Source organism: Gorilla gorilla, chromosome 1 (genome assembly GCF_029281585.2).
Source record: "Gorilla gorilla gorilla isolate KB3781 chromosome 1, NHGRI_mGorGor1-v2.1_pri, whole genome shotgun sequence".
In the NCBI taxonomy this organism is placed as follows: Eukaryota; Metazoa; Chordata; class Mammalia; order Primates; family Hominidae; genus Gorilla; species Gorilla gorilla.
Window position 1 is genome coordinate 191,436,618 of NC_073224.2, and position 279,621 is coordinate 191,716,238.

Consider the following 279,621-nt stretch of genomic DNA (forward strand, 5'->3'; position numbering starts at 1 on the left):
GAGGACTTGAGCTAAATGCACCCACCTTTAAATTAAGAGAAAACTTAATAACCTCCTCCCTATGCACACACCTCTGCCTCATCAAACTGTGAGCACCATTTAGCTCTAGATTGGTCAGTAATCCTTTAAAAATGAATTCCCAGGAGGATACAAGACTCTGAGGTCTAATTTGGGATTTAAATACTTCCCCTTTTTTGTATTATTTTCCACCCAAGCATCAAATAGTTTAAGTGAAAGAGCAGTCTGGCTTTAAAGGAAAATTACATGTTTTGACTCAAAACTAATCTTTGTTTTCTCCCATCTCCATGGATAATTACAATATGTCACTTTCTGCTCACACGCTGGCAGAAGCCTGCCAGCATCATTGGATACCGGGCAACCCTTCAGATAGGGTCCCTCGGGAGGGGCAGCAATGTGGGCACAAGAGCTCAGGCTCAGGGGCATGGCATTGATGACCAAAGCTGAGGTCCCACATTTTGTTTAGCACACAGTGGTACAGTCACAAGCCGAAAATGCTCCAGCAAAGGGGACAAAATCAGACAGGAAGAAGGAACAGAGCAGGTGTGCTTCTGTAGGTAAACAGAGCATGAGTGTGGCCTCTGAGCAAGAGGTGGACTCAGGCTTAGTCACAGGCTGGGAGGGCTGGCTCCATGGTGAGCTTATGATGTGTGTATGTGTGTGTAAGGGGGCTTGTCAGCTCCTCAACACACTGGAGCCCACTACGTGCCAGTCCTTGTGCCAACTGCTAGAGGATTATAAATAGCCCCTGCCCATTGTGTGCTCAGATTTATGGAGGATAAAGGCAAGTACAAATGCAAAGATAACAAACAATACTGACAAGTGTATAAGTACTCAACTATGTATCAGATTATGCCTTCTCTCAAAAACCTTCTATGGCTCCCCATTACCTTTAGGGTAATGTTTCAACTCTTCTTGTTATTCAAGACCTTGGCCTACATTTTAAACTTCATTTACTGCTTTCTACCACCCCTCCACCCCTGTGAGCACCCTGTCCCTCCCACCTGATTTCTGTCACCTCGTGCCCTGTGCTTCAGCCTGAACAAGTTAGCTGTTTTCTTGCCTCCATGTCTTTGTACATCCTTTTTCCTCTTGCTGGAATGAGCTCCCTTTCTGCTTGTAGATGGTGAGCTCATAATTATCATTCAAAACTCAGTCCAAATATCACAACCTGTTTCCTTGTCCATGTTCTCTGCCCGAGACAGAGCTGCTTCCTCTCTGCTGAGCTCCTAACTGTGTTTTGTACATACCTCTAGCATGGTATGTCCTGTGGTGTATTGTCATGGCTTCTATGCATGTCTGGCTTCTCTGGTAGCTTCAGTGTCCTCAGTCTTACTTACTTCTGTATCCTTAGTGCACGGTGCAGGGCCTAGCATAGATTAAATTCTAGATAATCCATGACTGTTACTGAGCTGTGGTAGAACTGAAGAAGCCCCCAAAATTATCGACTTCAACCCCTTCACACTAAAGAAAAGAAAAGTGAGACCCAAGCAGAAGTTCCTCTCCTACCGAATCTGGCAAGTATTTTGTAGCTGGCAGGCATGTCCAAGAAAACTTCAGAGAGGAAGTAGCATTTGAACTTGGCTTTAACAGACATATGGAATTTCGACTGATGAAATAGGAAGGGGATAAAGGGTATTCCGTGATGGGGAATAGAGTAGAGAACAGCCAGAAGCAGGACCTAACAAGACACATTCCATGGCAGTGACAAGGCCAGAACGTTTAGAGTAAATGGTATGGTAAAGATAAGGCAGAAAGTTCATTTCTAGTCATCAAATACTCCTCAAGCACCTACTCCACACCAGACCTGCACTTGGCTCAGGAATTATAGAGAAAAAGCGTACACATCAAGCTTATCGTCTCATGAGAGAAAGAGATGAGCAAAGAACCACCTAGAAAACAGCAGGGTAAGGAGCGATGAGATGTACAAAGTGCTACAAAGGCCTGGGGATGGGGGAGGCTTATTTTCTGGGAGTTTGTCTTCCAAAAAGAGGTGAGACTAGAGAGGTAGGGAAGGAAACAGCCTCTGCAGAGGCCTAAAGGTGTGGGATGTTTTGCCTTCCAGTGGCTCCTTGCTCTCTCGTGTCCCCATCTTTGGTTGATGGCTTTTTGCCTTCCTAGCCCACCCTCCCTAAGTCCTTCTGCACATTCACTGTCCTCTCTAGCCTCTACACAACTTATCCCCTTGCCACCATCCCCCCATGGCTGCCCCAGGTATAACCAAATCTGGGCTTCCCTCTTCTTTTTCCCCATAAAAACATACTTACGTCCTATGCTCCGTTTGGGTGTTAAAAACAACATCCTTCAATGACAGATAAATAGCACCTTGTAATTTATAAAGCTCCTCTTCAACCTCCATTTACTAGAGCCTAAGAGGCAGGAAGGACATGAATTTTTCTCCTATTTTAGAAATAAAGAAATAGAAGTTCAGAGAAGGTAAGGAACTGCTTCAAGATCGCATTGCCCATAAGTAACATACCATGCATGTGCTCCAGGGCTGTATCTCACCTATTCTGGCAGCCTTGTTATGTTAGCAAGGCTCTTCAATGAATGTGGATTTTCAGGCAGTGAGGCTTCCTGGTGGAGGGGGCAGTATGTTAGGGCAAAGTGTCCCTTTATGTGCTGCCACCTATTCTGTCTTTACCTTATTCATGACTCATCAACAGTAAAGAAAAATGGGTGTACCAAGGTCAGAGCTTGATGGGTTACAAAAGCCACGTCTTCAATTTGAATTCAAACTTAGTTCAAGAGATTCTCATATTTATGACACTAACCACTTCCTGACACATATTATAGTTATTGTTTTGTGTAGTTATTTTATACAATTATCTCCTCTCCTAAGCTATAAGCAACTTGAAGACAGTATCAATGTCTGCTCATTTTTGTCACCTTTAGTGTCTGTGGGAAGAAGACTAGGTTACTGTTCCTGGGAGGTTACAGTCCAGTGGGGAAGATAGACATGCACACAAATGATTTCATCACAGTGTGTATATGGGCTGTCTTCTCTCTTTCTGTTATCTCTCCCTCTGCAGGAAAGAAAAATCCCCTCCTTACAAGCACCCACTCCTGCGGGGCCCAGCCAGCAACTACCCCAACGGCAAAGGGGACAAGAAGAGCTCAGTGAACCACAAAGACCCTTCAACCCCTTTTTAAAGACACGGAGTCCTGGGAGGTCTTATGGGGACAGGAGCATGCATTTTCTGCTGGGGAATGAAATTAATCACTCTTCTCTAGCTTCCAAGGATTTGAGGATTAATGCATAGGCTAGTGAAAGGGAAGGGATACAATGAGAAACTTCATCACTGATTTTCCTTTTCCAATGGAAAATCAATTGTAAGCCTTCAGCTCAAAAAGCTCAGGAACAAAATAGGAGATCAGAACCAGGTGAGCACAGATGCTATTTTCTACAACATAGAGATCTTCCAAGATGAGGAAAACCTACACATCCCTTTTAAGAGATTTGACACATATCAGGTCAGTTCTTTCAAAGCCACTTTACATTTTTAAGTTTTATAGTTACTGCAGATGGTTACCTTTTAAATAGGCTTGGTTGTTTACAGCTTTAGAAATGCAGTGTTTGTATTTTCTGATCCAAAACAACAGCAACAACACATGCAACCCAAGGGCAAATGCATCCTAGGGAACAATGGGACAGAATTTTTGAAATCACGGTGGACTTAAATATACGGTCACTGTATCTAAGCTGCATGCTTGCTGATTCCCTCAAACCCCAGCATGCAGATTTAGAAAACTGTTTTGAGAGCTGTTTCCCAGTTTCCTGGGTAGTTTAATTAAAATTTTAGCTCTAAAGACAAAAAGCACTGGTCACTCATTTTAAAAGCTTTATTATGGTTAAGGTCTCCAGATCCCAGGTGACAGGGATTAAGCCTGGCCCCTGAAGATGTGGGCATTGCTAATCTGCAATGAGGAAAGGGTGATTGCCAGGCAAGGAAGATGCAAAAGACAGAAGGATGCACCCTGAGGCAGGGAGGAATGATAAAATAAAACAGTAGTAGCAATTCCCAAGGTGTGGCAAGCTAAATATTGTGCATTTTTGTGAAGAGTAAAGTACCTTTGTATGATGAATGGGTCCAGGGGAGTCTGCTCCCTTCCTGTCTGTGGAAACAGCAGGCTGAGTCACCATGACAGCCTGCTAATTAAAATGACCTCCCGGAAATGAGGATTAGAACACAGGGAGAGGAAGGGAGGCTCCAGGGAGGAAAAGCCCTTAGCACAGAGCTCCACTAAAGCACTTTTTGTTTGTTTGTTTGTTTGGGTTGGAGATTATTGAAGTTTGCTACAAAAATCAAAAAGAAAACTTGTTCTCCTTTGCATGCTAGTTTTCAGAAATGATAACAAAGAGCCATATGTTGATTGGCTACAAATGTCATGTTGTATATACAGCTTCTCCCCTGGGTTCGTTTTGCCCAGAGGAACACAAATAAAGTGTTTTGTGCAGCTCCTCTGTTCCTCTGAGCATTCTTGGCACCTTTCCCTTTCAGTCCCCACTGCTCAAGAACCAACAGGCAAACCCCAAAACTGATATAACCCTGACTTTGAGGTCAGGGACTTTGTTTTCAAAATAAGGGACAACAGTCAAGTCTTGATTTCCAGCAGTTCCCATGCCAAAGTCTTGGGGAGTTTAATTGACTGCAACCAGCTTGGTGTGCACCAAGAGTGTATCAGCCTTTTGGAAATGATAGCATCATTTTAGATAGCATGAAAAGAGGCAGATTGCATAAGATGAGAGAGGCAATAGTCTAGATCCATGTTTCCTTGGCCGGGTCACTTCCATAATGTGATCACATATTGGCCCATATATTTAAAACTACATTGATTAATTGGATCATAGACTACACAAACAGCAGGTATAATGATTATTTAAGAGCAAAAACTTGGAGCCAGGCAACTTTGGGTTCTAATTCTGCATTCAAACCCTACTTCTATTTCTTTAATAAAACTGTGTGATCTTAGGCAAGTTATTTAACATCTCTAGATCTTAGTTTCCTCACCTGAAAGATGGTCATAGTAATATCTACCTTGTTATAATAGTTATGAAAGTTTAATGAACTTAGGTGTGGAAAATGTAGGCAAAAATATTTATGTGCTCACTAAATGGTAGCTGTGATCATTTGGAATATGACTAGGAAAGTGAGGTATCTGCAAATCCTTCCCCATTAGAAAGGAATGAGGAGACCGGAGCAGTTTATAGTTTAAAATAAAAAATAGGCCGGGTGCGGTGGCTCACACCTGTAATCCCAACACTTTGGGAAGCTGAGACGGGGGAATCACCTGAGGTCAGGAGTTCGAGACCAGCCTGGCCAACATGGTGAAAGCCCGTCTCTACTAAAAATACAAAAATTAGCCAGGCGTGGTGGCACGCACCTGTAATCCCAGCTACTCAGGAGGCTGAGGCAGGAGAATTGCTTGAACCTGGGAGGTGAAGGTTGCAGTGAGCCAATGAGCCGTGATCATGACACCGCACTCCAGCCTGGGTGACAGAGTGAGACTCTGGCTAAAATAAATAAATAAATACATACATACATACATAATAAGAGGGAGTGGGAATAGGAAAGAAAGATCACAGTCTCCAAAAAGCTAAACAGACATCACTGGACAAAAGAAGCAAACTTGTTCTGTGCTGCCAAACAAGTTTATTACCTCTCCTGGATTTGGAGAGGTAATAAGCAAATCCAGGGAGTGAATCTCAGTAAGACAGATTTCTGCTCAGGATGAGGAAAACTTTCTAGTGGATTGAATTGCCAACCACTGGATGGGCTCCTTTGGAAGACCATGAACTCCCCATCACCACAGGTGTGCAAGAAGAGTCTGAATGAACATCTGTCTGGGAGGAAATAGAAGGGACTCCCTCTCTAGGGGGATGCTGGGTTGGAAGCTGAATGCTCCGAAGCATCACCTCATGTCATTTCTCTGGACTGAAATGACATGGGACAGGATGTTACATTTCTGGATGTCAGCAAATGGAGTGTACAGTATAGTTTGTACTTAATGCTAGGCACAGTGATATTAACTGTCTCTGAATTACAGCATATATGGACTCTGATAAAATTTCCCATTCCTTGAGAGAGAGAGAGAGAGAAAAAAAAAAAAAAAACCTGGCTATAAGGCAGCCTGTAGGAGGGTGTGTTTGCAAGATGACTGTCTGCTTTTCCATATTGGCAGAGCAGAAAAAAAGGACTGAGCAAGAGCCCAGGGGTTGTCAGCAGCCCTTTGTGTGGTCTTGGCCTGCTTAGCTTCTCCTTAGCTTTCTTGAACAAGGTTATACCTATGACCTCAAGCTAGAGGGGAAAGGTTTTCAGCACTGAGATGGAGGACAGCACCAAGAGGTGTACAACCAGCCAGAGGCTACTAGCCCACCTGGCTCCAGCAGGGGGCGCACCAGCCTATCTTCTTGTCCAGCCAGGTCTGCCTCAGATTAGAGCCACAGGTGGGTGGAGCTGGCCACCAAAGCAGTGTTCTGTGCATTCCCAAGGAGACAGACAACTATGCAAAAAGTAGGGGTGAGAAGGAGAGGGATCATGACAGGTCTCAACCTGGCTCTCACACAACTCTCCATACTGATGCAGTGCTAGTTTTGCTCTGTATCAGTTCAGAGGTGCAGAGACAGGACTAAAAGTCTGTTTACCCTCAAGCTGCAGCAGACAAACTGGAGGTTACCCAGTTTCTTCGTTGCTAAGCCCCCAGCAGAGGAGGTTGGTGATAATGTTTGCTTTGCGGCAGCCAACAGTGAGCCTTTATCTAGAAGCTTTTTCTGTTGCCTTTTAAATGGAGGCAGGGCGGTAAACACAGAAAGAACTAGTATCCTTTCACTGTAACTCAACTGACACACCTGAGACCTGCCTTAGAGAACCCAACTCATTTTTCTACATAGTAAGAACAGAGCCAACTATGGAAGTGTAGGCTGATTAACATTTGTGCAGCATCGATTCATACATCCAAATGTTTATTGAACATATACTGTGTGTCAGGTGTAGTGCTAGATCCCTTTGTATCCATTGCCTTATTCAATGTTCCCAACAGTCCTATCAGGTAAGTATCATTTTCTACACTTCAAAGATGAGAAAAAATGAGAACCCTAAAGGTAAACACCTTTTTTTTACACTCATGTGGCTAGTGAGAACCTGGATTCAAACACTGCTCCCCTTCCACTACTTTGTGCTGGGCTTTATCCATTTGTCTCCAGGTAAAATCAGGTCAAAAAAAGAAACAGGTTAAAGCAGAATAACATGTAAACAATGGCATCATTTAGAGGTAGTGGGGGATAGGGAGAGGGGAAGAAAGCACGTTAAGTTTACAGGCTGGGAAAAATGTGTAATGATTTCAGGACTTTTTAGCACTTGCTGCTGAAGCCCTGCCTTCTTCCTATCTCTCATTCCCACACACCTGTCTGACCTTCTTCTAGGCACTCCAGAGTCCTCCAGAGAGCAGAGTTTAGGCAAGGGGCCCATTTATCCCTTGACATGCAGAGGGCCCCTGGAATCTCAGCAGGGTTGTTGGGCCCATCGTGACACTCTCTGGGTTACTGGCCCCAAGCAGATAATCTAGCTCTGGTTCCCTATCACTTCCTCCATCGGGGGTATGCGAAATAAGCCTACTATATCCCTCATTTCTTGTTCGGAATTCTTCCTCTAAGTTCCTGCCTTCTGAGCACTAAAGAAGTCCGGTACCTTTTGGCTGAGCTCAGCCAAAGGGGCATCAGGGCCAGAAAGAAGAGGGGAGACAAAACGTAATAGGAACAGCCCGAGTTTAAAGTCAGGCCAACCTAAGTGTGAATCCCAGCTCTTCTGTTAAGCTGTATGGCTTTGGGCAAATAACGTAATCTCTTTAAGTCTTGGGATCCTCATCTGTAAAATGAACTGAATAATACCTACTTCCTATATTTATGGTGAGAATTGAATATAATAACATCATCTATAAAATACCTGGAACTGAGTAAAACTCTTTTCTCAAGCCATCTTCACCCCTGCTCTGCCTCTCATCTGCTTGCTAGAGTTGGAAATCCCTTCTCTAGAGCCAAAGCTTTTCTTCTCCCCAGATGACATACAGACAGAAGTACAAATGCTTCTTGAGTAGAGGACAAGAGTGAGAGGAGTGTCCAGAAGAAAGGCAGTCACACTGAGGGATCAGTGTCAAGCCAGGGACCTAGGTTTTATTCATCTCTGTAGCCTTAGCACTTAACACAGATTACGTAGCAGAGTCTGTGCTCACTGAGTGTGGAATGAATAAATAGTGGGTATGGTGAGAGTGAGGTCACCCAAAAACCCTGAACCCTTGAGGGAGGGGAAAGAGGCTTTGGAAGTTGGGACTCTGAACAAATGGGAAGACAGTGTTGAACATGATATTCACCCAACCTCATGTGAGGCTGAAATAACTAGACTAAAAAGAGAACGGGGAAATAGATTCTACAAGATACCATGTTTTGTCAAAATCATAGCAAACAAATCTTACCAGGATACATACAAAACTTTTTTTATGTTACTTTGATTGGCATGCAACATCTCAGGGATCATCTTTATGAAGTAATCATACAGATCTGCTTTGCCAGCTGAAACTCAGGACTTCCTCAAGGCACTCACATGTCTGTCTTCATACACCAAATTCAGGTGGTGTGCTGGTCAGGGCTTATTTTCTCAACTTTGCAGATGAAGAAATTCAGATTAGTGTGATTAATCTCATGCCCATGGTCCACAGCCAGTAAGTAACTAGGACAGGATGTGGACCCTGGATACAAACACAACTCTACCACACCTCTCTGTCTCTCGTTTCAGCCCCAGACCTCAACACTAAGCCCGAACAAGTCAGGAAGTCATCCCAATGATGCCTATTATAGCTCCTTAGTGCTTAAAATTTACTTGTTCCCCTAAAGACCTGGGATCTATTTTTAGCTGACCCCATGTCAATCTTAAGTCCAAATCTGCTTCTCTCCCTGGCATCAGCTGCCTTGGTTAATATTCTCTTTTTCCATCTAATTGCTCAGGTTGGAAGCGCTGCCCTTGCCTTAACTCCTTTATGTCTTTCTCCCCACACAGCTGACCAACCACCACGTCCCATCGCTTCTGCCTCTTTGGTGTGTCTGCCTTCAAGTAGTATTATGGAGTGACTCCGAGTCAGATAGACCTGAATTTTAATTTCAGCTCCACCACTTGCTAATAATCTTATAAATCATTTAGAGCAGTTTACTTGCCCCATCTCTAAAATGGGACAATAATGCCTATTGGCAGGTTTGTTGTGCATTTCCCTCCCTCTATCCTTTCCATGCTTTCCCTCCTAGCCACTCCCACCATTATTTCCTACCTGGATTGCTGGAATGGCCTCCCTGTCTCCAGATGCTCTCCTGTTAACCCATTCCCTGCTTAGAAGCTTCCAGGAGCTCCATAAAACATGACCCCATTTTATGGTACTTCTTTCAAATTAACTGTCTAAGCCAGGAGCCTGGATATCATCCGACTTTTGTGTCTTTCACGCCCCATTTCTGTTCAATTGCCAAATCCCACTGGTTATTCCTGCTTGTTCTCTCTAATTTCCAGCCAACATCTCTATTCCTCTTAACTAAGAAAATCCTTCTCATCATTCAAGACTTAGCTCATGTGTCCCAACTTCATGATATCCTCCCAGTCTTAGCAGTTGTCATTAATTGCTTTCTTTTCTCGGTTGCCCTAACACTTTGCTTATTCATCTGTTTATCAATTTTTTTTTTTTTGGAGATGGAGTCTTGCTGTCACTAGGCTGGAGTACAGTGGCACGATCTCAGCTCACTGCAATCTCTGCCTCCCGGGTTCAAGCAATTCTCCTGCCTCAGCGTCCTGAGTACAGGACTACTCAGCTGGGACTACAGGCACTCACCAACACGCCTAGTTAATTTTTGTATTTTTTTTAGTAGAGACGGGGTTTCACCATGTTGGCCAGGATTGTCTTGATCTCCTGACCTCGTGATCCACCCACCCTGGGCTTCCCAAAGTGCTGGGATTACAGGCGTGAGCTGTTGCGCCAGGCCTGTTTATTAATTATTTCACTCAGCTGATTGTCACCTCCCCCACTATCATTTAATGTCTTTGGGGGCAAAGTTCAGGTTTTATTTGTCTTCACACCTCCCATAGAACCTAATGGTTCCAGACAGGTCAGAGGTACTCAGTAACTATAGCAGAATAAAAGAAAGAATGAATGAAATCTCAAATCCAAAATTCTATCCTGACCTCACCCTGATAACTGAATCCTAATTATGGCTTTATCTTCCCAAAGCCTCAACCTCTCTGAGACATTCCACAGCTCAGATTTCCTCTATGGCTTCCTTTACCTACAGAATTAAGCTCCAACTCAGCATTAAAGGCAGCATAGTATGGTAGAGTGTTTTAGACTTAGAGTCAGCGGTTCTGGATGATCTTCATGGCCCCAGGGTCCATGGAGAGATGGAGGAGACAGATTTACTTAATCCTCCAACAGTTTCCTGAAAGCTAAATTCTTTTTCACAGCCCAAGGCAATTAGATCCTTTTTTTCTATAACAATAAACATCATAACAATTGTTGCTGGTGTGGTTATAACTACTACTTCTGCTGTTGCTATTACTACTAGTAAAAACATTGCTGTTGCTATTACTGCTACTGCTGCTTCTATTACTAATCTACTTCTACTATTATTCCCATTACTACTCCACTGCTGCTGCTTCTACTACTGTTACTGCTGCTATTGCTGGTACTGCTAATCTAATGCTACTACCGCTGCTGCTACCACTACTATTGTGGATATTGCTGCTACTACTGCTGCTACTACTAATCTACTCCTCCTCCTCCTCCTGCCGCTGCAGCTGCTACTGTTACTGCTGTTCTGCCCTGACTGAGTGCTTACTTGGCTCCAGGCCCTGTACTGATTGCTTTGTCTTCCACGATCTGATACAATCCTCACAACACCCCTATGAAGTAGGCATTATTCTCCTCATTTCCCTGCTAAAGACACAGAAGCTTAGGGAGACTAAGGAATCTGACCAAAGTTGTGCAGCTTGTTGTAAGTGGAGGAGCCTAGGAATCATCAGACTCTAATGCTTGTGTTCTTTTCGTTTTCCCCTCCTCCTTTTTGTGTACAGTCCTAAGACTGACAGTACAATAAATATTTAATGCTGGTTATAAAAAGCCTCCACCTCAGGGAGCTCACTGGTTTATGTTTGTTCCTGTGCATGACCTCATTTTGCCTGATTCCCCTGAGTCTTGCTTTAGGCGGTCTCCTTTGCAACTGGATGTCCCCATATGTCCTGCATGCCTGAGTCTCTTCCTTTGAAACAACTGCTGTGAAATGATTGTCTTAACAGGCAGGATTGGTGCTACCCTCAGAATTATAACAACAAGCGAGGTGCTTTGCCAGGATATTAGGATGGAGTGGTGCAAAGGACGCCCAGCTCCTTCTATTAACCCACCTCTCCCATACTTCTGTGTTATAAAGAGGGTGCTATGTCACTAACTAGAGGGAGTTTTCCCAGGAAATATCCCAAAGTCTTCCTCTTCCTCTAACCCAAGCCACATTCTATCCTCAACTCCCAGAACTCAAATTGTCAAGTCAAATGGATTTAAAGATGTAGCCGTTAGGAAACTGGGTTCTGCTCCCAGCTCTGATACTGCCTGGCTGTATTAGACATTAAGTAAGTCTCCTGTCCTGGATGGAGTAACCCCAGAGCTTCAACTGGTTTCAGTTTCTTACTGTTTGGTATGGGGACATAATCTTCAACTGACATACTCCTCAGCAGAAAATAAAAGAAAAAGAGAATCGTGAGGATCAACTGAGAAGATAAATGGGAAAGTACGGTATTTTGAAAAACATTTTCCAATATTTTCTTTCTTCTGAGACCTCATAAAGTTCCCTACTTCATCCATGCTTTTAACCTAAAGTGTCTCATCACTAATTTATCCAACACAAATAATGAAGCATCTGTGTTTGCTAGGCACCTCCCCATTCCTCTCTGCTGCCCTGATTTTTACTGATTCTACAAGACCCCTCCTTCAGGAAGTCTTTCCTGGTGCACTGGCCCTGAGCTTCTAGGGAACCACTGTCATTTCATTTGACACTTGGTAATGGCTTTGGTATTTCACTTTTATTGTGTATCAGCTCTCTTACCAATTGAACTTTCCATTTTCTTGGACTGAGATGTTTAGAGAGGGCCAAAAACAGTCTTACTCATTTCTGGGGCCCCAGAGCCTTAGCATAAGGCCAGAGACAGAGAAGCCATTCACAGAGAATTTGTGGCTGTTGCTGCTGCTGCTGGTGGTGAAAATGAGACTGAGGATGCCTGCTCCAAGCAGAACATTTTGGTGATGCTGACACCCCTCCTTTTCTCTCTGCCTCCAGAAGCTCACAAATAAAAGCAACCCTGAAACTTCTGGATAAAGTGGAGCAAACCTAGCTTATAGGCCCATATAGGAAGTTGTGAGACTTTAGGCTAATAGTATCCATAGGGAAAAAAAAACAAAAAAAAGGAGAAAGCTGGGGAGAGACTACGACAGGTAAAAGAGATAAATTGACTATGATGTATTTGAGTGTATGTGTGTGTGTGTGCTACCATTATGTGAACATCTTATGTGAATAACTTCTTTATATTTGTGTGTGAAAATGCATAAGTTTGTTCAGTTGTGAATGTTTTTACTGAATATTAGATGACAGATCATTGTCAAATCTAAGCAGATTTTTTTACATCTACTCATAGTCAGAGGTCCTGGGTTAAGCTGCTGTTTGAAATTCTGTCTACTTTCTTGACATTTCATCCATATTAATGGATCACCCCTCTGCCCCAGCCTCCCAGGGACTGTGCTCAGCACAATGTCAGGGCCACCTCTCCTCTTTCCCAGTCCCAGTGAAGGCTGATCCTGGCTGATTCAGCCAAGCCAGTCCCTCTGGGGTGGAGAGCTCACCAAAAGCCCCCTTTTCAGACTCTGTCTCCAGGTGATCTTGTGTTTAGGTGTCTTTTCTGTATTTCAGCTTTGTGTTCCTGTCTTTCTCTTTTTTTTTTCTCTCTTCAGATCAGCCTTGACTAAAGGTTGAAAAACATTGCTTGTGTGGTGTTATGAAGAAGTGAGAGGTAGTTCTCCTTAATACCCCTAATACCTCTCCAAAGTGCTCCTGGAGCTGAAATTCCATGATTCCAGGGGGGTTGTTTCTGTTCAATTTCAGAAGCACTCACTGAGGGCCTGCTCTAAAATAGGTCCAATACCAGGTGGTGGTCAAAAGTGAAGGGCACACAGCTGTGAAATACAGTCACACATCACCTCACAATGTTTCAGTCAATGATAGACTACCTGAATGACAGTGGTCCCATAAGATTATAATACTATATTTTTATTTTACCTTTTCTATGTTTAGATTTTTTTAGATACACAAATGCAAGCATTGTGTTATAATTGCCTACAGCATTCAGTAGAATAACATACTTGACGGGTTTGTAGCCTAGGAGCCGTAGGCTGTACCATGTAGCCTAGGTGTATAGCAGGCCACACCATCTAGATTTGTGTAAGTACATTCTATGATGTTCACACAATGATGAAATCACCTAACAATGCATTTCTCAGAACGTATCCCTGTCATTAAGCAATGCATGACTGTACTTCATTGCTCTGGCCTAAAGAGCAGCTCCACGGAGCTTGAGACTTTGCCTTTACTGAAAAGCAAATACATGGGGTGGGACTTTCAAACATTAAGCCTGTTTGTCATACATGCCTTAATTCATTCTTTTCTAAGTTAAATATTCATTCTTTCTTTTATTCATTTATCCTTAGGGAGGCCATGTGGTTTGGTTGAAAGAGCACTAACCCAGAGCCTGGATTTAAGCCTAATTCAGCTGCTGTCATTTCCCCTCTTTGAACCTCAACTTCCTCACCCACAGAATGGAATTAAGAATGATTGCTGTTTCTAAATCACAGGATTACTTTGAGGAATTTCAGAGAAAGTGAATGTAGTGGGGAGAAAGAACTCACATTCTCTGAGTTCCTACTAGAGGCAGTACTTTGCATGCATCCATTCTGTAGCCATACAATAGGAAGGGGATGGGGACAAGTGAGGACATCAGGAGCAGGGACAAAGGCCTAGAAATGATCCATTAGAAGGAGGCTTAACTGGAAGCAGAGAGACCTGGAATCTAATTGCAATATGTTCCCAGCATTTATATAACTTTAGAAAAGTCACTCTCCCTCTCTAAGCCTCAGTTTTCCCATCTACAAAATGGAATCTGTTAAGTAGGTGATCACTAAGGGCCCCTCCAGTTCTGCCATTTTGGGTCTCTAGGAACACCCCCTTCAACCCACTTGCCTACCCTAAAAATGATCTCACACTGACCCCAGTATGCATGTTAGGTTGCTAAACCCTAATGAGGACTAGGTAGTGAAGTTTCTTTCTTTTTTTTTTTTTTTTTTTTTGAGATGGAGTCTTGCCCTGTCGCCCAGGCTGGAGCGCAGTGGCACGATCTCGGCTCACTGCAACCTCTGTCTCCCAGGTTCAAGCGATTCTTCTGCCTCAGCCTCCTGAGTAGCTGGGATTACACGTGCACTCCACCATGCCCAGCTAATTTTTGTATGGTAGTGAAGTTTCATACTTAGTTCAGCAACTCTGGTGGTGATTCCTGCCTTCCAAAGATTCTTTCTGTCCTCAGACTTGATGCTGAACCAGAGACCTCTGGAGAGGTGAGACGAGCTGGTGACACCACGAACCTTGCATACAAGAGATGCAGTACTGAGGACCTAATTAACATCACCGTGCAATAGGCACCGTGGAGCACAGTTGAGCTGCCAAAGAGAATAAATAAAGCAATGTTTTATCTTAAGTGTTGGTTAACAGTGAGTAATAAATAGACCGTGTCTTATTTACTATGCTTCCCTGCACAGGCCTGCTATGGCTGACCTAGACCTTGTGAGACAGCATATCCTGATTTCAAGGGTGTGCATTATAAGTTGCTTGTCGAGCAGCTGGAGAATTGGGCTTCTGACTGGATGTTGTAATAGACTCATGCAGAGATGTGGGCACAAGAGTCTGGAATCTGATGTCTGACAGATCAAACTTAGAGTCCTGCTCTGCCACGATGTGGCCTTGAGCCATCCTTGTGAACCTGTTTACTCACTTTAAAAATGAGACTAATTAATGTCTGGGTTACAGGAAGGTTGTGAAGGGTGGATGATGAGAAGATATAAATAAAGACCAAATGGAAGTGTCCCACAGAGGGTAGGTATTGTTCTCAGTCACATCCACATTACTCTTATGCTTGGTATTTCTAAGTCAGTCAAACCAACACCCTGACATACATTATAAATGGGTAATGTGGCCCCTCATTATAACTGACTAATAATGTAACAGGGTCTTTATCAACATCAGGTGGTCATTTGTCCACCTCCAAGAGTGTCTTGTCTCTTCTCACTATAATATCAGCATTCATTCATTCCTTAGTAAGGTTTACCATGGTATCTTAGTTTGGGTTCTTCCAAAAGCAGAGACTGCAACAAGGAACTGACAGTGAGTAGTTTATATGCCAGGTGATACCAAGAAGCAGAGGTAATGGAGAGGCAAAAGAGAGACCAACAGAGAGAAAAAACAGGAAGGGTGTGTTAAAGAGCTAATTATCACTAAGGGGAAAGGGGCCTCAATCCGTCTCAGGACTTTCTAAGCAATGATTTAAAGACTCTCCTCAGAGTTGAGGATTGCCCCTTTGGGTGTGAATTCCCCCTTGCTCTTCTGCAAGGCTGATCCCTGAGGCAGCTGAGATCCACTTGATGAGGGATGCAGACCAGGTGCATGGAACTGTCCATCGCACTGCACTAAGTCAGTGGGCTGAGATGTGGGGCAGGCAGCACAAGTCAGGTGGGCTGAGATGTGGGGGGCAGGCAGCACAAGTGTCTGCTCTACGTGAGTTTTACAGATAAAACATAATTTGGCTACCCATTTCCCTTTTTTTGGATATTTAGGCCACTTCTCATTTTTTGGCTTGGGCTTGGAAAGGTCAGTGAGCATGAGTGCCTTGTCTTTTCTATTCCATGGCTGGGAAATTTGGTAGAAACAGTGTCGGAGTCAACTCTCCATCCCAATAATCCAGCATAGTGCCTGCACAGAGTTAAGTACCCAGTGATTATTTGCTGAGGGAAGTAATGGATAGATGGATGGATGGGCATATGGATGTGCAGATGAACTTTCTCCTTTGTAAGAACCATTTCTGTGTACAAATGGGGGTTGGTGAATGGAGGTTGGAAGAGGTTGGATGCAGATGGACTTTGATGTATAGGGTAATCAACATGGGGCATGGGCAGGTAAGTCAAGAAGCCCTCAGAAGAAATGAATCTAGGATTGGATCAAGTGACCCGGGTCAAGGACCTATCAGTGCTGGGCCTATTGACTGACGTGGTCTGACCTGGCGCTCCAGCTTGGAATCAACACTACAAATGGGAGCCAGAGGAGTAGCTGAACTGGGATCAGAAAAAAGAAGCTCCCAGGAAGGCCAGAAGCCTGAAGGTGGGACTCAAAGAACCTCAGATTTAGACACTCCTAAAACTTTGCAAAGCCTTGCCCTTGCTTACTATCAACTCTGATATTGCATGAAAGCTGAATTTCCTTTCAACAATTAGTGCAATTGACCAGGAAAAAGGAAAATAAAAACAAAATATTTGAGATTTTATGTATATTTTGTTTTTAGATACCTTTTTTAAATTATAGTTAAAATCTTGAAGACCAATTTCTACAAGTAACATTTCCTTTTTTATTATAAACTTAATGCTATTTATTTGGAAACTTTTGAAATTTGAAAAATAGGAAAAAGCATAAAGAAAATAACCCATCACCACCAAAAGAGATAAATTTTTATATATTTTTAGTATATTTTTAACAATATTGAAGTAATTGTATATTTACAGTTTTAGATACTTTTGGTCATTGGGGTCCCCAGCTGAATTGTGTAATGTAGAATTCTCATGTACATTTCTCCATGCCATCGAATATTCTTTGAAAAAATTAATTTTTACTGATTAATATTATATTATATGGCTAAAACATAATTTGTTTACCCATTTCCCTTTTGTTGGATATTTAGGCCATTTTTCATTTTTGTGTTGGGAGCAGGTCCCCCAAAATCTGTCCATAAACTGACCCCTAAACTGGCCATAAACAAAATCTCTGCAGCACTGTAACATGTTCATAATGGCCCTAACACCCACTCTGAAAGGTTGTAGGTTTACGGGAATGAGGGCAAGCAACACCTGGCCTGCCCAGGGTGGAAAACCACTTAAAGGCATTCTTAAGCCACAAACAATAGCATGAGCGATCTGTGCCTTAAGGACATGCTCCTGCTGCAGTTAACCAGCCCAACCTATTCCTTTAATTTGGCCCATCCCTTCGTTTCCCATAAGGGATACTTTTAGTTAATTTAATATCTATGGAAACAATGCTAATGACTGGTTTGCTGTTAATAAATATGTGGGTAAATCTCTGTTTGGGGCTGTCAGCTCCAAAGTCTGTGAGACCCCTGATTTCCCACTTCACACCTCTATATTTCTGTGTGTGTGTCTTTAATTCCTCTAGCACCACTGGGTTAGGGTCTCCCCAACAGAGCTGGTCTTGGCAAGTAGCGTCCATCGTGGGGGCTCGAATCCAGGTCGAAGTGTCGCCAGAGCAACGGTTGGAAAACATGGAGCTAAGCTGGAGGACACCCGAGTACTCTTAAAGCAATCCCCATGGTGAGTAAGAAGGGGAGTTTGAAAGCATCAGGGTAACAATGGGACAAGTGTGGGGTCTGGTTCATTTCACCTTGGAACTTTTTCACACTGATGATGAGGAGGAAGAAGAGTATAGCGAAGAACAGAAGAGGTTACAGGTTTATTTACCAGCTAAAGCTAAAGCAGCAAAGGAGGGAGAGGTTCATCCCTACTCTTCTGCACCCCCTCATTATTATTTTAAAGGAAAAGACCCTCCAGATCATTCTTTTCTGGAGGACACTGGGCAAAAAGTAGTTGCCCCAGTGACTGTTCGAGCAGCGCCTCGAGCAATCGCTCTTAGTTCTATTCAGGCAGGAATTCAGCAAGCTAGACGAGAAGGTGATTTAAAGGCTAGGCAGTTCCCTGTTAGAATACATCCCCCAGATCAACAGGGAAATATTACAGCTACATTTGAGCCTTTTCCTTTTAAATTACTCAAAGAATTTAAACAAGCTATTAATCAATATGGACCAGGTTCTCCTTTTGTAATGGGACTGTTAAAGAATGTTGCTGTTTCCAGTCAGATGATTCCTACTGACTGGGATGCTCTTACTTGAGCTTGTGTAACTCCTGCTCAGTTCTTACAATTTAAAACTTGGTGGGCAGATGAAGCTTCCATTCGGGCTGCTCGCAATGCCCAGGCCCAACCTCAAATTAATATAACTGCAGACCAACTTTCGGGGGTTGGCGGCTGAGCTGGTTTAGATGCACAACCGGTCATGCAGGATGATGCCATAGAACAGCTTAGAGGAGTGTGCATTAGAGCTTGGGAAAAAATCACTTCAGGTGGGGAGCAATACCCTTCCTTTAGTGCTATAAAACAGGGACCAAGAGAAACATACATTGATTTTATAGCTCACTTACAGGAGTCTCTTAAAAAGATGATTCCAGATTCAGCTGCTCAGGATATAGTGTTGCAGTTATTAGCTTTTGACAATGCTAATCCCGATTGCCAGGCTGCTCTGCAACCTATCAGAGGGAAAGCACATTTAGTTGATTATATCAAGGCCTGTGATGGTATTGGAGGTAATCTGCATAAAGCTACTTTGTTGGCACAGGCAATGTCAGGACTGAGAGTGGATAAAGGAAATACTCCATTTCCTGGAGCTTGTTTTAACTGTGGGAAGCATGGTCATACTAAAAAAAAAAAAAAAAAAAAAAAAAATGTAGAAAAAAATCAGCGAGTCAGGCCGCCAGATAGGGGAAAAAAGAAAACTGTTGAGCCTGAAATATGTCCAAAATGTAAAAAAGGAAAACATTGGGCTAATCAGTGTCACTCTAAGTTTGATAAAGAAGGGAACCTGATTCTGGGAAATGCCATGAGGGGCCTGTCCCGGGCCCCATTCTAAACTGGGGCATTTCCAGCTCAGGCCATTCCCTCACCCCTGTACAATGTCTGTCCCCCACCACAGCCAGTAGTGCCACGGTAGATTTATGCTGCACAAAAGCTGTGAGCCTTCTGCCTGGGGGACCCTTGCAAACGGTCCCAACAGGAGTCTGTGGACTCTTGCCAGTGGGGACAATAGGATTACTTTTAGGAAAGTCTAGTTTAAGTTTAAAAGGCGTACAAATACATACAGGAGTCATTGATTCAGATTACAATGGGGAAATTCAAATTGTCATATCTGCTTCTGTTCCCTGGAAAGCAGAGCCAGGAGAGTGCATAGCATAGCTCCTGATTGTGCCGTATGTGGGAATGGGAAAAAGTGGAATTAAATGAACAGGAGGATTTGGAAGCACAAATAAACAAGGCAAAGCAGCTTCTTGGGTAAATCAAATTACTGACAAACGCCCTACCTGTGAAATAACTATTCAGGAAAAGAAATTTAAAGGTTTGGGAGATACAGGAGCGGACATTTCACTCATTTCTCTACAGCACTGGCCATCCGTGTGGCCAGTTCAACCCACTCAATTTAACGTAGTTGGAGTTGGTAAAGCCTCTGAAGTATATCAAAGTAGTTATATTTTGCATTATGAAGGGCCCGACGGACAATCTGAGACTATTCAACCAATTATAATTTCTGTACCTATAAATTTATGGGGAAGAGATTTATTACAACAATGGGAGCACAAGTTCTAATTCCAGAACAATTATATAGCCCTCAAAGTCAACATATGATGCATGAAATGAGATATGTCCCTGGTATGGGACTAGAAAAAAATTTGCAAGGTTTGAAAGAACCACTTCAAGTGGAAAGACAAAGTTCCTGCCAAAGATTAGGATATAATTTTTGATGGCAGCTGTTGTTAAGCCTCCAGAACCTACACCTTTAAAATGGTTAACAGATAAGCCAATTTGGATAGAACAATGGCTGCTAAGTAAAGAGAAACTGGACGCTTTAGAGAAATTAGTTACTGAACAATTAGAAAATGGGCACATAGCTCCAACATTTTCCCCTTGGCATTCTCCAGTTTTCGTTAAGAAAAAATCAGGTAAATGGAGAATGTTAACTGACTTAAGAGCCATCAATTCAGTTATACAACCTATGGGAGCATTACAGCCAGGATTGCCTTCTCCTGCTATAATTCCAAAAAATTGGCCTTTAATAGTCATAGATTTAAAAGACTGTTTCTTTACTATCCCTTTAGCTGAGCAAGACTGTGAATGGTTTGCATTTACAATTCCTGCAGTAAACAACCTGCAGCCTGCTAAGCGTTATCATTGGAAAGTGTTGCCACAGGGCATGTTAAACAGTCCCATAATTTGCCAGATGTATGTGGGGCAAGCAATTGAACCTACTCGTAGAAAATTTTCAGTGTCACATTATTCACTATATGGATGATATACTTTGTGCTGCCCCCACTCGAGAAATATTACTCTAATGTTATGATCACTTGTAAAATTTGATTTCTCGTGCTGGTTTAATTATAGCTCCTGACAAAATTCAGACTACTAGTCCTTACTCCTACTTGGGGAACTTAGTAAATGACACTACCATTGTGCCACAGAAAGTAACCATATGTAGGGATCAACTAAAAACATTAAATGACTTTCAAAAATTACTAGGGGATATTAATTGGATACGACCTGCTCTAGACATTCCTACCTATGCCATGAGTAATCTGTTTTCTATCCTTAGAGGAAATCCTAGTGTCACTAGCCCTTGGCAATTAACAAAGGAGGCTGAGGCAGAGTTACAAGTGATTGAGAAGCAAGTCCATAAAGCTTGAATAAATAGAATAGATCCAGAGAAGACTCTAGATTTGCAGATTTTTTCAACTCAGCATTCACCTACTGGTGTTATTGTCCAAGAACAGGACTTAATAGAGTGGCTTTTTCTTCCACATACTAATTAATGGACTCTAACTCATTTAGATCAAATCGCTATTATGATAGGGATTGGGAGAACTTGGATTGTTAAATAACATGGATATGATCCTGGAAAAATTATTGTCCCTCTCACGAAGGCACAAATACAGCAAGTTTTGTAAATAGTCTTACTTGGCAAACCCATTTAGCTGACTTTGTGGGTAGTCTTGATAATCATTTTCCTAAAATGAAGCTGTTTCAGTTTTTGAAATTAACTAATTGGATTCTCCCCAAAATTACTAAATTTAAACCAATTGAAGGTGCTGAGAATGTTTTTACAGATGGGTCTAGTAATGGTAAAGCTTCTTATTTTGGATCGAAAGGTAAAGTTTTCCAGACACTCTCAGCTCAAAAAGTGCAGCTTGTAGCTGTAATTGAGGGATTGACTGCTTTTGATATGCCTATTAATATGATTTCTAATTCTTCATATGTGGTTCATTCCACACAGTCAATTGAAAATGCTCAGTTATGATTTCATACAGATGAACAACTTATGACTTTATTTACCTAGTTGCAAACAGTAGTTAGAAGTAGAATGCACTCTTTTTACATCACTCACATTAGGGCTCATACTCCTCTTCCAGGACCTTTGACTGAAGGAAATCAAATGGCTGATCACCTAATTGCTAATGCAATATCTAATGCTAGACACTTTCACAATTCAACCCATGTTAATGCCTCTGGTATCCAATGCAGATACAGCATTACCTGGAAAGAAGCTAAAGCTATTATCTAGTGATGCCCAACTTGCCAAATGGTACATTCTTCATCTTTTACAGGAGGATTTAATCCTCGAGGACTGGAACCTAACTCTCTTTGGCAAATGGATGTCACACATGTTCCCTCATTTGGGAGACTAGCTTATGTACATGTATGTGTGGACACCTTTTCTCACTGTGTCTGGGCTACATGCCAATCAGGAGAGTCTTCTGCCTGTGTTAAACGTCACCTTTTGCAGTGTTTTGTGGTGATGGGCATTCTGGCTTCTATTACAACAGATAATGCTGCAGGCTATACTAACCAAGCTCTAGCCACATTTTTCTCTATGGGGAATATTAAACACATTACTGGTATCCCATACAATTCTCAAGGACAAGCCATAGTGGAAAGAATGAATCGCTCCCTAAAACAGCAGTTGCAAAAGCAGAAAGGGAAAGACAGAGAATATGGAACACCACAGATACAACTAAATCTAGCATTATTAACTTTAAATTTTCTGAGCCTGCCCAAAGGCCAGAAGTTATCAGCAGCTGAACAGCATCTACAAAAACTAGCTGCAAAGACAGAAACAGAAAAACTGATTTGGTGGAGAGATCCAATAACAAAAAGTTGGGAAATAGGTAAAATAATAACTTGGGGTAGAGGTTATGCTTGTATTTCTCCAGGCCAAAATCAACAGCCAATTTGGATACTATCAAGACACCTGAAACCTTATCTTGAGCCAGATGCCAAGGAAGTGACTCCTGGAGGATCCCGAGGACCCCTCAGTTGCAGCCATGTTGAGGCTGACACTAAGGAGGACCCCAACTCTCATGAGCAACACCTGTCAAACACAGCCACCCACCTGGGGACAGATCAAGAAGCTGTCACAGATGGCACCTCAGAAGAAAATCTGAGGAAAGCAGGACAACCAGTCACAATGAGTAATTTAATGGTAACTATGACAGCGGTTATCACCACTGCCATGAGTATTCCTTCAATAAGGGCTGACACAGAGAACAATTATACTTATTGAGTATATTTATCAATCTTGGCTGGCAATAATGCCTGGATGCAATCACTCTATGACACAGTTACACATGCTTTCTGATCTCAGTATTTACTATAATAAATCTGCTCCTATAAATGAGGCATACCACCCTCAAAAACCTATTTGTAAACAGGATTGGACCCAGTTAGAAAAAATGAACATACTTGTTCAGGAAGATTGCATTGCGGAACAGGCAGAGGTGCTGCACAACAATTCGTATGGAATCATTATTGATTGGTCCCCTAACGGGATGTTTAGCTTGAATTGCACCTCTCAGTCTGCATGCCACGGTCACACTATGTTCAGATAATCTGAACAAAACAGTCAGATGGTAGAAATGATAAGAAGTATGGCAAAAGTTCCTATTATCTGGAACCATGGTGGTATAGTGGCACCTCAACCTCAAATGATATGGCCTGCTCTAGGAGCTTAACATAAGGATTTGTGGAAACTATTAAATGCTTTTAATAAGATCAAAATTTGGGAAAGAATAAAAAAGCATCTAAAAAGACACTCTACAAAGTTGTCTTTGGATATTGCAAAATTAAAGAACAAATATTTAAAGCATTCCAGGCACACCTGACCTTAATGCCAGGAACCGGAGTGCTTAAAAGAGCTGCAGACAATTTAGCAGCTAGTAACCCATTAAAATGGATAAAAACACTTGGAAGCTCTGTGATTTCAATGGTGATTGTGCTTTTAATCTGTGTTGTCTTTGTATAGTCTGCAGATGTGGATCCTGACTCCTGTGAGAAGTAGCTCACCGTGACAAAGCTGCCTTTGCATTTATCGATTTGCAAATCAAAGAAGGGGGACATGTTGGGAGTAGGCCCCCCCCCAAAATCTGGCCATAAACTGGCCCCAAAACTGGCCATAAACAAAATCTCTGCAGCACTGTAACATGTTCATAATGGCCCTAACGCCCACGCTGGAAGGTTGTGGGTTTACGGGAATGAGGGCAAGGAACACCTGGCCCGCCCAGGGTGGAAAACCACTTAAAGGCATTCTTAAAGCCACAAACAAGAGCTTGAGTGATCTGTGCCTTAAGGACATGCTCCTGCTGCAGTTAACCAGCCCAACCTATTCCTTTAATTTGGCCCATCCCTTCGTTTCCCATAAGGGATACTTTTAGTTAATTTAATATCTATAGAAACAATGCTAATGACTGGTTTGCTGTTAATAAATATGTGGGTAAATCTCTGTTCTGGGCTCTCAGCTCTGAAGGCTGTAAGACCCCTGATTTCCCATTTCACACCTCTATATTTCTGTGTGTGTGTCTTTAATTCCTCTAATGCTGCTGGGTTGGGGTCTTCCCGACTGAGCTGATCTCGGCATTTTGCTATTATAAATTATGCTGGTATGAATAGAATTGGGCAAAATTCTTTATTTGCAGTATTTCCTTTAAACTTCCCTGCAAGTCTGTGAGGTGGTACTGTATATATTTTCTTTTTACGGATTAGAAAACTGAGGATCAGAGAGGAGTTAAATAATTTGTCAAAGGTCCCTGTCTTAGTTTGGGTTCCCAGAAGCAGACCTTGAATAAGGACTTAAGTGCAAGGGGTTAAAGAAGAGATCTCAGGAAAAACTAGTAGTAAAATAGGAACATGAGACAAGGGAGGGACGGCAGCCAATGAAATGTTCATTATCAAGCAAGTTACCATCATTGATGACCAAAACTTAATCCTCGGGGGACTCTGGAAGCCAGTGTAGAACTCATATCTTAGAATTATCTTGCATGAGGGATGAAGGAGCTGAATATTTTTCACCAACTCCAGTCAGTCTTGCTTGAGGTTGCTTCTAAGGGGTGCTAATTTCCTGTCACTTCTGCCTGCTGTGGAGAAGGGGCAGGTAGGAGGTGAGTGGGCAAAGCAGGCTCTGGCAGACAGATAAATGAAGGTGATGGCAGTCAGAAGTTGGCAGGACTTCCTACGGTGGTGAGGGTAAGGGGGGCACTGAGAGGAGCACTGCAGCCACATTGCTAGTAACTCTCAGAGCTGGGATGTGACTGTAGATGTGCCCAACTCCAGAGCCCATGCCCTTAGTGATCCAGCTTTGCAGAGAAATGAAATCTCCCTGTGGCCTTGGGCAAGTCCCCTCATCTTCAGAGGTCCAGGATCTGATGAAGATAATGCTATCTGCCGTATTTGACTCAAAGCACTGTGATAAGACAACAGACAACAGGGCGTGTCAGCACTTGAATTATCTGTTCAGCATTATCATTGAATGTTCCCATCAGGTGGGTAGGAATCACATCAGGCAGACATTCAGTGCTTTCCTGATGATAGTTAATTAGAAAAAATTAATAGAAGATAGGCCAGTTCCCAGAGTTTATGAGATGAGCAGTTTTCTAAATTAATTACCTAGTATGCAAGGTACACATGGTTCATTGAAATACAATATAAGGTCTTGATGAACTTTGGAGCATTCCATTTTTCTGGCAAGAGGGAGACAGACACAATTGCTCATCTCTATGCACTGACAGTCTCCAGGTCTGTATTCTCCCAGGAGGGAGTTTAATTGCTCCATAAGCTTCAAATTCAAGGGCTCCTCAATGCTAAGTTCCTGATGAGCTGCATTAAAGTAATAATGACAAAGATGCCAGTTGATGTATTTATTAAATAAGTGGATCCTGAAGGAGCCAATGTGGGCTGTTCATGCCAATGTCATTCCAGATGGGAGGTCAGCACTGCTGCAGCCCTCTCACCTAAATTCACACTTAAGGGTAAGGTCACGACAAGCTAGAGAATTAAACCCTGCTCTGTCTGACTGCAAAATCATGTTTCCCTATCCAACCACCTATGTGTTCTTTCCTGTTGAAGATGTTTTGAAGTGTTATCAATTGCCGGGAAACAAATGTGAATGAGTTGCACAGAACCATTCTTTTGTGGTAGCTACCTGGAGCAAGATTTCTATACTCTGCCCTCACCCTGGTCTACATGTATATAAGTATTTGTCTAGACTTTTGTCTTGGTAGTATGGAGGGAGCATGAGTTAATATTTCAAGGATTTGGGTTTGTAAAATTAGCAATACTTACTACCAGCCACTACAGCTGTAATTCAAGGAGCTTTCACCAGGTGAGTAATGGTGCTAACATCTCCAATTTCTACTACTAATAATGCCAGGGATAGTTCTCATTTTATAGATAAGGAGCTAAAGGCACAAAAAGTGGCATGCCCGTAACCACACTACTAGTAAGTAAAAAGTGAGGATTCAAAATTCACTTCAGTCTGGCTTCAAAGCCCAAGCTCTTTGACACCATGATACTGCCTCCAACCGTCTAGATATTCCCCACTCTCAAAATGCAGCTTTAAAATCCATGAATGTGCCAACAGTTTCAGATCGTCATCTCTAGTCTGACACCATCCCAGAAATTCAGATTCATATAGCCATTTTGTTACTAGGTATCTCAGACTTAAACAGAATTCTTGATTTCCACATATATTTTTATCCTTGCCCCAAATGTCCTCCTCTTTTCTCCTCTACTTCCCTGCAATCCATTCTCCACACACAACCAAGGGACTCTTTTTTTTTTTTTTTTTTTTTTGAGACATAGTCTTGCTCTATCACTCAGGCTGGAGTGCAGTAGAACAATCTCAGCTCACTGCAACCTCTTCCTCCCAGGTTCAAGCGACTCTCCTGCCTCAGCCTCCTGAGTAGCTGGGATTACAAGCGCCTGCCACCATGCCCAGCTAATTTTTGTATTTTTAATAGAGATGGGTTTTCAGCATGTTGGCCATGCTGGTCTCGAACTCCTGACTGCAAATGATCCACTCACCTCAGCCTCCCAAAATGCTGGGATTACACACGTGAACCACCATGCCTGGCCCCAAAGGACTCTTTTTCAAAAACATAAATCATATCATCATTTCCCTGCTAAGAGCCCTTCCCCCTTTTCCCATCATGCTTAGGTTAAAATGGGTTAGTTGAAACCTGCAAATCTTAGCTTGACACCCATAACCCTACATGATATGGTCCTTAACCACCTCTCAAACCTCTGCTTCCACCACACTCTCCTTTGTACACTGCAGCCACACTGACCTTCTTCCTATTTCTCAAACACACAATATTCATTCCAGATTTGGGGTTATTACTTGGGGTTATTACACGAGCTATTCCCTCCCCTGGTTGCTGCTCACACATATCCTCCTCAGATGGCCTTTTCCTAAACACTCAACACCAACAGACTGTGGCTGCCAGGTCTACTCTAACATATACATATATAATCTATCTCACCAGCCCATTTAGACTATTTGACACTTACTGCTCTTCAAGTCTGATTACCATGATGCCACAAATATAGTGGACCAGTGTGAGACATTCTATGGACTGTCCGAACAATCAAGTTCCTCTAGACTGCACTGTACCAGAGAGTGAGAGAATCAGTGTAGCTCTGGAGCAAGATGGTATGTACTTCTGTCCTTCTAATTCTTTTCTATGGTGGGAATTAAAAGTATATACTTACCAAATCAAAAGTATATACTTAGAAATATGCTGTTTCTATGTGTTCTAGTAAATATATCACATCCTGCATAACCACAATTAGGCTACCATTTGATTACATCTACAGTAATCCAGCATCTCCTACCATAATCATCTGTTTTGTTCAGCTGGTCAGAATGGTGAATTAAATAAGAATATGTTGCGGACCACTACCCCTACATCTTCTAATATCTACCATTCTACTATAAAAAGTATTGCTTTTAATTCATTATTTTTCCTTGATGGGGTATAATTTTGGGGAGGCAGGGCATGCACATTCCCTTTCCCACCATAATAACTCTTGCTTCACAGATCATGAAACAAACCTGAAATTTCTGTCAACTGTTAGGTATATCCATCTCAGTTATGCAGTTGGACGATGCATCAGCTCTACTACGAAGTGGATATGGACCAGGTCTCAACTTACTCCTGGATTCCCTAGGCCTCCACTCTAATAAGGAAGCCATGTTCGCATTTAGGGTTTCTTAGAAAAATCCCAGTTCAGATCCTAAATTCAGAAGCCCTCAAAGAGCTGGATACTCCTCACTCCCTGGTAGTCAGTGCTCCAGGAAATAGCCATAGGTCCCTCTGGAGAAATACTAGGAAAAACACTACTGTATGTACTGTGGTATTATAGGATCCTTCTAGAAGGAGATCTGGCTTTACTTCATCAATGAGCTCTGGATTTGAGAACTGGCTCAAGATTGGAATCTGGGCAAAGGGTCATACATAATTTTTTCCTTTGTTTGGCAGCTAACGTCAACTTTATATTTACCTTCTCTCAGACTTTTTTGTTAAGTCAAGAAAAACCCTCATTGTCTGCCTATCTATGTCACCACTTTCACTAGCACATTTCTTACGGCATTAGTGAAGGCTGTCTTTAGGACCCTCATAGGTAACACAATCAGCCTGATGGGTTCTCCAGACTTCTATAGAAAATCTACTCTAGCATTGACCACTTCCTTATACTTTTTGACCCCTTTTTAATATTTTTTCATGACAATTCTAGCATCTTTCCTACTGTAGATCATTGTGTATGTGTGTGTTTATGTGTGCATACTTGCATTCTTGAGGATGTTTGTGTCCGTATTCATAAGAGATATTGGTCTATAGTCTTATTTCCTTATAATATCTTTGTGGGTTTTTGTATCAGGATAATATTAATAGCCACATAGAATGATTGGGAAGTGTTATCTCCACTTCACACACCAGTGTGCATGCATGTATTTTCAAGATTAGTGAAGCAATATAGCAGCATATTAGGACTGACTTCAGATGTCTTTTAGGATGTTAAATACTAAGTCACAGGTTAATACCCCCCACATTGTTAAAACTCTCTCTTACCCAGTCTTACATTAACCTTCTCCCCACCCCCAGCACTAGTGCCTCAGGATGCATTCCCAGGAGGTACTTCCAGTTTGTGGTGGTGCACAGTGGTCAGGTGAATGATGCTTTTGCCCATAAGAGCGGGTCTTTTGAAAAGAATTGATAAAATCAACAAACCTCTGATTAGACTCATCAGAAAAATAAAAAGTGAGAGGATAGAAATTACTAATATAAGGAATAAAAAGGGAGACATAAGTACAGCTCCTAGAGATTATAAAGGATAATAAGGAAATATTATGAACCAATTTATTCCAACAAATTTGACAGCTTAGGTGAGATAAAAAATGTCGTGAAACATGCAAACCAAAAGCTTCCTCACCAAACTTCACTCAAGAATTAGATCACCCAACTTGCCAAAAAAACACTTCAGGCCAGAATGGCTTCACTGATCAATTCTATCAAACATTTATGAAAGAAATAATACCAGGTCTTCACCAATTCTTCAGAAAATAGAAGTGGAGATAACACTTCTCAATCATTCTATGTGGCTATTAATATTATCCTGATACAAAAACCCACAAAGACATTATAAGGAAATAAGGCTACAGACCAATATCTCTTATGAATACAGACACAAACATCCTCAAGAAAAGTTTTGCAAATCAAATACAGCACTGTATAAAAAGGGTGAGACATTTTTACCAAGTCAAAAAATCCCCGAAATGCAAGGTTGGTTTTTAACATTTGAAATTAGGGTGATTCAGTAATTAGAATTAAAATGAAAATTTACGTGATCATTTCAATAGATGTGGAGGAAGCATTGACAAAAGTTCAACACCTACTGATGGTTAAAACCAAAATATAAAAACCTGTCAGCAAAGTGGGAATAGAATATAGTTTATCAACCTGATAAACAGCATCTAGAATAGGCCTAGAAACAACGACAGGTCCAGTAGTAGTGAGCATCCCTGGTGCCTGCAATGTGGTCTTAAAACAACATTTTTCGTGAAAAGAAATTAGGGCTTCTCAGAAAAATGTCTTCTTCTGGGTCTGTGACAGAAAATGTTCCAGATAAACCTGGAACATCTTGCCTAACCATAGAGCAAAAACAATGTTGAAGACTACTAAGGGCCAGTTAAAAGGACTGAGGAGTCAGCTTGTAACACTCTCAGTGGCTAAAGAAGGGACAATTTAAGCTTCAATAAGTGCAACAACTACAATAGCTTAAAAATGCCAAATATGTTTAAATCCATTATTAGTTCAGTAAAAAATGATTTCGTTTCATGGAATGATAGGACATCTCATTATCTTGAGTAAATCATTATCTTGGAAACTGGTAAATAGAAAGAATAAAAATTTTATCCTGACTTTCTTGTGAGAACTGGAAACTGTGCTAACAGCAATGTATTAGTCAGGGTTCTCTGGAGAAACAGAATCAATGGAAATCTCTAGCTAGCTAACTATGTATAGAGAGAGAGAGAGATTTATTATGAGGAATTGGCTTATGGAGGCTGAGATGTCCTATGAGCTACTGTCTGTATGCTGGATACCCAGGAAAGCTGACAGCATAGTTCAGGCCAATGGCCTGAGAACCAGGGGAGCTGAGGGTGTAAGTCTCAGCCCAAAGGCAGAAAAAGACTGATGTCCTAGCTCAAACCGTCAGGCAGAGAGAGATCATTCAACCTTCCTTTGCCTTTTTGTGCTATTCAGACCTTCAATGTGTTGGATGGTGCCCACCCACACTGAGAAGGGCAAATTGCTTTATGAATTATGCTAATTCAAATGCTAATCTCATTAGGAAACACCCTCACAGACACTTCCAGAAATACTGTTTAACCAGAGATCTGCACATCTCATGGTCAAGCTGACACATAAAATTAATCATCATTATCAAAAACAGAAAAAAACAGACATTACGGGCTTTCTGTTGAAAGAACACATCACTATCTATATTTTGAAAAAAACAAAAAACTCTGAATCTGAACAAGTCTCTAGATTCAATTAATAATTTTAATGAAATGCAGAGAAACTTATTAACCTATACCATGAGGGATCAATCAGTAAAACTGAGACTTGAGTCACCTAAACATCAAATAACCTAAGATCGTCCAAAATAAATTGCAAGTATAAGGATGGGGAGTTAGAGGGGGATACTTCAAAGAGATTGTGAAACCTATAAAACAGGGAGAATGAATCTGTATTATTTAGAGATTCACCCTAAATGATAAAACTATAGAGAAATACAAAAGAGTGATTACTATAAAAATTCAAGATAATGGTTACTTTGAGAGGGGAGGAAGAAGGCTGTGATGGGGTATATGAAGGGCTTTTGAGCTAGTTAGCGATGTTCTATTTCTTGACCTTGGTGGTAGCTATAGGACTGTTTGCCTTAAAATAATCCAATAATCTACTCAACTGTACCTTTGTTTCATGTGCTTTTCTGTATATGTGTTTTATTTTATAATAAAAAAGTGTTAAGTCACTATTGAGAAAGTGATTTGAGGCTGGGTGCGGTGGCTTAAGCCTATAATCCCAGCACATTGGGAGGCTGAGGCAGGTGCATTGCTTGAGCCCAGGAGTTTAAGACCAGCCTGGGCAACATGGCGAAATCCTGTCTCTATAAAAAATACAAAAATTTAGGTGGGTGTGATGGGGCATGCCTGTCGTCTCAGCTACTGGTGGGGCTGAGGTGGGAGGATCATCTGAGCCCTGGAGGAGGAGGTTGCAATGAATTGAAATCACGCCACTGCACTCCAGTCTAGGCAACACAGAAAGACCCTGTCAAAAAAAAAAAAAAAGAAAGAAAAGAAAAGCAATTTGAGTGGGAGAAGATATTTGTACCCATATAACCAACAAAGGAGAATATTCAAAACACAACAAATGACTCCTGAAAATTCATTAGAAAATAGTAATCAACTGTGTTGTAGAAACAGATGGAACACTCATACTGACAAATTTGTGGAGAGTTTTACAAACATAAATTTACAAGATTGAGAGTAGGGTGTAGGGAGACCACATTTACCCCTCCAAGTCTGAAAGGACAAGGAGACATAACAGTCCCTAGAATCTAGAAGCACAAAGAGTTGCTGCAGAGAGCTGCCTTCCAGAAATTGTGGTCAAAGGATGCAGTCAGCCCCTTCTGACTCTGCAAAGAGGAAGGTGGTGGACTAAATACTCCAATCTCCTTTCCCTTCCTCCCTTCAGTGCTCAACAAGTGCTGAAGTTAGAGGTCAAGGATCCCATGTCTGTAATCCATTTGGGTCAGCCTCCGAGGACAAAAGGCCAAGTAAAGAAGTTGTGAATGGATCTGGAGGTGCAACTGAAAGATGTCCTGCACAAAAGCTCTGTAGACAAGTGATCAAAAAAACTTAATTGGCCAAAACTCTTATAAAAAGGTGTTCAACCTGATTTGTATTTAGGGAAATGCAAATTAAAGCCACATGACATAAAGGCAACAAGTGAGGCCAGGCGCAATGGCTCACGCCTATAGTCCCAGCACTTTGGAAGGCTGAGGCAGGTGGATCATCTGAGATCAGGAGTTCAAGACCAGCCTGGCCAATATGGTGAAACCCTGTCTCTACTAAAAATAGAAAAATTAGCTGGGCGTGGTAGCGGGTACCTGTAACTCTAGCTACTTGGGAGGCTGAGGAAGGAGAATTGCTTGAACCTGGGAGGCAGAGGTTGCAATGAGCGGAGATTGCACCAGTGGACTCCAGCCTGGGTAACAGAGTGAGACTGTCTCAAAAATAAAATTAAAAAAAAATAAAAAGGCAACAAGCGTTGTTGATATAGAGAAACTGGAACATTTGCACACTGTTGGTGAGTATGCAATATGGTGCAGCTGTTATGAAAAACAATATGGAGGTTACTAAAAAAAATGGAACTACTATATGATCCAGCAATTCCACTTCTGGGTAAAGATCCAACTGAACTGAAATCAGGATCTCAAAAAGATATTAGCACTCTTATGTTCACTGCAGCACTATTCACAATAGCCATGATGTGCAAACAACCTAAAAGTCCATTGACAGATGAATGAATAAAGGAAATGTGGTATATATATACAAAGAAATACTCTTCAGCCTTAAAAAAAGAAGAAAATTCTGCAATATGCAACAACATGGATGAACCTGGAGGACGTTATTCTAAGTGAAATATGACAGTTGCGGAAAACCAAATACTACAGAATTCCTCTTATGTATCTAAAATAGTCAAATTCATAGAATGAAAGAGTAGTTGCCAGGGGTGTGGGGAGGAGGAAGTGGAGAATGACTAATTGGTGGGCATAAAGTTCCAGTTAAGCAAGATGAATAAGCTCTGGAGATCAGCTGTACAACATTGTATCTATAGTCAACAATAAGTACTGTACACTTAGGAATTTGTTAAGAGGGTAGATTTCAGGTTATGTGTTCTTACCACAATCCAATTAAGTTAACTTTTAAAAACATCAGATTAACAAGAATTTAAAAGTCTGATAGTACCACGTGTTGGCAAGGGTATGGAGCAATGGGAACTCTTCCACCACTAAGTACATCAATTGGTATGATTTTGAAAAATAATTTGGTGTTATATAATTTAGTTGACAATACTCTTAGGCTATGACCCAACAATTCCACTCCTGGGTATATATTCTAGAGAAACTGATGCCCAAGTCCTGAGGGAGGCATACACAAGCATACTTAAAGCAGCATTGTTTGTGGCTGGGTGCGGTGGCTCACGCCTGTAATCCCAGCACTTTGGGAAGCCGAGGTGGGCGGATCACAAGGTCAGGAGATCGAGACCATCCTGGCTAACACCGTGAAACCCCGTCTCTACTATAAGTACAAAAAATTAGCCAGGCGTGGTGGCGGGTGCCTGTAGTCCCAGCTACTCGGGAGGCTGAGGCAGGAGAATGGTGTGAACCCGGGAGGCGGAGCTTGCAGGGAGCCGAGATCACGCCACTGCACTCCAGCCTGGGTGATAGAGGGAGACTCCATCTCAAAAAAAAAAAAAAAAAAGAAAAAAAGCAGCACTGTTTTCAATAACATGATGGGAACAACCCAAATGTCCACAAACTGTAGAATGAATAGGTGAAATGTGCTATATCCACATGATGAAATTCTACTCAACATTAATAACGTTGCAACTCACAATAATACAAATGAATCTCAATGTATTGCTGATTGAAAATAGCAAGACACAAAAAGTACATAATGTGTGATTAAATTTACATTAAATTTAAAACAGAGAAAACTAAGTTAAATCATGTATGCATACATACGTAGGTAATAAAAATATAAAACAAAGCAAGAGAATGATCTCGTAAAGGTCAGAATAGTAGTTACGCCTAAGGAGAGGGAAGAGGTAGATGAACAGATCAAAGGGACAGGAGGTGCTGGGGAATAGTCCGAGGCTGCTGGAAGTGTTCTATTTCTTTATAAGGACGTGTCATATTTTAGAAAAAAAAAAATTATTTTAAAGGGTGACCACTAGAAGACTGATTGGAAGCTTTGTGGGCATGGGTAAGGCTTAACAACTGGTAAACTTAACTGCAGAGTGACTGATTTTGTTCACTGCTAAATCCCTGGTCCTTTGAACAGTTTTTACTTGTTGTAGGTGCTCAGCAAATATTTTTTAAATGAATGAATGAATGTTTTAGGTACATCTTTTTGTGTTAATAAGATCCACCTGTGCCTCACCTACCATAAAGTAGGCTGGGGGAAGCTCTTAGGTTCCGCATACCTTGAAGAGTTATAGACTTGACTGATAATTCAGTCTGTGGGCCTATTGGTCTCTGAGGTAGCCTAAGGGAACTGTACTAAGACAAATCTTGCTATGCCTCATATCCACACCCTTGATGCTAAATAAATATTTTTGTTTACTTCTGCTACTACTCATTTTAGCTGGTACTTTGACTGCAAAACAATAGAAGTTCTTTAGAACAGGGATTATTATACTGATTTAGTAGGTGAGGACCATGGTGGACATGGTTCATTTTCTTTCCATCCACTCTACTCATCTTCAGTTGTGTAGCCTAGGCTGATGGATGAGATTTAACTCCACTTTCAATTCCAGAGGTGGACCTTGATTAGCTGAGAACAGGGGTTGGCAGGTTTTTTTGTCTTTTTTTTCGGAAAGGCCCAATTGGTAAATATTTTAGGCTTTGCAGGCCATTAGATCTCTTTCCCAATTACTCAACTTTGCCAATGTAGCATGAAAGAAGCTATAGATAATCCGTACACAAATGAACATTTGTGTGTTCTAAAACCAGTTTATTTACAAAAACATGTGGCAGGCTGGATTTGGCCCATGACCCCCAGTTTGCAGGTCCCTGGCCTAGAGCTGCCTTTCTCAACTAGGTTCCTCATCTGAACTACTCAACATAGAAAATTGTTGAAATTTTTGCAAGTACAAAGTTCTTGATTTTCCCAAGGGCAGAAAAGACTCTAGAGCAGTCATTCTCAAAGTGTGGTCTCCAGTCCTGCAGCTGTTATCCCCTACTGACTCCAGTAGGGGTGGCACTGTGTCAAAGAGACCCAGAGATGGTGAATGAGACATAGAGTTTACTGGGGGGACTTACATACAGGGATGGTCTGTGGTAGCAGCCTAGAGAGGAGAACCGCTACCATTTGTAAAAAGCATGCAGTTTATGTAGCATTTTCACTTAGTACCTATGATGGGTAATACTGAGTGTTAACTTGATTGGATTGAAGGATACAAAGTATTGATCCTGGGTGTGTCTGTGAGGGTGTTGCCAAAGGAGATGAACATTTGAGTAAGCGGGCTGGGGAAGGCAGACCCACCCTTAATCTGGGTGGGCACACTGTAATCAGCTTCCAGTGCGGCTAGAATATAAGCAGGCAGAAAAATGTGAAAAGATAGCCTTCCCTAGCCTCGCAGGCTACATCTTTCTCCCATTCTGGATGCTTCCTGCCAGAATATTGGACTCCAAGTTCTTCAGTTTTGGAACTGGGGCTGGCTCTCCTTGCTCCTCAGCCTGCAGACAGCCTATTGTGGGACCTTGTGATTGTGTGAGTTAATACTTAATAAACTCATTTTATATATATATATGTGTGTGTGTGTGTATATATATGTGTATATATATGTGTATATATGTGTGTATATATATGTGTATATATATATGTGTATATATGTGTATATATATGTGTATATATATGTGTATATATATGTGTGTGTATATATATGTGTGTATATATATATATATATACACACACACACACATATATATTCCATTAGTTCTGTCCCTCTAGAGAACCCTGACTAATACAATTCCCTCCTGCCAGCAACCTCTACCTGACAACCTTCATGTAACCCAAAACAAAGGGCCTCAGTCTCCACACGGCCAGCATTCCAAGGGATGGGCCATGGATTCAAATGTCCTTCATAGATAGTAAGTGAACCTCCGGGTTGGTCCCTCCTAGATTCCTTAGCCCAGTACTCTGAACACACATTCTTCTTAGGCCATAGGGTCATTCTCAGGTTATGCTTAAGTTATTGCTGTCAGGTGCATCTGCCACCCAGCAGCATTGGCATCACCTGATGCTGATAGTAATGTAAAGGCTTAAGATCCACCCCTGAGTCAGCAACTGTGGTCATGGAGCGCAGCAATCTGTGTTTTAACAAGCCCTCCGGGGGATTCTGAGCACACTCAAGTTTGAGGATTATTCTCCTAGACTGAGTCTAGAATCATCAAGAAAATGTCTTTTCACTTGCCAAAGTGTAAATTCAGAAGTACAGCTAATCAGTAAATGGGATTCCCATAATCCTAGAGATTAGTTTAGGTGTGATCTAATACTGGGAACATTTTCAAAATACTTAACAACCAGCATAACAAGGCCCCAACCAATCAGGGTAGGGACTAGCCATGGCAGCAGAGCAGGGTTCTGAAGGGCCCTGTCACGCACGTCCGTGTGAAGAGACCACCAAACAGGCTTTGTGTGAGCAACAAGGCTGTTTATTTCACCTCGGTGCCGGCAGGGTGAGTCCGAAAAGAGTCAGTGAAGGGAGACAGGGGTGGGGCCGTTTTATAGGATTTGGGTAGGTAGTGGAAAATTACAGTCAAAGGGGTTTTTTTCTCTTGCAGGCAGGAGCAGGGGTCACAAGGTGCTCAGTGGGGGAGCTTCTGAGCCAGGAGAAGGAATTTCACAAGTTTAATTGCTCATTCAAGGTGGGACAGGAACAAATCACAATGTGTGGAATGTTATCAGTTAAGGCAGGAACCAGCCATTTTCACTTCTTTTGTGATTCTTCACTTGCTTCAGGCCATCTGGATGTATACGTGCAGGTCACAGGGGATATGATGGCTTAGCTTGGGCTCAGAGGCCTGACAGGCCCCTCTGACACCAAACATTAATCCTTTCCTTGCTGAAGCATGAAGTGGCCTGTGGGGTTCTGGGTGGGAAGTTAGAGAGGCCAGTGTAGGAAGGAGACATTTGAGTATCCAATAGTCACTGGGTACTTAAGTAGCTACTTGGCAATTGTATCAAAATGTCTCACTGTTTTAACAACTGGTTCAGCTGTACCAGTGCATACCAGCGGCAAAGCTGTCCTGGTTCAATTGGCACAAGCCTCAAGCCTTACCTTCAGTGATTGTGGAAACAGTGCCCTGCTCCTCCTCTGTGTGATAAAGCCTGTACTCTATAAGACACCAACCTAAAGATGATGGCAACGAAGGGAGGAGTACCCAGCCTAGAGAAATCACAGAGCAATGAAGCTGCATCTCTGAAGGAGCCATGCCCAAAGCTCCTCCTACTTTTGGATGTTTCATTTACATGACCCAGTTTGAGTTGAATTTTCTAGCTTTTACATCTGAAAGCGTTGTATCAGTAAAAACAAAAATAAGGCCCATAGAGGTATCAGAAGGAAAGCATGTTTCCAAGGGCCTGACCAAAATGTTCCCCTTTCTTCCTGAAGTTCTGGGTAATGCAGATCCTCCCATCTTCACTGGGGTGTCTGACAGGAAACAGCTCAGGCACCCTTTCGCCCCAGTTGTGTGTTGGGCTGGCTGCAATGCTTGTTTATTAGCGAAATGCATCTGATCAGAGAGGCCCACGTGACAAGTTCATTACATATCAATTTAATTAGCTGATTTACATTTAATTTACATTTCAATTAATGTATTTAGCAACCAAACGCCGCCTTAATAGGGTAATTGCCTGTTAGGCAATATGTAAAAGAATAAACAGTTGCATTCTGAGGAAGAATTCCTATTTTCAAATTTTTATTACCATAAATAACTGAAATAATTATTGCTCTTAAGGGCCACGTCCTCGTTTCCTTCTGGGCCTAATTATAAAGACTTAGTACCTCATTAAGCAAAATGGTTTCAGAGTCACAGAAAAACATTACTCCAATCGTGACTCATTAGTTTCAACAAAAGAGGGGGAAACTGTGAAGTAGGCACATTTGGGGGACTGGGAGATTTGGCTGTTAATACAGGCAGTTGTCCTTGTCCTTGTCTTAAAAAGCCTTGTCCTTCTGGAGCCACACCTTCATGACGGCAGACAGTGTTTTTGTCCTGCACACCTGTTGGGATGTTGGTGTGAGGGTTACACAGACAGCCTATATTAAGTATTTTTAGAGACAAGGAATTCACTACCTCCTGAGGCAGGCATTATCAAGCTCTGGGCTTTAAAAGTTCTTCCTTTATTAGGATAACATCTGTCCCCTACCTTAAAAGAATTCTAGTAGGTGCCTGTTAGAGAAGATGCTTTGCCAGAGGCATAATTATTATACAGTCATAATTGTTTAATAAGAGAAACTGGCTGCTATGTCACAGAATAGACGGGAACAGAAATGAGCTGGGAACTGCGGAAGGAAGGGCAGCTGGCCTGAGAAATGTGGAGAATGAGGTTCCGTACCTTGAGAGTTCAAGAGGAAAAAGCTGCCCTACACCCAGAGTGAATAAATACTAGGGGAGAGGAAGGGACAGAGCTTTGGGTCTGGGCAGAGTCAGATACCAGGACCACAGTGCAAACGGTGCTGGCTTGTTCCTTGAGAAGTGGCTCTGTGTCTTCCAGGAAGTTGCATTCCTAGGAAATTTGCTGAACGAACAAGTGCTAAGAACTGAAAACGCTAGGACAAAAGGATGGGGTCTCTTTAGGCTGGGGTTATCCCTCCTCAAGGAACCATGGCAATCGTTACTGTCAACTCTGCAGTGGCATCTTTCGTACTCTGTTGGGCTGTCTTCAACAGTGCCACCACGTGGGAGCAGGACGCAACGGCAGGAGGGGAACACGCGGGCCTTCTGTCTCCATTTGCCTGTGAGTACCTTAATGGACCCCTGTTTCCATATGATTCTTACTCAGAGGAATGAAGGGAAAGCGCGGGAAAGAGGAACTGGGCTTCCAGAAAAAACTCTTATGGGAGGTGCGAGATGGGGGAATTTGATTATTTAATTCTAAAAAAAGGGACCATATTTACATCCTAATATTTTGAAAGCATTCATCCCAGTTATATGACGAGTCTAGTCACTCTAGTCTGGATCAGGTTTGTTGATAGCCTTTTAAAAACAGATAGCAAGTTCTGAAGGCGGAGTTCAGAACTGGTGAGCACGGTTCATGGGAAAGGAGGCTCTCAGGATGGCAGCAGCCGGGCCTCACCAGCAGGGGGCGTCTGAACTCCTCTTGTTCTCCCTGGTATTTCTCTGATAAGCCTCAGGCAGTGAATCTCATAGCCCTACCAGACTCAACCCTCCTTTTTTTATAACAAATATTTTGTAACGCTTTCTTCACTATTTAAAAATCACAGAAAATATAACTTGCCTTCACACAACTTTTTAAAACATGTAAATAATATTCTAACTGTAATACAAAAGAAAAATAAAAGTGAACTAATGTGCAATAGAATAATAATGTATTTCCATATCTAAATGATCTGGGACGGCCACATAAAAAGACTTAATAGTGTATGCTTTTCATCTCTTCATAAAATTACCCAAATGTGAGAACTGCAAATGCTAACTGACTCAATCAGGAATGTTGAATTGGTGATTCAAATACTACCACTAGCTGCAAATAATATGCTTTGCTAAGCTCTTGTACAACTCCTGGTAGAGTTCTGAACAAAACAAAATATAGTCTTCTTTTGATTTAGAAGGAGGTTGCACCTTTTGGCTGGAACTGCCATCTTCCAGTAATTTGCCAAAATGGCGAAGACAAAGGGAAAGAGGAGAGGCACCTGATACATATTCTCAAATCCGTTTAGAAAGCATGGAGTTGTTTCTTTGGCCACATACATGTGAATCTACAAGAAAGGCGCTATTCTAGACATCAAGGGAATGGGCACTGTTCAAAAGGGAATGCCCCACAAATGTCACCATGGCTAAACTGGAAGAGTCTACAGTGTCACCAGGCATGCTGTTGGCATATTGCAAACAAACAAGTTAAGGGCAAGATTGTCGCCAAGAGAACAAATGTGCATATTGAGCATATTAAGGGCTCTAAGAGCCAAGGTAGCTTCCTGAAATGCATGAAAGAAAGGATCAGAAAAAGAATGAAACCAAGAGAAAGTCACCTAGGTTCAACTGAAGTGCCAGCCTGCTCCACCCAGAGAAGCACACTTTGTGACAATCAGTGAAAAGGAGCCTGAGCTGCTGGAACCTCTTCCTTATGAGTCATGGTGTAACAGGTGTAAATAATAAATAAATACAAGACCTCTGGACTATTAAAAAAAAAAAGTTGCATTCCTGAAAAATGTTTGCTGTATTAAAGCCATGCAAAAAAGACTGAGTTTATATGTAAAATGAAATTAAGCTAAAAACTCAACTATTTATAAACAAGTTTTCCACCTATATGAATATGTGAAGGGGCCAGGGGAGGTGGTTCACACCTGTAATCCCAGCACTTTGGGAGGTGGAGCGAGAGGATTGCTTGAGCTCAGGAGTTTGAGACTAGCTTGGGCAACATGGTGAAACCCCGTCTCTACAAAAAATACAAAAAGTAGCCAGGTGTGGTGGCATGCGTCTGTAGTTCCAGCTACTCAAGAGCTTGAGATGGCAGAATCCCTTGAGTTCAGGTGTCAGAGGTAGCAGTGAGCCGAGATCGTGCCACAGCACTCCAGCCTGGGTGACAGAGCTAGACCCTGTCTTTAAAATAAAAAATAAAAAGAATATGTGAAGGGATAAGACTTGGAGTTGCTGAACAATTCTTTTTCTTTTTTCTTTTTTTTTTGAGACGGAGTCTTGCTCTGTCGCCAGGCTGGAGTGCAGTGGCATGATCTCGGCTCACTGCAACCTCCGCCTCCCAGGTTCAAGCGATTCCCCTGCCTCAGCCTCCCGAGTAGCTGGGACTACAGGCGTGAGCCACCATGTCCGGCTAATTTTTTGTATTTTAGTAGAGATGAGGTTTCACCATGTTGGCCAGGATGGTCTCAATCTCCTGATCTTGTGATCCACCTGCCTGGGCCTCTCAAGGTGCTGAGATTACAGGTGTGAGCCACCACACCCCGGCCTGAACAATTCTTTACTGTGTAGGAATACCTAGCACTTATGAGTCTTGCTTACTAGGTACCAGGAGCGTCACTCAATTGTGACAACCATTTTTAAATGGCCCACAAATTCCTGAAACACCTACAGGGTGAAATCATCCTCATGGAGAATCGCTTGCCTACAGCAATGCAGATTTATGCCTCTGTTTCCCTTCCTTAGAACCCCTGTTCCCTTTGAACTAGGATTTCTGTCCTGAACCCCAACTTCCTGCCTGATTCTTGTCAGTGCCAATGCCTGGGGATGTAGGACTGATTCTGCTCCTAAATTCTCAGCTGTTCCCTACTGGAAAGATTACTCAGGGCTACCATACAGACTATCATCACACTCTGAAGACTGTGCAAACTACTTTGCCTGGCTTGTGGCCTTTTTTATGCCATTAGTGGGTCCCGCTTGTCCACCTTGGGAACTGTAGCCCATGTGATAGCGTCCCACCCCTATTACCTGGCTTCCCCATGTCTTTGCTCACCGGCCTGACTTCCAACAGCCAGCACCTGTGATTTTCTGCTTGCTTTACCTACTGAAGCTCACTCTACCCACATGCCAGGCCAGAAGGGCAGGAATTAACACTCTCAAACAATGGCTGATGAGAACAGGTGTTTAAAGACCCCAGTTTCCCCACTCCTTGGGTGGGATAATTCTGAGGCATATATTCTAATTAGCTATCAGTGTTATTTAATATGATTATACTCCAGTTGCCCACAGTGAAAATATGCTTAATAACGCACCCTTTGGTGGCTTCCTTCCTACCCTAATTGGTGTTTCCTGGGATCACCTCCTCAGTAAACTACTTACACCCAAACAATTGTCTGAGGGTTCTGAGGCATCCCAAACTAAGACAGGAACTCCGGGAGAACAAAGCTTCCAGAAATCCTGTCTATATAAGAACACACAGATCTTCTTATTTCTGGGGAGACATAAAAAAGACTCTGAGGCCAGATGGCTGAGCCCCAGATTACTGGCACTCAAGCAAATTGGAACTCAGGATGCCCTTAAGCAGAATCTGTGGGCTCTTAAGGAATTCATTCTAAAAGAGGAGGCCCATGACTTCTATCTTGGAATTTTTGTAGGTTTGTGCGTTGGCAGGGAGGAATCATGTTTTTTACTTGATTCTGGATGCTACTGATCATCTTCCAAAATTGTCTTGCAACTTGGCCTTGGATGACTCACATTCATCAAGAATGAATTTGAAAATCAGAAAGGGCATTCATCTTTATAAATAACTTTTTAGGAGATTACCAGGTTCCCTGACATCTGACTGAAGGAGATGTTTTCACTGGGTGGAGAGATTCTTCCTTCAATATATCAATATACTTTTTTTTTTTTTTTGGTAGAGACAGGGTCTCTCTATGTTGCCCAGGCTAATATCGAACTCCTGGCCTCAATTAAGCCTTCCACGTCCCCCTCCCAAAGAGCTGGGATTACAGGCATGAGCCATTGCACCCAGCCTCAAGACCCTTGTTGTATGGAGAACAGAGAAGCATGGGTACAAGCAAAGGGACAGCTCTAAAGAGGGACAGTAATGACAGTGGAGGTGCAGGTCACCATTCTTTTGCCACAGTAGCTACACCAGTTGACAAGGCCACAAAGAGGTGGAGTGGAGAGTGACTGTGGTACCCATGCCAGATGGCTTCAGTGGCTCCTGAGGACACCCTTAGCCACCCAAGAGCAGTAGGGAAGGGAAGGATCTGGGGACAGGCTCTGAAATCCCAGTGGCTCTGCCAAGTGAGGGTTTGAGTGAGAGGCCTAACTATACTCTTATTCATCAGCAGGGCTGGGAGAGTATACTCTGATGGAGCAAGGGTCACATTTTGCTTTGGTTAGCACATTCCAAAGCTGCCCTGTAACTGCAAAGAAAACAGGGGCCTTTTTTTCCCTCTTTACAGTTTATTGGCAAAGTATCAAATGTTTTATAGGGCAAATGCTACATCCGTCCAGCTGTGCTCAGCAGTTACTGCCAGCAAGGATGTTTCAGTTGGGACTCACACTAGGGTAACTTCGGGTTTAAAAGCCTGCCTCTGAATGCATCTCTTCATGCCCTTTAAATGTTGCAAATCAAAGAGGCACACAGGGAGGCTTGGTGACTGGCAAACTTCCTGCCATGGTGATGAGAATATAGCCCTTTGTGTAGCTAGAACAGCTAGGGGTGAAGAGGAGGGAGGAACACAGGCAGCTCATCCAGGAGGTCCAAAGCCCCAGCAGACAAGCAGAGCAAATTCCTCAGGCTGAGGTCAGGCTGGGGTACTGATGATACCTCACCAACTACCAACAGTATCAGGCAGCTGCTTCTTTACAGGCAGCAGTGCCCTTGTTCCTGCTCATCCTCTCCTTCCTTTCCCTCGCTTTCACATTGCTTCAGTCAACCTTCATCTAGGGCCCATGATATGACAGTGTGCGCTTATGGGACAAACCAACAGATTTATTGTAGGTTCACGAGGCATCGGAACCCCTAACTCCTAACTTGCACTGGCCCCTTCCCCAGAATTGTGATCCCTGATACCGTGTTCTTATACATTTCTTTCTTTCTTTTTTTTTTTCTTGTTTTTGAGATGGAGTCTTGCTCTGTCTCCCAGGCTGGAGTGCATTCAGTGGCGCAATCTTGGCTCACTGCAAGCTCTGCCTCCTGGGTTCAAGCGATTCTCCTGCCTCAGTCTCCCGAGTAGCTGGGACTACAGGCACCCACGACCATGCCTGGCTAATCTTTTGTATTTTTAATACAGAGGGGGTTTTACTCTGTTAGCCAGGATGGTCTTGCTCTCCCGACCTCGTGATCCACCTGCCTCGGCCTCCCAAAGTGTTGGGATTACAGGTGTGAGCCACTGTGCCTGGCCCGTTCTTATACATTTCTAAAGGAAGATATTTTAATGGAAGTCGTCTGAGATCCTTGTCATTTTCTATGCCAAATTCCTTCCCCTCCACCTCACTCACCTTCACATATGGAAGGAATGAAGTATCCATGGGCATTTTTGGGACCCAGCTAAAGGGAAGTTGAGTGATGTTTGGGTTTAGTGGGCTACGTTTATGTGATTCACAGTCACTTCCCATATAAAATTCAGTATTGTTAGCCTTCTTGTGTCGGAATGGCTTATAGGAATACAGCTGTGGTCCACTATACTCACTTGCCCAGTGACGTGACTCACAGGTGCACAGCCTCCACAACACAGACATCGGCCACAAACTGGTTAATGAGTGCTGTCAATTCAGTGTGCAGAATTAGTACTGCATGAGGAAGTGCAAAATGCCTCGAAATCTTATAGCACGTAATAAAAGAAAACTGGTGGTGGTTTTTAAAACAACAGTCTGAAAAATTTATAAGACATGAGTAGTAAGGAGTTGTGAAACTAAAATAAACTTTTCTGAATTCTGTAAAATAAAAATCTAATTGTATCAATCATGCTAGAAGAAAGACTGAATTATCTTTTTGTTCTCTCAAAAGAAAAAATCTTTAAAAAATTGTTGTCAAATGAAGGGGTGATCAAAGAATAAACACAAGAAATAGAGAAAGAATATAGTGATATAACAAGCAGTTAATAAAAATAGACTGCAATTTTTCTGGATTTTGAGACTTTAAAAATTCAATTTGTGATGTATTCCCTCATTCTAAATATATATTCACTTCCATACTTATAATTTTTTCATTAATATATTTTGTATTCTTCTTATTAAAGGGTGCTCTCCCAATTATGTAAACTTCATGCTCCATGAAACCACCTGGCCACCATCATGACTACTGGGAATAAAACAGTCAAGACCTGGCTCTTTGCCTGAAGGATCTCACAGGGCACAGGGCCAGCCTGATACAGAAGCCAACAATTACAGTGTCACCAGGAAGTGCAAGGCCATCACCTCACTTCCTATCCCCAGCTCATTTTTTTTCTATTCAGAGATGACTTTTTGGGAGCACAGCCTACCCTGCTCACTCTCACAGTGCTTCCAGCCCTCATTCTCTCTCTCTCATTGTAGGTATTCTCCGACTTCCTTCCTCCTCACCACACTCAAACCTCAGAATTCATCCCACTTTGTTGTGAGAGGCACTTGTGTACCCTTTCTGACTGTACTAGGCTGTCCTGGTTATATCCTCTGGGTTTCTTTTTCCATACCTGTAGACAAGTCTTAAAGTTATTTTTCCAAAAAAGCATGGTTCTTTCCAGAAGACGAATTAGGCCATTTGCTTTAAAATAACAATTTATTATTCCTCCTCAACTTGGTCTATCTCTGACTCCTTCCCTCCTCCTGCCATCCCAGTGAGCTATGTTCTCTTACACATTTGATAAAATGATTAGGAAATATCAAGAACACATAGGAAGATTTAAAGGACTTAGGATCTCATTGGCTGTGAGAAAAGGGAACTCTCTCTAATCCCTGCCCTGCGTGTGGTGCTGGTCTGGGTCCTGTGGTGGGAGTGAGAAGTGATTATGGAGGAGCAGCGCCTTCTCTACTGGGCCAACTCTTCAGGAACAAAGGCTTTGTCTCATTCTTTTCTGTAGCCAACACGCTTGATGGCTCAAATTCAATAAGTATCTGATGACATGGGGAGAGGGAAGGAGGGATGTGTTAAGACTGAAATTACTTCATTTTATAAAAGAAATTGTCCAAAACCTTTCTGTGTACTATTTTCAAAGGAGTTTCCCCATTTTCTATTGCACATTCTCCTTCTCTCAGGCTTCATGGAAGATGTGTTAGTCTACCTGCTCAAAGCCAACTTCTCCATCTGTGCCTTTGACCCCAGACTCTTCTAAGTCTTCTAGAAGGTTAGCTTCAATAATCATCTTTCCAATAATCATCTTCCTGATTTCAGGTTGCAGCCTCTCTCTCTCCTATCTCTTTCTGCTCAGCCTGTGACCGTACTTAAGTTTCTCCCATCCTAAAAGACACACATATGTGCACACACACAAACACACACACTCCTTGACCATCTGAGTCATCCATAAGCTCGCCTTTCTTGCTTTCTTGTTCTTGTTCTTTTTTTTTTTTTTTTTTTTTTTTGAGACAGGGTCTCTCACTCTGTCACCCAGGCTGGAGTGCAGTGGCATGATCTTGGCTCACTGCAGCCTCGACCTCCCAGACTTAAGTGATCCTCCCACTGCAGCCCCACCCCAAGTAGCTGGGACTACAGATGTGCACCACCACACCTGGCTGTTTTATATTTTGTAAAGATGGGGGTCTCACTGTTACCCAGACTGATCTCCAACTCCTGAGCTCAAGCAATCCTCCTGCCTTGGCCTCCCAAAGTGCTGGGGTTACAGGCATGAGCCACCACACCTGGCCAGCTTGCCTTTTTTCTGCATTTGCTTTCTCTACTGCCTTATTTGGAATTTATCCATATTCATCCATTAATTGAAACATCTGATGAAGGTCGCCAATGACCAATTTCCAAATTGATTAGACACTTTCAGTATTTATCTTACTTCCCAGCCTCATAACAGCATGAGACACTGATGATCCTCACTTCATCCTTGAAACTCTTTCCTCTATTGGCTTCCATGACACTAAACTCTACTACTTACTCTTGAGCCTGCTCAGGTCTACTCCTTCACGGCCATGCAGCAAGGTGATTTCTGTGAACAGGGCCTTTTATTTTCCACATCTTCTTTCTCTTTTTTGGGACATTCTATTTCAATGTTCAAGCTGTGGTGCTACAGCTTAAGAGGGCCACTGACCACCCGCTGCTGTAACAAAAGAAGAATGAGTGTGAATGGTAAGGCTGAATCTGAGCTGTGTTGTAGCTGTGTTCATGTCTGGAGGAAAAAGGGCTGAGTATCCTGGAAGAGAAAAGATATCATGGGGACTAAGAGGGGAGAGCAAATGTGTCCTAAGCAGCTCTAAGCCATTAAATGAACATTAAATAGAATCTTTGAGGAGGTAAATTTTGTCTCATTGTAAAAGAGAACCTGATAGCAGTCATAGACACGTAACACTGGAAAACAGACCCTCATACTGCCAGGGCCCCTGATAGCCTGTATGGTATCTTTTTGTGAATTAGAAAAAGGCACTTCTTTCTCTAGTTGGACAAAGCCTGACACAGTGGCTTCTGGGCCCCATCCATCTGTTGCTTTGGGCAGGTGCTCTGTGCAGAGCACAACCTGTACTATCATATGTAGCATCTCTGCAGAAGGCAGTGAGCTGTCTGTCACCGAACGCATTCAATTAATCATTGCATGGTCATCTGTTTTGGTTCTGTAAAGAGTATTTCGTGACCACGTGCAGTGGCTCATGCCTGTAATCCTAATACTATGGGAGGCTGAGGCAAGCAGATAACTTGAGGCCAAGAGTTTGAGGCTAGCCTGGCCAAACTGGGGAAACCCCATCTCTACTAAAAATACAAAAATTAGCCAGGTGTGGTGGTGCGGGCTTGTAGTCTCAGCTGTTGGGAGGTGCTGAGGCATGAGAATCACTTGAATCTGAGAGGCAGAGGTTGCAGTGAGCCGAGATCACGCCACTGCACTCCACTCAGCAACAGAGCGAGACCCTGTCTCAAAAATAAAAAAAAGAGGCCAGGAGCAGTGGCTCACACCTGTAATCCCAGCACTTTGGGAGGCCACGGTGGGCAGATCACAAGGTCAGGAGTTCGAGACCAGCCTGGCCAACATAGTGAAACCCCATCTCTGCTAAAAAATACAAAAAATAAGCCAGGCATGGTGGTGGGCGCCTGTAATCTCAGCTACTCGGGAGGCTGAGGCACGAGAATCGCTTGAACTCGGGAGGCGGAGGTTGCAGTGAGCCGAGATCGTGTCATTGCACTCCAGCCCAGGCAATAGTGTGAGGCTGTCTCTCTCTCTCTCTCTCTCTCTCTCTCTCTCTCTCTCTCTCTCTCTCTATATATATATATATATATATATATATATTAAATATATGAGTATTTCTTTTTTTTTCTTTTTTGAGACGGAGTCTCATTCTGTTGCCCAGGCTGGAGTGCAGTGGCATGATCTCGGCTCACTGCAAGCTCTGCCTCCTGGGTTCACGCCATTCTCCTGCCTCAGCCTCCCGAGTAGCTGGGACTACAGGTGCCCCCACTATGCCCGGCTAATTTTTTTTTTTTTTTGTATTTTTAGTAGAGACAGAGTTTCACCATGTTAGCCAGGCTGGTATCGATCTCCTGACCTCGTGATCCACCTGCCTTAACCTCCCAAAGTGCTGGGGTTACAGGCGTGAGCCACTGCGCCTGGCCAAAAAGAGTATTTCTTATAGTCCTGTTTGATTATCTAATCCTGGCTGTGAAGACGTGCTAGAAATAGAGCAAATGGGTGATGAAAGCAGGAAAAGATGGAGTGGGAGGTAGGGAGAGGGAGAGAGAGGAAGGTGAGGGGGAGAGAGATGAAAGTGAAGAGAGGTGGAGGAAGAATGGAGAGACTGAATGATCCTTTTAGTCTTGCATTAAATATGCCCCAATCCAGCTAGATCTTCCCTGTTTTATGAGCAAATAGTTTCTAGCTGTGTCTGCCACAACATATTAATCACTATCCCTATCCTATTACTTTTCCTGTCTTGCTATTTGAGTCCCAATTTTGTTCCAGATGACATCATGGATGAACCATTATCGAGAACCATTAGTTTAAGCCAGTCATGAATGTTCCTTTCCCATTTGTGAGGTATTCCACCTTTAGCTTCCCCTCCACCTACAGAAGGCTGTGACCTTAGCAAACCGAGGTCTGTTGGGAGGCTTCTGGAAAAGCTTTTACTTTTCCATAAAAAGGGACAAGCATGACTTGCCAGTTACTTGGTGCTGCCCATTCTACTTTTTGTGGTAGGAATGTAAACAAGCAGCCTGAAGACAACCAGCATGAGGACAAAAACAAACAAAACCCACCAAAACGTGCTGAAAACAGTAAAATGGACAAAAAGAAAAGGCCTGGGCCTTCAGACCAGATGATCCTCTCCAGCATCTCTCTCCTCATCACCTGCAGACTTCTTATTATATGAGATAATTACATATCTTCATTTTTTTAAGCAAGTGATAATTGAGTTTTCTATTTGCAACTAAAAGCAATTCACCTATTTGGCATTTTCTTATGCTGAAAGTTATTATTACTTTTTATCCCCCTGCAAAGAAGTATACCCCATGCTAATGTTCGGAGTTCAGATAATGAGTGTTTCTAGGATGAAAATGTTCAATGGATTTGATAAAAATTTTTAACTGGTATACTGGCTACACTAGCTTTGTTAGGACTGCCATAACAAAGTACCACAAACTGGATGGCTTAAGCAACAGAAATTAATTTCCTCACAGTTCTGGAGGCTAGAAGTCCAAGACAAAGGTGTTGGCAGGGTTTCTTCTGAGGTCTTTCTCTGTGGTTTGCAGATGGCTATCTTCTCTCTGTGTCTTCACATGGTCTTTTCTCTTTCTGTGTCTATGTCTTAATCTCCTCTTTTACAAGGATACCAGTCACGTTGGACTAGGGCCTACTCTAATAACTTTATTTAACCTTAATTACCTCTCTGAAGACCTTATCTGCAAATACAGACACATACTAAGTTACTGGGGTTAGGACTTCAACATGGAAATTTGGGGGAGACACAATCACATTGGTGATTAAAATTTGGCCAGGAATAGGGTTTATCACTCAGTTAGAACAATGGTTCACAGTCCTGACTAATTACCTGGGGAAAATTTAAAATATAGATGCTTATGCCTCACTTCCAAAGGTTCTCATTTAATTGGTCTGGAGTGGAATCAGATATGTATTTAATTTCAGGTGTTGTTAACCATTATTTCTTTAAGCAAGAGATAATTTGTATTAGTCCATTCTCACACAGCTATAAAGAACTATCTGAGATTGTGTAATTTATACAGAAAAGAGGTTTAATTGGTTAACAGTTCTGTAGGCTCTACTGGAAGCATGGCTGGAGAGGCCTCGGGAAATCAACAAGCATGGTGGAGTGGGAGAAGGACAGTGAAAGCAGAAGTGGTACACACTTTTCAACAACCAGATCTCATGAGACCTCACTAACTATCACAAGAACAGCAAGGGGGATATCCATTTCCATGCCAGTCACCTCCCACCAGTTGGGATTACAATTCAACATTAGATTTGAGTGGGGACACAGAGCCAAACCATATCATGATTAAACCAATTAATCATATATAAGAGCTCAGAAGTTTGAGGGAGAGGTGAAAAGCCAACCTTATTCTGATGGCCAGAAGCTGAGAAAGCCTCAATACAGAAGAGTGGGTCTTCAGTATGGGAGTGGAGCTGCAATCTCATTGAGAAATGGAGAAAGATCCAACTCATCTTCACTCTTCCTCCCTATAAGAACAAGTGGACTTTGGGAGGCCGAGGCAGGTGGATCACGATGTCAGGAGATCGAGACCATCCTGGCTAACATGGTGAAACTCCGTTTCTACTAAAAATAAAAAAAATTAGCCAGGCATGGCAGTGTGCACCTGTAGTCCCAGCTACTTAGGAGGTTGAGGCAGGAGAATGGTGTGAACCTGGGAGGTGGAGCTTTCAGTGGAGCCGAGATTGCGCCACTGCACTCCAGCTTGGGAGACAGAGTGAGACTCTGGATGCTAAGAAACCATCCTTAATAGACACCATAGAGGAGTTATTTACCTGAGGGCATGGCTTAAAAAGTCCCCTGAGCTCACTGTTTGTGTTTTGATTTTAAAATTTGTAATTTCTATTGCAAAATTGATTCTGGACTAGTTTAAGAAATTTGCAGTCAGCCTATTTCACTTTTAACCCACCTGCAGATTTTGACCAAATTAAGTATTGCATAAGGTTCTTATTGCTGCGTAGTATATTATCACAAACATAGAGGCTTAAAACAACACAAATTTGTTGTCTTATGGTTCTGGAAGTCAGAAATCTGAGATGAGTTCTACAGGGCCAAAATCCAGGTGTGGGCAGGGCTGGTTCTGGAGTCTCTAGGGGAGAAGCCATTCATTGCCTTTTCCAGTTTCAAAAGGCTGTCCTCATTCTTTGGTTCATTGCTCTGTATCACATCTTTTTTTCTCTCTCTGCTTTCATCATATCACCTTCTTTCTGATTGACTCCTCTGCTTCCATTGCAACTACATGAGGCCCACCAGGATAAACCAGAATAATCTCCCCATCGCAGATCATTAACTTGATCACTTATACAAAATCCCTTTTGTCATAGAAGTTAACATCGACAGGTTCTGGGAATTAGGATGCAGACATCTTTGGGAGGCCACTGTTCCATTTACCACAATTACTCAATGTCTCTGATACTTAAAACTTGGTAGTTGTGGACAAAAATAAATGGTATCAGAACCACTTATTTCAGAACCTTCCTTCCCCCAACAACTTCCTAGCTTCAACACCAGAAGGGAATTCTTCCTCATCCAAGGCTGTTATATGAGAAATTGGAAGTGATTCCTCATTGGCATATTACTTTCTAAAACTCAGCCAGAGGCATAACAATCTAATTATTATTGATGGAACTAGCATATCTTACTTGGAGAGACAAGATTAATAAAATAAAACATTCTTCTGGGTATGTATTATTAAAGTTGTATAATACATTTGAAGCCCAAACACATTTTTTCCAAGATGTACAATTCATATTGTTCCATACATGAAAATTCTTACTAGGTTATTCCTGCTATATCTTTTCATTCTAAACTATATAAGAAATTTAAGAAGTCTTGTTTCTCTTAAATTGTCCAAACCATTCTCAGTGATAAATAAATCTAGTAGTAGAACTCTAGATGTAGTACTACTTTAATAGATACAGAATCATAATAGATGACAGGAACATGCTTTCAGAAATGCAAATTTCTATTCAAATTCAAGATTATAGTAACATACAAAACATCTATTTTATTATAATAGTATAACAATTACTGTTGTCATCATGATTATCTGGTTGTATTGTATCTTAAGCTAATTGGTATGTTTGTTGTTGTTAACAATAAAATATGTGATAATGAGAGGCAGCATTTATAACAAATAGAAGGCTGCTTTTGGAGTTGGACAAATTTAGGTTTAAATTCCTGTTCTGCCAGGTACTATCTGTGTGACCTTGGGCAAGTTAATTTACTTGGACTTCGTTTCCTTATTTGTTAAATGGGGATAGAAATACCTCCCTGTAGAATTGTGTGAGGTTTACTCAGATGTATATAAAGTACCTTGTAGAATGCCTGATATATAATGGACTCTCACTGAATAGTTACTATGACTATTATTGTTGTTAATAATCTTATTACTAATGAAGACACTGATTTGTTGGAAATTACTTGCCTTGTGGAAAATGAACATGAATGAAAGACAACAGAGGTCTCTAAAAATGCCTCTGACCTTCTCATCAGTTGGCCAGGCAGCCTAAGCTACCATCCTCACTTTGTAAATGCGAAGTAGACTATAAAAGAAAAAAATGCTCTAATTCATTCCCTCAAAGTATTCATCAAATGAGGTAGGATTTCTGGGAAAGATTAAGAGCTTACATTTTTCACTGGACTGATTTCCCATAAAATTTCATAGCGAATAAAAGGAGGGGAAGTGCAGAAGCAGTACTATTTGTTTTATCTGCTACCTGTGATTGTAAATCTTCCTGAGAGATCATTAATTATAATGGTGCTATTCATAATGCTGCTCTTCAGGCCATTTCCCCCCCACCCAGATTTTATGCTTAGGGCTTAGAAATTGGCTGCTGAATTTCTGTGTGAGGCTGAAACTTAAATGCAATAACAGAGGGAACACTCTCAAACTAGTTATAACATGGCATAAGAATGATATGTAACCAGGGGATTGGACTGAACTGGGGATGTTTTTATTCATGATACACTGCTTCAGAACAGCTCAAAGAATTCAAAGAATAGCATAAACTCAAACAATCCAAATCAGGCGAGACCTTAAAACACCTCAAACTTGGACAGTGCTTGTCTGAGAATATAAAGGAAAAGAACATAAACCTATTATCATTTAGCCTGTTATATTGGGCTATCACGGCTAAGTACTTCACATTTTTCACAAACTTGTAAGGAGGACCACACATACACAGAGAAAATGAGGTTCAGAGTGTTGAAACCACATGGCCAAGGTCACCTAGCTATCAAGTGGTAAAGGTAGTATTAACCTCAAATCGGCCTGCCTTCAAAGGCTGAACTTAGTCCATTGAACAATATGGCCAAAAGAAAGAGATCCTCAGGTACAAAATCCCCTTCCAAGGGTCTTCAATTCAATCCAACACATTTGTAATTGAGTACCTTTTTCATGCTAAACTTTCTTGTTTTATACAAAGAAAATGAAGATGTGGTTATTGCTCACTAGGAGTTTACAATCTTGAGAAAAGATGTAGGCCAAGTTACTTGACCTCTAACTACTTCTTTTTCTCATCCACAAAGTGAGACAATTGGAATATTTTAAAATATACATATATTTTATATATATATGTGTATATATATATTTTATATATATGTGTATATATATTTTATATATGTGTGTATATATATTTTATATATATGTATATATATTTTATATATATGTGTATATATATATTTTATATATATGTGTATATATATATTTTATATGTGTATATATATATTTTATATATATATGTGTATATATATATTATATATGTGTATATATATTTTATATATGTGTATATATATTTTATATATGTGTATATATATTTTATATATGTGTATATATATTATATATGTGTATATATATTATATATGTGTATATATGTTATATATGTGTATATATATTATATATATATGCGTGTATATATATGTATTATATATATATGTGTATATATATATATATATTTTTTTGAGACAGAGTCTCGCTCTGTCGCCCAGGCTGGAGTGCAGTGGCGCGATCTCAGCTCACTGCAACCTCCACCTCCTGGGTTCAAGCCATTCTCCTGCCTCAGCCTCCCGAGTAGCTGGGACTACAGGCACGTGCCACCACGTCCAGCTAATAGTTTTGTATCTTTAGTAGAGACGGGGTTTCACCATGTTGGTCAGGATGGTCTCGATCTCTTGACCTCATGATCCGCCCACCTCAGCCTCCCAAAGTGCTGGGATTACAGGCGTGAGCCACCACTCCCAGCCTAAAATATTTTTATGATCAGATTTTTTTTCCCATGGATATTTGGAAGAATATATATATATACAGATAAAATAGGATGTTAAGGGAGCGCAGAGAAGAGGCACCTAACCCACACTTCAGATGGGATAGAAGTTCTTAACGATTTTTACAATTTGATATCTTACTTTTCTTATGTGGCCCAGCTAAAATGAAACCTTTTATGATTCCCCTAATTCAGAATTTCCCAAACTGGATGCTTAGTTAAAAACAAACAAACAAACATAAACAGTGGTTAGGAAAGGTTAAGAAGCTATTTTAGATCCAACCCTATACAGATGTTCGACACTATGACTTCTAAGTGTTTTTGACATCATAAAGTACTATTAAAGAAAGATTTAACTCAAAAAACAACTTTAAACACAACCTATGAAATATGCCATTCATTTAATATTTCCTAGCAACAAGCCACCTACTGATACATATTAAGGCTAAGGATAGTTAATAGTAAAACAGAATGGAATTGGTACTTTCACATCCACTCACAACGGAATAGCTGGTGCCAGATTAACCTTCTTGGTTTAAATAAATATTAAACTGGATGAAATATAGGAAGCAACTGTTTTCAGATGGTAGGCAATAGGTAGCACAATCTGTGATCCCTGAGATAATGAAACTGTAGCAGTTGCTAATGGAGAAGCCTCTGGAGGCTCACCCTGTGCATGTAACATTTATCCCTCAGCCTTGAATGTTTGGAGAAACCCCTGCTAGGTTTCTGGGTCTCTCTCTTCAGGGTTGTCTTTTCTTAGATTCTCTGAATTGCAGATTCCAGCTGCTTCAACTGCCAAACTGATCTTGCCTCCTCAGTTCAGGGATCTGCAAGATAAGAGCATTTGCTTTTATATATGCTCTTATTTTATGAGGTTGGTATAATCTAGATTCAAAAATCAGGAAAGGGCAATAAAAGAAAAAAATTATAGGTCCAATTCTCTTATGAATATGATGCAAAAACCTAAATAAAATATTAACTAACAATACAGAAGCATTTTCACAAAATAACAGTACAGGGCTACAAGAAAGGTTCATCATCAGAAAAATCTATTGATATAATTTATTTTATAAATTGGTTGAAGTTGAAAGCTCATATGATTATCTCAATAATCAGTATCGAAAGAGCACTTGACACTGTTCAATATCTATTTACTTTTTATGTGTTAATATGGAATTAAACATAAACAAAAGTAGGAAAAAATAGTAAAATCAACTCCAGCATACTTGGCACTAGCCTTCAACAATTATGTGGCTAATTTGTTTCATCCATACCTTCACCTACTTTCCATCACTACCACTTCCAACCTCGCTTGGAGTATTCTGAAGCAAATCCCAGACATCATGTTTTATCCATAAATACTTCAATGTGTACCACTTTTTTTGAAAGAGCTCTTTAAAAAAATAACAGGACCCTAGTATTACTATTATACTTAAACATTTAACAATAATTCCTTAAGATCATGTATCCAGTAGCATTCAAATATCTGCAATGGTCTCATAAACACTTTACATTAGGTTTACTTCAGTCTTTTTAATACATAAAGTCTTCTTTGCAATTTATTTGTTGAAGAAATAATATTGTGTTTATTTTGCTGCTTGCATCCCTATGGTTTTGTCTAACGAGTTACTTTACATTTTATATGTCCTGTATGTTGGTGACAGATTTGGATGCTTGATCAGATTCAAGTTTGATTTTTTGACATGAATGGTGATATTGTGTACTTCTAATTGCATCATCTCAAAGGACATACTGTTTTTTGTGATATTAAGATTGATCAGTGTGTTTGAGTGCTATCAGACTAATCTATTATGAAATTCTTCATCAGCTTTTCAGTAATGGTTTTTAGCAGCCAAGAATATTCTAATTCTTTATTCTTATTCATTTATAGTGGGGATTTTTCTATAAAGAACTTTCTTTCATCAGCTCTTTGGTCACCCTGAGGCAGAGTTCAAACAAGATATTCAGGATAAATGCTTGATTCGTTTTATTTCTCAGTTTTTGGAATGAATTGGTTCTTAAAGTCATCCAAATCTGACCAATGCTTTTTTCCCTTTGAATAACATTACCAACTCATGAATTTTCAACATATTTGATGTACTTCAATGCAATACAATTATTATTTGTTTTGGTATTTGTGGTAGGCAGAATAATGAGCCCCCAAAGATGTCCATGTCCTTATTTCTGAAATCTGTGACTATGTTATCTTACATGGAAAAGAGAATTAAGGCAATCAATAGAATTAAAGTGGCTAATCAGCTGACCTTTAGATAAGGAGATTACCCTGGTTATCTTTGTGGGCTCAGTGTAACCACAAGGGTCCTTAAAAGTGGAAGAGCGAAGTAGAAGAGTAGGTTAGAGTGATGTAATGTGAGAAAGGCTGAATGAGGAATTGCTGACTTTGAAGCTAGAAGAAGGGGACTATGAGCTGAGGAAAGCTAATGGCTTTTACAAGTTGGAAAGGACAAGAAAATGGATTTTCTCCTAGAGCATTCAGAAAGGAATCCAGCCCTACTGACCCCATGATGTTAATCCAGCAAAACTTGTATTGGACTTCTGACCTACACAACTAAAAGATAATAAATTTATGTTGTTTAAGCCACTAAGTTTATGGTAATTTGTTGTGTTAGCAATGAAAAATCAGTATAGTGCTTATCATCTCTGTGAGAATAATATTAATACTAACAATGGAACAGAGAAACTATTTCAATCAGCAAGGGTTTAACAGATTTGCCAGGATTAACTTATAAAGACAAAATCTCTGTATAGTTGCAATAGCAAACTAGTAAAAATAATTAAAACTTAAGAAACTACTCTCAATATTATAAAGAAAAAACTATAGTTAAATACCTAGGAATTAAATAAGATCTCTATGGACAAAACTTGAAGGACATAGAATATGTCTGATAGAGATACAGTCCAGCTGGGCACGATGGCTCATGCCTGTAATCCCAGCACTTCGGGAGGCCGAGGCGGACGGATCATGAGGTCAGGAGTTCGAGACCAGCCTGGCCAATATGGTGAAATCCTGCCTCTATTAAAAATACAAAAATTAGCCGGGCATGGTGGTGGGCGCCTGTAGTCCCAGCTACTCGGGAGGCTGAAGCAGGAGAATTGCTTGAATCCAGGAGGCAGAGGTCGCAGTGAGCCAGGATTGTGCCACACTGACTCCAGCCTGGGCAACAGAGTGAGACTCTATCTCAAAAAAAAAAAAAAAAAAAAGAGATATATTCCATGCACTTGGGTGGGATGACATAATATTACAAAGATGTCAATTTCCTGAATTAATCTATAAGTTTAATGTACCATTGTCAAAATTCCAGCTGGACTATTTGAGGAACTTGATAAAATTACTCTAAAATAAAAAGAAGCAATGAAGGATCACAAATAGCTAAATCTATCTCCTAAAAAAGGAGACTTGCCAAACAGAAGCCATAGTAATAAATAGAAGCAGTGTGGTACTGTTGCAAGAATAGACAAATAGAAGACTGGAACAGAAGAGCAAGGTTGAAAACAGAACTTTGGTAGTTAATACATAAGAAAGGTAGTACCACAAATCAATGAGGGGAAGCATAGAATGTTTAGTAGGTATTGTTGGAAAATCTAGCATACATTTTTAAAGGGGAAAACAACAACAACAAGAAAGTGAATCCTGGATTACTGTTTAACATCATGTACAAAAATTGAGTCTTAATAGATTAAACATCAAAATGTGAAAGGTAAACTATAAAGTTAATATAAGAAAACAGAAAATACAGTATGTTTGAATCTGGGGACTAGGAAAACTGTTCATTTGTTTGTTTATTTTGAGACAGGGTTCTGTTACCCAAGCTGCAGTGCAGTGGCACAAACATCGCTCACTGCAGACCCCACCTCCTGGGCTCAAGCAATCCTACCTTAGCCTCCCAAGTAGCTGGGACCACAGGCATGTGCCACCATACCCAGCTAATTTTGGGAAGACTTACTAAAATGTTAAAAACACAACACAAATATAAGGCAAAAATGATTGATTTACATCGAAGTTAGGTTACTTCTAGGAACGAAAGTACACCCTAATGGCCGTGTGCAGTGGTTCACGCCTGTAATCCCAACACTTTGGGAGGCCGAGGTAGGTGGTTCCCTTGAGCCCAGGAGTTTGAGACCAGCTTGGACAACATGGTGAAGCCTCATCTCTACAAAAAATGCAGAAATTAGCAAGGCGCTATGGTGCACATTTGTAGTCCCACCTACTTGGAAGGTTGAGGCAGGATTATCATTTGAGCTAGGGTGTATTAGTCCATTTTCATGCTACTGATAAAGACATACCTGAGACTGGGAAGAAAAAGAGGTTTACTTGGACTTACAATTCCACATGGCTGTGGAGGCCTCAGAATTCCACATGGCTGGGGAGGCCTCAGAATCATGGCAGAGGCAAAAGGAACTTTTTCTTTTTTTTATTTTATACTTTAAGTTCTGGGATACATGTGTAGAACGTGCAGGCTTGTTACATAGGTAGTATACACATGCCATGGTGGTTTGCTGCACCCATCAACCCATCATGTACATTAGGTATTTCTCCTAATGCTATCCCTCCTCTAGCCCCCCACCCCCCGACAGGCCCCGGTGTGTGATATTCCCCTCCCTGTGTCCATGTGTTCTCATTGTTCAGCTCCCACTTATGAGTGACAACATGCGGTGTTTAGTTTTCCGTTCTTGTGTTAGTTTGCTGAGAATGATGGTTTCCAGCTTCATCCATGTCACTGCAGAGGACATGAACTCATCAAAAGGCACTTCTTACTTGGCAGCGGCAAGAGAAAATGAGGAAGATGCAAAAGCAGAAACCTCTAATAAAACTTTCAGATCTCATGAGACTTATTCACTACCACAAGAACAGTATGGGGGAAACAGCCCCCATCATTCAAATTATCTCCCACTGGGTCCCTCCCATAACATTGGGAATTATGGGAGTACAATTCAAGATGAGATTTGAGTGGGGACACAGCCAAACCATATCTTCTTTCCTTGGCCCCTTCAAATCTCATGTCCTCACATTTCAAAACCAATCATGCCTTCCCAACAGTCCCCCAAAGTCTTAATTCATTTCAGCATTAACCCAAAAGTCCACACTGAGACAAGGCAAGTTCCTTTTGCCTATAAGCCAGTAAAATCAAAAGCAAGCTATTTACTTCCTGGATACGATTTGGGTACAGGTATTGGGTAAATACAGTCATTCCAAATGAAGGGAATTGGCCAAAACAAAGGAGTTACAGGGCCCATACAAGTCCAATGTCCAGCGAGGCTGTCAAATCTTACAGCTTCAAAATGATCTCCTTTGACTCCAGGTCTCACATCCAGGTCATGCTGATGCAAGACGTGTGTTCCCATGGTCTTGGGAAGCTCTACCCCTGTGGCTTTGCAGGGTACAGCCTCCCTCCCAGCTGCTTTCACAGGCTGGTATTGAGTGTCTGTGGCTTTTCCAGGTGAATTGTGCAAGCTGTTGGTGGATCTACCATTCTGGGGTCTGGCGAACAGTGGCCCTCTTCTCACAGCTCCACTAGGTGGTGCCCCAGTAGGGACACTGTATGGGGGCTCCCAACCCCACATTTCCCTTCTTCACTGCCCTTGCACAGGTTTTCCATGAGGGCCCCACTCCTGCAACAAACTTCTGCCTGGGCATCCAAGTGTTTCCACACATTTTCTGAAATCTAGGTGGAGGTTCCTAAACCCCAGTTCTTGACTCTGTGTACTTGCAGGCTCAACACCATGTGGAAGCTGCCAAGGCTTGGGGATTGCATCTCCTGAAGCCACAGCCCTATCTCTATGTTGGCCCCTTTCAGCCATGGCTGGAGCAGCTGGGACGCAGGGTACCAAGTCCCTAGGCTGCACACAGCATGGGGACCCTGGGCCTAGCGCATGAAACCATTTTCTCCTAGGCCTCGGGGCCTGTGATGGGAGAGGCTGCCGTGAAGTCCTCTGACATGGCCTGGAGACATTTTTTCCATGGTCTTGGGGATTAACATTTGGCTCCCCATTACTTGTGCAAATTTCTGCAGCCAACTTGAATTTCTCCTCAGAAAATGGGTTTTCCATTTCTATCACATTGTCAGGCTGCAAATTTTCCAAACTTTTATGCTATTCTTCCCTTATAATACTGAATGCCTTTAACAGCACCCAAGTCACATCTTGAATGATTTGTTGCTTAGAATTTTTTTCTGCCAGATACCCTAAATCACCTCTCTCAAGTTCAAAGTTCCACAAATGTCTAGGGCAGGGGCCAAATGCCCCCAGTCTCTTTGCTAAAACATAACAAGAGTCACCTTTGCTCCAGTTGCCAATAAGTTCCTCATCTCCACCTAAGACCACTTCAGCCTGGACCTTATTGTCCATGTGGCTATCAGGCTTTTGGCCAAAGCCATTCAACAAGTCCCTAGGAAGTTCCAAACTTTCCCACATTTTCCTGTCTTCTGAGCCCTCCAAATTGTTCCAACCTCTCCCTGTTATCCAGTTCCAAAGTCGCTTCCACATTTTCGGATATCTTTTCAGCAACACCCACTCTACTGATACCAATTTACTGTATTAGCTCATTTTCATGTTGCTGATAAAGACGCACCCAAGACTGGAAAGGAAAAAAGGTTTAATTGGACTTGCAGTTCCACAGGGAGGGGAGGCCTCAGAATCATGCCAGGAGGCAAAAGGCACTTCTTACATGATGGCAGAAAGAGAAAACGAGAAGATGCGAAAGCGGAAACCCCTGATAAAACCATCAGATCTTGTGAGACTTATTCACTACCATGAGAACAGTATGGGGGAAGCCACCCCCAAGACTCAAATTATTTCCCACCAGGTCCCTCCCACAACACATGGGAATTATGGGAGTACAATTCAAGATGAGATTTGGGTGGGGACACAGCCAAACCATATCACTGGGTAAGCAGAGGTTGCTGTGGGCTGAGATTGTGCTAGTGCACTCCAGAGCCTGGGTGACAGGGGTAAAACCCTGTCAAAAACAAAACAAAACACCCAAAAAACCCCAAAACAAAACAAAATCCTGGACAAAGTTTATAAAAATACCATAAAGAGAGAAGATTTTTGTAGTGTCTTAGAATTAATTTATTAACTAACCAGAATACACAAAATTCCTAAAAAAAAGACAAAAATCCTGATAGAATATGGGGTAAAGCATTATGAGCAGATGATTTTTAGTAAAGATAGAAAATCTTATAAGCATATACAGACATGCTCAGACTCATCAGTAATCTGAAAAATTCAATAGTGAGATAACACTTTACATCTGTTATGTTGGGGAAAACAAGAACCCTTGATAATGCCAAGCCTGGGAAGAATGTGGGGCCATAGTAACCTTCAAATATTGGGAGCGTAGACTGGTATGGCATTCTGGAGAGCAACTTGGAATTATATGGTCAAACTGAGAATACTCATACTCCATGACAATAATTTATCTTCTGTTCATCACAGACTATATGTAAAATTAAAATACAAACACAAAGTGGAAAGGATATTTGCAACATATAGAGTAGACATATAATTATTATCCAGAGTATATAAAGAACTGAGAGAGAGACCAACAGAAAAGGGGGCAAGATAACTACTTGGCAGTTCAATAAGAGATAATGGAAAGGCTAACAAAACCAAAGGTACTCAACCTCAACAGTACCCAGAGATGCAAGATAAAACCACAATGAAATACCTAAAATACACACATCCAAATATACAAAAGTTAAAAATCCAAACACAAATGTTGCTGATGATGTGGAAAAATAAGAACTCTTATACATAAGCACCAGAAACATAAATAGGTACACTACTTTGGAAAATGGTGTGGTCTTACTTTTTAAAGACCCACATGCGCAAAACCCTAATACCCAGCTAACCCACTCCTACGCTAGTACATGTGCATTAATAGACACAGACTTGTACTACAATGTTCACAACATTGCTAATAATAGCTAAAAATGAAAACAGTGTAAGTGATCATTAATAGTAGGAAGGATAAATCAATCTATATTGGAATACTGTCCAGCAATGGAAAAAACTTCAGCTACACAGCATCACCGGTGGCATAATATTAAGTGGGAGAAGCAAATCACAGAAGAATACATACAGTATTAATACCATTTATATACTATCAATACCAGAAAACATTAAACAATGTCTTGTTTAGAAATGCATACATGAATGGCAAAAGGAAGAGAATTATTGTACAAAAGTCAGGGTAGTGGTTACTCCAGGGCGAGAAAGGCAATGTAATCGTTGGGGGCATTTTTCAGGTGCTGGTAATGTTTTATTTCTTAACCGGGTGCTAGTTGTACAGGTACTGTTCACATTATTATTAAGATAAACGTGTTTTATACACTTCTGCATGTATAATGTATTTTGCAATACAAATGATTTTTAACATGATTGGATTGGGCAATCTCTTAGGTTCTTTTTATCTTTGGTGGTCTATTGTCAGGCCCTTCACAGCTGGACTTATTGTTGGCACCTCATTGACAGTTCCACTTAAGCAATATGCATTAAGACGCATACATGGGTGAATTAGACACGAAAATTTGAAGGGAAAAGGGAACGCGCTAACAAAGGGAATCACAGAATAGGAGACTAGGAGTATGGACCATCTGATGCAAGCCCCTCTCCTCAGGGAGGCAACTGGGGTTTAACTTGAGAGCTCCTGGGTTCCAGTCCTGGTTCCGACTTTGATTTGGGCAAGTCTCTTCCCTAATTCCCAGTATCCTCATGCTGGCTTTGTAAACCGTGCCGTGAAATTTAAATAGGAGGACTAACAATAATTATTATTCTTTTACAATTGGGAAAACTGAGGCCACAGTGGGTCGCCACTAGCCCAAGGTGCCATCACCACGTTGTAACTCAGGGGTTCCCTCCGACGGCCTCACAGGAACTCCAACTCCCTGAACAGAGCACCGTCCCATTATACAAACAGCTGCTCCCTTTCGTCCGGCTTTGGGCGCAGTTTGACGTCACAGAAGAGCTGCCTTGCCTCACCCCGGCCCTTCGGAAGCCCCGCCCCCTGCCCGGCTCCGCCTCGGCGGCGTTCGTCAAGCTCCGCCTCCAGCGCTCGTCCCCGCGCGGGTAGCCTTGGAGTGCCCCGCGCGGCCTCTCTTCCGGCCCCGCCCCTCCTGGCTGCCATGACAACGAGTCTGCGCCCCGCGCTCAGCTGCTTCTCCGGCGGAACCCAGGCTGGACCGCGGGCCCCGGCCTGGGGGCCACTGCTGCCACCGCCGCCGCCACCTCGTCTCCTCCCCGTCCCCGCCCAGCCCCAGGTCTCCCCGCCTCACTCGGGCCCGTGGCCGGGGTCACTCCCCGCCTCCCGTGCCCGCACGGATGCCGAAGGTGAAGGCGCTGCAGTGCGCCCTGGCGCTGGAGATCAGCTCAGTGAGTACCGGTAGCGCCTCCCACCCCCGGGCATTGGCTCAGGGACTCCCTCCGTCACCTCCGAGAGCCCGGAATCACCCCCAAACCTCCTTCACCCTCCGAATCATCCCTAGGGAGCGTCGACCTCACGCCCCTTCGGTCCTGCCCCACCTTGTTCTCATGAGCGCCCTCCCACTCCGGCCACGCAGAGGCCTGACCCCTGCTCCGCTACGCTGGCTTCAACCCGACTTCCAACTTGAGCGCTTTCAGATCGTTCCCAAATCACTTCAGAGTTCTTTCCTCGCTCCTAACTTTCCAGTGAGAGTGTATGTGCGCGGCGCGGGGGCTTTTCATTCCTCTTTCGGGCTCCAGTTCTCTTAGAGAATTGCCCCCGCCTTTCCCAAGTCTGGGGGTGGGGGTCGCATTTCCTCCCGAATCCCTTCAGGCACACCACTTCAGACCAGTTTCAAACCCGCATTACTGAAGGGGCCTTTCTTTATTCTGGCTTCGAAGGAGAATCTTCACATCCAACAACTGAAATGTGTCATTGCGCAAAGTACCTTGCCTTCCCTTCCAGGGCCTTACAGGAAAAACCCAACTCCTCAGAAATCACTTCAGGCCCCTCCCGTCCCCAGACCCTTCCGACTTTGTGCCAGCCATTGCAAGAAAGGCCCAGTCAGCTTTATGAGGGAAACACCTCCTTCTCCAACCTTGCAACCCCACCCCTTCACTCTCCAGACTTGCTCAAGAGGATGCTTTCCTCCATCCTCCTGTGGAAGTCCAGCTGGAGCAGAGAACCCCACTCATCCAGTGAAGGGGCTGGACCTCTCCATGCTAGGAGAAAACTCTATTCCCCTTGTTGATCTCAGAAGACTTCCAAGGGTTTTGAACTTCTTCCCCTGCATTCTTTAGAGAACCCTCTCATTCCCCTGTTTAGAGGAATACTCCCGCTTGTATGTTCTGGAGGAAATCTCCACAAGACCCTTTCCACACCCCGTTTTAGTCCTGCAGGCACAGACCTGTACGGAGTTTGGAACCAAAATTCACCATTCGGTCTCTTTTCACTCCTTCTTACTCAGTAAGTCTTCTTATGTATATTGCCTTCTGTTTGATCTCTTAGGAAAACTTGGGGGTTGAGAGTGCTGAAATATTACCATTACTTTCCTGGGTGCTGCAGCCAGGAGCCCTCTGCATTTCCTTCCTGTACACCCTACTGGCCAGGCTCCACTTAACCCATGCTTGCAGCATCCCGCCTTTCCTGGCTGGCCTTCGTCACGTTAGAATGAGGTTGCTGCAGCACAGAACTTAAACCCCTAGGAAAATCACAGGACTGTTTTAGGTCTTTTGTTAGGTCTTAAAGAAGGCAAGTGTGGGTGGGGCAGAGTGTGAGCCAGTGGTGGTGAAGTAGAAATTTTCTTGGACTCTCCCTTTATCTTCAAGCCTGCAGAGATTTTTCTCGGAAACTCCATAGCCCTAGCTTTGCTTGTTTTCCTCCCAAAGCTGCCATTTTTGACAACTTTTTGTAAAGTAAAATTAGTTTAGCAAGAAGAATGCACGAAGCTTTCTCGATCCCTTGGCCCAGGACACAAGTTAGTGAAACTCCTTCAGAGTTCAGCCTTAATAGATTTTGTTACTGGCTTCTTCCTCCTCCTGCCAACTAATGGTGTTTAGCAGTCTGGTGAGCGCAGCTGCCTGACTGGCTGGCTGCAGCTTCCCTAACGTTGCCAATACAAACTTTCTAAGAGGAAGTACTCTGTTGTAACTGATGACTGCTTGAAGGAGTCGGAGGAATAGCTACATTTCTCCTGAGTATTAGTTGTATTGCAGAAAGTGAATGACTGTGTAATTCACTGTATAATGGAGCTTTGTTACTTATCAGAGCTAAAGAAAACTATGCTGGTGGAAATAATATTTTTCCCCAACAAACATTTAAGTCACAGAATTTTATAGTTCCGAGACATCTTAGATGGAAATCATTGGGTTCAATCCCTTTTTACAGCCAAGAAAATCGATGCTTAGCATGGTTATTATTTATCTAGGATTGCACAACTGTTTAGAAGCAGATGTGCAAAATGTTTCCGAATTTTTGAACAACAAAAGCCTTTTAAAATGGCTCTGATGCTTAGAAGGAGCAAACAACGCCCCCGACCCCCCCCCCCCCGGCAAAAAAAAACCCCACTAGCAGACATACAAGTTAAACATGTTTGATTGATTGATTAATTTGGCTTTGATTGAATAGAAAGGTCATATGACCCTAGATATTTTTAACATCTTCATTTTGATTTTAGTTCCTTTCTTGTCTATTTCCTTTTTACATTTACATGGTTCAAGTTCAAGACTATAAAATGATACACTCAGAGAAGTGTTGCTTCCAGGCTCAAAACTATTTCCCACCTATACTCATCTGCTTTAACCATTTTCACTGGTTTTGATGTAAACAGATACACAAACTCTCTCTCACATACCACACAACATATATATATATATAAATAGATATTTGTTTTTATGAAATAGGTAGCATATAAACTATTCTGTACCTTTGCTTTTCTTCGTTCAGTATGTCCTGGAGATCACTCTGTATCTATTAAAACTGGCATCTTTCTCCCGAACTTTTTAAATGAAATTTTTCAAACATACAGAGTACTTAGAAGAATAGTTCAATGAATAACTGTAACCCATGACCATGTACATTAATTTGATTTGTCTATATGTATGTGTATGTTTATGTATAAATTTTTTATTTTTTTGCTAAAAATTGAAAATAAATTGACATAATGATACTCCACCTGTAAGTACTTCAGCATGTGTCTTCTGAAAATAAGGATATTAGCTGGGTATGATGACAGGCACCTGTAGTTCCAGCTACTCAGGGGACTGAGGCAGGAGGATTACCTGAGCCCAGGAGTTTGAGGCTGTAGTATGCTGTGAGCACACCTGTGAGTAGCCCTGCACTCCAGCCTGGGCAACACAGTAAGACCCTGTCTCTTAAATAAATACATACGTAAATAAAATTAAAAATAAGGAGATTGTTCTGTACAACCCCAACACCATTATTACACCTAAGATAATTGGTGAGAAATTCTTAATATTTAGTTCATATTCAAGTTCTTCTGGTTGTCCCAAACATGAGTTCCATAGTTAACTTTTTCAAACCGGGATCCAGTCAAGGTTTATATATTACCTTTAATCATTTGATTGATAGGTCTTTGTAGTTCATTTTAATATAGAGCAGTTCTATTTTTTTTTTTATTCCCACAATGTTCCTTTTTTTTCCTCAGTTGGTTTTGGGCAATTCATACACTCATGTCACCATCACCCAGATCAAGATTTGGAACACTTCCATCACCCCTCGCAATTCCCTTGTTCCCCTTTCAGGTCCATTCCAGACAGAACTGCTTTCCAGAGATAAATAAGTATAGGAGATGATGGAAATGTTAATTAGCTTGAATTAATCATTTCACAGTGTACATACCTGTAGCAAAACATCACTTTGTACAGTGTAAATATATGTAAGTTTTGACAAAAAAGAATGGATAAATATATTGTGGTATACACATACAATAGAATACTACTCCACAATTCAAAGGTACTACTGATAGAACCAACAACATGGATGAATCTCAAGAACATGCTGAGCAAAAGAAGTCAGATACTAAATATCACATACTATGTGGCTCCAATGTGAAGTTTAAGTACTGGCAAAGTAATCCATAGTGATAGAAATCGGAATAGTGTACACACACACCCCCTCACACACACACCTACCACATTTTCTTTATCCATTCATTCATTGATGGACACTTAGGTTGCTTCCATATCATGAGTATGGTGAATAATGCAGCAATGAATATGAGAGTGCAGATCTCTTCCATATACTAATTTCCTTTGGATACATACCCAGAAGTGAGATTGCTGGATTATATGGTAGTTCTATTTTTTAATTATTTGAGGAAATTTTTCTTTTTTTAAATTATTTGAGGAAATATGCTTTTTGTAATGGCTCTTCTAATTTACATGTCTACCAACGGCGTACAAGGGTTCCCCTTTCTCCACATTCTTTCCAACACTTACAATTTTTTGAATTTATTATAGTAGTCGTTCTAACATGTGCGAGGGCATATCTTATTATATTTTTGATTTGCACTTCCCTGATGATTAGAGATGGTAAGCACCTTTTCATACACCTGTTGGCCATTTGAGATATCTAGTCAGACCTCTTGCCCATTTTTAAAATTAGGTTTTTTGTTTTCTTGCTATTGAGTTTGGGTCCTTACATATTTTGGATATTAACCCCTTATCAGATTTTCTCCATTCTGTATGTTTACTGTTAGTGGTTTCCTTTGCTGTGTAGAAGCTTTTTACTCTGATGCTATCCATTCTCTTGTTGATGGTTGTTTGGGTTGTTTCCAGGTTATGGTTATTATTGGATAATACTATTATGAATATTCATTTTTGTAAAAATGTTTTTGTAGACATTACCTTTTGAACATACTTGGCTCGGTTACAGAATAGTTCATGTTGTATTATTGCCTGATTTTTTTCTTCTTTTTGTGGTGACATTCAATTTTTTCCCAATTACTATAAACTGGAAACTAGGTGTTATCTTTGATTGCCTGTTGAAAGTTGCAATCTCATTCTTCTCTAACCCTTCCATGCTTATTTTTTGCTGAAGTTTTGTGTTAGTGGTAATCTCATCTGTGTAATACTTTAGTAATATGAAAGTAAAAACATAGAAAGGTTTGGATGTGTCACACAACATTTTATGTTGCCCAACAGAGCCATATGACATGAGAGAAAATATATTGCTAAGAGGAAAGTGTGACTTTTCTCAATGAGTCTTTGGAGAATGATATGGTATGCTAAGTAACTTGTTTTTAAAGAGCATCGAAAGAATTATATTTTCCATCACTTACATTTTAAATCTTTAAAACATTTTATCTTTGATGGGAAGAAGTATTATTGCTTATTGCTGCTTTATCTCTTTACCTTCTTTTTATATTTAATATTTCAATTTTTATGAGCTTATTTGGGAAAATGGAAGATATTGGAGGTAAAGTAATAGTGTCAATTTGGGATTGCATGTAATTCTCACTTCATCTCATTACCTAACTCAAACTAATGATAGCACTGTGGCAGACAGATCTGGCTTCTTTCAATCACTACTCATCTGAACATTTATCTTTGTGATCCTTATCCAGGTTACTGTAGGTAGTGTCTCAGTCACAGTTAAGCCACAGTTGGTGGTAAATTTCGCTGGAATATAGACTTTAAAAAATTTTAACTATAAAATAGTTCAAATTTATAGAAAAAAAAACTGAATCCTTTGATGCCCCACCCCCCATTTAACAAATGATAAATTTTACATGTTTGCTGCAGATTTTTGTTTTTAAGAAATATAATGTTGCATGTAGGTGAGGCCTCTTCTGTACCTTTTACCTCTTCCTGACCACTTTTTCCTCCCTACCTTCCTTAAAATAACTAATATCCTGAAGTTGTAGTGTATTCTGTTTGTTCAGATTTTTGTACTTATTACTAAGTATTTGTGTATGTCTGTGTATAACCTATGCTGTAGTTTTGTTTTTAAATTTTGCACAAATAGTATCTTACTTGTATGTATCTTTCTGCAACCTGCTTTTTCTGATTCACTGTTTTTGAGATTTTTCAGTGTTGATTCTTGCAGGTCTAGTTCATTTCCTTCATTAGTATAAAATGGTATATGTTTATATTAACAGTGATATAATTTTTGTTCCTCTCTTAATGGACTTTTTATTAAATACTAGTAGTTAATGCTTTTTATTATTCAAAACAATGTTTCAATGAATATATTTGCACATATTTCCTAGTATCATTGTGTCTGTTGTTCTCAGGGGTGTATTGTGTGCCCTAGGGAGCATTTTACAAATTGACTAGACTACTTTTGTTTGTCACAGTGGTTGGGGAGTCCTGTGGTATTAATTGTTCGGTATCCTGCATGACTTGAATGTCTCATTGAATATGTAGATGAAAAACCTGTTTATAATTACTAGAGATTAATAACATAATAGCAGTTGATAATCAATTATCTGTTTATTTATAAACACAAAGTCTTTTTAAAAGGTTTTTAAAACGCATTTTACAGTAATGCAATTGCCATGTAAATTGAGGAAAGAGTACACTTTGGTTTGGCACTCTGCTAAGAGTTTACTTTTTTTGGAAAATCATGGCACCAGAGGCAATGCTGCTTGTGGTGTTTGAGTTGCTAGTATGGGATGTTTATCATCTCACGTTTGAAACTGCCCATTTCACATAGATTCTGTGTATAGGTGCAAATATATCTTCCAGTGTAGTCTTGCCCAAGCATTTACATGTTAGAAATGTGTATTTTCTTATAAAGTATTTCTGTATTTTTTCAAACTTTAATTAGGATATTGGTTTATTGTTTAGTTATATGTATAGGTAAGTTGAAAATATTTTCTGTAAAAGGATGATTTTGGGTCTTATAGAATGGTGACCCAGTGCTCTAGGGAGTAGATCTAGAAATGGAACTATTGAGTCTCAGGGTATCCGGTTAGTTTCATAGGACTGTCATAACAAATTATGACAAACGTGGTTGCTTAAAACAACAGAAATTTATTCCCTCACATTTCTGGAGGCCAGAGTACAAAATAAAAGTGTCAGCAGAACGGTGCTCCTTTCAAAAGCTCTAGGGGAGAATCTTTCCTGCCTCTTCTAGTTTTTGATGGTTCCAGGCATTCCTTGGATTGTGGCTGCTTAACTCCAATCTCGGATCCTAGAGGTTTCCTTTTCTGTGACTACCAATATCCTTTGTCCTTTAAAAGTGTATTCTTGTTTTCTTCTTCTTGTTAAATATATTTTGGATACTAAACCTTTATTGGTTATATGTAATGGAATTTTCAAAGATCGTCTAGTTGAAGTTTATATTTTACTTTGTTTTTGCTCTTTTTAGTACTGCATGTTTTTCATTTTCTAATTTTTTCGTTTCTGGTAAACAAAGAATGCTATTGATTTTTAAAATGATTATTTTACTTGACAAACTTGTATATATTTATTGTGTTATTGATTTTTTAAATTAAGTTTTTTATGGAACTATAGCATATATTCATAAAGTACACAAATCGTAAATGTATAATCACCAATAATTACAATATTATCAGAACCCCAGATTGCTCCATTGGGCTGTCTCCCTCCTGCCGCTTCACCTACCCCTGTTCCTCTCCCAAAGGTAACCACATCTTGACTTCTATTACAATATATTTTGAAGTTTTGAAATCTAGCTATATCTATCTATGATCTGTCTGTTTTGTATGGTCTGAATTCTTTTATGTCTAACCAATATGTGGGAGTTTATCCTTGTGGTTTATGAGGCAATAGCCCTTTTTTCCCTTCTTAAATGAATATACCACTATTTATTCATCCTATTGTTGATGGACATTCTCATTGTTTCTAGTTTGGGGATATTACAAATTGTGCTCCTATGAGCATTCTTGTATATATCTTTGTTGCACATTTTATATTTTAATTTTGGATGCAACATTAAATAACATGAAATAACATTATTTCAATAGTTGTATTTTTTATGTGGAAAATGACGTTGTTTGAAAATAGACAGTTTTGACTTTTGCAGTACAATCCTTTGTCTGGTTTGTTTTGTTTTGTTTTTTTGCCTTGTCTTTATGTTGATGGCTAGAATTTCTAGTATAGTGTTTAATGTTAGGGATAACAAAGTAGGTATCTTTGTCGTTTTTTCTGATTTTAAATTATGCTTCTGAAGTCTCACCATCATTAGATCAAATCCTATGAAATTGCTGATGATGGGCCATTTTTTTGGCTTAAAAAAACCTCAGCCATTTCAAATGCAGTTGAACCTAATAGAATATTGGCTGCAGGGTTTTCATTTATTGAGTTAATGCAGTTCCCTTCTATTCTAATTTTAAAAAATCCTGAATGTTGAGTTATTTGGGATTTTTTTTAATCCAGTGAAATTATTATATAATAATGCTTTCATAGTCTGTAAAAAAATGACACTTTTTGATGTTGAACTATTCCTATTCCTGTAATAAGTTCTTTTAAGTCAGGATGTACAGTTTTTACCCTATTTTGCTGGATTTGATTGGCTCATTTTTTATTTAGAATCTTTTATTTGTATTTGTAGAGAGATTTTAGCTTTATGAGTCAACTACTTCTTTTCACTTATTTTTAAAACATTTATTTTGAAATATTTCAGACATATAGGAAGTTATAGAGTAACATTTAATGAACACCTGTGTACCCATCCAGGTGAAGCATCCTGTAAATCTCTGCCTGATAAAATCCCTTTTTCCTTCTTCTTTTTGGCCAATTGGTATCCTGAATTTTGTATTTACCACTCCTCTGCAATTTGCAATATTTTTTCTCATTGTAATATCTGCCTTTAAGGCACTTGATTTGCTTCCAGTTGCTGTTTAACTGGCATCTCAAAGCTATTGATAATGTTTTAAAATCATTTGGCTCTAAATATTTTATAATTTTTATTATGATTTCTACTTTAGCTTATGAACTATCTAGGATTTGTTTTAATTCCAAGATGCATAAGATTTACGTGTGTGTAACACTCTCCCATACTCATACTCTCCCCCCTACCTATACACATACATACCTACACATATACATATATATTATCTTTTATTGTGGTATTTTAATGAATTACATTGGGGTCATGTATTAGGGTTCTCCAGAAAAACAGAACCAATAGGATATACAATATAGTTATTTAATAGGGAATTTATTATGGGGATTGGCTCACTTGACGATGACGGCTTTGCAGTCCCATGATATGCTGCCTGCAAGCTGTCTGCAAGCTGCAGAACCAGGGAACCTTGGTGATGTAATTCAATCTGAGTACAAAGGCCTGAGAACCAGGTGTAAGTCTTGGAGTCTGAAGGGTTGAGAACCTGCAGTTCTGTTATCCAAGGGCAGGAAAAGATGGATGTCCGAGCTCAAGGAGAGAGAGCACATTTGCCCTTAATCTGACCTTTTGTTCTATCCTCGCACTCAACAGATGGTATAATCCCTGCCCACATTGGTGAGGGTGGTCTTTGTTACTCAATCTGCTGATTCAAATACTAATCTCTTATGGAAACATCCTCACAGACACACCAAGAAATAATGTTTACCAGCTACTCGCGTATCCCTTAACCCAGTGAAGTAGATACATAAAATTAACCATCATAGCTAGTGAACAAGGTCTCTATGATATTATGTTTGTTATTTCCTTTGTGTCCTGATACTTATCCAGTTGTTGTAAATGCTCTCTACTTGCTTAAAATAATATATAATCTCATTTGTTGGATGTATGGCTCTATCTGTCATTATCACACCAATCTTACTTATTCTGAAATTCAATTCCATATTAAATTTTTTGTCTGCATGATCTACCCGTTTGTAATGGAGAGGTATTAAAATCTTCACTATGATTATGTATTTTCACTTTATCCTTGATGTATTTCAGTACACTGTGATGTATAGAGCTGTGGATTTATTTGTTTATTCTGTTTTGCACTGGGTGTATGCTTTCCACTTGAGAATTTAAGGTTTTCTGTAGTTCTTGAAAATTCTTAGCTATCATATTATTTTTTATTTTTTGTTATTATTGTACTTTAAGTTTTAGGGTACATGTGCACAATGTGCCGGTTTGTTACATATGTATACATGTGCCATGCTGGTGTGCTGCACCCATTAACTCGTCATTTAGCATTAGGTATGTCTCCTAATGCTATCCCTCCCCCCTCCCCCCACCCCACAACAGTCCCCAGAGTGTGATGTTCCCCTTCCCGTGTCCATGTGTTCTCATTGTTCAATTCCCACCTATGAGTAAGAATATGCGGTGTTTGGTTTTTTGTTCTTGCGATAGTTTACTGAGAATGATGATTTCCAATTTCACCCACGTCCCTACAAAGGACATGAACTCATCATTTTTTATGGCTGCATAGTATTCCATGGTGTATATGTGCCACATTTTCTTAATCCAGTCTATCATTGTTGGACATTTGGGTTGGTTCAAAGTCTTTGCTATTATGAATAGTGCCGCAATAAACCTACGTGTGCATTTGTCTTTATAGCAGCATGATTTATAGTCCTTTGGGTATATACCCAGTAATGGGATGGCTGGGTCAAATGGTATTTCTAGTTCTCAATCCCTGAGGAATCGCCACACTGACTTCCACAATGGTTGAACTAGTTTACAGTCCCACCAACAGTGTAAAAGTGTTCCTATTTCTCCACATCCTCTGCAGCACCTGTTGTTTCCTGACTTTTTAATGATTGCCATTCTAACTGGTGTGAGATGGTATCTCATTGTGGTTTTGATTTGCATTTCTCTGATGGCCAGGGGAAAGGATTCCCTGTTTAATAAATGGTGCTGGGAAAAGTGGCTAGCCATATGTAGAAAGCTGAAACTGGATCCCTTCCTTACAGCTTATACAAAAATTAATTCAAGATGGATTAAAGACTTAAACGTTAGACCTAAAACCATAAAAACCCTAGAAGAAAACATAGGCATTACTATTCAGGACATAGGCATGGGCAAGGACTTTATGTCTAAAACACCAAAAGCAATGGCAACAAAAGCCAAAATTGACAAATGGGATCTAATTAAACTAAAGAGCTTCTGCACAGCAAAAGAAACTACCATCAGAGTGAACAGGCAACCTACAAAACGGGAGAAAATTTTCGCAACCTACTCATCTGACAAAGGGCTAATATCCAGAATCTACAATGAACTCAAACAAATTTACAAGAAAAAAACAAACAACCCCATCAAAAAGTGGGCAAAGGATATGAACAGACACTTCTCAAAAGAAGACATTTATGCAGCCAAAAGACACATGAAAAAAGCTATCATATTTTTGAGTATTGTTTTTCTGCTGTTCTGTCTTACCTTCTGGCAGTACTATTAGATATGTATTGGAACTTTTATCTATTCTCAGTGTTTCTTAAGAGCTTTATTTATTATTCTTTAAATTTATCAGGCAGCCCTTGATCCAGAACAGGTTCAGAGAGGCTCCTAAATGCTTTTTTTTAACATTAAAAAAAAAACTTCTTGTTTTTAGATAATTCTTCAATATTAAATTTGTACTTAATAATTTAAAATTTATCTCCTCTACTGGGATTTTTAACTTAATTGACTAAATTTTCCAAAATTCTCATTTAGTCTCTCTTTTTAAATATCTGCCAATTTTCATTCTTACCGGTATATATTGACTTTATATTTTGTGACTGTGAAATTTCCCTATTATTTCTAGTAGCACATTTTGCAATAGGTCACAACTAAGATGTTTGAAAATACATTGTTTTACTTCTTCCTTTTCAACCTGTGTGCCTTTTATTTCTTTCATTTCCAGATATCTTTTTCTTGTCCTGCACTGGCTGGAACCTATGGTGCATTGTGGTATAGAGGTGTTGAGAGTGGACATTCTTAACTTTTTGCTGATATTAGCGGCAATTATTCAGTCTTTCAGTGTCAAGTATGTTTGATATCAGATTTAGGCTTTTGCATAGATATTCTTTTTCAGTTGAGGAAATTTCCTTCTGAGTTTGCTGAGAACACTTATTATGAATGAGGCTTAAATTTTGTCAAATGCTTTTTTTCCAAACAGAAAATCAATTAAAAGAATTTCGAAGATTTAATGCTGTAATATACCTTTTAGAAGTGATTTAATAAGCCTGGTGCAGTGGCACATGCTTGTAATCCCAGTGCTTTGTGAGGCTGCGGTGGGAGGATCACTTGAGCCTAGGAGTTTGAGACCAGTCTGGGCAACATAGTGAGACCCCATCTCTGAAAAAAAAAATTAGGCAGGCATGGTGGCACCTGCTTGTAGTCTTAGCCACTTGGGAGGTTGAGGTGAGAGGATTCCTGGAGCCCAGGAGTTTGAGGCTGCAGTGAGCTATGATCACGCCACTGCATTCTAGCCTGGGCAACAGAGCAACGCCTCATATCTTAAAAAAAAAATAACTTAATTACATCCCACAAATTTTGATACGTTGTGTTTTCACTTTTATTCAGTTGGAAGTTTTTTTCTAATTTGTCTTATAATTTCTTCTTTGACCTATGAGTGATTTAGGACCCTATTATTTAATTTCCAAATATTTAGGTATTTTTTTCAGATATTTTCCCATTATTGATTTCTAGTTTAATTTCATTCTGGTTAGAGAATATACTCTGCATGATTTTTAAAAAAATATTTATGTCCTTTTATGTTGATTGAGACTTGTTTTATGACTCACAGTATCATCTATCATGGTGAATGTTTTTATGTGCTCTTGGAAAAAAATACGTGTATCCTTCTGTTGTTGGATGAAGTACTCTGTAAATGTCGTTTAGGTCAAATTAGTAAATATTGCTTATGTCTTCTATATCTTTAATGATTACTTGACTGCTTATTTTTGTTAGTTATTGAAAGGGAAGTACTGAAATTCAAATGTGTAATTTTTTGCTTACTTTGACACTGTATAATTAGATGCTATTATATTTAATTTAATTTGTTTGTGTTAGTAAATCAAACTTTTAATCAATATGAAATGTTCCACTTTATCCTTGGTGATTTTTCTCTTTCTGAAGTCTACTTTATGTCATATTAACATAACTACCCCAGCTTTTATGATTAGTAATTGGATGATAGATCTTTTTCCTCATTTCAGTTTTATCCTTAGTCTTTATCTTTTTGAAGTTGCAATATTATTCACATCCCATGAAATGTTCTTTTTTTTTTTTTTTTTTTTTTGGATATGGAGTCTCACAGTGTTGCCTAGGCTGGTGTGCAGTGGTGCGATCTTGTCTCACTGCGACCACCGCCTCCTGGGTTCAAGCAGTTCTCCTGCCTCAGCCTCCCGAGTAGCTAGGATTACAGGTGCCTGCCACCACGCCCAGTTAATTTTTTCTATTTTTAGTAGAGATGGGTTTTCACTATGTTGGCCAGGCTGGTCTCAAACTCCGGACCTCATGATCCACCTGCCTCATCCTCCCAAAGTGCTGGGATTACAGGTGTGAGCCACCAGGCCTGACTGAAATGTTCCCTTTTAAAGTGTACAATTTAGTAAATTTTAGTATATTCACAAAGTTGTGCAAAAATCACTACTAATTTCAGAACATTTTCACCATCATATAAAAAAATCCTGTATCTGTTAGTAGTCATTCCCTATTCTCCCTCTCCCACCAGCCCCTGGATCTAATTCCCGTATCTGTAGATTTGCCTATACTGGACATTTCTATAAATGGAATCAAACAATATGTGGCCTTTTGTATCTTACTTTTTTTTACTTAACATAATGCTTTTAAGGTTCATCCCTCTTGTAGCATGTATCAGTACTTTCTTTCTTTTTATGGTGAATAATATTTCATTGTATGGACATACCATATTTTGCCTATCCATTAATCAGTTTGTTAGAGTAGACAGCCAAAAATGAGCAGACAGGGTTGCCTCTGGGAAAAGAAGTCCTGGATACTCTGCCCACTGACAGTCAGCAAAAAAGACAGCAAAAAGAGTGGCTACACCTGGCCTTGTGCTTTTAAAACTTTTTTCACTTAACATAATGCTTTTAAGGTTCATCCATGTTGTAGCACGTAATAGTAGTTTATTTCTTTTTATGGCCAAAAAAATAGTTGGATCATAGTTTTGAATCCATTCTGCCAATCTATACCTTTTGGTTGGAGTGTTTAGTCAATTTATCTTTAATGTAACCACAGATAAGATTTACTTGTGTCATTTTGTCATTTGTTTTCTGTGACTATTTTGTCTATTCCTCCACTATTGCTTTTTTTGTGTTAATTATTTTTTAGTGTGCCACTTACATTTTCTTTTTCTTAAGCTGTAGTTTTAAAGTTACTTTCTTAGTGCTTGTCTGGGGTTTACAATTAGCATCTTAATTTATAATCTAGTATGGATTAATACTAACTTATTTTCACTATTACATAAAACCTTTGCTTCTATTTTGTTCTATTCTCCCTCCCTTCCTTTATATTATTCTCATACAAATTACATTTTTATAAATATAAGTACACCAGCACAGTTTTATAATTGTTGCTTTCTGTAATTGTCTTTGAAATAAAATAGGAGAAATAAGAGAAAATGCATTTACACTGTTTTTATATTTATATAGTTTCATTTACTGGTGCTCTTTTTTCTTCTTAATGTGGATATGAGCCTATGTCTAGTATCCTTTCAGTTCAACCTGAAAGATTCTCTTTAAGTATTTTTGATAGGGAAGTTCTGCTAGTGATGAGCTATCTCATTTGTTTATTTGGGAATCACTTAGTTTTACTTCCTTTTTGAAAGAAAATTTTTGTGGGTATTGAATTATTGTTTGAAAGTTTTCTTCTGTCAGCAATTTGAGTCAGTTATCACTCTGCCTACTGGATTCATGTTCTGATGAGAAATCAGCCGTTAATCTTATTGAAGATTATTGATGCCTGCTGAATCACTTCTATCTTGCTGTTTTCAAGATTCTCTCTTCTTGAGAGTTCATTGGATTATCTTCTTTTTTTCTTTTTTGAGATGGAGTCTTGCTCTGTTGCCCAGGCTGGAGTGCAGTGGTGTGATCTTGTCTCACTGCAACCTCTGCCTCCCCGGTTCAAGCAATTCTTCTGCCTCAGCCTCTTGAGTAGCTGGGATTACAGGCATGTGCCACCATGCCCAGCTAATTTTTGTGTTTTTAGTAGTGATGGGGTTTCGCCATGTTGGCCAAGCTGGTCTCGAACTCCTGACCTCAGGAGATCCACCCATGTGGGCCTCCCAGAGTGCTGGGATTCCAGGCGTGAGCCACCACGCCCGGATAGATTATCTTCTATTGAAAGTTTATTAGGTGCACAGGTTGGAGTTCTGTGATCTTTTAAAAAGTTTTAAATTTTTTTTTCTGTAGAGAGAGGCTCTCACTATGTTGCCCAGGCTGGTCTTGAACTCCTGGCGTCAAGTTATCCTCCCTTGATTTCTTTGATCTTGTTGGATTCTTTTATTGGTTTTCTTTAAACATCAGAAGATTTCATATATCATTTCTTGTGATATCCTTTCTGAGGCTCCCATTCTATTTATTTGACTGTGCTTGGTGGTATCCCACAGGTCTGAAACTCTGTTCATTTTTCCTTCTGTTAATCAGACTGGATAATCTTAATTGACATATTTTCAGGTTCCCTTATTCTTTCTTCCGACAGCTCATATCTCCTCTTGAACTTCTCTAGTGAATTTTTAATTCAATTTTGGCACTTTTTTAACTCTAGAATTTTTATTTGGTTCTGTTAAAAATTTTTATCTCTTTATTGATATTTCTTATTTGATGAGACAGCATTGCCGTACTTTCATTTAGATCATTAGACAAGATTTCCTTTAGTTCTTTGTATTATTTACAATAGATTTCAGATCTTTGTTTAGTAAGCCCAACTTCTGGGCTTCCTCAGGGACAGTTTTTATTGACTGCTCTTTTTTTTCCCCCCATGTATAGGCTGTGCTTCCTATTTCTTTGCATGTTGCAATTTTTGTTGAAAATTAGACTTTTTAAATTACATGGGACTGTGTAAATCAGAGCTCCCTCCCTTTCTCCTGAATTTGTTATTGTCTGGTATTATTGTTTTTTGTTTGTTTAATTAATTTCCTGAACTAACTTTGTAAAATCTGTAATCTTTGTCATGTGTAGCCACTGACGGCTTTGCTCAATTAGCTTTATGTTCTCCTAAAGAGTGGCCTTCTATTTCCTTAAATGTTTGAACCAAGATGTCTTTCAGCCATTGTCAAGGTTCTCTGTGTATATGTTGGGGTATGCTTTCTGTGCCCTGGCGCCATTTAGAACTCTGCCTTAGCCTTCACTTCCAACTTTCTCAAAGCCTCAAGGTCAGCCAGAGGTGAAGGGTTATGGCTTTCTCAGATCATTTCTCGGCACATGAACAGCTTTGCACATGTGCATGCTCTTCTAAATTGCCAAGTCTATGTCATAGCTTGCCAAGGTGATTTAAGTCAACCACCTTGCTAGGTATTTTCTGTTTGTCCCATCTGATTTCTTTTAACCTCCCTTTTCTGGCTTTCTTTTTGGAAAGCTGCTGGGTGTTTTTTTAAGAGATAGCAGAATTTGTAGAATTGTAGATGAAAAAAACAATGCCTTCTTGCATATGTTACAAATTGGATAGAGCTTCAGCAGTTTCCAATGAGGACAATTAGAGCAGTACTGTCCAGAAAAAATATAAGAGCCTCAAATTTGAGGCAAGGATGTAATGTTAAATTTTCTAATAGCTACATTAAAAAAAGTTAAAGTAGTAGGCCAGGTGCGGTGGCTCATGCCTGTAATCCCAGCACTTTGGGAGGCCGACATGGGCAGATCACAAGGTCAGGAGATTGAGACCGTCCTGGCTAACACAGTGAAACCCCGTCTCCATTAAAAATACAAAAAATTAGCCTGGTGTGGTGGCGGGTGCCTGTAGTCCCAGCTACTTAAGGCTGAGGTAGGAGAATGGCGTGAACCTGGGAGGCGGAGCTTGCAGTGAGCCTAGACCGTGCCACTGTACTGCAGCCTGGATGACAGAGCGAGACACCGTCTCAAAAAAAAAAAAAAAAGTTAAAGAGGTAGTCAAAAGTAATAATATGTTTTATTTAAATCAATGTATTCAAAATATCCTTTCAACATGCAATTAATATAACAGTTATTAATGAAATGTTTTACAGATTTTTTTTTACTGAGTCTTAAAAACCCATTGCATATTTTACACTTACAGCCCTTCTTAAGTTAGACTAGTTGTATCTCTGGGCGTAATTGGCTAGTGACTACCATTTTGGACAGCACAGATTTAGAGGGAATCTAAGACGATTTTAGTTTTAATGAGGCAAAGCAAGAAATGAACCTTATGGACAGAATGAGATTTGTTGAGGACCCTGGTTTTAATGATCAGTTGGGAATATATTAGAGCAAAAGTGGTACATAGAGTAAGAGGGAGATGGAGTCAAATAGCTGGCAGAGAAGATAATTAGTATGTACAAAAGGATGTGAAGTATTTGTCATTTATTCAATGTAATAGTGTGGTAAGATGGCAGGTTATATGGTTTTTAATCTAATAATTGTGATAGTATTAATGAATGTTCTGTCAAGCACTGCTGTAAGCAGTTTGAATATATTAACTTATTTAATCTTATGACTCATTTACTTTGTGACCTTAAGTTAGTAGATCACTTTAACTTTCCCGGGGCTCCGTTTATTTCACATATAAAAAACTCAAAGTTAGACTAGATAATCTCTATGCTTTTTCTTAATACTGAAAGTCTGTATCTTTGGATACAATGATGAGGAAAAGAAAATTTCTGTCCTCAGGAAATTTATGATCAAGAGGTGGTATGTACCCTCTTAATTAAAATGCATGTACACAATAATTTGTACCATAATTACAAAATGCTACAGAAATTTAAGACATACTTACTTGCATATAGTAAGTTCATAATAAATGTTTGAATTAGGTTGACTTGAATAATGGTGAATCAAGAGAAATTTGGTGTAGGAAATGTTCATTGATGTATGTCTTGGCAGGTGGTAGGAATAAATGAGGAGGAGATGGAATGGAGTAGTAGGGAGTTACTGCTCCTTACATTGTATTATATTATGTTACATTATACAGTGATGAAAGAACATGAGTCAAGAAAAGAGAACAATAAAAAATATACTTTGAATGTGTTGTTGGGAGTGTTGGGTAATATTATATTGTACTCAAATCTTAGAGAGCCTTTAATATCCTGCTAAGGGTGTGGGTGATCACTGGCAATAGAATATGGTAGGTACTGGAGAGACTGTGCTATGTGTTATGTAATAACCACACATTTTTTTGCGTATATTTTCTGTCAATCACAATGAGGATAGTTAAGTGCAATTTAATATGCACTTAACTATATAAGTGCACTCCAGCCTGGGTGACAGAGCGAGACTCCATCTAAAAAAAAAAAAAAAAGGATGTATGATATTTTACTTAATGACTGTTTCTTGGTACTTCTTTCTGTAAGTCTTTTTTTCCCCCTAAAACTGCAGCTTTTGGTTAATTATGACCAATTGTGTTTCTTACTTTTTAATTTCCTTCTTTCTCACTTTCTTTCCTTCCTTCTCGCCTTCCTTCCTTCCCTTTTTCCTTCTTTCTTTTCTACTTTTTCTCCAGAACCTACTCTATTCTGTGGACTTTTCTAGGCACTGAGGACACATGGTAAACAAGGGAAAATCCTCCCCTCTGGGAGCTTTTATTGTAATGAGGGAAACAGACAGTTAAGTTATATGCACTTAACTATATAACTAAATAAGTTAAAGTAAAAAGTACTTTATTGGGCTAGAAACTTTCAATTTATTAGCTTTGAAACTTTGTCATATGACTTTTGATGAAGGTATCTATGGACTGTGATTTTGGGTGATAGAAGTCAGATTTGTGGTTTTTATCAGCGTTTTTTTAATTCTCTAATATCGTGTTTTATTTCTGCTGAGTGTTAATCCTTTGTGATTAAGTGATGCTGAATAACTTTATGTCAGCATTCAGCATAAAGTGGGAGCCTCAGGCTGACTGTTTAAAACTATTAGTGTCTGTCCCAAGAGCTAGTACATAGAACTTCAAATGTGGCACAAGTAACCAAATGGAAAATTGTAGTTTTCTCAGAGGGATGGAAGTTATAAAAGCATTTCATTTAACTCTGTAAACACTAGTCTCTGTCTCTCTCTATTTGTGAGTATTTTTTATTAGATTACCAGACTAATATTTTTATGTAATATTTGATAAGTTATTTTAGTAGGATGGTTCAGGGAATTTATAAAGCAGTTACATCCATTTTATCTAATTTCTTTCAGGTAACTTGTCCAGGAGTCGTGCTTAAAGACAAAGAGGACATCTATCTTAGCATCTGTGTGTTTGGCCAATACAAAAAGACACAATGTGTCCCAGCCACTTTTCCCCTGGTCTTCAATGCCAGAATGGTGTTTGAAAAGGTGAGTTCAAATATCAGATCAAGTATTAACAAACGAAAAATCAAAGTGGTTCCAATTTTTGAATAAAAGCCTATAACACAAATTATTACTGCTGACTGTGTGCTTTGGTTTAATTCAAAAGGACATTTGTAACCTAAGCCTGGAAGCTTGAAAATTTGCATTAAATATGCATTGAATCAGTTGCCTTTTTTCCCTTGATTAGCTTATTCCTAAAATTGATTTAGTGGACTTTATGTAACATAGAATCTTGATTTCTAAATAATGATTTTCATTAAAAGAGAGCAAAGTCATTAATAGATAAGAATATATCAGCCGTGTGCGGTGGCTCATGCCTGCAATCCCAGCACTTTGGGAGGCCGAGGCGGGTGGATCACCTGAGGTCAGGAGTTCGAGACCAGTCTGGTCAACATGGGGAAACCCTGTCTGTTCTAAAAATACAAAAAATAGCCAGCTGTGGTGGCACCTGCCTATAATCCCACTTACTCGGGAGGCTGAGGCAGGAGAATTGCTTGAACCTGGGAGGTGGAGGTTGTAGTGAGAGGAGATAGCGCCACTGCACTCCAGCCTGGGTGACAGAACAAGACTCCATCTAAAAAAAAAAAAAAAAAAAAAGAATATATGATATTTTACTTATGACTGTTTCTTGGTACTTCTTCCTATAAGTCTTTTTTTTCCCCCTAAAACTGCAGCTTTTGGTTAATTATGACCAATTGTGTTTCTTACTTTTTAATTTCCTTCTCACTTTCTTTCCTTCCTTCTCGCCTTCCTTCCTTCCCTTTTTCCGTCTTTCTTTTCTTCTTTTTCTCCAGAACCTACTCTATTCTGTGGACTTTTCTAGGCACTGAGGACACATGGTAAACAAGGCAAAATCCTCCCCTCTGGGAGCTTTCATTGTAATGGGGGAAACAGACAATAACCAAATAAATATGTGAATAATTTTAGATAGTGATAAGTGCATGAAGAGAATAATGGGCGGGTAAGGGGATTTGGGGGATTGTCTATTTCAAAAGGTGGTCAGAGAAGGCAATAACATTTAAGCTGAGCCTGAATTATGAGACTATATTACTCTTATTTGAAGGTCTAGGAGAAGAGCATTTTAAGCAGAGGAATAACAAATATAAAGGCTTGTAGTTGAAAATAATCTTGATGGGTTGGAGGAACACCAAGAAGGCCTGGTATGATCATGGTAACAGGAGGAAGAATGCTAGCAGAGGAAGTTGGAGACGGAGGCAGCACAAGCTATAAAGGTTATTTGTAGAATCTTTTGTAGTGATGGGAAGGAGAGAGGAACTGACAGTTCTCAATAATGTCAAAAGTTTCTGTGATTGTGAAAGGAATGATATTTTGGGGATGAGGGGAGAAAAAAAATACATATCTTCCTTCCTGCCTCTCCCTATATCATCTCACTATAGGTGTTCCCGGACGCAGTAGATCCTGGAGATGTGGTTACACAGCTTGAATGTAAGTTTTTTAACTTTTTAATTCCTGATTCTAAGACATTTTAGGATTTATTATCCTTATGATCTTTAATCTTGGGTTAAATAAAAGTTTAAAAGGGGTTAGTAGAACTTTAAAAATCTTGAGCTGAGACTTTTTAATACTTTTTAGAATATCAGAATATTCCTGGAAATAATAAAAGATATATATGCTGCAGAGAGGCTGAGAATTATTTCTTTTTTTGTGTGTTTGGTCTGTGGAAAACAGAGACTTATTTAAGCTTTTTATTGATTAAAATGATATGGGGTGTTTGTGATATAATGACAGAAATTTATGTTAGTTGAGATTTTCCCCTGCAAACAGAAATATGTCTTCTACTTCAGTGTATTTCAAGTCAAGAGAGTGAATAACAGATCAAAGTAATGGTAGCTTAAAATATATGCTTTTGCACTTTACATTGCATTCATTACATTAATAAATTATTTGAAAAACACATTTTTTCAAGGCTCTGCATAACAAGTAAATTCTTCAAACTACTTAGAATAACTATAAAAAGATACAACTATTTGTGAGAGCAGCAATGCAAAAGTGTACACTTTTTAAGCTCTGAGTGTTAAATGAAAAGCTCCGTTAATTTATCTTTGTAATTTGAAAGGTCTCTGGGATCACCAGATTGATCTAATGTATAAATGTGGCTCAAAAGGCCAGTAAAATTGAGCATAATCATTATTAACTTTCCTTTCCATTTGGCCTCCCCTGCTGGCCCCATTGTGACTTCAGCAATGTAGAAACCTGTAGCCTGGAACATGCAAGAATCTGAGTATTAGAGGGAAGAAGAGTCTGGCCCATTGTCTGTCTCATGGAGCTTATAGTTTAGTGACTCTTCTCCAAATAACTCTTTATGGCCAATGTCAATATCTTATTTATTTTGTATAGCTGTTCTAGCCCTTGGTGTTATATTTTCCACTGTTGCACACTAGCTAGGTGGCAGTGTGGTGCTAATGGATATATGAATTTTAATATTTACTGAACATCTTGTTCAGTATCTGGGAAATTGTGTATCTTAGAAAAAAATAAAGATACACATTTCTCTCATTTTGAAATTCTTCTGTTAGAAAACAATGCCTTTTTTGTCCCATTTGATTTGAAATTTTGAGGCTATAAGAAGAGTACTTAGTGGTTATTATTTTTTGGAAATTTTCTTTCTTTGATTTCCCTGATTTTTTTTTTTTTCTTGGGCTCTCTTCCCAACCACTAGCATTCTATTTTTTGGTACCCTTTTTAAATTCATCTTTCTCTGCCCTATCTTCAAATATTAATATTCCACTGGCTTTCTTCTCTGATCTCTTTTTATACTTTGTTTATGGTCTCTCCTTATATAATACTCTCCAAAGACTTGGCTTCATGTATTACCTATCCTCCAATTACTTCCATGTTAGTCTTTATCCCTGACCTCTCTAATGTACTTTGGGCTCTTTTGTCTTTTACTCCTCCCTTACTGTACTGTTTTGCAGTCTTTTTCAGTTCCTTAATTAAAAAAAAAATGAGTGAGTTTATAATACCCACACTAACAGTGGAGAGAATAGAATGTGATGAAGTCCTGTGTATCTGTCACCCAGCTTCAGTATTTTTTGACATTTTGCCAATCTTATTACATGTTCACTCTGCCACCTGAAGAGCATTGCTGGAATATTTAAAAGCAAATTCTATGCATTATGTCATTTCACCACAAATACTTTGGTATGGCCTCTAACAGATAAAGGCTTTAAAAAATACAGAACCACCATGCTGGTATCACACCTAACAAAATCAGTAATTTCTTAATAAAATCAAACAGTCATAATTCAGATTTCCCTAGTTATCCTCAAAGTGTCTTTTTGCAATTGATTTGTTAAAATCAGGATCCAATCAAGGTGTGGTTCACACACCATATATGTCGATTTCTCTCTTTTTTCCTATAGTAGTGTCCTACCTTTTTTGTTTTTAATACTGTGGATTTGTTAGAAAAACTAGCTCATTTAGCATGTCATACAGTTTGGGTTTGGCTGATTGCTTCCTTAAAATGTTGTTTGGATTGTTTATTACTTGTTTTATAAACTGATAATTAGACATAGAGGTTTGATTAGATTCTGGCTTATTTTGTTACTTTGGCAAGAAATCTTCATAGTTGGTGCTGTGTACTTAACAGCATTATGTCAAGTTGCATAAAATATCTGATTGTTTTACGTTTAGTGACGCTAAGAATGATAATTTGGCTCCAGGCAGCATCAGCCTGATTCCTCCATTATAAGGCGCCCATCAGCTTTTCATCTAATAGCTGTAGTATCCCTTGAGATCCATTTTTTCCTTAGGGGTTGCACATTACTATTTTTCTAATATTGTTGTTCTTTTGTATTTATTAGCTAGAATTTTTCTATAAAAGAAATTTTCCTAATCAGCAATTTTGTTACTTTGAAATATAGTTCCTAGAGGAAAGGCAGGGCAAATCCTTCATTCCCTCCTTCCCTTACTTTATTTAACAGCTTTAGTGAGGTATAATTTATATATCATAAAATTCACCCATTGTGACTATAGTTAAATGATTTCTAGAAAATTTATACAATTGTGTATCATCATCATTTTCTAATTTAGAATGTCTCTACCACCCCAAAAAGTCCCTGATACCTATTTGCAGTCAGTCCCTGTGCCCACCTCCCAGTCCCCAGAAACCAATGTATTTTCTGTCTCTATATTTGCCTTTTCTAGAAATTTCATCTAAAGAGTTATATAATATGTAGTCTTTTTTCTCTGGCTTCTTTTCATTTAGAGTAATGTTTTTCAGAATCATTCATGTTGTTCCACATCTAAGTAGTTCATTCCTTTTTATTGCTGAATAGTATTCTGTTGTATGGAATGTTTCCGTTCCACATTGACTATTGACTATTTGATGGACATTTGGACTGTTTTGGGCAATTATGTTTTGGGCAATTATGAACCATGTTGGTATGAGTATGTGGATATGTGCTGGGAATATGGGTGTGCTCAGAAAAGACATATTGCAGCTGATGGGGATGGAGAATGTCTTTTTTTTTTTTTCCTGTGGGGACACTGAATAAACTTTTTTGTTGTGTGCCTGCATTTTGACTGTGACCCATCATATGACGTTAAGTGTGGAATTTTCCACTTGTGGCATAATGTCAGCATTCAAAAAGTTTTAGATTTTGGGACATTTCAGATTTCATGTTTTTGGATTAGGGATATTCAACCTGTACCTACTTTGCCTGTGATTTGCTCTTCCTTTTTCAGCTTCTCCTTTTTTTTTTTCTTTTGAGACAGGATCTTCCTCTGTCACCCAGGCTGGAGTACAGTAGCATGAACATGGCTGACTGCAGCCTCTACATCCTAGGTTCAAGCGATTTTTCCACCTTAGCCTCCCAAGTAGCTGGGACCACAGGCATGTGCCACCATGCCAGCTAATTTTTTTTATTTTTTGTAGAGATGGGGTTTTGCCATTTTGCCCAGGCTGGCAGCTTCTTGAGATGGAAGCATAGATGATTGATTACAGATATTTTTTCCTTTCTAATATAAGCTTTTTATTAGCAATAATCATGCCTTGGATAAATCTCATTGGCTACAATACTGCCAATGTGCAAAGCTTAATACAAGCTTTTTAAAGGTGTAAATTTCCATCTTCCCACTGACTTTGCCCTATTTCATGAGTTTTGATGTTATTTTTTGTTTCCATTAATTTTAAGATATTGTCTGATTTTTTTGGTTTGATTTCTTCTTTGACCATGGGTTCTTTTGAAATATCTTATTTCCAAATATTTGGGGATTTCCTATATTTCTTTCTAAAGTTAATTCTAATTTAATTCTGTTGTGGTGAGAGAACATAATTTGTAGGATTTTAACTTTTTTACATTTATTGAGACTTGTTTGTGGCCTATCCTATGATCTTGAGGATGTTCCAAGTGCACTTGAAAAGATTGTGTGCAGTTGACCTTTGAACAAGATGGGAGTTAGGGGTGCCGTCTCCCCATGTAATCGAAAATTCACGTATAATGTTTTTTTGTTTTGAGATGGAGTCTCACCCTGTCGCCAAGGCCGGAGTTCAGTGGTGCGATGTTGGCTCACTGCAAGCTCCATCTCTCAGGTTCAAGTGATTCTCCTGCCTCAGCCTCCTGAGTGGCTGGGACTACAGGTGCATGACACCATGCCCGGCTAATTTTTGTATTTTTAGTAGACATGGGGTTTCACAATGTTGCCCAGTCTTGTCTGGAACTCCTGACCTCAGGTGATCCGCCCACCTTGGCCTCCCAAAGTGCTGGGATTACAGGCATGAGCCACCATGCCTGGCCACGTATAACTTTTGACTCCCCCGAAAGCTTACCTACTAATAACCTATTCTTGACCAGAAGCGTTACCAATAACATAAGCAGTCAATTAACATATTTTTTGTTATATGTATTATATACTATATTCTTATAATAAAGTAAGCTGGAGAAAAGCAAATGTTATTAAGAAAACCATGAAAGAAGAAAATATATTTACTCTTCATTAAGTAGAAGTTCATCATAAAAGTCTTCATCATCATCCTCATGTTAGCAGGCTGAGGAGGAAGAGAAAGAGAAGAGGTTGGTCTCGCGTCTCAGTGGTAGCAGGGGCAGAAGAAAATTCGTGTATAAATGGACCTGTGCAGTTCAAACATGTGGTTCAATGTCAACTGTATTTTGCTGTCATTGATTGTGTTAATCTATGTCAATCTATTTCTGTCATTTAAGTTGATAATGTTCAAGTCTTGTGCATTCTGATTGTATTCTTTTGGGAGGGTTGGTTTTACTAATTACTAAGAGAAAGGTATTTAAATGTCTAATTATAATTATTGAATTATTTCTTCTTTCATTAATATCAGGTTTTGCTTCATATAATCTGCTGGTTATCAATTTATTGCACCTAACCAAATTCAGTCTTCTTTCCTGTTCTGTGGAAATTGACTTAAACCCTTAAATTTTTTTTCTCTACCTGGCACTGAAGCTTTGTATATTAGAGGACCCTGAAGAAATACTGCAGGGGAACAGATTTTGCTTCCAGGTACCAATGTATTCACTTGACTTTTTCCAGCACCAGGCTTCTGAAGCCCTTGTAGCTTCTCAAGTGGCCAGGTATTGCAATACATGGTGGTCTGCAGTGTTTTTCCCCAGCTGGCCTCTCTTTGGATGGTTCTATAGTGAAGCTTCTGATGAAATACCTCCCTGTAAATAGCCTCCCTGCTATCCTAGAGGGAGAATTTCTGGCAAGTTCCAGAGGGCAGATTTTCAGTATATACCACTGGCACGGCAGTAGAGTGATTTCTTTTTCAGTGAGCCCAGACTGTACCCTCTCCAACAAGGTCTGATCTCAACACTGGGGAAGAGGGCTTATGTAGAGTTTCTTTGTTGGTACTCTGAGCCCTAGGGGTAATGGCTGCTTTTCTACTTGCTATTCCTATATTATTTTAAATTCTTTTTACATCTTCCTCGACAGTCTCTTACTCCTTGAATACCCTGTTTTAGTTAACTGTTCTTTATATTAAACTTTTCCTGTGTGGCTTCTCTCTCCTAATTGGACCTAGCGTGATGTATTTATTTTGAGGCTTGGTCTTGATTGCTTATACATTTATAATTGTTATATTTTCTTGAATCTTAACCTAATTTATGGCAGCAAAATTTGTAGTAGCAAAATTGCAGTGGTCTCAGGCCTCACATCTTCCCCACCATATCCTTAAGAATAAATAAGAGGTCTGTGTTCCATACTTTTCATCAAGTCTTGAGGTTTATTTTAATCAGAGTAGAAAGGAGGATGTAGTATGCTGTTGGCATAGCCTATGTACACATGTTCTACCTTTCGTTCAGGTGGTACATGTGTTAGCTTTTTTTTTTTTTTTTTTTTTTTTTTGAGACAGTCTCGCTCTCTCTCCCAGTCTGGAGTGCAGTGGCGTGATCTAGGCTCACTGCAAGCTCCGCCTCCTGGATTCACACCATTCTCCTGCCTCAGCCTCCCGAGTAGCTGGGACTACAGGCGCCTGCCACCACGCCTGGCTAATTTTTTGTATTTTTAGTAGAGACGGGGTTTTACCATGTTAGCCAGGATGGTCTCCATCTCCTGACCTCATGATTCACCCGCCTTGGCCTCCCAAAGTGCTGGGATTACAGGCGTGAGCCACCACGCCCGGCCATGTGTTAGCTTTTTAAAAACTACGTAGATCTGTAATGGAAGGGGAAAGGAGGGGAATAGATGCCCTGGCAGCACCTCATAGATGTTCCTACAATGTGTCTCCATAGTACTGAGCCTTTAAATTTAAACACAGAATGATAGCAGAAATGACAGAAATAACCCATTTAAATAAAATATAAAGTCAAGCCAAAATAATCAGTTTGGCTGTATGTCACTGGAAGCAAAGAGAAGAATTTCAAGTAAGGAAAATTATTGAACCAATGTGGAATCTTCTAGAATTTTCAGCTACCTATTCTAGTACTGGAATTGAGTCATATATACATTTCCTATTGTCTAAAATACAAAACTAATATATGCTTATCTGTCTGCCTAAAATCAAAAATTTATTTATTAAAAATGTTATTAAAAAACAAATTGAACATGCTCCAGATTGTCAAGGGGACCCTAGCACCCCTTTAAGTGGAAAGTCTATAAATGGTCAGATCCTTGAGTAACCCCAGATCAAATGATTCTGACAGTCCTTGTGTGTCTGGAGTTGGTTCCTTCTGGTGGGTTCTTGGTCTCGCTGACTTCAAGAATGAAGCTGTGGACCTTCGTGGTGAGTGTTAGAGCTCTTAAAGGTGGCACGGACCGAAAGAGTGAGCAGCAGCAAGATTTATTGTGAAGAATGAAAGAACAAAGCTTCCACAGCATGGAAGGGGACCTGAGTGGGTTGCTGCTGCTGGCTGGGATGGCCAGCTTTTATTCCCTTATTTGTCCCCGCCTATGTCCTTCTGTTTGGTCCATGTTACAGAGCGCTGATTGGTCCATTTTACAGAGTGCTGATTGGTCCGTTTTACAGAGTGCTGATTGGTGTGTTTACAAACCTTTAGCTAGACACAGAGCGCTGATTGGTATGTTTTTACAGAGTGCCGATTGGTGCATTTACAATCCTTTAGCTAGACTCAGTGCTGATTGGTGCGTTTTTACAGAGTGCTGATTGGTGCATTTACAGTCCTTCAGCTGGACCCAGAGTGCTGATCGGTGCGTTTTCACAGAGTGCTGATTGGTGCATTCACAATCCTTTTGGTAGACAGAGTGCTGATTGGTGTGTTTTTACAGAGTGCTGATTGGTGCATTTACAATTCTTTAGCTAGACATAGAGCGCTGATTGGTGCGTTTTTACAGAGTGCTGCTTGGTGCATTTACAATCCTTTAGCTAGACACAAAAGTTCTCCAAGTCCCCACTCGACCCAGGAAGTCCAGCTGGCTTCACCTCTCAGTCCCCTCTCTAAACAGGACACCCCAACTCCTATTGGGAATTGGGCGATGACTGCTCTAGCTACTTCCTGCTGGATGGGGTGAAGAAGGGACCCTGCAGTTGTAGTGTCCTCCAGAGGGGAGCTCTTTAGGCCAGTCAAAAGGCCAGTGGGTCGGTCCAGGGGTCCTCGGTAGAAGTTGTTGGTTGAGCTCATTTGGGGTTCCATTTGTAAGACCATCTGTAGCTTGATGGCCTCGATCCTAGAGGAAACAAATTTGACAAGGAGGTTAAAAATACAGGGCCCGAAGGCAAGTAATAGCAAGATGGCTGTCACGGGACCTAGAAAGGGAAGAAGTCATGTTGCCCAACTCCAGAGGTTGTTATAAGAGTTTGACAGGCGTTGTCTGATTTCAGAAGCCTTTTCCTGTAAACGCCGGGTGGCATCTCATACTATCCCTGACTGGTTAGTGTAAAAGCAGCACTCTTCCCCTAAGAAGGTGCAAAGTCCTCCTTTCTCAGCAGTGAGGAGGTCTAGGCCTCGGCAGTTTTGGAGAGTCACTGCTGCCAAAGAGTCTATTTGGGATTGTAGTTACTATCCTTACTGGATAGATTTTGTTATTTCTTGCAAACTGTCTGAGAAATCCTTTGAGAGTGTGTGGTAGGAGGATAATGAAGTAGATAAACCTGCTTTTCTGGTTCCTGTAGCAGTGGCCATTTCTAACCCTATAAGTAGGGATATTAGTTGTATGGCCCTGTGCTGACAGACTTGAGCTTTGTGGGGCACTGATAGGGTCTGATTTCTATAAGATTAGAAGTTAGGATAATACATGTTACACTGTTAACTTTTAGCAAACTTTACTTTTGTTGAAAACCTTGTAAGTTTGGGATTTTAATTTTTCTTTGCTATTAATAAAACCTCGTTCAGTCCATATTCACTTAGAAGTGGTATGGATGGCTCCTTCCTGATTCTGTAAGTACTTTAAGGTTTGGCTGAGTGCCAACAAGTGGCACATTGGAGCAGACCAATTATTAGGCAATTTTCCTAAGTCTGCTTCCTTATCACTTACTGAATACCATTGTGTCTTTTTTCCTTAATTGCGTGGGAGGAACTGTCCTGAAGGGAGTTCCTTCTAGGTCTGGTTGGACTTTTGTATGGTAATTAGTTAAGATTTAGATTCCCTGCTAGGAAACCTGCTGGGTTAAGGATTTTTGATAGGAAGGCTAGGGGTTGTCAGTGGCCTCAGTGCTTTCAGGCTACGCCCTTGTTTACACTGACAACAAGGTGGTATTGGAGTGTTACAGGGTTGCAGAGAAGACCTTCAATTATCAATTATAGGTTTTAAATTTACCCTGGCTTTTAAAGGAATAGGGTATACTTTTTTTTTTTTTTACTACTTCCATCTCTCTTTCTCTTTGACTTGTCTTTCTCTTTCTCTCTTTCTGACTCCCTCTTTGTCTGTTTCTTCCTTTCTCTCTTTGACTTTCTGTCTCTCTCTTTCTCTCTCTCTCTTTCTCTGACTCCCTCTTTGTCTCTGTCTCTTCCTCTCTCTCTGTCTTTCTGACTTTCTGTCCCTTTCTCTCTTTCCTTTCTGCTGGTCTTGTTATGCCCAGACCATTAGTTCCCCAAAGAAGACCACCAGAGTCCAGAGTCAAAGCCAAGCGGCAAGGATCTTTACTACAAGTTCGAACCTGGTCCCTCCATTCCACAGCATACAAGAGGGCCCTGAACAATGCGAGTGTTTGCTTTTTATAGCCTGAGAGTTACAGGGGAACAAAGGAATTCTTTTGGTTCCCGCTTTTTCAGTAAAACTTTGAACGGCTGTCCCCTTATCGGAGACTTTTCCTGGTGGTGTTTGTACTGGGCTCAGGAAGTTTGAGAGATATATGGCGATATGTGTGAGATGGGAAGATGGGATGTGTTTGTACTGGGCTTGTTTGTTTTGAGCCCGGGGCTGAGGAATGTGCCCGGCTCCTTTCAGTCTTTCCCTGCCTCTGCCAGCCGCTTATGCTGCTGTTCTCCTCTCTCCTTCCCTTTTTTAATGGCTTCGGCAGTGTAAGACTGCCACCTCCTTGGGTTTTTGCACTGCATGCAGTAACTCCATGATTTCCTTGTGGTATTTAATGGGGGTTCCCCCAGTGGTTAGGAACTCCCTTTCTTTCCATATTGCAGCATGGGCATGTAGGATTAGATAAGGATATTTGCTATCTGTGTACACTTTTATTCTTTTTCCCTTTCCCAGTTCTAAGGCTTAGGGAAGTGCCACTAGTTCTGCTAACTGGGCGCCAGTCCCTGGGGGAAGAGGCTTACTTTCAAGTACTGTTATATCACTAACTATGGCATAACCTGCCCTTTGTATCCCATTCTCCACAAATGAACTTCCATCGGTGTATAGGTTAAGGTCATGATTAGCTAAGGGGACTTCTAAGAGATCCTCTTGGGCGGCATAAGTCTGGACTATAATTTGTTGGCAGTCATGCTTGATTGGTTCCCCATCCTCTGGGAGAAAAGTAGCAGGGTTGAGGGCCACACACCTGCATATTTTGAAACACCAGTCCCTCAAGGAGTAGCTCCTGGTATCTAAGCAGGCGGTTGTCTGATAGCCATAAACTTCCTTTGGCACCTAGTATGCCATTTACATTATGAGTAGTCCAGATAGTAAGATCCTTTCCTTGTATTATTTTGATAGCCTCTGACACTAAGATGGCCACCGCTGCAACTACCCATAAACAGTGAGGCCAGTGTTTTGCTACTATATCAGTTTCCTTACTTAGGTATGCCACTAAGTTGTGAGGTTGTGAGGTTGTCCCACGAGTCTGAGTAAGGACCCCAAGAGCTATTCCTGCCCTCTCTGTGATGTGTAAAGAGAAGTTTTGTCCTATGGGAAGGCTTAGGGCTGGAGCTTGAGTTTGTTCTTTCCAATGCCCAGACTTCAGGGTTGATTCCCTCCTCAAGCAGGGGACAACAAATGGGTAACTTGTTTCCCATATTCATGTAGATAATAGCTCCAGCTTTGGCTAATATGTCCCTCCCTAATAAGGGTATGGGACTTTCAGGCATAACAAGAAAGGCATGTGAAAAGAGCAAAGTCTCCCAATTACAACTGAGGAGGTGGGAGAAATACCTGATTACAGGCTGTCCCAGGATTCCTCGGATGGTAACGGACCTTGAGGACAGCTGTCCGGGACAGGAGATTAACACTGAGAAAGCTGCGCCAGTGTCCAGCAAGAAGTCAGTTTCCTGGCCCTCAATGGTTAAACATACCCGGGGCTCAGTGAGGGTGATGACATGAGCTGGCACTTGCCCCGGGCACCCTCAGTCCTGTTGTTGGATCATCTGGTTGGGGGCTTCTGGCCCAGAGAACCTTTGTCCTCTGGGGCAGTGCGCCTTCCAGTGATTGCCTTGGTGTAGTGGACTTGGCAGGGCGGGCAGCTTGTTTCTTGTTGGACAATCTTTTTTACGGTGTCCTTGCAAACCACACTGGTAACAAGCCCAACCAGGTGACTGGCCTGCTCCATTTTCTGTCCTCTCTGAACTGCCAAGGTTTGTTTGTCTGAGGGCCATGACTGAGGCTGCGGCCTTTGTCTGATCTCTCTTTTCCTTTTTGGCCAGTTCTCTTGGTCCCTATTATAGAACACCAAGGTTGCCAGGTTTGGTAATGCCTCCAGATCTTGTTCAGAGCCCAGGGCTCACTTTTCGAGCTTTCTCCTGATATCTGTGACTGATTGGGTAATAAACTTATCTTTTAGGATCTGTTGATCCTCAAATGAGTTGGGTGACAGGGCAGTATATTTTTTTAAGGCCTCCCGTAGCCACTCGAGGAAGGCAGAAGGATTTTCTTCCTTTCCCTGAGTTACGGTGGACATCATTGAATAATTCATGGGCTTTTCCCTAATTTTCCTTAGTCCTTCTAGAACACAGGTCAACAGATGCTTGCGATTCCAGTCCCCATGATCTGAGTCGAGGTCCCAGTGGGGATTCATACTGGGGATGGGTTGCTAACTGGTAGGGAATTTGTCCCTTTCTTCAGCTGTCATTCTGTCATTTACTTGACTAAGATACCAGGTATCTCCAAACTCTTGGGCTGCAGCTAAAGCCACATTCTTTTTGTTAAAGGCCAGGGTTTGATCTAACAATAGTATAACATCTCTCCAAGTGAGATAGAAGGTTTGCCCTAGACCCTGTAGGACATCTGTATACCTATCAGGATCATCTGAAAACTTCCCCAGGTCTGCCTTGATCTGCTTTAAATCAGAGGGAGAAGGGGACATGTACCCGGATTGGGCCAGATTACCCTCCCCCTACAGCTTGAAGGGGACATAACCAATAGCCAGAGGGTTTTTGTGGTCCCTTGGAGATGTCTTTGCTTGTTTCCTTCTGGGTGGGGGAGATTAGAGGAGGCTTATCTTTAATAGGAAGGGGAGCTATGGGGAGGCTAGGATATGGGGGTAAGCTGAGAGGTCCTCTTGTGGGATGTAAATTGCAAGCTTTGCATAGTTGTGGATTCTCCTTCAATGAAAAGAAAGCTTGGACATAAGGTGTTTCACTCCACTTGCCTTCCCTCTTACGGAAAAGGTCAAACTGCAGTATAGTATTGTAATTTATACATTCCTCAGGTGGCCATTTTTTCCTCATCAGACAGAGAATATTGGGGCTAGGCCATAGTGCAGAAAAAAATAAGCTGCTTCTTTTTCAGGGTTTGCGGGTCAAATTGGTCCCAGTGGCTTAGGATGCATTTCAAGGGTGAGCCTGTTAATGCCTGTCCCAATGGCTTAGGATGCATTTCAAGGGTGAGCCTGTTAATGCCTGAGTGTTTACTATCTGAAAGAAAAAAACGCCGGTGGTTTTGGTTTGTTTGTTTTCCCCTCTTGCCCAAGAACCTACAACGGTCCCTGCACCCTGCTGATTGGAATAGTTGCGCTCACCGATGCAGCAGCAGAAACTCCTCTTGCCCAAGAACCCAAATGGTCCCTGGACCCTGCTGATCGGACTAGTTGCACTCACTGATGTAGCAGCAGAAATCACTCTTGCCCAAGAACCTGCAATGGTCCCTGGACCCTGCTGATCGGAATAGTTGCGCTCACTGATGCAGCAGCAGAAACCCCTCTTGCCCAAGAACCCGCAATGGTCCCTGGACCCTGCTGATTGGAAAAGTTGCGCTCAGCATCGCAGCAGCAGAAACACTAGTTTTCCTCCTTAGACCACAAGGAGGACTGAGGAAGGTCTGATTTAGTGGCCCTTACCGACGCATTCTTGAAAACCTGCACCCTTGCCTGTCCTCCTAGACCACAAAGAGGACCGAGAAAAATGGGATTTAGTGGCCCTTACTGACTCATTCTCAAAAACCTGTTAGAGGCCTAAGTGTTCTCCTGTTAGTATTGGGACCTTTCCCCTGTCTTATAAAGATGTTATGCCCCAAAAATGAAGTGGAGGGCCATACCCTGAGGGAGGGAAGGGATCTCCAGGGTTGGAAGGGTGATGCCTTTTGTCCTCATTTCTCATCATATGAATAGGAAGGATATCATTTCTGAGGTTCCCCATAGCCTAGCTTCAGGAATAGCTTTTGTTAGGCCTGCTAGTCTGAGGAAGGATCCTAAAATTCCAGATAGTACCCCCCCACCCGATGGGGCTTTGGGCAAAAATTATGTCTTTATGATTGGTGAGCTCAGGTGCCTAAAGAAGATAACAGAATCCTGAAGCTTATACTAGAAATCATTCTTATATGGAGAAACTAGAAAAGCATCAGAGACAGGGAGTGGTTTTTAGAAGCGGGACTAGTCTCGGAGAAAAGAGGCGAGAGGAAGTTTGTCTGACAGGCATTAGAACCCAGGAGGCAAGGGTCAGGATAGATAGGATAGGTGGGCGAGTCTTGCTTGGGTGATGTAACTTTGAGAGTTCCGATCATGGCTACAGGGCCAACCAACTTTTTGACAGGACTCTGGAGCTGAATGTCTTTCCTCTCTGTTGACTGTCGGCTCAGCCTGGAAGTACAGGAGAAGCGGAAGCTGGTTCCAGGCAAACCAGTGCTGCCAACTTTGAAGAGTTGGCGGTTGTTAGAAAGCTCTTTCCCAGAAAGCCTGACAACTGGGTCTTTAGTCCGGCGGCTGCACTAGTCACTTTTAACTGGCCAACAGGTGCCCGGTATTTAGCCCCCAAATTCTAAGGAAAAATAGGACAGAATAGTAAGCAAAAGGGGTCCGATGGTACTCACTGCTTGGCGATGGTCCCTTTGTGGTTGCCAAGATGTGTCCAGAGTTGGTTCCTTCTGGTGGGTTCTTGGTCTCGCTGACTTCAAGAATGAAGCTGTGGACCTTTGCGGGGAGTGTTACAGCTCTTAAAGGTGGCATGGACCCAAAGAGTGAGCAGCAGCAAGATTTATTGTGAAGAGCAAAAGAACAAAGCTTCCACAGCGTGGAAGGGGACCTGAGCGGGTTGCCGCTGCTGGCTGGGGTGGCCAGCTTTTGTTCCTTTATTTGTCCCCGCCCACATCCTTCTGATTGGTCCATTTTACAGAGTGCTGATTGGTCCATTTTACAGAGTGCTGGTTGGTGTGTTTACAAACCTTTAGCTAGACACAGAGCGCTGATTGGTGCGTTTTTACAGAGTGCTGATTGGTGCATTTACGATCCTTTAGCTAGACCCAGAGTGCTGATTGGTGCATTTTTACAGAGTGCTGCTTGATGCATTCACAATCCTTCAGCTAGATGCAGAGCACTTAGCGGTGTGTTTTTACAGAGTGCTGATTGGTGTGTTTACAATGCTTTAGCTAGATGAAGAGTGCTGATTGGTGCATTTTTACAGAGTGCTGATTGGTGCATTCGCAATCCTTTAGCTAGACACAGAGTGCTGATTGGTGCGATTTTTGAGTGCTGATTGGTGCATTCACAGTCCTTTAGCTAGACAGAGTGCTGATTGGTGCGTCTTTACAGAGTGCTGATTGGTGCATTTACAATCCTTTAGCTAGACACAGAGCGCTGATTGGTGCGTTTTTACAGAGTGCTGCTTGGTGCATTTACAATCCTTTAGTTAGACACAAAAGTTCTCCAAGTCCCCAGTCGACCCAGGGAGTCCAGCTGGCTTCACCTCTCACTTGGACATACTAATTACTTAAAATGTTCCTTGTTTATTATTATTGGTGATGTATTATTAGTGTCCGTACATTAGTATTATTATAGAACTTTCCAATTCTATTTCATACCCTATATGCCCCTCTAAGGAATCTCCAGGGACCCAGAATCACCTCAGGCTCTAGGGAGATATATATTAACTATATGTATTATAATTTAATAAATTAGTTATATAATTATATTACATAAATTAATACAATTATATTAAATGCCCATGATATTAAAAGCCATAATAGGGCAATTTTACATTTATAGAGAAGGTTTCCTCTTCAAGGAAATGGTTTTAATTCTGGAATCTACCAGAACAAAATAAGTTATGCCTAATATATACCCTGGGAACCACTTTTAGGCAAGAAAGAGAATGAAAAACTTTTCTATTTCATAGAGTTTCTGTTGAAACTGGATTTTCATCTTCTTTCACTGAAGGTTTGCAGATTTTCATCTACAGACACACACACACACACACCCCTGTAAGAGCACCACAGATGTTCTCTCACTCTACTGCCACAAATGTACTGCCTGAAAAGCTCTTCCTCCAGATGTATATATGGCTTGCTCTCTCACTTATTTCCAGTCACTCCTCAGATTTATCATAATCAGAGAGGCCTTCTCTTACCAACATATATAAAACAGCACCCCTCTTTGGTCAATGTCTCAATTCTGTTCTATTATCTTTAGATCTGTATCTTGTACACCAGTATGTTTTGAGAGTAAAGGGGTGTGCTAATAATATTTTTGCCAAAACAAAATGTGTGAAAAGGTACCACTCAGGGCAAATGGAATGAATGTTTCTACTGTTTTTCTTTCTAGCACTGACATATTATTTATTTTTAAATTTTTTGTCTCACTAGAATAACAGTTTTATAAGAGTAGAGATTTTTCCCTTTTTTTTTTTTTCTTTCACTGCTGTATCTCTAGTGCATAGTGCCTGGCACCTACTATGCGTTTGATATCCAAGGAGTTAAACAAAATATCATAAAATGCTTCATATAACTGCCTCTCATTACCATTTTTATGACTGTTGGAACTGTCCTATTTAAAGACACCTGTTTGTCGTGTTACAATCTTGTGATTAGGAAATGTATTTTGTATTTGAAAATTTATAATAGAATAGCTGTTTCGGTCTCCTTTTTCCACCACTTGGATAAAGAGAAGATATGATCTTTATTTATATTGCAGTATGTTACTGGGTGTTTCTGTTGATTTCTCTTCCCTATAGGGAGCTAAAATAGCAGTTTTATTAGAGCTCCTGCTTCTCAGCTTCTAGGAATTAGTTCTTACCTGATATCTGGAATATCAGGTAAAGTCTTTTTTGAAGCCCCTTTAAACTGATTTCAGGTGAAGTTTTGAGGCTAAGAATAAATTCCTCTAAGTCTGTGCATGAGAATATTTCTGGCTCAGTCCTCAGGAGAGCTTGTAGGACTAAGGATTTATATAACAAATATATTCAAACCAATTTATCTTTATAGTTTGGGGAGGTAAATAGGTATTCAGAAAAAATTATTATAGCAGCTGTTTGTGCTGGTACAGAGGTTTAATAGTAGTCTGGCACGTAAGTTATTTCCTATAGCCTTTTGATTTACTATTTTCCTATAATATTTCTGGAGTATCATAGTACATTTAATTCGTAACTCACAGTAAAAGTACATGTGAAAATGAGAAGTTTTACAGAAGAAGAAGGAAAATTATTTTTAGCTATAAGATGTAGACAGTTACAAAGTAAGATTATATTGTATGTTCCAGTAGATGTAGTTTACATTAACTTAATATTTGTGTTCCAGCAGCATTAGTTCTCCATAAAGCTTTTCTTTAAATAATTTACAGTCTTTCTCCTTGAAGTAATTTTTATTACAGTAAAACATACATAATGAAATTTACTATCTTAATCATTTTAAGTATACAGTTTAGTGGTATTAAATACATTTATAATGTGCACCCATTACCACCATGCAGCTCCATAACTCTTTTCATCTTGTAAAACTGAAACTATACCCATTAAACAATAACACCCATTTCCCCCTCCCTGCAGTCTCTTGCAACCACCATTCTGTTTTCTGTCTCTATGATTTTGAGTACTCTGAGTATCTCAGATAAGCACAATCATGCTGTATTTATGTGTTTTTTAAAAAACTGGCTTAATTTACATAGCGTAATGTTTTCTAGGTTCATCCATGTTGTAACGTGTCAGAATTTCCTTTCTTTTTAAAGATGAATGATATTCCATTGTATGCATACATCACATTTAGCCTATCACTTCATGTGTTGACAGACACTTGGGTTGCTTCCACGTTTTAGTTATTGTGACTAATGCTGCTATGAACATGGGAGTACAGATATCTGTTTGCGATCCTACTTTCCATGCTTTTGAATATATATCCAGATGTGGAATTGCTGGATCATATGGTAATTATACTTTTAATTTTTTTCAGAAATTACCATACTGTTCCATTGTAGCTGTATCATTTTACATTTTCTTCAACTGCACAAGGATTCCAATTTCTCCACATCCTCACCAACACTTCTTGTTTTCTGTTGTTTTGATAGCCCTTTCAATGAGTGTGAGATGGTATCTCATTTTAGTTGTAATTTGCATTTTCCTAATTATTAGTGATCTTGAGCATCTTTTCTTGTGCTTATTAGCCATTTATGTATCCTCTATGGAGAAATGTCTATTTAAGTATTTTACCCATTTTTGAATTTTTTTTTGGTTTCGTTTTAGGAATTTTCTGTGTATTCTAGATTGTAATTTTTTATCAGATATATTATTTGCAAATGTTTTCTCCCATTGTTTGGATTGCCTTTTTACTGCATTGATAACTGCCTTTTTATGCACGAAATTTTAAAATTTTCATGGAGTCCTATTTGTGTATTTTTTTAAATTGCTTTTGCCTTGGTTGTGTTACCCAAGAAATCATTGCTAAATCCAATGTCCTGAAGCCTTTGTTCTATATATTTTTAGGAGTTTTATGCTTTTCTAGGTCCTTAAATTGTAAAGTTAGTTTGTCGATTTGAGGTCTTTTTTATTATTTATTCATTTATTTTTGAGACAAGGTCTGGCTCTATTGCCCAGGCTGGAGTGCAGTGGTGTGTTCTCAGCTCACTGCAGCCTCTGCCTCCCAGGCTTAAGCCATTCTCCCACCTCAGGCTCCCACATACCTGGGGCTACAGGCGTGCACCACCATGCCCAGCTAATTTTCATATTTTTTGTAGAGGCAGGGTTTCACCATGTTGCCCAGGCTATCTCGAGCTCGTGAACTCAAACAATCCACCCACCTTGGCCTCCCAAAGTGCTGGGATTACATGCATGAGTCGCTACACCCTGCCCTTTCTTATTTTTTAATGTAAGCATTGATAGCTGTGGATTTCTCTCTTAGTACTGCTTTCCCTGTATCCCATAAGTTTTGGTATTGTATTTTCATTTTTATTTATCTCCAAGTATTTTCTAATTTCCTTCATGATTTCTTCTTTAATCCATTGATTATTTAAGAGTGTGTTGTTTTATTTCCATAAATTGGTGAATTTTCCAAGTTTACTTCTGTTGTTGATCCTTATCCCATTGTGGTTAGAGAATATACTTTGTATATCCATCTTCCTAAATCTATTAAAATTTAATTTGTGGTCTACCATATGGTCTATCCTAGAAAATGCCCCATATATGCCCCATATATACTTGAGAAAAATATGTGTGTTGTTGTGGGTGGGTAGAGTGTTTGGTAAATGTCTGTTAGAGCTATTTGGTTTATTGTGTGTGTGTGTTTTTTAGGTTCTCTGTTTTCTTTCTTAACTTTTGTGTGGTTGTTTTAACCATTATTTAGAGTGGTTATTGATGTCTTACTATTATTGTAGAACCATTTGTTTCTCTCTTCAATTCTGTCAGTTTTTGTTTCATGTATTTTTATGATCTCTTTATAGATGTATAAATGTTTACAATTGTTACATCTTTTTGCCACATTGAACCTTTTATTAATATGTAATGCTCTTTTTTGCTTGTAATCTTTTTTGATTTTAAGTCTATTTTGTCTGATATTAGTATAACCACCCTTTCTCTCTTTTAGTTACTTTTTGCATGGAATATCTTTTCCCATCCTTTCACTTTTAAAATATGTGCAACTTTAGACCTAAAATGAGCCCCTTGTAGACAGCATATCCCCAGGTCATATGTTTTTATCCATTCTACCATTCTTTGTCTTTTGCTGAGATGCTTTAATTCATTTACATTTAAAGTAATTACTGATAGAAACTTATTTCATTTTGCTATTTGTTTTCTATATGCCTTACAACTTTTTTGTCACTCATTTTCTGCATTACTGTCTTCTTTTGTGTTTAGTTGCTATTTTTGGCAATGAATTGTTTAAGTTTCTGTCTCATTTCCTTTTGTGTGTATTCTGTGTCTGTTTTCATTGTGGTTACCATGAGGATTACATTTAACACACCTATGTTGTAACACTAATTACATGTTTATACTTTGTGTGCTCCAAAACATAAACTAATAATTGAAAAAATATACTAGTATTTGAAAATACATTGCAAACAAAAATGTGGAGTTACAACTGATTGTTATAGTAATACTAGCTTTTATAACTTCCCGCTTATTTACCTTTATTGAGATCTTTATTTCTTTGTATGACTTTGTGTTACTGTCTAGTGTCCTTTCATTTCACCCTTTAGGACTCTCTTAAACATTTCTTGCAGGACAGGTCTAGTGGTAATAAACTTTGTCAGTTTTTATTTATCGGGGGACATCATAGTTTCTCCTTCAGTTTTGAAGGAGAGTTTTGCTTGATATAGAATTCTTATTAGTTTTTTCTTTAAATATTTTGTATATACGAGCCTACTGCCTTCTGACCTCCAGTTTCTGTTGCGATATCTGCTAATAATCTTTTTGAAGACCTTTTGTAAGTGATGTGTGGCTTGTCTTTTGTGCTGTTTTCAAGATTCTCAATTCATCTTTAGAAATTTATAATGTGTCTCATTGTGGTACTTTTATATTCATTTTTCTTGGAGTTTGTTGAGCTTCTTGAATATTTACATTTATTTCATTCATCAAATTTGAGAAGTTTTCAGCCATTGTTTCTTTAAATATATTCTTTGCTCCTTTCTCTCTCTTTCCTCCTTCATGGATTTCCTCAGTGTGTCCATTGGTCCTTTTGATGGTGTCCTACACGTTCCTTAGGCTGCTCACTTTTCTTCAATTATTTTTCTTTCTGTTACTCAGACTCAATAATTTGTACTGTCCTATCTTCAAGTTCACTGATTCATTCTTCTTCCTGGGGAAATCCTCTTTTGAGTCAATCTAGTAAATTTTTCATTTTAGTTATTGTATGTTTCAGCTGCAACATTTTCTTTTGGTTCCTTTTAAATATTTTTATTGATATTTCCATTTTGTTCATACATTGTTTCTCTGACCTTCTCTTCATCTTTCTTTTCTTTTTGAGCATCTCTTTGACAGTGATTTTAAAGTCTTTTTCTAGTTTATCTGCCATAAGGTCTTTTCCACAGGTAGTTTCTGCTGATTTATTTTCTTCCTTTGACTGCAGCATATTTCTTGTTTCTTTTATCCCTTATGGTTATTTTTTGTTGAAAACTGGGCATTTGATTCTGATAATGTGGTAACTCTGGAATCCAGATTTTTTGTCTTCTCTAGTTTTTCCTGTTTCCCTAGTTTTTTGTTATTGTTTTCGATTTTTTCATTGTTATGGGCTGTCTTTGTGTTGAAGATCAGCCTAAAGTATAAATGTAATGTCTCCTTAAGTATTTTCAGAGCCTTCCCCTGAGCATGTATGGTCACTTTGTAATTTTCTCTGTATATGCAGTTGTTTTTCAATGTCTTATTCTTTAAGGCTCCCAAAAAGGGAAAAAGAAAAATAAAAGAGGGAAGAAGAATTCTGGTCCTTGGGAGGGGCTTGCAACAATGGGGTGAGGTGCAACAACATGGCCATAAGGCTCTTTATCTGCATCTCTGTTACTGGGGAGCAGAGTATAAATCTCCAATATTTGGAGGACAGGATTTTTTTTTTGCCCATCCTGGCAAACCTGTGTGCAGGTTGCTCCTAAAAAAAGTACTTATCTGCCTGCGGTGGGTTGGAGTTTGAGGGTTGGTTAGCTGTTATTGTACTAAGAGCTGAAATTGACTGAAATTGATCACGGTTTATAGTTGAAGCCTTCCCCTGGAAGTTGCAAACCTTTGATAGACTCTAGTCTTCCAAAATAGTTACATCAAATAGATCTATTAAATAGATCTGTCACACACACACACACACACACACACGTATATATATATGTGTATATATATATACACACACATATATATTATATATATACACACACCTATACAGTTGACCCTGAACTAAGTGAATTTGAACTGTTTGGATCCATTTTCTTCTGTCTCTGCCGCTCCTGAGACAGCAAGACCAACCCCCACTTCTTCCTCCTTTACCTCAGCCTGCTCAATGTGAAGACAAGGATGAAGAACTTCATGATGAATATGTTTATGTTCATACATATTTCCACTTAATAAATAGTAAACATATTTTCTTTCCCTTATGATTTTCTTATTAATGTTTTTTCCCTAGTTTCTTATAATAATATAATATATGTGCAATGCACAAAACATGTTAATTGACTATGTTTTTATGTTATTATTATTATTAGAGACGGAGTTTCGCTCTTGTTGCCCAGGCTGGAGTGCAATGGCATGATCTCAGCTCACCGCAACGTCCACCTCCTGGGTTCAGCGATTCTCCTGCCTCAGCCTTCAGAGTAGCTGGAATTACAGGCATGTGCCACCACGCCCAGTTATTTTAGTATTTTTAGTAGAGACGGGGTTTCTCCATGTTGGTCAGGCTGGTCTCGAATTCCTGACTTCAGGTGATCTGCCTGGCTCAGTCTCCCAAAGTGCTGGGATTACAGGCATAAGCCACTGTGCCCGGCCTGTTTTTATGTTATTATTAAGGCTTTGGGTCAGTGGTAGGCTATTAGTAGTTAAGTTTTTAGGGAGCCAGATGCATATGGTTCCATATGCATGGAGCTACAAGAAAGAATAAAATCATGTCTTTTGCAACAGCATGGATGCAGCTGGAGGCCATTATCCTAAGTGAATTAATGCAGAAGCAGAAAACCAAATACAATGTGTTCTCTCTTACAAGTAGGAGCTAAACACTGGGTATACATGGACACAAAAATGGGAACAATAAACACTGGAGATTTCGAAAAGGTGAAGGGAAGGAAAGGGGAAAGGGTTGAAAAGCTATTAATAGCTGTCACAGGTGCTATGTGCACTACCTGGGCAATGGAATTATGATTAATAGAAACCCATACCTCAGCATCATGCAGTTTTTATCCATGTAACAAACCTGCACATGTACCCTCTAAGTTAAAAAAAAGTTATATGGAGGTTTTCAACAGTGTGTGGGTTTGATGGCCCTAGCCCCTGTGTTGTTTAAGGGTCACCTGTATATGTAAATATCAGTGTCTTAACTTTTAAAATTTGGTTTTTACTTATATCAAAATTATGTCATTTTTAATTGGTTATAAAATTAGGTTGTTTTTCTTTAAATTCGTTATATGTATTCTATAAGTCTTATTATAGAAAACAGCAATAATGTATCCATTTCAGCAAAGTTTCCTGAACTATAGTTTGTAGTATTCATTATCTTTTTTTTTTTTTGCCTCAGTTTTCTTTATTAGGAACTACTATTATAGTATTTTGGATCATTTTGCCTGTTTAGTGTTTACTTTCTGTGCTATTTAAAATTCTTTGGTTTCTTTTTGATTAAAATATTCTCATTTTCTTCTATTTTAAGGCATTATATCTGTTGTATTATTTCTTCTCCTGTTTATTTTAATTCATATTCAGTTATGAAATGATTTCTGATTGGGTGTGTGGTAGCTCATAAATATAATCCCAGCACTTTGGGAAGCGTAGGCTGGAGAATTGCTTGAGGCTGGGAGTTGAAGATCAGCCTGGGCAACATAGTGAGACACCATCTCTACAAAAAAAATTAAAAATTAGTCAGTTGTGGTGGTACATGCCTATAGTCCCAGCTGCTCAGAAGGCTGAGGTCGGAGGATCACTTGAGCCCAGGAGTTTGAGGGTACAGTTAGCTATGATTATGCTACTGTACTCCAGCCTGGGTTACAGAATGAGACCCTATCTCTTAAAAAAAAGAAAAGATTGAACTGATTTTTTTCTCTATTTTTACTTTTTTCCTGATTTATATCATCTTACATCTATGTTTTTCTAATTTTGATTAATGTAGTTCTTCAGTTTCTTGTATTACTTCCTTAATTTTTCAATAGATTATAATTTTGCTCTATTTTGCTAACATGTTTTTTGGCTGCTGTCATTGTAAGAATTTTCTTCTTTTGCATATTATTATTTAAACAAGAACTTGGTAAAATATTTGACCTTGATCCTTTTCTTTGTTCATTTTTAATTGAATTTAAATTAAAAAAATTTTTTTTTCTTATCTCTTAGAAGGAAGATTGATTCAGGACAACATTTTAACTTCAAAGAGCTTCCGTATGTAGTGTTCAAAGTGTGGTGGCTTGCTTTCTAGGGTATTCTGTCTCTGTTCCATTTCACTTTTGCTAGTCCATTTTTTTCCTGATATTTTTATTTTTGTCCTGCTCAAGTTTTATTCTATTCCCTATAGTTTTTCCTAGTGTCTTGGGTTTTATCCTGCACAGGAACCCTGGGTGGTCAGTTTCTGTAGTTCTTATGGGGTACCAGGACTAATCTACCATCTTCAGACTCTATTGTACAACTTTTGAATTTACCTGCTATTGAAATGAGCAAACCCCTTTCCAGTTTCAACTGCTCTTTTTCAAATTGATCGAGTGTGCTTCCTCGTATGTGTGTATCGTCTGTTTAGGGATTATCTTTCCAGGTCCTTTAGATACACTCTTCCTTCTCCTTGTGAAGTGCCTGTCTTTTGCCCGTTTTTCCATTGGGTTGTTTGTTCTGTTCTTATTAATTTGTAGGAATTCCCTACATTTTCTCACTACAAGCCATTTGCCAGTTATATGTTTCAAGTATCTTGTCCCACTCTGTGGCTTACATTTTTAATCCATTAGCGATTCTTGTTCTTTTGATGAACAAGTTATTTTTAACACAATCTGACTTAGTAATGTAGTTTGATTTATTAATATTTTCCTTTGTGCCTACTGCTTTTTTTTCATTTTAAAGAAATCTTTGCCTACACCAGTTATGAAAATATCATTCTACATAATCTTCAAGAAGCATTTTTTTTACCTTTTACATTTTGATTTATAGTCCACCTGGATTTAATTTTTATATATTGTATAAAGTAGGGATAAAATTTGTTTTATTCATATATAATCTCTAATTAAACAATACGATTTGTTGAAAAGACTTATTCCCATTGCTTCATAGTGTTTATTTTGTCATAAATTAAGTGCCTGCTAGGGCACATGTAGGCATGTGGAACTTTTTTCTAGATTCTGTTCTGTTTCTTGGGTCTGTTTGTCCATCCTTGCATAAATATTATACTTTCTTAATTACTGTAGCTTAACTTTTGCTATCTGGTAGTTTAAGCCTCCAAGTTTATTCTTCTTTTTGAAGATTGCCTTAGCTAGTCTTTGTATACTAAAGTGTCTAAAGCAAACTACACTCCTCTTATGAATACACTTCAATGACTATTGACATTTGTATATAACCATATAACCACCACTCACTGAAATACAAAATACTTGCAGCATCTAAAAGGTTCCCTTCTGCAGACACATAGACCAGTGGAACAGAATCAGAGAACCCAGAAACAAATCCATACACCTACAGTGAACTCATTTTTGACAGAGGTGTCAAAAACATAACACTGGGGAAAGATAGTCTCTTTAATAAATAGTACTGGAAAAACTGGGTATCTATATGCAAAAGAATGAAACTAGTTCCCTATCTCTCGCCATATACAAAAACCAAACCAAAATGTATTGAAGACTTAAATCTAAGACCTCAAATTATGAAACTACTACAGGAAAACATTGGGGAAAGTCTCCAGTACCTGGGTCAGGGCAAAGACTTCTTGAGCACTACCCCTCAAGCACAGGTAACCAAAGTAAATGTGGACAACTGGGATCACATCAAGTTAAAAAGCTTCTGCACAGCAAAGGATACAAACAGCAAAGTGAAGAGACAACCCACAGAATGGGAGAAAATATTTACAAACTGCCCCTCTGATAAGGGATTAATAACCAGAATATATAAGGAGCTTCAAACAACTCTATAGGAAAATATCTAATAATCTGATCAAAATATGGGCAAAACATTGAATAGACATTTTTCAAAAGAAGACTTACAAATGGCAAACTGGCATATGTAAATGTGCTCAACGTCATTGATCATTAGAGAAATGCAGATCAAAACTACAATGTGATTATTGTCTCACCGTAGTTAAAATGACTTTTATCCAAAAGACAAGAAATAACAAATGCTGGTGAGGATGTGGAGAAGAGGGAACCCTTGCACACTGTTTCTGGGAATGTAAATTAGTACAACCACTGTGGAGAACAGTGTGGAGGTTCCTCAGAAAACTAAAAATAAGAGTTACCATATGATCCAGCAATCCCACTGCTGAGTATATACCCAAAAGAAAGGCTAACAGTATGTCAAAGAGATATCTACACTTCTACATTTGTTGCAGCACTGTTTACAGTAGCTAAGATTTGGACTTAGCGTCCATCAACAGATGAATTAATAAAGTATACATTTACTCAATAGAGTAGTATTCAACCGTAAGAAAGAATAAGATCCAGTCATATGCAACAACATGGATGGAACTGTAGATCATTATGTTAAGTAAAATATGCCAGGCACAGAAAGACAAACATCACATGTTCTCACTTATTTGTAGGATCTAAAAATCAAATCAGTTGAACTCATGGAGATAAGAGTAGAAGGATGGCTCCCAGAGGCTGGGAAGGATAGTAGCAGGTTTATGGGGAGGTGGGGATGGTTAATGGGTACAAAAGATAGAGAAAGAAGGAATAAGACCTACTATTTGATAGCACGATTGGGTGACTATAGTCAATAATACTTTAATTGTGTATTTTAAAATAAAGAATGTAATTGGATTGTTTGTAACTCAAAGGATAAATGCTTGAGGAGATGGATACCCCATTCTTCATGATGTGCTTATTTTACATTGCTGCCTGTATTAAAACATCTCATGTACCCCATAAATATATACACGTACTATGTATGTACCAACACAATTTTAAAAAATAGTTAAAGCAGGATGCAGTGGCTTATGCCTGTAATCTCAGCACTTTGGAAGGCTGAGGCAGGCGGATCACCTGAGGTCAGGAGTTTGAGACCAGCCTGGGCACCATGGTGGAAACCCCATCTCTACTAAATACAAACATTAGCCGGGCATGGTGGTGGATGCCTATAATTCCAGCTACTCGGGAGGCTGAGACTGGAGAATCACTTGAATTCGGGAGGTGGAGGTTGCAGTGAGCCGAGATTGTGCCGTTGCACTCCAGCCTGTGTGACAAAAAAAAAAAAAAAAAAAGAAAATTAAACATTAAATAAAAGTTCTGTTTTGCCCCTACCAGTCAATACCTCTCCCCAGGATAGTCATTTTTCTGTTTTTTTTTTTTCTTTTTGAGATGGAATTTCACTTTTGTTGCCCAGGCTGGAGTGCAATAGTGCAATCTCTGCTCAAGGCAACCTCCATCTCCTGGGTTCCAGCAGTTCTCCTGCCTCAGCTTCCCGAGTAGCTGGGATTACCAGCATGCACCGCCATGCCTGGCTAATTTTGTATTTTTAGTAGAGGTGGGGTTTCTCCATGTTGGTCAGGCTGGTCTTGAACTCCTGACCTCAAGTGGTCTGCCTGCCTCAGCCTCCCAAAGTGCTGGTATTACAGGTGTGAGCCACCATGCCCGGCCTACTTTTCTGACTTTTTATCAGCATTGATTAATTTTATTCTTGGACTTTATATAAATGAAATCATGTAATATGTATTTATTTTAATATGTTATTTTAATTTTTTTAACTAAACGTAGTGTCTGTTAGAATTATCTATGTTGTTATGTCCCAGTAGTTCATTCTTTAATGCTGTTTAGTATTACATTGTATGAATATACTACCATTCATTTTTCTATTGATGACAATTGTTTTAAATTTTGGATTATGAATAAAACTATTGTGAGCATTCTTACAAATATCTTTTGGTAAAGAGATATACTTAGTTCTTTTGGTATATTCTTATGGGTGAAATTTCTGAATCATAGGGTAGACGTATGCCTGTTTTTAGTTGACATTGCTGAATACTTCCCCAAAATTAACTGTACCATTCATGGTTAATTTTGAATATGTGGCATTGTATGTGAAAAATTGTAAAAATAATTGAAGGTGTAGTGTCTTGTTCTCTTTCTCCAGATAGGCTTTATGTTTGCTTTTTATTTGTTTATAGTAGGTTGCTAGTAGTACTAGCAATCCTTGATGATATCAATCCAGCGTCAGGCATTGAGATTATTTGAAGATGGACTTCAGTCCTTGTAAAGACCAGGTTCTTTTGAGTTAATCCTTATTCCTATGATCCTGTCTTTTGGGGGCCCTGTCCAAGTTGAAGAGACTTTATAAAGGCTTCCTCTTCTTGGTAGACCCTGCACTCATATTCTGCTTCTAGTCTGTGAGACCATAAAAATCTCAGCTCAGCTTTTCCAGTCTTTCATTTCTCTTTTCCAGAATTAGCAGATGCTCTTAGGGAGAAAGCAGCTTCAATGTCTGGTTCATCTCCCTGGCTTTGCCTTCTCCCAGATCTTGGCTTTGTCATTCGTCACTGCCTTATTAGCATCTCTGTGAATACAGGCAGATTTTAAAAAATAATTTGTCCAGATTTTCTTAGTCTTTTTAGAATGATTGGTCTGCTTTGTGTAAATTGTCATTACAGAAGCAGAAATCTGTTTCTCATTAATATATTTTCTTCTTTCACCCTTTCTATACTCTCCCATCCTCCTTTCCCCCCATTATGCCTGTTTCATTATTCCAAATCTGTATTGGACTGATAATGCATAGTTAAGCATTACAGCTTTCTATGATGTATATTCTTTCCATTTGATACACACATTCATATTCCTGCATATTTATTTTTCTAGATGAACTTTGAATCATGTTTGAGGGTCTAAGATAAATCTCTTTGAGCTTTAATTTTATTTTGGGAGAATTGCCATTTTTACATTTCCATTCTTCCCATCCAGATCTGTGATATATATTGATTTATTTAAACTTGTTTTCTTCCAGCTTGTTACTACTAATGTTTTGGGGACTGTGTGTATGTGTATATTTGCTGTATATTTCTGACTATATTTGTTTTTAACTATTATATTTTTCTTGCTGCTTTTGAGAGTAAGATTCTTCACCCAATTTGTTTTCTTTTTTCTCTTTTCTGTTTTTAAGGGAAGGTGGGGTTGATATATAGTAAAGTGACAAAAATATATTTATCTTATATTCAGTCATTTTACTGTACTTTCATATTATGTCTTAAGTCTTTTCAGTCCGTTTCAAATATTTATTTACGATTGGCTTAATGATCTTAAAAATATTATTAGTTTTCAATATAACCATAAAATGTGGCTTATAATACTACTGGTTCTTGGAATTTATTGACTTTTTCCTTGAACATATAAGATAGAGATCAAATATAACATGGCTACTTAAAAGGATTTGTTCTTTTTGTGTTGGTTACATTGAAGCTTTCTTTTTTTTCAAGTTTTATTTTATTTTTAATTGACATAATAATTGTGCATATATATAGGGCATCATATGAAATTTTAATACATTTATACATTGTGTAATGATCAAATTAGGATAATTGGCATATCTAGCACCTCAAACATTTATTGTTTCTTTTTGCTGAGACTGTTCAGAGGCCTCTCTTCTAGCCATTTTGAAATATACCATACATTGTTGATAACTATGGTCACCCTACTGTGCAGTAGATCACCAGCATTAGTCCATCCTATCTAACTGTAAGCTTGTACTCATCAATCAGTATTTCCTCATCCTCTCTTCCTCTTAACCTACCCAACCTCTGGTTATTACTATTCTGCTCTCTACTTCTGTTATATCATAGTTTTTTTTAGATTTCACCAGTGAGTGAGATAATGCATCATTTTTTCTTTCTGTGTTGTGCTTATTTCACTTAACATAATGTCCTCTAGGTTTATGCATGTTATTGCAAATGATAAGATTTCATTCTTTTTCATGGCTCAATAGTATTCTGCTGTGAAACTTTCTTTCTACATCTTATTTTACCTTATTTATTTCATTATATCAAATGTCACATCAAAGCTAACATGTAGTAGATTCTTAATATGTGTCTATTACTGGGTCAATGCTGCAACTTGCCTCCCTGGCTCTTATACTAGGTTAGTTTGTTGTTGCTTCAAGCCATGTTTTTCTCTATTCTCTTTTACCACAACAATCATCAACACAGAAGAAGACTTCTGTGACCAAAGTGGTAGGGGTTCTCCCCACCACCAAGCAAGCAATAAACTTCTTCAGCAGATACCAATTGAGTGTCCTCCAATTTAATTTTGACCCTTTCTACTTGGAGATAGTGTCAGATCCCACAGATTGAGGGGTTTAGTCCCTCATATCCTGCAGCCCCTACAGACAGCAGGCCCAAGTCCAGGCTGGAACTTCCTCCTGACTGGCTTGAAGTTGGGGTTCCCATGATCCTCTCTTTGACTAATTTGATAGAGCAGCTTACGAAGCTCAGAGGAACACTTAAACCTATGTTTACCAGTTGATTATAAAGGCTAGTATAAAGAATATGGATGAAGAGATACATAGCATGAGGTATAGTATAAGGGGCACGGAGCTTCCATGCCCACCCTGGATGAGCCACCCTCCAGGAACCTCCACATGCTAGCTATTCAGAAACTGTCTTCTTGGGTTTTTACAGAGGCATCATTACATAGGCATGATTGTTTAAATCATTGGCTATTGGTGATCAACTTGACCCTCCACTCCTCTCTCCTCCTAGAGTTTGTGGGGGGTGCTGCAAGTCCCAACTCTAATCATACTCTTGTCTTTCCAGTGACCAGGCCCATCCTGAAGCTATCAGTCAGTATTGGCATACAAAAAGACAGTCCTTTGGAGGGGGATGAAGACCAAATATATATTTCATAATATCAGACTGATAGATTCTCATGACCTTCAAATCAGTACCATCATAAATTGCTTCTCATTACTACCTTGGACTCCTTTTACTTCTTGGAAAACTTTCTCTTTAATTTCTATCATTGATATTGTAAACATATTCATTTTTCATATCAGGTGTCCCCTTGTTTAAACTCTAGTATTCTTAAGATGAAGAGATGATTACTTCCCATTTCACTGACCAAAATTGAGGTAATAGTATTGATGTGCCTAAGTTTATTGCACTCTGTCCTAAAAGTAACCTACCCTTACCCATACTTATCTTTGCCCAGTCTTACAGGATGAGGTTTCTCTGTTCTGTTTAAAGTTATTCTGTTTACATGTCTTCTTTATTTATCTCCTCATGCCATCTCTAGGAGCTTGTTCGTTAGATGTATCCCATAAGCCCCATTTTCTTAGTGTCTTTCTCGTTGCTGCTTTCTCACCCTATATAAACATGTTGTACATTTCCACCCTAAAAAGAAATATTTCCTGTCTTCATCCTTGTCTCCCTCTAGCAACTGTCTTATTTCTTTATTCTACTCCTCATTCAAATACCACGTATATTTTGTAAATCACTATTTTCTAGTTCTAGTCGAGTTGTTAGTGAAAAGAACACAGGTTTGAAGACAGTAATACCTGAGGTCAGGAACTGTTATCTTTGATAACATTAGCCTTTAGTCTCTGTTTTTTATCTGTAAAATAGAGGTAGTACTTACCTTGTTAGGGTTGTTTTGAGGATTTGTTTGAAGCTAATAGAAGCTTAGTCTTGACACACAGAAGATACTGTTTAAATGGTAGTAAATACCACTGTTTTGATTACTCATAAGTTTTTTGTTTTTAAAGTATTTTCTAGTTTGTAATCATGTTTTTCAAATAGTTGAGGTTGCAGAGTAATTGACCTCAGGAAAAATATAGTGTTAGTATATATGGAAAATTAAGAAACTGAGCTTATCCTAAGATTAACTCATTTGATTTCTTCTTCCCTTCCCTTTCCCTTTTCTCTTTCTCCTTCCCTTTCTTCTCTCTCCTTTTCCTTCCTCCCTCTCCTTCCCCTCCCCTCCCCCCTCCTCTCTCTCTCTTTCCCTCCCTCCCTCCTTCCCTCCTTCCCTCCTTCCTTCCTTCCTCTCTTGCTTTCTTGCTTTTTTCCGGGTCTTGTTTTGTTGCCTAGGCTGGAGTGCGGTGGCAATCTCAGCTCACTGTGACCTCTGCCTCCCAGGCTCAAGTGATCTACCTCAGCCTCCCAAGTATCTGGGACCACAGGCACATGCCACCAGGCCCAGCTAATTTTTTTGTTTTTTTTTTTGTAGGGATGGGTTCTTGCCATGTTGCCCAGGCTGGTCTCGAGCTCCGGGGCTCAAGCAACCCTCCCGACTTGGCCTCCCAAAGTGCTGGGATTATAGGAGTGAGCTACCATGCCCAGAAATTCATTTGATTTCTAATGAAATTTTATTGTATGCTCAGATATTTTCTAGAAGACAGGATTTTGCTTTGTGCTTAATCATTATAATTATTGTAAGGTCAGTCAAGTTTCATAGAAGCCAAACTCATATTAGTACCACTTCAGCATTTTCCCTTTTTTGTTCTTCCATTTATTGATAATGAGATTAGAAGAAACATGATGTATTCATAGGATATAGTGTGTTATTTGAGGGTTGATAGAAAAGTCTTTTCAAGCAAAAGTTGCTTATCCAGTGATCTATGATAATAACTAAGATTAGTTTAAATGTTTTTAAATTACCTGTACAGACACAATTACTAAAAGAGAATATAGAGAATTAAGAAATGCATAAAATACAGACCCTTTGTTTAAAAGAACATCCATTTTAGTAAAAGAAGAATCAGGTATGTAACTATATAATCAGAATCCTTCCATAGGTGTCCTGGCTTTGAGGAGGTCAGAGAACTATCGGATGAGTCATTCACATGGATGTTGATGTTCAAAATCAAACAAAAAAAAACCAAACAACAACAACAAAAAACAAAAATGTTTTTTTGTTTTGTTTTGTTTTTTTGTTTTTGAGACGGAGTCTCGCTCTGTCTGTTGCCCAGGCTGGAGTGCAGTGGTGAGATCTCGGGTCACTGCAACCTCCGTCTCCCAGGTTCAAGCGATTCTCCTGCTTCAGCCTCCCAAGTAGCTGGGTAGCTGGGATTACAGGCATGTGCCACCATGCCTGGCTAATTTTTTTGTATTTGTAGTAGAGACAGGGTTTCACCATCTTGGCCAGGCTGGACTCGAACTCCTGACCTTGTGATCTGCCCACCTCAGCCTCCCAAAGTGCTGGGGTTACAGGTATGAGCCACCTCATCTGGCCTCCCTGTTTTATAATTTTTAAAATAGTCTTGTGTTTGAATTGAGACTCAGATGAATTCCATACATTGTGATTTGTTGATGTCTCTCAAATATATATCTCTATTAATTTTCAACTTCTTTAATTATACATGATAATGTAGATACTCTTCTGTGTCGCAGTCTAAGCATCTTTCATTCAGTATTGTTCTAGGTATTTCACATTTAAACAGATTATAACATTGTTTCTAATTGTTGCTGTTACATAAAAATACATTTGATTTTGGCATATTATCTTTGTTTTAGCAACTTTGCTATATACGTTAATTTAAAAGAAATGTGTCTTTAGATTACTTTGAACATTTTGTGTTTGCATTGTCTTTAAATAATGAACATCATAGTTTCTCTTTTCTTGTTGTTTAATCTTTTAATTTATTTTTATTGCTTTATTACAGTGGCTCAGAACTCCAGTAAAATGTTGAAGTAAATGATAGCCATGAATGAAGTGTATGTCTTACTCTTTATCTCAGAGGGAAAGTTTCAACTTTCACCACTTGGTATGATGTTTGCTATAGGTTTTTGGTAGAAAGCCTGTATCACATTAAAAAAGGTCCCTTCTAGTCTTAGTTTGCTGAGATTTTTTAAAAGCATAAATAGTGGTTAAATTTTATGAAACACCTTTTTTTCTCTTTTATTCTGTTCATGTGAATTATGCTGCATTATTTTTTAATATTAAACCATATTTGTATATTAGTGGATTTGAGTTGATAATATTTTGTTTAGGATTTTTGCATCTCTGTTCCTGAAATAGATTGCCTGTCGTTTTTCTTTGCTTATAAGGTTCTTGTCAGGTTTTAGTATCAAGATTTTGCAGGGCTCATAAATAAGTTGAGAAGTATTCTTTCTTTTACTGTTTCCTAGGAGTATGCACATCACTGGCATTTTGAAAATAAATTCACCAGTGCAGTCATCTGGCTTACTGTTTTACTTGTTGTAAGGTTTTAAATAAAATATTATTTATTTGTGTGTATTTGTATGTGTGTACATATATACACATACATAAATATACATACACATGCACACATACATATGTGAGTATTCACTTTTTCCTATATGTTATGTAAATGTTTTCTTTTTGTAGGAATTTGATTTTTTCATAAATCATTATTTTGAAGCAAATCTCATATATCCTTTTATCTATATATATATGGATATTTCACTCTACTCTCTTCTTGCTTGAATGGTTTCTGAGGACAAGTCAGATGTATTTCTTATCTTTGCTTTTCTATAGGTTCAGTATTTTTTCCCTTTGGCTTCTTTCAGGATTTTTCCTTTCTTTTCAAACTTTGTTTTGAGAGAGTCTCGCTCCTTCACCCAGGCTGGAGTGCAGGGGTATGATTTTGGTTCACTGCCACCTCCACCTCCCTGGCTCAAGTGATCTCCTACCTCAGCCTCCCGAGTAGCTGGGACTAGAGGTGTGTGCCACCATGCCCAGCTAATTTTTGTATTTTCTGTAGAGACAGGGTTTCGCCATGTTGCCCAGGCTGGTCTTGAACTCCTGAGCTCAAGCAATCCATGCTCCTCAGCCTTGAAAAGTGCTGGGATTATAGGTGTGAGCCACCGTGCCTGGCGCAAGAGTTTTCTTTTGTCTTTGATTTTCAGAAGTTTGAATATGATATGCCTAGGGATATTTTGGGGGGCATTTATTCTCCTTGCTCTTCTCTGACCTTCCTGTATTTTGGTTTGGCATCTGATATTAATTTAAGGAAATTTGTTTTCATTATTGCTTCAGGCACTTTTGTGTTTTTTTTTTTTCTGTTTCTTCTCTTTCTGATATTCTCATCATGTGTATTTATACCTTTTGTTGTCATCTCAGAGTTCTTGAATATTCTGTTGTGGTTTTTTTTTCAGTCTTTTTTTCTGTTTGCTTTTCAGTTTTGGAAATTTTTGTTGTCATATCTTTAAGCTTTAAGATTCTTTCTTCAGCCATGTCCCATCTAATAGTGAGTTCATCAAAGGCATTCTTCATTTCCGTTACAGTGTTTTCAATCTATGGTATTTCTTTTTTATTTGTGAAAATTGTCAGAATCAAAATCAAGTTGTCTGTGTTAAAAACAAAAACAAAAACCAAAAACACCAAAAAACCCCTGACAAATATGGGGAAAGGCTATGAAGGGAGGATTCTCACACTTATATGCCTGATAACAAAACTATCATAAAAGACTCTACAAAAATCTAAGCCTTGCACAAAGGCCATCGCAACCTAACCCAAAAAATACTTGCGTGAGCACATCTGCCCAGCAACTTCCTGTCCAACCTTGGACTGTCATCACCCTTGTTATTGATACTTGTAGCCAAGACTAATCATTTCAAAACAATTATGTAATTTTCCTCACATTCCCTTTAAAACCGTTTGTCTTCCTTTGCTTCCCTGAACGCACATATAGTTTACTATGGCACCTTTATTCCCATTTCAGTCCCCTATTCCTGAATAAATATTATTTTCTTTAAAGAACCTCTTGCTGTTTGTTATTTAGGTTGACAGTTTTTTTTTTTTTTTTTTTAGAATTTCTGTCTCTTTCTGCTTATATTATCCAGCTGTTCTTACATGTTGTTTCCTTTTTCCATTAGATCCCATGGCGTGTTATAGTTTTTCAAAATTCATGATTTAGTAATTCCAATATTCCTGCCATATCTGACTCTGGGTCTGATGCTTGTTCAGTCTCTTCAAACTGTTTTTTTGCTGTGTAGTATGCCTTATGTAAGTATTTGTACTTAGTATGTACTTATTTGCTGAAAGCTATACTGAGTGAATAGAACTGTGGTAAAGAGCTTTTAGTAATGTATTGGTAAGGTGTGAGGAGAGGGAGGTGTTCTACAGTCCTATGATCAGGTTGCAGTCTTTTGGTGAGCCTATGCCCCTAAATTGTGACCTTCACCGGTGCTTCTGATTTTCCCCTCTTAGTTTGGACAGGATGGCTGGAGGGAGGTGCAGTGAGTTTTTCCCTTCCCATGTGTGGAATGCTAGATATGGCTCTAGTTGGGTATTTCCCTTCTCTCACATGGAAGGCTAGAGGGAGCTGGAGTTGGGTTATTTTCTTCCTACAAGTCAAGTTCAGAGCTGGCTGGAGTTAAGTATTTTCTTTCTCTCAGATAGGTTAGGCTCTGATATGAGCCCAGTAGATGAGGCTGTAGAAAAAAGAATTTCTCCTGAGGTCAGGTCTTGTTAAGAATGGAATGATCGGACGTACTTCAAAATGGTTTCTTTTCTCTTCTCCCTGCTGGTGGAAATATGAGGGGATTTTTCTCCAGTATTTATAGTGAGAACCTAGTAGAACTCCTGGAAGTAAAACTTAACAAAAACTTGAGAGCCCAATGATTGGATTTCTCTGGAGTTTTTATCTCTCACACTTGTCCGCACTGAGCTCCCAGCAATTCATCAGTTCAGGCGACCCACACACAGTTTCACTAGTCATGCTGGAAGTGCTCTCAAGAAGCAGAGAAAACTCATGACATTACAAGAAAAAGTTGAATTGCTTGATATGTACCATACATAGAGGTCTACAGCTGTGGTTGCATTCCATTTCAAACAGACAATTTATCTTGTAAGCAGACAATATAAACTTATGGTATAAATAAATACAGTACCATAAATGTGTTTTCTCATCCTTAGGATTTTCTTAATAACATTTTCTTTTCTCTAGCTTACCTTATTGTAAGAATACAGTATATAATACATATAGCATAAAATATATGCTAATCAACTATGTTCCTAGTAATGCTTCTAGTCAACAGTAGGCTATCAAGTTAAGATTCTGGGAAGTCAAAAATTATACATGGATTTTTGATGGCACAGGTGTTGGTGCCCCTAACGCTCAAGTTGTTCAAGAGTCAATGTATCTCACTGTACTCACCACTCTGCTTAAGAAATAGACATAATTTATAAAAGTATACACTAGGCTGGGCACGGTGGCTCACACCTGTAATCCCAGCACTTTGGAAGGCCGAAGCGGGTGGATCACAAGGTCAGGAGATCGAGACCATCCTGGCCAACATGGTGAAACCTCGTTTCTACTAAAATGCAAAAAAAAAAAAAAAAAAAAAGTATCCGGGCGTGGTGGTGCATACCTGTAGTCCCAGCTACTCGGGAGGCTGAGGCAGGGGAATTGCTCGAATCCGGGAGGCGGAGGTTGCAGTGAGCCAAGATTGCGCCACTGCACTCCAGCCTGGCGACAGAGTGAGACCCTGTCTCAAAAAAAAAAAGAAGTGTACATTATATACTAATATATAAACATATTTGTAGTCTACCTAGTGATTACTTTGGCTTTTAGACACTCCCATGGTAAATTAAGTAATTTTTTTATTATTAATTTGTTTATTTAAGGAAATTTTTCTTTAAACTTTTAGATGATACAGCAGTGTTCGAGTTGATACAGCTAGTTCCACCAGGTAATATATATTGATGTAATATATACAATATATCATAAATTGATGTAATATATAATATATTATATATTGATTATACTATATTATTTGATAAGGATATAATATAGTGTATTATATACTGGTAAAGTAAATTGACTTGGGAACTCATGTCAGTGACATTTTTTTTACTTCAAAATCTCATCTTTCCAGGCCGGGCATAGTGGCTCATGCCTGCAATTCCAGCACTTTGGGAGGCTGAGGCAGGCGGATCACCTGAGGTCAGGAGTTCGAGAATAGCCTGACCAACATGGTGAAACCCTGTCTCTACTAAAAATACAAAAATTATCCAGGTGTGGTGGTGGGCATCTGTAATCCCAACTACTCGGGAGGCTGAGACAGAAGAATCACTTGAACCCGGGAGGCAGAGGTTGCAGTGAGCCAAGATCATGCCATTGCACTCCAGCCTGGGTGACAGAGCGAGACTCTGTCTCAAAAAAAAAATCTCATCTATCCTCCTCTTCCCAAGTTGAGAACAGTGTCAAATTTCTATTGTTGATCTACTATGTGTAAAATGTCAGTAGACCAAAATAATATATACAGAAAGATTGTCATAAATGTCACTTTAATACATTGTTCTAAAATTGAATAGTAACAATTGAAAATGGAAACTAACTTATCATTCTAAAATATTTTGTGACAGTCATAAAAATTGACTTTTAAGTTTTTGTGATTTTTCTAAAACTATATATTTTTATTGATAAAGTAGTTAATTATCATTGTTTTTGTGTGTTGCATATTATTAGGGAAGGGAAGAGAATAAAATCTTACTTATATAGTAAATGTTACAGTTCCCTGGAGAAGGCAGAGTTAAAATATAGAGGCTAGTTTCATTTTTGATATTGATTTCTGTGATTATAGATGACATCTATATTAATCAAATTTTTATTTTATGTGAAAAATAGAGTGCTGGCTGGGCGCAGTGGCTCATGCTTGTAATCCCAACACTTTGTGGGGCCAAGGTGGGCAGATCATGAGGTCAGGAGATTGAGACCATCCTGGCCACCATGTTGAAACCCCATCTCTACTAAAAATATATAGCTAGGTGTGGTGGTGCGTGCCTGTAGTCCCAGCTACTCAGGAGGCTGCGGGAGGAGAATCACTTGAACCCAGGGTGGGGTGGAGGTTGCAGTGAGCTGAGATGGCGCCATTGCACTCCAGCTTGGGCAAAAAGAGTGAAACTCCATCTCAAAAAAAAAAAAAAGTCTGTCTCAAAAACAAACAAAAACCAATGTGGAGATGGTAACTGACATATAAATGTTGGACCAACTTCATATTTTTGTAGTATGTTTCTGAAAAAGGAAAATGTGTTAATATTTTTAACATATCTTTATTTTAATTTTCCTTTCATAGAAAATAAACATGACCCAAAACAGGTATTTCAATAAGGCATCAGGCAGTAGATATATCATACTTGATGATTTTGTTTCTAAATAGAATATTTTATTATAATTTGAATCATAGGGTATCTTTCTTGTAGTGGGTGAAACACTGTCTACGTATGACGAAAATACACGAGATTTCATGTTTCCGGGTCCAAACCAAATGTCTGGACACCATGATTCAAACCGCCAGGTTACCATGAGGAGGATTTCTGGCCTTCGAGTAAGTGCTTGCAATTTTCTGAATCAGTTTTTGATGGAAAATCATTGTCAGAAACCACCGCATAGCGCTCGCCATCTTAAATGTGAAGAACAAATTCAAAGTGTAATTTAGTTTACTTCTTAATTGTTTTGTAGTTTAAATCTTAATTGTTTTAGATTTCAATATGTTACTTAAACATATAAAGATATTTATTTACAGCAATGTAAAAACAGACTAATACAGTAAATTGGTTACTTAAACATATTGAAATCTAAATGAAAATAATTTAATAAAAAGTGCCATTCAAAATTTTTTAAATTGTAATTGACATTCTTCAGATCTCTGTCATCCCCTTCTCTCCCCATCCCCATCCCATCTCTGTCTCTCTGTCTCTTTCTTCTCTTTATTTTTCTCTCTAAGGGATGATAACAAACATTTGAAAAAATACTCTAACTCATTAGTATTCAGAGAAATCCAAGTTAAAACAACCATATGATTTCATTTATATAGCTATAAGATTGGGAAAATTTAATAAATCTGATAAAAGTGAAAAACTTAGAATCTTTTATATGCTGCTATACCATGCAATATGGTTAGGCTCTGTGTCCCCACCCAAATCTCATCTTGAATTGTAATCCCTGTAATCCTTGTGTGTCAGGGGTGGGACCTGGTGGGAGGTGATTGGATCATGAAGGTGGTTTCCCCCGTGCTGTTCTCATGATAGCAAGTGAGTTCTCACAAAATCTGATGGTTTTATAAGTGTTTGAAATTTCCTGCTGCACACACATTTTCTCTCTCGCCTGCTGCCATGTAAGATGATGTGCCTCTTCCCCTTCCACTGTGATTGTAAGTTTCCTGAGGCCTTCCCAGCCATGCAAAACTGTGAGTCAGTTAAACCTCTTTCCTGATAAATTACCCAGTCTCGGATATTTCTTGCTAGCAATATGACAATGGATTAATACAGTACATTGGTACTGAGGTAGTGGGGCATTGCTATAAGATACCCGAGAATGTGGAAGTGAATTTGGAACTGGGTAATGGGCAGATGAAGGAACAGTTTGGAGGGCTCAGAAGGCAGGAAGATGTGGGAAAGTTTGGAACTTCCTAGAGACTTGTTGAATGGCTTTGACTATAATGCTGTTAGTGATATAGACAATGAAGTCCAGACGGAGGTTGTTTCAGATGAAGATGAGAAATTTGTTGGGAACTGGAATAAGGGTGACTCTTGCTATGCTTTAGCAAAGAGACTGGCAGCATTTTGCCCCTGCGCTAGAGATCTGTGGAACTTTGAACTTGAGAGAGATGATTTAGGGTATCTGGTGGAAGAAATTTCTAAGCAGCAAAGCATTCAAGAGGTGACTTGGGTGCTGTTAAAGGCATTCAATTTCAAAAGGGAAATGGAACATAAAAGTTTGGAAAATTTGCAGCCTGATAATGGGATAGAAAAGAAAATTCAATTTTCTGAGTAGAAATTCAAGCCAGCTGTAGAAATTTGCATAAGTAACAAGGAGCTGAATGTTAATCACCAAGACAATGGGGCAGATGTCTCCAGGGCATGTCAGAGATCTTTGTAGCAGCCCTTCCCATCACAGGCCTTGAGGCCTAAGAGGAAAAGGTGGTTTTGTGGGCTAGGCCCAGGGTCCCTGTGCTGTGTGCAGCCTAGGGACTTGGTGCCATGTCTCAGCCACTCCAGCCATGGCTGAAAGGGGCTAACATAGAGCTTGGGTCGTGGCTTCAGAGGGTGCAGGCCTCAAGCCTTGGCAGCTTCCATGTGGTGTTGAGCCTGCAAGTGCACAGAAATCAAGAATTGAGGTTTGGGAACTTCTGCCTAGATTTCAGAAGATGTGTGGAAACGCCTGGATACCCAGGCAGAAGTTTGCTGCAGGGGTGAGGTGCTCATGGAGAACCTCTGCTAGGGCAGCCTAGAAGGGAAATGTGGGATCAGAGCCTCCACACAGAGTCCCTACTGGGGCACTGCCTAGTGGAGCTGTGAGAAGAGGGCCACCATTCTCCAGATCCCAGAATGGTAGATCTACTGACAGCTTGCACCATGTGCCTGGAAAAAGCTGCAGACACTCAGTGCCAACCAGTGAAGGCAGCCATTAGGGAGGCTGTACCCTGCAAAGCCACAGGGGCGGAGCTGCCCAAGACCATGGGAACGTACCTCTTGTATCAGTGTAACCTGGATGTGAGATATGGAGTCAAAGGAGATCATTTTGGAGCTTTAAGATTTGATTGCCCTGCTGGATTTTGGACTTGCATGGGGCCTGTAGCCCCTTTGTTTTGGTCAATTTCTCCCATTTGGAGTTGTTGTATTTACTCAATGCCTATACCCCCGTTGTATCTAGGAAGTACTAACTTGTTTTTGATTTTACAGGCTCAAAAGTGGAAGGCATTTGCCTTGTCTCGATGAAACTTTGGACTGTGAACTTTTGAGTTAATGCTGAAATGAGTTAAGACTTTGGGGGACTGTTGGGAAGGCATGATTGGTTTTGAAATGTGAAGATAAGAGATTTGGGAGGGTCCAGGGACTGAATGATGTGGTGCGGTTCTGGGTCCCTACCCAGATCTCATCTTGCAGCTCCCATAATTCTCATGTGCTATGGAGGGACCTGGTGGGAGATGATTGAATCATGGGGATGGGTCTTTCCCACGCTGTTCTCATGATAGTGAATGGATCTCATGAGATTTGATGGTTTAAAAAATGGGAATTTCTTTGCACAAGCTCTCTCTTTGTCTGCCACCATCCATGTAAGATGTGACTTGCTCCTCCCTGCATTCCACCATGTGGAAGTGTAAGTCCAGTAAACCTCTTTCTTTTGTAAATTGCCCATTCTCAAGTATGTCTTTATCAGTACCATTAAAAATGAACTAACACAATATCTATCTTAAAGATGTATTCCCTCTGGTACACTAAGAGCCTTCTTAAGAATGTTTACCTGTTGGTTCATAATAGTGAAAAATGGAAATAATTGATATGTCTGTTAGCAGGAGTTTAGATAGATTAGTTGTAAAACATGTATATAATGGAAATATATATTCATACACCTAAAATTAAAAGTTGCATCAAGTGACAGCTTACTCTCTATCCTTTACTATAACTTCCTTCAAGTTCTGTGGATGATTTGAAAATATTTTATTGCTGAAAGTAAGTCTTCCATGCAGAGAAACTGAGAGAAGCCCATGCCATTTCAAAAGAGGAAAAGCAAAAATTGTCCAGCTTGAAATTATTTGGATAGACCTTTAAAACTAATTTTATAAAATATTAGAGTAGTCCGAATAAGGAGAGTGTTGATATATGAACAAATATAGTGAACTAAGTAATTTCTCCTGTAGATTTATGATATGCCCTATTCCAAGAAAAAGCAGCTTCATCTTTATGAAAGTAAAAGTTGACTAAGTAGCAAGTCTATAAGACCATACTTTCTTTGGGGATATTTCGGTGTCCATTATTAGCAAGCTTCTGTACTATGAAAGTCTTCAAAGAGTATTTCAAGATCTGTGTGGAAACATACAATGAACAAATAATCACATTTTAAAATTACGTTCTCTTTAATGTAATTTAAAATTCTGTATTATACCAATGTGGTAATATAAGCTCAAGAGTATGGAGTATTAAGAGGGATTTACTTTTCATCATTTAATTTGAGTTACTTTTGCATTTATTTGGAAGATGATGGATTATTAAAACAAAAATATATAAAAATTAGGACTTCTACGAATGGCAGTTTGAAGAGATTGAGAGTTCTTATAAAACTAGACAGAATTTTCACAAACAATGAATTCAGGATACTGGAAACTGACAAGTAAGGTAAGACAAATGAAGAAGTTTTCATGCTTGAAAAACTGCTAAAGCTTTGGGAAAAACTGGCGAGACTACTAACATTCTTGCCTGGGATGCTCTTATATTCTGTTTGGTAAGTGAGAACTAAAGTTTATCTATTCTGGAGCTAGTGCAAAAATCAACAGCTTTGCTACCAGGGGGAACAGAATCAGTTTTGGGCAGTGGCACAAATAGCACAGCTTTGCCAGCTAACTGTGGTGGATTCAGTTGGAGCAGATGAAGAAACCCCACAGCTTTGCTAGGCAGAGCTCTAACTGGGGCAAGGATTACCTGCCAGAAAGTTGACAGGGAGGTCCTGGGAGTAAGGTAACAATAAAGGGCTGAGATAAACTCTCCACCTATTCTTGGCTGACTGTGAAACTGCATATCAAGGGGAGACAGTGAGAGCCCAGCCAAAAGTGAAAGCCAAGGGAGACTGGAGTCCTGGCTGCAATTTTGAATGATTTCCTAATCTATACACAGGTCATCAGTAGAGGGTAGGACTCCTATGGGTTCACTGGATGACCACTTACCTATGCATATGCAGGTGAGACTCCTAGAAAGAATCAAAGAATAGAAATACATAGAACATATATAAACTGAACACCAAATTGGCAGTTCTAAATCTAGCCATATCTATCATTATATTTAAATATGAATAGGAAAAATGCTTCGATCAGTAGTTTGTTGCCCTGGCAGAAAACAGCGCACTCCTTCTGGGAATTCTTGTGATTCTGCATAATCATCTGTAAGTCCCAGGCTATGCTCCTGAAGCCTTTACTATGGCAAGGATTCAGACAACATTTGGGATTAAATTCTGGCACTTTCATGGATGAACTGAGTAACCTTTGGCAAAGCACCATAACATGGCGATATCATAGGGTTTTTGGGTAGATTAATGTAAACTTGTAAATGGTTATAGCAGTGTCTGGCAAGTAAACACTCAATAAATGTTAGTGATATGATGATAGCTGTGAATATCATGATGGTGATGATGGAGTAGAGATGATGATAATATCTCCTGTTCTAGATTGTGAACTCCATAAAAACAGAATCTTTGACTTTCTCATCTTTGAATTTAACTCTTAACACAGTACCTTGCCTGGAGTAGGTACTTAATAAATGTCTCTTGATTAAATTGAATGAATGAATTGCATCTTGTTGTAGACTTAATAGATGAACTGACATTTAAAATGGTGTGATGATTAATCTTATGTTGCAATGTGGCTAGATTATGGTGCCGAGTTATTTGATCAAACACAAGTCTACATGTTATTCTAAAAAGTATTTGATAGTTGTGATTAATATTTACAATCACTTGACTTTAAATAAAGGAGATAACTTTGAGATTACTTTGGCAATTTGAGTGGGCCTGATCTAATAAATTGAAGACCTGAAGAGGAAAATCTGAGGTTTACTGATGAACAAGGGATTCTTTTGTTTTGTTTTGTTTTGTTTTTGAGACAGGGTCTTTCTTTGTCACCCAGGCTGGAGTGCAGTTGCGAGATCATGGCTTACTGCAGCCTTGACCTCCCAGGCTCAAACAGGAATGTCTATAGTGATTATCCTGTCCCTGCTGCACATGTGCACCTTGGGCATGTGTGAGGCAGATAACTTTTCTCTTTAGGTCATATGTCTTCTGATTGTGAGAAACTGCATTTTAGGAGCTGTACATAAGGAACTACACCTCAGCAGCCCTATCTATACCAGTATTTTATTTAGATGCCAACATCGTGGATTTCAAGCTGAAGTTGTACAAGGATGAGACTTTAATTCTTTTCTTTTTTTTGGTAGAGCATGAATGTATTTTGCATTTGAGAGGAATGTAAGTAATTTGTGGTCAGAGAGCAGACTGGTGGTTTTAAACCTGTGCACAAAATTTTTGCTACTCCTTCATTGAAAAGGTAGCCTAACTACTCTGTCGTTGAGTTTGGATTATACTTAGTGAGTCTGATGAATAGAATGTGGTAGGGATGACAGTGTCAGATTCTGAGACTACATCATTGTGGCTTCCTTCTTGCTTTGCTCTTGGATCATCCCCTTTGATTAACTAGAACCACATCATGAGGACACTCAGTAGCCTTTTGGAGAGGTTTATGAGTTGCTGAATGTTCTTGCCAAAAGCTAGAAAGGAACTGAGGCTTCCAGCCAACAGCCCTGGGAATGAACCTTCTTGAGAAGCAGATTCTCAAGCTCCAGTCAAGTTTTCAGTTGACTGCAGCCTAAATGACACCTTGACCACAATTTCACGAGAAATTTCAACACAGAAACACATAGCTCAACCTCTCTAAGATTTCTGACCCATAGAAATTACGTGAGATAATAAATGTGTACTGATGCTTTAAACCGCTAAGTTTCAAGGTAATTTGTTTTGCAGTACTAGGTAATTAACAAGTAGATATAGTGGCTATCACGGATATCACTATGAAGATATGTTTGCAGAAGAACACACATTGAAAATGTAGCCTAACTACTCTTCTTGAGTGTAGACTGTAGTGATGCTAATGAATAGAATGTGGTAAGATTGACAGTGTTATATTTTCGAGAGTACATCAGTTCAGTCAATTGTTAGGCAACTCCGATTTACCTTTTCTTTAATATGTATGATGTTTTCAAACTTAGCTGGTCACAGACTTGATTTGTTGAGGCCAAATGTAGGTATTGAATCACAATTGCTTTTGCACCAACCTAATACTTTGGTCAATGTCTGATTTTTACTGTATTAGAATGAAACTGCCCTGGGCATAGACTGTATTCTTTAATGTTTTGGTGAATGCGTTAATTGTGTGCTTCCAAATATTTTCACAGATACTTTGTGACTGTCCTTTTGAATTTTACCATTTATCTCTATTTATTTCAAACAGTGTTCAAGGTGGTGATTGAAATGTTAGAAATATAATCCACATTCATTTCTAGATATGAATGTAAGATACATTATAGGAAAAAATGTTGGCAGAATTAGTAGAGACTTATCTTTTCTATTTTCAAGAACTACATGCCGAGGAGCTGGGTTTTTTGTTTTGTTTTGTTTTTTAAATTTTAATGGACAGGCCAGACCCAGTGGCTCATGCCTGTAATTCCAGTGCTTTGGGAGGCTGAGGCAGGAGGATTGCTTGAGGCCAGGAGTTTGACACCAGCCTGCATGACATAGTGAGATCCTGTATCTACAAAATAATGAAAAAATTAGCTGAATGTGGTGGTGTGTCCTGTAGTCCTAGCTACTTGGAAGGTTGAGCGGAAAGGATCACTTAAGTCCAAGAGGTAAAGTCTGCAGTGAGCTGTGATGGCACCACTATACTCCAGAGACCTTGTCTCTAAGAAAAAAAATTAATTGAGTAATACTAATTGTATATATTTATGATATACAACATGATGTTTGATATGTGTATACATTGTGGAATGGCTAAATCAAATTAACATTTGTTTCTTGACTATATAGTTAAATATGTCTTAAGTTGTAAAAGTAAAAAGCTGAAATTTATTAAGTATGTTTATGTATTTATGGCTATAATATATCATAGTTTAAAAATTTAAAACAATTTGACAGGGAAATACTTAAAAATGAAAAAATAGACTAATTATTTTATAAAAGTAATATAATCACTCATGATGGAATCATTAGCAGAGACACTGTTACTTGCTAACATTTAGCCATACTATGTTGTCTTTATCTTTAATGAAAAGTTCAAACTAACAGTGAAACAGCTGAACTTTGACAGGTGTTTGTTACTTTAGGTCATATTCTTATCATTAATAATTATCTCTATTTAAATGGAAATGTCTAATAATACCCTCTTTTTTCTTCTCAGGGAAATGCTCCAAGGCTGGAATTTTCTACGACTTCAGTGATTACTGAATGTCTGATAAGTTCAAGGAAATGCCGCACTCAGGTTAAAATTATTTGTATAAAGTATTTAATGGTTTAATTTATTTGGTCATATTTGTGGCCTTTTGGCAAGCGTTATTTATTTTGGCTGCAGCTCTTTTCACTTTTTGGGGGGTCAATTTTTAGTTGAAGTAAAACAATATAGGTATTTAACAGTTTGGTTACATCTTAGTAAATGTGAGAATGAAGAGCTTGGTGTGTATGATAGAGGATGTCATCTTGTGATTATTATTACTACTATTTTTTTACTTCTTGGACTTTTTGATTTTAGTGCACAGAAATCAAGCTGCCATAAAGATGTTAGGATCAAGTAGTCTCACAGAGATCTAGGCTTTTTTAAATGTTATGGAAGTTACAGGATACTGCAAAAAGTTCAAAGGATACCTTTTTAAGCAGATGTTACCAGAGTTATCAGACTGGGATACTGGTGTTTAGTGAGTATGGTTTCTTGACTGTCTCTGATTTCTTGAGGGACTGTTGCTCAGTTTGGTGGCCACACTGGTACTGCCAGATCAAGAGAATCTTGGACATTCCAGCCTAAGGATCATCTATGTTTTTGAAAACAGCCTTTAGTAAGCTGAGATATCTGGATCTAATACTCCATCTGTCTGACTTCTTGTTTTTCCTTTTTTTAAATATATTTTTGAGACAGAGTCTCACTCTGTTGCCCAGGGTAGAGTGCAGTGGCATGCAGCTTTGACCTCTTGGGCTCAAGCAATCCTTCTGCATCAGTCCCCTTAGTAGCTGAGACTACAGGTACATGCCACCATACGTGGCTAACTTTTGTATTTTTTTGAGATAGAATTTGCCATGTTGCCCAGGCTGGTCTCAAACTCTGGAACTCAAGCAATCTGCCCACCTCAGCCTCCCAAAATTCTGGGATTACAGGTGTGCACTTATCTGCCTGGCCTAGTCTGACTTATTACTGAGTCACCAGGGTGGCTTACTTCTTTGTCCACAGGTTATCTAATAATGTCCAGATATCATTCATGTGCAGTTGCATTGTGATAGGGTAACAGTGACCTATCTATGATGAAGAGCCAATAATATGTAAAGCCCAGAGGGCTCAAAAGGGCAGGACTGGGCTTATCATGGAAGGAGTGGATTGTTCATTTACTGCATTATCAGTATTCAAGTAAATTTGCTGAAGATGATAACTGTGACTTAAGCCAAGAAAGGTAAAATATAGAATTATTGAGGGGAACATTCTTATTTTATTTAGAAAGATATTTAATAATTCAGAGTCAGGCTGTAGTTATTTATCTTTTAGATGCAAGCTGAAACACAGCTTTTAGAGCTCTAAAAACCTATGCTTGCCAAATGCAGAGCTATGTTATTGACTTGTTTTAGAGATGTGCACTGTGCACATTGTAAATGGTTAGATATGCTTTGCCTGGACTCAAGACAGTTTTTTTTTCTTCACGCTGGAGTATGTTCTTCCAATAGATGGATAGAGAAGTCTTTTTTTTTCTTTTTAACTTTTTGTCTGAAATATAGCATACACATAGAAAAGTACGTACATTCTCAGGGTGCAGCTTGGTGAAAGCCATTTCTAAATGTAAAACCATTACCCATTCATAGTTTAATTGTACTTATGAACTAACATTTCCCTCTGTAAACTTTTAACAAGAGTCTTCCATTTTATTTTTATTTTTATTTTTACTTTTTGACTTGGGATCTTTATTGAACAGAGATATGAGAGAAAAGGCATTGGTGTCAGTATTTAAGGAAATACATTTTCTTTAAATATTCTTTCCAGAAACAGACAGATCTGGGTTCGAGTTCCTCATAAGGCTGCTGTAAAGATTAGGGAATATATGCAATATGCCTAGCATGTAACATTATTAAAATGTTTTTACCTATTGCAAAGTGGAATTCATTATTAAATAGTTAAATATCAGTAGTAACTTTATGAATATAAATTTGTTAATCTGCTGTATCACGTAGCTTTGGTTGTATTACAGACCTCACTAACTTAGTGACTTAAAACAGCAAGTGTTTCTCACAGTTCTGTGGATCTGCTGGTTGATTTCTTTAGTCTAGAATGGTTGGCTAGGGATGAATGGTTTAGGATGGCTTTACTCACATGTCGAACAGTGGCAGATGTTTTGCCCAGGGAAGGATCTTAAATTTCTAGTGATGAGCTTCATTTCAGCTGGGATGAGATAGTCCCATCATCTATCAGGCTAAGAATTCCAGCTCATTCATGTGATGGCAGGAAGGTTTTAGGAATAAGAGAGGATAAGCACTTTTGAAGTGTCTCTCCTTGTGCCGCATGTGCTATTTTCCTGTTGTCCAAAGCAAGTCACATGGTCAGTCCATTTTATAAATGGTATAACACAGTCACTTTTTAAAAGTTTTACTAGGCATGAACAGGATCCATTAAGGAATAAGTAGGGTTAGACAGCATGCATTTGTAGTAGATAGTATGTAATTTATAACTTTCTTTAGTAGTATGCAGTATTAAAAGCTTTAATAAAGATGAGGTTAATTAAGGTTTGATATAATCAGAGGTAGATATATAAGAAGAACTTTACAGCATTGCTGAAATGGATGATTATGAGTTTAGCTGGGTCTGGAGGCAAGAGATATTAAAAATGTGTAAAGAACTTGGGGGAAGAGTTCTAGGGACTGAGGAGATGAGAAGGGCAAGTAACAGATTCAGTAGTCAAGAAGTAGGTTGAGGAAAAGAGGTTTTGGTCAGCAAGGGATTTTCAGAATTGGGATGCAAGGGATCTGCATATTTATGAAATCCAAGATGGAGTAGAATTAGATAATTAAAACTGAAAGACAGAAACTCATGATTCCAAGGTCTTAGAAAGATTCATTGCTTGAATGTTTTAGTAAACTCAAAGATCATTTCTAGTGCTGACATTCTTTGCTTCTGTAAGTCTGTGATGTCACAGAGATGGGTGAAATGGATATGGTAGAAAAATTCTGAATTACTTTTTGAAATCATTGAACAAGGTGGAGAAGAAGGTCCAGAAGCATACCACGAACTACAGAAGAAGGAAAGATGGAGTAATCTGATGCAACTGGTCTGTATGAAATGCATAGACCATTGCCCTAGCTGAAACTTACTTTTCCAATTAGGAAAATTAATTTTCTTTCCTGTGTATCCACTTAAAAAATTTGACTCTTCTTCATCCTATTCACATTTGTGTTTTATTCACTTAGTTACCCTTAGCAAGTCGAAAGAGGTGTTGAGGAAATAGAGCTGGAGGTAGAATTGGTGGCTTTTAAAAGTGACTAAAGTTAGGAAGACATTTAAAAATTCTCCGCAGTCCATTTTCTTGAATTGAAAAGCTTCTTATAACTCTGGATAAAGCAGGAAGAAATATTATATTACTTGCTTGTAATCCAACTATTAAGGCCTTTATAAGGCAGAGATTATTTGAATAAGATGTTATTCTAATAATAAAAAAGTTAGAATTATTAAATTTTAGCCTCAAAACTTTTAGACTGCTAACCAGTTTTATTAGATAAAATGTTACTAAGTTTATAATGCTTTTTATATTCCTAATTTTATAAAAATATGGGACCAGAATTAAGATGGTATGTTTATCTGTCATTGTGAAGTTACAGCTCGGAAGGGAGCTTAAAAGTATGTAGTACAATCCAAATAACACATTTCATTAAAATATGTATAGAGGTCTTTATATTTTTGTGTTGTACATATATATATATAATTATAGCAGAAGGGATGAAACTTATTTTTATAGTTTTATCTTTAAAGATTTTGTAATCAACTAATTTGGCATGTATTTTTAACAGTACTAAACATAGTTCTCTTATATAGCCAATTACATGAATATTTAAATATATATGTAACCAATGTTTGCACTTTTTTAGTATACTGAAAAATAATTTTTTTGACTTTGTTTCTTTAATTTTTCAAGTGATTAAGTATCGGGCTTTAATTTTTATAAAGTCCTTGTTATTTGGACTTAAGGAAGTTTGAGACAATGTACTTTAATAACTACTGCAGAAAGAGTTATCTAGGAGAATGTGGATTTGACTTATCCCAGGATCAGCACAGATAGGAAGGACTGATCTAGTTGGCTTTGATAGATTTTGCGTGTCTTATTTGAATTACTTTTTAATTTTTTCCCCACCAACAGGAATTTTAAAAATCCCCTTTGACCAAGTTAATTTTTATTTTTTATGTTTAGGATAAATTTATTTACCATTTGGCTCCAGTTGAAAAATCACATGGCAGACTGCAAAACAGAACATCAAGATCACAAAAGAAAAAATCCAAGTCACCTGAGAGAAGTAAATACTGTATAAATGCAAAAAACTACGAACAGCCTACAATTTCTTCAAAATCACACTCTCCATCTCCCTACACAAAAAGACGCATGTGTGAGCTATCTGAAGACACCAGGCGGCGGCTGGCCCATTTAAATCTGGGACCCTATGAGTTCAAAAAAGAAACAGATAAACCTCCATTTGTGATTAGACATGTATGTGTTCTCTTAAGCATTTCTATTTGAAACTGATCAGCTTTTTTCCCAAAAAAACTTATTCTGAAATATCTTTCAACTTCTAGCTTATATTAATAATACTTTTCTCTTCTGACTGCTACCCTAGCAGTCTAAGATGGGAAATTAATTTAGAATGAAAGAACTTGCTTTTTTTCAGTCTTCAGACCTGACAGAGATCAAGCTGTGTTATGAATGCCATGTTAAATCCTCTCAGTACTGGTTTCCTTTCTTATACAATAGATAGCATAATAACGCTACCAATTGAACTTGGTTGTAATTGACATTAGTGCTAAAATGGCAGAGTAGGGCTTTAAAAGAGAACCAAATATTCTTTATGAAAAGGAAGACCCTCCTTTTTTAAATTATAAAAATTAAAATGGAAAGTAAGTTTCCTTTTAAATTACATCCCTTGGGTAAACTTTGTATGATGGATCTTCAAAGCAAATTATTGTTTGATGGTTATGGGAAGGCCTTTGAAAATGAAAAAAGTTCATTTAAGGGTAACCTAGTTCTAGTCTCTGTACTGAACTGTGCTTTTGATATAGTTGAAATTTAGAGTCTTGTGTTTATATGATTATCAAGTAGACTTTGGCTAAATTTAAGGGTTTGTAATCAGAATGTTTAGGAAAGGACTCCCTCAGAATCTTCAGTTTCCTGAATTTCTATGAAGTATTTTTACCTTAAAAGCAATTCTTTACTGAAAGCTTTCAAACTAATAAAAATATGGATTAGTGTTATATATACATATATAATAATACTGAACCTCAAGATTTAAGTGCTGATAGAAGCAAAATAACTTTTTGGGATATCTATAAAAATATTTCTGACTAATGTGTTTAATTCATTTTTTCTAAATTCTAAAATGAATTCATCCAGTATGTAAATATGCCCCTTCGGTGGTCTAATAACTTTTTGAACATACACAATCTGAAAGTTCAGATTTTCTTTATGATACCTTTTTAAAACAATTTAAATATTGTCTTAAGCAACATTTCATTCCACCTGTATTTTGACTATGAGTCGTTTTTTTTAACTCTTAAGTAACAGATTGTTTTATCATAAAAGAAAATTTATAATATAATGGATACTTTTAAGTGGCAACATTTTATTGAAGTTATTGTGACTACTTTTCTCATTTCTACAGAATTTGATTTTAACTTTTGGTCACTTTTTTGTTGTTGTTTGACCAATATTTAGATAATATTTTAGTTGCATATTTGGTGACAGTTTTAGAATGCCTTTAATTTTAAGTCTTCCCACAATTACAAATTAAATTGAAAAGAAAGGATATACTATATTTTCATCTGAAGGAATAGTAACATTTTAATTAAAATGCTATGTACAAAAATAAACTGAAATATTTTAGGGGTAAGCCACATTAAAATTGTTTGGAAAAATAACTGCTTTTCTTTAAATGTTTGTTTTATTATTACTTTTTATGTCAGTGTTTAGAATGGAATAATTCTAATATTGCTTGATACAAACTTTGAAGTTTGTATTTAAATGGTTTCTCTCCCTAGCTTTTCAATAAGCAGAAATGCCTACTCCTAAGTCTATACTTAGATTGCTTACATTATTAAATAGGAAAGTGGATTTTCCGATTGTGTTTGTAAACATAGAGATTTTTTTTTCTCCATAGCCATTCATGCTTTTAGAAGCACTTAGCAAATTGGTAACCAAACACAATTTTAACTTAATACATGCATATGCAAAATGTAACACTTTTAGGAAAGACATTGTAGTCAATGTACATGGTATGAAAAGTGATCTTAAAGAATAAGGAAACAGTTTTAAGAAATCAATTAGCGTGCTTCCAAGATTCTTTCATCTTAAAGAATAAGGAAACAGTTTTAAGAAATCAATTAACATGCTTCCAAAAAAACTGGTGCAATTATCCTAGACAAGTAAAACAGACTTTTTATTTTCCATTTATGCAGAATAAGATCTTTTCTTTTTCTATTGTGGTAAAATATACGTAAGTTTACCATTTCGAATTTAAAGTGTACAATTCAGTTGTTTTAAGGATGTTCACAGTGTTATGCAGCCATCTGGTTCCAGAATTTCTTCATCTCCTAAATGGAAACTCTGTACTTATTAAGTATTCACTCCGCATTCCTTCCTTCCCATAGTCTTGGCAATCACTAATCTGCTTTCTGTCTCTATGAATTTGCCTATTCTACCATTTCACATAAATATAATTATACAACATTTGGCCTTTTGTGTCTGGCTTTTTTCACTTAGCACAGTGTTTTTGAGGTTCATCCATGTTGCATATATCAGTACTTGATTCCTTTTTATGGCTTAATTATATCCTGTTGTAAGACTATATACCACATTTTACCCATTGTGTGGGCTGTCTTTTAAAAAAATTTGTTTTTTTAAATTGTGGTTATATATATTATAAAATTTACCGTTTTAACCATCTTTAAGTTTGTAGTTTAGAAACATTAAATATATTCATGTTGTTATACAACCATACCACCATCTATCTCTAGAACTTTTTTCATCTTGCTAAACTGAAACTCTGTGCCCATTAAGCAATAACTTTCCATTCCTGTCTCCCCCAACCCCTGACAGCCACTACCATTCTACTATTTTTATGAATTTGACTACTCTTGGTACCTCATATTAAGTGTGATTATACATCATGTGTCCTATTTTGATTGGCTTGTTTAACTTAGTATAATATTCATAAAGGTTCATCTATGTTATAGCATATGTGAGAATTTCTTTCCCTTTTACCGTTGAATAATATTCTCTTATATGTATATACTGCATTTGGTTGTTCATTCTTCTCTTGATAGACACTTGGGTTGCTTCCATCTTTTGGATATTATGAGTAACGTTGCTGTGTCACAGTGTGTACAGTGTGAATAATGCTGCTATAAACATAGGTGTACAAATATATTTTTGAGGCCCTGCTTTCAACTCTTTTGGGTATATACCTAGATGAAAAATTGCTGAGTCATATGGTAATTCTGTTTTAAATTGTTTGAGACCCTGACATAGTGTTTTTTTATAGCAGGTGTACCATTTTGCACTGCACACCAATAAATTCCAAGTGTTCAAAGTTATTCACATCTTCTCCCACACTTTATTTTCATAATAGCCATCCTAATGGGTACGTCACTATGATTTTGTGGTATCTCAAAATTACAGTGAAGTAGTATCTCACTATGATTTTGATTTCTGTCTCCTTAATGATTAGGGTTGTTGAATTTTTTCTTTTCATGTTCTTATTGGCCAATTGTATAACTTCTTTGGATAAATGTCTATTCAAGTTCATTTTTAAATCTATTTGTTTTTGTTATTGAGTTGTAGGGGTTCTTTATTCTGGATAATAACCCCTTATCAGATAAATGATTTGTAAATATTGTGGCTGATTCAATGGGTTGCCTTTTCATTCTGTTGATATTATTTTTTGATGCATGAAAATTTTAAATTTTGATGAATAGGAATTTTTTTATACATTTGTATCATTCTTTTTACTTTTTGTTAGGAAATGTGGCTAACTATTATTATATTAAGCTATAGATCACTGAGCATGCTGGGCTCTGAAAGCAGCCAAATAAAGACTGTTTGAATTCAAAATGTGCATGCTAAGGAGATAAGAAGCAAATGGCTAGATTTTTAAAAATATGGCAAAGTATATTGCTCTTTTTTTAACCTTGTGATGGAAAGCAAACTAGGCATTGGAGTAATAAACATTTCAATTCCAAGTCTGTTCATTTTAAAGTAGGCACATATATATAGAATTAAAAATTTTTGAAGTTAAATTTCAATTTTATTGTGCAACGAACAACAAAACACTTGAATAAACTCTTTGGAACATGTCTGACTCTCATGGGCACCATCATGTTTCCCTGATTATATATGCTCTCTGTACTCTAGTAGTTTTTCTGGTACCATGAGATTGAAAGTCTAGGAATGTTTAAACTCTCTTTTACATAAAAATCCTGCTTCCTCTAGGTTGATCCCCCAAGTCCCAGGGCTGATACTTTATTGGGATCTTCTGGAAGAGACTGTGAAAGAGATGGATGGTCAAGGGTGCACAATGGTAAGCTAGAAGTTGTCTTTATTCATTGCCGTAGTTGCCTGAGCTACAATCAAGCCTTTAATTTGGCATCAATTAACAAAAACAGAATCTTTGTTACATTATTGGATAATATTGTATAATGTAGCTTTTTACAACTTGTATATTGTAAAGAGTAAAAAGTAACTATATACTCTCTAAGATATTAGGATTTCTGTGCTACTATAAATCATTTCCCACCTTGAGACTTAGAATATATATATTAACATGTTAAAAAATGTGATATATTCTAGTAAAAAATGACGTGATTAATTTACTTTTACTCAACATTTTATAAACTTGACTGTGGAACCCTTTTCTCACCAAGTAATTTTAACTACGTTGTTAGGAATGGTTTTTCATCTTTAGCCCTAGTAGTGGTATGGTTAGATAAGTTGCTTCTTAAGTTCAATATGAAGATAATTTTTATGAAGGTTAAATAGTATTGTATAATTAAGGGTATTGAGTGTTAATATCTGTAGACATTGGCTAGTGAGTTCAACAAGTATTCCCTAGCAGCCTTTAAAGTTAATTTACTACATACTGAGAAAGTCATAGAGGAAGAAAAATGAGATTGAGTGAAAAAAAATAAAATCATTAATAGAATCATTACATTGAGTGAGCTTCATCTCTATTTCTAACCTGTTGTGTGTAATCTCTTATTTTTTTAATGATGCAATTAAACATTCTTTTCTGAAAACATGCAGAGTTTTTGCTTGTTTTTGTTTTTTAGCACGAGCAGGGAGATAGATGTGTTAATCAACAGGTCTTTTATATCCACAAGAGCAGATTATGTGAAATTAGAAACAGATGTTACATACTGTTTTCCCTCTTGGAAGAAGTTTATGGACATGGAAAATGAGCTTTAGGAACAAGCCAATGTAAAGTAACTTCAATATAGATGTTTCTTTGGAAGATTTTTTGGCAACACTTAAGCATCTGATTTTTCTTGACAATTACATATTTGCCAGCAGAACTGTTGTGGTTTCTAATAACTTTTAATCAAAGCAGTCAGTTGCCTATGTAGAGGTATAATCAGAGAGATCAATAATGAGTTGTTTTCTTTTAACTTTTTATTTTGATTTTGGCATAATCTCAGACTTATGGAAAAGTAATAGTAGTACAACGAATTGCCATATAGCTTTCACTCAGAATCCATAAACAATAATATTTGCTTTTTCTTTCTCTTTTTCTCTTTCCTCTGTCTGTATATGAGTCTGTGTATAGAATTTTTTGACAGGGATATTATTACGGACTGAATTTGTATGCCCTAAAACTTCATATGTTGAAGCCCTAGCCCCTAATATGGTGGTTTGGAGATGGAGGCTTTGGGAGTGATTAGGTTTAGATGAGGTCCTGAGAACAGGGCCTTCATGATGACATTATTGTCCTTACAAGCAAATATACCAGAGAGATTGGGCTCTCCTTCTCTCACTGCCATTTGAGGACCCAACTAGAAGGCAGCCATCTACAAGAGAGGAAGAGAGAACTTACCAGAACCTGACCATGCTGGCACCCTGATTTCTAATTTTCAGTCTTCAGAACTGTGAGAAATAAAATTCTGTTCTTTAAGCTACCCAGTCCATGATATTTTGTTATGGCAGCCTGAGCAGACTAATTCAGACAATATTTTATGTGATTAATGCCAGTTAATTAACAATATAGCAGATTAACAATGATATAATAATATTAACTAATCTATAAAGCTAAATCAGATTTTGCCAGTTGTCCTAATAATATCTTTATAGCAAAAGAAATATCATCATACATAGCATTCAGCTGCCATGCCTCTTTTGTTTTCTTTAATATGGATTAGTTCCTTAGTCTTTCATTGTGCTTAATGACATTGATAATTTTGAAGTGCATAAGCCAGCTATTTTGTAGAATGTTCCTCAGTTTGGGTTTGTTTGATTTTTCCTCATGATTAGATTCAGATTATTTATTTTCCTCCAGAATACAACAGAAGTGATGTGTTACTCTCAGTACATCACACCAGGAGGTATGTGGTATTTCTCCACTACTGGGGATGTTAATTTTACTCATTTGATTAAGATGGATGTGCTGGTTTTCTCCATCAAAAAGGTGCTATTTCTGTCTTTTGTAATTGTGCAGAGAAATACTTTGAAACTATGTAATATCCTATTAAACCTCAACTTTGACTCCTTTCGCATATATTGATGACTGTTGCCTCAAACAATTTCTTACTGTGATTTTTGCCAAATAGTGATTTTTAAAAATTCTATTCCTCTTTGTACATTTAATAACTGGATTTCTAGAGCTTTTCCTTCTTGTTTTTCTGATCTTAATGTCCCCCCCAACTTTTTTTTTTTACTATATTTTTTCCCCTGGCTGAAAACTGAGCAGTACTTACCAACTTCTGGGTTCTCATCAACCATTTAAATACATATGGGAATTTCTTATGGTAGGAACTCTTACACATAGTGAATTTTCACTTTTGATTTTACTTTAATAGAAATTCTTCTTGAACATTTTCTTGCCAAATTATCTTGCCTAATATTTATTAAGTTTTTATAGGATGCCATTTTCACCAACACTTACTGCTTTAGTCCTCAAAATAATCAAGTGAAGATCGATTTAATTATATTTGAGAAAAATGGCAGCGGTTTAGAGAAGTTATGTGGCTTGATAGTTACAAATCTAGAATCCAGGTCTTCTAGCTTCTAGCTCCTTCTTTTCTACCAGTCTCATACTACTTTCTCTACTTTTATTAAGGTATATTTTTTAAAATACAATTTTCAAGCACATTGTAGCTGTTACTGCCATGTTATATAATTCTAATTGTAATTTGTGCAGTCCTTTTGAAGAAACTCAGTATCTCTTGTAATATGAGACTGTTTGTAAGCTTTATCTAGTTATTTGCGTATTTGAAGAGGAAATCAAGGACATCCATCCTGGCCTCTTTTTACATTTTGCTTAGTAATTTAGGAAATATGTTAGACTCTGTCTCTCCTCTTAGAGGAAACTTCTTTTCTTCTCTTCATTTGAAGATTCTTTTATGAGTCTCATTTCTATATAAGATCGTAATATTTTATGAACTTCCATTAATCCCTTATCAGATGATTAACTGTCACAAAGTAAAATAGAAATAACATTTCAAATCCTAATATGTCATATCTTGAGTAGACAACAGTAACTGGTAATGTTTTAATATTTTCTGAATAAAATAGCGTGTAGTCATCATGTACAGCCTCATTAGTAAATATCTCATTAATTTGTTTGCTTTTAAACATGTCCCTCTTGTTTGAATTTCTTATGGATGAAGAAACCTGAGGTTTAAAGAAGGATAGTAAGTTGCGCCAAGTCATACACACAAGATTTGACCTATTTTTTTTTTCTTCCTACTTTTCTAAATGATTATGTCCATCTCAAGTTTCTTTGCCTTTAGGAAGTTTTTCCTGTTTTCCTTACCTTGAGAGATTACTCTCTGGTATAATTTTTTTATATTATAATTGTTATACCATTCTGACTTAGTTTGTTCTTTATACTGCTGTTGTTCAACTTTGGTTATGACTTAACCAAAATAGATTATAAGTACTTCACAGCCATGGGCCATGACTTTCATCTCCTTGATTTCTTACATTTGAAATATAGTTTGTGACTAATTGGTGGTGAGGGTGATTAAATATGAACATTGGGAAACCTCAGATCAAAGTAATGATTAATTTGAAGGAATAAAATTATAAACCTGTGCAAATCAGGGTAAGTTTATAAATGGTTTGTGGAATGCAGAAGCCATACGAGTGCTTTAACATACAGAAACTTTTAATATAATGCTAGCTTCCAGGAAATACATACTATTTCCAGAAATTATTACCTTAATTTTCAAAGTTAGCATATCCTTGTCCTTTTTTTTTTGAGACAGGATCTTGCTTTGTTATCCAGGCTGGTGGGCATGGTATAACATGGCTCACTGCAACCTCGACTTCCCTGGTTCAAATGATCGTCCCACCTCAGCTGCCTTAGTAGCTGGGACTACAGGCATGCATGCACCACCATGCCCAACTAATTTTTTTTTTTTTTTTTTGCTGTAGAGAGTGGGTTTCACCATGTTGCCTAGGCTGGTCTTGAACTCCTGAACTCAGGAGATCCTCCTGTCTTGGTCTCCCAAAGTGCTGGGATTACAAGTATCAGGCACCGTGTCCAGATGTCCTTCTCATTTTTTTATTTTTTCAACTACTTGTGATCATGCTATATATTAGACTTGTACAGAAGAGAAGTTGGACTGTGATTTATTCTTATTTTTAATTTTTGAAAAGCATTTGAAGTAAATTGAATCTTACTGACATTATGTGGAGAAGTTGACCTCGTGTAAAATATATTAATATTTCAGCTGATTTCTGGTATGGTTCAGGGTACCTAGAAAATATCTTGTGCCATAAAAAATGCTGAAGGATTTGCTGAATACAGACTATTATATGTCTTTATTTATTTTCTGGATTAGGTGGTTTGGGAAAGTAGAATATAGAACCATAGAATGCTTTTGAGTGATATGTGTGAGTGAGAAAGTAGAATTTTATGGTTCTGATTTTCTGTTTTAAAAATTGATAAATAATATTTTACATATTTATTGGGTACATGTGATATTTTGTTACATTGTGTGGAATGTGTGATGATCAATTAAGAGTGGTTAAATTGTCTACCATTTTGTGTATTTGTCATTTATGTTGTGAACAATTTAAGTCCTGTCTTCCAGCTACTTTGAAATATATAATACATTGTTGTTAACAATAGTTACTGTGCTCTCCTTTGACAACAGAGTATACCTGTTTTCTAATCTTATGTTTGTACCTGTTGAGCTACCGCTCTTCATCGTCCACCCCTACCAACCCATCCTTCCCAGCCTCTAGTATCGATTATTCTACTTTCTATGAGAGAATATTTTTAGCTTCCACATATGAGAACATGCAGTATTTGTCTTTGTATGCCTGATTTATTTCACTTAAAATAATGACCCCCCCAGTTCCATTCATGTTGCTGCAAATGACATGATATCATTAATTTTATGCCCTAATTACTTTATTATTCCATTGTGTATATACACAACATTTTCTTTATCCATTCATCTATTGATGAACAGTTAGGTTGATTCCATGTTTTGGCGACTGTGAATAGTGCTGCAATATCTCTTCAATAGACTAATTTCCTTTCCTTTGGATGGATACCCAGTACTGAGATTGCTGATTGTATGGTAGTTGTATTTTTAGTTTTACATTCAAGTTTATTATTGGTATGTGTGGTTTTGTTCCTGCCATATTGTTATTTTCTGGTGTTTTTCTAAATTCTTTGGTCCTTTCTTTTTCTCTTATTGTTTGTCATTGTGGTTTGGTGGTTATCTGTGGTTGTACCATGAATCTTTTCTCTTTCTCATTTGTGTGTTTGCTTTATCATTGAGTTTTGTATTTTCGTGTGTTTTCAAGATGGTAAAGGTCATTCTTTTGCTTTCAGGTTTAGAGTTCCCTTGATCACATCTTGTAGGGCTGGCTTACTGGTGATGAATTCCCTTAGCTTTTACTTACCTGGGAAATACTTTATTTTTCCTAAATTTATGAAGGATTTTTTTTCTGGATATATTAATAGTGAGTGTCCTTGACTGGCAGGTTTTTTTCTTTCAGCATTTTGAATTTATCATCCCATTCCTGGTCTGTAAGGTTTCTATTTAGGAATCTGCTGTTAGTCTAATGGGGGTTTCTTTACAGGTGATTAGTCACTTTTCTCTTGTTCAGGATTCTTTTTTTGTCATTGACTTTAGACATTTTGGCTATAATATTCCATGGGAAAGACTTTTTGCATTGTATCTGCTTAGGGATTACTGGTCCCCCTGCATCTGAATGTCTAGTCTCTTGATAGACTTCAGAAATTTTTGTTTATTATTTCATTAAATAGTTTTTGGAACTCTTATATTCTCTTCCTTTGGGGATACAGATGATTTGTATATTTGGTCGCTTTATCATGTCCCATAGATCACAAAGGCTTTGTTCATTTTTTATTTCTTATTTTTGCCTGACTGGGTTATTTCAAAAGACCTATCTCCAAGTTCTGACATCTGGTTCTTATGCTTGGTTTAGTCTATTGTTGATGCTTTCAAATGTATTTTGTAGGCCAGGCACGATGGCTTATGCCTGTAATCCCATCACTTTGGGAGGCCGAGGCAGGCAGATCACTTGAGGCCAGGACTTCGAGACCGACCAGCCTGGCCAACATGGGAAACCCCATCTCTACTAAAAATAGCTACTTGGGAGGCTGAGGAAGGAGAGCTGCTTGAACCCAGGAGACAGAGATTGCAGTGAGCAAAGATCACACCATTGTACTCCAGCCTGGGCAAGAAGAGCGAAACTCTGTCTCAAAAAAAATAAAAAATAAAAATAAAAATTAGGTGGGCGTGGTGGCACATGCCTCTAATTCCAGCTACTCCAGAGACTGAGGCAGGAGAAGCGCTTGAACCCAGGAGGCGGAGGTTGCAGTGAGCCAAAATCGTGCCACTGCACTCCAGCCTGGGTGGCAGAGTGAGACCCTATCTCAAAAAAAAAAAAAAAAATCAAATGTATTTTGTAGTTCAGTCAATTAATTCATCTCCAGAATTTCTGTTTGGTTCTTTTTTTTGTGATATATATCTCCTTCGTAAAAGTTTCATTCATGTCCTGCATTATTTTTCCGATTCTTTTATATTGTTTTTCAGAATGCCTTGTATCTCACTGAGTGTCTTTAGAATCAGTAATTTAAATTCTTTTTCTGAGATTTCATGACTTTGTTTTTGATTGGGATCTGTTTCTGTAGGATTATTTTGTTCCTTTGGAGGTGTCATATTTTCTTGCTTTTCATTTTTTCTTTGTCCTTACATTGATATCTGAACATCTGTTATATCAGTTGTTTGTTCCAATTTTTTGAATTTGCTTTTGTTTTGGGGGGACTTTTTCCTGCAGATGAATCCTCATTACTGGTTGGGTAGGGCACTTTGGCCTTTTTCTGGGTGCATGCAGTGGTGTAGTCTCTGTGTGATTTTTTTTGTTGTTGTTTATAAGCAGCATCCGTGGTATCTGAGACTTGCTCATTGGCTTAGTGTGCAATTATTAGTGGAGGCTGTGTTCTAGTTTTGCTGAGGACTGGGACATTAGGTAGTGTAGTCTTTGGGTCGCAGTGGTGGCAGTAGTGAGCTGACCATGCCTGTCCTTGGGCTCCAGAGTGGTGTGCACTGGCAGCAATTTTAGCTGGTCCTGGTGGACTGATTCATGGGCCTCTAGTTGGCCTACTTAGATGCTGGTAGTAGCCATCATGGGCCAGGCAGATGGACAGGTTCTCAAGCCCCTGGGTAGCCAGTGTGGCATGGGTGATGACTGTGACAGTGGCAGGATGACCCTCTGGGTCCCAAGCGGTGCGCATTGTTTTTGACAGTGGCTGAGATCGTCTAGATGTGCCAGTCCCCAGGCTTGAAGGTGGTGTATACAGGTAAATGCCAGCTCTGGTGGTAGTGGCTATGAGTGTAGGCCCAATCTCATTCCCTGGGGAGGAGCGTTCAGGTGCCAGTAGTGGTAGACTGGGCTGGGCAGTCTTCTGGCCCTCAAACTATATGATGTGGCATGGGAGGAGGAGGGGCAGAGTCAGGCCTTTCTTGCTTGCCTCAGGCTCCGTGATGATGTGAACAAGTGCTGGCTGTGGTAGGCAGGGGCAGAGTGATCCCCAGGCCACTGGTGGGATGCTTGGATTGTGGAAGGTAGTATCTGTACTTCTGCCCTGCTACTTGGGGCTGGGGATGATGCTGCCATCTGTGATGGCACCCTAGCTGGCAGGTGGGGAGCATGTATACCACTCGTACCTCAGCCCAGTGGCACTTATGCCTCAGCCCCAGTGCTGCTGGGCTTCAGGATAGTGCACAGTCTTTTGGGGGAATGGTTCCAGAATGGCATCTCGTTTGTGCTGCAGTCCCAAAGGCTCAGTCATGTCTCTGCCCTTGATATGGTTTGGCTGTGCCCCCACCCAAATCTCATCTTGAATTCCCATGTGTTGTGGGAGGGGCCTGGTGGGAGGCAATTGAATCATGGGGGCAAGTCTTTCCCATGCTGTTCTCGTGATAGTGAGTAAGTCTCACGAGATCTAATGATTTTAAAAAGAGGAGTTCCCCTGCACAAGTTCTCTCTCTTTGCCTGCTGCCATCCATGTAAGACGTGACTTGCTCTTCCTTGCCTTCTGCTATGATTGTGAGGCTTCCCCAGCTACGTGGAACTGTAAGTCCAATTAAACTGCTTTCTTTTGTAAATTGCCCACTCTCAGGTATGTCTTTATCGGCAGTGTAAAAATGGACTAATACAGCCCTACATCCAGTAGCTTGTGACAGCTTGTTTCTAAGTCCCGGCCACTGGGCTCCAGGACAGCTCACAGTCTGTAGGGGAGGGAGTTCTAAAGTGGTGCCTTGCCGTAGCTACTTAAGTGTCAGGGAACATGAAGGACCCAGGGGAAGCGTTCTCTCTTGGGCAGTGCATGGTACAATCTCCCGGCAGCTCCTTGTGTTAGTTTCAGGGCTCACGAGGGTTCAGGAGCTCTTCAGTGGCCTGGTATCGTAGGGATCCATGGTGATAATGTGGACAGCTGAGAGTCTCTCACTTACCCTTTCTCTGTATTGAGAAGTATCTCTTGGGTGCCAGTCCTCACTGTACAGGCCATCTTGCTTCCTTCTCCTTCCTTGCTTTAGGTGTTGTCTGCCAATTTCCTTTTGAATTCCAGTATTCTCTATTGGCTGACCTATTCAATGTATGATTATCTATCTGCTCTTTTGGTTTTTCTTAGTGGAGGAAGGGAGTACAAAATGCCCCTAGTCAACTATCTTGAAGCTGCAAACTGATTGTCTCTGGTTCTTATTTTCTTTTTTGTCAGTATAACAGATATTATAAGTTGTTATAATAAAAGTTGATTCTTGAAAGCTTATTCCTTTAAGTAATGAGTAAAGCTCCAGATCTACATGTAGAATGTAGTGGTTATTATCTTACAGATAAATTTAGAATTAGTTTTAAAATCCACTATGTGATAGATACTTTTCTGGGGATTTTCACGAAGTGTATCATGTTATCATCACTCTGACTCTCTGATATAAGGTAGGCATTGTTTTCATACTCTTAAAAATGAGGCATGAAACAGATCAATTGTCTTTATATAGTTGGACTAGAATACTATGTTTAATAAGTGGCAGAATTTGAAATTGAACCCCTGCTTGTTTGAGTTTACATTTGATAGTAATGATGTTGTTGTTGATGATGGTATTAGTAATAATAGTTGATTTCTATTTTAGTGCCTTACGTGTAAGATCTTATATAATCTTTAAAACAATATTATGGAAGAGGCATATCAGACATATTAGGAATCTGAGACTTAGAGAGATTAAGTTATATGCCCAAGGTGCTTGGGCCTGGAATGTATAATGCAGATTTATTTGTCAACAAGATCTATAAACTACTGTATGCCACCACCCTCTAAAGCTGGTCCTGTTTCTTTACACCTGAATCTAGAATGGAGTATAAGAATAGGAAACATATAGTTTGACAATATCTGTCAAATCTGTGAATACAAATTATGTTTCATCATAAATTGATTATCAACTAAACCCTATTCATTTCATAGACACAAATTGGTTTATCGACTAAAAGTTACTCCTTTCTGTATTCAGATATTTCCTGCTATTTTCAAATGAAAATAGTATTTGTGAAATCATTTAATTGCTGAAGAACTAATACAAATTTTAACTAATTGGATTATTATCCTTTCTGATGTAACACTGTTGAAGGATTTTGAAGTATCTCTGAAATATTCTGAGTGAATTATAATTGTAGAAACAATGATAGTATTAAAAATCAAAGATGAAACCAAATTTAAACTTTAATTGTTTTGTACTTCCTTTTTCAGATCATTCTCATCTTGGCTGCTGCCGACCCAAGGATTATAAGGTGTGTAGAATGAATTGTAGAATAATAATTGTTCTGGCTTTCAGACAACAACATGAGTCTATTTCATATATGTATATCAGATAAGGATTATCAAATTCATTTAGTAAAAAGTGTAAAAACAATAGTCATATAATGTTATTTTGGTTACTTAGGCAGTACATTTAATGTCTTTCTACAAGTATTTTTTGGCTTTTGGTTATTCATTTGTATTAATTATTGAATATGTTAGTCTATGTTTATGTGTGTGCATGAGAGAGAGAAATCAGTTGTTATATTCAGTAATACCTTACATGGTATTATATCCAAATTTCAGTCATTCATAGAGCACCCTCATAATTTTTGCAGGTATATGTATGTATACCTTTTGTAGTATTTGCATATATTTTATGCTCTTTTACTTAAATTCACTTTCTTTCTGTTTGTTTACTCACCATGATAAATGAAAATCCAGTATCACATGCTTTACATATATGACAGCCTTAAAAATACAGTGAAAATAAAGCAATGTTTCTAAATTTTTGCTAGATACTGTTTTGCTAAAGGCTCTGAGACATGCCCTCTGTTTCTTAAAATGAGAAGTAATGGTAGAGAGGGGTAAAAGATATACCAATAGCTAACTGAGAATTTCTTATTGAAAGAGAATTGAAAATATATTTTTTCTGGTGATTCAGAATTATTTCATGTATGTTCATGTGCCATGTAAAATCTGTATATCTTCTAAAATCATTTTGTGTACCATTATTATTTGCTCTATCACCTGTAGTCCATGTCCTACATTTTGAGAAGAACTGTCTCATAGCTTATCTTTTCTGTCCCTAAGTGAAAGTATCTTGATAGTAAGTGTTATTATATGTGGGAAAACAAAAGAAAAACCATAGCTTTTCTTAAAATATCATTGTTTATGTACTTACTTAAACTATTTTCTTAAACTATTTTGTGCTACTATTAAACTATTTTGTGCTACTGGTACTGAATACCACAATACTTTGCCATACTTTGACTATGATAAAAGAAGTATAGCACAATTAAATAATCAATCAAGGCACTGTTTAGGGACACAGATCTACCAGTGTCAGAATCATCTAGGTGAAGCTTTATAAATATTTATTCTAAGCCGACTAAATTGAAATTGCTGAGTATGGAGACTGGAATTTTCTGTTTTTACCAAGTTTCTGGGTGATTCTTATGCATCTCTTTTGCCATCTATCTAAGGATTCATAACTGAGAGCCACTAGTATAGACTATGAATATAACACTTATATAGATAGGGCTCTTCCTGTATAGCAGGAGTCCCCAACCCAGGCCACAGACGAGTAGTTGTCTGTGGCCTGTTAGGAACTGGGCCACACCACAGGAGGTGAGTGGCAGGTGAGTGAGCATTATGGCCTGAGCTCCACCTCCTGTCAGATCAGTGGCAGCATTAGATTCTCATAGGAGCACGAACCCTACTGTGCTGTGCATATGAAGGATCTAGGTTGCGTGCTCCTTGTGAGAATCTAACTAATGCCTGATGATCTGAGGTGGAACAGTTTCATTCTGAAACCAGACATCCTCCCCGCCCCCCACCAGTTCGTGGAAAAATTGTCTTCCACAAAACTGGTTCCTGGTGCTGAAAAGGTTGGGGACTGCTGCTGTATAGTGTTTATATATAGAGTTGTTCCTTTTTTAAGGCCCTCACTAGAGGAGAGGAGGCCTGGAATAATTAACTTAGTCCAGTCCCATCCTAACATTTAAAATTTATGCAAACACATACACATGCACATTGGTATTTGTTATACACACAAATGTACACAGTATGGCAAGGACCTATTGATCTTGCTTATTGATAATAATTGGTAGTACCTAGCATATTGTCTGACATATAGTAGGAATTCCTAACATATGCATATTATGTGAGTGGATTATTAAGGGAAAACAAGTAAACCAAATCTATACAAATATAGAATGAAGAGCAAGTACTAATTTTTATCCTAAGGTGGCTATAATCCTGCTATAAGTTGGCTGGTCCATTTAAAGACAGGTATTAAGAGCCCTCTTTTCCAAATGAATTCCACCAAAAACTGCATTTCAACCCCTTTAATTCCTTTCCACTCCCATCTCTGGATTCCTTAATATCAGGGTTTCCCTTGGGGGGTAGTAGGTGGTAAGTTCACAGGATTATTTTTGTATTCAAGAGGTAGATTGTCATATAAATATATCTGCAGCATTGAACATGAAAATAAAAAAGGATTATTTTCATGTAGGTACATAGTAGTTAGTTAATAAATATTCAGGTAATAGAACACTTTAGGACTTCTATATGGAAAAGAGCCATGAAGCCGGGAGTGCTCACAGAACATTTTCTAGAAAAGTAGGACCTTGCATGAGTTCTTTGAATGAATGTACTTTGCATAGGCAAGAGAATTCTTTCCTGAGATTCTCACTTTTTCTTTTTTCTCCAGCTTTATTAAGGTATAATTGACAAAATTTTTTTGTACTTATGGTACAACATGATGTTTTCATATATGTTGTGGAATGATTAAATTAAGCTACTTAACATATCTATTACTTCACATACTTATTTGTTGTGGTGAGTTTTATTTTCACAATTTTTTAAGGCTATCATACACGTAAAGCATATGATACTGCAATTTCATTTATCATGGTGAGTTTTATTTCCATTGTATTTTTAAAGGCTATCATGCATGTAAAGCGTATGATACTGGATTTTCATTTATTACGTCACCATGATAAATAAATAAGAGAAAGTGGCTTTAAGGAAAAGACCATAAGATATATGCAAATACTGCAAAGATTATGAGGGTGCTCTGTGAATGACTGAAGTTTGGAAATACTTCTTTTGTAGTATAAGGTATTATAAGGTATTACTGAATGTAACAACTGATTTTCTCTGCTAAGACAAATCTATCTTAGCAATTTTCAAGTACGTGATATATCATTAGTTATAGTCATCATGCTGTAAAATAGATCTCCAGAATTTTTTCATCCTGTCTACTTGAAACTTTGTACCCTTTGACCAACATCTCTGCATTCTGCCCACCATACCCCAACGCCCCCCTGGCAACCACCATTCTGTTTTCTGCTTCTATGAGTTTGACTTTTTTAGATTCCACATGTGATATTGTTTGGCTCTGTGTCCCCACCCAAATCTCATCTCGAATTGTAATCCCCACGTGTCAAGAGATGGACAATTCCCACCTGTCGAGAGAGAGAGGTGACTGGATCATGAAGGCAATTTCCCCCTTGCTGTTCTTATGATAGTGAGTTCTCACGAGTTCTGATGGTTTGATAAGCAGTTTTTTCCACTGTTGCTTGCTCTCTCTTGCCTGCCACCATGTAAGATGTGCCTGTTTCTCCCTCTGCCATGATTGTAAGTTTCCTGAGACCTCCCCAACCATGCAGAACTGTGAGTCAATTAAACGTCTTTTCTTTAAAAATTACCAGTCTTGGGTATGTCTTTATAGCAGTGTGAAAACAGACCAATATAACATGTAAGCATAATCATGTGACATTTGTCTTTCTGTGCCTATCTTATTTAACTTAACATTATGTCTTCCAGGTTTATGTTGTTGTGTAATAAATGACAAGACTTTCTTCTTTTTAAAGGCTGAATAGTATACCATTGTGTGTGTGTGTGTATACTACATTTTCTTCATCCATTTATCAGTTGATAGGCAATTAGGTTGATTCCATATGAGCTTACCACTTTCTTGAAATCCCTTGTGATGTGGTTTGGCTGTGTCCCCAGCCAAATCTCAACTTGAATTGCATCTCCCAGAATTCCCACATGTTGTGGGAGGTACCCAGGGGGAGATGATTGAACCGTAAGCGTCTATCTTTCCCATGTTATTCTCGTGACAGTGAATAAGTCTCATGAGATCTGATGGGTTTATCAGGGCTTTCCGCTTTTGCTCCTTCCTCATTTTTCTCTTTCCGCCATCATGTAAGAAGTGCCTTTCACCTCCCACCATGATTCTGAGGCCTCCCCAGCCGTGTGGAACTGTAAGTCCAATTAAACCTCTTTTTCTTCCCAGTCTTGTGTATGTCTTTATCAGCAGTGGGAACACAGACTAATACACTTAGCTAAATACAAATAAAAGCCAGCACAAAGTACTGTTCTTCCAATTTATTTCCCCAGAGTTTTAAGCTTGGAAACCATGTGATCTGCCTTTCAAGCTATTGTAGGCTATAGTTTTATTAAATATTTTGCCACTGCATTACAGACATCTTAAATTTTGTATTCAAAAATAGCTTTTCCCCATGCTGCCTGCCCCCAACTGATAAGCCAGTGCATATATTGATTTCTGATAAGGCTAGTACATTAAGATAACAACTGGTAAACTCATTGGGGTAATGCTATTTGATACACCTGTAAGCCTCCAACAGTTGGAATCTTAATATAATAGAAATTTAGTTTTTAATTACATAACAGTTAAATTGAGGATACTTTCGATCTGTATGCTATTTTCTCCATGCTGTGACCCATCTTACGGCTTTGGCTCACCCTGAGGCCTTGGTGTCTTCTTCACATGGTAGAAGACGATGGAAAATATGGAGAAGCCATATCTGTTTCTTAAACGCCTGGGCCCGGGATTGACGTTGACACACCATTCTTGCCTACTTACTGTTGCCAATAACTAATCACATTCTCTTACCTAGATGTAAAGATTGCTTCTTAGCAACAGTTTTACTCTGGAAGAGGGAAAGCTGAATTGTGGGCAGCCAGCCATTTCTATTACACCTATAATACTCTGTTCCGTTCCCCTGCTAATATCTCTTTAAAAAAGATTATGTGACTGACACTATTATGCTAGAAATAGAAAATTAGCAAAACTAGAAATCGTCTCTGCCCTCATGGATATTTCATGGTAGTGAAGGAAGAAGACATACTAAGAAAATCACAAACATTCATATGTACTTGGAACTGTGATACATATCATGGAGGACATACATAATGCTTTGACATTATGTACTGAGATGGTTTGACCTGGTTGAGGAGAATGGAAAAGGTATTTTGAGGATGTTGAGCTTTGAAGATGAATAGGAGTTTACTCTATGAAAAGGGGAGGGAAGAGCATCTGCAATAGAAAAGGGAAAATAGCATTCATTAAGGTTCAGTGGCTAAGCAACTAAAATATTGGTGTTGCTGGAAGTAAAGACATGAATAGGTACATGGTGTAAATTGAGCCTGTAGAAGCAGGTAGGGATTAAATCTTTTAGGCCATATCGGAGATTTTGGTAATTATCCTAAGTACAATGGGAGCAAATGAAATGATTTTAAATAGCAAGGTGACATGGCGAGATTTATACTTTGAAAATATCACTCTGAATTGCAGTATGGAAAATGAATGGACTGAGAAAAGAGTGGATGCTGGTAGCCAAGTTAGTAGGCCATTGAATAGTCAAGGTGAGAAGTGATAGGTTAGATTGGGGTGGTAGTAATGGAGGGTGATAGCCGTAGAGATATTAGACAGATATTTAGAACTAATGTTGGAAAAGTAGACCTGAAAAATGGAAAAGAAGTGGTGTGTGATGATGTTTTGGTCAGCGATGGACCACAAATATGACAGTCATTTTGTAAGATTATAATGTCTATTTTTGATGTACTTTTTCTATGTTTAGGTCTGATATACAAATCCTTATCATTCTGTTAAAATTGCTTACAGCATTCAGTACAGTAACAAGCTGTACAGGTTTGTAGCCTAGGTACAATAGGCTATACCATTGTAGCCTAGGTATGTTGTAGACTACACCATCTAGATTTATGTAAGTACACTCTATGATGTTTGCATGGTGACAAAATCGCCTAATGACGTATTTCTCAGAAGGTATCCCCATTGTTAAGCAATGCATACTTAACAATGAGAACACATGACTGAATGTGTTCTCATAGAGAAAAATTTGATGTTTTGAAGGTGTTCTCTACCTAGAGTAATTTAAAAATTAGCAAGATCCCAGTAAAAATACCTCTAGGCTTTTTTTTTTTTTTTTTTTAATTCCAGGAGCTAGGCAAAAATAGCCAGGAAGGCTTTGAAATCAAAGAACACTGAAAGGAACTTAGCTCTGCAATCTTAAGAAAAATTGTTAGATTTCTGATTTTCACAACTCAATGTTTGATGATACCATTTATTGAAATAGGAAAATGTACAAGGACTAGGTTGGAGTTCACAGAATTCTAAATTTTTCTGCAAATTCCTGTTTATCTTGTTTAGGCTTTGGAGAGTCTTTGGCAGTGGTTTTCATCCCAGAAGCTTAAAAATCAACAGACCAGTGCTTAAAACTCAACCACATGACACTTGTCCCATTCTGAAGGGGATTTACCTTTAAGAAGTTACTGAACTTTTGTTTCTAGCAGGTCAGATGGAAAGGAAAGCAGGCAAGAGGAAGGATAGAGGCCTGAGGGTGATGGAGGAACATAACACAGGAGATAAGGAATAGTGGGATAAATGCTGTGTCTTTCAAATTAGAATGTGAAGGCATCTGAAAGGCAAATGGTTTTAACATTTTATATTTTTAATTTGCCTTGGCTAGCAAATCTTTTAAGGAAGGAATTTTTAGAATCTGGATTAAAAAATAAATTTTGTCATAGCAATTAGGAAATATAGACCATTGGATGTATGAGATTTTGCTTCTTTCCATTTTAAGGTACCTTTCAAACAGTTTTATTTATATAAAAAATTATCCAAAGTTGCCATTGTAAGTCTAAAATATCCTTGGTGAAATCATGCTGTTTAGAAAAATAAGTGTATAATTTAAAGTTCTAGTATGAATACGTGTAGGAAGCTTGAATATAACTTGGAAGGGGCATGGACCTAGACTGAAATAAATCCATGAGTCTGGCGGTGTTGGTCAAATATATTACTTGTGTGCATTTTGTCTTTGCCCTCATTTTAATAGTTGCTTATTTCAAATTGAAGACTGGACAGATTTGCAATTCTAGAAACATGGGAGATTTGGAGGCAGTCTCTCCCAGAGGAAATTTCTCTCATGAAGAAAACAATTAAAAAAACAAAACAAAACAAAACAGAGGAACGTTTTCATGATATTTTGACAAGTGACCCAGGGCAAAGATTTTATTATAAGGATGTTGGTACAATGAGAACAGCTGAACCTGTGAGTCTTTGGGCCTGGCTCAAAAATGGGTTTAGTGGCTTTTATCTCTTCACTTCTCTAGGAACTTTCTTTTATAGACTCCCCTCAAAAAGTGACAAAGACAAAGAGATATATATTAGTATTGTTAGTAATGAGACAGATTTCTCCCTGGCATACAAATTTGCAACTATGATCAGATAATTAATAGATTACTGAAAGTCTTCTACATTTCTGAAAGACAGGGTAACTCAGTGATTGAGAGCTTAACCAAAGGAAATTGGAGCTGAGACTCAGTACCAAGACCCACTTCACCGTTATAGCCAGAGAGATCCCTGAAGAGAGAGGCTAAAAGAAGTCACAGAGGAATTTAGTATTTCTAAGTTGAAGATCTTAGCTGTGGCAGCAAAAGGGCCTATTGGATCTTATTGGACTTCTAGGATTGTCAACTGCCATCTGGTCAGAAGTACATCACAATAACTGAATAACCTGTTGATATGCAAAGCTGAGTTTATGACATAATACAGTATGGGAGAGCACTACCTTGACAGTCTTAGTGTTGTCTCTGAAAGAGGCAGGTTAATGGCTGATATTTATATGGTTTTGGGAACTAGGCTTGAGTGTTTTAAGAGAGCTTTCAGTGTGGGATTCTAGTAGGCAAAGTTTGTGATATAAAAGTTTAGGATTAATGGAATTAAGGCATGGGTCTTAAAGAAAGTCTTGACAAGTAAACACTATTTTGATAAGGAAGGGATTGATTTGTTCAGTTGAGTGATCTATTGTCATAAGAAGGGAACTGTTTGCCAGGATTCAGAATCTGTTGTTTGGAGAAGGTAGGTGATTGATGATTGAGCAGTCTGTTGCTCAGGTAAATGATTTATGGGAAGGTCTTGAAGAAAATAACCAAGTTATTTACTGGTTTATAGCTTTATTTTCCTGGGCAAGAATTGAGGAACTCATGAGAATGTCATGTTCTAGTAGGTAGGTCTTAGTTCTTTGTTCTGATGGTTAAGCCATATGAATGCAAATGGTCTCAGTTCTCATGTCTCACGAAAGTTACATGTTTTTCCATTAGTGTGTTGTACACTGTTTGTTAGACATATTCCTAGAAACTTTATGGCTTGTTCCTATGGTGAATGGACTTTTTTTTTTATATAAAATTACATTTTTGTTGTTTTACTGATATATAGGTTTGGAATTGATTTTTGCATGATAATCTTTTAATAGATGTTCTTGGATTTTTTTATAGAGGTAAACTTATCATCTACATATAAAGAATTTTATTTTTGCCTTTCATAATATTTGTCTCGGGTTACCAGGATCTTCAATACTGCAAATAAAAGTGGCAATAGTGAATGTGGCAGAGACATTTCTTATCGGCTATACACACACTTTCCCATACTTCTAAGCCTAATTGCACGTAGATGGGGCCTAGTTCTAGCCAATAGACTGTGCATGGAAATCATGTGGATCAGTTCCAGGGCAAAGCATAGGAGAGTTAATATAAACATTGATATGTTTGGCTGTGTCCCCACCCAAACTTCAACTTGAATTGTATCTCCCAGAATTCCCCTATGTTGTGGGAAGGACCCAGGGGGAAGTAATTGAATCATGGGGACCGGTCTTTCCCATGCTATTCTCCTAATAGTAAGTAAGTGTCAAGAGATCTGAGGGGTTTCTCAGGGGTTTCTGCTTTTGCTTCTTCCTCATTCTCTCTTGCTGCCGCCGTGTAAGAAGTGCCTTTTGCCCTCAGCCATGAAAGTGAAACCTCTCCAGCCATGTGGAACTGTAAGTCAAACTTCCTTTTCTTCCCAGTCTTGTGTATGTCTTTATCAGCAGTGGAAAACAGATTAATACAGTAAATTGGTACCAGTAGAGTGGGGCATTGCTGAAAAGATACCCAGAAATGTGGAAGTGACTTTGGAACTGGGTAACAGGCAGAGGTTGGAACAGTTTGGAAGGCTCAGAAGACGACAGGAAAATGTGGGAAAGTTTGGAACTTCCTAGTGACTTGTTGAATGGCTTTGGGAAAAATTCTGATAGCGATATGGGCAATAAAATCCAGACTGAGGTGATCTCAGATGGAGATGAGAAGCTTTTTGGGAACTGGAATAAAGGTGACTCTTGTAAAGAGACTGGCAGCATTTTGCCCCTGCCCTAGAGATTTGTGGGACTTTGAACTTGAGAAAGATGATTTAAGGTATCTGGCAGAATAAACTTCTAAGCAGCAAAGCATTCAAGAGGTGACTTGGGTGCTATTAAAGGCATTCTGTTTTATAAGGGAAGCAGAGCATAAAAGTTTGGAAAATTTGTAGCCTGACTATGTGATAGAAAAGAGAAACCTGTTTTCTGGGGAGAAATTCAAGCCAGCTGCAGAAATTTGCATAAGTAGCAAGGAGCCTAATGTTAATCCCCAAGACCATAGGGAAAATGTCTCCAGGTCATGTCAGAGACCTTCATGGCAGCCCCTCCCAATCACAGGCCCAGAGGTCCAGTAGGAAAAAGTGGTTTCATGGGCTGGGCCCAGGGTCCCTGTGCTGTGTGCAGTCTAGGGACTTGGTGCCCTGTGTCTCAGCCACTAAAGCCATGGCTAAAGGGGCCAATGTACAGGTTGGGCTCTGGCTTCAGAGGGTGGAAGCCCCAAGCCTTGGCAGCGTCCATGTGGTGTTGAGCCTGCGAGTGCACAGAAGTCAAGAATTGAGGTTTGGGAACCTCTGCCTAGTTTTCAGAAGATGTATCGAAACTCCTGAATGCCCAGGCAGAAATTTGCTGCAGGGGCAGAGCCCTCATGGAGAACTCGTGCTAAGGCAGTGCAGAGGAGCCCCCACACAGAGTCCCTACTGGGGCACTGCCTGGTGGAGTGTGAAAAGAGGGCCACCATCCTCCAGATCCCAGAATGGTAGATCTACTGACAACTTGCACCATGCGCCTGCAAAAGCCACAGACACAATGCCAGCCCGTGAAAGCAGCAGGAGAGAGACTATATCCTGCAAAACCACAGGGGTGGAGTTGCCTAACACCATGGGAACCCACATCTTGCATCAATGTGAGCTGGATGTGAGATATGGAGTCAAAGGAGATCATTTTGGAGCTTTAAGCTTTGACTGCCCCACTGGATTTCAGACTTACATGGGCCCTGTAACCCCTTTGTTTTGGCCAGTTTCTCTCATTTAGAACAGCTGTATTTACCCAAGACCTGTACCCCCATTGTGTCTAGGCAGTAACTAGCTTGTTCTTGGTTTTACAGGCTCATAGGCAGAAGGGACTTGCCTTGTCTCAGATGAGACTTTGGACTGTGGACTTTTGGGTTAATGCTAAAATGAGTTCGGACTTTGGGGGACTGTTGGGAAGGCATGATTGGTTTTGAAATGTGAGGACATGATATTTGGAGGTGCCAGGGGTGGAATGATATGGTTTGGCTGTGTTCCCATCCAAATCTTAACTTGAATTGTATCTCCCAGAATTCCCACATGTTGTAGGGGGGACCTAGGGGAAGGAAATTGAATCATGGGGGCCTGTCTTTCCCATGCTGCTCTCATGATAGTAAATAAGTGTCATGAGATCTGATGGGTTTATCAGGGGTTTCTGCTTTTGCTTCTTCCTCATTCTCTCTTGCCACCACCCTGTAACAAGTACCTTTCACCCTCAGCCATGATTGCGAAACCTCCCCAGCTATATGGAACTGTAAGTCTAATTAAACCTCCTTTTCTTCCCAGTCTCGTGTGTGTCTTTATCAGCAGCATGAAAATGGGCTAATGCAAACACTCTTGTTGTTGCAGTGACAATGAAGCTTCAGGTTCTAGATAGTACAGTTATAATTTGTTTAGCATGTTTTATCAGCATAAGTCCTTGGGCAGTTTTGTATAATTTCTCTTGCTAAACTGTGTTACCATATAGTGGAGGAAAAATGAACGTTTATGATGTCAAGCCACTGATTTCAAACTTAATTTGCTACTGCAGTATTGCCTAACATGCTGTAGTGTAGACTAATGTAGTGGGTATTCTTGTCTTTGATAGGATCATCTATAAATTTCCACACATATAAATATTATATGCAGTAAATAAAAAATAAATATTATTTGCAGTAAAGTTTTGTTAGCTATCCTTTAGAAAGTTAAGGAAGTTCCCTTGAAATTCCTTATTTGAATAGAATATCTATCTATCTATATATATAGATATATATTCAATGAATGGATATTGAATATTATCAAATGCTGTTTCCAGCACCTGTTGAGATGATAATTTTTTTATGGTGAATTGATAAATTTTCTAATGATAATCCATCCTTGTATTATTTGAATAAACTGCCTTGTCATGTTGTGTTCTTCTAGCTTATTCTTTAACATTCCTGAATTAAAATATTTTAGTTATGATTTTTCCATATATGGCCACAATTGAGGGTGGCCTATAATTATCCTTTCTTGTACTGTCCTTGAATGATTTGGTAGCATTGTTGTGATCACATTATAACTTTAGTTGGGAATGTTTTCTTTCTTTCTCAGAAAGTTTGTCAGTTTGTTCCTTAGCTGTGTATATTGGATTATTGGTAAATCATATTGTGAGCCCATCCTTTGTGGGACTTTCCTTGTAGAAATCCTGTTAGGCTTGGGCTATGAGAGTTTGCAATTTGTTTCTGCCATAGATCCCTCATATATAATTGGTCTGGAACCCCCACTGCTTAACAGCTGTTTGATTTTGCTTTTATTTTCTTATCAATAAAGTACAGATAATAAAAACGTCTACCTTATAAGGTTGTTGTGAGGATTTAAAAAGTTTTTTATACGTAAGTGAATAGAACAGTGGTCTAAGAGGGGAGGGGTTCCCCTCAAGAACTGATATATTTGGGAATTATTTTCTTATTGTATTATTTTAGAATATCTTTTAAATTCAGCTTCAGTGTAAAAAAAGTACATCTTACTTAAACCAAATCAGATAATGCACATATGAATGTTTAAATCAGATAAGATAGGAATTGATCTTTTACTTCATGTAAGATTCACTAAGGAATGTTCTTGGCAAGATTGAGAAACTGATTTCAGTTACCCATATCTACTTTTTCCCCTTTCAGAACCATACTTTCCTCTGGCCATCCTGCAAGTTGTACCTGCACTGAGCTTCTGTCCTATGGTCCTTATTCTCAACTACTTCTCAGCTAATTCCATTTGAATTATTTGTATTTATTTCTGAACTCTTCTGCCCTATGACAGAAGAGAAACTTTAGAGAATAGTGTGTGATACTAGGCACTATGTAGGCTAACAACAAATATTTGTTGAGTAACTGAATTTTCTAGTTCCCATTATTTGTAGTAGTTAATTCTCACGTGCACTAATTTGACCTTGAGGTTTTTGTAAATATAACATTTTTATGGCCATTAATATGATTTGTCAACTTACTGTGTAAGCGACTTTTCAGGAATCTTATTTCATACGTGTGGTATAAAAACTCTGCATATCATAGATTTGAAGAGCATGTCATTAATCAAATGAATTTAGTATATGAAGTTTCCTTTTGAGGGTGGAGCCAAGATGGCCGAATAGGAAGAGCTCCAGTCTGCAGTTCCCAGCGTGAGCTGGGAGACCAATAGACGCAGAAAACGGGTGATTTCTGCATTTCCATCTGAGGTACCGGGTTCATCTCACTAGAGAGTGCCAGACAGTGGGCACAGGACAGTGGGTGCAGCGCACCATGCGCAAGCCAAAGCAGGGCGAGGCATTGCCTCACTCGGGAACTGCAAGGGGTCAGGGAGTTCTCTTTCCTAATCAAAGAAAGGGGTGACAGACGGCGCCTGGAAAATCCGGTCACTCCCACCCCAATACTGCGCTTTTCCGACGGGCTTAAAAAACGGCACACCCGGAGATTATATCCCGCACCTGGCTCGGAGGGTCCTACGCCCACGGAGTCTCGCTGATTGCTAGCACAGCAGTCTGAGATCAAACTGCAAGGCGGCAGCCAGGCTGGGGGAGGGGCACCTGCCATTGCCCGGGCTTACTTAGGTAAACAAAGCAGCCAGGAAGCTCGAACTGGGTGGAGCCCACCACAGCTCAAGGAGGCCTGCCTGCCTCTGTAGGCTCCACCTCTGGGGGCAGGGCACAGACAAACAAAAAGACAGCAGTAACCTCTGCAGACTTAAATGTCCCTGTCTGACAGCTTTGAAGAGGGTAGTGGTTCTCCCAGCACGCAGCTGGAGATCTGAGAACTGGCAGAATGCCTCCTTAAGTGGGTCCCTGACCCCCGAGCAGCCTAACTGGGAGGCATCTGCCAGTAGGGGCAGACTGACACCTCACAAGGCCGGTTACTCCTCTGAGACAAAACTTCCAGAGGACCGATCAGGCAGCAGCATTTGCGGTTCACAAAAATCCGCTGTTCTGCAGCCACCACTGCTGATACCCAGGCAAACGGTGTGGAGTGGACCTCTAGCAAACTCCAACAGACCTGCAGCTGAGGGTCCTGTCTGTCAGAAGGAAAACTAACAAACAGAAAGGACATCCACACCAAAAACCCATCTGTACGTCACCATCATCAAAGACCAAAAGTAGATAAAACCACAAAGATGGGGAAAAAACAAAGCAGAAAAACTGGAAATCTAAAAAGCAGCGGACCTCTCCTTCTCCAAAGGAATGCAGTTCCTCACCAGCAGTGGAACAAAGCTGGACAGAGAATGACGTTGACGAGTTGAGAGAAGAAGGCTTCAGACGATCAAACTACTCCAAGCTACAGGAGGAAATTCAAACCAATGGCAAAGAAGTTAACAACTTTGAAAAAAAATTAGACAAATGTATAACTAGAATAACCAATGCAGAGAAGTGCTTAAAGGAGCTGATGGAGCTGAAAGCCAAGACTCGAGAACTACGTGAAGAATGCAGAAGCCTCAGGAGCCGATGTGATCAACTGGAAGAAAGGGTATCAGTGATGGAAGACGAAATGAATGAAATGAAGCGAGAAGGGGAGTTTAGAGAAAAAAGAATAAAAAGAAACGAACAAAGTCTCCAAGAAATGTGGGACTATGTGAAAAGACCAAATCTACGTCTGATTGGTGTACCTGAAAGTGACAGGGAGAATGAAACCAAGTTGAAAAACACTCTGCAGGATATTATCCAGGAGAAATTCCCCAATCTAGCAAGGCAGACCAACATTCAGATTCAGGAAATACAGGGAACGCCAAAAAGATACTCCTCGAGAAGAGCAACTCCACGACACGTAATTGTCAGATTCACTAAAGTTGAAATGAAGGAAAAAATGTTAAGGGCACCCAGATAGAAAGGTCGGGTTACCCACAAAGGGAAGCCCATCAGACTAACAGCTGATCTCTTGGCAGAAACTCTACAAGCCAGAAGACAGTGGGGGCCAATATTCAACATTCTTAAAGAAAAGAATTTTCAACCCAGAATTTCATATCCAGCCAAACTAAGCTTCATAAGTGAAGGAGAAATAAAATACTTTACAGACAAGCAAATGCTGAGAGATTTTGTCACCACTAGGCCTGCCCTAAAAGAGCTCCTGAAGGAAGCACTAAACATGGAAAGGAACAACCGGTATCAGCCACCGCAAAAACATGCCAAATTGTAAAGATCATCAAGGCTGGAAGAAACTGCATCAACTAATGAGCAAAATAACCAGCTAACATCAAAATGACAGGATCAAATTCACACATACCAATATTAACTTTAAATGTAAATGGACTAAATGCTCCAATTAAAAGACACAGACTGGCAAATTGGATAAAGAGTCAGGACCCATCAGTGTGCTGTACTCAGAACACCCATCTCATGTGCAGAGACACACATAGGCTCAAAATAAAGGGATGGAGGAAGATCTACCAAGCAAATGGAAAACAAAAAAAGGCAGGGGTTGCAGTCCTACTCTCTGATAAAACAGACTTTAAACCAACAAAGATAAAAAGAGACAAAGAAGCCCATTACATAATGTTAAAGGGATCAATTAAACAAGAAGAGTTAACTATCCTAAATATGTATGCACCCAATACAGGAGCACCCAGATTCATAAAGCAAGTCCTGAGTGACCTACAAAGAGACTTAGACTCCCACACAATAATAATAGGAGAGTTTAACACCCCACTGTCAACATTAGACAGATCAACGAGACAGAAAGTTAACAAGGATACCCAGGAATTGAACTCAGCTCTGCACCAAGCAGACCAAATAGACATCTACAGAACTCTCCACCCCAAATCAACAGAATATACATTCTTTTCAGCACCACACCACACCTATTAAAAAACTGACCACATAGTTGGAAGTAAAGCACTCCTCAGCAAATGTAAAAGAACAGAAATTATAACAAACTGTCTCTCAGACCACAGTGCAATCAAACTAGAACTCAGGATTAAGAAACTCACTCAAAACTGCTCAACTACATGGAAACTGAACAACCTGCTCCTGAATGGCTACTGGGTACATAACGAAATGAAGGCAGAAATAAAGATGTTCTTTGAAACCAACAAGAACAAAGACACAACATACCAGAATCTCTGGGACACATTCAAAGCAGTGTGTAGAGGGAAATTTATAGCACTAAATGCCCACAAGACAAAGCAGGAAAGATCCAAAATTGACACCCTAACATCACAATTAAAAGAACTAGAAAAGCAAGAGCAAACACATTCAAAAGCTAGCAGAAGGCAAGAAATAACTAAAATCATAGCAGAACTGAAGGAAATAGAGACACAAAAAACCCTTCAAAAAATAAATGAATCCAGGAGCTGGTTTTTTGAAAGGATCAACAAAATTGATAGACCGCTAGCAACATTAATAAAGAAGAAAAGAGAGAAGAATCAGATAGATGCAATAAAAAATGATAAAGGGGATATCACCACCAATCACACAGAAATACAAACTACCAACAGAGAATACTACAAACACCTCTATGCAAATAAACTAGAAAATCTAGAAGAAATGGATAAATTCCTCGACACATACACCCTCCCAAGACTAAACCATGAAGAAGTTGACTCTCTGAATAGACCAATAACAGCCTCCGAAATTGTGGCAATAATCAATAGCTTACCAACCAAAGAGAGTCCGTGACCAGATGGATTCACAGCCGAATTCTGCCAGAGGTACAAGGAGGAACTGGTACCATTCCTTCTGAAACTATTCCAATCAATAGAAAAAGAGGGAATCCTCCCTAACTCGTTTTATGAGGCCAGCATCATCCTGATACCAAAGCCTGGCAGAGACACAACCAAAAAAGAGAATTTTAGACCAATATCCTTGATGAACATTGATGCAAAAATCCTCAATAAAATATTGGCAAACCGAATCCAGCAGCATATCAAAAAGCTTATCCACCATGATCTGGTGGGCTTCATCCCTGGGATGCAAGGCTGGTTCAACATACCCAAATTAATAAATGTAATCCAGCATATAAACAGGACCAAAGACAAATAACATATGATTATCTCAATAGATGCAGAAAAGGCCTTTGATAAAATTCAACAACCTTCATGTTAAAAAGTCTCAATAAATTAGGTATTGATGGGACGTATCTCAAAATAATAAGAGCTATCTATGACAAACCCATAGCCAATATCATACTGAATGGGCAAAAACTGGAAACATTCCCTTTGAAAACTGGCACAAGACAGGCATGCCCTCTCTCACCACTCCTATTCAACATAGTGTTGGAAGTTCTGGCCAGGACAATTAGGCAGGAGAAGGAAATAAAGGGTATTCAATTAGGGAAAGAGGAAGTCAAATTGTCCCTGTTTGCAGCTGACATGATTGTATATCTAGAAAACCCCATCATCTCAGCCCAAAATCTCCTTGAGCTGCTAAGCAACTCCAGCAAAGTCTCAGGATACAAAATCAATGTACAGAAATCACAAGAATTCTTATACACCAATAACAGACAAACAGCAGCCAAATCATGAGTGAACTCCCATTCACCATTGCTTCAAAGAGAGTAAAATACCTAGGAATCCAACTTACAAGGGATGTGAAGGACCTCTTCAAGGAGAACTACAAACCACTGCTCAAGGAAATAAAAGAGGATACAAACAAATGGAAGAACATTCCATGCTCATGGGTAGGATTAATCAATATCGTGAAAATGGCCATACTGCCCAAGGTAATTTATAGATTCAATGCCATCCCCATCAAGCTGCCAATGGCTTTCATCATAGAATTGGAAAAAACTACTTTAAAGTTCATGTGGAACCAAAAAAGAGCCCGCATTGCCAAGTCCATCCTAAGCCAAAAGAACAAACCCAGAGGCATCACGCTACCTGACTTCAGACTATACTACACGGCTACAGTAACCAAAACAGCATGGTACTGGTACCAAAACAGAGATATAGATCAATGGAACAGAACAGAGCCCTCAGAAATAATGCCGCATGTCTACAACTATCTGATCTTTGACAAACCTGAGAAAAACAAGCAATGGGGAAAGGATTCCCTATTCAATAAAGGGTGCTGGGAAAACTGGCTAGCCATATGTAGAAAGCTGAAACTGGATCCTTTCCTTACACCTTATACAAAAATTAATTCAAGATGGATTAAAGACTTACATGTAAGACCTAAAACCATAAAAACCCTAGAAGAAAACCTAGGCAATACCATTCAGGACATAGGCATGGGCGAGGACTTCATGTCTAAAACACCAAAAGCAGTGGCAACAAAAGCCAAAATTGACAAATGGAATCTAATTAAACTAAAGAGCTTCTGCACAGCAAAAGAAACTACCATCAGAGTGAACAGGCAACCTACAAAATGGGAGAACATTTTCGCAACCTACTCATCTGACAAAGGGCTAATATCCAGAATCTACAATGAACTCAGACAAACTTACAAGAAAAAAACAAACAACCCCATCAAAAAGTGTGCAAAGGATATGAACAGACATGTCTCAAAAGAAGACATTTATGCAGCCAAAAAACATGAAAAAATGCTCATCATCCCTGGCCATCAGAGAAATGCAAATCAAAACCACAATGAGATACCATCTCACACCAGTTAGAATGGCGATCATCAAAAAGTTAGGAAACAACAGGTGCTGGAGAGGATGTGGAGAAATAGGAACACTTTTACACTGTTGGTGGGACTGTAAACTAGTTCAACCATTGTGGAAGTCAGTGTGGCAATTCCTCAGGGATCTACAACTAGAAGTACCATTTGACCCAGCCATCCCATTACTGGATATATATACCCAAAGGAATATAAATCATGCTTCTATAAAGACACATGCACGTGTATGTTTATTGTGGCACTATTCACCATAGCAAAGACTTGGAACCAACCCAAATGTCCAACAACAATAGATTGGATTAAGAAAATGTGGCACATATACACCATGGAATACTATGCAGCCATAAAAAATGATGAGTTCATGTCCTTTGTAGGGACATGGATGAAATTGGAAATCATCATTCTTAGTAAACTATCGCAAGGACAAAAATCCAAACACCACATGTTCTCACTCATAGGTGGGAATTGAACAAGGAGAGCACATGGACACAGGAAGGGCAACATCACACTCTGGGGACTGTTGTGGGGTGGGGGAAGGGGGGAGGGATAGCATTAGGAGGTATACCTAATGCTAAATGATGAGTTAATGGGTGCAGTACACCAACATGGCACATGTATACATATGTAACAAACCTGCACATTGTGCACATGTACACTAAAACTTAAAGTATAATAATAATAAAATAAATTAAAAAAATAAAAAGGCAACATGAAAAAAAAGTTTCGTTTTTTACCTGTACCAGTTTCAGATTAGTTTAAAAATATTAGTTATTTTTTCATCTTGATTCATTTTAGCATTTGCCATATTGAAAGTGTTGCATTTGTGGGTTCATAGAAAGTCATTAAAAAAACTTTTCATAAATGTAAAAAAAAGTCTTTTTTATGCTGAAGTATAAATGCTATACACAGAAGAAAATTATCTTTATGAGCCAAGCTCTCCACTAGTGTTTTCACTTTCCTTTCATTTAATTTTTGTGTCAAATCTGTAAGATTGTGTTTTCAGTTTATAGGTAAGGAAACTAAAGCCTTAATAGGGTGAATGACTTGCTCAGGGTCTCATAAACAGCAGGGATTTGAACTCAAGTGTTTGGACTCTAAGCCAGTATTATTGAAGATACACTGAAGAAATATAACCCTTCTGTGATGAGTTAAAGAGATAATATTCCATTTAGCTTTTGAAAGGAAATAATCTAACGGAAACTCATAAGAGCTATGGAAACATTTTTTAAGCTAAGGCTGAAGGCTTTAAGTTTGAAATGGATTCTTATCAAATAGACCTACCCTTTCGTTATACCTCGTAATCCCTTATTTAGATAAAAGACTTTACAAAACATACACTCTAATTCCATGGAAGGAATACATTCAAGCTGTGTTCCCATTGCACAATTACTTCATGTCTATTTAGCTCTAATTTCCTTTGTCATTACTTGTGCTTGATGTCTTATATTCTGTATTGTAACTTTTTTTGAGTTCTCCTGTTATATTTATGTAACACCCGTGATTGTTGTTTCTTACTTTGTTTGGTACTTTATATGCAGAAGGTGCTTAATAAATCTTGAATACTGTTGAGTTACGGCATTTAAGATTCTTGTACAATGTATCCCTCCCACCTCTGTGATATTCTCTATTACATTTGTATAGAAATAGCCAAACTATTATTCATTTTTCATCTTTGCTCATCTTTTCTTGTGCCTTTTTCCTATTCCTAATGGCTTTTCTCCTCCTTTCCTCTACTTATGGCTTTGATTTCAATTCTACCTCCTCAGTGAGACCTCCACCATTAAGACCATTAGAAGTCTTTCTTTCCTTTGAATTTCTTTTTGCAGTTATTGTCATTGGAATGTGTTTGACACTTCAGCATATCTTACTGTCATTTATCCTTCTGTATATGCCCTGTCTCATCTGGATTGTGAGTTTAAATTTTTCTATTTCTTTAGGTTTGAGTGTGAGCTAACATGTTCAAGAGATTCTCAGTGAATATTGTGATAGAAATTCAGTGGTAGTCACCTATAAAAGGCTTTATATAAAGCAATGCTGACTAGTTTGGGGATAAAATTTAGCAGATAAAAATGAAGTGGTCTGCCATCTAACATGTCTCAATTGACATTGAAATTGATAAAAAGAAAATAATCCAGGCCAAGTGGCTCGTATTTGGATATATTCTAGAAATAACAGTGTGACACCTTCTCCCACTTTCTTTTTCTTTCTTTTCTTTTTTTTCTTTTTCTTTGAGACAGAGTGTTGCTGTGTCACCCAGGCTGGAGTGCAGTGGTGCAGTCATAGCTCACTGCAACATAGAACTCCTGAGCTCAAGTGTTCCTCCTGCCTCAGCCTCCTGAATAGTTGAGACTACAGGTGTGAGCTACCTATTCTGTGTCTCTGAACATATGCACTTACATTGTTGACCATCAACATCCTTGATCTTGTTTTTAACTTTTACTGTGTTTTTGTTTTGTCTCTGAATAGCTAAAAATGGAGCAATTTTATTTTTTTCTTCAATCTTGATCACATATTTCTTGTTGGTCAGTTATTGGGGACTGTAACTGTGTCATTTGAACTATGTTCTATTAGGTTCTGGAATGAAAGCATGATTCTCTCAGCTGACCACTGACTTATTATTTGTTGTAATTTTGGAAAATAATGAAAATTATGGTAGTGTTGAAGCAAAACCTATGCTGGACTTATGTTTTAATAACAAATGACATACATTTATTGGGCAACTAATGTATACACCTAGACATCCTGCAATATAGTTTAAGTAAATAATGGAAGATCTGTAAGCTAGCTATTATTAACTTTATTTTTCATGTGAGGGAAATGAGTCTGAGAAGAATTAGATAGCTGTCTAAATGGTCAAATATTTAACAAATAGCACTGCTATAACATAAACTCTTAAAGGCAGAGACTTTGTTTTGTTCACTATTGTAGTCCCAAAACTTAGGATATGACTGGGACTCAAATATTTGTTAAATGAATCCAATTCCTCTCCTCTTATTCTCTCATGAATTCAACTTCAGATTTTCACTCTTGTCACTCCGTTAAAGCTATTTTTGTTGATGTTATCGATGACTTCACTGTTACTAACATCCAAAGGTCTGTCTTTTCTAACTTGACCTATCAAGTTATATTTACCCATTAGTTACTCCCCCTTCCTTAAAATACATTGTTTATTCACTTCCAAAACAACACATTCTCGTGTTTCTTTCCTTTCTTCCCTGGCTACTCTTCAGTAATATTTTCTTTTCATCTTTCAAGCCTCTAAATATTGGAGTATTCCCAGGGCTAATTCTTCAGATGTTTTCTACTTTTGATTTACTTTTACTTCCTTGGCAATATCACCCAGTGCAATACCTTTAAATACCATTTAGACTCTAGTAATTACCAATTTATATTTTCATCCTGGACTTTCCCCCAAACTCTGCTGTAATATATTGAATGATTAATAGATTAATAGATATGTGAAGCTTAATATGTCCAAAACTAGACTCCTAATATCTTAATTTTCTATGCTTACAATTGGAAGAGTATATCTAATTCATACAAACCCAACCCTTCTAGTTGATTAGGACAGAAAACCTTAGTGTCATCTTTGACATCGAGACCAGTTGTGACCTGTTGGCTGTGTCTTCTAAATATATTGTGAATCTGATCACTTCTCACCTCCATTGCAGTCATTCTGGCCCAAGCCAGCATGTTTTTCCAGATTTTATTATAATAGGTTCCTAGCTGATTTCCTGCCAGGGCCCTTGGCCCCTCTGCAGACTATTCTCAATATAATAGCCTGGGATGTCCTATTTATAGAAGGAAAAAGTCAGGACATATTTTTCTCTCAGAATAAAAGATTAATTTCTTAAAACCTACCTTTTTGACCTCATTTCTTACTACCCAGTCGAGCTCCACTGGCTCCCTTGCTAATATCAAGCATGTCCTCCTCCTACTCCCAAGATCTTTGCATTTATTTTTCTCTCTTCTGGCATAGTCTTTCCACAGATAATCTTCGTGACTTAGGTCTTACGGTCTTTACTGAGGTCTTCAGGTCTCAGTGAGGTTCCTACTGACTATCCCATTTAAAGTTACAGTTCCTTTCCTGCATAATCTTTCCATCGCACCCATCAGCACTTAACCCCCCTGCTTCTCATGTTACTTAATATCCTTTAACACACTCTATTCTAGTTCTTTATCTTGGTGTGTTTTTGTGTTTTACATTTATCTCTTCTTATTAGAATATATATTTTACCAGAATATATATATATGTTCCACAGGAGCAGGAATTTATTCATTTGTCTTTTCTGATTTGTTCATGTGTCCATTCCCAGAACAAATGAAGTAGTGAATGAGTATTAGACCTGAATTTGAATCTAGTTCTGTTTGATCTGATAGCTAAACTAGGCTACCATTTGGTTTATGTGGATGTATTCTTTGTTTTAGATACACACATCCCTATGCGAACCCCACCACTACTCAAAAGCCTTTCGAACTGTCTTATACATTGTATATATAATGACAATCTTGATACATTTAATATTTAATCTTACAGTGACTAATTACTATATTCTGAATTTTATCTTTATAGCTGTGGCATATATTTGTTTTATTACTTTTATAAAATCAGTGTGTGTGCACATGCATATTACTACTATGCATACTATATTACTATATAATATGTTATATACATGTGTATCTGTATTTGTATATCTATACGTATATAATTTTTAAAACAGGTTATCAGGACACCACAAGGGAGAGACTTCGATGACTCTTTAGAAAAATGTGAAGAGTATTTGAGCCCAAGGTCGTGTAGTAAGCCCCGGCATTCAGCAAGGACCTTACTAGTCCATTCAGCACCCTCAACAATGCCAAAGCATTCTCCAAGCCCTGTGTTAAATAGAGCTTCTCTCAGGGAAAGGTAATTATGTGCGGTCTTCATTTCTGTACTGATCTTTGAATAATAAGTATTAGAAGGGGAAGCAGCAATTATGCATGTGAAATGAATATTTATAAAAGTGTAATTTGATTTTAAAAGGCTTAAATTGTTTTTGTTTAGAATATATTACATATTAGATAATGTTAGATATTTCTTCCTAGGACAGTTCTCTATTTGTGAGTGTATTAACCAGATATGGGTCACATTAACCTTAATTACAGATTATAGTTCTTAAAAGTGAAAAGTAGTGTATGTGATTGTTTTAGTAGATTCAGAGGAATTTAATATTATAGGCTTGCCTTAAGTGTAAACACAACACAGATTATATTTTTTATTTAGTCATAATGGCTATCTATATATTGTTGGTAGATGGTATCTAGTTTTCTCAAACAACCTTCCCCCAGCTCCCTAAGAGCATCTTAGTCATGTAAAGATTCCAGCTCTCCCTTTAAAAATGCTATGGCAACCAGAGTCTGATCCTGTTATAATTTGGATGTGAAATAAATAGTTCCTTTTCATATATTTTAAAATTGAAATAGGAAATTCCTTGCCTCTGTCACTAATAGTAATATAGAAAACCATGTTTCTGTAATAAGTTGAAAAGAAATCAATCCTGGTTAAAAAATTATATAGGTTTTTTTCTATATGTAAGAGAAACACTGGACACTGAACAACATGGGAATCGATGTATCTTTACAGCTGATGTCAGAAAGCTAAAGTAAGCACACCAAATTCCTATAATGTACTGGGGCCATCAGACATAATTAACAAAGATTTAATTAACTGTAGAGAATATATCGAAAGTTTAACTCAAAACTGATGATTTGAACAACAGTGTGTTAGTTTGGATGCTATATTAAAACAAATCTATTTTAAACATACAGGTTTGTCTGTTTACTTATTAGCTTTGAAAGTATTCATAATGGATATATGGAGGCATGTTGTAGACCCTAATCCTGAGATATGGAATTTTGATTAAGGTTGCTTCTAGTCCATTAGAATCATGCCTGTTGCGGGGTAGTGGGGGATCATGGAATCGTTAACATAGGTGCGCAGACACGCAAACAACAACAACATCAAAAATTCAGGAGAAAAACTGGAAGAGTGGTTTTTCTGCTGAAGTTGATAATTTGCATCTCAGTATCAGGGGACTTTCCTCGATTTCCTCATCTGCCCAGCTGTTTAGATGTACAGTTGGTGCTCCTTTCTTTTTACTGACTTTTAGAATTCATCTCTTGTGATTTTGTTGATTAGGTCCTTTGTCATCTCTGTAAGTTTTCCAGAATTTTTTAAATCTGTATTTCCTTGGATATGTTTTTATTTACTTTTATAATAAACTTTTATAAATACTTTTATAAATAAATATTTATTTTTATAAATAAATTTGTTTTTATTTACTTCTATAAATACTTTTATTTTTCTACCTTTTCACATATTTTGCAGAACTCTCCAATTGTAAACCTACCACTCTAGTACAGTATTAATTTTAGTTCAGTGTTACTTTATCTTTGTATGCAATTTTGTTCCAGCTTTTGTCCTCAGTCTTTTCTGGATTGATCAATTTGTCATTGAGGCTATATTCAAAAATTCTTCATCGATGACAGCTAAAGTTAGCTGTCCGTTTATTCATATTTCAGTGTGGGGAAGGGCTTAGAGTAGATAGCGGTGGCATTTACACATTATTTTCACTCAGGATGATAGATGTAGTAAGGTATTTGCTAGAAGAAAATGAGTGATTCTAATGTTAAACATTACCTATTTTAACTATAACTTGAGGAAGGTTAGGTAATTTTAAAATAAAAGAATACAATGGCAATTTAGTTTTGAATTTACCTATACAAATTAACATTCTGTTGGTATACTCTCTGGGGCAGGCATGATAGATAAGCTTTTTTTACTTTCGCTAAAGCAGAACACCTTTGATTTGAGTGTATTTTCTAAATATCTTGTCTCTAAAGGAAGATAAAATGTCTAAGACGTACTACTGGGAACAAAAAATTTTATTCTTTTCAACACTCAGTACCTCATCTTTAAATATAAGACATTCTCTGAAATGGCTTTTTATAGGTCACTAAGCAGTATACTTGTAGGGTGTTTATACAATCTATTGAAATCAATAAACAATTTAAACTGATGTAAACATGGATTATATGTTCCAGGCAAAATTGGAAGTTTTGCGTGGATGATGTAAGACAGAACATACAGTTATAGGAGTTTATCTGTGTAAATATTTATTGAAATTAAGTAAGTTTTCTGTAAGATTGCAGTAAAATGCTGACTCCTTAATCACGTATATAAACAGATTTTTAGAAACTTTCCCAATGGCTTTAATCAAATGAATTGCTTTATTTATAGTGAAGGTGTTTTTTGCTTTGTGCCCATTTAAGAAATTCCTCCAGTAAAGTTAGCACAACATAAAATGGTTTCAATTTTGGTTATAAGTGTTATATTTCAGAAGTTGTTTCCTTCTCAATGTGTAAATATTAATATTATAATATAAAATTTGTGTGAGCTTTTGAGTTATTACTAAAATTAGACCAAGAAATACTAGCAAATCTACTGAAAAAGGAGCTGATATTCTTTTGAATCATGCTTAAAGTTTTGACTTTTATAAATGAAATTAGATTGGCAAGCAAGCATTCCTTATCCCACAGCACAGACTAGTGGATCCTCTAATAGTATCATTGAAGAGATCCAGTGGATTCTCAGAGCTGCATAGTTGGATCTCAGATTTCCAAGATGTGCTATATATATTGCAAATAACAAAGTCTGCTAATGTATTTTTCATAGATGCAATAGAACTTGCTTTTATATATATAGGAGATTAAAGTTTAGATAATTGATTATTCATTACTTATTGCATTCTTTAAAGTAGATTGTATAAAACATTTATCCTGTTTAGTAGTTTGTATTTTGTATAAACATATGATATTGTAGCTTTTAAGAACAAACTGGGCTCATGCCTGTAATCCCAGCACTTTGGGAGGCCAAGGTGGGCGGATCACGAGGTCAGCAGTTTGGGACCAGCCTGACCAACATGATGAAACCTCTCTACTAAAAATACAAAAATTAGCCAGTTGTAGTGGCAGGCCATCCCAGCTACTCGGGAGGCTGAGGCAGGAGAATTGCTTGAACCTGGGAGGCGGAGGTTGCAGTTAACCAAGGTCGCGCCATTGCACTCCATCATGGGTGACAGAGCGAGACTCCGTGTCAAAAAAAAAAAAGAAAGGACAAACTGGGAAGAAAACAAGGCAAAGTTTTCAGCAACATAGCAACATTTTACCTATTTCATTATAAGGGAATTATTAATAACACTATATATGCACATTATAATTAGAAATTTTCATTATTATATGAAATAAAGTCGTTTATCTATACTAGTGTCAGTTTTGAATTTGAGAAGGGCATACAAAAGAGAAAGGGATGCTTTGTTTCTTCTTTCATATCTTTAATTTCCACCCCCAGACTCTAATAATAAAGTTATATTTTTCAATTTTTTAGATGCATTTATTCATAGCTGAGACTAGAGAGATGATATCATCTGTGTTGAAAAGAAACCATTTAACTTCTTTGTTGCTCTGTATTCTGAAAAAATAAGCATGATTAAATTGTAAATATTTTTGTCTATTATACACATTTTGTTTCATTTCATAAAATTAGGTATTTTTTTCTCTGCAGAAAGGAATTTTTTCACACAGTTTGAGGGTATGATTACTAAAGAATAGGAACTATATGTAAAGGCATTGTACATAGAATTACTGTTTTCATATGAAAATCTGTATCTTTAATTAGAGCTCCAAATAACTGTGTGGAAATCATTAAAATGGTCAGATATATAGGTATGTTCTCCCAAATGTATGCCAACCTTTATTAAGACTATTTGTTGAACATACTGTGAAAACTTGATAGTATAGCTTAGAATCATTACCTGATTTTAGTAACAAAAATAAAACTTATTTTTTGCCTACAGATTTCATTCTGATTGGTGTTCACCTTCAAACTGCGATGAGATCCATGACCGGGTAAAAAATGTCTTGAAATCACATCAGGCTCATCAAAGACATTTATATGTTAGTTTCTAAAATTTTTTTTGAAGACTATTTATAATAGGTCAAGAAAACCACCAAAGATGCCTAAAGCTTACAAAATTTAGTCACCGGGAAGAAAAAAAGAAAGCAAGCAAGCTCCATTTGATGGAAGTCAGTGGTTTTGCCCATTGCAACATATCTAAATGCCTGCTTGACCTAAGTCATTATGCAAAATGTTTGAAATAGACCATCTTAACTATAAACAATGTTAGTGATAATTATAAAGTTTCAGTACATAGTGACTTGATGATAATTATTTCACAGCCTTCAAAATATGAGAACTCTTGTTTTGTGGCCCAATATAAAGCAATTTCATCTACTGCAAATAGATTTAATCCTAAATGGTAGCATGAGTGGGTAGGAGAGGTATGTATTTTGAAGAAACTTCTCAGTTAATTTGTATGTTAATTGAATAAAAGAGGAAAAGGGCAGGTCAGGTTTGTCAGGTTTAACATTAGAAAAAATCTGTATGAGGATATTTTCTGAGAAAAAGCAGATAAGCATTCATATAAATGACAGCTGGGAAATAATGACAGTACTTTTTTATGTGTTTGATCCCTTGTTTCATTCATTAGTTTAAAAAGCAATCATTTATCATCAATGTGTGCTGGACACTAAGATTAGTCTTGGGGGGGTATAAGGGGTTTATATGACCTTGGGATCAGTTTTTACAGTTTTAAGTTTCTATATACATGCTGTTTTTAAAATTAAACTTCTTTTCAAAGCATAGAAAAGAACACATAGAAAATGCACAAATAATAAGTAACAGCTTGAGAAATTATAAAATTAACAGTCTCATGTAAACTACCTACCAGATCAAGAAATGAAACAGTTCTCTGCAGAAGCCCCTCTTGTTTCCTGCCAGCTACTGCTATTCCAAGTGTAAACATTATCAAATTTCTAACAAAGTTTTTTATCTTCTGACAGCAAGATATAATATTGCACATTTTGAGCTTTATATAAATGACATCCTACAGTGTCTACTTTTTTATTCCTGTTTCTTTTTGGTTTTTCAATTCAAGCATTTTTGCAATTTAGACATCTTGTTTTACCTGGCAGTGTAGCAGTAGTTCATTCTTGTTGCCGTGAATAAAATGTATTCATACAATACATTTTATTGTATGAAAATGCTACCATTTACTTATTCATTCCTCCATTGGTGGGCATTTGGTTTGTTTTGGGTTTGGGCTATTACAGAGCTGCTGAAAGCAGTATGTACATGTCCTTGGGTGACATTGCATACATTTTATTTGGGTATATATCTACCAGTGGAATTAATCAGAGGGAATGTACACTCAGCTTTAGTAGATGCTATCAAAGAATGTTGCACATGGTTTTAACAGTTACACTCCCACTACCAATGTGGGAGAGTTCTACTTGTTTCACATCCTCCCTACTTCTTTGACTGATTGTGTGTGTGTATGTGTGTGCATGCATATGCCTCTGTGCTTCTCTGTGTTTTCTTTTGGCATTTTGATAAGTGAAAAGTAATTTATCATATAATGGTTTTAATTTGCTGTGTCCAGTGACGAGTGTATATTTTTATTGGCCATTTGGATATCCTCTTTTGTGTTCACATCATTTGTTCATTTTTCTATTGGATTGTCTATCTTTCATTTTTATGTAAGATTTCTTTGTAGATTCTTCATATGAGTCCTTAGATATATGTTTTGCAATTTTTTTCCCACTCTGTGCCTTATCTTTTCACTCTTAATAGTATCTTTTGGTTAAAAGTAGTTATTAATTCTAATGAATACAGTTTATCATTTTTCCTTTTTGATTAGCATTTTTACAGTTTTTGTCTACTTTAAGACTTTCTCCTATGTCTTCTAAAGGCCTTTTTCTTTAACATTTAAATATATGAACCATTTGGAATTATTTTTTTCCACATAGTGGTAGCTAGGGGTCACATTTCAAGAAAGGTTCAAGTCTCATGATTATAGATTTGTTTATTTTACTTTCTGGTTTCTTAATTTTGTTTTATATATTTTGAAGCGATGTCATTGGATGGATTATGGAACTTTAATTATGAAATGTCCCTCTTTATCTCTAGTAATATTCCTTGTTTCACAGTATATTTTATCTGATATTAGTATAGCTACAGCAGCTTTTTTTGTCTAGTATATGCATGGTATATATTTTTCAATTCTTTGGTTTATGTCATTATATGTAAAGGATGTATCTTGTAAGTAACACGTGAGTTTTTTTTTTTTCAAGAATGAAAATCTAGTATTTTTATGTAGGTTGTTTTGTCTTTTGTTTGGGTTAATCAAAATTTTTAACAATTTATTTTCCTTTGTATTAACTCGTGGTTCTTTTTAACTATTTTGTTATTGTTTGCCTTATTTCAACATACATACATGACATTATTTTTTATGATTTTTTGAATAATATTGGAACATGAAAACATTTAGCTGTTTTTAATCTGCTTTCTTTTTTGCTTATCTATTATCATGCATCTTAATTCTACATGTATAAAACACAAGAAATTATTTTTGTTCATCTAGTAACACTTATTTTAATCACATATTATTATTCATTCTTTCTTGCAATTCACTGTTTCCATTTGGGTTCTAGAATCGTTTTCCTTCTAACATGAAGAACTCTCTTTAATGCTTCTTTTTATGTCACACTCCTGGATGAGAATTCTGAGTTTTCTTCAAAACATCTTGGTTGTATTTATGAACAATAGTTTTGATGGATGTAGAATTCTAGGTTAAAAGTCATTCTTTTTTTTTTTGGCATTTAAAAGAAGCTAATCCATTGTCTTCTGGCTGCTTCTGTGTCTGTTGAAAAATCAGCTATTATTTATTTGCAATAATATGGCTTTCCCCCTTCTGTTGCATGTAAGATTTGCTATTTGACATTGTGTTTAGTAGTTTTCCTATGATCTATCTAAATGTGGTTTTACTGAATTAATATCCATTCAGTATGCAGAACTTATGTCTTTCATCTGTTTTGGAAAACTCTTAGCCATTCTTTCTTTAAACATTGCTTCTTCCCCAATATCTCTTTGCTGTTTTTCTGGAACTTCAAATTACACTTATATAAAAATCTTTAAAATATGTCTCATATGTATCTTATGCCTATATTCACATTTTTCATTATTTTTTCTCTCCAGTTTGGATATTTGCTTTTAAACTGTTCTTTGCTAATCCTATATTCTGCTGTATTTGCATTGATGTTAAAACTTTGATGAAATTTTGATTGTGAAGTTTTGATGAAAGCTTTTCATGAGGTTTTGCTGTTGAAACTTTGATTAATGAAATGGGCCAAATCCTGGAAAAATACAAACTACTATAACTGATATGGTTTGGCTGTGTGCCCACTCAAGTCTCATCTTGAATTCCCATGTGTTGTGGGAGGGACCCCATGGGAGGTAATTGAATCACGGGGGCAAGTCTTTCCTGTGGCTGTTCTCTTGATAGTGAATAAGTCTCATGAGGTCTGATGGTTTTTAAAAGAGGAGTTTCTCTGCATAAGATCTCTCTTTGCTTCCTGCCATCCATGTTAGATGTGACTTGCCCCCTATTGCCTTTAACCATGATTGTGAGGCTTCCCCAGCCACGTGGAACTGTAAGTCCAATTATACCTCTTTCTTTTGTAAATTGCCCGTTCTCAGGTATGTCTTTATCAGCAGCATGAAAATGGACTAATACAATAACTATCTGAAGATGAAATAATATTACTGGTTGTATATCTATTAAAGAAATTGAGTTTGTAGTTAAGAACTTTTTCAAGGAGAGAGCCCTAGGCCCAGATGGTTTCTCTGGTGAATCCAAACAAAATTTAAGGAGAACGCAATACCAGTCTTGCACATCCCTGAAAATAGAAGGAAAACTTCCCAGGTCATTTTATGAAGTCAATATTTACTGTAATGCTATAACCAGACATCAACATTACAAGCAAAGAAAAATGTAGACCAATGGCCCTCATGAATGTATATACAAAAATTCCCAACAACATATTAGCAAATTAAATCCATCTGTATATAAAAATGAAAATACATCACAATTAAGTGGACTTATTGCAGAAATGCAGTATAAATTTATCCTAGCAAATGATTAAGAAAAAGCATATTTCTTATATGTAGTTTCAGCAGACCCAAAAAAGCATTCAATAAAATTAAACTCCATTCATGATAAAAACTCTTAGTAAAGTGGGAGTAGAAGTGAACTTCCTTTGAGCATCTGTTGAAAACCTATAGCTAACATTATACTCACTGGTGAAAGACTGATTACTTTTTCTCAAAGTTCGGAAACAAAGCATTGTTTTCTTTAGCGTCATACTGAAAATCTTAGGCAATGTAATAAGGCAAGTAAAATAAAAGTCATACAGATTAGAAAGTAAGAAACGTAACTATATTTGCAGAAGATATGATTATTTATGTAGAAAACTCTAAAGGATCTATAGAAAAGCTCATAGAAATAGTGAGTTGAGCATGGTCACAGAAAGAAGGAAAGTCAAATTTTTTTCTATATACCAGCAATGAGAAGATCTATGCCATTTACAATAGCAGCAGGAATTTAAGTGCTTAGCTAAAATTCTAACAATATGTGTAGGATCTGTATGCTGAGAACTAGAAGACACTACTGAAAGAAATCAAGGAAGAGAGAAATAAGTAGAGTTGACATATCATGTTAATGGACAGGAGGATTCAATATTTGAATCTCAATTTGATGTCTAGATTTTATGCAATCTTAATCAAAATTCCAGCACGTTTTTAGTAGATATTGACAAGCTTATTCAACAATGTGTATGAAAGGCAAAGAAACTTGAAAAATCAAAACGATCTGAAACAAACGAAGCTGGAGGACTCACTGCCTAATTTTAAGATTTTTACAATAAAGCACAGTAGTGAAGATTGTGTTATATTGATTAAATTATGGACACATATATCAAAGGAATAGAATAAAGATTCCAGAAATAGACCCATGTAAATACTGTCAACTGATTTTGACAAAAGTGTAAAGCCAATTAAATGTCGACTTTGTTTTTGTTGTCTTTTAAACAAATGGTTCTAGATTTTTTTTTAAAGCCCCTTGGCATGTAATTCAAAATAGATCATAGATCTTCAATGTAAAACTGTAAAACTTCTAGAGGAAAACGTAGTAGAAAATCTGTGTAATTTAATTTCGGCAATGAGTTTTTATATGATAGCAAGCACAACATCCATAAAGTTCAAAAAAATTGATAAATTGGATTTAATTTGCTCTGTGGAAGTCACTATTAAGAGAAAGAAAAAAGGCCACAAGTTGGATGAAAATATTTTAAAATCACATATATGAGTTAGGACTTGTATCCAGAGTTAGGAAAAAAGAAAAAAAGAAAAGAAAAGCACAAAACAACTATCCAAACTTAACAAAAAGAAAATAAATAACCAAATTAAATAATGGGCAAAAGATCTGAACAGGCACTTCACCAAAAGAACACATTAAAACATGCTCAACTCATAATGGAAGTACAAATTAAAACCATAATGATATACCACCATACACCCAAAAACAACAACAACAAAATTATGCTGACAAGGATGTGGAATAACAGGAACTCCCATTTAATGCGGGTGGGAATACCAATGGTATAGCCACTATATAAGACAGTTTTAAATAAAATTAAACATATACTTATCATGTGACCTGGCAATCCTACTCCTAGGTCTTTATCCAAATGCACTGAAAATTTATGTTCACACCAAAATTTGTACACAAATATTTATAGAAACTTTATGGTTGCCAAAAGGTGGAGGCAACAGAGATGCCCTTCATTGGTGAATGGTGAACAAACTATGGCATGTCTGTCTTCAATGGAATACTACTCAACAATAAAAAAGAATGATCTATTAATTCACACAACATGATGAATCTTAAATACAGCTTGTTAAATGAAAGAAGCCAGATCCCCAAAGCTACATGTATGATTTTATTTATATGACATTATTGAAGTAACAAAATTTGTAAGGAGGGGGACAGAAGATGTTGACTACAAAAGAGACCAGCCTGACATGGAAATTTTTAGGTTTCAGGAACTGTTATGATTGGTATGGGAATGATCAATAAATAACTTTATGCATTTGTCAAAACTCATAGATATGTACATCAGAGTTAACTTTACTATATGAAAATTAAAAGAAAAAAGCATGATGTTGTGTCATCCAAGGATGTAATGACTATCATAATTGATGAATATAACAATATTAAAAGGTAAGACATGTTTAAATTAACTGACCTAAATAACTTTGGAATATGATGTTTTAAATGCATACGGTAAGGCTAAGACAGAAAGAACTACATAGTCACTATATTCTAGTTCAGTGGTCAGCCAACTTTTTCTGTAGACTGTAAGATGTTAAATACTTTTTACTTTTTAGGTCATAGCATCCCTGTGACAACTACTCAGCTGTGTGGTTGTAGCAAGAAAGTAATCATATGCAATATGTAAACAAATGAGCATTTCTGTGTACCAAAAAATTTTTATCATTGTGCACTAAAATGTAAATTTCATGTAATTTTCACATGAATTTTCATAAAATATTCTATTTTTATAGTCATTTACAAATGTAAATACAATTCTTAGCTCTTATATCATAGTAAAATAGTCAAAGTGCCAGTAGTTTGATAACCCCTGCTGTAGTAGATAAATGTGTTTCATACAGGGATATGGATTAGCAATACTGAAAATATTTTACACATGTATTAGAGTTGAACCAATAAGTAAATAAACTGTAGATAAAGACAGTAGATTTCTCATTGTCAGAAAAAGAATGTACAAAGAAGCCAGGAGGATGAAGGCTAGAATGAACTCTGTGATGTTGGGTTAGAGTTTGAGATAAGCTTTAATTCATGTTTATTTTAAAATATATACAAATAGATTGATTCAGAAATAAAAAAATAGATATGAATATATACCTGAGTTAGAATACATACATATTTCCTAGCTCTGCCCTTCAAAAGGGCAGAAGTAGTGACAATAGCAGTGAGCACACCCAGATCCCAGATCTTGGTTTCTAAAAGACCTTTTTCCAATGAAAGTTGCTAGTGCTCTTGTAACAATGGCTAATTCTGGGGCTGGGGTAGGGAAAATACAAGATTAACATGGAGCATCTTGTAGTGCAGAAAGTGAAGAATTGCTTGAAATAGGTGATGGAGAGGGAGAGGGGGCATGTCAACAGGATACAGAAGCCAATCTAAATGAGCCTCTGGTCATCACTATTGGAATAATATTATACAAAACTGTAGAATTGGATTATAATTCAAAGAATAAAATAAATATCCAAGAGTCCATACCGATGTAAATGAAACAATGAATAACTAATAGTGAGAATGGACAAATCTCCATTCCAGAATTCTAAATAAATGATTATGAATGTTGTACCCCCTACAGGAAGTAGAGCTTGCTTTCTGTCCCCTTGAGTGAGTACTGGAGTGACACTGGACTTAGTGACTTGCTTCTAATGAGTAGTGCATGGAAAGGACAAATAGTAACTTGGGTGGAGAAATTGTAATCACCCAGTAGGTTGTTCTTGCCCGCTGCCCACAAAAGCTAGTACACTGAGAAAAGCAGGAGTTGCAGTGGAGAAAGTATTTAATAATAACAGGGCCAGTCAAGTGAGGAGATGGGAGGTATTTCTCACATCTGCCTCTCAGAATTCAGAGGCTAGGGTTTTTAAGGATGCTTTGGTGGTCAGGGGGCTGGAAAACTGAGGCAATTGATTAGCTAGGGATGAAGTCACAGGAGTGTTGAGACTATCTTCCTGCAGCTGAGTTAGTTCCAGGGAGGGGTTGCAGGACTAATTGAGTCAGTTCCTCGGTGTGGATCACAAGTCCAGGTGGCATCTCTTGGTCTGCCAAAATGTTAAATCTGAAAAATACTTAAAAGTTCTTTAGGTTTCACAATAGTGATGTTATCTACAGGAGCAGTTGGAAAAGTTATAAATCTTAAAACCTCCAGTTACATGACTCTGGGATAGTAAGCACTACAGAAAAGCAAGCTAAGCAAGCAATTATGGATTATTGTTTAACTATTCTTATTTTTTAGCAAAGTTAAAATATATACTTTTATATTTTAACTATACTTAAATTAATTATATAATTAATTACTATAATTAATTTAATGCATTATATATACATTATATATACATATATACATTATATATACATTAATAATATATATTATATATTATATATACACATTATATATACATATGTATATATTATATATGTATATATAATGTATTATATATACATAGGCCCATGCCTATGTAGTGAATGGTATTGCCTAGGTTATCTTCCAGGGTTTTTATATTTTTGGGTTTTATATTTAAGTCTTTAGTTCTTCTTGAGTTACTTTTTGTATATGGTGTTTTCCCCCACTTTCAGCCTTCTGCATTTGGCTTGCCAGTCATCGCAGCACCATTTATTGAATAGTGAATCCCTTCCCCATTGCTTGTTTTTCTCAGGTGTGTCGAAAATCAGTTAGTTGTAGGTGTGTGGCCTTATTTCTGGGTTCTCTGTTCTGTTCCATTGGTCTATATGTCTGTTTTTGTACCACTACCATGCTATTTTGGTTAGTGTAGCCCTGTAGTATAGTTTGAAGTTGGGTAGCATGTTACCTCTGACTTTGTTCTTTTTGCTTAGGTTTGCCTTGGCTCTTCAGGCTCCTTTTTGGTTTAATATGAATTTTAAAATTTTTTCTATTTCTGTGAAGAATCTCAATAGTAGTTTAATAGGAATAGCATTGAATCTATAAATTGCTTTGGACAGTATGGCCATTTTAAGGATATGTTGATTTTTCCTATCCATGAGCATGGGATGTTTTTCCATTTGTTTGTGTCTTTTCCCATTTCTCTGAGCAGTGTTTTGTAGTTCTCCTTGTAGAGATCTTTCACCTCCCTGGTTAGTTGTATCCCTAGATATTTTATTCTTTTTGTGGCAGTTGTGAAGGGTATTATATTCCTGACTTGGCCCTCAGCTTGACTATTGTTGGTGTGTAGGAATGCTAGTGATTTTTGAACATGGATTTTGTATCCCCTGAGATTTTGCTCAAGTTATTTTTCAGCTTAAGAAGCTTTGGGCTGAGATCATGGGGTTTTCTCGATATAAGATCATATAATCTGCAAACAGGGATGATTTGACTTCCTCTCTTCTATTTTCATGTCTTTCTCTCGTCTGATTGCTCCGTCCAGGATTTCCAATCCTATGTTGAATAAGAGTGATGAGAGAGGGCATCTTGTGCTGTTTTCAAGGGGAATGCTTCTAGCTTTTCCCCATTCAGTATGATGTTGACTGTTGGTTTGTCGTATACGGCTTTTATTATTTTGAGTTATGTTCCTCCAATGCTTAGTTTATTGAGAGTTTTCACAGGAAGAAATGTTGAATTTTATCAAAAGCCTTTTCTGTATCTATTGAGATTATCATATGTGGTTTTTGTCTTTAGTTCTGTTTATGTGATGAATCACATTTTTTGATTTGTGTAATGTTGAACCAACCTTGCACCTTCTGCATAAAGTCTACTTGAATGTGGCGGCTAAGCTTTTTGATGAGCTGCTGGATTCAGTTTTCCAGTATTTTGTTGAGGATTTTTGCCTTGATGTTCATTGAGCATTGGCCTGAAGTTTTATGTCTTCCAGGTTTTGACATCAGGATGAGGCTGTGGTCTCATAAAATGAGTTAGAGAGTAGTTCCTCATCCTCAAATTTGTGGAATAGTTTCAGTAAGAATACTACCATCTCTTCTTTGTACATCTGGTAGAATTCAACTGTGAATCCATCTGGCCTGAGGTTTTTTGTTGTTGTTAGTAGGCTATTTATTACTTCTTCAATTTCAGAACATGTCATTGGTCTGTTCAGGGATTCAGTTTCTTCCTGTTCAGTCTTAGAAGGGTGTTTGTATCTAAGAATTTATCTATTTCTTCTTTATTTTCAAGTTTATGTGCTAGAGGTGTTCATAATATTGTCTGATGGTTGTTTTCATTTCTGTGGGGTCAGTGGTAATATCCCCTTGTTGTTTCTAGGATTGTGTTTATTTGATGTCTCTTTTCTTCTTTATTAGTCTAGCTAGCAGTCTATTTTGTTAATTTTTCAGAAAAACAGCTCCTGGATTTGTTGATCTTTTGAATGGTTTTTCATGTCAGTCACCTTCAGTTCAGCTCTGATTTTGGTTATTTCTTGTCTTCTGCCTGCTTTGGGAATTGCTTGCTCTTGGTTCTCTACTTCTTTTAGTTGTGATGTTATGTTGTTTTAAAATTTGAGATCTTTCTAACTTTTTGATGTGGGCATCTAGTTCTATAAATTTACCTATTAACACTGCCTTAGCTGTGTCCCAGTGATTCTGATATGTTGTATCTTTGTTCTCATTAGTTTCAAAGAACTTCTTGGCTTCTGCTTTAATTTCGTCATTTAGCCAAAAGTCATTCAGGAGCAGTTTCTTCAATTTCTATGTAATTGTATGTTTTTGAGTGAGTTGTGTTGTGGTCTGAGAGATTGTTAAGATTTCAGTTCTTTTGCATTTCCTGATGAGTGTTTTACTTCTGATTATGTGACGAATTTTAGAATATGTGCTAGGTGGCGATAAGAAGAATGTATATTCTGTTGTTTTTCGGAGTAGAGTTCTGTAGATATCTGTCAGGTCCATTTGATCCAGAACTGAGTTCAGGTCCTGAATATCTTTGTTGATTTTCTGTCTCGATCTGTCTAATATTGTCAGTGGGGTGTCAAAGTCTCTTACTGTTATTTTGTGGGAGTCTAAGTCTCTTTGAAGGCCTCTAAGAACTTGCTTTATAAATCTGGGTGCTCCTGTGTTGGGTGCATATGTATTTAGGATAAGTAGATCTTGTTGAATTGTCCCCTTTACCATTATGTAATGCCGTTCTTTGTCTTTCTTTATCTTTGTTGGTTTAAAGTCTGTTTTGTTAGAAACTAGAATCGCAATCCCGATTTCTGTTTTCCATTTGCTTTGTAGATTTTTCTCCATCCCTTTATTTTAAGCCTATGTGTGTCACTGCATGTCTCTTGGGTCTCTTGAAGACAGCATACCAACAAGTCTTGGTTCTTTATCCAGCTTGCCTATCTGTCTTTTAATCGGGGCACTTAGCCCACTTAGATTTAAGTTTAGTGTTTATATGTGTGTATTTGATCCTGACATCATGATGTTAGCTGCTTATCTTGCAGACTATGTGGTTCCTTTATAGAGTCACTGGTCTGTGAACTTCATTCAGTGTGTTTTTGTAATAGATGGTAATTGTGTTTCCTTTCCATATTTAGGGCTTCCTCCAGGAGCTCTTGTAAGGCAGGTCTGGTGGTAATGAATTCCCTCAGCACTTGCTTGTCTGAAAAATATAGAATGCTTTGTAAATTTGTGTGTCATCCTTGTGCAGGGGCTATGCTAATCTTCTATGTATCCTTCCAATGTTAGTATATGTACTGCCAAAGTGAGCACTAAAATAGCTTTATGTGGTTAGTGTTTTGCAAGATATATCTTCTTTCATACTTACACTTTTAACATTTTTGTTTATTTAACAGGGATTTTTCATAGCGTATATTGACTTTTTTATACAGTGTGGAAATCATGATGTTTTAATTGTAGTAGTCAGTCTGTTCCTTTCTTACGTTCCTACTGATATATTTGGGTATAAACCTATTGTTTTCTATTTGTACTACCTGTTCTATATTCTTTGTTTCCTTTTATCCTCTTTTGGGTTGAGTTATATTGTTATTTAATTTTTCTACTGTTATTAACGGGGGTTTTCTTTCCTATTCCTTTGATGGTAACTTCAAAGATTAAAACAAGTATTCTTACTAAAGTTTAACATAAATGAACATGTTAATTTTATTTATTCCTCTTCTGACTTAACAATGTTTGCCAACCCCTGCTTTTGTATTTGTATTCCCGTATAATTTTTCCATAAGATTTTGATTATACGACTTCTGTGGAATAAGCATGTTCCATTGTTATCTGCAGTATTTTCTCTAAATTGGTACCTTTAAATTGAGACCTAGAGGCTTAATCAAGTTCAGTTTTTATTTCAGAAGTCATATTGTGTCTTTCATTGGCAGTTACTTAATATCTGATTCATATTCTCTCCATCTCTACTTTCCTTCCCTCTCTCTCTGGCAAATCCAATGCAAAGATGCATTACATAGGCGTTACAAAAGTATTGAATTTTCTCATCTGTCCTTCTACTCCTCATCCCGCTTCATCTGTTTTGTTACTTAATGTCATTGTTCATTCATCCCTTCATTTTCTAGTGTTCATAATATTTTGTTCTTTAACATTCTCCAAAGGTGACCAGTTAGTTTTCCTTTTTTTTAGATCATTGTGAACTCATGGATTTGAACATATTGATATGTTTTGTTGTATTTCAGTTACTATTGGTACCCAAATAAGCTCAACTTTGGCCAGTGGGAAACTCTTTATGTCTTTATGTCTTGCAAATCTTTTTATGTGGCTCTAGTAGGCCACATAGATGAGTCCCAGTCTCATCTTGTACATTTCATCACACAAAAATCAAAAACCTCTCCCAATTTCTGTTGCTGTTCTTAAATTAACCCACTGATATTTTTGAGTGAGCATTTTTTTGTTATTTTGAACTTATCAGGTTTATTAGATGCCTCCTGTTTTCCTCTGAGCTCTCCTCCACAGATGCAGATAACAACTTTATCTTATTACTACTGGTGGTTTGTTCCTCCTCATACGTTGGGGTTCATGAAGATATCTTGTCACCTCATTTTGTCACAGATGCTTTCCATGTATTATTTGGTACTACTATTCTAGGTCCTTTAAAATTTTTTATTTCAGAATAGTCTGCTTTTATTCTAAATTATATTGCACAATGAGTTTTCACAAAGTGGACCTATGTGTGAACAGCATCCAGGTCATAGACTTGACATTACCAGCACCCTAGAAATGTCTCTGGTGCCTCTTTTCAGTCACTACACTCTCTGCTCTTCTAATATCTCACAAAATATAAATTAGTTTTGTTTGTTTTTGAATGTTTTATAAATTGAGTCATATTTATTCTTTTTTTTTTTTGAGATGGAGTCTCGCTCTGTCACCCAGGCTGGAGTACAGTGGTGCAGTCTTGGCTCACTGCAAGCTCTGCCTCCAGGGTTCATGCCATTCTCCTGCCTTAGCCTCCCCAGTAGCTGGGACTACAGGGGCGGGCCACCACGCCTGACTAATTATTTTGTATTTTTGGTAGATAAGGGGTTTCACCATGTTAGCCAGGATGGTCTCGATCTCCTGACCTTGTGATCCACCTGTCTCAGCCTCCCAAAGTGATATTTATTCTCTTGTATCTGATTTCTTTTGATTAATGTTTGTGACATGCATGTGCTTCATTTTCATTGCTGTATAGCTGCAGTCAACAAACTATGCCACACAGGCAAATTCTAGCTATTTTTTAAAAAATGAAATTTTATTGCAGTATGAATATACTCATTTGTATACATGTTACCCATGACTGATCTCAAACTACAACAGCAGAGGTGAGAATTGTGACAGAGATCCCATAGTATACAAATCTGAACATATTTCCTACCTGGCCCTTCACAAAAAAAGTTTGCCAACCCCTACTTTTGCATTTGTATTCTTCCAAAATAATACCATAATCAATTCTACTTTTAATTTTGGGCTAATACTAATAGTGCTACCATAGACAATATATTGTGTATATTCTTTGGTGAACATGTACACAGTAGTCCTCCTTATCTTTAGGGGATATGTTCCAAGACCCCTTAGTGGATGCCTGAAACCACAGATGTACTGAACTTGCATTCTGTCAGTTAGAACATGTTTCCATCCATGGCTTCTGCCTGCAAATTTAATGCCTTTCTCAACTTAACTAAGCACTTACCATGCACCATGCCATAACTTTTTATAGTTTGAAGTGTGACAGCAAAACTAGTGTGAACTTTTTTTTCTTCTTTACAATCCCAGGAATAGAAGATTAGTTCTTACCATAGATTATAACACTCTCAGAAAACACGTTTTTTTCTTTCCAAGTCAAGAACTTTCACCTTTTCACTTAAAGGAAGCACTTTACTGCTTTGCTTTGGCATATCCAAATGGCCAGCATCACTATTGTGCTTTGGTGCCATTGCTAAGTAAACTAAGGGTAACTTGAATGCAAGCTTTATAATACTACCACAGTCAATCTGATAGCTGAGATGGCTGCTTAGTGACAAATAGGCAAGTAGTGTATACAGCGTGGGTATGCTGGACAAAAGGATGATTCATGTCCTGGGCAGACGGAGCAGGACAGCATAAGATTTTATCATGCTACTCAGAATGATGTGCAGTTTAAAACTTATGAATTACTTATTTCTGGAATTTTCCATTTAATATTTTTTAGGCTACTGTTGACCACAGATTATTGAAACCATGGGAAGTGGAACTGATGATTAGGGGGACTACTGTGCGTATTCTGGCCGGAAATATACCTAAAAGTGGAACAGTTGAGGCATAAGGGAGTTGTCTCTTCATCTGCAGAAGATAATGCCAAAAAAGATTTCAAAGTGTGCCAGTATCAGTGTTTAAGAATTCTAGTTTCTCCCCATCCTTGCTAGCACACTGTATTTTTATTTTGTTTTGTTTTGTTTTCCCAATACTAGTGTTCCACAGGGTGTGAATTGATAATGTGTCGTGGTTATGCTTTGCACATTCTGAAAGTGTGTTATTGGATACATATAGGTTTAGAAAGTGTTTTGTTCTTGTCTGTTGACCTATTTGTTATTGTAAATGTCTTTGTTTCTGGGAAAGCTTCTTGTCTGCAAATGTGGTTTATCTGACAATTTTATAGTCACACCAACTTTCTTTGGAATAATGTTGCTTGGTATTTCTTTTTCGTCCTTTTACTTTCACCCTTCTTGTATCCTTATATTTAAGGTATGTTTCTTATATAAGAAGGTTTTATATTATTTAACTTTTCTTTTGATTTACTTACTGTAATCATTTAATTACTTGATATTGTTGGATTTGTATACTATCTGATAAATCTGTTTATATTTCTTTTTTTATCTCCTTCATACTTTGACAATAAGATAGTTTTGTTCTTTTTTATTTTTAACTTACAGAGTGCTTATTTTTTTAATAGTTACCCTGTACAAAACATGTATTCTTTATTATAGTCTAATACAATTTTTTACCAATTTTTTGATAATTCTAGATTAGAGCGTTTGCATTCCATTTATATTCCTTCCTTTTTAAAGTTATTGATATTACACATTTTAATTCTACATCTATTTTTGACTGCACAGTATATTGCTACTATTGTATAGTAATATTTTATATTTACTTATCTTTTCTGGTGATCTTGGTTTTTGGATTCTGTTTCCATTTTAGATAATTTCTCATTTGCATGGAAAATTCTCTGTTTTTTTTTTTTTTTTTTTTTTTAGTGCAGGCCTACTGTGGATAATTTTTGTCATCTTTAATTGTCTTTAGTATCTACTAAATTTGTGAGTAATTTTTTCTCCCTGGGTATAGATGTCTACTTTGGCAGCTGTTTTTCTTCCTACACTTTAAAGGCACTATTCTATTATCTGATATCTTCCATCATTTTGTTGAGAAGTGTGTTGTTAGTCTTATTCTTGTTCTTTTGAAGGTAATGTCATTTATCTCTGGCTTCTTTTCTTTGCTCTTCTGAGATGTAGTTTTATGTATTAACCTGCTTGGCGTACTCAGACTTTCTTCACTCAATCATAGCTAAAAGGATGAGGAGCAATTCAGAGCATCTTGAATCTGTAAATTCATGACTTACATTGCCTGGGACATTCTAGCTCATTATCTCTTCAAATATGTCTTATTAACTATTATTTCTTACTCTTCAGGTGTTCAATTACCTCTGTTAGATCGTTTGATTGTGTCCTGCAAGTTTCTTGCGCTCTTTCCAATTTTTATCATTCTATTTGCTATTTTATTGTGGATATTTACTATGAACCTTATAGTTCACTAATCTTGTCTTCTACTGATTCTGATCTGCTGTTAAATTCATTTATTATATTAGGTAATTGATTTTAATAATTATATTTTTTAGATCTAAAATGTCTCCTTGATTCATTTTTATAGACACCAATTTTTGCAAGTCTTAAACTTTCTCTGTTTTGCCCAACTTTTCACCTATTTTCTTGACCAAATTAATCCTAATTACTTTAAAGATCTTCTAACTCTTAATACCTGGATTCTGTTTGTGATCTGCTTTGTCTTTTTTACTCTCACTTACCAATAACATTGTCCTGACTCTTCGTGTACCACTTATTATTTTAGAGTTAAATTCTAGATATTATATGTCTATACCTCTTCTAGGCAGGTAGCATCAAAGGCTAATAACCTTGATCCAAAAGGGACTGAACCAGGGTCAGTCTATATTGATGATTTGGTGATTCTCAATTTGCCCTTAATCAAAGTCCTGATAAATCACAGTTAAGTCTTTTTAGGGCATTAGCCTCCAGTTTTTCCAAATTATTAACCTTTTAGGTCCTTATCTTTTCAGTACTGAGAGACTGAGGCAATTTCTGTCCTGTTAACAAAGGTTTTAGGCTTAGTTTATTACATTTTCACACTAGGAAGTTTCAGAAATTGGTCATGTATTTCAGTCCCCTACTTTCTGGTTTTGTCACTGTATCTCTGCATAATTAGCAGTTATGTTGAGCAGTATCAGCTCTATGACAGAGACCAGCTTCTACTAATCTCAGAAGTCAAGTGTCCTCAGGGTAAATGGTGCTTGCAAGCAGTCAAATGTCAACTCATCGGTTCTTTTCAAGGCTTTCAACTCTCAAATGTTATTAAAGTCATTCTTTGTGATGCATTTTAAGTAACATATAATTGTAAGAGATGTTTTGTTTGCTTTTCAGAGACTTTGGATTAGCTTATTTTACCCCCAACCTGGCACAGCTTGAGAATTTAGAAAATATCTTGACAAAAACCTTTCATATATTTGAGGCCTTTCCTGTTTTCAATTTTACCTCTATAGCCTGGTGTGATTCTCACACCAAAAAAGTCTTGCCTGTTTCTCGATTCTTAGAGATAGCCTTTGCATTTGTTGCCAAGACCCAATTTTTTATCCTAGCTAGTCCCAGATTTTCAAGTATCTCCAGGTTAAAAGCCTTTATAGTCTCAACAATCAACGTTTTGGTTCTTGTGTTTTCAGGGCCTGTGCCCTGATAGATCCTTATCTCTTAAGTATCATGAGACAGCAGGAAGATGCTTTTTGCTTTTCAGATGTGTTTGGTGTAGCTTTATACCCTCTGGTCCTAAGCAACTTCATAAGTCAACAAATACGATCATTGTGAAAATGGCTGTGTATCTAAAGCCTCATAAAACTCATGTTTTGTCACTCCACCCTTGTACAGGCAACAGAAGCATTGCTTGTCAAATGATTATGACCTAGCATCTTTCTTTAAAAGCTATTCTTTGCCCCTCCGCTGTGTTTATGTGAAGATAGTCCTGGATTCTGTTCTCTTCCATTGAAATTGTATATATGTGAGTCATTCTTGATTTTCTTCTATTTTATTGGTTTAATTATCTATTTTTGTACTAATAATGTAGTTTCTCAATTTACTATAGGTTTATAGTAACTCTTTATATCTAATGACATAACTCCTTCACCTTTGTTCTTGCTTCAAAATTGCTTTTGCTATTCTTGGTTCTTTTAATTTCCATCTGTATGTCAAAATCATCAGCTTGCCAGAACCCACTGAGTTTTTGATTGAGACTACATAGAATCTATGCTTTGATTGGAGGAGAACTGACATCTTAACAATATTCAGTCTTCCAGTTCATGAAATTGTGTCTATTAATTTAGATCTTTAATTTCCACCAATAATTTGACATAGTTTTCATTTCATAGGTCTAGCATGTCTTTCTATATAGATTTAGCTCTAGATGTTTGATATTTTTGTGCTATTATACATTATACCTTTTATAATTCTGTTTTTTCTTGGTATGATGAATATAATTTACCTGCTTTTAGTCATCTGTAATCCACTGACCTACCTACATTCACGCATTAATGTTAATAGATTGTAGTTTTTGAGTGTTATAATGTATAATAATATAATCTGTAAATAATGATAGTTTTAAATCTCCCACTTTAATCTTTATGCATTTTATTTATTTTTCTTGTTTTGTTATTTAGGGTTTCTAAAATAGTATCAAATAGAAGTGGTGATAGACAGTTTCTTGTCTTATTCAACATGAAAGATGAAAGGTTTTTATAATTTGAAATTAAATATGATACTTTTTGTAGATTTCTTGTGGGTATTCTTTGTCAGATTACAGAAATTCCTTATTTTCTAATATTTTTTATTTTTAAAAATTACAAATACAAGGTTTTATTCTGTTGTATCTACTGAGATGATTATTCTGCTACCACTCCTTATTTTAATATAGCAAATCACTTGATTTTCAAGTCTTAAACCATGGTTCACATTCTTGAAACAAATCTCTTATTCATGATTTTCTTAAAAATATAATCACTGGTTTCAATTTGCTAATATTATACCTAAGATTTTTGCATCTAAGTTAATGACAGTGATTGGTCTGCAAGTTTCCTTTCTTGTAATATTCTCCTCAGATTTTGGCTGACCTCATGAAAAGGAAATAGTGGTTGGGAAATATTCCCAGCCTTTTTCAGGCAGCTTCTATGCAAAATTATTTCCTTCTTAAATGTTTTGAACAAGCCTATTTTTGTGGGATAGTTTTCAGTATTGGATATAATTTCTTTAATATCAGTTATTTGGGTTTTCTATTACTTGGTCAGTTTTATTAGGAATTTTCCTGTTTCATTTATATTATCAAACTGAATGATATGAAGATTTTCATGATATCTTCCTATGCATTTTTTCTTAAATATTTTAAGAAATTTTATTTTAGGTTCAGTGGTACATGTACAGATTTGTTATATAGGTAAATTCATGACTCAGGGGTTTGCTATACAGAATATTTCCTCACTGGGGTACCAAGCGTAGTACTTGACTTTTTTTTTTCTTGAACTTCTCTCTCCTCTTATCCTCCTCCCTCGAGGAGGCCCCGTTGTCTGTTGTTGCCCTCTTTTTGTTCATGTATTCTCTTTGTTTAGCTCTCACTTATAGGTGAGAACATGTGGTATTTAGTTTTATGTTCCTGCATTACTTTGCTAAGGATAATGGCCTCCAGCTCCATCCATGTTCCTGAAAAGGATGTGATCTCTTTCTTTTTTAGGGTTGCGTAGTATTCCATGGTATGTATGTACCACATTCTCTTTATCCAGTCTACTGTTGATGGGCAGTTAGACTGATTACATGTCTTTGCTATTGTGAATGGTGCTGCAGTGAATATACACATGCATGTATCTTTGTTGTAGAACAGTTTATATTCATTTGAATATATACACAGGCATGGGATTGCTGGGTTGAATGGTAGTTCTGTTTTAGGTTTTTGAGAAGTCACCATACTGTCTTTCACAATGGTTGAACTAATTTAGACTCCAGCCAGCAGTGTATAGGCATTCCTTTTGTCTGCAATCTCACCAACATCTGTTATTTTTTGACTTTTTAACGATAGCCATTCTGACTGATGTGCGATGCTATCTTATTGTTGTTTGTATTTGAATTTCTCTAATGATTAGTGATATTGTACATTTTTTCATATGCTTTTTGGTGCATTGTATGCCTTCTTTTCAAAAGTGTCTGTTCATGTCCTTTGCCCACTTTTTAATGGGATTGTTCATTTTTTGCTTATGTGTTTAAGTTCCCTGTAGATTCTAGATGTTAGATCTTTGTCATATGTATCATTTACAGATATTTTTCTTCCATTCTGTAAGTTGTCTGTTTACTTTGTTAATAGTTTCTTTTGCTGTGCAAAACCTCTTTCATTTAATTAGGCGCCATTTGTCATTTTTGCTTTTCTTGCAATTGCTTTGGACATTTTCTGTCATGAAATCTTTGCCTGTTCCTTTGTCAAAAATAGTATTGCCTAGGTTATCTTCCAGAGTTTTTACAGTTACAGGGTTTACATTTAGGTCTTTAATCAATCTTATGTTGATTTTTGCATATGGTCTAAGGAAGTGGTCCAGTTTCAATCTTCAGCTAGCCAGTTATTCCAGCACTATTTATTGAGTAGGGAGTCCTTTCCCCATTGCTTGTTTTTGTCAGCTTTGTCAAAGATCAGATGGCTGTAGGTGAGTGGCCTTATTTCTTGGCTCTCTCTTCTGTTCTATTGGCCTGTGTGTCTACTTTTGTATGAGTACCATGGTATTTTGGTTACTCTAGCCTTGTAGTATGGTTTGAGGTCAGGCAATGTGATTCCTCCAGCTTTTTTTTCTTTTCTTTTGTTTTTTTTTTTTTTGCCTAGGATTGCTTGGCTTTTCAGGTTCTTTTTTTGTTCCATATGAATTTTAGAATAGTTTTTTCTAATTATTTGAAAAATGTCATTGGTAGTTTGATAGGAATAGCATTGAATCTGTAAATTGCATTGAGCAGCATGGTCATTTTAATGATATTTATTCTTCCTATCCATGAGCATGGAATTTTCTTCCATTTTTTGGTGTCATCTCTGATTTTTTTGAGCAGTTTTGTAATTGTCATTCTAGAGATATTTCACCTCCCTACTTAGCCATACTTCTAGGTATTTTATTCTTTTTGTGGCAGTTGTGAATGGTATTGCGTTCCTGATTTGGCTCTTAGCTTGGGCGCTGTTAGTGAATAGGAATGCTACTGATTTTTGTACATTGATTTTGTATCCCAAAGCTTTACTCAAGTTGCTTATCAGTTCAAGGAGCTTTGGGGCCATGACCATGGGGTTTTTAAAATACAAAATCATGTCATATACACACAGGGATAGTTTTACTACTTCTTTTCTTATTTGGATGCCTTTTGTTTCTCTCTCTTGCCTGATTGCCCTGGCCAGGACTTAAAATACTATGTTGAATAGGAGTGGTGAGAGAGGGCATCCTTGTCTTATGCCGATTTTTAAGTGGAATGCTTCCAGCTTTTGCCCGTTCAGTGTGATGTTAGCTGTGGGTTTGTCATTGATGGCTCTTACTGTTTTGAACTATATTCCTTCAATGCCAAGTTTCTTTAGGGTTTTAACATGAAGGATTGTTGAATTTTATCAAAAGCCTTTTCTGTATTCATTGATATAATCATATGGTTTTTGTTTTTAGTTCTGTTTATGTGATGAGTCACATTTATTGATTTGCATATGTTGAACTAACCTTGCATCCCAGGGATTAAAGTCTACTTGATTGTGGTGGCTAAGCTTTTTGATGTGCTACTGGATTCAGTTTGCTAGTATTTGGTTGAGGATTTTTGCATCTATGTTCATCAAGGATATTGGGTGGAAGTTTTCTTTTTTTTGTTGTGTCTCTTCCAGGTTTTGATATCAGGGTGGTGCTGGCCTCATTGAATGAGTTGAGGAGGAGTAGCTCCTCCTCAATTTTGGGGAATAGTTTTAGTAAGAATGGTACCAGCTCTTCTTTGAACATCTGGTAGAATTTGGCTGTGAATCTACCTGATTCTTGGCTTTTATTGGTTGGTTGGCTATCGATTGCTGATTCAGTTTCAAAGCTTGTTATTGGTCTGTTCACAGATTCAATTTCTTCCATGTTTAGTCTTGGAAGGATGTATATGTCCAGGAATTTATCCATTTCTTCTAGATTTTCTAGTCTGTGTGCATAGAGGTGTTCATAGTAATCTCTGATGGTTATTGGTATTTCTATGGAATAGTAGTAATATTCCCTTTGTCATTTATTATAGTGTTTATTTGGATATGCTCTCTTTTCTTGTTTGTCTAGCTGACTATCTTATTAATTTTTTCAAGAAACCAATTCCTAGATTTGTTTATCTTTTGTTTGTTTTTTTATGTCTCTGTTTCCATCAGTTCAGCTCTGATTTTGGTTATTCTTTGTTTTCTGCTAGCTTTAGAGTTTGTTTGCTCTTGTTTCTCTAGCTCTTCTAGTTGTGATGTTACGTGGTTTGAGATCTTTCTAACTTTTTGATGCAGGTATTTAATGCTATAAATTTCCCTCTTAACATTGCCTCAGGTGTGTCCCAGAGATTCTGATATGCTATGTCTTTGTTCTCATTAGTTTCAAAGAACTTAATTCCTGACTGTATTAGTCAGGGTTCTCTAGAGGGACAGAACTAATAGGATATATGTATACATGAAAGAGAGTTTATGAAGGAGAGTTGACTCACATGATTACAAGGTGTTTCATGATAGACTGTCTGCAAGTTGAGGAGCAAGGAAGCCAGTAGTGGCTCATTCTGAGTCCCAAAGTCTCAAAAGTAGGGAAGCCAACAGTGCAGCCTTCAGTCTGTGGCCAAAGGCCCAAGACCCCATGACAAACCACTGGTGTATATCCAAGAGTCCAAAAGCCAAAGAACTTCGAGTCTGATGTTTGAGGACAGGAAGCATGCAGCATGGGAGAAAGATGAAGGCTGGAAGACTCAGCAAATCAGCTTCTTCTACCTTCATCTGCCTGGTTTTCCTAGCCGCACTGGTAGCTGATTGGATGGTGCTCACCCACATTGTTGGTGAGTCTTCCTGAGGATGGGTCTTCTTCTCCCTGTCCACCTACTCCAATGTTAATCTCTTCTGGCAACAGCCAGATACACCCAGACACAATACTCTGCCATCCTTCAGTCTAGTCAAGTTGACACTTAACATTAACCATCACACTGCCTTAATTTGATAATTAACCTGAGTTATTCTGGAGCAGGTTGTTTAATTTCCATGTAATTGTATGGTTTTGAGCGATTCTCTTGGCCTTGATTTCTATTTTTATTGTACTGTGGTCCAAGAGTGTGGTGGTATGGTTTTGCTGTTTTTGAATTTACTGAGGATTGTCTTATGTCTTATTGCATGGCTGTTCTTACAGTGTGTACCATGTGGCGATGAAAAGAATGTATATTCTGTTGCTTTGGGGTGGAAAGTTATGTAGCTGTCTACTAGCTCCATTTCGTCAAGTGTTGAGTTCAGGTCCTGCATCTCTTTGTTAATTTTCTGACTCAGTTATCTGTCTAATACTGTCAGCAGGGTATTGAAGTCTCCACTATTATTCTGTGGGAGTTTAAGTCTCTTTGAAGGTCTGTAAGTATTTGCTTTATGAATCTGGGTGCTCTTGTTTTGGGTACACATTAATTTAGGTCTTCTTGTTGAATTAAGCCCTTTATCAATATGTAATGCCCTTCTTTGTCTTCTTTGATGTTTGTTGGTTTAAACTCTCTTTTGTCTGAAATTAGGATGGCATACTCTGCCTTTTTCAGTTTTCCATTTGCTTGGTAGATATTTCTTCATCCCTTTATTTTAAGCCTATTGATGACATTGCATGTGAGATGGGTCTCTTGAAGACAGCATACTATTGGGTCCTGTTTCTTTATCCAGCTGGCAGCCACTTTGTGCCTTTTAATTGGGGCACCTAACCCATTTACATTCAAGTTTCTTATTGATATGTATGGATTTGATCCTGCTATCATGTTGTTAACCGGTTGTTATGCAGACTTGTTTGTGTGGTGGCTTTATAAATGTCACTGGTGTGTGTACTTACATGCGTTTTTGTAGTGCCTGGTAATGGTCTTTCCTTTCCATATTTCATACTTCTTTCATGAGCTCTTGTAAGGTAGGTCTGGTGTTAACAAATTCCCTCAGCATTTGAATAGGATCAAATTGAAAATGATCATATTTCTCCTTCATTTATGATGCTTAGTTTGACTGGATATGAAATTCATGGTTGGAATTTTTTTCTTTACGACTGTTGAATACAGGTCCCCAATCTCTTCTGGTTTGTAGGGTTTATGTTGAGAGGTCCTCTGTCAGTCTGATAGGGTTCCCCTAGTGAGTGACCTCCCCTTTATTCTCTAGCTGCCTTTATCATTTTTTCTTTCATTTCAACCTTGGAGTATCAGATGATTATGTCTTGGGGATGATCTTCTTGTGAAATATCTTGCAGGAATTCTTTGCATTTCCTGAATTTGAATATCGGACTCTCTAGCTAGGATGGGGAAGTTCTCATGGACGATACTGTGAAATATGTTTTCCAGGTTGCTTCCTTTCTCCTCATGTCTTTCAGGGATGCCAGTGACTTGTAGATTGGGCATCTTTACATAATCCCATATTTCCAGGAGGTTCTGTTCATTCCTTTTCAATTCTTTTTTCTTTATTCTTGTCTGACTGTTGTATTTGAGAAAGCCAGTCTTCAAGCCCTTAGATTCTTTCATCAACTTGGTCTGCTGTTAATACTTGTGGTAGTATTATGAAATTTTTGTAGGTTTTTTTTTTTTTTTCTGTTTCAGGTTGGTTATATTCTTCTGTATACTGGCTATTTTTTCTGTCAGCTCGTGTGATTACTGTGATTATTAGCTTCCTTGCATTGGGTTTCAGCAGTCTCCTGAATCTCGACGATCCTCATTTCTATTCATATTCTGAATTCTATTTCTGTCATTTCAGCCATCTCAGCTCAGTTAAGAACCCTTGCTGGAGAGTTAGTGTGGTTGTTTGGAGAAAAGAAGGCACTCTGGCTTTTTGGGTTGTCAGAGTTCTCTGTTTATCATCTTTGTGGTCTTATGTTCTTTCAGTCTTTGAATTTGCTGTCCTTTGAACAGATTGTTTTGCTTTTTTCTTCTTTAATGCCCTTGGGGGTTTGATTATGGTATAAGGTGGGTTTGGTTGACTGCCTTCTATTCTAGTCTACTACTGGGTCTTGGAGGAGCCCCCTCTGCAATTACTGTCTTCCTCTCTGCATTTCTTTTGTTGGGGGTTGTGGTCCATGGAGCTCCCTCAGGCTGGGCCTTCAGTTGGCCAGCTAGCTGTGTCCTTGCCCATAGTCTGCTGTTTGTGTGCTTCCTGGGGGAAAGATGGGGTTGTGTCTACTCACAGAGTTCAGGTGGATGTGGGACTTTTGGTTTGGAAACTCTTACTAGGTATTGCCTGTCTGGCTATGGGTAGCTAGGGATTGGTGGGGTTTCCAGCCCTGCCTTTCAGGCTTTTTCAGGGCAGCAGGAGGCTGTGCCCCTCAACACATTCAGGCAAACGTAGGGCCACTTGGCTGGAAAGCCTAGCAGGTGTTGCCTGCCTGGCTACGATTGGCAGGGGTTATAGGGCCATGCACACTGCCATTCAGGCATTTCTCAGAACAACAGGAGGCTGCACTGTCCAGCCAGGCTCACACAGAAGCAAGGCTGCTGGGCTAGAAGCTCTAGCAGTTGTTGCCCACCTGGATACTAGTGGTGGTGGTAGCTGGGATCTCTTGCTCTGCCATCCAGATATTTCCTGTGACAACTGGAAGCCGCACCCTCCAGCTGACCTCACACAGCAGTGGAGCCACTGGGCCAGAGGCTCTAGCAGGCGTCACCTGCCTGGCTACCAGTGACTAGGGCTGTTGGGGTCTCATGCTCTGTGGTCTGGATGTTTCATGTGACAACAGGAGGCTACACCCTCCAGCTGAATTCACACAAAAGTGGGACCTCTGGGCTGGACACTCTAGTAAGCATTGTCCAGCTGGCTACCAGTGGTGGGGGTGGGAGGATTGGCTGACCAAGTTTGAACCAAAGTACAACTGCTGGGCCGGAAGTTGCTGCTGAGGCCTGGCTGGCATGCAGTGGTGGAGCAATGTTACTGCTCCCTGGCACCGTAGCTGACTGCAGCCTCTATTGGGTTTGTGGTACTGGTGCTGGTCTGCTCCAGGGCCCAAGGCTTGTGGCAGTCCTCTTGGACTCAGAAGTTCCCCCTGCAAAATGTCCAGGTGGCTCTCTGCCTCAGTCTAGAAGTATTGTGGAGGAAGGTGCAGGATGGGTGACAGGGTGATTCTCCTGTTCCTGGTCTTGCACAGGTCCCTGTGGAGAGTGTAAATTCCCCTGGGGACTGTCACTCACCCTTTCCAGTGTTGGAGGGGTCCTCATGGTTCTGCGCTGAGCTCAGATGGGCGGTGCCCAACTTTACTCCTTTGTGCTCTCTGTGTTCCTCTGCCCTGATGGATTCCAACATGGTTTCTCATATGAGCGGCCTGCAGCATCTGTGTTCCTCAGCCCTTTTGTTTCCTTTCCGTGACAGTGACACACATGAGCTGCTTCTAGTCTGCCATATTGTCCCCGCCCACTTTTAAACACAAGTATAGAATTTATAAGCATATAAGTATCTCCCTTTTCAATCATGATAATAGTAATTCGAGTTTAATTTGTCCCCGTATGTTTTAAGAATTTGTTCATTTTATTATTTTTGAATAACAGTTTGTGTCGCTTTTACTTGTCTGGGACAAGTCTTTTTCTGTTACATTAACTTATGCTGAAAGTTTTATGTTCTACTTTTTCTTCTAGTCTTTTAAAGTAGGGGCTTATGTTATTGATTTTAAGCCATTTCTAATCTATACATTTAAGAATGTAATTTTCCCTCTATGCCACTGCTTTAGATGCATCTAATAATTTAATGTTGTATTTGTATTATTCACTTCAAAATATATTCTAATTTCTATTGTGATTTCTTCATTGGCTCTGTGGTAATTTAGAAATGTATTTCTTAATTTTCTCTTAGTTGGTTATTCTCTCACCTTTGCTTATTGACAGCTACTTTAATTTCTTCTCAGCTAGAGAATATACTTTGAATTATTTGAAATGTATTAATATTTCATCAAGACCTGGCATATAGTCAGTTTTTGTAATTCTGTATGTACTTGTTAAGAATATGTACTCTTAACAAGTGTACAATATAGAGGGAAGCACTCTGTGTAAGTACAGGTATTTCATGTTTATTATGGTGTTCAGATCTTTTCTATACTTACCAGCAAACACTGTACAAAATTAATGAATTATTTACCCTCTTTTATCTGTAAAATAAATGTATCTACTTGAGATAATGAAAACTAATAATGTCACTTATTACTCAATTCTAAAGGCTTTTTATTTTAAAAAAGCTTTGTTAAGATATAATTCACCTACTATACAATTCACACATTTTAAGTACACAGTTCAATGGCTTTTACTATACTCAAAAAAATCACATCTAATTTCAAAACATTTCATCACCCCACAGAGAAGATATTTTGTAACCATTGGGAGTGAAGTACCATTCTCCCCCTCCTCATTTCTCCTCCACTCCTAAGCAGCAACCAGTCCAATTCCTGTAGATGCCAGTTCTGCACATTTCATATAAATTGAATCATATAATATATGGTCTTTGTGACTGGCCTCTTATACTTAATATAATATATTAAAGGCTTGCCCAGGTTGTAGTACATGTCACTTTATTCTTTTTTATATGGCTGGATGGTATTCCATTGTATAGATAATGACACTTTTTAAAATCCATTCATCAGTTGATGGATGGATCATTTAGTTTGGGTTGTTGCCACTTTTTGGCTGCTAAAAAATAATAATACTGTCAACATTTATGCGATAAATCTATTTTGACCATTTTGAGGAATTGCCAAACTATTATTTATAATGGCTTACCAATTTGCCTTTTCACCTGGCATCCTTGCTGAACTTTTTTATTAGCTATCTTTTCTGATTATAGCCATCCTAGTGTGCATGAAGTGGTGTCTTATTGGGGTTTTGATGTACATTTCCCTTCTGACTAATGATGTTGAGCATTATTTCATGTACTTATTGGTAATTTGTATATCTTCTTTGGAGAAATATATATTCAAATTATTTTCTGATTTAAAAATGTGGTTGTCTTTTTATCGAGTTTTTAAAAAACTTTTTAAAATTTTAGACTCAGGAGGTACATTGTATGTTTGTTACATGGATATATTGTGTAATGTGGAAATTGTGGTTCTAGTGTAATTATCACCCACATCACCCAAATATTGAACATTGTGCCCAATAGGTAGTGTTTCAACCCATATTTGCCCTCTTCTCCCCACCATTTTTGGAGTCTCCAATGTCTATTCTTTTCATCTTTGTGTCCAGTGCACCTATTGTTTATCTTCCACTTATAAACGAGAACATGCAGTATTTGATTTTATGTTTCTGAGTTAGTTCATTTAGGACATTGGCCTATCTGTGTTGCTGCAAAGGACATGATTTCATTCCTTTTATGGCTGTATAGTGTTCCATGGTGTATATATATATACATCACATTTTCTTTGCCCAAGTTACATGACATGGTTATTATCAACAGTGCTGCAATGAATATATGAATACAGATGCCTTTTTAATGTAATTATTTATTTTCCTTTGGGTAAATACCCACCAGTGGGATTATTGGCTCAAATTGTAATTCTATTTTTAATTCTTTAACATGTCACCATACTGTTTTCCATAGAAGATGAATTATTTTCATTTCCAAGAAGCGTTCCCTTTTCTCCACATTCATGCCAGCATCTGTTGTTTTTTGACTTTTTCGTAGTAGCCATTCTGATGCATGTGAGATGATATCTCATTGTGGTTTTAATTTGCATTTCTCTGATGATTAGTGATGTTGAGCATTTTTTTGTGTGTTTGTTAGCCGCTTTTATTTCTTTTGAGGAATGACTGTTCAGGTCCTTTGCCTGGTTTTTTATTGGTTTTTCTTTTTTTAGTGTGTGTGGGAGTTGTTTGAGTTACTTGTGGATTCTAGTCCTTTGTCAAAGACATAGTTTGCAAATATTTTCTCCTACTATGTAAGTTGTCTGTTTACTATGTTGATTATATATTTTGTTGTACAGAACCTTTATAGTTTAAGTCCTATTTGTCTATTTTTGTTTTTGTTGCATTTGCTTTTGGGGTTTTTGTCATAAGTTGTTTGTCTAGGCCAATATTCAGTAGACTTTTTCCCTAGGTTTTCTTCCAGGCTTTTTATAGTTTCAGGTCTTACATTTAAGTCTTTAATATATCATGAATTAATTACTGTGTATGGTGAGAGATAAGGGTCCAAGTTTAATTTTGCATATGGCTAGCTAATTTTCCCAGCGCTATTCATTGAATAAGGTGTCCTTTCCCCATTGTTTGTTTTTGTCAACATTAGTTAATTGTGGGTATGTGGCTTTATTTCTGGGTTATCTATTCTATTCCAATGATTATGTGTCTATTTTTCTTCTAGTACCATGCTGTTTTAGTTACTATAGTTTTGTAATATAAGTTAAAGCTATATAATGTGATGCTTCCAGATTTGTCCTTTTTACTTAGGATTGCTTTAGCTATTCAGGCTTTTTCTTTTTTTTTTTTTTTGTTTCATATGAACTTTAGGATTATTTTTTCTAATTCTTTAAAAAATGATGTTGGTAATTTGATAGGAATTGTGTTGAATCTGTAGATTGCTTTGGGTAGTATGGTCATTTTAACATAACTGATCCTAGTGCACCGTGAGCATGGGATGTTTTTCCATTTGTTTGTGTCACTTACAATTTCAACAGTGTTTTGTATTTCTCCTTGTAGAATTCTTTCACCTCCTTGGTTAAATGTATTCTTAGGTATATTTCTGTGTGTGTGGCTATTGAAAATGGGATTGAATTCTTAATTTGGCTCTCTGAAGGTTATTGGTTAATAGAAATGTAACTAATTTTTGTACACTGATTAATTTTTAATTTTTTCCTTTGGGCCTAGCAAATGGGAGGGGAAGATGCAAGATCGTGGCAGTCACAAACTCTGGCTCCAGCCTCCTGCTGCTCCACTGCCCAACCTGGGCAGGTAAGCCCCCTCCTGGTTGACATCTGGATTTAGTTAAACGAGACAAACTAATTGAGAAACTGATTATTGGTGAAAAGAAGTATTACTTATTTGGGATAAACCTTGATTTGTGTGACTTTACCACTGAACACCAGTCTTGCTCTTGGATCCATACTGCACTTGTCTACCACAAGCATCTGAGGAGAGTTTTCCTGATAGATCTCAACAGTACACACAGCACTTTCTTGGTCACATTCGGTTGGAACCTCACAAGCCTCAGCAAATTCCGATTGATTCCAGGGTCTCATTTGACTCATCCACAGGGGCATACACTTTGCGCGAGATACTTGGGCCATTGCCATTGGCTCTGAAAGGAGTTGAGAAGACGGGTGAAGAGGATGATTAACTCAGGGGCTTACTGGGGCTTCCAGAGGAGGAAACTAAGCTTGATAACCTGACATAGTTCAACACCGCCCACAACAAGTGGATTTCCACCTTTACCATTGAGGAGGGAAATCTAACATTCCAAGACCAAAGAGGAAGAGGAAGAACTCCCGGGTGACATTCAGTGAGGTTGATGAGATCATCAACTCAGAGAATGTGGATCCCTCAGTTTGTCGATTCAGGAACATAGTGCAAACTGCAGTGATCCCAGTCAAGAAGAAGCTGGGGGAGGGCCCTGGCTCCTTGGGCCTGGAGGAATCAGGGAGAAGGTGCATGCAGAACTTTGCCTTCAGGGGAGGACTCTACGGGGGCCTGTCCCCTACACACAGTGAAGCAGGCTCCCAGTTTCCACAAGACAGCACTCATCGGTGGCTTGTTTATGCCATATCCAAACCTTGCCCCTGTTGTGGACTTGACTCCCATTGTGCCGGCAGCAGTGAACACGAACCCTGCACCAAACCTTGCAGTCCATAACCCTGAAACTGTAAATGAACCCAAGAAGAACAAGTATGCAAAAGAGGCTTGGCCAGGCAAGAAGCCCACATCTTCCTTACTGATATATTTTTGGTCATGGAGAAATGTGGGATTGGGTGGGAATGGGGTGGAAGGTTGATGGGGAGCTAGTGAACTAGGGAGAAAAACTTTCTATGTGTGCAGTATCAGTTTTGTTTTTTGGTGGGGTCTTTAGGTTTTTTCCAAATATAAAATTGCATCATCTGCAAGGAAAGATAATTAGACTTCTTTGTTTCCAATAAAGTTGGATGCCCTTTCTTTCTTTCTGGTCTGATTGCTCCAGGTAGGACTTCCAGTGCTATATTGAATAACAGTGGTGAAAGTGAGCATCCTTGTCGTGTTACAGATCTTAGGGGAAGGGTTTTCAGTTATTCCCCACTCAGTATGATACTAGCTGTGGGTCTGTTGTATATGGCTTTTATTGTGTTGAGATATGTTCTTTATATACTCAGTTTTTTTGAGAGTTTTTATTATGAAGGGGTGTTGAATTTTATAACATGCTTTTTTAGTATTAATTGAAATGATTATATGATTTTTGTCCTTCATTCTGTTGATACGATGTATCACATTGATTGATTTGCTTATGTTGAACCATCCTTGCATCCCTGAAATAAATCTCACTTGGTCATGATAAATAATCTTTCTAATGTATTGTCAAATTCTATTTGCTAGTATTTTGCTGAGAGTTTTTATATCAATGTTCATCAGGGTTATTGATCTGTAGTTTTCTTTCTCTGATGTGTCTTTGTCTGGTTTTGGTATCAGGATAGTACTTGACCATGTAATGAGTTTGAAAGTGCTCCCTCCTCTATTTTTTGGAATAGTTTGTTTAGGATTGGTATTAGTTCTACTTCCAATGTTTGGGTTGCAAGGCGTGATGGCTCATCCCTGTAATCCCAGCATTTTGGGAGGCCAAGGCGGGAGGATCTCTTGAGCCCAGGAGTTTGAGACCAGCTTGGGCAACATGGTGAGACCTTGTCTCTACAAATAATAATAATAATAGAGTAGGTAGGCGTGGTGGCATACATCTGTTGTCCTAGCTACTTGGGAGGCTGAGATGGGAGAATCGCTTGAGCCCTGGCAGTCGAGGCTGCAGTGAGCTGTGATCACACCGCTGTCCTCCAGCCTGGGCAACAGAGTGAGATCCCATCTCAAAAATAAAATAAAATAACAACAAAGTAATAAAATAAAATAACAAAAATAAATGTTTGATAAAATTATTTAGTGAATCCATCGAGCCCTGTGCTTTTCTTTGCTAGGAGACTTTTTATTACAGTTTTCATATTATTACGTATTAGTCTATTCAAGTTTTGGATTTCCTCATGTTTCAATCTTGGTAAGTTTTACGTGTTTAGGAATTTGTACATTTTTTTCTAGGTTTTCCAATTTATGGAATACAGACGCTCATAGTATCCTCTAATGATCCTTTGAAATTCTGCCATATCTTTTGTAACGCCTTCTGTTTCATCTCTGTTTTTATTTATTTGGGTCTTCTCTTTTTTTTTTTTCTGTTGGTGTGGCTAAAGGTTTGTTGATTTTGTTTATCCTTTCTTTTTTATTATACTTTAAGTTCTGTGGTAGATGTGCACAAGATGCAGGTTTGTAACATCAGTATACATGTGCAATGTTGGTTTGCTGCACCCATCAACTCATCATTTACATTAGGTATTTCTCCTAATGCTATCCCTCCCCCAGCCCCCCACCCCTCGACAGGTCCTGGTGTGTGATGTTCCCCTCCCTGTGTCCATGTGTTCTCATTGTTCAACTCCCACATATGAGTGAGAACATGCACTGTTTGGTTTTCTCTTCTTGTGTTATTTTACTGAGAATGATGGTTTCCAGTTTCATCCCTGTCCCTGCAAAGGACATGAACTCATCATTTTTATGGCTGCATAGTATTCCATGGTGTATATGTGCCACATTTTCTTAATCCAGTTTATCACTGATGGGCATTTTGGTTGGTTCCAAGACTTTGCTCTTATGAACAGTGCTGCAGTAAACATATGTGTGCATGTGTCTTTATAGTAGAATGATTTATAATCCTTTGGGTATATACCCAGTAATGGGATTGCTGGGTCAAATGGTATTTCTGGTTCTAGATCCTTGAGGAATTGGCACACTGTCTTCCACAGTGGTTGAAGTAACTTACACTCCTACCAACAGTGTAAAAGGGTTCCTATTTCTCTACATCCTCTCCAGCATCTGTTATTTCCTGACTTTTTAATGATCGCCATTCTAACTGGCATGAGATGATATCTCATTGTGGTTTTGATTTGCATTTCTCTAATGACCAGTGATGATGAGCAGTTTTTCGTAAGTTTGTTGGCTGCATAAATGTCTTCTTTTGAGAAGTGTCTGTTCATATCCTTCACCCATTTTTTGATGGGGTTGTTTGTTTTCTTGTAAATTTGTTTAAATTCTTTGTAGATTCTGGATATTAGACCTTTGTCAGATGGATAGATTGCAAAAATTTTCTCCCATTCTGTAGGTTGCCTGTTCACTCTGATGACAGTTTCTTTTGCTGTGCAGAAGCTCTTTAGTTTAATTAGATCCGATTTGTCTATTTTGGCTTTTGTTGCCATTGCTTTTTGGGTTTTAGTCATGAAGACTTTGCCCATGCCTATGTCCTGAATGGTATTGCTGAGGTTTTCATCTAGGGTTTCTATGGTTTTAGGTCTTACATTTAAGTTTTTAATCCATCTTGAGCTAATTTTTATATAAGGTGTAAGGAAGGGATCCAGTTTCAGCTTTCTGCATATGGCTAGTCAGTTTTCCCAGCCCCATTTATTATATAGGGAATCACTTCCCCATTGCTTGTTTTTGTCAGATTTGTCAAAGATCAGATGGTTATAGATATGTGGTGGTATTTCTGAGGCCTCTGTTCTACTTTGTTCATTTTTGTATTGTTTTATTTAATTCAACTTTATTTCTTTCTTCTCTTTAGTATTTCTTTACTTCTACTAATTTTGGCTTTGGTTTATTCTTGCCTTTCTAGTTCTTTAAGATGCATCATTAGGTTGTTCATTTGAAGAATTTTGTCTTTTTTTTTTTTCCCACCTACTTGTCGTCTTTTTAAATGTAGGCGCTTACTGCTATAAGCTTTCCTCTTAGTACTGCTTTTGCTGTATCCCATAGATTTTGGTATGTTGTATTTTCATGTACATTTACTTTAAGAAATTTTAAAATTTTCTTCTTAATATGTTTATTGACCCACTGGTTATCCAGGAGCATGTTATTTAATTTCCGTCTGTTGGTGTAGTGTCCAAAATTTCTCTTGTTATTGATTTCCAGTTTTATTCCATTGTGGTCAGAGAAGACACATGATATAATTTCAACTTTTTAAGACTTGTTTTGGGGCCTGACATATGATTCACCCTTGAGAATGATCCATGTGCTGAGGAGAAGAATCTGTATTCTGCAGCCCTTAGATGAACTGTTCTGTAAATATCTATTAGGTTTATTTAGGCTATAGTGCAGATTAAGTCTGGTATTTCTTTGCTGATTTTATGTCTGGATGTCTGTCTAGTACTGAAAGTGGAGTGTTGAAGTCCCCATTTATTACTGTATTGGGATCTATCTCTTTAGCTCTAATAATATTTGCTCTATATATCTGGTTGCTCCAATGTTGGGTGATATATATTTATAATTGTTACATCCTCTTGCTGAATTGATTGCTTTATCATTATATAGTGAACTTGTCTCTTTTTATAATTTTTATCTTGAAATCTATTTCATCTGATATAAGTTTAGCTACTTCTACTCTTTTTTGATTTCCATTTGCATGAAATCTTTTCCCATTCCTTTGTTTTCAGTCTATGTGTGTCCTTATGGATGCAGTGTGTTTCTTGTAGGCAAGAAATTGTTGATTATTGTTGTTGTTGTTGTTGTTTTTAATTTATTTAACCACTCCATGTCTTTTGAACGGAGAAGTCTGTCCATTTTCATTCAGTGTTATTATTGATAAGTAAAGACTTACTTCTGCCATTTTTGTAGTTTCCTGGTTGTTCTGTGGTCTTATCTTCCTTCTTTTCTTCCTGTCTTCCTGTTAGTGAAGGCGATTTTCTCTGACGGTGTGTTTTAATTTTTTGCCCTTTATTTTTTGTGTTATGTTGTATTATTTTAGATTTGAAGTTAACATGAGGCTTACAAATAATATGTCATAACCCTTTGTTTTAAACTGATGACAACTTAACACTGATTGCTTAAACAAACAAGCAAAAAGAAAATGAATAAAAACTCCACACTTTAATTTCATCTCCCCTCTTTTTAACTTTTTGTTGTTCCTATTTTTATCTTACTTTACTGTCTATGTCTTGAAAAGTCGTTGTCTTCATTATTTCTGATAGGTTCATCTTTTAGTATTTCTACTGAAGATATAAGTAGTTTGCCACATTTAGTGTTATAATATGCTGTGTTTTTCTGTGTGCTTACTATTACCAACAAGTTTTATACCTTCAGATGATTTGTTATTGCTCATTAACATCCTTTTCTTTCATATTGAAGAACTTCCTTTTGCATTTCTCATAGGACAGGTCTGCTGTTGACGAAGTCCCTCAGCTCTTGTTTGTCTGGGAAAGTCTTTATTTCTCCTTAATGTTTGAAAGATCTTTTTGCCAGATATACTATTCTACAATAAAAGGTTTTCCTTCAGCACTTTAAATACATGTTGCTACCCTTTCCTGGCCTGTAAGGTTTCCACTGAGAAGTCAGCTTGCTGCCGGATGTTTTGGAGTTCATTTGTGTGTTACTTGTTTTTCTCTTGCTGCTTTTTGGATCTTTTCTTTATCTTTGGTATTCGGCAGTTGGACTGTAAAATGTCTTGAGGTAGTCTTAGTTGGGTTAAATCTTCTTGGTGTGCTATAACCCTCTTGTACTTGATTACCAACATCTTTATCTAGGCTTTGGAAGTTCTCTGTTATTATCCCTTTGAATAAAATTTCTACCCTATCTCTTTTTCTACCTCCTCTTTAAGGCCAATACCTCTTAGATTTGTCCTTTTGAGACTATTTGAGCAATGGTGGTGACTGTTGTAGGAGACAAAGGGCTCATCAACAGCCTCTGGGGACTGGGCTCTCAGAGAAATGCTGAGCTGCAGTGCTAGTCCACAGGCGGGGAAGGGTGGCTGCACTGGGGGCATGACACTAAGGCAGGGGTGCCTTTTTCTGCAGGGAGCAGTGGAAGTGGGAAGTTGCACAGTGCATAGTTTGCCCTCTTCTCCATACTGTGGATGTGGTATCTGTCTTTGGGGCATGTGAAAGTGCCCAGCCTTCCTCCTTGGTTGGGTGCAGCATTTGGCACCAGGATGCTCAGGGATCACAAGCCTGTGGGATTCCACCTGGGCTTGAGCAGTGCCTGTACACAATCTCCAGGTGGCTCGCTGTGTTAGTCTGGAGGTGCTGGAGCAGGGGTGCAGGGTCAACAGGGCTCTGCAGTGAATAGGATTACAATGTTCTGTGATGGAAGGGTGGAATACTGAGGATCTCTTATTTAGTCATCCCTTTCCTGCTTTAGGGAACCTTTCCTAGCTCTGCGCCAGTCCTGCTTGGAGGGCTGCCTGACTTCACTGTCTTCTTTCCTTGATTTTCATGGCTTCTCTGGTGAATTTCATTGTGCTCTCTTAGACAATCTACTTGAAGTGTTAGCATTTCCTTGCTATTTTGATTGCTCTCCATGAGAGAGGCGCTCACTAGCTGCTTATAGTTATCTGCCTTATTACTGGATTTTGAGAGCTCTTTATATATTCTGAGTACAAGTCCCATCTTAGATAATAAGGTTAGCAAATATATTCTTATGTTTGTGGTTTGTCTTCCACCTTCCTAATACTGTGTTTTGAAGCATAAAAGCTTTTTAAATTTTGATGAAATCCAACTTTTCTATGTTTTCTTTGGTTACTTTTGCTTAGGATATCTCAGAAATTGTTGCTTAGTCTAGGGACATAAAAATTTATGCGTATGTTTTCTAAGAGTTTTACAGTATTGGCCTTTACATTTAGGTCATTGATCAGTTTTGAGTTGATTTTTGTATTTTGTGTGAGATAGAGAGTCCAAATTAATTCTTTTCCATGTGGAAATCTGGTTGTCACAGCACCATTTCTTAAAAAGATCACTCCCCCATTGAATTGTCTTGGCATCTTTATAAAAAAATCAGTTGACTATAAATGTATGGGTTTATTTCTGGATTCTTAATTCTGTTTCATTGATCTATATATCTGTCCTTATGCTATTATCATACTATTTTGATTGTGATGGCTTTTGTAGTAAATTTTGATATCAGGAATTGTTAGTCTTCCACCTTTTCTTCTTTTTCAAGAATAACTATTCTAGGTCCTTTGCATTTCTGTATGAATTTTAGGATCAACTTTTCAATTTTTGCAAGAAAACTGTGGCCGGAATTGTATAGGAATTGTGTTGGCTCTCTAGATCATTTTGGAGGATATTGCTTTCTTAATAATAATTGTTTAAATATCTTTTGATCTGTGAAGATAGCACTTTAAAAATTTATTTATGTCATCTTATATGAAATATGTTTTATAGTTCAGTGTTCATTTTAAGCTATTAAAAATCAAGTTTACTCCTAAGTATTTTGTTATTTTTGATGCTATTTTATATGGTATTGTTTCCTTAATTTTATTTTCAGATTGTTTATTGATAGTGTTTAGGAATACAATGCATTTTCATATGTTAATCTTAAATCCTGAGATCTTGCTGAACTTATTTTATTAGCTCTAATAGTTATTTTGTGTATGTGTGTGGAATTTTTAAAATACAGAATCATCTTATCTGCAAATAGAAATATTTTTATTTCCTTTCTGATCTGGATTTCTCTTATGTCATATTCTTGGCTAATTGTTCTGGATAGCACCCCCAATATACTGCTGAATAGAAGTGGGGAGAGTGCCCATCCTTGTTTTATTCCTGATCTTAGAAGATTTCACTCCTTTAAAAATAAGTATGCTATTAGCTGTATGTTTTTAACAGATGGCATTTACCATCTTGAGGAATTTCCTTCTCCTAGTTTGTTGAATGTTGTTGGTATTTGTCAAATGCTTTCCCTGCATCTATTGCGATGATCCTATCATTTTGTCCTTTATTCTGTTAATATGACCTTATATTGATTGAATTTTATATGAGTCAACCTTGCATTGTTTGGATAATTCCCACTTGGTTATGGTGTATAATTCTTTTTATGTCTTGCTGGATTTGGCTTGCTAGTATTTTACTGAGAAATTTTGCATCTGTATTCATAAAATGTATTGGTTTTCAGGGTTTTTTTTTATTGTGTTATATTTGCTTTTGGTATCAAAGGAATAAAGACCTTATAGAAGGAGTTGGTGAGTTCTTCTTCCTCTTAAATTTTTGGGAAGAAGTTGTAAAGATTTGGTGTTCATTCTTCTTAAATGTATAACACCATGAAGCTATGTGCTTTTGAGCTCTTCTTTGTGTTTTTTTTTTAATTATACTTTAAGTTTTAAGGTACATGTGCACAACGTGCAGGTTTGTTACATATATACACATGTGCTATGTTGGTGTGCTGCACCCATTAACTCATCATTTAACATTAGGTGTATCTCCTAATGCTATCCCTCCCCTCTCCCCCAACCCCACAACAGGCCCCAGTGTGTGATGTTCCCCTTCCTGTGTCCATGTGTTCTCATTGTTCAGTTCCCAGCTATGAGTGAGAACATGCGGTGTTTGGTTTTTTGTCCTTGCGATAGTTTGCTGAGAATGATGGTTTCCAGCTTCATCCATGTCCCTACAAAGGACATGAACTCATCATTTTTTATGGCTGCATAGTATTCCATGGTGTATATATGCCACATTTTCTTAATCCAGTCTATCATTGTTGGACATTTGGGTTGGTTCCAAGTCTTGCTATGGTGAATAGTGCTGCGATAAACATTTGTGTGCATGTGTCTTTATCACAGCATGATTTATAATCCTTTGGGTATATACCCAGTAATGGGAAGGCTGGGTCAAATGGTATTTCTAGTTGTAGATCCCTGAGGAATCACCACGCTGACTTCCACAATGGTTGAACTAGTTTACAGTCCCACCAACAGTGTAAAAGTGTTCCTATTTCTCCACATCCTCTCCAGCACCTGTTGTTTCCTGACTTTTTAATGATCGCCATTCTAACTGGTGTGAGATGGTATCTCATTATGGTTTTGATTTGCATTTCTCTGATGGCCAGTGATGATGAGCATTTTTTCATGTGTCTGTTGGCTGCATAAATATCTTGTTTTGAGAAGTGTCTGTTCATATCCTTTGCCCACTTTTTGATGGGGTTGTTTTTTTCTTGTAAATTTGTTTTAGTTCATTGCAGATTCTGGATATTAGCCCTTTGTCAGATTAGTAGATTGCAAAAATTTTCTCCCATTCTGTGAGTAGCCTGTTCAGTCTGATGGTAGTTTCTTTTGCTGTGCAGAAGCTGTTTAGTTTAATTAGATCCCATTTGTCAATTTTGGCTTTTGTTGCCACTGCTTTTGGTGTTTTAGACATGAAGTCCTTGCCCATGCCTATGTCCTGAATGGTATTGCCTAGGTTTTCTTCTAGGGTTTTTATGGTTTTAGGTCTAACAAGTAAGTCTTTAATCCATCTTGAATTGATTTTTGTATAAGGTGTAGGAAGGGATCCAGTTTCAGCTTTCTAAATATGGCTAGCCAGTTTTCCCAGCACTATTTATTAAATAGGGAATCCTTTCCCCATTTTTTGTTTTTCTCAGGTTTGTCAAAGATCAGATAGTTGTAGATATGCGGCATTATTTCTGAGGGCTCTGTTCTGTTCAATTGGTCTTTATCTCTGTTTTGGTACCAGTACCATGCTGTTTTGGTTACTGTAGCCTTGTAGTATAGTTTGAAGTCAGGTAGCGTGATGCCTCCAGCTTTGTTCTTTTGGCTTAGAATTGACTTGGTAATGTGGGCTCCTTTTTGTTTCCATATGAACTTTAAGGTAGTTTTTTCCAGTTCTATGAAGAAAGTCACTGGTAGCTTGATGGGGTTGGCGTTGAATCTGTAAATTACCTTGGGCAGTATGGCCATTTTCACAATATTGATTCTTCCTACCCGTGAGCATGGAATGTTCTTCCATTTGTTTGTATCTTTTATTTCCTTGAGCAGTGGTTTGTAGTTCTCCTTGAAGAGGCCCTTCACATCCCTTTTAAGTCAGTTTCCAAGTATTTTATTCTCTTTGAAGCAATTGTGAATGGGAGTTCACTCATGATTTGGCTCTCTGTTTGTTCTTGGTATATAAGAATCCTTGTGATTTTTTCACATTGATTTTGTATCCTTAAACTTTGCTGAAGTTGCTTATCAGCTGAAGGAGATTTTGGGCTGAGATGATGGGGTTTTCTAGATATACAATCATGTCATCTGCAAACACGGACAATTTGACTTCCTCTTTTCCTAATTGAATACCCTTTATTTCCTTCTCCTTCCTGATTGCCGTGGCCAGAACTTCCAACACTATGTTGAATAGGAGTGGTGAGAGAGGGCATGCCTGTCTTGTGCCAGTTTTCAAAGGGAATGCTTCCAGTTTTTGCCCATTCAGTATGATATTGGCTGTGGGTTTGTCATAGATAGCTCTTATTATTTTGAGATACATCCCATCAATACCTAATTTATTGAGAGTTTTTAGCATGAAGGTTGTTGAATTTTGTCACAGGCCTTTTTTGCATCTATTAAGATAATCATGTGGTTTTTGTCTTTGGTTCTGTTTATATGTTGGATTATGTTTATTGATTTGTGTATGTTGAACCAGCCTTGCATCCCAGGGATGAAGCCCACTTGATCATGATGGATAAGCTTTTTGATGTGTTGCTGGATTCAGTTTGCCAGTATTTTATTGAAGATTTTTGCCTCTATGTTCATTAGGGATATTGGTCTAAAATTCTCTTTTTTGTTATGTCTCTGCCAGGCTTTGGTATCACGATGATGCTGGCTTCATAAAATGAGTTAGGGAGGATTCCCTCTTTTTCTGTTGATTGGAATAGTTTTAGAAGGAATGGTACCAGGTCCTCCTTGTACCTCTGGTAGAATTCGGCTGTGAATCCGTCTGGTCCTGGGCTTTTTTTGGTTGGTAAGCTATTAATTATTGCCTCAATTTCAGATCCTGTTATTGGTCTATTCAGAGATCCAGCTTCTTCCTGGTTTAGTCTTGGGAGGGTGTATGTATCGAGGAATTTATCAATTTCTTCTAGATTTTCTAGTTTATTTGCATAGAGGTGTTTATAGTATTCTCTGATGGTAGTTTGTATTCCTGTGTGATTGGTGGTGATATCCCCTTTATCATTTTTTATTGCGTTTATTTGATTCTTCTCTCTTCTTTATTAGTGTTGCTAGTGGTCTATCAATTTTGTTGATCTTTACAAAATACCAGCTCCTGGATTCATTGATTTTTTGAAGGGTTTTTTGTGTCTCTGTCTCCTTCAGTTCTCCTCTGATCTTAGTTATTTCTTGTCTTCTGCTAGCTTTTGAATGTGTTTGCTCTTGCTTCTGTAGTTCTTTTAATTGTGATGTTAGGGTGTCAATTTTAGATCTTTCCTGCTTTGTCTTGTGGGCATTTAGTGCTATAAATTTCCCTCTACACAGTGCTTTAAATGTGTCCCAGAGATTCTGGTATGTAGTGTCTTTGTTCTTATTGGTTTCAAAGAACATCTTTATTTCTGGCTTCATTTCATTATGTACCCAGTAGTCATTCAGGAGCAGGTTGTTCAGGTTCCATGTAGTTGAGCAGTTTTGAGTGAGTTTCTTAATCCTGAGTTCTAGTTTGATTGCACTGTGGTCTGAGACACAGTTTGTTATAATTTCTGTTCTTTTACATTTGCTGAGGAGTGCTTTACTTCCAACTATGTGGTCAGTTTTTTAATAGGTGTGGTGTGGTGCTGAAAAGAATGTATATTCTGTTGATTTGGGGTGGAGAGTTCTGTAGATGTCTATTAGGTCCGGTTGGTGCAGAGCTCAGTTCAATTCCTGGATATCCTTGTTAACTTTGTGTCTCGTTGATCTGTCTAATGTTGACAGTGGGGTGTTAAAGTCTCCCATTATTATTGTGTGGGAGTCTAAGTCTCTTTGTAGGTCTCTAAGGACTTGCTTTATGAATCTGGATGCTCCTGTATTGGGTGCATATCTATTTAGGATAGTTAGCTCTTCTTGTTGAATTGATCCCTTTACCATTATGTAATGGCCTTCTTTGTCTCTTTTGATCTTTGTTGGTTTAAAGTCTGTTTTATCAGAGACTAGGATTGCAACCCCTGCCTTTTTTTGTTTTCCATTTGCTTGATCTTCCTCCATCCCTTTATTTTGAGCCTATGTGTGTCTCTGCACATGAGATGGGTTTCCTGAGTACAGCACACTGATGGGTCTTGACTCTTTATCCAGTTTGCCAGTCTTTGTCTTTTAATTGGAGTATTTAGCCCATTTACATTTAATGTTAATATGGTTATGTGTGAATTTGATCCTGTCATTATGATGTTATCTGGTTATTTTGCTCGTTAGTTGATGCAGTTTCTTCCTAGCCTCGATGGTCTTTACAATTTGGCATGTTTTTGCAGTGGCTGGTACCGGTTGTTCCTTTCGATGTTTAGTGCTTCCTTCAGGAGCTCTTGTAAGGCAGGCCTGGTGGTGACAAAATCTCTCAGCATTTGCTTGTCTGTAAAGTATTTTATTTCTCCTTCACTTATGAAGCTTAGTTTGGCTGGATATGAAATTCTGGGTTGAAAATTCTTTTCTTTAAGAATGTTGAATATTGGCCCCCACTCTCTTCTGGCTTGTAGAGTTTCTGCCGAGAGATCCGCTGTTAGTCTGATGGGCTTCCCTTTGTGGGTAACCTGACCTTTCTCTCTGGCTGCCCTTAACATTTTTTCCTTCATTTCAACTTTGGTGAATCTGACAATTATGTGTCTTGGAGTTGCTCTTCTTGAGGAGTATCTTTGTGGCGCTCTCTGTATTTCCTGAATTTGAATGTCGGCCTGCATTGCTAGTCTGGGGAAGTTCTCCTGGAAAATATCCTGTGGAGTGTTTTCCAACTTGGTTCCATTCTCCCCGTCACTTTCAGGTACACCAATGAGACATAGATTTTGTCTTTTCACATAGTCCCATATTTCTTGGAGGCTTTGTTAGTTTCTTTTTATTTTTCTTTTCTCTAAACTTCTGTTCTCGCTTCATGTCATTCATTTGATCTTCCATCACTGATGCCCTTTCTTACAGTTGATTGAATCAGCTACTGAGGCTTGTGCATTCGTCACATTTGTCTCTTGCCGTGGTTTTCAGCTCCATCAGGTCCTTTAAGGACTTCTCTGCATTGGTTATTGTAGTTAGCCATTCGTCTAATCTTTTTTCAAGGTTTTTAACTTCTTTGCCATGGGTTCTTACTTCCTCCTTCAGCTTGGAGTAGTTTGATCATCTGAAGCCTTCTTCTCTCAACTCGTCGAATTCATTCTCCATCCCGCTTTGTTCCGTTGCTGGTGAGGAGCTGCATTCCTTTGGAGGAGGAGAGGCACTCTGATTTTTAGAATTTTCAGTTTTTCTGCTCTGTTTTTTCCCCATCTTTGTGGTTGTATCTGCCTTTGGTCTTTGATGATGGTGACGTACAGATGGGTTTTTGGTTTGGATGTCCTTTCTTTTTGTTAGTTTTCCTTCTAACAGTCAGGACCCTCAGCTGTAGGTCTGTTGGAATTTGCTGGAGGTCCATTCCAGACCCTATTTGCCTGGGTATCAGCAGCGTAGACTGCAGAACAGCGGATCTTGGTGAACAGCAAATGTTGCTGCCTGATCTTTCCTCTCGAAGTTTTGTCTCAGAGTAGTCAGTCTGCCCCTACCTGGGGGGTGCCTCCCAGTTAGGCTACTCGGGTGTCAGGGACCCACTTGAGGAGGTAGTCTGTCCGTTCTCTTATCTCCAGCTGCATGCTGGGAGAACCACTACTCTCTTCAAAGCTGTCAGACAGGGACATTTAAGTCTGCAGAGGTTTCTGCTGCCTTTTGTTTGGCTATTCCCTGCCCCCAGAGGTGGAGTCTACAGTGGGAGGCAGGCCTCCTTGAGCTGTGGTGGGCTCCACTGAGTTTGAGCTTCCTGGCCGCTTTGTTTACCTACTCAAGCCTGGGCAATGGGCGCCCCTCCCCCAGCCTCGCTGCCACCTTGCAGTTTTATCTCAGACTGCTGTGGTAGCAATGAGTGAGGCCCTGTGGGCGTAGGACCCTCCAAGCCAGGCGCGGGGTACAATCTCCTGGTGTGCCATTTGCTAAGACCATTGGAAAAGCACAGTATTAGGGTGGGAGTGACCCGAATTTCCAGGTACCATCTGTCACCCCTTTCCTTGGCTAGGAAAGGGAATTCCCTGACCCCTTGCACTTCCCGGGGGAGCTGATGCCTTGCCCTGCTTCGGCTCACGCTCGGTGCACTGCACCCACTGTCCTGCACCCACTGTCCGACAGTCCCTAGTGAGATGGACCCGGTACCTCAGTTGGAAATGCAGAAATCATTTGTCTTCTGTGTCGCTCACGTTTGGAGCTGTAGACTGGAGGTGTTCCTATTCAGCTATCTTGGCTCCCTAAGTTTTTTTAATTTAAGTTTTTTTGATTACTAATTCACTCTCTTTCTTTATTATAGGTGTATTCAGATTTCCTGTTTCTTCTTGGATCTGTTTAAATAGTTTTTATCTTTCTAGTAATTTGTTCTTTTATTTATAGATACCATTCTAGACAATTCTATAATTAGTTTGGTTTACAATTATTTCATGCATTTCCTTATTATCCTTTTTATTTCTGTAAGATCTCTGGTAATGTCCCATTTTTCATTCCTGATGTTAGTAATTAGAGCCTTGGTCTAACTAAAACATTGTCAAATGTTTTATGATTTCAAAGAAGCAACTTTGGTTTTCATTGGTTTTATCCAGTTTTCTATTTTTGATCTCATTTATTTCCATTCTAATGTTTGTATTTTACTTGTTTTGGATTTGGTTTGATGTTCTTTTTCTAGTTTTTGAAGTAAAAGCTTTAGGTTATTGATTTGAGGTCTTCTTTTTTCATGTAGGTGTTTATAGCCATGTTCCTCTAGAAGCACTGCCTCATTTTCATTATTAAGTTTTATATGTTTTGTTATATTTTAAATTTCTCTTGAAGTATTTTCTAGTGTCCCTTGTGCTGTTTTATTTGACCTACTGATCATTTAGTAGTATATTGTTTGATTTCTACATATTTATTAATTACCCAAATTTTCTTCTGCTATTATTCTCTAATTTCATGTTATTGTGGCCAGGTAACAAATTTTATATGATTTCAGTTCTTTCAAATTTATTGAAACTTGTTTTATAGCCTAACATTCTTCGAGAATTTTTCATATGCACTTGAAAAGAATATGCATTTTGCTATCGTTGGGTGGAATGTTCTATAGATGTTGTTAGGTCTGGTTGATTTATATTGTTGTTTAGGTCTTCCATTTACTGGTTGATCTTCTGCCTGATTGTTCTGTTTATTGTTGAAAAATCAAATATTGCTGTCTTCGAACTGTACACACATCCTGTTGGTTCTGTTTTCTCTGGAGAATCCTGACAAATACAGCATGAGAGTAAAAAACTCCTTGGGGCCAGAGTCCTAGGGGGCTCTCACAAGTTCATACACTTTATCTCTAGAAACTCAAGCAAATGCTTCAACATGAAAAACAGCTAAATATTGGTAGGGACAGTAAGTTTTATGGCATTTTAACTTGACCGAGTCCCATCTCCTGCTCTCTAGCTGCATAGTAGGCTTGATAACCAACATGCCACAATCTCAGCGAAAACCAGAATTTTGGCAGGCACTGTCAGAGGTAAAATAAAGTTAGGATTTCTTCAAAGACCATTCCCAGAGAATTGTAATTAGTTGACTTGCTGGAGATTGCCTGGAAGACCCCACTTTGAGTGAGAGCTTTCCCAGTGCAAAATCTTTGCCCTGGAGGGCATTTTTAAAAGAAATAATTACAGGCAATTGTTAAACCTCATTGCAAACTGAATTGGTGGATAGCCATTGAATTAAACAATAGACCAATCAAAAACCTTCAAAGAAAAAGCTGTATGTGTCCATAGGGGGCTTTGAAAAGCTACCACACATTCCTGGGATTTTAGAATACCACTCATATTTGTAGGACTGTGCATATGTCCAAGGCTATGTACTTGATTAGAAAAGACAAGAAGGCCCTTAGCTTTCAATTCCAGCCTACCTTAAAGCTCTGCATAAACAATCAGTTACGGCTTAGGCTAAGTGTTGAAAGTGTACTCTCAACATACAGAGCTGCTCAGCAAACACTGGGAGACTTAATGGTTCTAAGCGTTTATAGAAATGTCTGTCCAATCATTACTTGATGACTCAGCTAACAGAATAGAGATATCAGTGATCACCCACAAAAAGGAATGTTGACTTTGCAGAACTAAGTCGGAAAATCACTATGCTAATAACTAGAATAAACAATAACAATAAACAGTGGAAATGGAGAAAACAATGAATAGAAACTATCTTTGAGGATCCTACACATTGGACTCACTAAACAAAGACCATAAATCAGTTATGTTAAATATAGTTATTCAAAGAACCAAAAGAAAGCATTTATAAAGAAATAAAGTGTTAGAATTATGTCTCATAAAATATAAAATTTCAATTAAAAGTTATAAACTATTTTTTAAGTAACCAAATAGAAATTCTGAAGTTGACAAGTACGTATTCAGAAATGAAAATTTTTTGAAATGAGAATCTCCAGAAATGAAAAATTTATTAGAAGGACTCATTGGCACCCTACAAGCAGGCAGAAGAAAATATTATTGGACTTGAAGACAAGTCAAATGAGATAATTCATTGTGAGGAACAGAAAGAAGAATAAAAATAATGAACACATATGGATTTGTGGGATACCATTAAGCATGCCAACATACTGTAATAAGAATTCCAGAAAAAGAGGGAGAAAGGAAGGGACAGAAGGAATATTTGGAGAAATAACTGTCCTTGCCAAATTGAAGAAAATTATTATCTAAGGAGCTCAGTAAACTCTTAAGTAGGATAAACTCAAATAGATCCACACTTGAGACTCATTATAAACCGTAAGTCTGAAGCCAAAGATAAGCCTGGCATTGTGGCAAGTACCTGTAATCCCTAATATTCAGAAGGTTGAAATGGGAGAATCACTTGAGCCCAGGAGTTCAAGGCTACAGTGAGCTATGATTTCGCCACTGCATTTCCGCCTGGGTGATAGAGTTAGACCCTATATCTAGAAAAAAAATGTTTTGAAAAAAGCCAAAGTCAAAAAGAGAATCTTAAAAGCAGCAAGGGAGAAGGAATTCGTCACATAAATGTGTTCCTCAATAAGATTTAAAACTGGTTTAAATCAGAAACTGTGGAGTCCAAAAGGCAGTGTAATGATATATTCAATGTACTGAAAAGAAAAGAACTCTCAACCATGAATATCCAGCAAAACTGTCTTTCAAAAATATGGAATAAATTAGCATTCTCAAATAAAACCAGGTTTATCACTAGCAGATCTGCACTACAAGAAATACTGAAAGGAGCTCTTCAGGATGAAGTGAAAGGACACTAGACAGTAGCTCAGATTCACATGAAGAAATAAAGAGCAATGATAATGATAACTAGGTAAATATAAAAGATAGGCTAAATACAGTTTTTGCCAGTAACTCTTTAGTTCTTATATCTGATTTAAGAGATGACCTCACAAAACAATAATTATAGATATTTGTTGGTAGGAACATATTATATAAAGATGTAATTTATGTAAAAATAGCAATTAAAAGGGGAGGGATTGTAAACATGTAAGAGCAAAGTTTCCATATCCCGTTGAAATTAAGTTGATATCATCTAAACTTAGATTCTTCTGTATTAAGATGTTATTTGTAATCCTCATGGAAAGTAGTAAGAAAATGTCTCAAAAATATAGTGTATAGGGAATTAAAAATGAACCCTGGAAAATATCTAACACAAAAGAAGGCAACGATGGAGAAATGAAAAAAGACATAGAAAATAGCAAAATGGCAAATGTAAATCATATGGGTATGTAAACATAACTATAGGTGGTTCATGATATTTAAAATATTAAACACTCCAATTAGGAGGTAGAATTTTGGAGACTGGATAAAAATCATGATTCTACTATATTCTGTCTACAAGAGATGCACTTTAGATTCAAAGGCACAAATAAGTTCAGTGTAAAAGAAAACAAAAGCATAGCATTCAGCATAAGAGAATTGCAGTGGCTACACAAATATTGGACAAATAGACTTTAAGAGAATTTTTTCTTACTAATACTAAAGACAAATAAAAATATTTTATAACGGCAACAGGGCCAAACCATCAGGAAGATATGACCATTACAAATATATATGCACTTTAAAGAGATCCCAAAAATATAAGGAAAACCTGATAGAATAGAAAGAAGAAATAGATATGCAATATAATAGAGACCTCAGTATCCCATATTCACCAGTGGATAGGACAGACAGAAGATAAATAAGGAAATATTCCTTCCAGATATGTCACATCGTATTACTTAAAATTTCCACATGTCAACACAAAATTACAAGATGTGCAACAAAGCAAGAAAGACCAATACATAGTTAATAGCTTATAATAAGATGTGATCCTTGTTGCCTCCTTGTTTGTGAATAACTTGTCCTTTGAAAAAATAATCTATACAGGGACTCTTACAAAAGATGGGTCCTTGTATAGATTATTTTTTCAAAGGGCAAGTTATATATATATATGAATATAAATATATGGTTATATATAAACATAAATATATAATTATATATATATAAAAATCACAAAATATAGTCTGAAAATTTGAAAGGAATAACTTTTAAGCTAATCTGTTCCTTTTTGTTTCTCAGGTCTGAATACCCCCATATGATATCCTTGATCTAGATGGGCATCATCACTCCACAGGAATAGTTTTAGTAGTTGTATTTTTACTCCCTTTAAGGCAGCTACCCTTTTTATTTCATTTCTTTGCCAAGTCTTTCACACTCACTACAGGCAATTACATTTTCTTTGATAATACAGTAAATGCTCCACTGCATTGACTTCTCGGAATAGGTAAAAATAAGGAACATCCAATAATATGCCATTCAAGAAAAAGATCTAATAGTATGGAATGGCTGAAAATAAAAGGACAAATATATACCATTAAAGCACTAACTAAAAGAAAGTGGTTGTATCTATATGAATAGTAGACCAAATAAGGGAAAAAAAAAAGCAGTTACAGAAATAAAGGCTACTTCATAATGATAAAACCGAGAAACTATAACAATTCTAAATTTGTATGCATATTTTCTGTGATTTTTAAACAAGCTCTATCATTTATTGCACACACGTTTACACATAATGCTCTCTTCCTAGTTTCATGCCATCAGCAAATTTTTAAAATCATTTTTCTTCACAATGTGCATTCAGCTGATTTCTTACATAAAGTTAATGAACCCCTTACTAATACTAATCCTTATTTGTGCTTACTAGTTTCTTTTGTTATCAGTTCTGTTTATTTCTCTTCTTGTTTGACTAAGGAACACAAGGATATTGGCTAGTAGTTGAAAAGGATATTTGGTATTAAATTATATACCATTACCACACATATGAACTTAACTGTGAATGATATAGTTAACAAAGCCATCTCTTCAGAATACTATTTCTTATGTCCTTGTATGTATCTATTAGAAATTAAGAACAGGCTGCCCATACAAGGTGGGGGTAACCATATATTTTCATTCCAATTACCTTGCCTTTCATTTTTGCCTTTTCTGGCTTGTTATTTTGGCTTTTGATTTTGCATTTTGGCTTTTGATTAATAAGTCTAAGCCATTTCCTTTGTAAGTCATAGGTGCATGTTAGAATGCTTGTATCTACATAATTTTCTCAAATACTTATTCCTCAGAATACAGGTACAGTCTCTTGAGTTCATATAACAATGTATAAGATAATGTTAATTTACATATCATGACACAGGATTCATTCCTCTATTTTTATGGATTCAAGAGGTATCTACTGGATACCTAGTCTTTGATAAGCAATATTAGCAAAAACTATAATAAAACTGTATCATTTTGTTGAATAGGATAGTAAATCCTCACTTAACCTTTTTTTCCCCCAAAGAAACACTAGCATTTAATTCCCTTTCTTATGAATTAAAATTTATAAAGGGAGGGGAAGAGCATTTTATGAAGAAACATATGCATCATTTTGGGGACAATGAGATAGTGAGTTAATGGAAATCTTTAAAATTTTTCAGGATGAGAGAGACCTAGAGAAAGATGATGAACTGGAACTGAAAAGAAGTCTTTTATGTAGAGACTCTGCCTATGACAGTGACCCCGAGTATAGGTATGAATGAAATATATGTATATCCTTCTCATAGTTCTTATAAAAATAACTGTTTTATAATATGCTGAATTTGTGGGAAATTTAGACTCAAAAAGATAATTAGTATTTATTTTTAACTGTAAATTCCTATTAAAATTTTAATGTTTGCATTACTGAAACTTATCTGTAAAAACAAATATAGTCAATTATTGGCGATGCCCTTCATCCTACTTAAGATTTGTCTGCCCTGAAAACTCACATACTTCAGAATGTGTATTTATTTTAATATAAAAAATAGTTCTTATAATTTTAGACCATGAACCAACCTTTTTTAATAATTTGAGATCAAATTCTGTAAGAGCAAATTCTATTCTCGCCTAAAATTTGAGGAATGTTAATAATAACATTTGTACAAGTTTATATGAGCAAATTTCATCAAGATTTTTGACAGCTCTGTGTCAACTGACATAAATTTAATGCAGTATTAAAAAGTGTAAATTTTGGATTTATACAGCCAAACGTTCTTTGAATTCTTGGATGTTATACCACTAGTTACTGCAATATATATCTTTCACCTTCCTGAGATTCCTCAGGAACAAACATAAGAAACAAAGCTCCAAAGAATGGAATATTTTTTAATTGCTTACTTGGATTTTGCATTCAAATCTCTGATCTTTACTCTGGTAAGCTAGGCTAGACCATCTATGAACATGTGAGGACTTTTCCTTACGCCCCTTACACAGACTATAAGTGGGAGTGTGACTTCCTTTCTAAAAGTTATTGCCTCCCAAGCAAGAAGCAACCTAGGCCTCTCTTTAAATAGTTTATTATAGGTAAATTTGAAGGTGAAGCAATCCAAAGAAGAAAAGAAAGATTCAGAGGTACACACCCTGAGGAAGAGTATTTTTTACCGTTTGTTATTTTTCATTAAAGGCATATTCCCTAAATTGTTTCATGGATTAGCATCCCGATTTTGGGTGCTTAACCCATATAATTAATTATAATTTGGGCAAGAAGTGAGAAGAACTGATACAGAAAAGAGCCTCATTTTCAAATTATCTAAGTTGTTTTTTAAAAATATAGATTTCCACTTTTTACCCCCGTAGATGCTGGTTCTTATATATAAGTAAGATGTGGAAATCTGTATTTTAAGAGATATCATGGGGCCAGGTGCAGTGGCTCACGCCTGTAATCCCAGTGCTTTGGGAGGCCCCCATCGGAGGATCACTTGAGGCCAAGAGTTTGAGAATAGCCTGGGCAACATAGCAAGACCCTGTCTCTACAAAATAAATACAATAAAATAAAAAATGGGATATCATGGGTAATTCTAATGTAGGTAGATAAATGCTACATTTTCAGAAGTGCTGCTGTCAATTTAAAGTTTGCGGTAAACCCCAATATTGGTTCTTTTTTCAGCTACCAAGCAGTGTTATTGATTAAGCTTTTGATCACTCTGAACAATTTGGTACCTCTCAAATGAGAGTTAAGCAGAGTGTCAGAAAAGTTCTGCTTACACATTTTTGAGATCACTTTATAATCTTTGCTGCTTCTCTTATATATATACTTGAATCAATTGGGTGAAGTGGTCAGTCCTTCAAGGCCTTTCAGAAGAGTATCTTTGATATTAGCTCCAGAAGCTATTGAAATGATTAGGATATTATTTTAGTTTTATCCTCGAGTAATATTATGTACTAGGCCAAGAAGTCCTCCCGTTCTGCTTTCCATCTCAAAGGTTAGAGGAACTATACTCAGAGTAATCAACCTCCTTGCCAGCCTTGAGGTTTCTGTCAGCAGAAGTCAAGAGAGAGTTTGCAGTCTTGACTTACTATCAATCCTCTACAGATGCCGTTTGACACAGGCATCATGAAGAAGTTCGCATGAACCTCTGGAATGACTGAGTGAGGAGCTCAGCAAATCCTCTTCCCCCAAAGAAACAAACGGAACAGAATTGTCAAAAACAATTTAAGAACTCTTGGAATTGACCAAAAGCATATAACAAATTGAGAAGCATTTATCAAGAAAATCTACTGGTTATACTACCTAAAAGAAAGGAAATCAGCATATTGAAGAAATATCAGCACTCCCATATTTATTGTAGCATTATTCACAATAACAAAACTATGAAATCAAGCTAAGTGCCCATCAGTGGATGAACGGGTAAAGCAGATGTGGGAAATATACACAATGGAATATTATTCAGCTATAAAAAAATGAAATCTTTTCATTAGCAACAACATGGATGGAACTAGAGGACATCATGTTAAGTGAAATAAGCCAGGCACAGAAAGACAAATATTGCATGTTCTCACTCATCTGTGGCAGCTAAAAAAGTTGATCTCATGGAAGTGGAGAGTAGAATGTGATTACCAGGGACTGGGAAGGGGAGGAGGGAATAGAGGGTGAAGAGAGGTTGGTTAATGGGTAGAAAAATACAGTTCTGAAGAAGGGTTAAGTTCTAGAGTTTGATAGCCCAGTAGGGTGACCATAGTTAACAAAAATTTGCTGTATATTTCAAAATAGCTAGAAGAAAGATTTGGAATGTTTCCAATACAAAGAAGTGATAAATGTTTGAGGTGATATCCCAATTACCATGATTTGATTCACTACACATTGTATGCAGGCATCAAAATATCATATGTACCTTAGGAATATGTACAATTATTATGTATCAATTTAAAAATTAACTTTAAAAATTTACTGAATATCAGTAAGAACAGTTAGAGTCTGTGACATTATAACCTGGAGGTTCCATCCCCATCTACCACTCCCCAGCTCCATGGCACAAAAGTTCTACTAGGGAAGTCATATTGAAATACTGGCAGCTTTGCTCCCAGAAATAACTAACTATATGGAGCAGAGCATGGGAAATTCCATTAACAGAAACAATAATGGTTTGTTGGCAAACAAGCAAGGGAGGACTGAAGTTTTAATACTACTTGGCAAACAAGCAGAGGAGGCCTGAAGTTTTAATACTGGTTGGGGCAGACAGTAAAGATCCTGAGAGAAGATAGCCACAGTTGGCTGGCCTTGATAAAGTTCTACTTATTCCTGGTTGGGTAGAAGATTATGTTTATGCATAAGGCTGTACATATGCATGAGAGATATTGGTGAAGGCCCTAATGAGCCACTAATTTATGGCTGAATGTGAAGCCTTGTGAAGGCAGAAATAAAATGCAGGGCAGAATTATAAACTAGATAAACTTTGAATATATTACCAAAGCCACATACAGATCCATTGGCAAAATATGGAAGCCTTATAGGCTTACTGGCTCTGACTAGTCATTTGCTGGCCACTAAGCTATGCTAACTCCGGGGTAGCCCCTGAGAAGCCAAGACAAGTACCACATGTTCTCACTGCAAATAGGAGCTAAACAATGGGTACACATGGACATACGGAGAGGTATAATAAACACTGGAGATTCTAAAAGGTGGGAAGGTGTGGAGATTCTAAAAGGCGGGATGGGGTTGAAAAAATACCTGTTGGTTAGTGTTCACTATTGAACCATGAGTACACTAAAAGCTGAAAGCCCAGATTCGCCATTATGTAATATATCCATGTAAGAAAACTGCCCTTGCACCCTCTAAATCTATAAAAATAAAATAGCAACAATTAAAAAAATAAAGAAACAAGAGACACAAGGAATTGGACAGTGTGAAGAAACAGTTCACAATATCAGTCCAGGCAAATCATTGAACAAAGAATCGGAAAGAATCCAGAGTTTCTGCAATCTCGACTAGATCTAAAACTTTGTTTTCTACAAAAACTTTGAGACATGTAAAGAAGAAAGTATGACCCATATACATGAAAAATGAATTACTGGAAACTGGATGTTACTCAAGTAATCTTTGCCCAGATCAATATCCTAAAGCATTTCCCCAATATTTTCTTCAATAGTTTCATCCTTTCAGGTCTCACATTTAAGTATTTAATCCATTTTAGTTTGATGTTTGTATATGGTGAGATATAGGCATTATTTTTATTTTTTTCCTATGAATATCCAGTTTTCCCAGTACCATTTATTGAAAAGACTGTCCTTTCCCCAATGTATGTGCTTGGTGCCTTTGTCAAAAATGAGTTTACTGTAAATGTGTGGATTTATTTCTTCATTCTCTATTCTGTTCCATTAGTCTATTCGTCTGTTGTTATTCCAGTACTATGCTATTTTGGTTACTATAACGTCACAGTTTAATTTCAAGTCAGGTTATGTGATGCCTCCAACTTCGTTCTTTTTGCTCAGGATTGCTTTGGCTATTCTAGTTTTGTGTGTGTGTGAGTGTGGTTCCAAATAAATTTTAGGATTTTTTTGTTATTATTGCTGTGTAGAATGTCATTAGTGTTTTGATAGAGATTGCATTGACTAGATTGCTTTGGGTAGTATAGGCATTTTAACAATATTGATTCTTTCAATCCATGAACATGGAATATCTTTCCATTTTCTTGTGTTCTCCAGTTTCTTTCATCAGTGTTTTATAGTTTTTGTCATAGCAGTCTTTTACTTTTCTGGCTTTTTTTTTTCTTTTAGTATTGGAAATGGGATTGCTTTCTTGATCTCTGTTGCAGATTGTTTACTGTTGGAATATAGAAATGTTGATTATTGCATGTTATTTTTTTATTTTGCAACCTTACTAAATGTGTTTATTCATTTTAATTTTTTGGTGGAGTCTTTATGTTTTTCTAAATATAACATCATGTTTTCTATGGAAGGGAATAATTTAACTTCTTCTTTTTCAGTTTGGATCCCCTTTATTTCTTTCATTTGCCTAATTGCTCTGGCTAGGACTTCCATTACTATGTTGAATATAAGTGGCGAAAGTGGGCATCTTTGTCCTGTTTCAGATCTTTTTCCCATTCAGTATAATATTAGCTGTGAGTTTGTTGTATATGGCCCTTATCATTTTGAGGTATGTTCCTTCTATGCCCAGTTTATGGAGGGGTTTTATTATGAGTGGATGTTGAATTGTATTGAATGCTTTTTCAGCACCCATTGAAATGATTATACATTTTTTTTGTTTCAATTCTGTTGATATTATGTATCACATTTGTTGATTTGCCCATGATGAACCATCCTTGCATCCCTGGAATGAATACCATTTGATCATGGTGAATGATCTTTTTCATGTGTTTTTGAATTCAATTTTCTAATATTCTGTTGAGGATTTTTGCATCTGTTCATCAGGAATATTAGCCTGTAGTTTATTTTTGTTGTTGTTTTTGTCTGGTTTTGGTACCAGGGTAATGCTAGTCTTATAAAATGGGTTTTCTCATATCTTTAATTTTTTGTAATATTTTGAGTAGACTTCTTATTAGTTCTTCTTTAAATATTTGGTAAAATTCAGCAGTGAAGCCAGAGATCCAGGGCTTTTCTTTTGTAGGAGACTTTTTATTACTGCTTCAATATTGTTATTCATTATTGGTCTGTTCAGGTTTTGTATTTGTTCATAGTGTAATCTTGGTTTGTAGGTTGTGGGCATCTGGGAAGAAAGTTTACAATCTCTAACAGGCCTGGAAGGTCTAATCTATAAAAAGTATTTCATTGACCTTGAAGAAGGTCAATTATTTATATAAGAAAATAAACTCAACATTTTATCCATAAAAAATGTAATTCCGGAATTTATGTTAGTAAAATTATAACACTGATAACATAAAAAGTGCTATTAATCCTTAAGAAAGAGTTACCTTTTCTTTTCTATCTTCATCACAGCTAGCCCAGTCTTAGTCTATTTCATTAGCTTCCTATGGGCTTCCTCTCACTTACATGCGTGCTCTCTTGCATGCGTTCGCTCTCTCTCTCTCTCTCCCACCTCCTTTTTTCCTTAAGACCCTCAAAACTACAGTTGATCCTTTCACTTCAAACTCTTCTGCCTTGTTTCCATTTTCCACAAATGTTCACAGTTAGCCTAATTTTCTACTCCTTGAGGGCAACAGCAGCATGGCATAGTAGAAAGGGTCTTAGAGCACACACTTTGTCTTTTTCATTTTGCCACTTACTAGCTGAGCAGTCTTAGGCAAGTCACTTAACTTCACTGAGTCTTAATTTCTATATCTACCAACTTCTATGTGTTGTAAAATGTATTCATAAATAGATATAAAGTACCTAGTTTAGTGTCTCATATTTAATAACATCTGTGTTTAAATTTTAAAACAATCCTGTAAAACTAAAGTTAAGGAAGTTGAGACTCTGAATAGTTAAATAAATTGCCCAAGGTCTCACAGCTTATAAAGGACTGAGCTGGAATTCAGTTTCAGGTATGCCTGACTTTTAGCAACTATTAGCATTCTTTTTTTTTTTTTTTTTTTTTTGAGACGGAGTTTTGCTCTTGTTGTCCAGGCTGGGGTGCAATGGCGCGATCTCAGCTCACTACAACCTCTGCCTCCCGGGTTCAAGTGATTCTCCTGCCTCAGCCTCCCGAGTAGCTGGGATTATAGGCAAGCGCCACCATGCCCAGCTAATTTTGTATTTTTTAGTAGATATGGGGTTTCTCCATGTTGGTCTGGCTAGTCTCGAACTCCTGACCTCAGGTGATTTGCTCGTCTCAGCCTCCCAAAGTGCTGGGATTATAGGCGTAAGCCACTGTGCCTTGGGCTGTGCATTCTTATACTGGCCATACCAGGCCAGTATAAGAACTGCTTTTATTATGTTCTGCTTTTATTATGCTGTACCTGTGTCTGTTCTCTGAATTCCTTTTTCACTCTAACACAAAATTTTCATTTTACTGTTTTAGAACAGTTTTACACAGATACTTCTGCCTCCCCTTTTAAAATGTCCCTCTTTGAAAGCACAGGCCTTACTGTGTTTTATTTTTCACAGCCCCAGCAGAGTATTAAATAGCTATAGAGTACTCAATAAATATTTGATTTACATAGTACTATCTCTAATTTTGTTTCATTATTGTTTTGAACCTTTTATATCCCTTTTTATAGCTCATGTCAGCAGCCACGTGGCACTTTCCATTTGGATGACGGTGAATACTGGTCCAACAGGGCAGCCTCTTATAAGGGAAAATCCCACCGACCCATCTTTGAGAACAGCATGGACAAGATGTACAGGAACTTATACAAAAAGGCCTGTAGTTCTGCTTCACATACACAGGAAAGCTTCTGAGACCATCCATGATAAACCTCATTAGTGTCCTTGTCAATTTCTCAATGAAAATGTTTGATGTGATCAATATCTGTATTCCTTTTTTTAAAAAAAATGGGATTATAACTAAGTTCAATAGTTATACTTGAATAAGTTCATTACTTCAAATGGTAAATTATCATAGGCAAGCCTTTTAAAATAATTATTACAGAAGAGTCTGCTGTGTTACAAACATTAGAGCTCTGTCACACAATCACAACTTCCAATATGTGACAAGGATATTCTGTTACATGTACACCTCATATTCCATCTGCAAATCCAAGAATAGTTCCTTTCTAGAAATGTTTTTTTTTGCCTTACTCACCTTGCAATTTTCTTTTCATCTACTTAACTGGTTATCTTGCCTGTGTAAGATTTAATTAATATTGACTACCTTTTCTTGATGATGAACAAAATGATATCCTATACAGAAATGAATTTCCTAAGGGTTTAAACCCTGTTTTCACTAACATTTTCTACTTTTTCCTTTTTCAGAACAGGCTATTATATTTCTTAGCTCATAGGCTTTCTTTTTAAAGACTATATGATCATTCACTCCTTTTTCTCTGGAAGAACTGTCTAAGTTGCTTAAAATGCATAGCAGTTAGCTAGAAATATCAGTCCCATGGATGATCAAAAATTTGAATAACTAATTTTTAAAGATAAAATTCTTTGCATGATTTTTTTTCTAGGGCCATACCTTTTGGTGCAACCAGAATCAGAAAATGGCCTCTGTTAGTAAGCTTATAGAAACCTAAAAATAATAATGGAATTATATTGTAATTTGACTGCTTGGAATTTGTGTAAGTACCATATGGCCCAAGGCACTATTATAATATCCTCACTTTAAAAAAAAAAAACACTTGGAACCACAATGCGAGTAAAATATTATAGCAGAACACTTTGTGGTAGACACTGAAAATGTTGTTGATTGATGGATAGAATTAACTTCTCCTCCACCACCCCAACACACACCTGTGAAGCCAATGATACTATAAAGATATCAAGAAATCAGCTACTTTATATTTAATAGAGAGTGAGGGGAGGGAAAGGAGAGTGTAGGAATAAGTGAACTGGGCTTATAGTCTTGAAGAGTTGACTAAAAGATAATATTTTCTCATTGACTCTGTTTTTGATTAATTTTACAGTTATGATTGAAAAAGAACAAAATGAACTTCCTTTAAAATGAAATTAAAATGTGAAACTTGCTGACTTATTTTTGTAGTAGAACTTGTTAACATCATGTTAAGGGTGCTTTAGTATCACAGTCTGTGATATATCAGAAAGGGCATTAGAGCTATCTCTATGAGCCAGGAGTCCTAGGCTTTAGTATCCCATGTCTGCCGTTTTCTAGCTGAGTCTATTTAATTCTCAGATCCTTTGTTTCCTCAGCTATCAAATGATAAGAATGTAGTAGACCCCAAACTGTGTTCTGTGGACCAAGATCACTGTTTTAGGAGATAATCGTAGGAATGTAGATATAAGTATGTAATTGGCCATCTAAGTTTAGGGAAATCTGTTTGCTACACACATACACACACACACACGCACACAGACACACACACCTCTTAGAGAGTCATATGTAGGATTATAGAGGTAAAAAGAGATGATATTAATGCTGGAATAGCGCCTGTAAACTGGGGCTGTCTACAGCAAATTAGGATATATGGTCACTGTGCTCATTGTGAACAGTAGCCTGTTCGAGGCTTTAAGAAAATTCTGGTATAAATCTGTCTTACTCTGCATCTAGTAGACAGCCTGGCATGTAATTGATGTTCCTTAAATATTTATCGAATTAACCCAGAATTTTCTAAACTAAATTTAGCATGTACCACTATTTGTTATTCTTGCCACCACCCCCCATTCCCCTAGCTCCTCACACTACCTGCCAATGTCATCCTAAGGTACATGTGGATACCTAGGTTGTGGAAATGCTGGACTACACAATTGCTGAGTTACTCTCTGGCTGTAGATTATGTGATGAGGTATTTTACAATCAGCTTTTGAAGGTCAATATTGAATAATGCTCTTTTAAAAAAATTATATCCTCAGTGTTTTTCCATGGGAAAATAAATGAAAATTCTTTTAAGAGTTGCTGTTTGGTGAAAAGAACAAACATGACTTTCAAAGAAAATGTTTTACTATCACCAAAATCTCCCAAGTGAATAAGTACCACAGAAATTACTTATTGCACCTGTATCTGCCATTGGCTGTGAAAAAGGCTGCAAAAAGTAGGGCTGAAAGGGAAACTTTAGAAACTAATACTCTGAAAGATGTTTTCCTATGGATTAAATTTAGTGTCTTTCTGAAAGTTGGGGGCAAATTCCCAGATACTAATAGCATCTTTGCTAAGTGTCTGATTATCTTCTATCCCCTAGGAGGAAAGAGTGGTCCATGTTGCTGTAAATACTACTGTGAGCGCTTATGCTGTATTGTTTTTAAAGAGTAAAACTTTTAAGTACTAATAGTTGTCTTTTCTCATTCACAGGAGCAGAAAGGTGCAGTTGTTTATTCTCTTAGCCTTTTTTTTTCTGTATTTCCCACAAATCTAGAAATAATTATTGGAGTTAATATGAAAGATAAATAGGCTTTTCTTTTTACTTTTTAATTTTTTTCTTTAAATCATAAAAAACCTGGGGATTTAGAAAAATGTCAAAATCAACAAATAAAGATGAATCATTGGAATGAGACTCTTCCTTGGTTCTACTAGCTAGTTATATAACCTTATTTAAGTCATTTATGCTTCTTGGAGCTCAGTTTTCTCACCAACAAGGTGATAAAAGGGTTAATTTAGAATGATCCTTTGACATTTCGTAATTGTACAATTAATATGTATGATCAGGAAGTCCCAGGCAGGCAGAGTTGTTTTCTGATTTCCAAAGATTAAGCCCCTGATGAAAAATCTGGAACAAATAGAGAATTTTCATTATTGTGTTCATTTGCTAATAATAGCTTTATTGAGATATAATTCACTCTGAAAAAGTATACAATTAAGTGGTTTTTACTATATTCACAGAGTTGTGCAACAACTCACTAATTATAGAATATTTTATAACTCCCAAAAGAAATCCTGTAACCATTAGTGATCACTTCCCACTACCTCCTCCCCACAACTCCTGGAAACCACTCTATGCTTTTTGTCTCCATGCCTATTCTGGACATTTCATATAAATGGAATCATACAACATGTGACCTATTGTATCTGGCTTCTTTCACTTAGCAAAATATTTTCAGAGTTCATGCATGTTGTAACACGTATGAATACTTCATTCCTTTTTATTACTAAATAGTAATCCATCATATGAATATACCACATTGTGTTTATCCATTCAATTGATAGATATTTTGGTTGTTTCCGCTTTTTAGGTATTCTGAAATGCTGCTCTGAACACTTGTATACAATTTTTTGTGTGGACATATGATTTTATTTCACTTGAGTATACATCTAGGAGTTGACTTGCTGGGTCCTTTGGAAACTATGTTCAACATTTTGAAGAACTACCAAATTGTTTTTCAAAGTGAACGTGCCACTTTACAAAGATCAACTGTGTTGATCTTTATCTTAGGATCTTAGGCAAGTTATACATTGAAGCCTCATCAATTTATTCATCACATGTATTAAGAACTATGTTAGAAATAGAGGGTATATAAAAATGTATCTTTAAAAGTATGAAAACAAAAAGTGTATTTAAACATTTGCAGTCGTTTGGTAACTTCTATGGTATGAAAATGCAAGAATGGGGATAAAGGCCTTCTAGCTTGATGAAACAGAACATGCAGAGGCATGAAAATGGGAGGGAGCATGATTGTTCAGGAAACTCCTCCAAGTGCTTTAGCTAGAAGTGGTGTGCAAGGTTGCAAATGCTATGGTAGAATATGACTGATGCAGTAAGAGAACTACAAAGAAGTCTAGAGCAGCATTAGAAGAGGTGACCATTGAGCTGAATACTGAAAGATTGAAAGGACTTTTGAGAATAGGAAAACAAGGTGGAATAAACTAAATATTGATCAGATTTTACAAGAGTGGAGGTGGAGTTTAAAATATCCAGAGTCAGTTAAGAATAAAGATCTAGAACTTGGGAGAACTCAAGAATACAAAACACATTTTGAAGTCAGATAAAAATAATGAAGTCAGATAAAAACAAATGAAAGCTCTACTTTTTGTTTTTGTCCTAATTTATATGTGACCATAATAGGCACCCTGAGAGTGCTGGACCTCAAGTAATTTAATGTTTTGCTAATTAAGGAGGCTCTGGTGGTAGTGAGATAGTTTGAGGGCAGCCCTTTTAAAAATAAGATAGACAGCCGGATGCAGTGGCTCACGCCTGTAATCCCAGCACTTTGGGTGGCCGAGGTGGACGGATCATCTGAGGTCAGGTATTTGAGACCAGCCTGGCCAACATGGTGAAACCCTGCCTCTACTGAAAATACAAAAATCAGCCAGGCGTAGTGGCATGCGCCTGTAGTCCCAGCTACTCGGGAGTATGAGGTAGGAAAACCACTTGAATTTGGGAGGTGGAGGCTGCAGTGAGCCAAGACTGTGCCACTGCACTTCAGCCTGGGTGACAGAGCTCAAAATAATAATAATTAAGAAAGAAATCCTCCTTCTAACTAGCTACAGTTTCAATGTACAAAATGAAGAGGTAAGTAAGAGAGAAAATCCAACATTTTGTTAAGTTAATGTGTTTATTATCACTGAATGATATACTTTGAGTTTAATTATATGATGTTTCCTCAGATAATCAGTACTTGTGACTGCTCACCCATTCGCAAAATATTCCAGGCAATCTGCAAGACATTGAATGATAACCCAGAGATAAACAGAAACACAGTTCTCAATCAAAGTTTGTGTGTGTATATGGGGGTTGGGGAGAGACTGGCATTTACTTGAGGGATAATAATTGAAATTAGTTGATATTCTTTCTAGCTGTCTTGGATAGCATAAGCCTTAGAAATTCCACTTACTAAGGTTTGTGAAGTAAGAAGGAAATAAGCTAACACAGAACAGATATCAGCTGATATACTGTTCTCTAAAAGTTAATAAAGTTACTTAACATTAACTTAACATTACTTAACAGTAACTTAACATTACTCTCATTACCAAGTTACTTCTGCTTTTGAGGGGAAAAACATATAAGATATTCAAGAAGGAAGTATTATCAACAAGATAGTAGAGTAGGAGACCCTGGCCCTCAACCCCACAAACAACAATTTGATAGACATCCAGGAATGGAAATAGCTGTGGGAGGGCTTTGGAGTCCAGATAAGAAGCTGCGGTAGCATAGTAGAGCAAAAAAGCAAAGCAAAACCAAACCAAAACAACAACAACAAAAACAAGAATAACCACACAGAATGGGTATGAAGAAGTCTCATTTTATCTTTATGCCATCCGTCAGGCTGGCACAGCTCATTACCAAGTGTTACCCTCAGGTGAAAATGAGAGCAAGGTGAGTGTCCAGCCTCTTCACAATTTGTGGGTACTGCCCAAAAGATCCACATTGGTTTTATCCCACTCAAATCCCGGGGAAGACTGGCATAGCTGAGATATCTGGAAGCAGCTAGGAATAAAGAAGGACAGAGGGCATTGTGTCAGCCACGTGGCAGGGGATACCATGGTTCATAGCGGCCTGGTCTTCAGATGACTCCAGCACCCTTCTCCACTGAAGACCTCCCAGCTGGCTTGGAATTCCCATGGCTTTACCGCAGATGGCCTTCTGGCTTTCTCCTTCATGGACCCCAGCTGACTAGGCTATTTTTACCTCCAGTGGAGCTGCCCCAGCCAGCGCCTCTGTGGGCACCCAAACCCCGGGAACCAGTGCAGTCACTGCATGCATGCCTGCAGTTGGCACTGACCCACTAGACCCAGTTTTAACCACCACATTCATCTGTGACCAATTCTCATGGGCATGTGCATGCACACAACTGGCCCTGGCTGTTAATCACAGTGCATGCAAGCACTGCTTATTTGCACCACTGCGTGCATGCCCTTACCCAGCTCTCACCACTGCACATATGCCTGCTATTGGCTTTGGCTGTTGCAGCCACATACTCACTGGTGGTTTGCACTGCTGCACATATGCCTGCCTATGGCCACCTCTTGCCACCACATAAACACCTGCTGCTGGTCTTGGTTGTTAGTGCCACAGGCATACTTGCCACCAACCCTCCTGTTGTGTGCACCCCTAGTTCTCCCCAATCTTGACTGCCAACTTTGGCATTATCTATGCAGGTGCACTTGCTGCTATATCCAGTGGCACCACTAAGGACCCCAGCAGCCCTCATGGTCACCACAAAACCCCCACAACATTCACAGCTGAGGACAACATAGTTGCCAAATGTTGTGGACCCTGGCTACTTCAGCTCCTGTGCCACCACTCCTGTCCCTCCTGGACACAGAGCTGTGACAGGTTACAGCAGTTGGCATCTCACATGCCATTAGACTCAGTGTCACATCATACTTCTGCTCCCCCTCTCAGTGAAGAACTTTTCTTACCAAAGGTGGTCTGGAAGAGGTAAGTGCTGCTTCAAATGCACTGACACCAATGCAAAGATAAAAGAAGCATGAAAATTCAGAAAACTATGACACCACCAAAGGAGTACAAACTTATAGTAACTGACCCCAAAGAAATGGGTATTCATGAGTTAGCTGCCAAATAATTTAAAGCAATTGTCCTTTAGAAGCTTGGTGAGCTACAAGACAACACAGGTAAACGATATAACAAAATTAGGAAAGCGGGGACAAAATGACAACTTCAACAAAGAGATTTTAAAAACCCATAAACATAAAGAAGCAATGGGGGAAAATGGTGGCTAGGAGACAGGACTAACTTGGAGCTCCCACTTCAACAGATAGAGCAGTGTGTGGAGACCCACAGCATGAACTCTTGCTCTTAGAACTACTGCAGGAACACCAGGAAAGCCTAGAGAATCCACAGACCCTTTGAAGGAAGTGGACTGCCACTGCAGGCTCCCTGGGACAGCCAAGGAACTGTGAGTCTGCTTGCTTTCTCAGCTGGGATGCGTGTAGCCTGGGGCAAGTTCTCAGCCCTGCTCACTGGCTGCCTGGAAATAAACTCGGTGCTACTGGCTGAGGGGGGCAGGTGGGCACAGAGGGAGTGAGACCAGCCTTTTCGTCTGCGGGCTGTGTGGGAGCTGGTTGAGGCCTGTGGCTGCCAACTTTCCCCCACTTCCCTGGTGACCTGTGTGATGCAGCAGAGATAGCCATATTCCCCCTGGGAACATAACTTCATTGGCCTGGGAACCACACCCCCATCCCCACAGCAGCTGCAGCAAGCCCAGCCCGAGGAGAGTCTGAACTCAGCCTAACCCTGCCCACACCTGATGATCTCTCTCTACCCGCCCTGGTAGCCAAAGACAAGGGACATAATCTCCTGGGAGCTCTATGGCCTTGCCTACCACCTGATCCTCCCCATACAACCCCAGCTGATACGCTTTTGAAAGTGCCACCTCCTGGCTGGAGGCCAACACAAAACCAGTGAACCTAACAAAAATTAAATCGAGGACCCTCACAGGGTGTGAGAGACAGTTTGTTATAATTTCTGTTCTTTAACATTTGCTGAGGAGTGCTTTACTTCCAGCTATGTGGTCAATTTTGCAGTAAGTGCGATGTGGTGCTGAGAAGAATGTATATTCTGTTGATTTGGGGTGGAGAGTTCTGTAGATGTCTATTAGGTCTGCTTGGTGCAGAGCTGAGTTCAATTCCTGGATATCCTTGTTAACTTTCTGTCTCGTTGATCTGTCTAATGTTGACAGTGGGGTGTTAAACTCTCCCATTATTATTGTGTGGGAGTCTAAGTCTCTTTGTAGGTCTCTAAGGACTTGCTTTATGAATCTGGGTGTTCCTGTGTTGTGTGCATATATATTTAGGATAGTTAGCTCTTCTTGTTGAATTGATCCCTTTACCATTATGTAATGGCCTTATTTGTCTCTTCTGATCTTTGTTGGTTTAAAGTCTGTTTTATCAGAGACTAGGATTGCAACTTCTGCTTTTTTTTGTTTTCCGTTTGCTTGGTTGATCTTCCTCCATCCCTTTATTTTGAGCCTATGTGTGTCTCTGCACATGAGATGGGTCTCCTGAATACAGCACACTGATGAGTCTTGACTCTTTATCCAATTTGCCAGTCTGTGTCTTTTAATTGGAGCATTTAGCCCATTTACATTTAAGGTTAATATTATTATGTGTGAATTTGATCCTGTCATGATGTTATCTGGTTATTTTGCTCGTTAGTTGATGCAGTTTCTTCCTAGCCTCGATGGTCTTTACAATTTGGCATGTTTTTGCAGTGGCTGGTACCGGTTGTTCCTTTCGATGTTTAGTGCTTCCTTCAGGAGCTCTTTTAGGGCAGGCTTGGTGGTGACAAAATCTCTCAGCATTTGCTTGTCTGTAAAGGATTTTATTTCTCCTTCACTTATGAGGCTTAGTTTGGCTGGATATGAAATTCTGGGTTGAAAATTCTTTTCTTTAAGAATGTTGAATATTGGCCCCCACTCTCTTCTGGCTTGTAAAGTTTCTGCCAAGAGATCCGCTGTTAGTCTGATGGGCTTCCCTTTGTGGGTAACCCAACCTTTCTCTGGCTGCCCTTAACATTTTTTCCTTCATTTAAACTTTGGTGAATCTGACAATTATGTGTCTTGTAGTCGCTCTTCTCGAGGAGTATCTTTGTGGCGTTTTCTTTACTTCCTGAATTTGAATGTTGGCCTGCCTTGCTAGGTTGGGGAAGTTCTCCTAGATAATATCCTGCAGAGTGTTTTCCAGCTTGGTTCCATTCTCCCCGTCACTTTCAGGTACACCAATGAGACATAGATTTTGTCTTTTCACATAGTCCCATATTTCTTGGAGGCTTTGTTTGTTTCTTTGTACTCTTTTTTCTCTAAACTTCTCTTCTCACTTCATTTCATTCATTTGATTTTTCAATCACTAACACCCTTTCTTCCAGTTGATCGAATCGGCTACTGAAGCTTGTGCATGTATCAAGTAGTTCTTGTGCCATGGTTTTCAGCTCCATGAGGTCATTTAAGATCTTCCCTACACTGTTTATTCTAGTTAGCCATTCGTCTAATCTTTTTTCAAGGTTTTTAGCTTCTTTGCGATGGGTTTGAACATCCTCCTTTAGCTCGGAGAAGTTTGTTATTACTGATCCTCTGAAGTCTTCTCTCAACTTGTCAAAGTCATTCTCCATCCAGCTTTGTTCCATTGCTGGTGAGGAGCTGCATTCCTTTGGAGGAGAAGAGACTCTCTGAGTTTTAGAATTTTCAGCTTTTCTGCTCTGGTTTCTCCCCATCTTTGAGGTTTTATCTACCTTTGGTCTTTGATGATGGTGATGTACAGATGGGGTTTTGGTGCAGATGTCCTTTCTGTTTTTTAGTTTTCCTTCAAACAGTCAGGACCCTCAGCTGCAGGTCTGTTGGAGTTTGCTGGAGGTCCACTCCAGACCCTGTTTCCCTGGGTATCACCAGCAGAGGCTGCAGAACAGCAAATATTGCAGAACGGCAAATGTTGCTGTCTGATCATTCCTCTGGAAGCTTCATCTCAGAGGGACACCTGGCCATATGAGGTGTCAGCCAGCCCCTACTGGGAGGTGCCTCCTAGTTAGGCTACTCGGGGGTCAGGAACCCACTTGAGGTGGCAGTCTGTTGGTTCTCAGATCTCAAACTCTGTGCTGGGAGAACCACAACTCTCTTCAAAGCTGTCAGACAGGGACATTTAAGTCTGCAGAAGTTTCTGCTGCCTTTTGTTAGGCTATGCCCTGCCCCCAGAGGTGGAGCCTACAGAGGCAGGTAGGCCTCGTTGAGCTGCGGTGGGCTCCACCCAGCTTCAGCTTCCTGGCCGCTTTGTTTACGTACTCAAGCCTCAGCAATGGTGGGCGCCCCTCCCCCAGCCTTGCTGCCGCCTTGCAGTTCAATCTCAGACTGCTGTGCTAGCAATGAGTGAGGCTCCGTGGGTGTGGCACCCTCCGAGCCAGGCGCGGGATGTAATATCCTGGTGTGCTGTTTGCCAAGACTATTGGAAAAGCACAGTCTTAGGGTGGGAGTGACCTGATTTTCCAGGTGCTGTCTGTCATGGCTTCCCTTGGCTAGGAAAGGGAGTTCTCTTACCCCTTGCACTTCCCAGGTGAGGTGATGCCTTGTCCTGCTTTGGCTCATGCTCTGTGGGCTGCACCAACTGTCCTGCACCCAGTGTTTGACGAGCCCCAGTGAGATGAACCTGGTACCTCAGTTGGAAATGCAGACATCACCCATCTTCTGGGTCAGTCACACTGGGAGCTGTAGACTGGAGCTGTTCCTGTTCAGCCATCTTGAGGAATTCTCTCTGCTTCTTAAACTTTCAATAATTAGAAAAGGGTAGACCCTCCCAAACTCACTTTATGAGGCTAGCATCATCGTGATCCAGTTCCAAAGACACTTCAAGAAAAGAAAACAGCCAATATCTCTGATTAACATAGATATGGAAGTCCTCAATAAAACAGTAACAAAATAATTCAGTGGCACATTACAAGGATCATACACCACAACCAAGTGATATTTATCCCTGGGTTGCAAGGATGGTTCAGCATACAAAAATAAATCAATGTGAGATACATTAACAGAATGAAAGACAAAAACCACATGATCATCTCAATATATGCAGAAAAGGTACTTGACAAAATTCAACAACATTTTATGATAAAATCTTTAAACAAAATAGATACACAGGAAACTTATTTCAACACAATAAAAGCCATATATAAAAAACCCACCGCTAACATTATAATCATTTGGATAAAGCTTGAAACTTTTCCTCTAAGATTATGAACAAGGAAAAGATGCTCACTCCCTCCGCTGCTATTCAGTATTCTACTGGAAGTCTCAGTGTGTTAGTTTGTTTTTGCATTGCTATAAAGAAATACCTGAGATTGGGTAATTTATAAAGAGAAGTGTAATTTGCCTATGTTTCCACAGGCTGTACAAGCATGGCTTCAGCATCTTCTAGTGAGGGCCTCAGGGAGCTCATAATCATGGCAGAAGGCAAAGGGAGAGCTGGCAGTGCCACATGGCAAGAAAGGGAGCAAGAGAGAGAGAGAAGGGAGAGGCCCCAGACTCTTTTAAAAACAGCCAGATCTCATGTAAACTACTTGAGAAAGAACTCACTTATCACAAGGGGATGGTGCTAAATCATTCATGAAGGATATGCCCCCATGATCCAATTACTTCTCACCAAGCCACACCTCCAACATTGGGAATCACATTTCAACATGAGATTTGGAGGGGACAAACATGAAAACCTAATATAGTTTGGATGTGTGTCCTCCCACAAATCTCATATTGAAATGTAACCCCCAATGTTGGAAGTGGGGCCTGGTGGGAGGTGATTTGATCATGGAGGCTGATTTATCATAAATGGTTTGGCACCATCCCTCATGGCACTATCCCTGTGATAGTGAGTTCTCATGAGATCCAGTCATTTAAAAGTGTGTAGCACCTCCCCCCTCACTCTCTTAACCCAGGCTTTTGACATGTGACATGCTTGCTCCCCCTTTGCCTTCTGGCATGATTGGAAGCTTCCTGAGGCCTCCCCAGAAGCAGATGCCACTATCCTTCCCTTACAGCCTGCAAAACAGTGAGCCAATTAAACCTCCCTTTTTTTTTTTTTTTTTTTTTTGAGACAGTCTAACTCTGTCACCCAGGCAAGAGTGCAGTGGCATGATCTCGGCTCACTGCAACTTCTGCCTCCTGGGTTCAAGTGATTCTCCTGCCTCAGTCTCTCAAGTAGCTGGGACTACAGGTGCCCACCACCACACCCAGATAAATTTTTTGTACTTTTAGTAGAGACAGGGCTTCACCATGTTGGCCAGGCTGGTCTGGAACTCCTGACTTCAAGTGATCTGCCTGCCTTGACCTCCCCAAAGTGCTGGGATTACAGATGTGAGCCACTTTGCCTGGCCAAACCCTCATTTTTTAAAATAAATTACACAGTGTCAGGTATTACTTTATATCAATATAAGAAGTGACTAATACAAAACTATATTACCTAGCCAGAATAATCAGTCAAAATTTTAAAAAGGCATCTAAATTGGAAGGATGATATAAAATTATCTCTATCTGCATTTGGCATGATCATATATATAGAAAGCCTAAAGACTCTACAAAAAAGCTGATAGAATAAATTCAATAAAGTTGCAGGATAGAAAATTAGCACATAAAAAATCAGTATTACTTCTATACCCTAACAACTATCTGAAAGGGAAATATAAAAAGCAATCCCATTTACATTAGCAACAAAAAGAGTAAAATACTTAGGAATTAACCAAAGAGATGAAAGATTTTAATGCTGAGAATCATAAAACATTGATGAAAGAAATTCAAAAAGACATAAATAGACATCCTATGTTTATGGATTAAAAGTTAATATTTTTAAAATGTCGGTACTACCCAAAGCAATCTCCATATTCAATGCAGTTCTTATCAAAATGCCAATGGCATTTTTTTTTACAGAAAAAGAAAAAAAATTCCTAAAATTCATATGAAACTAAAAAAGTCCCCAAATAGCCAAAGTAATCTTAAGCAAGAAAAAGGAAGCTGGAGGCATCACATGTCCTGACTTCAAATTTTATTACAAAGCTATAATAAACAAAACAGTGTAATCCTGGCATAAAAGCAGACACATGGATCAGTGGAACAGAATAGGGAGCCCTGAAATAAACTCATGCATATATGGTCAACTAATATTCAACAACAGTGTCAAGAATACAAAATGTGGAGAGGATAGTCTCCTCAAAAATGATGTTAGGATGTGGCTGGCAAGATGGCTGAATAGGAACAGTTCCGGTCTGCAGCTCCCAGCAAGAACAATGTAGAAGGTGGGTGATTTCTGCATTTCCAACTGAGGTAGCTGGCTCATCCCACTGGGACTGGTTAGATAATGGGTGCAGCCTGCAGAGGGAAAGCTGAAGCTGGGTGGGGCGTGGCCTCACCCAGGAAGTGCAAGTGGTCAGGAACTCCCTGCCATAGTCAAGGGAAGCTGTGAGGGACTGTGCCATGAGGAACGGTGCATTTGGCCCAGATACTGTTCTTTTACTACGATCTTCGCAACCCACATACCACAAGATTCCTTTGGGTGCGTATGCCACCAGGGCTCTGGGTTTCACACACAAAATTGAGCAGCCATTTGGGCAGACACCAAGCTAGCTGCAGGAGTTTTTTTTTTTTTTCATACCCCAGTGGCACCTGGAATGTCAGCGAGACACAACCATTCACTGCCCTGGAAAGGGGGCTGAAGCCAGGGAGCCAAGTGGTCTAGCTTAGCAGATCCCACCCCAACATAGCCCAGCAAGCTAAGATCCACTGGCTTGAAATTCTGGCAGCCAGCACAGCAGTCTGAAGTCAACCTGGGACACTTGAGCTTAGTGGTGGGAGGGGTGTCCGCCATTACTGAGGCTTGAGTAGGCAGTTTTCCCCTCACAGTGTAAGCAAAGCTGCCGGGAAGTTTGAACTGGGAGGAGCCCACCGCAGCTAGGCAAAGCTGCTGTAACCAGAGTGCCTCTCCAGATTCCTCCTCTCTTGGCATGGCATCTCTGAAAGAAAGGCAGCAGCCCCAAACAGGAGCTTATAGATAAAATTCCCATCTCCCTGGGACAGAGCACCTGGGGGAAGGGGTGGCTGTGGGCACAGCTTCAGCAGACTTAAACGTTCCTGCCTGCTGGCTCTGAAGAGAGCAGTAGATCTCTCAGCACAGTGGTCGAGCTCTGCTAAGGGTCAGACTACCTCCTCAAGTGGGTCCTGACCCCCGTGTCTTCTGACTGGAGACACCTGCCAGCAGGGGTCGACAGACACCTCATACAGGAGAGCTCTGGCTGGCATCTGATGGATGCCCCTGTGAGACAGAGCTTCCAGAGGAAGGAACAGGGAGCAATCTTTGCTGTTCTGCAGCCTCTGCTGGTGATAACCAGGCAAACAGGGTCTGGAGTGGACATCTAGCAAACTCCAGCACAGACAGCAGAGGGGTCTGACTGTTAGAAGGAAAACTAACAAACAGAAAGGAATAGCATCACCATCAACAAAAGGGATATCCACACAGAAACCCCATCCGAAGTCACCAGCATCAAAGACCAAAGGTAGATACATCCACAAAGATGAAGAAAATAGAGGTCAAATAGGCTGAAATTTCCAAAAACCAGAATGCCTCTTATCTTCCAAATGATCACAACTCCTCCCCAGCAAGGGAACAAAACTGGATGGAGAATGAGTTTGATGAATTAACAGAAGTAGGCTTCAGAAGGTGCATAATAACAAACTCCTTCGAACTAAAGGAGCATGTTCTAACCCGATGCAGGGAAGCTAAGAATCTTGAAAAAAGGTTAGAGAAACTGCTAACTAGAATAACCAGTTTAAAGAAGAACATAAATGACCTGATGGAGTTGAAAAACACAGCATGAGAACTTCCTGAATCATACACAAGTATCAATAGCCAAATTGATGAAGTGGAAGAAAGGATATCAGGGATTGAAGATCAACTTAATGAAATAAAGTGTGAAGATAAGATTAGAGAAAAAAGAATGAAAAGGAATGAACAAAGCCACCAAGAAATATGGGATTACATGAAAAGACCAAACCTACATTTGATTGGTGTACCTGAAAGTGACAGGGAGAATGGAACCAAGTTGGAAAACACTCTTCAGGATATTATCCAGGAGAACTTCCCCAACCTAGCAAGACAGGCCAACATTCAAATTCAGGAAATATAGAGAACACCACAAGGATACTCCTTGAGAAGAGCAACCCCAAGACACATTCACCGTGGTTGAAATCAATGAAAAAATGTTAAGGGCAGCCAGAGAGAAAGGTCGGGTTACCCACAAAGGGAAGCCCATCAGAATAACAGTAGAATTCTCTGCAGAAACCCTAAATGCCAGAAGAGAGTGGGGACCAATATTCAGCATTCTTAAAGAAAAGAATTTTCTTTCTTTCTTTGTTTTTTTTTTTTTTTTTTTTGAGACGGAGTCTTGCTCTGTCACCCAGGCTAGATTGCAGTGGCGTGATCTCGACTTACTGCAATCTCCGACTCCCTGGTTCAAGCCATTCTCCTGCCTCAGCCTCCTGAGTAGCTGGGATTACAAGCACATGCCACCATGCCCAGCTAATTTTTGTATTTTTAGTGAGATGAGGATTCACCATGTTGGCCAGGATGGTCTCAATCTCCTGACCTCATGATCTGCCTGCCTTGGACTCCCAAAGTGCTGGGATTACAGGTGTGAGCCACCGTGCCTAGCCAAGAAAAGAATTTTCAATTCAGAAAATCTTTTTTTTTTAATTTTTTTATTTTTTATTTTATTTTATTTTATTATTATTATACTGTAATTTTTAGGGTACATGTGCACAATGTGCAGGTTAGTTACATATGTATACATGTGCCATGCTGGTGTGCTACACCCATCAACTCATCATTTAGCATTAGGTATATCTCCTAAAGCTATCCCTCCCCCCTCCCCCCACCCCACAACAGTCCCTAGAGTGTGATGTTCCCCTTCCCGTGTCCATGTGTTCTCATTGTTCAGTTCCCACCTATGAGTAACAATATGCGGTGTTTGGTTTTTTGTTCTTGCGATAGTTTACTGAGAATGATGATTTCCAATTTCACCCACGTCCCTACAAAGGACATGAACTCATCATTTTTTATGGCTGCATAGTATTCCATGGTGTATATGTGCCACATTTTCTTAATCCAGTCTGTCATTGTTGGACATTTGGGTTGGTTCAAAGTCTTTGCTATTGTGAATAGTGCCGCAATAAACGTATGTGTGCATGTGTCTTTATAGCAGCATGATTTATAGTCCTTTGGGTATATACCCAGTAATGGGATGGCTGAGTCAAACGGTATTTCTAGTTCTCAATCCTTGAGGAATCGCCACACTGACTTCCACAATGGTTGAACTAGTTTACAGTCCCACCAACAGTGTAAAAGTGTTTCTGTTTCTCCACATCCTCTCCAGCACCTGTTGTTTCCTGACTTCTTAATGATTGCCATTCTAACTGGTGTGAGATGGTATCTCATTGTGGTTTTGATTTGCATTTCTCTGATGGCCAGTGATGGTGAGCATTTTTTCATGTGTTTTGTGGCTGCATAAATATCTTCTTTTGAGAAGTGTCTGTTCATGTCCTTTGCCCAATTTTTGATGGGGTTGTTTGTTTTTTTCTTGTAAGTTTGTTTGAGTTCGTTGTAGATTCTGGATATTAGCCCTTTGTCAGATGACTAGGTTGCGAAAATTTTCTCCCATTTTGTAGGTTGCCTGTTTACTCTGATGGTAGTTTCTTTTGCTGTGCAGAAGCTCTTTAGTTTAATTAGATCCCATTTGTCAATTTTGGCTTTTGTTGCCATTGCTTTTGGTGTTTTAGACATGAAGTCCTTGCCCATCCCTATGTCCTGAATGGTAATGCCTAGGTTTTCTTGTAGGGTTTTTATGGTTTTAGGTCTAACATTTAAGTTTTAATCCATCTTGAATTAATTTTTGTATAAGGTGTAAGGAAGGGATCCAGTTTCAGCTTTCTACATATGGCTAGCCACTTTTCCCAGCACCATTTATTAAACAGGGAATCCTTTCCCCATTGGTTGTTTTTGTCAGGTTTGTCAAAGATCAGATAGTTGTAGATATGTGGCGTTATTTCTGAGGGCTCTGTTCTGTTCCATTGATCTATATCTCTGTTTTGGTACCAGTACCATGCTGTTTTGGTTACTGTAACCTTGTAGTATAGTTTGAAGTCAGGTAGTGTGATGCCTCCAGCTTTGTTCTTTTGGCTTTGGATTGACTTGGTGATGCAGGCTCTTTTTTGGTTCCATATGAACTTTAAGTAGTTTTTTCCAATTCTATGAAGAAAGTCATTGGTAGCTTGATGGGGATGGCATTGAATCTATAAATTACCTTGGGCAGTATGGCCATTTTCACGATATTGATTCTTCCCACCCATGAGCATGGAATGTTCTTCCATTTGTTTGTATCCTCTTTTAGTTCATTGAGCAGTGGTTTGTAGTTCTCCTTGAAGAGGTCCTTCACGTCCCTTGTAAGTTGGATTCCTAGGTATTTTATTCTCTTTGAAGCAATTGTGAATGGGAGTTCACTCATGATTTGGCTCTCTGTTTGTCTGTTATTGGTGTATAAGAATGCTTGTGATTCTTGTACATTGGTTTTGTATCCTGAGACTTTGCTGAAATTGCTTATCAGCTTAAGGAGATTTTGGGCTGAGACAATGGCATTTTCTAGATATACAATCATGTCATCTGCAAACAGGGACAATTTGGCTTCCTCTTTTCCTAATTGAATACCCTTTATTTCCTTCTCCTGCCTAATTGCCCTGGCCAGAACTTCCAACACTATGTTGAATAGGAGTGGTGAGAGAGGGCATCCCTGTCTTGTGCCAGTTTTCAAAGGGAATGCTTCCAGTTTTTGCCCATTCAGTATGATATTGGCTGTGGGTTTGTCATAGATAGCTCTTATTATTTTGAGATACATCCCATCAATACCTAATTTATTGAGAGTTTTTAGCATGAAGGGTTGTTGAATTTTGTCACAGGCCTTTTCTGCATCTATTGAGATAATCATGTGGTGTTTGTCTTTGGTTCTGTTTATATGCTGGATTATGTTTATTGATTTGTGTATATTGAACCAGCCTTGCATCCCAGGGATGAAGCCCACTTGATCATGGTGGATAAGCTTTTTGATATGCTGCTGGATTCAGTTTGCCAGTATTTTATTGAGGATTTTTGCATCAATGTTCATCAAGGATATTGGTCTAAAATTCTCTTTTTTGGTTGTGTCTCTGCTCGGCTTTGGTATCAGGATGATGCTGGTCTCATCCAATGAGTTAGGGAGGATTCCCTCTTTTTCTATTGATTGGAATAGTTTCAGAAGGAATGGTACCAGGTCCTCCTTGTACCTCTGGCAGAATTCGGCTGTGAATCCATCTGGTCATGGACTCTCTTTGGTTGGTAAGCTATTGATTATTGCCACAATTTCAGTCTGTTATTGGTCTATTCAGAGAGTCAACTTCTTCCTGGTTTCATCTTGGGAGGGTGTATGTGTCAAGGAATTTATCCATTTCTTCTAGATTTTCTAGTTTATTTGCATGGAGGTGTTTGTAGTATTCTCTGATGGTGTTTTGTATTTCTGTGTGATCGGTGGTGATATCCCCTTTATCATTTTTTATTGCATCTATTTGATTCTTCTCTCTTTTCTTCTTTATTAGTCTTGCTAGAAGTCTATCAATTTTGTTGATTCTTTCAAAAAACCAGCTCCTGTATTCACTAATTTTTTGAAGGGTTTTTTGTGTCTCTATTTCCTTCAGTTCTGCTCTGATTTTAGTTATTTCTTGCCTTCTGCTAGCTTTTGAATGTCTTTGCTCTTGCTTTTCTAGTTCTTTTAATTGTGATGTTAGGGTGTCAATTTTGGATCTTTCCTGCTTTGTCTTGTGGGCATTTAGTGCTATAAATTTCCCTCTACACACTGCTTTGAATGTGTCCCAGAGATTCTGGTATGTTGTGTCTTTGTTCTTGTTGGTTTCAAAGAACATCTTTATTTCTGCCTTCATTTCGTTATGTACCCAGTAGTCATTCAGGAGCAGGTTGTTCAGGTTCCATGTAGTTGAGCAGTTTTGAGTGAGTTTCTTAATCCTGAGTTCTAGTTTGATTGCACTGTGGTCTGAGACACAGTTTGTTATAATTTCTGTTCTTTTACATTTGCTGAGGAGTGCTTTACTTCCAACTGTGTGGTCAGTTTTTTAATAGGTGTGGTGTGGTGCTGAAAAGAATGTATATTCTGTTGATTTGGGGTGGAGAGTTGTGTAGATGTCTATTAGGTCCGCTTGGTGCAGAGCTGAGTTCAATTCCTGGATATCCTTGTTAACTTTCTGTCTCGTTGATCTGTCTAATGTTGACAGGGGAGTGTTAAAGTCTCCCATTATTATTGTGTGGGAGTCTAAGTCTCTTTGTAGGTCACTCAGGACTTGCTTTATGAATCTGCATGCTCCTGTATTGGGTGCATATATATTTAGGATGGTTAGCTCTTCTTGTTGAATTGATCCCTTTACCATTATGTAATGGGCTTCTTTGTCTCTTTTCATCTTTGTTGGTTTAAAGTCTGTTTTATCAGAGAGTAGGATTGCAACCCCTGCCTTTTTTTGTTTTCCATTTGCTTGGTAGATCTTCCTCCATCCTTTTATTTTGAGCCTATGTGTGTCTCTGCACGTGAGATGGGTTTCCTGAATACAGCACACTGATGGGTCTTGACTCTTTATCCAATTTGCCAGTCTGTGTCTTTTAATTGGAGCATTTAGTCCGTTTACATTTAAAGTTAATATCATTATGTGTGAATTTGATCCTGTCATTTTGATGTTATCTGGTTATTTTGCTCGTTAGTTGATGTAGTTTCTTCCTAGCCTCGATGGTCTTTACAATTTGGCATGTTTTTGCAGTGGCTGGTACCGGTTGTTCCTTTCCATGTTTAGTGCTTCCTTCAGGAGCTCTTTTAGGGCAGGCCTGGTGGTGACAAAATCTCTCAGCATTTGCTTGTCTGTAAAGTATTTTATTTCTCCTTCACTTATGAAGCTTAGTTTGGCTGGATATGAAATTCTGGGTTGAAAATTCTTTTCTTTAAGAATGTTGTGTATTGGCCCCCACTGTCTTCTGGCTTGTAGAGTTTCTGCTGAGAGATCCGCTGTTAGTCTGATGGGCTTCCCTTTGTGGGTAACCTGACCTTTCTCTCTGGCTGCCCTTAACATTTTTTCATTGATTTCAACCACGGTGAATGTGTCTTGGGGTTGCTCTTCTCAAGGAGTATCCTTGTGGTGTTCTCTATATTTCCTGAATTTGAATGTTGGCCTCCCTTGCTAGATTGGGGAAGTTCTCCTGGATAATATCCTGCAGAGTGTTTTCCAACTTGGTTCCATTCTCCCCGTCACTTTCAGGTACACCAATCAGATGTAGATTCGGTCTTTTCACATAGTCCCATATTTCTTGGAGGCTTTGTTCATTTCTTTTTGTTCTTTTTTCTCTAAACTTCCCTTCTCACTTCATTTCATTCATTTCATCTTCCATCACTGATACCCTTTCTTCCAGTTGATCACATCAGCTCTTGAGGCTTCTGCATTCTTCATATAGTTCTTGAGCCTTGGCTTTCAGCTCCATCAGCTCCTTTAAGCAGTTCTCTGTATTGGGTATTCTAGTTATACATTCGTCTAAATTTTTTTCAAAGTTTTCAACTTCTTTGCCTTTGATTTGAATTTCCTCCTGTAGCTCGGGGTAGTTTGATCGTCTGAAGCCTTCTTCTCTCAAGTCATCAAAGTCATTCTCCGTCCAGCTTTGTTCTGTTGCTGGTGAGGAGCTGTGTTCTTTGGAGGAGGAGAGGTACTCTGCTTTTTAGAGTTTCCAGTTTTTCTCCTCTGTTTTTTCCCCATCTTTGTGGTTTTATCTACTTTTGGTCTTTGAGGATGGTGATGTACAGATGAGTTTTTGGTGTGGATGTCCTTTCTGTTTGTTAGTTTTCCTTCTAACAGACAGGACCCTCAGCTGCAGGTCTGTTGGAGTTTGCTAGAGGTCCACTCCAGACGCTGTTTGCCTGGGTACCAGCAGCGATGGCTGCAGAACAGCGGGTTTTCTTGAACCGTGAATGCTGCTGTCTGATCGTTCCTCTGGAAGTTTTGTGTCAGAGGAGTACCCGGCCGTGTGAGGTGTCAGTCTGCACCCACTGAGGGGTGCCTCCCAGTTAGGCTGCTCGTTGGTCAGGGGTCAGGGACCCACTTGAGGAGGCAGTCTGCCCATTCTCAGATCTCCAGCTGTGTGCTGGGAGAACCACTGCTCTCTTCAAAGCTGTCAGAGAGGGACATTTAAGTCTGCAGAGATTACTGTTGTCTTTTTGTTTGTCTGTGCCCTGCCCCCAGAGGTGGAGCCTACAGAGGCAGGCAGGCCTCCTTGAGCTTTGGTGGGCTTCAGGCAGTTCGAGCTTCCCGGCTGCTTTGTTTACCTAAGCAAGCCCGGGCAATGGCGGGTGCCCCTCCCCCAGCCTCGCTGCCACCTTGCAGTTTGATCTCAGACTGCTGTGCTAGCAATCAGCGAGACTCTGTGGGTGTAGGACCCTCCAAGGGTGCGGGATATAATCTCCTGGTGCACCGTTTTTTAAGCCCATCGGAAAAGTGCAGTATTGGGGTGGGAGTGACCCGATTTTCCAGGTGCCGTCTGTCACCCCTTTCTTTGACTAGGAAAGGGAACTCCCTGACCCCTTGCGCTTCCCGAGTGAGGCAATGCCTCGCCCTGCTTTGGCTCGCGCATGGTGCGCTGCACCCACTGTCCTGCACCCACTGTCTGGCACTTCCTAGTGAGATGAACCCAGTACCTCAGATGGAAATGCAGAAATCACCCATCTTCTGCATCGCTGACGCTGGAAACTGTAGACCGGAGCTGTTCCTATTCGGCCATCTTGGCTCCAGCCTCCCAATTCAGAATTTCATATACAGCAAAACTAAGCTTCAAAAGTGAAGGAGAAACCCCATCTCTACTAAAACACACACACACACACACACACACAAATAAAAAAAACAAAGAAGGCCATTGCTAATGGTAAAGGGATCAATGCAACAAGAAGAGTTAACTATCTTAAATATATATGCACCCAATAAAGGAGCACCGAGATTCATAAAGGAAGTTCTTAGAGACCTACAAAGAGAATTAGACTCCCACACAATAATAGTGGAAGACTTGAACACCCCACTGTCAATATTAGATCAATGAGACACAAAGCTAACAAAGAGATTCAGGACTTGAATTCAGCTCTGGACCAAGTGGACCTAATATACATCTACACAATTCTCCACCCAAATCAACATAATATACATTCTTCTCAGCACCACATCGTACTCATTCTAAAATTGACCACATAATTGGAAGTAAAACACTCCTCAGTAAATTGAAAATAATGGAAAAATAAGAAACATTCTCTCAGACCACAGTGCAATCAAATTAGAACTCAGTATTAAGAAATTCACTCAAAATCAACTATATGGAAACTGAAAAACCTACTCCTGAATGATTTCTGGGTAAATAAGGACATAACGGCAGAAATAATAAGTTCTTTAAAACTAATAAGAACAAAGACACAACGTACCAGAATCTCTGGGGCACAGCTAAAACAGTGTTTACAGGGAAATGTATAGCACTTAATGTCCACAGGTGAAAGTGGGAAAGATCTAAAGTTGACACCCTGACATCACAATTAAAAGAACTAGAGAACCAAGAGCAAACAAATTCAAAAGCTAGCAGAAGATAAGAAATAAGATCAGAGAAGAACTGAATGAGAGAGAGACATGAAAAACCCTTCAAAAAAATCAATGACTCCAGGAACTGGATTATTGAAAAGATCAGCAAAATAGACAGAAGGCTGGCCAGACTAATAAAGAAGAAAAAAGAAGAATCAAACAGACACAATAAAAAATGATAAAGTGGATGTCACCACTGATCTCACAGAAATACAAATACCATCAGAGAGTACTATAAACACCTCTATGCAAATAAACTAGAAAATGTAGAAGAAATGGATAAATTCCTGGACACAGACACCTTCCCAAGACTAAATCAGAAAGAAGTCGAATCCCTGAATAGACCAATAATAAGTTCTGAAATTGAGGCAGCAATTAATAGCCTACCAATAAAAAAAAAGCCCAGGACCAGACTGATTCACAGCTGAATTCTACCAGAGGTACAAATAGGAGCTGGTACCATTACCTCTGAAACGATTCCAAACAATAGAAAAAGAGGGACTCCACCATAACTCATTTTATGAGTCCAGCATCATCCTGATACCAAAACCTGACAGAGGCACAACAAAAAAAGAAAATTTCAGGCCAATATCCTAAATAAACTGCTAAATCGAATCCAGCAGCACATCAAAAAGCTTATCTGCCATGATCAAGTTGCCTTCAATATATGCAAATCAATTACGTTAAACATAAAAACATACCATAAAAACATATGCGAATCAATCAATGTAATCCATCACAGAAACAGAAACAATGACAAAAACCACGTGATTATCTCAATAGATACAGAAAAGGCCTTTGAAAAAATTCAGCACCGCTTCTTGCTAAAAACTCTCAATGAACTAGGTATTGATGGGACGTATCTCAAAATAATAAGAGCTACTAATGACAAACCCACAGCCAATATCATACTGAATGGGCAAAAGCTGGAATCATTCCCTTTGAAAACCAGCACAAGGCAAGGATGCCCTCTCTTACCACTCCTATTCAACATAGTGTTGGAAGTTCTGGCCAGGGCAATGAGGCAAGAGAAAGAAATAAAGCGTATTCAAATAGGAAGAGAGGAAGTCAAATTGTCTCTGTTTGCAGATAACATGATTGTATATTTAGAAAACCCCATCATCTCAGCCCAAAATTTCCTTAAGCTGATAAGCAACTTCAGCACAGTGTCGGGATACAAAATCAATGTGCAAAAATCACAAGCATTCCTATGTACTAATAATAGACAGAGAGCCAAATCATGAGTGAACTCCCATTCACAATTGCTACAAAGAGAATCAAATACCTAGGAATAAAACTTACAAGAAGTGTGAAGGCCCTTTTTAAGGAGAACTACAAACCACTGCTCAGAGAAATAAGAGAGGACATAAACAAATGGAAAAACATTCCATGCTCATGGATAGGAAGAATCAATATAGTAAAAATGAGTATACTGCCCAAAGTAATTTATAGATTCAATGCTATCCCCATCAAGCTACCATTGACTTTCTTCACAGAATTAGAAAAAACTACTTTAAATTTCATATGGAACCATAAAGAGCCTGCATAGCCAAGACAATCCTAAGCAAAAAGAATAAAGCTGGAGGGATCCTGCTACCTGACTTCAAATTATACTACAAGGCTACAGTAATGAAAATAGCATGGTACTGGTACCAAAACAGATATATAGACCAATGGAACAGAACAGAGGCCTCAGAAATAATGCCACATATCTACAACCATCTGATCTTTGAAAACGTGACAAAAACAAGAAATGGGGAAATGATTTCCTATTTAATAAATGGTGTTGGAAAAACTGGCTAGCCATATGCAGAAAACTGAAACTGGACCCCTTCCTTATACCTTATACAAAAATTAACTCAAGATGGATTAAAGACTTAAAAGTAAGACCTAAAACCATAAAAACCCTAGAAGAAAACCTAGGCAATACCATTCCGGACATAAGTCTGGGCAAAGACTGCATGACTAAAACCCCAAAAGCAATGGCAACAAAAACCAAAATATACAATGGGATCTAATTAAACTAAAGAACTTCTGCACAATAAAAGAAACTATCATCAGAGTGAACAGGCAACCTACAGAATGGGAGAAAACTTTTGCAATCTATCCATCTGACAAAGGGCTAATATGCAGAATCTATGGAACTTAAACAAAATTACAAGAAAAAAACAAAACCCCATCAAAAAGTGAGCGAAGGATATGAATAGACACTTCTCAAAAGAAGACATTTATGTGGCCAACAAACATATGAAAAAAAGCTCATGATCACACGGATGATTAGAGAAATGCAAATCAAAACTACAATGAGATACCATCTCATGCCAGTTAAAATGGCGATCATTAAAAACTCAGGAAACAACAGATGCTGGAGAGGATGTAGAGAAATAGGAATGCTTTTACACTGTTGGGAGTGTAAATTAGTTCAACCATTGTGGAAGACAGTGTGGCGACTAGATCTAGATCTAGATCTAGATCTAGATCTAGAACCAGCAATACCATTTGACCCAGCAATCCCATTACTGGGCACAGGCCCAAAGGATTATAAATCATTCTACTATAAAGACACATGCACACATATGTTTACTGAAGCACTGTTCACAATAGCAAACACTTGGAACCAACTCAAATGCCCATAAATGATAGAATGTATAAAGAAAATATGGCACATATACACCATGGAATACTCTGCAGCCATAAAAAAAGGATGAGTTCATGTCCTTTACAGGGACATGGATGACACTGGAAACCATCATTCTCAGCAAACTAACACAGGAACAGAAAACCAAACACCTCATGTTCTCACTCATATGTGGGAGTTGAACAATGAGAACACATGGACACAGCAAGGGGAACATCACACACCGGGTCCTGTTGGGGGGTGGAGGATGGGGAGGGATAGCATTAGAAGAAATATCTAATGTAGATGACTGGTTGATGGGTCCAGTAAACCACCATGGTACGTGTATACCTATGTAACAAACCTGCACATTCTGCACATGTATTCCAAACTTAAAGTATAATAAAAAAATGATGTTTGGCAAACTGTATATCCAAGTGCCAAAACAAAAAATAAAATTGGACCATTATACCATACACAAAATCAACTCAAAATGGATTGACTTAAATGTAAAACTTGAAACCACAAAACTGTAGAAGAAGGCATAAGGAAAATCTCCTTGAAATTGGTCTTGGCAATAATATTTTTGGATATGATAACAAAAGGACAGACAACAAAAGCAAAAATAAAGACTTGAGGCCACACCCAACTCAAAAGCTTCTGTATAGCAAACAATCAACAAAATGTAAAGACAATATTCGGAATGAGGAAAAAAGATTTGCAAACCATATATTCAATAAGGGGTTAAATCCTAAAGATATAAGGGACTCATACACCTTAATACCGAAATTACAAATAGCAATTTAAAAATGGACAAAGGACCTCAAAAGTAGGAATTCAAAAGGCCAACAGAAATACGAAAAGTTGCTCAACATCTCTAATTATCAGGGGAAATGCAAATCAAAACCACAATGAGATATCACCTCCCACAGGTTAGAATGGCTACTATCAAAAAGACAAAAGATAACAAGTGTTTTTCCATAGCCGTTATGGAAATCAGTATGAAGGTGACTTAAAAAATTAAAAATAGAACTATCATATGATCCAACAATTTCACTTCTGGGTATATATTCAAAGGAATTGAAATAAGAATTGCAAAGAGGTATCTATATTACTATGTTCATTACAGTATTACTCACAATAGCCAGGATATGGAATCAACCTAAGTGTCCACCAATGGATGAATGGAAAATAAAATGTAGTATATATATACACAAAGGAATACTATTCTGCCTTAATAAAAGAAGGAAATCCTGCCATTTGTTACTACATGGATGGAGTTTTATGGCATTTTGCTAAGCAAAATAAGCAAGACACAGAAAAATACTTCATGATCTCACTCATATGAGAATCTCAAATAGTCAAACTCATAGAAGTAGAAGTAGGATGGTGGTTGCCAGGGATTGAGGGGAGAAGGAAATGGGGTGATATTGATCAAAGGGTACAAAGTTTCAGCTGTGAAAGATGAATAACTTCTGGACATCTAATGTACAACATGGTGATGATAGTTAATAAACTGTGTTGTATAATTAATATTTGCTAAGAAGACAGGTCTTAAATCTCAACAGACACAAACACAAATGGTAACTATGTAGAGGTGATGGATATGTTAATTAGCTTGATTGACATCATTTTATAGTGTATACATATATCAAAACGTCAAGTTATGCCTTAATTACATAAAATTTTTTATGTCAATGATACCTCAATAAAGCTACTAAGGAGATTTTCAAGAAAGTGCATTTTGCTATATTTGTAGATGACCTTCATGAAAGTACTGGACATGAGAGTGAGATAAATCAGGATTTCTGAACTCAAGGAGCTTACCCTGACTATTGATGGTGGGACAGACAAGTCAACAATTACAGTACAGTATCTATTGATTGACTCATGTTTAGCATATTCTGTGTAGGCTCTTCTAGGGAAGGGTCATTTCTTCATTTTTATATCCATGGCATCACAAACTGGACATATCTTTATTATAGCACTTAGCAAACTGAATTATCAGTGACTATCTTACCTGTTTTTACTGGTCAGTGATTTGGGACCTTGTTTACCTCTGCATCCCATGGCCTGGTTGTTAAATCTGCATCCCTAGTGCAGATTGCTATTCTAGTTGTTTAACTGTGCATCCCATGGCCTAGTTGTTCAATCAGATTTTGTTGAATGACTGCATGAAAGAAAAAACACATCGAAGGGCCAGCAAAAGCAATACAAAGCCTATTTCTATTTGGATACAGGAGATAAGAAGTCTAACAGGATTGTTGCTATCAGCAAGTCTACCTGTACTTGCAGCCAAGAGACATAAAAATGAAAAGGATGAGAGAAACATCTTGGTTGTACCCACAGTACTCAAGAAGAAAGAAATAGTTCCTCAGTTCAGAGTTAATGTTTCCATAATGAAATCTGATTTTCAAATGGATACTCTTAAATTTTTTTAAATAAGAAGTTTTCTAATATAATGGCCTGCTTTTTGTTTATTACTTGGTTAACTAACTAATATACATGGAGCTCAGGTGACTAAGACCAGCTCTGAAACTGCTACTGCAAGGGGTGATAAGTATAATGTTAGAAAGTGGATCGAGGTAGCAATTGTCTGCAATGGTTTTGAGCACCTTATATTTCAATGGAGTTTAAACCTCTTTCATTAAATGCAAATTTCTTGGTTCCAAAGATGATCCTTAAATATTTTCTTTCCCAATGCCTTATCTTTTGTCATTCACAAACAGTTCATTTTTGACTCAAAGATTGAATAATTCTCTATCTTCTAGCTTTCAAATGCAACCAACTTAATCTAGAAACTATGGTTAGCTGTCTTAATTAAGAGTTAATATGATAAGTAGGGTATTTATGTGAATATTCAAACAAAATCATCTCAGTGAAATGCAGCATTGTTTAAGTTATATCTTAAATATTGGTATGTTGCATTCAAGCTGAGGAGCCTGATGGAGGATAACGTATTCTCCTCTAATTTGTATAGTATATGAAAGTTTACAGGTTTTTTTGTGGAGTGGGAAGATGTTTTTTTTTTTTTCCTGTTCTTCTGACCTTAGTATATTTTTTAAAGGTCTTAAACCAAGGGAATTAAACTATTATTTATTAAGGACTGCCATCTGTACTCGGTAATTTACATCTTTTTTTTATTTGATTTTCACAACATATCTGTGTAGTAGGGGGTAGGTATGTGTAATCTCAGTTTTACAGACTAGGAAACTGAGAAATTAAACTGCTGTGATTAGCCAGTGATAAACACAACCAGTAAATGAGAAAGCTTGGACTTGAAGGTAAACCCAACTCTGCTTCTCGACTAGATAAGTGGTTAAAAAACTCAGTTTGTTATAGTTCATATGTTTTTAAATGGTGGAGCTGGTATCTCTTCAGAAAGAACTTCAGTGGATAAAATAAGTGAACTTACCTTTACGCATTAAAACCTAGAGCAAATTTCCAACATCTGAGCACTAAAAACAAAGAGATTATCTCATGAACTAAAGAAGAAATTGGCGGAAGTGTATGAAAGGCACATCAATGCAGAATTATTTTAACTGACCTGAGAGTTCATGGGCACCGGAGTTATGTATGGGATAGTTCTAGGTAAAGACTTAGGATGCACTTCCTCTGGAACCCCAATCACCTCTTTAGCTGAGTAACCACACATTTAAGCATCACTACATTTCTGTTTCAGTAAAAATTTAAAGAAGTTTAGCTTTTTTTTGGTATATCATAGAATTCAGAAGGAAGGTGAGGAAAAAACTCTTAATGAAAGACAGTGTCTTTGAACAGCTGCCATAGAATTGAGAATAAGTGTATCTTGTTAGAGACTTTCATTGATCAATGAAAATAACTCTTCACTAATTTACTGATTTCTTTTTTTTAAAGGTAAAATTAGTTATATAAGCAGACAAAAGGTTGGAGAAGGATTTATTTATATATATATTTTAAATTTTATATACCAAATGTATATTTGAAATACATATGATTTATTTATGTTTGTTATATAAGTGTATTTATGCTTTGCATATTTATTATATTATATATGTATTTCTATTACCAAAAGACTGACAGCAACATTGTATCATAGAAAAAGCACTGCCTTTCAACCTTCTGAACCTCATCTTTGTCTACCTATGAAATAGGATAATAAATGTCCTCCATTCTTCAGATAAGTGTTATGATTAAATGGGAAAATATATATGGACATTCTTTATCATATATTAGGCCTTATCATAATACCTTGCTTTTATGAATGATCTGGAAAACAGTATTTGTAGTTTGAAAAATATTCCATTTGGCATAACGGCAGTACTGTTGGTTCTACAGTTGAACAGACCCTGGATTTCATTCTCTAAATTTGTCACCTCTGTATTCTTTAACTTTTATGGAAACATGCTTTGTCACTGGTAGAATGGAAGATATTTTCATAGAGTTGTTGTAATTGTTTAAAGAGCTAATGTACATGGAGTACCTAGTACAATGCATGGTGTTCATTAAATGGTCATTGTGATGACTAAAATTCAAAGTCAGTAGAGATAGTACTTGGGAAGATGTTGAGGATTTGATCAGAGAAAAAAATGGGCTATTTGAATATGTATAGAAAAATATTAAGAATTATTTTAAGACATAGGACCAAATTACTGTGTTCAGATATTTTGATATGGCTCTTAAATTTACTAGTTATTTAATTTATGTAGGCTGTGTGAGATAATAAAAACAGCACTATATATCTGGGCTTAGAGTCTGTAATGTGGGAATACCTAGAGATCTCAAACCTTAATTTTACTGTCCATGGAATGGGAATAATACCCACCTAGGTTGGTTACTATGAAGACTGCATGAGGTAAAAGATGCAAAGTGACTAGACTGTACCTGATAAATAGTAGATGCATAAAGATAATTTTGTACCTTTTTCCCTGTCATTAGTTTCATTGTTGTGTGCACAGATCCATCCAGGCATAGACAGCTGCCTTAGTGTCATTATTTCAGTTTTTAAAAACATTCTATTAACCTTTTATACCTTGTGCATATTGGTAAGGAAGTTCTATGTAGGTTTTACATGTGAAGCTAAACACGAGTTCAGTTAGAGAATATTATCCATTTATATGTTATACAGTTAAGGTAGTATTTTTAAAACAAAAATAAATTTAGTTTGAGAGTATGTTCTCTAAAACCAGTTTCAATCCTAGGAAGTTTTTTCTGGACTTTTTTTTTAATTTAGCACACTTACGTTTTATAAAATTAACCATATTTTTCCAATTTGGAGAATGTTAGAGGTAGAAGTTAATCACCCTAGTTCAGCAGAAGTGACCCTACAGGAGCTCAGCCAGATGAATATTTCCATAGCTCTTAGGAATGTTCAATGTGATTTCACCTTTTTCAGAAGATTATAACATATGATTACATATGTACATATAGATAGATACACACACACACACACACACATTTTTATTTTTAAGTAGACCCATCTCAAGTGCTTAAAAGAATGCCTAGCACATGGTAATGATATGGGATGGGGGCACAGAAGTGCTGGGTAGAGAAGGGTGGGGTCCCTGGCAAGGGCTCCACCCTTGGACCTGTGCCCACATACCTAGGTGAGGACAGGCATTCCTGTTTTTGCGCCCAAATGTCGCATTTTCCAAGACCACCCTGGCCCCCCACATACCCCATTCTGTGACTATAAAAACCCCGAGACCTGGCCGGGCGCGGTGGCTCATGCCTGTAATCCCAGCACTTTGGAAGGCCGAGACAGGTGGATCACGAGGTCAGGAGATCGAGACCATCCTGGCTAACACGGTGAAACCCCTTCTCTACTAAAAATACAAAAAATTAGCCAAGTGTGGTGGCGGGCACCTGTGGTCCCAGCTACTCGGGAGGCTGAGGCAGGAGAATGGCGTGAACCCGGGAGGCGGAACTTGCAGTGAGCCGAGATCGTGTCACTGCCTGGGCCACAGAGCGAGACTCCGTCTCAAAAAAAAAAAAAAAAAAAAAACCCAGACCCTAGTGGTCACAGACTCGAGCGCTGGACATCGAGAGGAACACTGCAGAAGAACACACACAGGCGGCTGGATATCAAGAGGAGCAGAGTAGCGGAAGTGCACACTGATAAGGAGGAACAGACGCCTGTAGACCAGGTAGGACAACGCAGAATTCGGCCAGCAGTGGTTGGAGGAGAGTCCAGCTGCTGGGTGGCCGACTTCAGGGGAAGACCACCTTCCCACTCCATCCCCCTTCTAGCTCCCCATCCATCTGCTGAGAGCTACCTCCCTCCTTCAATAAAACTTTGCACTCATTCTCCAAGCCCACGTGTGATTCGATTTTTCCAGTACACTCAGATGAGAGCCCGGAATACAGAAAGCCCTCTGTCCTTGCAATAAGGCAGAGAGTCTAATCGAGCTGATTAATGCAAGCCACCTGCAGATGGCAAAACTGAAAGAGTGCACTGTAACACATGCCCACTGGGGCTTCAGGAGCTGTAAACACTAAACCCTAGATGCAGCCAGTGGGGTCGGTGCCCGCCTCACGACCTGCCCGTCTGCATGCACACCCTAGGGATATGAGCAGGGCACCAAAGAAGTGAGCCACACTCCCATCGCAGGCCCTGAGATGGGGATAAGGGAACTTTTCTCATTTCAGTAAGGGCTCTATAAATAATATTTGTTGTTATTATTATATAGCTCACTATTTGACTCATCTAAAATATTTATTTCGGAAATTATTACTTAGCATAGCTCCTAATATTCTGTGGTTAAAGAAAATATTATATTGAAAAGGAATCTATCACTTAACAAGGACATGTTGAAAATATTTTGAATATTCCTAACGGATAGAAAAAAATATGCTATCCTAATTCCCCTTTGTGGTCCAGCAGTGGCTCACATATAATACATTCCTACAACTGTGCTGCATAAAGAATGTGTTTTGGCATAGAAGCAGCATAATTTGGAGAGGTTTTTGTTGATAATCTTAAACAAAAACAGTCAAAATAATTTCACTTCCACTGGAAACCTGGAGGGGAATTGTTTTTGCCAAATGAAAGAAAAGATGCCAGCTTTTGAATTACAAAGTATTTTCAAGTGTTTATGTTGGGAAAATGGAAAACAAAGAACATTTGACTTTAGTGAATTTTTGTCTACCAAATATTTAAAACTTTGGAAAAACTATTTCTAATAAGCTTTTTTAATAAATAATAGCTTGCATTTTATATCATCCATTATCCTTTTCAAGCATTTAACTTATTTCATTGTATCCTTCCATGACACGTTTGTGAATTAGGTAGAACAGGGATTATAATTTACATTTTTTACAAACAAGAAAACTCAACTTTGGGTTAAGTGTCTCCTGTGGGTCACACGGTGGGAGTGTTAGTGTCTGAACTAGGACTTACATTCAAATGTTAGTATTGTCTCATAAATAGTCTATAGAACTTTTCCCTACTATTGTTTGATTTTCCTTAGGTATTGAGTTTAATGTTGGATTTTAAGAGGTGGTATTTGATTTTCAGTGATTGATCCATTGCTATATTGGAGGAAGCTAGTTTTCCATTATTTAAACATTTTTAATATGTTTGTGAATAGCTCCAAACATTTGCTTTCTCTGCTCTTACTCTGTCCCTGTTGGTTAGTTCACCTACTTATTAACCCACCTTTGCTACATTGAATAGGAAAGGAAATTAGTCAACTTGTAATTTGTTAGCAGCTCTACTAGAAACGTTTAGTAATGAAGAGTGCATGGGATTTTTAAAATGCAGTAATCTACTCATCATGCATAATTGGAAATTGTCATAATTTGTGAAGAACTTTTCCTAGGTGTAGGATTCAGAACTAGAATATCTGAGACATATCTAATATTAATCTATTTAGGGGGATAAGCATAACTATATAACATCCAGGTCTAAAGCTGATGAGGCTTTTGATTATTTATGTTCAAGGTCAGTGGTTCCAAATCCTAACTGATCAGAATCACTGAGGAAACATGTTAAAAATCCCAACCTCTGGAGATCCTGAAGCAGTAAATTTAACATCTGTAAGTTTTTAGTCTCTCTAGGTGATTATAATGCTTACCCAGGTTTGAGAACCATAGATCTAGCACCTATTCACAGCTTTCTCTGTGGGAAGGAGCATATGGGACTTTTTTTCTGATTTTAATTTTTCCTTCTTTTAAAATATTTTCATTATGTTAGCCTCTTCACCATCTGGATTGATTTTATTTTTATTTTTTATAAAAACAGGCAAAAATACCTTGAGCTCCAAGGAACATAATGCTTGGCTCTAGATTCCATGTGAACTATATACCTTTTGGTTTATCCATGACTAACCTTTAAATCCCAGGGTTTTTTTTTTCTCCTTTAATATAAGCAGTTATCAAAATCATTCATTTATGCATTCATTAAGCAAATATTGATATTTGATTATAATGAAGCTGATAATACAGATATTATCAGTAGCACTAGGAAAATATAAAATAAATAAATATAAAATAAAATAAATAAGATGTATCCTGATCTCTCACAAATGCATTACAGTGTGTTATAAAATGTTGTGTATTATGGATGTGTACAATATAAGTAAATATATGAAGGAAATGTTTAGGTGGGTACTTATGGAGCATGAAAGAGGAAGCAACCACTTCCTTAACAAATGAAGAAAGATATGATGAAGGATTCAGCCTTTTATCTTGATCTTAAAGGATGATTTTGTCAGAAGAGGAGAAGTAGGCCATTAGAGCTTGCATGGAGGCATGAAGAAGCACAGCATATTCAGGGAACTTTTAGTTCAACCATTGTAGAAGACAGTGTGGTGATTCCTCAAGGATCTAGAACTAGAAATACCATTTGACCCAACAATCCCAGTACTGGGTATATACCCAAAGGATTATAAATTATTCTACTATAAAGACTCATGCACACATATGTTTACTGCAGCACTGTTCACAGGAGCAAAGTCTTGGAACCAACCCAAATGCCCATCAGTGATAGACTGGATACAGAAATGTGGTACGTATATACCATGGAATACTATGCAACCATAGAAAAGGATGAGTTCCTGTCCTTTGCAGGGACATGGATGAAACTGGAAACCATCATCCTCAGCAAACTAACACAGGAACAGAAAACCAAACACTGCATGTTCTCACTCCTAAGTGGGAGTTGAACAATGAGAAAACATGGACACAGGGAGGGGGACATCACACACTGGGGCCTGTCGGGGGGTGGGGGCTAGGGGAGGATAGCATTAGGAGAAATACCTAATGTAGATGACGAGTTGATGAGTGCAGCAAACCACCATGGTACGTGTGTACCTATGTAACAAACCTGCATGTTCTGCACATGCATCCCAGAACTTAAAGTATGACAACAAAAAAAGAATTTTAATATGGTTAGAGTATAAGGGTATATGGTGAAATTGGGATCAAGATAAGGTGGAAATGTGTGTTGAAATCACATCAAGATCCTTTGTATGCCTTATAATAGAATTTAAATTTTGTCTTCTTCCCCCAAAAATCTTTGGGTACTCAAATAATGGGTTTTCATTTTCATAATATGATTGAGCAGATATATCTGACATCCCAAAGGTTACATTAAAGCCAAGGGTAAGAGTTTTGTAGTCAGTGTTTCTCCAGCCATTTCTCATCTTTCAGCATATTTATTGAGCACTTGTGAACTACATACTGGATGACATAAAGAAAAAATACTAGCCTGGGCAACATAGCAAGACTTAGCTTCTACAAAAAAATACAAAAACTAGTTGGGCATGGTGGTATGTGCCTGTAGCCTTAGCTACTTGGGAGGCTGAGGTAGGAGGGATCACCTGAGCCCAGGAGTACAAGGATGGAGTGAGCCATGATTCCACCACTGCACTCCAGCCTGGGCAACAGAGTGAGACCCTGTCTCAAAACAACAACAAGAACAACAAAAACTGGCTTCTTAAATGTTCTCACAGAACTTTCAACGTAGTTTAGCAGATGAAATAAATACTTGAAAAGATCATAGTAAGAGATATCACAAAGGAATTCATATTTGCTGAGGAGTCAATGAGTAGTATGAGTTCAAAGGATGGAGAGAACTAAAGTTATTTATCTGAAAAGGCTTTATGAGTAGAGTAGGGACATGACTTCAGCCTGAAGGACAGGTCGAATTGCAATAGGTAGGAAAGGAGAAAATTACTGTAAGTGGGAAAAATTAAGCAGTGGCATAAAGGTATGGAAACAAGGGTTAATGAAGTGTGTTTGGGAGCAGCAAATTGATCACTTTTCTTGAGCTAGAGTGTCATGTAGGGGTGCACATCGGTGGGTATTGACAATAAATAAATATGGCTTCTAAATGAAATGAAACCTTCAAAACACCTTGTAAGGAAAGCTATTTCTGAATATACTTTTGATCCATCTTAAAGATCTCATAAAAAACTCCAATTTCAGCTGAACTTTTAAAAATAAATATTTTGCAATATAAAAATATTTCCTGGCATTAAGATATGCTCAAATACCAAACTCACTGCCAAGAGATTTTCCAGCTTAAACCCATGCTTTTTAGATGTGTTGTAAAGAGCTTTAGATATCATTTTATGTTTGCTTTAAACTTTTTTTCAAGGAAAAAATAGAAAAGTATATCCATTGGCCCTGTGTGCTTCTTATACATTATTGTCAGATCTTCATCTGCTAGGTGCCTGGATTTTTAGTGTAGAGATTACCTGTCATTCTTTGTTTGCCTATAGCCAGTGAACTTCAGGAATAATTTTTTCTTGTCTTGAAACAAGAATGAAGCTATATAGATAATGGTCACCATTATTTAGACATCAAAGATTAATATGAAAATATTTTCTGATAAACTTAGAACCATTTTTGTTTTATATCAGGTTTTCTAGATAAATATTTCAACTTTAATTAGACTTTTCAAATGTCCATTATTTTGTGATTTTAAAAAGCAGTGCTACGTAAAAACTATTAATGGAAGAGTCAGAAAAGTCGTTATATGAAAGTAAAAACTTTGAGGTAACTTGCTAATATTTTTGTATATTTTATTGCAATATTCTTGCATTTTTAAAGTTGGGGTTCTTTTACAAATTTTGTATCCTACTATTTTAACATTAATACATGTACATTTCTTCATTTTTCTAAAATGATGCATAAGTGTATTTCTTAACGGCTAATATCCCATTGATAGAAAGTAATTTAACAATTCCTCTATTGGACATTTAGATTGTTCCCTAATTATGTGTGTCTATTATATATTTAAACTGGAGAGACATGTATTTGCACCAAAGGTAGGTTATATGATCTACTTACGCAATGTGCAAGTGGAAAATGGATGGCAGAAGGATTGTTCTTCCTTCCTTGTTTGTTTGTACCAGAACTCTTCATTGTTTACATACATTTTAGCCTTGGTGCCATTTTCAGAAGCTTTATTTGTCTCACTTACTTTTTTGGTTTGGATAAGACTTAAATATAAAATCCATCTGTGAAGCATATTGTATATTCACATTGAAGGCTAAAAACCCTTTTTTAATTAAAACTTTATTCAGCACTCATGGTTCACTTTGTCCTGTTTTTATTATGAAACACTTCAGTCTTCTTCCTAAAAACACATATGTCTTGAACATTTCAAGATGTTTCTTGTTGCTCATGCAGAACTAGTTTCTTTATGCTCTCAGCTCACTGCCATATGTTCTAGCTGTTCATTTGCTTCCCTTTCTGGCATCTATGTAGGCAACATCTTGTATGTAATGTAAGTTAGTTTTATTCCCTTCTCCTTTATAAAACTTGTCAGAAGGTAAAATAACACACTGGAAACAGTGAATAGTACTCTGGTAAGTTAGAGTTTTCATGATTCTAAAGGATGTGGCCTTTCTTGTAATCTTAATGTTTGTAAGGTATGAAGAGAAAATGTGTCTAATGACACCTGAAGTCTTGCCAGGTGTGAATAATTACAGTTAAGGTGCTATGGATATTATTTGGTAACAACATATATTATAGAAATTGCAATTCTTTGTATTGAGTATTATACCAAATGTGAAGATTGGGGAAATGTGGAGAGGAAAAATAATAATCAGATCATCCCTTTTATTTTCAGGAATGCACCATATGTCCTCATCTGAAAGTCTCTGCAGGATGGTCTGACTCACGCGAGTGGTTTTGAGATAAGTTGTGTTATACCTCAAGTTAGGTAAAGTCGAGAGATGAACTAACTTAAAAAGTAGTGATGTTTACATAGAATCTAAATTGGAAAAGACAATAATATCGGCATTAGAAAGTTTGCCTTTAAGTAAAAAAAATTATTAGCCATAATAGGTTTTACATTCTTCATAATAGAATATCCTAAAGCAATAAAACCTCCACTATGTGAACTCTAAGTTCTGAACATCTGAATTTTTCAAATAGTTCTGAGTTATATTTAATTTGTTCTTTACTGACTAGAACACTTCCTAATTTATCACATCATTTTTAACCTCCTCAAACATACTGAATATATTTTTTCCAGGTTTACTGAGGTATAATTGACAAACAAAAATTGTGTATGTAAGGTGTACAATGTGATGTTTTGATATGTGAATACATTTGATGATTCTGGCTTCCCAATATGAAGATCACTTATTGTGTCAGCCATCATAAAACGTAGGACTGTTGAGATAGAGTAGAACCATTTATGTCTGCAATGACTGCCTCCATGCTAATATGTCTCAATTTTGTTTTGTTTTTAGAATTTATATTTTCACATTTGCTGCTTATGATGTAGAGTAGGCTTGGGGACCAGGTTACCAATTTGATATGATTGCATAAAACAAGAATGAAAATGTTCTGTGTCGGGGCCTTTTAAGTATTGGTGTTATGTCATCAGCTTTGACTATTATAAGAATTTTGTGCTTGCTTCCTGCTCCATTTAGATGAATGAACTTGGTGTATTTAAAGAGTATGTCAGTGTAGATGTCAACAGTCTATCTCCCCAAATCCAATTTAACATGTAAGGATAAAATTACATTGATTTAATGTTCTAATTTTATATACATTTTAATAGAACAGAAACATAAAAGCATTTAGACTACATTTAGATTTCTTTATATGATGATTTACTATATCATATACCATCCACTACCAGATAGATTAGAATGCACATCTTTAACTATAGTATTGTACAATTTATGATGCAAAATTTATCATTGTACCAATACAGAACTTATGGTACATTTTATTTAAGTTCATGGTGTTTTCTTTCTGAAAGGAAACTTTTCTTCAATCACAACACAAATGGAAGAGCTAAAATAGAAAGCTTTGCAAATTCAGTATAGCCATTTTTAAATGGCTTAATAAATTATTCTTTCAGTAACACTTGACTTAACTTCAATAAATACACACTGAATTACATCCTATAGGTTAGTACAGTTGATAAGCATTTTTTTTCTCTCCCTGAACTAAGACATAAAAATCCACACCCAGGAGACAAGCTTAGTAGGTCACAGAAGTACCCCCATGTGTCTTGCATGAGGATGTTTGTTCATGCAAAGAACATTTATTGAGCACTTATGTACTAGGGACAGTGGTAGCTGCCAAGGATAGGGGATACAGATTCATCTATCCCTGATCTTGAGGAACTTAGAGTCCTAAAAAGAAAGACACATGGAGTTACATTTCCATATGGAAAATACTATAATAGGTATAAACAAATTTAATCATCACCTTTAGAGGCTGAGAAATTTTTTTAAAAAAGGAATAAAGTGAGGAGTGGTGGGTAGTGGGGAAAGAAAAATGCTCCATCCTGTTTCAAAGAATAAGAGAAATATATCTCCTCAACTCAATGTTATGAATACTGGAGTTGTAGTCATGAAACATTTTTGAATGCTGTTACTATCCCATCTTGAAAAAACACAAAACATCCAGGCACAGAATATTGTTAAGTCAAAGGGAGGATATGATTAATTCTGCTAGAGAAAGGAATGGTCCAGGGAAAATTTTACAGGTACTTGAGGTGAGCCTTAAAGGATCCATGTGATTTCAGTAGGCAGAGATGTGCAAAGAAATGGTGTAGGCCAAGGGAACAGCCAGAATAAAGATCAAAGAAGGCATGGTAATGAGGATGACACTCTCCTGCCACAATTAGTTGTTACGCCTTACAGCAGAGTAGCTGGTACTGTGTAATGTAGTAAGAACCACGGAGTTGGCCAAATGAGCTTGGTTTGAGACCTGTCAGTATTATGCACCAACTGTGTAGGTTGGTGGCAAGGTGCCGAATCATTCTGTGCCTCCATTTCTTTATCTGAGAAAGGGAAAATTATGCCTAACCTGAGGGCTACCATGTTGTGCAACTGTAGGATGCATCATTCACATTGTACAGAGGCCCTAGCTATCTCAGGTGGGCTGGGAGGATTAAATGGGACAATACATATAAAGTATTTAACACTGTGGCTGGTACATAGTAAGTGCTCAATAAACATTCACTACTGTTAATCAGGCAACTGTCATTTTAATAAATGGATTCACTTGAAATCCCTTTTATTTGTAAAGCCTTATGTATTTCTACCCTTGGAAAACAATCTATGTGTTCCTGAGATTAATTTGAGTAGAATGCAAGATATACTTTGCTTCATTTACTGGGCTTCAAAATTTGTTGTCCAGGAAATACAGAAAGACAAAAACATACCAAAGAAAAACAAAACAACAAATAAATTAAATCCCCCTAAATCATTTTGAATGAACGTTTTTCTCCAATGATGGTTCATTTTATTCATGCCATTGCATAGAAGTCTCAAATATATTTATTTTTATTTGTAAAACACCCCTTCTGTTACCATCTGATGTTTCCATAAGGAACATTTTCCATCACAGTTTTATGTCCCTGAAACTTAAAGATGTTTATTTTTTCTTCCCCCTTTATATCCAGAAGCAAGGCTATTTGGAATGGATTAGTTGATTAGGACATCTGACTCAGAAAATGAGACAGCCATGAATTTGGCTGAGAATTCAGAAACATGGATGGGGACATTGATTATTACCAGTCTTCAAATGTCAGCAAAGACTTCAGGGTTGCAGGATGGAGAAAATAAAACACATAAAGTTTAATGGCTTTGGCTATGGGGGTCTTTGGGGCAGGTTGGATGGAGTTATTTGCTGAACACGATAGTCTTTTTGTTACTTGTCCAGCTGGATTGATTGAAGCCTGTTTTCACTCTATCTTGTAAAACAGAAAATAGCCATTAGCTACTCACCAGTATATATGGAAAATGCAGAGGGTTGTGCTTCAGTTAGGGTCTGTCTGCAGCAATCTAGTCCTCATAGCATGGGATTATAGCAAGTACTACAAATAGGCAAAGTCAAAGGAGCTTGCTTAGCCATTTAACACCTATCATGGACTCTTAAACTGGAGTTTGGATTGCAGGATGCTTTTTATGTAGTGACCTTGGATCTATACCAGTGGGAGAGAAGGATTGGGCAGAGGGGATAATTTTAGCTGCAATGCAGGCCTGATAGCAACCTTGCTCAAACTCACAGGGAGCTCTGGAGCTAAAATGGCCCATTGGAATAAACTCATGTTAGGCTGAAATGGCCATGTTTTTATACTTATTATTCACTGGATGTGGACTGCTCTTGGAAGGGTGGGACCTCTGACAAGGTGGATCTGTGGGTAAAGAAATGCTGACAATTGAGGGCTGCCTCCCCACAGAACTGCCAGCAGCTGGGGCAACAGACCTTTTCTTGAAGAGGAATCTGGTGACACATCACCCTGCCTTTGCCTCCCCAAGTTCTATTATAACATATATGATCCAAACCATTTTGCAGAAACATGGCTGGACAAAGAGGCTCCACCCTCTCACTCTCCCAGTTTCTTCCACAAAATAAAGTCTCAAGTAGCTCACTGTTCCAAAAGTGACTTATACCACTGGACATCACCACCATTCCCAACACAAAACCATAGATCTAATATTAGGCCTATGAAGAGTTAGTGTTTTTCCCAAGCAGTAATTATAAGGAAGGTGTACAGCCCTAACCTGTTTATCAAGCTCCAGATTCACAGATATAAAAACTATCTGGCTATGCCAGTGGGATATCCCATGGGTACCTCCAAGTCGGTGTGCTCAAATCTGAACTCATAATTTCTTCTTTCGAGACCAAACCTGCTTTCCACATCTCAATACATTAGAGTACCTACTCTTTAGATCTAAAGCCTGGGAATTATTCTTAATTCTCTCCATCCCCCCAGAGTCAGTAAGTCCTGCAGATTTAACCTCACGAATGCCTTTAGTAGCCTTCTCCCCTCCTCCAGTCCTCTCCCCTGCACGGCTACTGTCCTAATTCAGGCCCTCATTCAAAGGAGGTTATCTTTTTGTAATTGTACTAACTTTTAAAAGTTATAGTATGTTGTTGCAAATAGTGTAGCATAGCTTATGATATTCTCTTTTCTTACCCCATACCTGCAGGTACCCAGGGATGACCTTCTGTGAATGGTCTGCCTAGGTATTCTGGTGGATTCCTCCACAACTCCTTTTGATATTATGTAGATATAATACCTTTTATCTTGATCAACAAGGCAAGAACAATCTCTACTATGAAAGATGAAAATTTAATGTTGACTACCTTCCCTCCCTTCTTCTTCTCCCAGTATTTGATATTCATGTTATTATTAGTTATTTTATTGATTACATATGTAATTTTCAGTAACAGACTTAAACCTCTATTTCTTGCTCCACCTACTTTCAACAATCTGTTGACTACCTACTTTGTAAGAAGACAGATATTAACACTTCTATCTTTGCCCTCTCAATTCTATCTTTTGTCAACTACATGTTTATGTTGTCAAAGTTGTAACATTTACATTCTGTTCTTTAGCCAAATTAATCTTCCATGCTCTTCCTTCCATAATTTTTTATTCTACAATTAACATTTTGATGTGTTTGCTTTAGTACAGTATTAATTTATCTATCCTTTTTTAAACAGTGGTAAAATGTACATAACATAATATTTATAATTTTAACCATTGTAAAATATACAAATTTTAACCATTTATAATTTTAACCAAATGTACACATTTGGTTACAGCATTCATAATGTACATAATGTACAGCATTCATAATGCTGTATACCTATCACCACTATCTATACCCCAAATTTTTCATCATCCTCAACATAAACTCTGTACCCACTAAACAATTTCTCCCTCTTGCCTACTCTTCTCCTGCCCTCTATTCAGCTTTCTCTCTCTCTGAATTTGCCTATTCTGGGGACCTCATGTAAGTAGAATCATTCAATATTTGCCTTTCTCTGTCTGGTTTATTTCAGTAAATGTAATGTTTTCAAGGTCCATTCACGTTATAGTTTATATCAAAAATTCATTCCTTTTTAAAAAAACTTTTATTTGAGGTTCAGGGATACATGTGCAGCTTTGTTACACAGGTAAACTGGTGTCACGAATGTTTATTATACAGATTGTTTTATCATGCAGGTACTAAGTTTAGTACCCAATTGTTATTTTTTTTGATCCTCTCCCTCCTCCCACTCTCCACTCTCAAGTAGGCCCCAGTGTGTGTTGTTCCCCTCTTTGTGTCCACGAGATATCATCATTTAGCTGTCCTTTTTATATGGCTGAATAGTATTCTATGTGTATGTAAAAGATTTTGTTTATCCCTTTATCTACTGATGGATTTTTCCTTTCTTTTTTCCAGTGATACTGCAACAACCTCAAAAATTGCCATCCCTTAGCAGCCTCTGGCTCTATCATTTATTCTCTTACTGTTGCTGGAATGATCTTTCTAAAGATAAGATGCTCTTTGTATATATTAGTTGCCCTTACCCTTCCTGACTCTGTCCCATTCTTGGCTATACCGTGGCACCCAGTGTCCCTAGGCTCACCTCTACCTCTTCTCCAATGTCATCTGTGTTACACTCTCACACACCCTGTGCTTCAGCCACAAAAGGTACCTCACTCTACCTTAGAGATGTCATGGCCTTTTACATACTTGTCTTGCTTTGTGCAGTTTCTTCTGTCTCTCATATAATCATTTTGTCTGTCTACACAGAAATCTCTACACTCCAAGTAGAGTTAAATGTCTAAATCTAAGTTAAACATTATTTCCCATGAAGCCTTCCCCATTTCCACGAGGTAATTTGTTGCTCCTTTCTCTGTTTTTCTGAAGTATTTTGTTCCCACCTAGAATTTCAGTGCTTAATTGTTCTGCAATAATTTGCTGACTTGCCTGCCTTTTTTATTCGACTGACCTCCTCGTAGATTGCAGCTGTTTTCCATATTTATGTCATGAACCTAGAAAATGTAACATTCATGAAGAATGCTGCATGAGTGAGTAGTAGTACAATGAGGGTAGGGTTGAATGTGGAGTCAGAAATCTGGGCTTAAGGACCAGTTCAGCCACATTACCTCACCTCTCTGAGTTTGTTTCTTCATTCACCATTCCTAGACTGGTGTTGAGAACTAAATGAGATGGTTAATGTGGGAGCACTCTTTATAAAATAATTGCGAGGATTTTAAAAATTATCAGTCTTACTAGTCTTCATGTACTTCTCATCCCAGATAAATTTACTATTCTATAGGAAGTTCCCAGTTTGTGAATCATTCCTTTAAGAAGAAATCATAAATAGTGGAAATATAATTTTGGAATACGTGATGTTTGGTTTGTTTGCTTAAGTGGTTAGAAATTTCAGGGATGCAGAATTTAGCTAGCAAAAGGAAGAACTTTCTAATTGGCAGTGTGGTCCAGTAATGAATGCTCTCAGGAGGTCATCATTGCTCCATCTCTGGACCACCCTGCCAATTAGCAAGTTCTAATAGAGGGCTGGCTAAGTTTACCTGTCAGGGAGACTGTTCAGAGAAATTCTGACCCGGAATGAAGAGGGAGGAGAGCTGCACTAGCTGACTCTGAGGTTCCTTCTCATTCTGAATGTTTATAATCCTAAAATTTACATACAAGGCATACTGAGAGAGAGACCAATGCTGCTTTTGTAGTCTATTCAGGAGATAAGGTATAAAGGTTGGGTTTTATTTTTTCATCTTTAAGAGAAAAGTTGTAGGTTTTGTATAAGACCACAGTAAAAAGTCTGACATTTCTACTTTGTGAGTCTGGGCTGAAGCTGAAATTTGATTTTGAAATATGAAAGTAAACTGTAACTACCTTAATTTAAGCCTGTAGGATTTACGTTTATATATAACCTTTAAATTTCTCCCAAATTTTCACCCTGGAGAAAAGAAGAAATTACAGTAATCTTACTTAAGGCTAGAAATCTAGACAGACACTCATTCTAGGTTAATGGATAACTGACACTGCTTTGCCTGGGCTTCTAGCAGTTTCCATCCCCTCTGACTGATGTGAACTCTCACACCCAAGGACATGGTTACAAGTCTCTCATGTTAAATTGAGTGCTTTTGTAGTCCAAACTCAATAACAAAAACACTTTAGAAAACATTTTCTTCATGATATTTTTAAGAGTGCTATTTTTTTTTAAAACACCATCCTTTCACAGTTCAAAGCTGCTTCTTAATGTTATTATTGCTCATGGTAAACCCATTTCAATTCTCTGAAAGCTACTCTGCAATGTTTTTCTATTTGTGCTGTTGCCTCTCAAGCTGACATATGACTTTCCCTGTATACCCTCCACTACCACCAACCAATCCATCCACTTCCTGCCCCAAGGAGACAAATTGTGGAAACAAATTAGAAGCACACAATGTCAACATGAGAAGTGTCCATAGATTTCATCTAATCTAATTCAAGCCTTTGCGCCTCTCCTCTTTTAAGGAAGAAGCAACTGAGGGATGGCTAGGGAGGGTCATAAAGCAAGTAATGACAAAATTAAGCTAGGATACAAATCTTTTACCTGCTTATCTAGTACTTTTACCACTGCCCCATGCACCGACTGGAGGTGAGTTGGGGTAGGGGCTCTGAAAGGTTTCAGAGAGGTGGTTACAGCTCTCACTGTGGTGACTGACAACTGACCCAATGGACAGGCAGTTTCCTTTTAAGTGACTTGGTAGAAGGCCTGACATCATCTTGCAATTGAATGGGGGGCTAAGAACCCTGCTGAAATATATACATATAGAGAGAGCCAGGTGACATCTCATATGTACATATTGGCAGGTAGAGATGGAGAGATCAACCTGAGAACAAGGTCCTGCTGGAATGAGAAAGCATGGCAAAGATGAGAGGTTTGGAAAGGGGCCACAGGAGCATTAGACTCAATGAGACTGAAGGTCCACATTAGAGACTGGAACAACTGAGGCACAAATGGTGAATGCTACCATCTGAGATTCCTCAGATACATTGAGGACATTCTGAATGTGAAGGGGGTTGTTGGAACTTGGAGGCAAAAGAGGCTGCTTTGCTTTTTAATTTTTACAGGCTGTCCTGAAGCTCACATTTGGGTGTTGACTGGCCTTTCTGAAACGGAGATGAAACTTGTCTACCTACCTCTAAGAGTTGTAGGAATTTAATGAGACCTCACCCGTGGCAGGACTTTGTAACTCCAAAGTCTGTACAGATTGTACAGATATTGTCTATTATTCTTTCTCTTGATTGTGGCTAAGAACTAAGGAATCCAGAGCCAAAATATGATGGAGTAGATTGAACATGCATTCATTCACTCATTCATTGAACATTTATGAAGAGCTTACTAAATGTCCTAAAACAATGCAACCCCTAGATGAATACCACACCTACTTTCAAAGAGCACCAGTCTATGGCAAAGAAGAGATGAAAATAATTATAACACTTGCATGAAACTTGCTATGGTAGAAACACAGGGGCCTGTGGAGGCTCAGAGGAAGGACACAAAACCAACTTGGGTGAGTGGAGGAAGCAGCATGAAAAGTTAGTAGGAAATGATTCCTGAGCTGAGTAGGAGATAGGCAATGGTGGTAGAAGGTCAAGGGTAAGTGTTCCAGGCAAAGGGAGCCACATGAACAATGGCGTGGGATAGGGGAAGTAGGGCTGAATGAGAGGACCTTGGAGACCCCTTCAAATGGTAAGTGTGACAGACACATTAACGAAAATGTAAATGTGTGTGTGATGTGTGTGCCTTCAGTAGACCTGCCCAGGGCTTGGTGGTAATATAGGCCTCAACATGCCTTTTTCTCCAGCCCCTCCTATGTCATTCTTGGCTTGCCCACTACCCCTGAAACACTTTTCATCTTGAAAGGCCTGGATAATTGTTGCTGAACCCTTGCATGGCCTTAAGCAAGTCCCATCCCTTCTAGAAGTCTCCAGTGTCTCTTTCTGTGAAATATAGGGGTCTGATTAGCTGGTCACTGAGGTCCCTTCTAGGACTGACCCTGACTTGTGAGCTTCCTACACTGTAGTGATTCACTGTTTGCCTCTGACTCTCCCCCACACTCTGGGAATGGAGCTTAGGTCTCCTGACTTTCAGCTTAGGGTTCTTTTCTTTCCACCACATTGGCTGTTTTACTGTATCATAAGAGTTAAAGGAGAAACATCCTGTTCCTCAGAGAACTGAGTCTAGCTGAGAGCTAAGAAGGCACCAAAGCTTGAACACCATGGTACCCCTAGTGCCTGGAACAGGGTGCGGCCCATGACATTATTTGTAGTGTTTAGTGCCAAAATGAAAGAAATCTTGATTGTAAAACCTCAAAACTGGAGATAACCTCATAGATCTCTTTGTATGGGCTGTTCCCTCTGCCTGAAAACCTTCCCGTCAGCACCCACTTCCTGTGGCCAGCAGCAGGGCTAAGACTTGATACTAGACAGGAGAGCTTCTCTCCCTGTGGGTAAGACTTTATGGTCAAAATCCTCCAGACTTTGCCCTTTTCCCTCTCCACAAAGCCCAACTTCAAAGCCTGATTTCCTGTTAAAAAACTGTCTTTGGTTTCTCGGAAGCAGCACATGAAACCAGGTGCCAGCGGTTTATTTCAGAGGAGATCCCAGGAAACACCTCCAAGGAAATGGGGAAATGAGACAGGGAAGGGAAGGGAGCTATGCAGGGTGTGTTAATGGACATATTAACACGGCGGGTAGCTGCGCCTCATTGTCCCTCTGAAAGATATTTTAGAGCAAGGTTCCAAGTTGTCCCACTTCAGGGCAAGGGGCTGACAGTGCTTATCCTCAAACTCTTTTTTGTCGCTGGTTCAGGGCTGCTCCCAGGTGTGTTAACTCCAAGCACTTCTAGCTTGTTGTATGCAGGGGACCGAACATTTTTCTACAGTCAGAGAAAGCCCTCAGCAGAGAGGTGAAGGGGCTTTCAGCAGGAAGTCACAGTAAACAGCACTGCTGAGACCTAGGGGATGTGGGCAAGGACACCGACAGCCTCTGCCCCAGTGGTGCAATGCCCATTATCTTCAGTCCCTGGTCAGTAATCTTCACAGCTCTGCCTTAGAGGCAAGAGGCTAAATACAGACAGGATTTATAAGGGGAAATTAAATATGCAGGGTTGACATTTGCAAATGAATAAATAGTATCCCTATTTTATGGGAATTCATTGTGCACTTTTGTACCTTAACCCTTTAGCACATGCTGCCTTACTACCTTGTATGACTTTTTC

General features: G+C 38.2%; 2 protein-coding genes, 1 long non-coding RNA gene and 1 other non-coding gene across 15 annotated transcripts in view; 2 read left to right on the forward strand and 2 right to left on the reverse strand.

Moving 5' to 3' along the window:
- LOC101147269 (AGBL carboxypeptidase 4) overlaps nucleotides 1-14,878 on the forward strand; it is a 1,515,476-nt gene extending 1,500,598 nt beyond the window's left edge. For 2 of the 5 annotated variants that reach the window (XM_055348249.2, XM_019018134.4), the window contains exon 13: nucleotides 3,051-4,476. In XM_055348249.2, the coding sequence (XP_055204224.2) occupies nucleotides 3,051-3,171 (121 nt within the window). In that variant the 3' untranslated portion in view covers nucleotides 3,172-4,476. Of the gene's footprint in view, nucleotides 1-3,050; nucleotides 4,477-14,660 lie in introns of those variants that run through there. The other 3 variants (XM_055348250.2, XM_055348264.2, XM_063698921.1) reach the window with 3 other exon arrangements.
- On the reverse strand, nucleotides 1,240-2,635 carry LOC129524046 (uncharacterized). Its single transcript, XR_008667693.2, has 3 exons — nucleotides 2,527-2,635; nucleotides 2,286-2,418; nucleotides 1,240-1,387 (listed from the first exon to the last, which is right to left on the reverse strand). It is a non-coding gene; the product is annotated as an uncharacterized lncRNA (long non-coding RNA).
- A 48,311-nt stretch (nucleotides 14,879-63,189) lies between the features above and the next one.
- Nucleotides 63,190-234,923, forward strand: SPATA6 (spermatogenesis associated 6). 8 transcript variants are annotated; one of them, XM_019018104.4, is made up of 14 exons: nucleotides 63,210-63,522; nucleotides 82,324-82,461; nucleotides 83,874-83,922; nucleotides 120,319-120,360; nucleotides 121,874-121,998; nucleotides 129,610-129,690; nucleotides 133,859-134,152; nucleotides 138,143-138,230; nucleotides 148,155-148,195; nucleotides 170,992-171,176; nucleotides 175,165-175,264; nucleotides 204,777-204,860; nucleotides 225,047-225,138; nucleotides 232,040-234,923. In XM_019018104.4, the coding sequence occupies exons 1-14, from the start codon at nucleotides 63,472-63,474 to the stop codon at nucleotides 232,218-232,220; spliced, it is 1,551 nt and encodes a 516-aa protein (XP_018873649.1). In that variant the 5' UTR covers nucleotides 63,210-63,471; the 3' UTR covers nucleotides 232,221-234,923. The 8 variants fall into 8 exon arrangements, with proteins under 8 accessions (XP_004025804.1, XP_004025805.1, XP_018873649.1 ...); XM_019018106.4 differs by having other exon boundaries at nucleotides 63,240-63,522; nucleotides 175,165-175,216; XM_004025755.5 differs by lacking the exon at nucleotides 204,777-204,860 and having other exon boundaries at nucleotides 63,190-63,522.
- Nucleotides 186,611-186,717, reverse strand: LOC115932145 (U6 spliceosomal RNA). Its single transcript, XR_004068470.1, has one exon. It is a non-coding gene; the product is annotated as a U6 spliceosomal RNA (small nuclear RNA).
- Nucleotides 234,924-279,621: the final 44,698 nt, after the last annotated feature.

What these genes read in the sequence shown, in the direction of transcription:
- SPATA6 (XM_019018104.4), top strand. Translation starts at nt 63,472, where the DNA reads ATGCCGAAGGTGAAGGCGCTGCAGTGCGCCCTGGCGCTGGAGATCAGC. An exon ending in CAAGGAAATGCCGCACTCAG is followed by an intron (nt 129,691 to 133,858) that starts GTTAAAATTATT and finishes TTTTATGTTTAG; the next exon opens with GATAAATTTATTTACCATTT. An exon ending in GACAGTGACCCCGAGTATAG is followed by an intron (nt 225,139 to 232,039) that starts GTATGAATGAAA and finishes CCCTTTTTATAG; the next exon opens with CTCATGTCAGCAGCCACGTG.